General features: G+C 35.8%; 3 protein-coding genes across 3 annotated transcripts; 2 read left to right on the forward strand and 1 right to left on the reverse strand.

The window, feature by feature from the left end:
* The first annotated feature begins 6,203 nt into the window (after positions 1 to 6,203).
* Positions 6,204 to 32,892, forward strand: LOC136029492 (uncharacterized). Its single transcript, XM_065707929.1, has 5 exons — positions 6,204 to 6,249; positions 11,907 to 12,006; positions 20,074 to 20,280; positions 21,197 to 21,400; positions 32,449 to 32,892. The coding sequence occupies exons 2-5, from the start codon at positions 11,976 to 11,978 to the stop codon at positions 32,541 to 32,543; spliced, it is 537 nt and encodes a 178-aa protein (XP_065564001.1). The 5' UTR covers positions 6,204 to 6,249; positions 11,907 to 11,975; the 3' UTR covers positions 32,544 to 32,892.
* Positions 32,893 to 49,882: 16,990 nt separating this feature from the next.
* On the reverse strand, positions 49,883 to 85,043 carry LOC136029498 (M-phase inducer phosphatase-like). The gene is made up of 6 exons (XM_065707942.1): positions 84,906 to 85,043; positions 75,601 to 75,799; positions 64,780 to 64,995; positions 58,942 to 59,300; positions 56,612 to 56,844; positions 49,883 to 52,685 (listed from the first exon to the last, which is right to left on the reverse strand). Exons 2-6 carry the CDS (start codon positions 75,701 to 75,703, stop codon positions 51,743 to 51,745), a joined length of 1,854 nt encoding a protein of 617 aa, XP_065564014.1. The 5' UTR covers positions 75,704 to 75,799; positions 84,906 to 85,043; the 3' UTR covers positions 49,883 to 51,742.
* A 14,376-nt stretch (positions 85,044 to 99,419) lies between these two features.
* LOC136029505 (uncharacterized) lies at positions 99,420 to 239,533 on the forward strand. Its single transcript, XM_065707953.1, has 5 exons — positions 99,420 to 99,434; positions 119,669 to 119,756; positions 120,261 to 120,484; positions 142,406 to 142,668; positions 235,095 to 239,533. The coding sequence occupies exons 3-5, from the start codon at positions 120,306 to 120,308 to the stop codon at positions 235,418 to 235,420; spliced, it is 768 nt and encodes a 255-aa protein (XP_065564025.1). The 5' UTR covers positions 99,420 to 99,434; positions 119,669 to 119,756; positions 120,261 to 120,305; the 3' UTR covers positions 235,421 to 239,533.
* The last annotated feature ends 33,749 nt before the right edge of the window (positions 239,534 to 273,282 follow it).

Raw genomic sequence — 273,282 nt, forward strand, 5'->3', positions numbered from 1 at the left:
TGATGAAATCAGCTGATCCCTTTGCCAGGATTCCTTGTCGTTTAAACTTTATTGTATTTATTTCATTTTGCAAGCAGTTTAATTGCTTTTTTATTTGAAAGTTTTTTCCTGAAAGTATTTAAAAATGAACTTATTTCTACGAAAAAATATCCTACAATATATTCCATGTCTCGCAACCACCACTGTCATTTTGGTGTCTGCCCCCCCCCCTCTGGAAAATTTTCTGCCGGTGCCCTTGCAGGGTAAGGATTAAAAATAATGCAATTTGCCTTTTTTACATGCCGGATTTATCATTAGAAAAAGGAAGATTTTTTATTCTACGTATGTTTGAAAATGCTAAAGGTACTAAGGTGAAACTTTGGGTAATGTTGAGAAGCGTGTTAACTAAATCTGAAGATACTATGTCCATCCTGTTTATGCAAAAGTTAATCTTCAATATCACAAGAACAGCTGAGCGTATTAAGTTCAAACTTTCAGGGCATGCTGAAGAAGATATTAAATAGCAGTCGGCGGCGATTAGTCCCCCTCCCATTCGATTTTTAGCTACGCTACCTAAAAAAAATTGATCAAAATTTTGGAATTACCAACTTGTCCAAAATAGTCGAAAAGCCAAATAGCTATACATCCTGGGATGACTTAACCCCGACAGCCACTGGGGCAAGTTTGTAAGTTATTTCTACTACTACTACTACTACTAATGACTGACTGCAGCACCAAGCCGCCTGAGGCCAATACAGCTACGCACGCTCCTCCTCTAACCTAATCTATTTAAAGCCTCTCTCTTATCACCCTCCCAGGAAGTTCCCATTTCCTTTAAATCTTTATTTATGACATCCTCCCAACCCAGACAAGGACGACCTGCTTTCGGTGTAGCCCCAGACGGCTGTCCAAAAAGGACAATCTTCGGTAATCTGTCATCCTTCATCCGTAGAACGTGGCCTAGCCATCTCAACCTTTCTTTCATTATAGTCCCAGAAAGCGGGATTGAACCACACTTTTCGTACAACCTACTGTTTGAAATACGGTCAGTCAGCCGGGTACCCAGAACAATCCGTAGGCAATTTCTCTGGAAAACATCTAGTAAATTTTCATCTGCTTTTCGGAGTGTCCATGCTTCAGAGCCATATTTGACCACTGTCATCACTGTAGCTTCCAATATTCTAATCTTGTTTTGTAGATTTATCTTTCTATTCTTCCAAACTTTTTTTTAACTGTGAAAAAACACCCTTAGCCTTAGCTATTCTACTTTTAACATCTTCACTGCTCCCACCATCTTTACTAATAATACTACCAAGGTAACTGAAGCTCCCAACCTGATCAATCTTTTCGTTACCTAATGTCACCTGTTCATCTTCACTTACTCCTAGCCTTAGTGACTTAGTCTTCTTAATATTAATTGTCAAGCCTATTTTTTCACTCTGAACTCGCAAAACCTCTAAAATTCATTCATTTTGCTCACACTTTCATCTAATACGCCTAAATCATCAGCATAATCTAAATCCAGGAGCGTTCTTCCTCCCCATTTGATTCCATGGTCTCCAATTGCCTTTCCTGTGCTCCTTAAGACGAAGTCCATCAAAATGATCCATATAAAGGGGGATAGAACACAACCCTGCTTAACTGCTGATTTAATACAAAACCAGTTGCTAGCCTCATTTCCTACCTTAACCGCAGCAGTGTTATTCTCGTACATAGCACAAATCACTTTAATGTATTTTTCTGGTATACCGTATAACGATAAGACCTTTGTTAACGCTCTTCTATCAACAGAATCGAAAGCTTGCTCATAATCGACAAAAATTAAGGACCAAAGGTGTTTGACAACGAAGGGACTTCTCAATTATTAACCTAAGAGTGAAAACATGGTCGACACATCCTCTACCTTTTCTAAAACCGCATTGTTCTTCCCTTAAAACTTGGTCTACAGCATCTCTCAGTCTAAAAAGTATCATATTACTCAGTAGTTTGCTACCTACAGAGACCAGAGTAATGTCTCGATAATTACGACACTCACTCTTGTCACCTTTCTTATACAGTGGTTTAATTAAGGTTTTCCTAAAATCATTGGGTACCTCCCCTTTTTCAAAAATCATGTTCATAATCTTCAGTAGCTTATTCCTAACCTCAGAGCCACCATATTTAAGAAACTCATTAATCATACTATCAGCACCTGGGGCCTTATTATTTTTTAATCCTTTTAGTACTGTCGCTAATTCTTCCTCACTAAACAAATCTTCCTTCACATCCAATGTATCACAAACTTTTTCATTATCATCTATATCTTTTCCTGCAACTGTATCTCGGTTTAGCACATTCTCAAAATGTTCCACCCATCTTTCGTTAACTTTTTCCTTATCACTAATTGTGGCCCCATTTCTATCTTTAACTGGGACTAGTCCGGATTGGCTACTCCCTTTCAATTTATTGACATGCCAGTATAATATTTTACTATTATGCCGTCTAGCCACATCTTCCAGATCCTCAGCAATTTTATCCATGGCCTCCACTTCACATCTCCTTAGTTCATATTTTAATGCTTTCTCCACTTTCTTTACATTCCTTTTGTTTTCATACGACCTATCACTCAGATAATTCTTATACAAACCCCTTCTACTCTCTATTAAACCTAAAGCTTTTTCACTAAAATTCCTAGTTGCAGCCTTAGCACTCTTCCCTAGGACACCATCAGCAACTTCACAAATTGTTTTTTTGAAATTATTCCATCCATCTTCCACATTGTCAAATTTTAAACTCTCAAGTTTAGTATTCAACTATTCCTGGAATTTTTTTCTGAAATTTTCATCCTGAAGTGTACCTACATCATAACTTTCCGGGAGGGAGTTACCCTTCCGAAATTTCAGCTTTAAATTAACCTTACACACTACTAGATGGTGATCTTTACTTTTAACATCAATAACAACACTCCTATACACCCTAGTATCTTGTATTGATCGTGCTAGTCTTCTATTTACAATAATATAATCAATAAGGTTTGCTGTCTTACCATCACGTGAATACCCATGTCAACTTATGGGCCATTTTGTGATCAAACACCGTATTGGTTATAACTAGGTTGTTATACCTATAAAATTGCAAAAGCCTATAGCCATTACTGTTTTCTTTTCCTACACCAAATTTACCTAGGCTAGGATACCATTTATCCCTATTTCTACCAACCTGGGCTTTAAAATCTCCTGGCAAAAATTCGGTTGCCTATTTTGTTTACACACAAGATTGGTTATTGGTAAAAGGTGGCATGTTTGGTCCTGAGTCTCAAAAAAGGGTTAGAGTATTGAGGTAAAACTTACAAAACGTTGTCGGGATGTCAAACAAAATCAAAGTACACAATATGTAGGGGTGTCTTCAAAAGGACACAACAGCTGTATCCAAAGAGCGGCTAAGGGTTTAAGTTAAAACTTTTAATGCCTGTTAAGAGGCATGTTGAAAAAGGAACGAAAGACATCCACACCCTCTCCCCTATCTTGTTCCTGTAGATTATCCCCTTAACACCGATAGAGATCTTAACAATCCGTTTTATTCCAAATAGTCACAACGTCTAAAAGGTAAGCCTCTGGGGATGCCTTGCCCCCACGGCCCCTGTGGAAAAAATGTGATCTATTGGTTTTCAGGGAAATTTTTGGGAAATATTTAGGGATATGTTGAGCTAATCAAAAGAAACTATATTTATCTGAGTTTTCAAAAAAGCCTGGCCACAATATTTTAAGAACTGTTGAAGGTAATAGATAGAGACTTTGATGGCCACTACTGCTACTGCTACTATTGCGGGTACAAATGAGACTGTTTGCAACTGCTACTGCATCTTTTTGTGACTAATTTCATTGAATGTTTAAGGGGATGTTCAGTTTTGAAACTTTAATGTTGATTAAAAAAATACGTTCATCTTTTGAAAATCTGATGTTGGAAAAAAACTTTGATATTGAAATGGGGATTGTTGAAAAACTTGAAACTTTGGCAATCAAAAACGAACAAAATTAAATTAAAAATTATTTCTGAGAAAGAAGTTTTTCAAAAAAAAAGTAAATAGCCATATTAAACATAAGACCGGCAGAAATAAAATCCGATAATAATTTAGACTCAAAACAATCATTAATTACTATTAAAGAATAAATGAAATGAAACCCAAAACGAACAGAAAGTAAATAAAAATCATAACAAACAAACTTACAACAGGTGCTAATATAAATGAATAAGTTAATCTTAAAACGAGTAAAACTAAAATTCAATATTCAAAACAAACTTAAAACAAAGAAGAATCACTACATGCAAAAGTCTGGCATCTTTCCGCTCCCAAAACTGTAAAAGTCTAAATCTTACTTCGTCATTTGCACTTAGTGAAAAACAGATTATATTAGAAAAAATTGTGCTTACAACATTGAAAATAAAAATAAAGTTTAAAGTGAAATAAAATCTTGAACTCCTGAGCTCACAGCAACTAATATTATAATATGTCTAATATTCAGTCTAATTTTATTAGTTCTTTCCAAGGACTCTTCACGACACACACCTGTTTTTAAAAAGTCTAAAGCCTGCTGCCTCATTTGTGTTTTATTGAAAACGAATTATATTACAAATGTTTTCTTTTGTATCTACAGCATTTAAAATAAGAACGGAATTACATTAAAACAAACCTTGAACTCCTGATCTTTTAGCAATTAATATCATTATATATCAAATCTTTGGTTTAATTTTACTAGTTCTTTCCAAAGACTGTTCAAGACGCATATATTTTTCAATAAAACGCAAATGAAATAGTAGGCTTAGACTTTTACAATTAGGGAAGGTGGCAGTAGCCAAACTCGCAGGTAGCGATTTTTGTTCGTTTTAAAATTTGTTTGAGTTTTCGTTAAGTTGTATGCATTTTAATATTTATGTATGCATATATTAGTACTTCTTTTATGTTCGTTTGCCATTATTGTTAATTTAATTTCTGTTCATTTTGAGTTTCATTTATCTTTAATAGTATTTTCTAGTCCTTTTGAATTTGAATTATTATAAGAATTTATTTCTACTTGTCTTAAGTTTAATATGGCTCTTTAATTTTATTTGAAAGACTTTTTTTTGCGGAAATTTTTTAAAATTAATATTGTAAACTGGCGACGTTATGCAAACCAATGGAAACAATAGAAACATACTTATGATGTTTGGTTTTTACTTTTTGTATCTGAAAATTGTTTTGAAAAAGTAATCAATTACTCAGTACTTTATTTTGAGGGGATGAATGATGTTTTTTACAGAAGGGAACATTTTTCAGCCCACTTGTGGCTTTGCTGAAAGTTCACCTGCTTTTTATTTTAACCGTGAATGGAAAACAGTTAACGGGTTATATGAATGAGTCGCCGTGACGACCAGTATTTATTGAAAGCGGACAGTCTATTCTAAATAAGAAAATCTTTCTTATAAAAGAGAGATAAGTATTAAAGAATTGGAAGTAGCCTCTTTCTATTTCAAATTGATATGCCCGTTTGCGTCCATGGGGGCATAACACGAGCTACTTATCAAAGGATATCATCAGCATCTGAAAAGAGAGGATTAATATACGCTGCTGCAACAACTACCAAAACTACTGCATTCATGAATACTAATAATAAACTGCTACTATTAATTGAAAAGTAGAGTGCCTGGGATTATACGATGTGAATATGTTTAGATCAAAAACTACGGGAGGTATGCTTAACTTCAGACAAGAAAAACATTATTGAACCTTGTTAATTGTAGAATTGTCTTAACGGTGGAAGTTTTCTTGGTTGACAACAAAGCAGTTATCAGACAGTTAGAAAATTAGAGTCCTTTTTTAAATACCCTAAGACGATCTTTGTACAAAATTCTAAATTTTATAAGAAAAGTTTTCGATATCTTTATGTGACGTCTCTATGAGTCCATTCGGTGACAAGAATTCCAGAAATACAACTAAAGTTAGAGGGTAAAACCATCAAAGTAGTTGGGATTCACTCACTGTAGAGGGGAAATTTACAGCTGTTCAAAAAGTCACCGAAATTTAACAAAATAAAGGCTTCGCTCTTTTAGCCTCATGGAAAGTTTCGGGCGTACTGTCATATTCGGTAGGTTGCCGCTAATAATTTAAAATTTTATTGCAAGGGAAATTGTACAACAAACGTTTGAGTGATCTATTTTGGACTGCATTAATAAAAACGCTGGTTTGTCAATTGTATTCTTTACATTTTGAGATTTGAACATGATACAAAATTAAAATCAGATAACAACAAAGGAGTATATCGTGTTACTCCCTATTTACTGTTCTTTCCAAACAAAATGGGCTAGGCTAATTTCTGGAATAGACTGCCATTAAAATTGCATTTCAGTCCCCTCTTGCCTGGAATTTGTTACAGAAATCTGGGTTCCAGGCAAAGGCTAGTAAAGTTGCAGTTTGTTGGCTCAGGGAGGAAATGTGCAAATAAAATGAAAATAGCACCATCTGATTAGGCTAGCAGTTATTTCATGCTCTAGGAAGGAACTCAACTCAACATAATGGAAGTTTTATGATAATAGACTCTTTCCCTCCTGACAGTCCCAGGTGCATCTCTAGGATTTCTAAAAGTTAAACGAAACATTAGAACAATGAGATTTTTATTTGATAATAACCTATGAAGCATGTTTCTTTTAATCTCTTTATCATGTTTCTTCTATTATTAGCCTATCCATCTTTCTAAATCATCTCAAATAATATTTTATCACATTCTGTTATAATTTATCTACTTAGGAAGAATTTGATTTTATCAAGTAAAGACAAGAGCTAAGCCTACCTCTGGGTATGCATAGTGTCTTTTGATCTAATTCAACTGGTAAAATTCTAGTTTGAGGGTATCTTGCTATCTTGGAAAGTAGTTGAGTCAAGTGAATAAAAATTTCACAAACATATTCATAGCCTTAATAGTCTCATGGAAAGATGTTTAAAGCAGCCACCTCTACTCTTTCAAGTGGGCACTGGCCTTTGATGACCTTAATCAATATTTGTAATATAAAAGTGAAGCTTTACAAAATAGATTGGTAAAATTCTAGTTGATTGACTTCTTGCTATCTCAGAAAGGGGTTAGGTTAAGAAAATGAAACTTTTAGAGATGGGTCTGCAGGCTAAAGTATGTCCCAGGAAGGTATTTTGAAGTGCCTACCTCCACTTTGTCTCCCTCTAGAGGGCCCTGACCTTTGATGACCTTCAAAAATATGCATGTTATAAAAGTGAAATCTTGCAAAATAGTTCTTCTGCTTGAATGAAACACAACAAAATTGTTTTCAGCTTCACAACTTTGCTCAATCCCAATCTATAAGGTTTTAAAGACATGCAAATACATTTCCTAAATTTTGAAAAAAAACCATTAATCCCAAGGCAGAGAAAAGGCAACTGGTAACTGAAAGTTAAGGTAAAATGATGTTTTGTCAAAATTTCAATAGTATAGACCTATCATGTAGGCAAATTTCAGGGCTCTCTAGAGAGAGAAGAAGTAGAGGAGAATACTTTAAAATACCTTCCCAAATATACTTTAGCCTGTAGACCCATCTCTGAAAGTTTCATTTTCCTAACATAACCCCTTTTTGAGATAGCAAGAAGTCAATCAACTAGAATTTTACCGATAGATCTTTCGCTCAAGTAAAGGGTAAAAGCCTAGAGTTAGGACTATTAATTACCTTAATTTGCATTGTCCAGCAAAATAAGGATTAAATCCTGTAGAATCGCTGGTTAGTGATGACAATGGTTGGATGTCTCAACAGCATCCCACTCAGTTTGCCATGGCTTTGATGACCATTCTCCATCAACGGCTCTTTTAAAGGCAGCAGTGCTGGGGGTAGTGACCGCTTTTTTGGTGAGAGAATTCCACAAACTCACTATTCCATAAGTGAAGAAGTTATTGCATAGTCTAGTGGCAGCTCTCTTCTGATACAGTTTCCGACTATGCCCCCTAGTTCTGGCAGACTGGTCAAGTTGAAATAGCTTATTTAATGGAGAGTTGTAATTCAGGAGCTTATGCATCATGATAATATTATTTTATCATATTGATAATATCATATTAAGAAGGAAACATTTTAAGACAGTAATTGTTACTTCATAATATACAAAAAATTATAGTGTACCCCTAAAAAATTATGGCTCAAATTGCAAGGTGTTTATTGAATAATCATAGAAACCCAATTCAGATAAAAAGGTAAGTAAGAATATAATATCTTTCCTACTTTCCAAAACTAGTGAGTAGGTTCAAAAACTTGTCCCACATGAAACAATAGCAAAGGAAAATAATTGAACTTTGATAAACTTCAAATTTACTTAAGAAAGATAATGTATTAATTTTTCTATTTGTAATCTCATTTTACTTTAAAGAAGACACTCTACTCACTTCTCTGTATGTTATTGTTACTCCACTTATTTTAGCTGAAGAAGATGCTAAGCCTGCTTCTTGGTTTTGTCATTTTTATACACACACTGCTGTTTTAGTATGCAGAGGTTAAGCTTCTTTAGGGACTTCACAGGGCAACCTGAGTAGGTCAGGCAAAAAAAGGAATTCTGTAAATCAGCATAGGCTACAAGACTTATGCTTGGTACAGGTTTTTGTACATAGAAGAATAGACTGATATAGTTAGAAACTTGCTAGGGCAGCTAAATTCAGGAGTTTTAGGTAGAGGTGTGGCCATTCTACAATAATATTTTTGGATAGAGTAGTCAAAGTGACACCTGATAATTTTTGTGAGGGTACATAATTTTCAACAGATAGGCTTACAATGGTGTCAACCTAAGGAGTTGTTGTAGGTTGACCAGAATAAGGTGGCCAGTTTGACTGATGAAGAACTTTTCTATGTTTCCTATTCAGACAGTAATTTCCCCAATTGTCTTTTATTCATTATGTATGATCTAAGACTTGTGTCTACATCCCTAACTATACCCAATACCCATGCTCTACCATGGATTTGAGCTTGAACTGCTGTAATAGCTCATAGAGGGTTTATTTTGTTTTACATTTATATCATGTTATTCCTTTTTGGCACAATTGTTACTTCTTCTAATGTTGTCTCATTTTACCATGGTGGACTGTATATGGGGAGAGATGTTATCCAGTACACAGAACTATCAACCTCAAGTTTCTGCTCAATAATTGTGGGGGTAATTGTGCAAGTCCAATTACATGGCTGCTCCTGTATTTGACTAAGGATAACTCATAGTTACATCCTGCTAGATCAGTTTGGGTAAGGATATGTTTTACTGGTCTTTCTACTGATCCATTTGATTGAAGTAATTTTGGTGATGATTTTGTAAGTATTATTTCCTATTCCTTTACAAATTTCTGAATTAGATTTGATGTAAATTGCAGATTGTTGTCAGAGACAAGCACACACAGGGTTCTATATCTTGGGAAATGACTCTTCAAACATGATATGATGGGCATATTCATGGCACCCAACTCTGTCACACTAAAAAAAAAGAAGAAAAAAATTGAATAGTTTTGCTCCATATTGCTTAGCAACTGTGAAACAAATTACACATTCTTTTCATTCTGAAGGATGGTAGCTCCAAGACTAAACTTATATATGCATTGACCTAGAGCTCACTGTTCCCTGATGCTGGATTAAAGAATATAAGTGAAATCCATTCCTTGCTCCAGGTGAATTCTGCATTATGCTGGGCTTTCCATTGGAACTCCTGTTGGTTTGCCAGTTTGCAAAGTGGTTGGATCAGCAACAAGGGGCTTAATATATACCTTGCCAGGTAGTTTGTCATTCCCAAAGGGTTTTTAGTTTGTCTTTAGCAGATAGGCTATGTATTTCTTTTAGTGTTTGAACCTTTCATGAATCTGGATGGATGCCATTTTTGAATATTATGTGGCCTAAGTATGGTGTGCTGTCACCTTTGAACACCTGTTTTTGCTGGTGGAAATTGACATGTTTGTGGCAGGCTCTCAGGTGCATGCTGTGAATGTTTGCATTATGTTTTTCATTTGTTTGGCCAGAAGTGATGATGACATCCACTATGACTGAAAACCTTCAAAGGCCTCTTCCATGCAATGCTGGAATGTGTCCTGTACATTATTAATCTAAAAGTATACATGGGAAATATATAATTTTTGTTATATAATTGCATATTAGAAGTGGTTGGGGGAAAAATATAGTGAAAGCACCTTCAAAATATGTTGACCACAATTTTCTGCATATTATGAAGCAAGAATCGTTTTCTGAGCATATTTCCATCTCAATAGCTTCAATTCTACGCTTTTATTAATCTAAAAGCATACATGGGAAATATATGATTTTTGTTATATAATTGCATATTAGAAGTGGTTGGGGGAAAAATATAGTGAAAGCACCTTCAAAATATGTTGACCACAATTTTCTGCATATTATGAAGCAAGAATCGTTTTCTGAGCATGTTTCCATCTCAATAGCTTCAATTCTACGCTTTTGCCAAATGAGGCAAAATAAAAGTGTCTTGAGCCTTATGCCTTTGTTGAGTTCCAATTTATAAAGTTTGATATGGTTGATATGGTTTAAAGTTCTACTGAAATGACAAGAATTCCATTTTAAATATAAGCCAATGAAAAGATATTTAACAATAAAGTTAAGATAAAATATTTTTGTCAAAATTCACATATGTATGGACTTGTCATGCATACAGGCCTTTCAGCCCAAGAATTAAGAAAATAACAGATGTAGTAGCTTTCTAATACCTTCCCAGAATATATTTTCTGCCTTGGATGCCCTATTCATCAGACTCAACTAGTTTCCAAGGTAGCAAGAAGCTCCTAAGTTGAAATTTCATCAATTAACATTCCCTGAAAGTTCCAACTTGATACTTTTTAGGCATATTTGAGATGTTATAATATCCTTCTTTGACTATTTTGAACAAATACCTGTCTCAAAACTATCTAGCTATCTGGGGATGGTCTTTAAGTTATGAAATTTGCCCATCGTTTACATGTAGTATCTGTTATTGGGAAGTTTGCATACATTTTTCGGGTGGAGAGGAAGGGTGTTGAATTATCTGCTGGAAGAATTTCCATGGTGATGGGGTTTACTTTTCAGGAGGCATTTTACACTTGGAGAATTTGCCAGTATTTGTAACCAAAATTGTTTTTATTTGTCTTACTTTCTCTTTACCAGCTCAATTTTATGTTTGGAGATGTTAAGGGTAATTGTCAAGGATAAATTTTCATAGGGATTAGAGGTATTTCCATGGGTAGATGGGCAGGAGATTTTTCTGTGAAGGTGGAGCCAGATTTCCCATCTAAAAAAAACATATCAGATATTAAATTTGAAAAAAAAAAATCAGCTAAAAGTAAAGAGCAACATTGTAACTTAAAACAAACATAAACTATTATGTATATAAAGGGGGCTACTCTCTCTTCAACACTTTGCTCTTTATGCTAAAGCTTGAATTTTGTCTCAATTCTTTAAGAAAAAGTCCCAAAACAAAAGGGCCGGTTAATTAGAACAATATGAAGCCTTTTTAAAAGTATAAACTGTGTGAAGAGCAAGGTGTTGAGGAGGAGGTAACCCCTTCATTATATTTAATAATTTCTGTTCATTTAAGTTTTAGTGTTGCTCCTTACTTTCAGTTGAAAAAAATTGTTTTTTTTATGTAAATAACAAATAAGGCTCGTTGCTCCAATGTTTTTGCCTCATTTGATAAATTCGACCCTATTTTAGAAAAAAAAATCATTCACATCAAGAAATTAAATTGACTAGAAATAGCTTACGTCCCACTAAAGGGTCTGAGGCCTGGCTAAAAGTTTTCCACAATAAGGCTTTTGCTTTGTCTTCATATGTACCTCTATCTTACTACTTTCTAGCTCTTAGAATTAGTTGTTTTTCGTTGTGATATTTTGTTGCTAGATTTTGTTTTCTTTATTTTTCTTAGGAAGTTAAAAAAACTTTTTTATTTTTTTAAGCAGTCGCCTGGTTGTTTGACCTCAATAAACGATTCCCATCAGTCAGGAGAAAAGAAAACAATTGATAAAATGGACATTGATGATATCAGAAAGAACATCAGTAAGTAATGATGCATTACTATTAAGCTGTTTCCATTTTTTAAGTATAGTTCAATAGTCCAGTTAAGATATTATTTAATTTCAAGTTTTGAGTGTTGTTATTTTAACAGCCAAAAATTGGTTCATATTATAAAAAAGCCTAAAAAGACAAAAACAGAAACAAGTGAAAGAAAAAAGAAAAAAATTCCATTATGACAAGAAAATCTACTAGCTGAATGGGTTCACTTTGAAATTGTAAGACTTATTCCCCCCTCCCATTACTGTCAATTTACAGCTAAAATATCACCCTTTTCCATCAATAATTTTTTTTGCCATTTGTTACTCTTTTTCATTGGCCTTCTGGTAAAACGTTTTATTTTCATTGTGGTAATGTTTTCCTTCTTTTACTTATACCAATTTACTTAGCCTATGCTAATAGCTTCTAAAAAGTAGTTCCATTTTGGAGTTGGTGTAAAAGGTAAATCCTTTTAATGTACATTTTACTGTAAATGTTCAGAATTTGTAAATGTCAACATTCACTGGTGAATGTCCAAAATAGTTTTTTTTTTCTGCTTGGATTTAGTCAGCATTGCCAGTCAACTTTTTCAGTTTAGTGTAACATTTGATGATGACAGGTTAGGTTAGATTAGGTGTAGTTAGGTTTGATTTTAATCCATTTCTGATAGTTATAAACAAACTTGACCTAACCTTATCTAATCAAAACTAACATGATTTAACCTAACTTTAACTTTTACCATCATAGCTTGCATAAGACTACAAAAGCTGACTCGCAAAGTTAGTTGAATTTAAGCAGAAAAAAGGAATTTTGGGCATTCACTGGTGAATGTTGACATTAACCAGATGTCAGATATTCACAGCAACATATATACTGATTTAGAAATTCTGGATCTTTGGGTATTTGTAGCTGTTGTCAATAGTCACTTTTTAATATACCTTCCACTACACTTAATCCTGTGTCCACTATTTCTCCCTTAGCATTGCCCCCAATCACTCCAACTGGTTATCCAAAAACAGCTTCTATCCTCAAACTCGACAGCCTTGCAGTCCCTGGTGTTCTGACTTCTATTGCTACTTGACCGTGCGTAAACTAGAAGTCTACAGGAGCTTATATAGGACAAATTTTATTTCTTGTTTTGATTGAGACAAAAATTGTTTATCCCCTTTCCCCTCATTCTAAGACTAAATTTTTACTTTAGAGTTCCCCTATCCCTATAGCCTTTCTCAAAATATTGCAGACATGCTGTTCAACCACCTGGATACACATATTGTCTTTCAGTTTACCCCCCCCCCCCTCCCCCAGCCAAGATTATGAATCATCTTTACCCTTCGAAACTCCCAATTTTCACCTTGTTCCCTTAAGCTGTTGTGTAGATACTGCAGAATATGTTGTTTTGAAGGCGATACTACATGTAATGTGTTTCAATTTACCTCTGCCCCCTTCCCAAACCAAAATTTAGAACTCTTTTCACTCCGCTTCCAATGCTCCCTCAAAATTTCAACTTAATATTTTAGTCATTCCCAGGATAAGGTTAATAATCGAAAAATAGGGTGCACATAGGGCCTTTTGATTTACTCAGATACATGTTTTGTTTCCTGAGGATATTCTTGGGAAGCTCCAAGATCTTGGCCTAGTGAACGATCCGTAAGAACTTGATTGAAATGCGTGAACTAATCAGGAAGAAACTTTTTTTGGCATTTTTGAGTCCTCCCCCATTCCCCAAAAAATTTGTAAAATATTCTGGACTAAAGAGCAATTTCTTAAAGGTTCAAGCTAATCAGACACCCAGGATCAGACAACCCCTTTACCACTATAAAAGCTGTATGTAAACAATGCATATTTATTGACGCTTTCGGCTAATTTGAAAAACAGAACAATCTCAAAATTTGGTCAGTTTTTTTGTGGGGCTGTAGGGGGGGGGGGGTAGCGAAAAGGGGTGGGGCTAGGAGGCCGTTGCCCTCTAGTCATTTCCAAATCTACTAGAACTTTTCGAAAGTTCTAGAACTTTCATTTCCAGTTAAATGATCCTCTTTCATGTTTCTGCAACCACTCCTTCCATACAAAATTACCGGGAGAAAAAGAAGAAACAAAAGATAAATAGAACATGGAATCCATTTTGCTCTTTACTTAGAAAGGGCTCCTGTGCAGCCTATCATGCGTGTTTTTTTAAGTCTAGGGGGGCAATTGTCTCCCCTTTCTCCAAGCTACATGCTTGGTTTAATTTCGTTTCATCAGGTGTATAGCTAGCAAGGCCACAAGCAAATGAGTATGGTAACTGTAAAGGGCTTTATTTTAGTATTTGTTTTTTTTTCTATTCTGCATATTTATTTGTTTCTTGTTCTCAAATGTGGGAAAGTTCTTGGCTATGTCAATATTTTCCTTTAAACTTAGGTTGATTCCAAACATAAATGAATTTTAATCTAAGCATGAGTTAAAATACCAGCGAGGTGGGGAGGGGGATGAGGTTGTTGGTTAGTGCGCATGACTTGTAATCCTTTGTCCTTCAGGATGAAGGCTTGAGTCCTTGTGTTGCCAATTGTATGGTTTGGAAAGAGGTCAGAGTTATGACTTTGTAAGTTTAGCCAGAATCGACCCAGCTCCAATGACTAACTAGAGGAATCCGGGGAAGGTAAATAGGAAGGGTGTGAGAAAATACATGACAGCTGGACCCTATCTGGAGAATTCGTCAAGGCTAGTCCCAGAGTCCTACCTGCTGGTGCAACTTGAATATTTTTAATGTTTATACCCTTTGACAATTTTGAATACTAAGTTTCGCATTAGAACAATTTGAAAAGCTAAAGAAGAGTAAAGAACATAACACTGAACTTTATAGTACTTACCAGCAATGCTGATCTCCGTTTCATAGCCCTTCAGCCAGGAAGTGCAATGGGGCGTAGGGGGCCAGCCATCCTCTGCTTTCATACACCTTTCCTGTTTAACTTCCCCAGGATTTCTCCAGGTACTTGTTTAGAGCTGGGTCAGCTCTGGCTGAGCTTACAAAGTCATTTCACTTATCGCTGTTCCAATCCAAATAACTAGCGACACAAGAACTCGAACCTCTGTCCTCACAGACAAAGGATTTAAAATCTAGTGTGTCAACCACTCGGGTAAGACGGCTAAAACCTTGTGATTGGCAGAAGCAGACCCATCTTCTGACTCATATGGTTTGATGAATTGAAAATTTATATTCCAATAAAGGCCCACCAAAGTAAGGAACTATAGAAATAAGATTTACTATTAAATGCAAAGCATTAATAAGCCATTTAGCTCTGGAACGAGATAGGATTAAGCCAAACACAAATGCGAAGCTCTTTTGTACTGACGAGGGAGGCACATTGGAAATATACGTAACAGTACAAACATATAGAACACATTCAACAATTGTGCAAACTTTTAGATTTCTCGGGAACCTGTTCCCTAACACTCTCCTGTACATGCTTGTGTTAATAAAATAGTGATGAAATACAAAAATTGTATACATTAGACTGATAGAATAATTTGTGTTTCAATGTGTCATACGTGTGTGGTTTTACAAAATACATAAATAAAACCAGACTGAAAATGAATGTGTCCACGTCAACATTCGACTTATGGCCTGGTCAAATTAGAACAATATCCACTTACTTCAACAGTAAGATGTAATTTTAATCCTTTAGTTACGTCTGATGTCATGGAGAACACTTTTCCTGACTTGGATCGACAATGCCATTGATTTAGCACCATCATAAGGATTACAAAAGAATGTTTCTTTGTGATTTTTGTGTTTTATTGCTATTAAGTAAAAACAAAAACAAGTATTTTTAACGAAAAGTAAGGAGCAACATTAAAACGAAAAAAGAAAAGAAATTACTTGGTATATGAAAGGGGCTGCTTCCTCATCAACGCCCCGCTCTTTACGTTAAAGTTTGACTCTTTCTGTTAACTCTACTTTTTAAAACAGTAAAAAACTTTAGCGTAAAGAGCTGGGCGTTGATGAGGAAGCAGCCCCTTTCACATACTAAGTAATTTCTGTTCGTTTTAAGTTTTAACGTCGCTCCTTACTTTTCGTTAAGAAAAACTTGTTGTTTTTTTTTATTTAATTTCTGAACGTTTTTGAATCATTGCATGTTTTGATTTTGGCTCTCCGCAGATGAATAATTCTTCGCGCCACCCCAACACCTAGCTGGTGGGGGCGCTTCGCGCACCCCCCCCCCCAAGCCCCTCCGTGCGCGCAAGTCGTTACGCGCCATATTAGTTACGCGCCATTGTAGTTGTGTCTCTGTGTGCCACCTGTGAATATAGATATAGATATATATATATATATATATATATATATATATATATATATATATATATATATATATATATATTTAACTACGTAAAACTTGCGAATGTACAACATTCTTGGCTGTCCCATTGTCTGTGCATATAAATAGATTGTCAGGTTTACCGACTCTTGAACATGCAACATATAATTGTCCATGGGAAAAACAATCTGTATTCAGATCTATACCTCATTATTCTAATGATTGCCCTCGAGCTTTGTTGATGGTGATTGCTAATCGAACATTCCCTGTGTCCCTGTCGTTATTTATATATCCCCCTGTGCCCTCGGCGTCCCCGTTGTTGTTGTTTCCCTGTGTCTCGGTCGTCATTTGTGTCCCGGTGTCCCAGTCTGTAATTTCTCTTTGAGTGTCGCGGTCGTCATTTATATTCCCTGTGTCCCGGTCGTCATTTTTGTTCCGGTCGTCATTTGTGTTCTGGTGTCCCGGTCTGAAATTTCTCTTTGAGTGTTCTGGTCGTCATTTATATTCCATGTGTCCCGGTCGTCATTTGTGTCCCGGTGCTTTGTTGATGGTGATTGCTAATCGACCATTCCTTGTGTCCCGGTCGCTTTCTCTTTGAGTGTCCCGATCGTCATTTATATTCCCTATGTCCCGGTGTCCCGGTCGTCATTTGTGTCCCGATGTCCCGGTGTTTAATTTTGTCAATCAACAAACATGACGTCAGTCGACACACAAACATGACGTCACTCGACACATAGACACACAGACAACTTATTTTTATATATATAGATGTCCCGGTGTCCCGGTCGTCATTTGTGTCCCGATGTCCCGGTGTGCAATTTCGTCAATCAACAAACATGACGTCACTCGACACACACACACACACAGACAACTTATTTATATATATATAGATAGATATGAGGGGGCTCACACCCTCGTCAGTACCTCGCTCTTTACATTAAAGCTTAAATTTTGTACCAATTTCTTAAGAATGACCCCTGAATCACAAAAGCCGTAGAATAAATAGTTGAAATTACTGAAAATACTTTAGCGTAAAGAGCGAGGTATTAGGAGGAGGTGAGCCCGTCATGTGCGTAATAATTTCTGTTCATTTTAAGTGATTTTAATTCCGCTCCTTACTTTCAGTTGAAAAAACTTTTTCATATTTATTTTATTCATTGTTTTTTTTATAATGCTAGAAAATCCTGTGCTCGCTTCATGGAAATTTTCTTCCCCCATGATAAATTCCTCCAAGGAAAGTTCCCCTAACATATCCCCCTCTTTTCACCCCCCCCCCCCAACCAAAAAATCCCCCTGAAAATATCTGTACGCTTCCAAATAACCATTACTATATGTAAGCCCTGGTCAAAGTTTGTAACTTGTAGCCCATCCCACGGGGACTGTGGGGGAGTAAGTCGTCCCCAAAGACATAGTTATAAGGTTTTTCGACTACGCTGAATAAAATTGCTATCTCAGAATTTTTGGTCTGGTGACTTTGGGAAAATAATTAGCGTGGGAGGGAGCCTAGGTGCCCTTCATTTTTTTTTGGTCTCTGAAAAAGGGCACTAGAACTTTTCATTTCCGTTAGAATGAGCCCTCTCGCAAGATTCTAGGACAATTTGGTCGATACGATCACCCCTGGAAAAAAAAACAAACAAATAAACACGCATCCGTGATCTGCCTTCTGGCAAAAAATACAAAATTCCACGTTTTTGTAGATAGGAGCTTGAAACTTCTTCATCAGGGCTTTCTGATGCGCTGAATCTCATCATGTGATTTTCGTTAAGATTCTATGACTTTTAGGGGTTTTCCCCTATTTTCTAAAATAAGAAGTCTAAACTTATTTAAACTTATATATCTAAAATCAGCATTAAAATGCAATTCTGTTGATGTAACTATTGTTATAAAAATTTCGTTTTTTAGAGTTTTGGTTATTATTGAGCCAGGTCGCTCCTTACTACAGTTCGTTACTACGAACTGTTTGATAACTTCTGTTTTATTATTGCAACCGTTCCGCTTCTATTGGTCCCCGTCTTGTTTTTCCTGAGTGATCACAACAATTATTTACGGACTACTGAAACCTTTTCGTCTCTTTGTCTCTCTCTCTCTCTCTCTCTCTCTCTCTCTCTCTCTCTCTCTCTCTCTCTCTCTCTCTCCTCTCTCTCTCTCTCTCTCTCCTCTCTCTCTCTCCTCTCTCTCTCTCTCCCTCCCTCTCTCTCTCTCGCTTACTCACTTTCTCTCTATTTCTCTCCCTCTTTTTTAGTAAGTTAGTTTTTGAATAATATGTGTTTCCCCCTCCCCTCGTTTACCAGTCATGGAGCTTTTGTGTGGATCAGCGCCTTTTATTTTTTTGTGAATATATCTTTTGTTGTATACTCATTTCCCAAGATCCTATGTTTTTGTCGGCCCTTTTAAAGTTTTCTTTATTATTCTACTATTTAACTATTAAGGTGATGAATTTGTTCTCCTTCGTTCTATTCTCTCGAAAACATTTAATTTTTCCAAAAACTGAAACCTTTCATTTGACTCGTAAACACTGTAAAGGTGTTAATTATATTTATTTATTTTATCAAGTTGTAAGAAGATAATAGGCTTATCTGGATATAATTTCAGCTACAAGTAGATATACTGTAAGCCTAGAAGGTGCATGAGTGTCATCCCTCCCCTTTGTCACTTGTTCTATATCTTAGATAGTGTGTTGAGCTTAAAAATTCAATGATGCAATTTTGTGGATTTTCGCGCTTGATAAATATATCACTTCGTGAGCTATTTCTAAACTTACGTTTACCCTTATTGTATGGTACATAATAATTCCCATCCCCTCCTTAAGTGTCGTTCATATTTATTTATGTAATTCAGTATAGGGCATCATAATTTGAGACAATAGTAGGTAATGACTATTCATAGGTGTCAGTTCTTTTTCAAATATTCAGCACGCTATTAATAAATAAGTAAAGAGTCAAGTGCGTCCCATGTATTATTATTATTTTTATTCTCTGGTGAGTTGCAGCTCAAGTGGTAGTCATGAAAACTTGGGAGGGGACTCTTTCGATTACAAGCAGAAAAATCTGGTACTTTTCTTGGGAATTTCTTACAGTTCAAAAGGACCCCAAGGCACAAGAAAAAAAAATTAAAATGTGGTATCCTCCTTAAATGGGTCCTGAAAAGAGGGCCAAAAACTACTTCTATTTGAACAGCTTGAAAATTTCTTTCTTAAGCTGTAGACCACTTGGACTCTAATGAAAATAATCAAGTTTGGAATTGCAAATTCCACATATGTGGAACCCACATATGCAATTCCAAAATGTAGAATTGCAAAATTCCACATTTTTGTAGATAGGAGTTGAAACTTCTACAGTAGGGTTTTCTGATGCGCTGAATCTGATGGTGTGATTTTCATTAAGATTCCTCTGACTTTTAGGGGATGTTTCCTCCTTTTTAAAAATCAGGTAATTTTTTTCAGGCTCGTAACTTTTGATGGGTAACACTAAACTCTATGAATCTTATATATTTGGAATCAACGAAATAAGCTAATCATTTTGATGTAACTATTGATATAAGAATTTCCTTTTTAGAGTTTCGGTTACTATTCACCCGATTCACTTCGTACTTACACTTTGTTATAACGAAGTGTTTGATATTAATTCTTTGAGTGCCCCTCCCCCTGGTCTCTTTTATAAACAGTAATCATGATACTTTATGCTTTAAGTGATTTTGTATCTCTCAACATAATTTTATCCAATGTTCATCTTTAAGGTCAAATATTTTTCCAGCTTAAAAACTATCTCTTACTTCTTTTTTTTAGGAGGGAAACTTGCAAGTTTCATGTCAGGGATAGGATTGGATATGGATAGAACTATGAATGAGATCACCCGATTTGCAAAAGTTCGTCCAGTTCTTTTCATCATGATGGCTTCTATTGGCGCATTTTCAAGTATTCCAATTGGTACGTTTTTGGTATTCATGGTGATTTCACTGGCAACTGCATTTATCTCCTTTTTTGTGGTTGCAGGTGAGCCTATCCTATCTTATATCTTGAAATTCTTATTCTTTCAAACGTATCTTGTACTCGTCTGTTTTTGTTTTTTTTTTTGTTAACAAATGTTTTTTGTCATATACAAAACTGATACAAAGAAACTGATTAACGTAAATAGAGCCATGTATCTAGCTGTTGGTTTAAGGATCCACTGTAGCAGCTCGTAATTACAGCTATCAAACAAATCATTACCGATACATTGAATTTCTTTTAGATTTATTATTTTTTTTTTGTTTATTTATTTTCAAATTTTGCATCTGAACTGCCAGAGTAAGGACCTATCTTTTTTTTCTCTTTCCCTCTTTAGGTGATGCTAAATAAAGGTTTGCCACCTCATAGGATTGATGTTTGACGACCCACGTCTTTTTTTCCTAAAAAAGGTGGGATATCCGGTGCCAGTTATGAAGCTATGAGAGCAGCTCAAGATCTTCCTCACTTAGAAAAAAAGGTCGAAAGTTTTCCCCTTAACTTACAGCCTTAATTGTGGCTGTCCTTTACCCACGTAATATATATCTATGATTATTACTGGTCGAATCACCTAAATAATAATTTATGTAGACTCTTTGTCGCTATGTAATCCTTTAAATGTAGACTGTATTTAAGACATGAATAAACTCAAAAAGGTCATAATAAACAACAGGAATTCAGTTATGGAGTCATTCTTGATTTTTTTTTTTTTTTTTTGCTCTTTAGGATCAATTAAGTATTTGAAAGTTTTATTCATTTCTTGCGAAGCTGCAAAAAAAGCGCCCAGGTCAATGCCTGCATTAATAATTTAGTAATAAAATCGGAAAACAAGGTTTAGTTTTCAAAACTGAAAAATACATGTCATTTGTATTTGTTGCATGCCAACTCTGAAGGATTAATGTTCCAAGAACTATTTTATTTTCAGGTTTGCTCCTGGGATTTGGAGCGCTAATGCTTGCAATTGCTTTGGTAGTCGTTGCTTGTGTGGCCATACCGCCTGCGTTGATGCTGATATCATTCTATTTGGGAACTGCTGCCATTATGAAATTGACATCTTCCTGCTGGTCCGCTCTCCAGGGAAGCCATGTCCCGGGTTCAAAAAACTTCGAGCCGGTCCCCCTTTTTCCTGGTATGCTAATAATGTTGCTCCTATTAATTACTATTCTCAGTAAAGCAGAGATGACACACCAGCCTTTATGGGTTTAGTAGAACAATGTTATTGAAAATAATAATTTTTTGTATAATAAAACTACAAAAGCAGAGCTTGCGAGGGTGTGCTAAAATAAAAAAAGAGTATGGAGTATGAGACCATTTACCGAAACCAATAGAAAAAATAAACAACGAAACACTACAATATAAGTATAAAACCCCAAAACAACACATAAAAAATACAGAAGAATACAGACAAATGACCCATTGAAAATGTAGTTAATCTGTTTTCAAAGCATACCTATCGAGCAACTTCACACGTAAATCAGACTTAAAATGGTTAAAATTACCATTATTCTTAATACCATTACTAAGTTTGCTCCAAAGCTTGGAAGCTCCATAAACAAGAGAAAAAGAAGACCTACTAGAAGCAAGTCGAGGAACCTCAATATTTCCTCGCATTCGAGTATCGTGTTGGTGAACATCTGACCTCTCACAAAATATACCTACAAAACAATCTGAAAGGCTCTCATCATGATACTTATATATAAAAGTCAAAGTGTTACGCAATCCGGCTGCAGGCATTATATTTATTTCACTATTGACCAACCTCATGGACTCCCGATTCCCCACACCACAAAATACTTGGATAGCGTTATTCTGGATCACACGGATTGGACGAAGTAACGAGGGGAAAGTACCAAGCCATATCGAGGAACAATACAAAATATATGGGTGAATAAGGGAAAAATATAACAACCGTAAAATATTTGGGTGGGGGAAATATGTTTTAATTTGCGTATCATACCTAAGTGACACGACAGTATTTTAGAAATCGAATTCACATGGTCCTTAAATTATAGGATTTCATCAACGTTATTCCGAGGTACTCGGTGAACCGTGTACGTTTGATAATTCCCCGCTTTTATGTCAGTTCAGTGATCCAAGGATAAAAGTCAGAGATCTATAAAAAAAAAAATTGACTTACCTATATTCAGGTCAAGGTAATTGATTTTTAGCCATGTGCATATCTTGGTCATTGCTGCATTTAATGTTGACATAAGCAGTTGTTCCGTAGGGGCATCACACATCAGCGTTGAGTAATCCGCAAATAAGGGCGCAGTGACCTGTGTTTTACTCGGACCATTATCAACAAAATCTGTGATTCTGGGTAGGGCATTAACAAAATCAGGTAGATCATTAATAAAAATTAAAAACAGAGTAGGACCCAATACGGAACCTTAGGGAACCCCACAATTAACACAACTTTCACTAGAAGAAATTCCATGTAAATGGACATACTGCTGTCTATTCTGAAGATAATTACGAAGCAAACTTAAATTTTGCGCCCCTTAGTTCGTAGAATTCACATTTTCTTAATAATATACGATGGTCAACAGCGTCAAATGCCTTTACCAAATCCAAGAACACACCAGCTACCCTAAGTTTCTTATCAAGCGCTTCATTAATTACCGAAGTTATAAACGAAATAGCCATTTCGGTTGTTCTACCTTTCCTGAAACCGAATTGATTTGGATGTAAAAGTTTATGTAGTTCCACATGCTCATATATTCTATAATTAAGACATTTTTCTAGAAAAGGGGAAATAACAGGTTATAACGAAATTGGTCGATAATTCCCCTGATCGTTCTTGTTACCACCTTTAGAAATAGGGGTTATTCTTGCAATTTTAAGACAATTAGGAAACTTACCTTGTTTCAGGCAAGCATTAAAAAGGATGGTAAATATTTTTGAAATCATTGGCAACGCTGTTTTTAAAACAAGAAGATTAATGTAATCACTCCCAGCCGAAGTACTTTTCATCTCGAAGATTATCTAACGAATTTCATCTTGTGGAACAGGTCTTAGATAAAATGATACATCAACAGGAGCCTCCATAAAAGTCTCAAGGGGAACATCAACATCAGAAGCTGCTGTAGTGCGAGAAAGTCGAGCCCCAACATTTGCAAAATGCTCCGACATGGCATTACAGATATCTTCTGGTTCACTTAAAGCTGACCCATCGCGAGTAATAACCTCATTAGACAAAACAGAATCTTTCGAAGATATAACATGTTTACTAATTTTCCATGTTTTAGCTGGGTTACCACAAGCTTTTTTAAACTTACTTTCAAAATATTTTTTCTTAGTACATCTCAGGAGTTTGTTAAGAGCATTTCTGTTTTTTTTTATAAATTCATGTGCAAACTGGATCATTTTCATTCCTTACTGAATTTTTATATAACTTATCTTTCGTATTGATGCAACGGAGCAAACTAGGTGACAACCACGGCTTTTTGGGTTCCTTTTTACTTGACCATGTCCAATCATCAATACAGGTTTGAATCAAAACTGAAATCAATGTATCATAAAATCTTTGAAAACTTTTATTTATATCGTCTGTATTTCCAATCAGTATCTGAAATCTCCTCTTTAAACTTCTCAAGATTATTCTGGTTTAGCACAGGGAGCGCACTCATTTTAAATCTGGAACCTTGCTTTCGTAGAATACAAAGTTTAAAACTTATAGATACATATCTATAGATATAGATATGTTACAATAACTCCTGGATTCGAAAAATTTAAATTAGAAAAAATATTATCAAGAAGTTTTGACGTTAATGCTGTAACGCGCGTACAAATATTAATAGTAGGGAACAAACCGTATGACATGCATAGCTGTAGAAAATCCATAGGAGTATTCGAATTCATCTCATGCAGGTCAATGTTGAGGTTTCTCCAAAATTGTCAAACTGTTCGTGGTAACGAACTGTAGTAAGGAGCAACTCGGCTCAATAGTAACCGAAACTCTAAAAAACGGAGGGGTTGGAGGGGGAAATGGGAAATCTTGAAAAAACGCTTAGAGTGGAGAGATCGGGATGAAACTTTGTGGGAAGAATAAGCATAAATCCTAGATACGTGATTGACATAGCTGGACTGAATATGCTCTCCTTGGGGGAGTTTGGGGCGGATGTGCTAGTTTGAAAAAATTAGAAAAATTGAGGTATTTTTAACTTAAGAACGGGCAACTGGATCTTAATAAAAGTTAACGTTTAGAAGGAACTCATTTCTCAAAGCTCTTATTTTAAATCCTGAACAGATCTTGTGACATTGGGGGGAGTTGGTGGGGGAAACCGGAAATCTCGGAAAACGCTTAGAGTGGAGAGATCGGGATGAAACTTGGTGGGTAGAATAAGCAAATGTCGTAGACATGTGACTGCACACATTGACTTGATAAAGTCTTTTCCCCCGATTCGACCATCTGGGGGCTGAAGGGAGTGGAAAAATTAGAAAAAATTATGTATGTTTAACTTACGAGTGGGTGACCAGATCTTAATGAATTTTGATATTTAGAACGACTTCGTGTCTCAGAGCTCTTATTCTAAATCCCGACCGGCATTATGCCTCTGATTTTCCATTTAAATCCATTCGTTGATTCTTAGAATTTTGCTAGAGCTCCTGCCATATGGTTCTTCCGACCTCGTCACAAGTGCCTTATGAGCTCTTAGCTCTTGTTCAGTCTTATACAAGCTTTGACAGTAAACGTTAAAGCTGGGTTAGGTTAGGTTAAATTAGGCTATAAATGTCAGAAATGGGCTAAAAAACCAAATATAACCCAACCTAATCTAACCTGTCACCATCAAACCTTGTATAAAACTGAAAAAGTTGACTGGAAACGCTGACTATGTCCAAGGAGAAAAAAAAATATTTCGTCCGTTCACCGGTGAATGTTGACATCCATAAATTTCGGACATTCACGGTAACATATATATTATCAAGCAGTTCGTAGTAAAGAACTGTAGTAAAGAGCGACCCGGCTCAATAGTAACCGAAACTCTAAAAAAAAAACAGAATTTTGATACCAATGCTTACATCAAAAGAATTGCATTTTAATGCTGATTTTTAAATATACAAGTTTCATCAAGTTTAGTCTTACTCATCAAAAGTTATGAGCCTGAGAAAATGAAGTGTACAGACTTTTTCAGGTGGGACTTCTTAGCGTTGGGGTGGAGGTGGGCTGGGGGGAAGGGGTTACTTGGGAGGATATTTCCATTGAGGAATTTATCACGAGGGAAGAGAATTTACATGAAGGGGGTGCAGGATTTCCTAGCATTATTTAAAAAAAAAACAATGAGAAAATAAATGATTTTTTTCAACTGGAAATAATGAGCAGCATTAAAACAAAACGAACATAAGATATTACATATATAAGAGGATTCGTCTCCTCCACGATATCTTGCTTTTTACGCAAAAGTATTTTTTAGTAATTTCAACTATTTATTCAACGGCCTTTGTGATTCATGGGTCATTCTTAAAGATTTGACGAGGGGGTCAACCCCCTCATGCTCGTAATAAAAATACACAAATGTAGAAATTTGTTGCGTAAGTTAATTCGTAAGGTACGCATGTTTATTACTTACAAAAACTTTCGTAAAAAATATAGTTGCATTTTTAAGTAACCAAAAATTGGAGGGCAACTAGGCTTCCTCCCCACTGCTTTTTATCAAAATTGTCCGATCAAAACTATGAGAAAGCCATCTAGCAAAAAAAAAAGAATATGCAAATTTTGTTTTAATTATTCATTTGCGGTGAGCCAAAATCAAAACATCCATTAATTCAAAAACGTTCAGAAATTAAATAAAAAAACAAAGTTTTTTTTACCTGCAAGTAAGGAGCGACATTAAAATTTAAAACGAAAAGAAATTATTCCGTATATTAAAGGGGTTGTCCCCTCCTCAACACCTCGCTCTTTGTGATAAAGTTCTTTTTATTTTTTTTTAAAGTAGAGTTGTAACAAAGAGTCAAACTTTAGCTTAAAGAGCGGGTTGTTGAGGAGGGGACAACCTCTTTATTATACGGAATAATTTCTGTTCATTTTAATGTCACTCCTTACTTGCAGTTAAAAAAACTTAGTTTTTTTTTATTTAATTGTAAGTAAAGAGCGATGTGGGCAAAATGATTTTTTTTTACCAGGGCTCGTAGAAACTTTGAAAAGGGCTGATTCGGTTAAAAATTGAAAGGGCTAGTATCAGTGGTAGATATCCCCTCCCACACCTCGTATTTTCCCAATATAAATCTAATAGAAATTTTGAGATGGCCATTTGTTGTCGTAGAAACTTTGAAAAGAGCTCATTCGATTAGAAGTTGAAAGGGCTAGTTTCCTTTTTTAATGGTCGAAAGTAATTGGAGGTTAACTAACACATCCCCTGTGCCCACTATTTCCCCAAACATATCCAATCAAAATTTTGAGATAGGCATTTTGTCCAACGTTGTTTAAAGGTCCGAAATTATGTCTTTAAGGATGACAAATACCCCGGAGCCCCCAGGGATATGGTTGTAAGCTATACCCTGGGGGTATAAAAGGTTTATATAGAAATGGTGATGGTATAAACCTCGGAGGGGGGCTCCGAAGACATCCAGTCAAAATTTTTAGATAGTCAATTTGTTCAACTTAGTTGAAAGGTCTGGGAAAATGTATTTGAGGATGACATCCCCCCCCTACGAGCCTCGGGGCAAGGTTTGCAAGTTTTGTCCTTGGGACATATAAGGTTTCCACAGGAAGATTGATCATATAGACTTCGGAGGGGGCTTATTGGATTTCTAATCAAAAGTTTTAGTGCCCTTTCTTGAAATTCAGAGTGATGTGTGAGTGGATATTCCACCCCCATACCACTTGTTTTTCCAAAACGCATCTGATAGAAATTTTGAGATGGCTATTTGTTGTCGTAGAAACCTCGAAAAGTGAATGGAGGGGAACTAACCCCCTCCCACGCCCACCTTTTCCCCAAACACATCCAATCAAAGTTTTGAGATAGCCCGTTTGTTCAATGTAATTAATCAGAAGTTTTAGTCCCCTTTTCGAGATTCAGAGTGATGGGAGGATGGATACCCCCCCCCCCAACCTCGTATTTTCCCGAAATGCATCTGATAGAAATTTTGATATGGCCATTTGTTGTCATAGAAACTTCGAAAAGAGCTCATTCGATTGGAAATTAAAAGGCCTAGGGCCCTTCTTCATAATCGAATGTTATTTGAGGACAAATAAGCCCACCTCCAACGCCCACCATTTCCCCAAACACATCCAATCAAAATTTTAAGATAGCCATTTCGTTCCAAGTAATTGAAAGGTCCGGAAATTACGTGTTTGAGGATGACAACCCCCTCACAGCCACCAGGGCAAGGGTTATAAGTTGTGCCCCTGGGGCATATAAGGGATGTACAGATAGGAAGGGTATATATGTATACTAGCTGTTGGGGTGGCGCTTCGCGCCACCCCAACACCTAGTTGGTGGGGACGCTTCGCGCCCCCCCCAAGCCCCCCCGCGCGCGTAAGTCGTTACGCGCCATATTAGTTACGCGCCATTGTAGTTGTGTCCCTATGTCCCACCTGTGATATATATATATATATATATATATATATATATATATATATATATATATATATATATATATATATATATATGTTTTTAACTACGTAAAACTTGCGAATATACAACATTCTTTGCTGTCCCATTGTCTGTGCATATAAATAGATTGTCAGGTTTACCGACTCTTGAACATGCAACATATAATGGTCCATGGGAAAACAATCCGTATTCAGATCTATACCTCATGATTCTAATGATTGCCCTTGAGCTTTGTTGATGGTGATTGCTAATCGACCATTCCCTGAGTCGCCATCGTCATTTATATATCCCCCTGTGCACCCCGGCGTCCCCTTTGTAGTTATGTCCCTGTGTCCCGGTCGTCATTTATATTCCCTGTGTCCCGGTCGTCATTTGTGTCCCGGTGTTCCAGTCTGTGATTTCTCTTTGAGTGTCCCGGGCGTCATTTATATTCCTTGTGTCCCGGTGTCCCGGTCGTCATTTATATCCCCCTGTGCCCCCCGGCGTCCCCATTGTAGTTGTGTCCCTGTGTCCCGGTCGTCATTTATATTCCCTGTGTCCCGGTCGTCATTTGTATCCCGGTGTCCCGGTCTGTATATACATTCGTTTTTTAGTTTTGTTTTTCTCCTTTATTTTTTTCCTTTTTTCTTTTTTTCTTTTTTAGTTTATTTAGATTTTTAGATTTTTTAGTTTTTTTATTAGTTTTTAGTTTTTTTTGTAGTTTTTACCATTTTTTTAGTTTTTTTAGTTTTTTTTTTTTACTTATGTCCTGGTCGTCATTTATACTCCCTGTTTCCCGGTCGTCATTTGTGTCTCGGTGCTTTGTTGATTGCTAATTTATATTATATTTATATTTATATTTTTTATATTTATTAATATTTTTTTAGTTTTCTTTTTCTCTTATTTTTCAGTTTTTTCCTTTTTTTTAGTTTTTTCTTTTTTAGTTTTTAGTTTTTTTTTGTTTTTTACCTTTTTTTAGTTTTTTTAGTTTTTTAGCTTTTTTAGTTTTTTTATTAGTTTTTAGTTTTTTTTTAGTTTTTGCCTTTTTTTAGTTTTTTCAGTTTTTTTTAGTTTTTAGTTTTTTACCTTTTTTTAGTTTTTTTTAGTTTTTTAGCTTTTTTAGTTTTTTTTTCTTTTTAGTTTTTTTTGTAGTTTTTACCTTTTTTAGTTTTTTTCTTCTTTTGTATTAGTGTGAAATAATTCAGACGTCATATGCGGACAAACACGACGTCACTCGACAGACAGACAGACAGAAATAACCCACAAACAACTTATTTTTATATATATTTATTCATATTTTTTTAGTTTTCTTTTTCTCTTTTATTTTTCAGTTTTTTCCTTTTTTTTAGTTTTTTTCTTTTTTAGTTTTTAGTTTTTTTTAGTTTTTTACCTTTTTTTAGTTTTTTTTAGTTTTTTTAGTTTTTTAGCTTTTTTAGTTTTTTTATTAGTTTTTATTTTTTTGTAGTTTTTGCCTTTTTTTATTTTTTTCAGTTTTTTTTTTAGTTATTAGATTTTTACCTTTTTTTAGTTTTTTTTAGTTTTTTAGCTTTTTTAGTTTTTTTTTCTTTTTAGTTTTTTTTGTAGTTTTTACCTTTTTTAGTTTTTTTCTTCTTTTGTATTAGTGTGAAATAATTCAGACGTCATATGCGGACAAACATGACGTCACCTGATCCACACACAGATCCACACACAGACAACTTATTTTTATATATATAGATAAGTTTCGGAGGGGGCTCATTGGATTAGTAATTAGAAGTTCTAGTGCCCTTTTTAAGATGCAGAGTAATCGGAGTGGACACCCGTCGTATTTTCCTGAAATGCATCTTAAATGAAACTTTGAGATGGCCATTTGCTGTCATAGAAACTTTGAAAAGGGCTCATTCGCTTGAAGGTTGAAAGGGCTAGTGGCCTGTTTAATAGTCAAAAGTGATTGGAGGGTAACTACCCCCTTCCACGCCCACCATTTCCCCAAACATATCCAATCAAAATTTTAAGATAGCCATTTCGTTCAATGTAGTTGAAAGGTTCAGAAATTATGTATTTAAGGATGACAATCCCCCTATCGCCCTCGGGGCAAAGGATGTAAGTTATGCCCTGGGGGCATATATGGTTTATATAGAAAGAGTGATTGTATAAACTTTAGAGGGGGCTTATTGGATTGGTAAACTGTCGTCTGAGTGCCCCTTTTAAGATTTAGAGTGATCAGAGGGAGGATACAACCCCCCCCCCCCCCACCTCGTATTTTCCCGAAATGCATCTGATAGAAATTTTGAGATGGCCATTTGTTGTCGTAGAAACTTCGAAAAGAGCTCATTCGCTTGGAGATTGAAAGCGCTTTTGTTCTTTTTAATAGTCAAAAGTGATTGGAGGGCAAAACTAAGCCATCCTCCCACGCTCACCATTTCCCTAAGCACATCCAATCAAAATTTTGAGATAGTCATTTTGTTCAACCTAATTGAAAGTTCCAGAAATTGTGTCTTTGAGGATGACAACCTCAAAATTTCTTATTTCAAATTTTCACAGTCCTCGGGGCAACGGTTGTAAGTTATACCCTGGGGGCTTCTAAGGTTTTTATAGAAAGAGTGGTCGTATAAACTTCGGAGGGGCTCGTTGAGTTGGTAATCAGAAGTTCTAGTGTCCTTTTTTAAATCTGGAGTTATCGGAATGTTGCATATCCCGTCGTCTTTTCACATCTCATATTTTTCTGAAATGTGTCCGATAGAAATTTTGAGATGGCCATTTGTTGTCGTAGAAACTTCGAAAAAGTCTCATTCGATTGGAAATCGAAAGGGCTAGTACTCTTTTTATTAGTCAAAAGTGATTGGAGGGCAACAAGAACCCTCCCCCCACGCCAAAGAATTCCTAATTATTTAATCAGTCCAAAGAAGTTAAGACTTTTTAATCGTATTTTATTTATTTAATTCTTACAATAAATAACCGAGTCAAACCCAAAACCAGCAGTGACCATGAGTAGGGCTGACATCCCCCATGCCTTCTCAGTACCGCAGTATAATTTGTGCTTTACTGAAAAAAATAAATGACCGTAGATTGTCAGTTTATTTTACATATACTGGTATTTCCTTAAGGTTTTGATAATTTTTCATTTGTGAAGGGAAGAAATGTGAAAACTTCTCAAACATATTTTGTTAATAAATTAAAAAATAAGTCTTTTTCACTTCAAAAAGTCAGGATCAATGTGAGAACTTAGAAAGAACCGAAATTATAATACATATAATTAAAAGAGCCACCACACCCTTCATCTCTTGTTGTTTCTGCTAAAATTCCACTAGTACTTTTTTCTAAAAAATTTAGAATGTGAAAAAAGAGTAAATTTGTAATTAACAGTGTTGCAGTTGGTAATTGTTTTACAAAAGATTTAAACTGAAAATTACATTATTAGAAGTAAAAAAAAACAACTGGTTAAACTTTTCATTTTCAGAGCATCGCCATTAAAGTAAAGATTAAACGCTTTATCACACTGATATTATGTTACTAAGTCATTATTGAAGCATTGAGACAAAACAAAGCTCGGTCTAGGTCGATGAGCTATCTCAGAATTTTCCAAAAATTATGAGATAGCTATTCAATTTATATCTAGTCAGAAGGAACCGTTGATGTCCTAGTTATGCCTTCTAAGAGCCTTTGATCCATTTAACTTCTGTGAAGGAAAGAGAAGTGTGGTTTCAAAATATTTGTCGTTAGTATGTGCAGTAAAAAGGGATGTCGGATCCCAACTAGACTTGGTTGGCAGTAACAGCTATTATTATACTTATGCCTGTTTATTGTATGAATCTGATTTGGTGGAAGGTGGAGGAATGTCATACATTTTTTGCTGAGAGAATTCATTCATGCTGGCCGACAGCTGCAGCCGACAGTTATGGTGTTGGGTGCCCGTGCTCACTTGAAGTGTCTTTGAGGGAAGGGTTTTGTCATCTGTGTTCATAAGGATTGCCTTTTGGATCCCAATTAAATCTGATAGGGATCTGCACAAAAGAAAATTATTTTCCCCTTAAAACTTACACCGATCGACATTGTCGCTTGTGCTGTTCCGCAACTTTAACCAACGTGGCACCGAAAGCTTGGTTAAAAATTAGTCTCTTATGTGATTTAAGTGATATTTTACAATTCTCTTTCATCACAATGTCTTCCAAGAAAATCTGTCTGTTGGAGTTTATTCAATGAGACAGCATGGAGGATGATGAAAAATTCTCTCCGAAACTGAGAATATTTAATTAATATTACCGGTTGAAACATAATGTACAGAAGAGCATTGCTGAGTACTTACTAATTTTTTTGCGATTTATTAGCACTGTTTTTTTTAACCGTTGGTTTTTTTTCTGTTTAACTATTTTCCAAGCATAACAAAAATTTCTGCTTTTTGTGTACTGCTGATCTTCCAGGCCAGAATTTGATACTAATGCTTATTCTTCAGCCTGCGGGGCGAATCTTGTGGAAGCAACATCTGAGCCACTGGGGGGTTTGCCTTTCCATGTCAGTGTTAGCCTAATAACTAGTAGAGTTTGAAAGTCTTCTGAAAGTCTAAAAATATATTCTTGTCCTTATTTAGTGAGCCGTAAACCCACTTAACTTTGCTGTTTCTTTTTCTTTGCTGGAAATGCTCATCTTTTTTCTGTATTAACAGGACAAGGGGGATCCAACAAGATAGAGCTACCGGATTACATGAAGAGGGGAGAGGGGGACAGTCAACCATTGAAGCCGGAGAACCTGAGGAACTAGAACGAATAGCTGAAGTCGAAGATCCTATCTTACTCCAACCTTTGGACAGACATGTGATTGTTGACAAGAAAACTGATAACAGTTGGACTATTTTTCTAGAGTGTTTCTTGATTTTGCATTGGTTAGTAATTCAGACAGTCCTTTCTTATGGATTTGATTCCGGAATTAGTCTCTCTCTTCTTGTTATTCTATTTGTTTTCTTATTGAGAAAGTATCTGTAACATTATTGCTGTACTACCAATTGCTTGCGGCGTGTTTATACTTGTGTGACCTGTTGCTCGCCGGTAATGGACTGTTCCATGTTATACGTTCCCTTTTTTATGATTGAATAAAATGATGTTAGTAGAGATTTTTTGAAATTCAGTTTATATTTAAGGAGTATAAAATAGGCCTTTCAGAAAGTGATAGAATGAATCAAATAGCAACAGACAATTTGGAATTCGGAAAATCTCACCGTTTGGATTTCTTCTTGTTCGTTAAACAGAAACAGACTAGGAAAACCTTTCAGTTTTTCTACCTTTTCCTTGTCTAATTAAAGTAGTTCTGACCGAAAGTTATGTTGAAACGGATGTAAAATGTGAAACGGATGGCATTTCCAGAATTCCATGTTCCCACACTAAACAGAGGGACACCCAGGATTTGGCTCTCTCGGGACAAAATGAGGGGCGTTTTTTTCGTTTTTAGTTAAACCACGAAAAATTTATAATCGCCCAAACTTTTTGCGATTGTTTTATCTTTATTTTCTAAATCGTAGGCTTTTGTTCTAACATTAAAGAACTGAATCAAAAGTTGAATCGATTTTAGGTTTACACCATGTTTGTTGCAAAATTCAATTGAAAAATCAAACTATTGTTTCAAAATCAAGTAAAGAGTGACGTTAAAACTTAAAAGAGCAGAAATTAGCCTAATTCAGAAAGAAAAATTACTATTAAACCCTGAATACTCCTTCCCGGTTCGTAACGTCTAAGCTATTGCTGGTGCTTTATTAATTTTAAGCTACATTGTCGTTTAAAACGAGAAATTGGCATGTAAAGCCTACTGTTATTAAAAACAGATGTACAGAGATCGACGCCAACAAATTCGAAAGTTTGCCCTTGACGTTTATGTATTGTCATCGCATGTCGGTCGAAATGATAATTGATGTCGTTGTACTCTACATCTAAGTTGACTTTTACTAGTGTCATGCGTTGCTCCAGAAATGTAAACTTTATTCAGATTTTTTTTATCTAGTAATTTTATTTGCCTTATTTCTAACAACCAGGCGTGCTCCATTACACTTATCTTCGGAAATATCTAAGATACGCATAAGCATAACTATTGTATTTTTCTTAAGTTTTAAGTCATGTGGGCACCAAATCTGCAGTATCAGTTGAATTGAGGAATTTTGGAGTGAATTCCATTCCTCCTTTCTGTATATCATTCACAGAATATTAATTTTTATAAGATTTGCATTTTCCTGGGAAGGGGTCGACAATTTTTGTATTTATTTTACTTATATTATTTATTTTACGAACATTTTTTTTGGATTAAATCCTGTGAAGCTTGCTAGATTTCAGTGACTGTTATTTCGCAATATTTTGTATTGGATTAAATTGACCTGGACTATATTCAAGCTATCTACTTGCTATTTGGACAATATATGAGTTTTTCGCTGGACTGACCGACTCTGGACTCTGATTACATTACAATTAAAACTGGTTTCAAGTAAGTGCTAATTTGAAGCCTAATCATAGTGTGCAGGTTGGCAACTCTGCTTCCAACTGCAACTGTACCATTTACATCTAGATATGCCAATTGTATCATTTACACTCTACTGAAAGGAAGTTAAGGATAATTGCGAATATGTGCACTGCCCTGTAATGAATTTTCTGCAAAATAACTGGGAAAAAGGAATTCAAGACGATATTATTTTTCAACACACATTAGACTTTTTTGAATGCGGTGTTATTACTAATGCAAAAAATGCATTTTGGGCGAAAGTTGCGCCTAATGATAATTGCCCACGGCGCATCGCCGCGAAAGCTTCTACAAATAATGTAAAAGATATTCTCGACCTTATTAAAAAATTAGCGTCTGAGGAGGTATAGACTCCGATTTATCTTATCAAGTCTCCCACCGAGGCTCCCATTGTGCCTGCTGTGGCTTACTCTATGCCTTCTACATAGGTTAATCGTGAGGAAAAACTGCTCAAGGTCGTTGCGACAAAACTGGATGCTTATGAATTGAATTACCCACAACTGCCAAAGCCTACAGTTCCCTACTTGCATGCTACTATTGTTGTGTCGAACCTTCCCCCTACTCTCTCAGACCCAATAAAATGAAAAGTTGTCACAGATCAGATAAATGTTCTTGAATCAATCAATAGTATACATTCAGGACGTGGCAAACTGATTATCAATATAGATAAGTCATTTGCCGAAGATTTCCGTTCGGCGGTAACCGGAGCGATAACTGGCTCTTCTGCGAAAGTGCAAACTAAGAAGTTTTACGGCCTCTTGAAGGGAATTCCATGCGATTTGAACTAACTCACCTGATATCCTGCCCTGGTGTTTTTGACGCCTCTAAGTTAGGGAGATCCACTGCGGTAAAACTGGAATTCTCTGACACGGTGTCAAGAGCCGAAGCGTTACGATATGGTATAAAAGTAGGATATGAAAACCTACGCCTTTATGAGTTCGAGGTGATTCCCCGTTGTTGTAGCATTTGCCGGTCCCCTGAACATCTCCAGTCGTCTTGTCTCAGATAAAGACTCGCCTTGCAATTTGTCACCTATGTGTGCAAACTGTGGAGGCAAGCGCGTTTCATATAGCTTCACATGTCCTAAACTGAAAGCAATTGCAAGTCGTAATTTGCTTAAAACTGCCTTCATATTCGGAACACAAGCCATCGAATACCCTATTCTAGCCTATTTGAACGGCCATGTCTTCTCATTTAGATAAACTCGTATTTTCGTCCGCTATTTTGAATTTTTAGGCAACTAGTGGCACTACGGTACAACTTAAGTTATTTTTGCCTTCATATTCGGAACATAAGCCATCGATTACCCTATACTAGCCTATTTGAACGGCCATGTCTTCTCATTTAGATAAACTCGTATTTTCGTCCGCTATTTTGAATTTTTAGGCAACTAGTGGCACTACGGTACAACTTAAGTTATTTTTGCCTTCATATTCGGAACCTAAGCCATCGATTACCCTATTCTAGCCTATTTGAACGGCCATGTCTTCTCATTTAGATAACCTCGTATTTTCATCCGCTATTTTGAATTTTGAGGCACTTAGTGGCACTACGGTACAACTTAAGTTATTTTTGCCTTCATATTCGGAATATAAGCCATCGATTATCCTATTCTAGCCTATTTGAACGGCCATGTATTCTCATTTAGATAAACTCGTATTTTCATCCGCTATTTTGAATTTTGAGGCACCTAGTGGCACTACGGTACAACTTAAGTTATTTTTGCCCTCATATTCGGAACCTAAGCCATCGATTACCCTATTCTAGCCTATTTGATAGAGAGAGAAAGATGGGTTTATTAATATAAATAACAAAACAAGCAAATGGCCCGAAGCAAAGCTTGTTTGGGCTTACAACCCCAATACACACACAAATAAAACAATACGAAAAAGAAGAAAAAATAAAAAGAAAAGAAAAGGAAAAGAAAAAAGAAAGAAAGAAGAAGAAAAAAAATGATCAATTACCCTGCATTTCAATCGAAACGGATTTACACTTCAAAAGAGACAAAACAAAAAGAAACTAAAACCACTTTACCAGTATCGCCAAAATCAAAACCAACATCTTGGCTCCACTTGAGGTCCACTCAACTATCAAAACCATAAATATTAAGGCAAAATAGCTTTAATTCCCGCCGAAATTCAAGAAAACTATCCAAGTTTCTCAAAGTCGTAGGTAAACAATTCCATGCATGGGGTCCTAGATGCCGAATAGAGAATTGAGATCTACGGGTAATAGTAAGCGGACGACGAATTATATCGGACTGTCTCGTAGAATGTGTATGAATATCACTTCCTAATTCAAACATACTTTTAAAACATATTGGTAAACAATTTTGAAAATATTTATATATAAACAGGCTTCGATAAAAAATAATAAGTCCTGCTAAAGGCAAGATTTTGCATTCTATATACTTCTTTTGTACCGAGTCTTTAAAAACTACACCACATAACACTCGAAGCGCTTTATTCTGCAAAACTCGAACACGATCGAGATGAGAAGGAAATGTACTACCCCAAACATTGCAACAATATAGCAGATAAGGATGAATTAAGGAATAATACATTGTTCTTAAAATATCTCTTGGGAAAATATCCTGCAACTTTCTTAAAATGCCAACATTCCTAGCGAGTTTAAGACTAATATAATCTATATGTTCTCTAAAGCTGAGACATTCATCAATTAAAACTCCTAGATATTTTGTACAATTCATTCTTAAAATACGCATATCAGCAATATTAAGTCTGTCTATCCAAGGGTAATAATTTGAGCTCCTACCATACAATAAAAAGCAAGATTTACTATAATTCAAATTTAACTTATTAACCTTCATCCAATTTTGTAAAAACTCCAGACAAGAACTAATACGACTCAACAGCTGAATTCCTGTTCGTGCAGCCACAGTTATATGAGTGTCATCCGCAAAGCTGGGAACAATTACTTTTTCCCCGTCACATCCAATGTCAAGATCATACGAAATCATATTAAAAGCTCTACATAAATCATTTATAAAAATTAGAAATAACAGGGGACCAAGAACAGATCCTTGAGGTACTCCAAATTTAACACTACTGACTGAAGAAACATTATCTCCTAGTTGTACATATTGAGTTCTTTCTTTTAAAAACGAGGACAGTAATTCAAGAAATGGTCCTCTAAAACCGTAATTTTCTAATTTGGCAATGAGTATAAAATGGTCAACGCAGTCAAAAGCTTTTACAATATCAAGAAAAACAGAAGCGACTTTCATACCATTATCCAACGCATCATTCACAAAAGTTGTCAAAAATAAAACAGCATGCTCAGTAGATAAACCCTTCCGAAAACCAAATTGATTTGGATTAAAAAATGATTTACTCTCCAAAAATTCAACCATTCTTTTAACTATCAATTTCTCAAACAATCTAGATACTACTGGTAATAAAGAAATGGGCCTATAATTTCCTAGTACATTTTTATCTCCACCTTTATAGACAGGAATAACTTTTGCAATTTTAAAACAACTTGGAAACGCCCCAGTCCTTAAACATTCATTAAATAAATACACTAAATGACCGGAAATAACAGGGTAAATATACTTTAAAGTTTTAACTGTTACAAAATCAGAGCCTGAAGCTCCAATTTTTAAATTTTTCAATGTTTCAGAAAGCTCAGAAGCGTTGATTGGTTTCAAATATGCTGAAACATCACTTGCATTCGATAAATATTTCTTAAAACTACCTTCATGCTCAGAAATAACATTACTTTGGACCAAATCCTTTCCCACATTAGCAAAATGACGGCATATTCTATCAGCAGTTGTACTATCATTATGTATACCGTCAGGAAATATACCATCATTATTAGGACTTACGACGGATTTTATAATTTGCCATGTTTTTCTAGGGTTATCTTCACAAGATTTAAATTTATTACGATAGTAATCAGCTTTGGCTTTACGAAGTAGTGCATTTAACTGGCTACTATAAATCTTGTATTCTCTTTTATCACTTACACTATTACTAGCCGCACACATTTTGAACAAATATCTTCTTCTAATAATAGCCTTTAAAAGAGCTTGGGTGATCCAGGGTTTCTTTGGAGTTTCTCTACGACGAGTTGCATTTTTACAAATACTACAATCAATCAATAAACTATTTATAATTGAATACCAGTTTTGAAACTTAGCATTAATATCTAGTTCATTACTATTTAAAAATTCAAAATTACATTTCTCTAACTTTACTTTATAAAGAATGAGCACATTATTACCAATGATCACTTTTTTATATATATTTTGTGAATTTGAGTTAAGCCTAGTACCTTTACTAAAAAAATTTTGAACACTCAAAAATATCCCAAAATGGTCAGATACTTCATTTATTATAACACTTGCATTATAGTAACTGACATTAGCAAAAATATTATCAATCAACGATGCTGAATTCATAGTAACCCTAGTTGGGACTGTAATCGTAGGCTTCAACCCATAACTCAGCATAATATTTAAAAACTGGCTAACTTCTGTATTAATAAACAAATTCATTAGGTCAATATTGAAATCACCACACACAAATATAGGTAAGTTTCTACTCCTAATCATGTCCAACTGTTTTTCTAGTAACATAAAAAATTCATTAATATTACTCGACGGAGGTCTATAAACAACAACCAAATAAAACACCTTGGATTTCTTGCTAACCTCTAATACCAAGCTCTCAAATACCATTTCTCTATTAACCCTTAAATCATCTCTTTCTATAACTAGCAAGTCTTTTCTAATGTAAGCACCCAGTCCACCATGCTGACGAGTCTCCCTATTCTTAAGAAACTTCATATTCGGAACATAAGCCATCGATTACCCTATTCAAGCCTTTTTTGAACGGCCATGTCTTCTCATTTAGATAAACTCGTATTTTCGTCCGCTATTTTGAATTCCGAGGCACCTAGTGGCACTATGGTACAACTTAAGTTATTTTTGCCTTCACATTCGGAACATAAGCCATCGATTACCCTATTCTAGCCTATTTGAAAGGCCATGTCTTCTCATTTAGATAAATTCGTATTTTCGTCCCCCCATCTTGGATTTCAAACCAGCTAGCTGTGTTTCGAGGAAAATTTCACTTACATGATTAAACCATACTAAAGAGCATGCTCAAAAGTACATTTCAGCCATTTTTTGTGCTTTCCTCAAGCACGGAAGCATTCTGGTGTATTTCGACGCTTTTCGTCCGCTCTATTAGAAGCAAGCTGTATTTGTCTTGAGATGATACAACTTGAAACGCTGAATCTTTGCGGGTGGGCAATATTTCTGCTGAAGTATATAGGGCGTGCAAAATTACATAATGCCATGCGAGGAATTTACCAGAAATGTTCTTAATTATAAAGAATAGACTGTAGAACATAATGGGACTAGGCGTTTCTAGACTGAAAAAGCCTATTTTGACATGGTGTATGGGCAAGGATGAACTAGGAAAGCGGCGAAAGGCTTATTTTGTAATGGGTTTAGGTGTTTTCAGACAAGAAAAATTCATTTTTATATAGCGTGACTCAAGACTATTTTATATAGTCTTTTAAATGAGAGGAGCAGTATTGAAACCAGAGTACGCTCAGTACTAATACTGCTGTTAGTGTTTTATTTTAAGGCTGTTTTTGGTTATGGAAGTTTTTTAATTTGTCTTTATTTTTATTGTCTTATTTTTAGTGTCTGACGCACGGATGATATATCTATAATAACCTTATCTTATTATTCATTTTTCAAATAAACGCCTAGAGAAAAAAGAGCAAAGATGGAAAGCAAGTCACCAGCAGGACTTAAAGCGAAATCCGGGGAATTTCTTTTTAATCTATGGGGTCCTTTTTTATTTTCGTTTTTCTCAATGAAAATACCAAAAGAGGATATTTATCAAACAAAACACAAAAAAAGTATTGGTAAAAGTCTAGGAGGAGGGGGGAAATCTAGGAGGTAAAATACCTTTCTATTTCCCAATGGGCACCACCGAGAGGGAAACAAAGGAAATACTAGAATTTTTTTTCCTCCTAGACTAGAAAGTCTAGGAGGAGGGGGGAAATCTAGGAGGTAAAATACCTTTCTATTTCCCAATGGGCACCACCGAGAGGGAAACAAAGGAAATACTAGAATTTTTTTCCTCCTAGACTAGAAAGTCTAGGAGGAGGGGGGAAATCTAGGAGGTAAAATACCTTTCTATTTCCCAATGGGCACCACCGAGAGGGAAACAAAGGAAATACTAGAATTTTTTTCCTCCTAGACTTTCTAGTCTAGGAGGAGGGGGGATATCTAGGAGGTAAAATACCTTTCTATTTCCCAATGGGCACCACCGAGAGGGAAACAAAGGAAATGCTAGAATTTTTTTTTGACTCGACAATGTTTTACTCTTTTTACTGGATTAACATTTTACACGGTAGAAACAATCAGGATAACTTTTTATTCATTTTACTGATTAAAAATTTTTCCCATGTAAGCCAATCAAGTTATAAAAGGTGAGGTCATTTGCTTCCTTTTCTCTTATAAGCTTAAGAAATAACGTAGTGGCTTACGAGGATACGTCACAGTCGTAAGCCAATGACACTAATGCACTTCTTTTCACCTCAGAACTATGTGAAAGTAAACTCTCTTTCCTTTTTCAATAAAGCGTCAAGATGCTGTTTACTCTAGTCTATTCAAGATGTGGCTTAATGGAGGTGAAAAATAAAACAAGTTCACATCTACTTCTAACAACTTTGTTGGGCATCAAGCCGCCTCAGGCCAGCACAGCTACGAACACTCCTCCATTCCAACCTATTCAAAGCCTCCCTCTTTACACCTTTCCAGGAAGTTCCCATTTCCCTTACATCTTCCTTATGACATCCTCCCACCCCCTTCGGGGACAACCTGCATCTTGTTTGTCCGTAGACGTTTGTCCCAACCCTTGGCAATCTATCATCCTTCATCCACAGAACGTGCCCTAGCTATCTCCTCCTTTCAGAAGATAGCGACATTTTGTATAAAGGCCGGTATATTAAACGGGAAAGGAGGGATGAAAACTTCAAAATGAATGCGTCACCGTCTGTCAGTATATCCTTGAAGCTCTGAAGTTAAATATATAAAATTTAGGAATACTACACTGACTGACAGCATCGGAATTTTGACTCGAGAACATTGATGAAAAACCGCACTGTAAACCAGAGTTATAAATGCCAATCATAAACAGTATGTGAATGAAAACATTTGTTTTGAAACAATTCCCTATCTGTCCCGTACGGTGACACCCTTGAAAACAAAATTATTGGGAAAAATGACTGCTAGTAAAGCTAAAATTTGATTAACCTTGATTTTGGAAATGGGGATTTGGAAGCCTCCGATCAGGGGTCTCCGGTCATGGCATTCACCATAAATTTAAAAATACAAAAAGAAATAAAAACAGATTAAAAAAGAAAGTCAAACTTAATTATGGGTGCAAGAACATTATTACCAACTTTTTACCCTTTGTATCTCGTCAGATTGTTTTTTCTCTTTTTGATCCTTTCTTATGTATTACTGAGAAGCTTTTTTGTAATATTTTTACAATGTACATTTATTTGTTCTTTTAATGCTTGCACTTCAATCCATAACCGTAAGACTGCCACTGGAGCTAAGGCTACAACTATTAACCAATATTTCAGTTATTATGAGCTGGCGTTCGTTCTTCATTATAAAGTATAACATAAACTGTTTTAATAAGGGATTGTTTTGTTTAATGCTTTAGGGATTGTTTAATAAGGATACAAAGCCTGTATGGCAGAGTAGATAGCGTGTTGGAATGACAAATTAGATTTTTTGTCAAAACCCCCCAAAATTACGGCATTTTACCTAACTATGTCACATGCTTTTTATAATGGTAAATAATATTTATAATGGTAAAATCCTATCCTGATTTTCGTATGCAGGAAGATGCAACAGAGTTATAGAAAACTTTCTACAACAGAGTTATAGAAAAATGCAGTTTTTCGTAAATAGGACCATGTATGGTTCTAATAAAACCATGACGGCATTTATTATCTAGTATTTGAAAATGAATTTCTTTGTAAAAATATTGATTTTATTTTAAATATATTTTGTTAATTACAAAAGCATGTAGATATGACAAATTCCTGATGTAATAACATAAGCTACAACAGTATTATAGAAAAATGCAGTTTTTCGTAAAACACAGATTTATTTCAAAATTATTTTTTACAAAACATTTTTAACCACATCAGTTTCCTTTAAAATGAGCCATCAAACTACTCTCTACGATGTTCCAGTGCCAAGCTATCTGAGGAGAAAAAAAGATGCCGTATATACAGAATATCGTGGTTGCAGCCACTTTTCTTGATTTTAAAGCCAATAGATTTCCCTTGTTGCTCAAGCCAAGGGACGGTAAGTTTCCTGTATAGGGGTTTCGGACAAGGCGGTTGTAATAGTTTACTTTTTATTTTGATCTGACTCTATTTTTAGGAGTTATGGGTTACTATAATTTTTAGTATTGAACGTGATCGCCTCTTACTAGGATGCTAGCTACCACTGCAACCCGGATGCTAGCTACCGCTCCAATGCACATGTACGCTCCTAGCTACCCGGATGCACATGTTTCTAATAAAACTATGACGATATTTATTATCTAGTATATGACAATGCAGTTCTTGGTAAAAACATTAGTTTTTTAAATATCTTTTTGTTGATTACAAAAGCACGTAGATGTGACAATTTTCTGATGTTATAATAACATAAGCTGCTACAGTGCTATAAAAAATGCAGTTTTTTGTAAAACATTGAATTTTTTTAATTACAAAAGGCCCTAGATGTGGCAATTTCTTTTAAAATGAGCCATTAAACAGCTCTCTAAGATGTTCCAGTGCCCGCTATCTGAGGAAAAGAAAAAAGAAAAACAAAATTGACATATATACAAAATATCGTGGTTACAGCATCTTTTCCTGATTTTCAAGCCAATGTATTTTCCTTGTTGTTCAAGCCAAGGGACGGTAAATTTCCTAGATAGAGGTTTCAGATAAGGTGGTTCTAATAGCGTACTTCTTGTTTTGATGTGACTCTATTTTTGGGTCGGTCGAAAACGGGCACAGCCGCTTATGGCGTGTTACAAACAGGTTTCTTGCGGCCATGCAAATTTCAATCAAAAAAGGAAAATTTGTCAAATATCGGCACGTTTAAGACCAGGTGTCACAAGACTTATTTTGTTTCATAAGCTAATTGGAAGGTGATAGCATAATCAGAAAATACATCACAAGACTTGTTTTGTTTATAAGAATAAAGTAGTAGCCTTGAATGTCTCTTGTTTTGGCTTTTGGCATGGATATAAAGGCGTATCCATCGAATATACGTGTCTGCTAATTACTAGTTATGGAGTAGGTACTTCGAATAGAAGATGGTGTATGAGAGGTGAATCTCTGATGTTGAAGGGGTATTTTGAAGTCTAGTTTTTTATGTGTCAAACATTCACAGGTCTAGATAAATATTTGCAGGTACTGCAGATTACCCCATATACCAGGTTTTAATGTATGTCCTCCGCATTAGAAATCAATGGACGATAGATCTAATTTATGAAAATCTGGGTGGAGGATATTTTTCACTGACTGTCTTTTTTCAATAAAATACCAAAACAGGTTATGTCTCAATAAAAATACTTGCAAACGATTTTTTTCTTAATCTAGAGGGTGGGTTAAACAGTAGTTCTCATTTGAAAATTTGAATAAACTTGCACTGAAAATCAGAAATGTTTAGCATACTTTAACATGTCATACACTATTAATTGGAGAATTTGATTATACCCTTGAGAGTTCGGAAGGAGTTTAGAAATGTATTTTCAAGAAGTTGTAAGTTATTTATCATTATGATAATTAAATTTAAAAAGTTACAATTTTTGTCATCTTAAAGTAAGGAGTAATATTAAAAGTTTAAGAGAATAGATATTATTCCGTATATATGCTGCCTCCATCTCAATACGTCTCTCTTCACGCTCAAGTTTTAGCCACTTCAAAAAAGGTCCCTCTTAAAGAATTTTGAAAGAAGGCCTAACTTTAGCGCAAAGAGCAGGGTGTCGAGGAGGAGGCAGCCACATATAGAATACTTCTTTTTCAGGTTTGGTGCTGCTCCTCGCTTTCAGTTAGAAAAAAATAGTTTTTCTTCAAATTATTTTCTGATGGTTTTTCGAATAATATCCGGACAAACACCTCCCCATTCATGGTAATTACCCTAGGGAAGCTCCCCCACGTAAAATGTTCCCTCCATGAATTTTCCCCCGTAAAATTTTGTCATCGCTGCAAATGTCCCCCCCAAAAAAAATTTTTTTCACTATTTCGGATGAAAAATTTTTCTGAGCATAATCTTACTAAAAAAATACTGTTTTTTTTACTTTGTTTCTGTTCGTTTATTGGCTCATTCCGAATATTACTTCAATGTTGAAAACTTTTCCGAAATCCCTCCCCTCCATCGGGAAGTTTCTCGTAGATACTTCTAATAGATAGTTCTTCATGGATTATTTCTCATGAGGTGAATAAGTAAATTTTGTATATGGATTCAGCCAAATTTCCCCCCATTAAAATTTCTGCTGAAAAGTCTACCCTGGAAAACTTCCCTCCCAATGGAAAATTATCCCTGTAGAAAACACCTCCCTCCTAAGAATATCCCACACTTTCAAAGAATCTTTCAAAGCCTTCCCTCTCCCGGAAATATACCCCCCCCCACAAAAAAATACCCCCGGTTGAAAATAATCCGCGACGAATCTCCCCTTTAGGATAATCCCCTTGGAAAATCCTCTGTCCCTCAGCAAGTTGTTCTTCAATCATTTTCGACTTATAGTAAAGGACTAGAGCACTGGCGGATCCAGGGCCCCTACCCCCCCACCCCAGATTTTTCTGGCACCCCTTTTCCCTGTCTGTTTCTTTTTCCCCTCTTTTTTTTAAATAAATTTGTCAATTTGGTCAATTATTGGCACCTTTGTCACATTCGGCTCTCCCTAGAATTTTGCTCCTTGGCGTCCCTGTCACAATACCCCCCCCCCCCCCCCATGATTTTGCTCTAGATCAACCCCTAGACTAAAACTCTTGATTTCTGATCTTATCAGCACCCTCTGGAGTTTCAGTAACCGTAAGGTGGAGCTGTGGATGAAAAAGGGACAGGTCCCCTGCACATAAATCCCGCTCATTTTGAGGTTTAATGATACTCTACTTTCATATCAACAGCGTAGACCAGAAATATTCCCAGAAAGCACAAGGGAGTAGATATCAATCTCAGATCCCTGATGGGTTTTAAACAGTAGGCTATCTTTTGCCCCCCCCCATGTAAAAATTCACGATTTTATTTGGGCGCAAGTTAAAGCATCTTATGTTTGCATAACTAGCTCATCACTAGGTTTTGATGCTTATCGTTAATGTTCCAAATAAATTTAACAAGTTCTAACTCTTTCCGTAGCATATTTTTTGCGACTGTTAATCGCGGTTCAGAATTATCATATATTGCAGTCATAGAAAAAATTAACTATTAATAACTGATATAATTTGGAACGAAGTAAAGCATTATTTCAACAGGATATTTATTTAACAGGTCAAAGCCAGTAAGGCTGGAAATGTCATCATCCACAAATACTAGAAATAAATTATTTCTATTATTTATATGCAAATCTAAACAAAAGATAATGATGAAAAAAAAAAAAGTTCAGGAAGGGGGAGATAAGAGGCATTTGCGCTTGATAATGCAGCGGGTTGAGTTCTGAGAGGATATGCAGAATTTAATAAGTTTGGTTCTAAATGCAAAAGCCTCGTTAACATAAAAGTATATGGCACCATAGCTGCCATCTATATTATCAACGATACGTTTATTTGTAAAGAGAACCACAAAGACTAATCATACACATAAGGAAACTTGTAATACTTTAAATAAAAGTTCAAATAGGGATAAGTCCTATAAACAGACAGTGACAATTCACAAACTACTGGATATTTCGGTAACATGTGCTGTGACCGTCATCAGCAGAAATACTAAAATAAAACAATAAAAAAAAATTATGTACAAAACAAAATAGCAACATATTATCTAACAACCTTACTTTTTACAGCGCAATACCGGAAATGAGTCTCCTTGACCTTCCTGGTTCCGGTTCGTTAGCATTATTTGAACTAACAATTGGACAGAGGTTAATCGCAGTGGGTGAAATGAACCTTACTCTATCTGACTTTAATAAATTATCGTAAATAATATTTAACCCAAATTCACATGTGTCTATTTAAAGCCATGATCTTGAATAAAATTTCTTAATTTCAATAGTTTCCGGAGACTTTTGCTTTAAACCTCGAAATATCCAGTATTTTTTTTTGTGAATTATCACTGTCTATTACAAGGATTTATCCCTATTTGAACTTTAATTTACCGTCATGGAAAGGCAGTATAGTCTTCAAAATTATTTTCATAATGCTTTTTATGTTTGGACCAGGGGATGCCCCTATTCATTAGAGGCGTGAAGGACACCAATTCAGAAATATTCCGTAGGAGAGAGGTAATAAACAAGAAATCCAAGATTTTACCCAGCCCCCACAGAAAATTTTTACCCTCCTTTGCCGTATGTTCTGCAAATATATAAGCCTTGAGGAGAAGGAACAAGAGATCCCATCTCTAGACAAAAAAAATCGGTGCAATCCAACATTATGTAGCGAAATTAAATAGGTTTCTGTGTCTGTTACATAGCTTTTTCTTTTATTTTTGAAACTCTGTTTGGCAAAGCCAAATTCTGTCTGTGGCTTCTGATCTGTGTTCCACACCTTTTGAAGACACAATTCTTTTTTTTCATCTGGTAGGATTAATGACGAATACTATTCTAGTTTTTGCACGTTTCATAAACACTACTACTACCGACATCTTATTGCAGCACCAAAGCTATCTGAGGCTAAAACAACTTTACGTGCTTCATTCCGCTCTGTTCAGAGCTTCACTCTTCAACTGAATTCTTCTCTAAGATGTCCTACCATCCAATTGAGCACATTCTGCTTTTTGTTGGCCCTAATTGCATTGCCGAAATGCACAATTTTTAGCATTATGTCATCTCTAAAAATAACAGTCATCTTATCACTCTCTACGCCGAGCAGTGCCCAGCAGGAGACTTAAGTCAAAGTTATCCTCTTTTTTTTTCAGTTATTGTTTCCATATATAAATATTTGAATATTAGATCTTTCCCTTTTCTTTCGAAATTTTTACACGATTAATAGCGGTATTCCATCATGAGGTATGAGGAGCCTCAAATCTGATACACGCATTCTGAATCAAAGACAAGAGCTTCTTTAGTGAATAAAATTTTCCCCCTGCGTATGGGATAAAATTACAGTTAAGATTAGGAATACGATCCGTTTGGCATCCCTCGAGACTGCAACGAAGAGGTTTCTTCTTGCAAAAGAAAAGAAATTATAGAATGGTTTTGTAATATCGAAGAATTTTATGCAAGGATAATGTGTTTTATTTAAGCAGTATGCGAAATAAAAATAAATCTTAAATATAATGACATACTAGGTTTGTTCAAAAAGTATCCGAACATAATTTTTTGTGCGTTAATAAATGAGGCTAGTAATTTTTTGTGCTCACTTGTGGGCAGTGGGTAATTGGCAGCTCTATCACGAAAACACACCAGCCCGTATTTCACACTTGATAGCGAAATTTCCTGGCAAAACACAAAACACCTGTGCTTCGTCAGACTCTCTACTCTCCCGACACGGCATCGTGTAACTTCTGGTTTTCCCCCAGTCTGAAAATGCCAATGAAAGGGACCGTATTTCAGTCTGGAAAAGGCATGCAAAATTCGACGGACCAGCTGTGCACCATATCAAAAGAGACGTTTTAGCACTGCTTCCAACAGAGGCAGAATGTTGGAAGAAGTGGATGGCAGCCAAAAAAGATTACTTTGAAGGAGATCGTAGTTGATTTAGTTTTTTTTTTTTTTATGAATGAATGTCGGATACTTCAAGAACAAATCTGTTTCAATCACTCAAAAGAGTACTGTAAAACTACCCTTAGGTAATTTCACTAGAAAACATCTAGTGTATCTTTCTCAAATTTTCCAAGCACCCAAAGAGTAGAATCGAAAGCAGAAAAAAAAGAATCGTCCTTTTTTTTTCAATGGCATTTTTAAACCTTAAGGTGTCCTGGTGTCACGATGAAAAAGCGTAAAAAAGGCCCTAAAGTGTCCCTATGGTAATCCTATTTGAAATCCCGTAATTCAAACTCATTTATCCTTAGCACCTGTCGTCTTATTCTTTTTCAATCTTTTTAGTATTTTTCTGACTCCTCCTTAGTGAACAGATATTCCTTTCCCTCTAAATTATCAAAAATTATTTGACTACTTTTATACCACTTCCTGCAGCCTTATTATAATCTAACACTTGTTGCTTTCTTCCCATTCCAAAATTTTCATATTCCCTCTCCTTAATTCCTAACACTCTCTACTTCCCCTACTTTTTTCTAATTCTTGAGAGACCTTTCCCTTAGAAACGTGATATATAAAACGTGTCCCTTCTATCAAGCTTGCTTGTTCGCTAACATTCTAAGTGGCTTTCCTAATTTTCCTCATCAAAACACCTGTAATCTTTTCACTTGTTCTCACCTAGTAATCTTTTTTCATACAATCATTTCTAGACTCTCCAATTTTCATTCACTAATTATAGAAGATTTTTCTCAAATTTCAGTTTTTGAACCAATTAGTGTCATAACTGTGGGGTAAGTAATTACCCTTCCCAAGTTTCAGCCTCAAGTGAACCCTTGATCCCACTAGATGGTGATGCTTAACGAAAATGGCTTTAAGAACTTCATACACGTCCGTTTGCTTCTTCTGGTTTTGTCCATTTTTGCGATAGCCATAAATAGTGCAGGATTCAAAGCTTTGGCGCTTCTAGGCTCAAGCGTTTTTCGCTCCCTTTTACGATATTTTCAGGGAAATCCCTGAAAATTCGAGGATTGTGGAAGCACTGAACAGAACGAAATTGATGAGTAAGACGTAATGAAAGAGAGGTGATACCCAACTCTCAACTGTCATTCTTGGGAGACGATAAGTCACATCAGTCCGGTTGTTGTTAAGAAACAATGTCACTTGGTGAATACCAAGTACCATAAAAAATCACTCAGTGATAATTTATTGCACCTCCAGGTATTGTGCCTCTAGGCTCGGGTCTAGTGGGCCTATTGGTAAATCCTGGTCTGGCTATAAAATAATAGCCCTTAAGGAACATGCTAAGTGAAAGCTTGTATCACCTGTTGACAGATGCAATTGACTAAAATCTTGTTAATTTCAAAATCCTTTGAGATTATTGTCTGTGTGGACCAGACAAAAGCAGGGGCTCCTCCAATGGAGTCGGAAGAGATCATTAGAAGGGATTTAAAGAAAATGGGAACTTCACGGGAAGGAGTAAAGAGTCATTCCATTCCATGGTAATTGGCATTTTATTACCGACTTTAAAAGACTTAATAGCTACTTATCGACTTTAACGAGCTTGAAATTTATACGGAACATTACCTATTTTTAGTGACCGCTCAATGTGCCCTGCCATTGACCAATTTTCTTCTTCAATTGTATACAAAAGCCTGCTATTAAGGAATAAGAAGCAAACAAGACTAGTTCAAACTAAAGGTTTTAATCTCCCGTTAGTTAAAAAATACCCACACTGCACTTTATACAAAACATCTTATATGACGGACTACACTCAACACAAAAAAAGACAGAGAAAGAGAAGAAAATTTCAAAGTAACCTTTACTCACATTAATCTACAAAACTAAGGACAGAAGAAAGATGAACAGAAAAAAACCACGCAAAATAGAGAAACGAAACGAAAAGGGTTCGATATCGAGAACCAGCACAAAAGAATAAAACAACACAAATTTTATACACCGGCTTTATATCTATCAAATTTCTTTCTAAAAAGACAAAATTGCACACCCCATTCCAAGATTCAAAACTTAAGTCCCGTATTTTGAATAGAAGTAAAAGGAATAATTCTTAAACCGCACGTATCTGTCCGTTTATTGGGTCATACAAGGGAATGGGCAAACATGGTTTAGCTATTGTACGAATTTGAGAAACTAAGTGGGGTGGTAATTAATGTCATTCGAAAGCCATTTACTGAGATCGTATTAAGAGCTCGAGAACAATGCGTATACAGGTATTATTGCAACAGCCCTGACTCGAGTATATGGGAAGTGTAAATGAGGGAGAAAATGGTTGTCATACAAGATGCTAAATTTGAATGTGCACCAAAGAGCAAAATTCTCAAACTATTTCTATTTTAAGGTGCGAAAATGTTCTGCTTCTCTTTTGACAACCAAGGAAAATAATTAAGCTCTACCAACGGAACTAAACATTTTACTTCGCAATGCCTTGCGATGCTGTCGCTTCACACAAACAAGTGCATGTCACTATCACCGAGGGGAAAAAGAAGGTAAAAACGCATTATCGCTGCGTATAAACATACTTCAATTATCTAATTCGAAAACAGAAGAAATAAATAAGTAAAGGGACCCTGGGTCTGTTTGAACGATACTAACTGTCATACTAAAAAAATTAAAACCCTGAAATTTAAAAGATCACCGTGCAAAAAGTCTCGTTCAATTTATAAGCTAAAAATTGCAAGGTAACTATCAAAACGTAAAAACTCCTCATTCCAATTGTGAAAAACTAAACCAAAATATTCGAGAAACCAAGCATTCAGAAAAAGACTTGAATTTTAAAACCAAGTTATAAATTTTACTTTTCTTAGCATAAAGCAAACATCGATTTTTAATACTTTAAAGCGATTCCCTGTGGGCTCTTTATTGACAGGATATATCAATGAGTGACCCATTGCACGACATCTTCACCTAAATCTCAGTTTTTAAGAAGAAAAAATTCTCGGCCATCAGCAGCAGAACATGAATGAAAAATTGAATAATAGTAAATAAACAAGTCTGCTGCTATTGAATTCAAGAGTCTAAGTGACTTCAAATTGAAATGATCTCTTATTCTATCAGAAGAAAGAAACAAAATTAGCATGTTTACTGAAAAGAATTGTATATAGAAATAAATTATATAGGCAACTCGTCCAACCGCAACAAAATTAAAACAAACAAAACGTGCCTGTTGAACAGGACTTGGTACCGTCAGGCAGTTAGTTTGGAACTGAATACCGGATTCCAAATGAAGTTTCTACAAACAAAAATTTTAAAAAGATTTTCTATACAACTGACTAACATTCATATGCACTTTTTGTAATATACGTACGAATACATCGCTTTCCTTTAGAATGTAGAATAATTTTGCCGCTCAAACTTCTCTAAATGTACTCTATGTATATATTATATTTTATACTCTACCCTCCGTGTATCAGGTACCATATGCCCCTCAACAAAATCAATTAATTATGAAAGAAAATTATAGAATTATATTTTTTTGCAAACTTGAGAAATAGAAACAAAGCGTCACTAAGGAAATTACGAAAATTGGATTCATAGTCCAAGCCGTTTAAGTCTTACTTGAGCTCTTCCTTGTCTACCATTATCATTACTAAATGTTTTGGCTTTAGCTCGGCATATTTTCAATTCATTTTCATATCCTACAGTCAGCATAGGCATATATTCTTTAGGCTCACACAATTCGATATAATTGGTAAAAAATTCTTTATATCCACCTTCAAGAAGATATATCTCTGGCCAATGTAGGGCCGGATAGTGTTCTTTATTTGCATCACGATCTTTATTTCTTAAGAAACGAGACAAGTTGGGCCCTCTCTCAGAGGAAAATTCACAGTGAAATATAAGAATATTCCGCTTTTCTGCATTGAGCTCAGGTGTCGGGTACGGTGGAATTCGTGCCACTCCACGACCATCAAGATACTCTTGGTATATTGAGTCCTTTGTCCATAGATTTGTAGCGTGTATAATATGCCCACCATTAAATTCGAAAGGGAATCGACAATCTACCACTTCAAACTTGCTTACAGCATCATTAAATTTACCCCTTATCAAATCAGCTAAAGTATGACAGGATATACTTTTCAATTCTGGATGTTTGCCAACTGTCAGGGGAAGAGCATAAGGTCGAGTACAATCTCCAATAAGATCACTATTGTCAGAAAAGCTTTGAACTGCTCGCATTATTGTATGATGCGACATATCCGTTTCAGATTGACTCCGAAACAGCTTTTTAACAACTGTTTTACTAGTCGGTATAACACAAGCAATACTCTCATCTGTACTGGGATTTTCATTTTCTTGCAAATCTGACTTTCGACGTTTATTCTGATGAGGACTGGGATGACTTCGTGGAGGATCAGGGCGCTTAAAGCATACTGGGGTTTGCCGGGGGGATTCTTCTATTGTTTCCAAATTTCGGCTAGAGAGAGGAGATACAACGACATTGGATGGAAATGTATCTACCATTGAAAGACACCTACAAATAAATATACTATTATGAACATTTCAATTAAGTAAGTACTCCCGAGTCCCACAACACAAAGAGAATGTTGTCTCTTTGTATAACAGTAGAACTGGATTTTTCGATATTGATCGTTTTATTGGTAATAGGGATTTATTTAATGATTAATAACTAGAATTTGTACATGCTGATGTAAAAATTTATCAAACTTAAAACTTCAAAGTACACATCTCAACGGTAAGGTAAATGCATACATCTAACAAGCAGTGCAAGGTTCTTTTGTGACATGAAACAAATCCTGTTTCAAAGGAACATAATTCTGATGGTGGTTTTAAAATTATTCTTGAGTCTCCCCCTCTTCAAAAGAGAGGAAAACATAACCACTGAACATGAATGAAAGTTAAGTACGATTTTTTTTGAGCCGATTAGACAAATGAGCAAAACCCCTTTAGATAACGTGTAGGGGCCAATCGTTCAAATGAAAGTTAAGGCCGTTTGTAAGCCAATTATGAATAGTTGTAGTGGCCTATAACTTGCTAATAGGCCGAATGCTACATACATCCACGATTTTTCTACTGAGCAAAAACTGTTCCTAGCGGGGACTGAGCAAACCCGCGTTGGAGTCCGGTCTCTGATAAACTACCACCCCCCCCCCCCAACGTTAAATCCTAATGCCAGGTCTTCACAAAGTTTAATGTATTTTCAAAAAAAAAAAAAAAAAATCAAACCAAGAACTCAGACATATTTTAGGTAGGGAAACTGTCTTCTCCCCTCCATAGAAAAACCGTCTAATGCTTCGACTAGATCACTGCTGTGATTTTAAGGTTGACTCCATTAAGGATACTCCTCCTTAATTTACTAATCTGTTTGACTACATTTCAAGACATACCCGAAGTTTTTTTTTTTTTATATAATAGTAATCACTATTCAATTTATAACCCAAATATACAAGAAGAGTATAAACGTGGAGTACGAGAAGAAAAACAACAACACAGAAGTGAAAAATGCATAATCAACGAAAATCTCATAAGAATTTGATAATCTCATCGCCAGTCAATATGTACAGGTACAATATTTTCGTTATCAACAACAACTGGTTCTAAGCAATAAGAATTAAAAATGACCCTTTGTTTTGCATTTATTTTCATAATGGTAATCAAATAAATATCTGATGTTTTTTACTGCTTTCAAAAAGTTAAATACGGAAATAACTGAGGATTCCTTAAGACATTAAACAACTCATCAGTTTGGATACAAGTTATAATGCAAAGTTATGGAGTCTTAGTTTTAGTAATTTTTTTAACTGAATGGATTCGGAGTTGGTATATTAAAAATATCTGAAGACGGAGTTGGAGTCGGTTATAACTTGTAAAATCTAGTTAGATGAAGCTTTAAAACAGGGCCGTGGATTCGGAGTCGCGAAGTCGTATTCGGAGTTTTAGTGATTTCCTTCTGAATGGAGACGGAGTTGGAGTCGGTATATTAAAAAAGTATGGAGTCGGAATGAGACTAGGATATAACTTATAACCGATTCCACAGCCATGTTGTAATAGAATAAATATAATACAAACATGTAGCCATTGTAAATAAAAATGCTTCAGGTCATTCCCTGTGCCCATCCATTCTTCACATTTTCATGTTTTTTATGTGCCAGCAGTGTAGCCCAACTATGTTCTATGGACGCAGTTAAAACGTTGATTATAACAAAAGCAGGCACGTCAATTAAGGTGGTTAGGGGCAATTGCCGTTTCCCCACCCGGGTTTATAGAAATTTTTGTATTTTTGTTCCAAAAAAAAAAAAAATTATTCCTCATTTAATTTTGAAAGGTATATTTTGTCCCTCTACATCTTCATGAATTGACACCCCTGAACAAAATACAATTACTAAATTGGGTCACTTTTGGATAATTGTCAAATTGAAACTAGATTTTGCTTGAAAGAGATTTCTAAACTATGAGAATTATTGAAGAAAGGCTGTATTTTTCCATAATTGAAAGAAATACCAATCCATTCACACATCACCAGTCACATCTTCCAATTTTTTCCAATAGCGTTGCATATGTTTCTGTGTTGGCAGAAAACCGAAATCTTTTTCATACTTAGCCGACTGAGATTTGTTACCTTTTAAGATAGGTTTTTTTATAACGACAATCAGTGTTGCTCCACAGGCGCGTAATTGAACACAATTTCTCAAACCAGTCAAAAAACATATTACACATCAAATAGATTTCAAACTTAGCCACTTTCAAAACACGAGTCAGACGGTAACTGATCCAAGTTCATCATAGGCAAGCGCCTAAGGAAGTAGACACGCCTTGATATACATTGCCATCTGTTATTCTAAATTTTCATTTGAACAACGTAAAACAACCAAGTCTACATGGATGTCATATTGATGTATTGAGCAACAAGTTCATGCCTTGATAACAGCTAATTGAAATTTGAATTCGTAATTTGGAATCTTGTGAATACTTTACTTAAGGGGAAATAAGCCTCAGGAGCACTGCACTGCTAATCGGAGATAAATCATTTTTATATTAGCATATACCCGGGGGATTAAGACTAAGAAAACTAAAAAAAAGTGCCAAAATAGATGAGTTACGATGAATTAAGAAGTTGCACGAAATTTAGGGAAAATACTGAGATTCAAGGGCTAAGGGTCTTCCTCTGCGTACATTTCTGTCGGACAGTATGAGGTGTAATAACGTCTTTTAAAAACTAGTCCCGAAATTCCTCTGAAGTAGGCCTTTTACAGTGAGAAAATGATAAGCACATTTATAACTCTCAGCGTGTAAAAAGGACACTATGAAGAGGGCATACCGTAGCTGTTACCACTAAAGGTCGTGTATGAAATTTCCACACTTTTGAGGTAATTGCTAAAAATAGTTCGCTATGCTGTTCTCAAAGGATCATCAGAATAATGTCCAGGCCAGGAGGATGGAAACGTGATTGAGCATGCTTTGCCTTACTGATCTTCCCTTCCAAGAGCATCACGGCAAACAGATGTTGGCAATTGCTTCACAAGTTTTAATATATCATATACGACTTAAAAGCATAACAGCGACGATCTACATTTTAGAGTCAGAATAGCTCCAGAATAAAAAATTTACCAGCACCGACAGCCCTAGAGTTCTACAAAAACAGTGCCCCACATAATATATTACAAGCCAATTCTGTAAAAAATATGCATCAGAGCAGACATTTTTTTACTTTTGAATGATGAAGGTGAAATAAACATGTTTCTTTCGTGAAAGGATGTTTCTTTCTCAAACGTGTTTCCGAAAATACTCCAATCAAATTGTTTAGCATCTGAACGCTTGTATTTGCAAAAAACTGAAGAAGTTGCTCAAACTTAAAGTCTTACGTAAACACATATAACCTTTTTAGAACTATAAAAGAAATTGGCAAATAAATCTAGATAAAACTCGCGGAAAAATTTACCAAAAAAGTTTAAACAAAAACAAGCTTCATAAAAGAATCCCCTTTAACAGTTTGAAAAGCTCTCCTCCAGCATCGCAAAGGTCTCCTCCTGATTGCCAATTTTGATAATTTTTTTGAAATAAGCTTTCTTTTAAATGTATAAGAAATATGGCTTCTGAAGCGAGGGACCATCCACTTTCCGCCACGTGGTGTACATCTAAGAACACCAAAGGTGCCACACGGTTCCGTAACCTTTGTCACAATTTTCTCCAAGCTTGGTACGTGCCACCTGGTGTATGTGATTTGTGGAAGTGGGCGCCCACTTGTTCTGAAGATCTTTCTGAGTATACAAGAGAGACCCTAACAAAGAAATAACTTGCATCCACACTCCTTGAAATGAGATTAGCGTAACTACTAATTTTTCCAAAGGCTATAAATTATGATGAATCTAATGAATCAAATACTAAAGCAAAAAGTCGAAAAACAAAACAAAACATGTATGAATACAGAGATAGGAGTACCTTCGAATTGACTGTCTTGAGGGACGTTGCGTCTTTGGGACAAAAGTAGTACTTCGCTCTAGTAGGGTTGTTGCTCTAGGTATCAATTCAGAATTCTGAGGAGCTGCAGGCGGTTGGACAGTGATCGGTGCTGAGAGAAGTGAGCTGAACTTATCACTTGGATCAGCAACTGTTTCATCGTCACTCTCCAGAATCGCAGATGCCAAAAACCCGTCATCTTCTTCACATGATATCTATGAGGAAGGCAGAAGTAATTAAAAAAAGAAGACAAAAACAACATCAGCAGGGAATTACCGTTCCTTGTTTTAGTTCCATCTTTTTCGACACGACACTAAATTCCTCTCTCTCATGACAGATTGAAACGAAAAATAAGGAAAGGATACCTTTCTAAACCCCCCAAAATTGGAAAACATTAACTTAGTATTAGAAATTAGGCCAGAGAATTCCAGAATAATTGCTGATGTAGACGAGTTACTGAACTATGAATCACTAGTCGAAATTGCTTTTCACAAATAAAGATGAAGTTTTGCCACTAGTATTCAAAACAACGTTAAACAACTCATTTGAAACAACTTATATATATATATATATATATATATATATATATATATATATATATATATATATATATATATATATATATATATATATATATATATATAACTTTTAAATATATTACTTTCTAAAAAAAATCGAAGAAGAAGAAAACAAGTTTTTACAAAATTCAAATTCATAGGCAGACATTCAGTAAATTCAAAGAAGACCTCTACAATCATAGCCTAACCAGAAAATCATAATGCCATAACAGAAACAAACCATTACTCGCATGTTTACAAAGAAAAAAAAAATCTAATACATCGATAATTTTTTGTAGGGTGTCTCTACAACTGCCTGAAGATTTAATTACTAATTAAAAACATATTTCCAAGAATTAGATTCGAGATACGCAGTCAAGCATTTTGTAAATATGCAACATATTTATCAACCGAATCAATGAATTTTTTCTTTATGTGCTTGAATTTTGTGATTTGTTCCAGAAATAAATAAAAAAACAACCAAAAAACAATGACTTGGTAGAATTCTTTCCTAGTTGATATTGATTATAAATCTAGACATGTCTGCTTTCAGGTCGTTAAATAAACTTAGTCTGAGCTACCAAGTTAGAGGATTCTCCTTTTTTCCCTGGACTTTTTAAAAATAAATTTATTATTAGAATAAAGGATTTCCTTTAAAATACACCCACTGTGACTCCTAAAAATATCCTTATAATGAAAGATGGATAATTAGACTTCTAACACAAAGAACGACATGAAGTGCAGGCGGAAATAGAAAGGAGAAGGTAGTTAATGGAGCAAATGGAAGAAAGTTCCTTAAAAATTTTGTTTCAACTTTCCCCGAATACAAAGTTCAGAAAAACTATTCAGGTAAATGATACTACAGTTTTCCAAAGAATCATAAAAAAATACTGTGCGTTAAAATGCTCAAAAACAGAATGGTTTTCGTCATACAGGTAGTTTCGTATTTTAGAAATATTTCGAGTTTTTAGCGATATTTATTCTTCATCAACAGCCCGTCCATATTTTATTCTCTTCCACGTTTTCTTCAATACAGAAACACTTACGTGATTTTAAGCTCATACTAGAAAACTTTCCAGCAAGACTTCTTTTCTACTTAAAGAAAAGAGTCAATAACAATGCCTTTCAATGTCAAGGGACTGATTCTATGTGAACTCCAAATGTTTTAGTATGATACGACAAACTAAAAGCTTAAGAATTCGGGGTTGTACCACTCCCCTTCCCAAAAACTTCAAGAACCTTCACGGCGTGCTTCCAATTTCTTATTGGCTTGTCTTGTCCTTTTATTTTGCCCACTCACCTCCCCCCTAAAATATTACAACACCCCCAAAAAACTTATATTTATTTATATACGTGTAGCCAACCCATCTAGCTTCAATTTACTATATAATTAGAAAAAATATTTAGCCAAAATCAAGGGGCGGTCTGTTCTTATGACTGCAAATGCAATTGGTGGATGAAGATTTGTCCACTGAAATAAATCCCACTTAGCAACTTATTTTAAAAATGTAATATGCACCATTTCGATTGGGAAACAGTTATATAGAAATAAAACGAAACTAACAGCTTGAAAATGTTCGTCCCTCTAAAAAATTAGGAATAAATATTCTTGGTTTATCAAGTGTCTATTGTAATTATTTAAAACCTATAGCGATTAAGAGATCTAGAAATTAAATGTTTTTACACTTCCTAGTCACTGGCTCAACTGCCCATACTGAAAATCAATTTCGAAATAAGCACTAGGATAGTGATTACCGAAGAAAACGTGCGGCTCAGAAGGCGCAAGTGACTTTTTCCGTCTTTAACAGCCTTTGGAGACTTCTTTGGTAACTTAAATTCCATTCCATCACTTTCGCCTCCAGAGTATCCGCTATCCTGGGAGCTAGGGCTCTTTGGAGGACTGAAGGGGTTGCGAATTGGACTGCTCAGCCGCACTGGGCTGTTATTCAGCATGATATTCGATTTGCTTGGACTTTGGATTGATAGGCCTCGACGAGACGGACTTCCTAGACGATACTGCAACGAGCGACGAACTGGACTGGTCTGATTTTGTCGTCGAGTAGGACTGCAAAGTAAACTTGCCGTTTTGGCAGGACTAAAGGTGAAACTGGCACCTGGAATTAAAAATCTATTGAATGAAAGGTCATGAGATGAACTACGTTAAGACTGACAGTTAGATGTTTCGATGGAATTCAATCATTTATAACCAGCATTCAAGGACATGAGTGAATTGACGATTGTCCATGTTAAAAAAAAAAAAAAAAACAAGGATTTAATAAAACGTCGAATTTTTACCCTAAATCAAATAATTAGTAATTAGATCTTTTCTTTTTAATAATAGTGTAACCTTTCCTTTTTGATAATACGAACCACTCAATATTTTTCATGCAATGGCTCCAGGGAATTTATTGATACATCAAGGTTTTTTTTTACTTCTATAACTATAATTGATCTTTGCAACCAGAAGTGCACTTTGCAAAAAGGGGGCTATCTTTTGTAAGAGAAGATATCAAATAATTGTCAACAGATATTTTGTTTTTTGGTTCTGTCTTTTTTGGAGGGGGGGGGGGTAAAAAATAAAATTAAAAAACGTAGCTTTTATCGTCATATTGTTTTACTCTCTTGGGAAGGGAAAAGGATCCTTCAGATGAATCTTGAAGCGTACACCTTTTTCATATATTTTTCTTCGGCTTTTAACTACCTCCGCTCTTTTTGCGAAGAATTGATGGTATTTGTGTATTATACGCCGCTCACTCAAGTTTACGCTGTCTAAAACTCGAGAACAAACCGGTTTCTTCGTTAGTTTTTTCCAGCTTAGCGTGAGACAACACAAAGACAAGTGATAATTAGATGGGAAATATATAATTTGGGATATATATTGGCATATTAGGGTGGGGGAGGTAAAGTATTTGGACAGTTTGAAGTTAGAAAACAATTCTTACTTCATAACATGCATATTTTACCTAACACAATTGTAATACGATTGCACCTACATGCAATTGTACCTAACACATTTTGCATGCAGAGCCGCTTTACTTTACCCCCCCCCCAATCTGCAAATATATAGCCCAACTTATTTCTTAAGTATTATTCATCATATTTTGTGATATTTCATTAATATTGAGCGCAAAAGAAATATGTTCTAATTAAATAAAGCACTTGAGTGAGTGGCGTATAATACACAAGCATCGAGTTGATTTCTGTCGAAGGGTCCGCTATGAATTCTACTGAAATCTTAACAAATGAAACCGAGATGGACATCAACACTAATTTAGTTAGGCTTAACAGAAAAGGCATTTACTGTTTGAATGAAATATTTCTTCACTAGTCTGACTACTACCATTTTTGGCTCGAGTCTAATTAAAAGCGTTACAGATGCCCCGAGAACCAGAAAAATTTACAAAGGATAATTTGTCTGCAAGACAAGACATCAATAATGTTAACACGATGATAAATTCTTAATTAGTCAATAGCTTTACCTAAACTTCAATGGTCAAGGTGCATTTCCATCTCATTATCTATTTACCGTTGCCATAAAAAAAAAAGTTTAAATGCCTGCAGATGTTTGGATTAGGTAATAACTAATCAGATTTGTTACTGAAATGCCAACTGTCAATATAGATAAGCGATCAGAAATTTAAAAACGGACCTAGAGACCGGAACAATCACCTCTTCGCCATTTTCAGCGGAAGCCCTGCAAAAACTATTTGCAATCTTTTTTGCATGCTCCAAAGAACTAATTTTGTTTGTCACTTATAAAAACGGATGTCGTTGAACACTCTCTGTCTAAACTGAATATAAAGTAATATGAAAGTTTTTCAGTAGACATGATAACAGCTCGAAGTAGGGCGTTTTTTAGTCAGCACTGACGTATTTAATTATAAAAATATATTTTGGGAAAAAAATGAACCAGATAATAACTTAGCCATCATTCATAGTACATCCTTTTCCAGACGACAAGAACACGTTCACAGCTTAATCCCAAATCTAGATGCCACGAAAAATATTTTTTTAGCAGATAAAACACATATAACTGAAAACCTTTTCCATGCTTTCATCCTACCTAAAGCTAAAAAATACTATCGAAAACCGGCACTTGTCAACCACAAATTGTAGCCAGACCGTCCTAGATTATACGATGCAAAACGAAAATCCAATGAGAGATGCCAAAATCGTGCCAAAGAGAGAACGGAACATAATCATCAATAAACGAACGCGGAGAACCTTTTATTTTATCAGCTCACTGTCTGAAAATCAATATTTTACCATGTTTTACGCTTTCTAAGGTATACTACGATGTCTGCACTTAAGTGCTGCACATATCAGGTCTATAGTTAAATAGTTCTGATAATACACAATGCTAAATCATCTACAATAATTCGAGAAATGTATGGAGCGGTAGAGAAATGAGTTATAACAATTTTATTTAGCCTTTGTGCATTTTTCGAACAAAAAGTATACCTTTTCAGCCAATTAAATGATGCAGAAAAAAAACGTGTCTAACTTTTAAGGTAGCGTTTCCGGCTGGCGGATGCATCTCACACAATTCGGAACAGGAAATTTGTGGCAAAGATTGCCTTCGAAGTAGTATTTGCGTTGTGACGTGACACCACAATTATGACCAACCAACAAAGGAAGATAATTCTAGTGACATCCGGAGGATTAATACCTGGGTACGGGGCGTTTCTGCTTAGTTGAAATTACCCGCCGTGGGAAATAACAATACCCCATTTTCAAAACACAAAATGAAGAGTAGGTTACATAGATACAAATCGCGTTGTTTTGTGCTAATGGCTTTAATATACACAGGTTCAAAGGTGAGGGATTAGTATGGTGAGGCATTTCCATGAAATGATCATTAGACTCAGTTTTAGGGCTTACTAGGCTATCAATCTCCAATCATCATCATTACCTGGATTTTCAAACACACGCCGGCTGCGGGAATGTGACAGGGCGCAATGTGAAATTTCCTGTTCCGGCAGAAACAAAAAGTCAGTGCTTTCAAAAAAGAATTATATTTTCTTTTCTCTCCCTTGCAGAAAGATGGAAAATAGAGCTTCTAATTATCAAGGTCATTTTGACTCTATTTTGGATGTAAAAACAAACTTCCTCTAATAAACATCAAAGAATCCGAAACACATCAGTTTTCCCACTCTCTGGTAAAAATTATGTTGTACACCACAGCATCTTTTGAGTTAAAGGGCTGATGTTTAAAAGGTCCAAATGAGAAGGCCCTCCTGAGTTATAACAAGTTTCTTTCTAAACACGATACAGTAGTAAAAATTGGTCCAATTACTTTAAGTTACGGATAAAGCACCCCATTTGATTTTCGTTTAAAATTAAAAAAAAAATCAAACAATTGGGTCTCGAAAGTGGTAGCCTTTGTATATAAGTAATCTTTTCTTGGACTTAAGAACATACCTAGGGATGTCTCGGGGGAGGACTTCCCAAAAACATATGGAGAATTATAGAGAATAAGTTAGAAATTATTTAAAAAAAATTGGAACGATTTCATGATTTTGGGCGGGCATCGAAGGTCCTCTTCGAATTCTCTAAAAAAGGAATATATGCGACTCCAAAAAAATAAATGCAGATACTAAAGAAAAAGGAAGAAGACAGCAGAAAAAGAATCGTAGGTAATCATTCGAAAAAAACTTACAGCTGAAAAATGTTCATGAACAATTTTGCACTTAATTCCGCATTCTCAATATATTTAAATTTTTCATGTAAATATGGCTTGTTGATGCTCTCATAAATGAGTGGGCTATCTTGATTTATGAGGTAAAACCCTTCAATTTCAACCCTAAATTTTAATTTTGACTTTACTTGTAACATAGAGAAATCTTTTTTATTCTTTTTTATTTAGTTAATATTAGGAAGTACTAATGCTGCACAATAAACATATATTTGAAGGAGTGTCCAATTCTGATACTAAATTATGATCAACATGTAGTTTAATTTATTATGCAGACATTTCAAAGGCGTCCTAAAAGTTGCAAAAAAAAGCCAAGAAAAATCCTCGCCAAGACCACATCCTCGCCAAGCTCAGTACAACTATCTTGTGCTGTCGCATACCCTTCCTGCTTACCTTCCCCGGATTTCTCCAGGTACCCATTTAGAAATGAGTCGACTCTGGCTGAGCTAGTCACGCCACTGACCCCGTCCCAAACCAAATAACCGGCCACGCCAGGAATCGAACCCGTGCCTCTCGGACAAAGGATTCCCAACTCAGCGCGTGAACCACTTAGCCAGGGCGGCTCAGAGACCTGGACTTTGGGATGTCGTATACGGTGCAATGTCAAATTGTTCCTTTCTATAACGTTTTCAGACTGACCAGATCTAAGTCTGAGGTCAAGTATGCCACCATTTGAGTATAAGAGAGATAAAAGATTAATTGTTGTACTCACTTAGTATTTTTAATTTAAGATAATAATATTCAAGAATATTTCAAGAACAGCTTCTCTTCACACGTTTGATTACGTTTTTTTAGAGGGACATGAGCCCATTTTTCATAGTTGTTGTTAGTATAATCAGTCACTTCGAAAATTATGAATAATTATTCACTTAATCGATTCATAAGGTGCCAAACCCCAACAATTTACAACTGCTTCAAGTTTTCACTTCAGTTATTATTTCTTGTCATATAAGTAAATTCGCTTCTCTTTTTCTGTTACAATCTACTCCTCTTTCCCTCCTATTATGATATCCATTTCTTTCCTATATCCATCCTTTTCTCTAATTACAAAACCCCTTCCCCCTCGATTTCTCGCTCAATTCAATTTTTCCATTTCGTGGAATAAATAGTTTTACATATCTGCTTCTAGTAAGAATTATAGACTGTAACCACCCATTTCATGAAACCAGAAGGGACTAGGACTAATCCTTTCGTTTTTGTTAGACTAACCCTTTTCAAAGTTTTACTCGGATTTTTGGCAGTTCAAAGAAGGGTCACAACCCAGTCGAACATCAAATTATCTTTTCATTTTACTAATCAAATAAACCTTTTACATGTATTGAAAGAGGCGAAGTTTTCAAGTGGTCCTTGCTTCTAATTGCCAAAAACCGTCTTTTAGTAAAAATTATCCGCTCTTTTGCATCTTCTGGCTACTAAGTTATGAAAATGGTACATTTTAATACAAGCATATATATATATATATATATATATATATATATATATATATATATATATATATATATATATATATATATATATATATATATATATATATATATATATATATATATATATATATATATATATATATATATATATATATATATATATATATATATATATATATATATATATATATATATATATATATATATATATATATATATATATATATATATATATAATGCACCCATTCCTACTGTTAACTCCCAGCATTATTGCACCTAAAGACAGTTCTCACACGCTCTCTTCCACCTTCAACAAACACAGAAAAAATTCCCAAATTCCCAGGTTCTGTTATTCGGTTGCCAAAAATCCCTTCTTAGCATCAGGAATGAACGAGCCTGAAGAGATGAACGCCTAATGAAGGCTTGTAGTATCTCAAGACAAAAAATCTGAAAACAAAAGGAGTTACTTACAAAAAGAGCTATTTTCCTTGTCGACAAAGGTGACGGGTGTCAGATGTTTGGCTGGTGCAGTATCATCGGAGTCATTTTTAAAAGTTTCGGGCGTATCGATTGTGCTACTGCAATTGCTTGAAAGAGAAAGACGCTTCCGAGGAGTGTCCATTAAGGAAGCACCGTGAAATTCGTTGGCTAAGGAGCTGACCGGAGACAAAGTCGTTGCATCAAAGCCTAAAATATTGTAACAAAAGAGATTGTAAAAGTGATTAGCGAAAAAAGAAGAAAACTATTAATAAACAGCACACTTTATCCGGTCTCTTTCTCCTTGAAAAAAAGAAATAGAGATTATCTTGGTTCCTGCAGAAACACAAGGTACGGCATCAGGCGCGTCAATTGGGGAGGGGACAAGATTTTAACATACCCCTTTTACGGTATTTTCACAACAAAGCAAAAATCCTTAAAAAAAATTTCTCCTAGAGGCCAGATTTTGAATCTGTTTTAAGAGAGAGAAAGATTTATTTATTAAATAGATAATAAACCCAACGGAACTGCCAAGATAATAAACCCAACCCAACGGACTGCCAAACTGTCCCGCTGGACTTTTTCTACCCGACGACCAAAATGATAATTACTATAATAAATTATAAACTGTCAGCAAGCAATGTAGTAAATACAACAAATACCAATATCCAAAGATCGGCTCCACAGCTCCTAAAAATGGGTATCTACGCTTCCAAGAGATGTGAATACATCCAGTTGAGAATCTCTACTTTAGAACATAACAAAATTCGGCCCTTTATATGCATTTTTAGTTTTCTCAGTATGTGCATTTTCGTTTTTTTAAACATATCTCAGGGAACTGTGCATTTTCGGTGTTCCAGGGGGGGGGGGGGCGGCGATTACCCTTTGACTTCCCAAGATGAGGTAAATATTCTAGTTTTTAACTCCTTGGCTTACAGATATCCCTGAGCTCAGTTTTTATATCCTTGTCACTGTCCTTGAGTAGTCTTCATTTTAATATTTTTTTTAACGCATCCCAGGCAACTGTAAGAAAACAGCGACCCGTACAAACAGTAGTCAAAACTCCAAAAGACACGAGTTCTTTTTATAATACATACATACATATATATATATATATATATATATATATATATATATATATATATATATATATATATATATATATATATATATATATATATATGATGAGCCCTTATGTTGGGTATTGCCTCTGAATTATTTGTCTATATTATTTTTTCTATTGTTTGGTAAATGACGACTTATACTTATTGACATGACTGCCTGTCCATGGATTATTCTTTATGGTTGATTGTGTGTGGCTATGCTGTTTGACCTATGTGATTGTATGGATGAGTAGGGTTGAGGCCTCATTCAAGTGCTGGTCTATATTAATCACTAATTTAGGAAAACAGTCTTCCTTTTCTCCTTCTGTCTCTCGTTTTTTTTTTGTGTTTGTGCTGTTGCACAAACACAATATATATATAATTATTATTATATATATAATTATGTATTATATATAATATGATATATATATAATTATTAGCGTAAGAATATTTACTTATTTTTAGAGCAAGGGGAGAAGATCTTAAAAAAGGAGGGCGGAACGACGTCGATGAAAATTGAATCATAAAATTAGAAATGTACAACTCTATGCTCGAGGTTTCAAGTTTGATTGGTTTAGAACAATCAAAAGGTACTATACACATCATCCTAGTTTCAGATTGTACCACAGGAAAGTGCTGACTTTCACCATTCTGTGGCAAAAATAAAAATGTCTGCCCGACTAGTGCCTAGATGCTAACAAGCAAAAATTCCCCAATATTCAATCGGTTTAGAACTATTGAAAACTTTTCTGCTAAGCATTCTAGTTTTAGTTTCCTAGAGTAGTGATTTATACTTGTAATTATTTATATTTTTGTTTATTATGTTAAATAAAGCCAAACATAACTGTTGCATATAATTATGTATGGCGATTATTAAACATAATATGTATGCAGCAATAATAACCATTATACAGTATTGCATTATAGCACGTCAGTAACTGGAGTTGCTTGAGAGGAGGGGTCCTTGAAGCTCAAAAAATTTTGATCTAACTTTTCTTTAAATAGAAGAGTTTTTTTTACTGTGTCCCCGAAATTTGTCAGTGAATTGCATTAAAAATGCAAGAATGTTATGCCTTCCTGGGATCTAGATTGGACACACATTTTATCCAAAACAATTTTAGGATGCTTTACAGCTTCTTTTTTTTATCCAAATTAGTAAATTATGCAAATGGCGAATTGTGGGGACAGGGAGAAGTTAATACAAATTTGCAATAAAAGCAAACTTATGGAAACTTATTAAATCGAAGAGCACACGTGCTCCTGCCTGATTGAAGGTATCTGCGTCCTCTTTTCCGGAACTATCATCAAAAGAGCTTTCGATCGAGCCAATAGTCGTAGAATATTTGAAAAGGGGTTTTTCCCAAAAAGAAATCACAAGTTCTAGTGCCTTTTTGTTGCAAGAGATTGAATGGTAACAATGCCCCTTCCTAGCCTTTTTGGCCTGGTGTCCAACCGTGAAAAAACAAGATTTTAAATTGGAGTTTAAATAGATATTCCAAAGAGAACGATTGAAATGTACAAAAACTACATTTCTGGAGAAGAACTTTCAGACATGCAGTAGCATTACATGAAAACTAAAAGAGATTAAACTCTAACAAAAGTGCAATGTGATAGAAAAACTTCTTTATTTTTTTCAATGCCTCGAGAATTTGAGGATGCTTTAAACAATAGTAATATTCAGTTCAAATAATTTGAGGACAATCGGTAAATAGAACATTAGCAATCCCCAACCGAATTTATTTATTAGCCTACACCGTGAAATGCTTTCAGTTAAGCATTAGTTAAATTTAAACGTAAAGATCTGGGGGTTAAGAGGGCTATAACTCGTATAATATACAGGATAAGTCATGTTCATTTTGAGTTATAATGTCGCCGTTTACTTTCACTAAAAACTAAACTTTTTTTAAATTTTATTTTACTAATCAGTGGTGTCCGCGGTCAACATGGCCGCTTAATATTTAACGTAGTAAATTAATAAATTTAATTTATTAAATTTATAACATTTTATATAAAGTATTTAATTTATTAGAATAGTTAAATTCAAAAACCCAAAGATTAGTGTCGAATATAAGAAACTCACACTCGATAAAAGACATATGAGAAAAAACGATTCCTTGGCTCAATATTCCCACAAAACCCCACCTTGTTAAACAACCTAGAAATGCAACTTCGTCATTTACAGGAGGATCTTAAGTTGGAATCTAATATTGACGATTATACCACACCAACTAAGCACCACACACGGAGGTCTCAAATATCTGGAAACAAACAGACCCGCCACTGGAGGCCGGGACTTGAAGAGAATGAATGCCAGAAGACGCTATTCTAAATACCTGAAGATGCTTTACCGGCTGTTTCTCAATTTAGATGATACAAACATAAGCACCCTAATAAGTAGAGCAACATAAGAAATGGAAAATAGTAATTGCAACAATACAATTCATCCAACAGGAACTAGTTTGTCAGGTCTAACCGACTACACTACTTCAGATCCTGTATTTAAAAAATGACAAAAGAAGGGCTATGTAGGTGAACAGATTAATAAAAACCATGATATTATTCTTGCTCGAGAAAAAAATTACTTCGCAATATTCCAAATTTTGGATAAAAGTTATCATTTCGCTGTTGCATTTGATTTAGGTGACACTCCCTAGCACGAAACCTTTAATGACTAATGTTCATGAACACATATTTTAATAAATTTGACTGTAACATGACTTGGCCCAAAATCAATGGCATCGTTTCGGGGGAGGGGCAGCTACCCCCAATAATCTGGAGAAAAATTTGTTATACAGCCTATCTTGCCCCCCCCCCCTCCAATAAAAATATGAGAACTACGCCCCTGCCCGTAATAAAACAAAATTAGTAGCTAACAGTACAACTACTTGGAAGCATTGCATAAGCCACCCATTTTGGTCCTTTACGATACCAGAGAATTTAATTTGGGGGAGGAGAGGCAGGAGACAAATCCAAAATAAGGGAAGGGAAGTATCGAAAATACGGGAGGTTACTTGGAAAACAGTAAAAAATCTTCAGTTTTAGAGAGAGGCGCGGATCGAAAGGCCCTAAACGTATATTGGCTTAACTAGGCAGAGGCTATTGAGGGGGCAAAGGATAATCCAGAAAATGTATATCTTAAAATAAAAGTTAAATACCCGAGGAACATTTAAGTCCTTTAGGAAACGGTAGTATCCAGGCGTGTGCACACGGAGGGTAAGTATGCCCCTTCTATCTTTATATCTTTACGAATGCCACAACAGCTTTTTATATTACCCATATGAGTTTGATTTTGCATGTTTTTTTTACTTCTTGAAATAAATTCCAGGCTACATACCTGGTCAATCCCCGTTGGTCTATCCTAATAATCACGCCAACTCAAATACATACCCCCAAGTAAAGAATATAAGTGAAGCATCTGTGTTGCAACTTTTCCTTTCGAAAGACAGCACCATCTGATTAATAGAGGTTATCACAAGTAGTTCACACTAATTCAACCTTTTTCAGCTCAAAAGGATATCAAAGGAAGAATACTGAGATCAAACAGATATTCTTCCAATAGACATAACTTTTCGAACATCTGCTTCTATGGCGACTGTGTTCAACTTAAACTTGTTTATTCACCCAGACACGGGAATCAACTGACCACTTTTGTATCTTAAACCCTATTTAAATACTGTCTTTCTGAGTTCAAATCAAGGTGGATGCCTCCAAATTCAACCGCCAGATTAGTTCAAAACAAAGGCATAAAAAGAATCATAATAGTATATAACCTAGAACCGAGATAACGCATAGCTTCATTCTAGGAATTGGAAAGACATTTAAAAAGGGAAATTTATTTCTAATTCAGGAAAAAAAAGTGATGAAAACGAAAAACAGAAGTGAGCAGAAAAGTCAAGACTTGATAATTGCAAGCTACAACTTAAAGCCTTAATTCGGTTCCATTACAACTGAAACCACCATGTAACAGAACCCTCGTGCAACTGAACCCCATTTAACTGAGCCCTCATGCAACTTCGCCCAATTTAACTAACCCCCCCGTGAAATAGAGTTCCGTTCAACTGAACCACTGTACAACTGAACCCTCGTATAACTGAACTCTCGTGCATCTCAAACACAGTACTTACATTGGGCAAAACACAAGATAAAATCTTTACATGTTCAACATTATTGGAATTGTTTGTTTTTAGGGTCATAAAATAAATAACTGTCAAGATAATTAAAAATTTTTTTTTTGTTTTGTTGTCACAAAAACAATGAAAATCGGACGCCAAAAACTCTTAAATCTAGATTTATTCCTTCTTTTTTATGTCTGTTAATGGGATTTCCCTTCACTCTGTCACTGTCTACGGGTCTAGGCGTTTACACCCTCCCTGTTTCCTCATGAAAAACCCTCCCATGGAAAATACCCCCTCGAGGAAAATAAGGTTTTCCAAATTGGAATATTTTATTTGGGTTCTGATATTTTTTAGCCGTAAAGTGCTGAGAAAAGTAGAAAAGAGGAATTCATGTGTAAGTCTTGCCCCCTCCCCCCTCCTTACAGAAATGTTTTCTTCTTATGGAAAATTCTCCAGAAACTCCCCCCCTTCAGAAAACTTCCATGCGAAAAAAAAATCCATATGCTCCGCAATAACAAGAGCTAAGAGCTCATATGGCACTTGTGAAGCGGTCGGAAGAGCCAAGAGCTCATATGGTATGAGCTCTAGCAAAATTCTAAGAATCAGTAGATTGCCTTAAAAGGAAAATCAGAGGCTTAATGCCGGTCGGGATTTAAAATAAGAGCTCTGAGTCCCGAGATCCTTCTAAATATCAAAATTCATTAAGACCCAATCACCCACTCGCAAGTTAAAAATACCTCAATTTTTCTAATTTTTCCTCTCCCTTCAGCCCCCCCCAGATGTTCAAATCGGGGAAAACGACTTTATCAAGTCAATTTGTACAGCTGACCACCCGTTCGTAAGTTACAAATACATCATTTTTACTAATTTTTCCGAATTACTCCCCCCCCCCAACTCTACCAAAGAGAGCGGATCCGGTCCGGTTATGTCAGTCACCTATCTTGGACTTGTGCTTATTCTTTCCACCAAGTTTCATCCTGATCTCTCCGCTTTAATCGTTTTCCAAGATTTTCCGCATCCCCCCCCCTAATGACACTGGACCTGGTCAGGATAAAAAATAAGAGATCTAAGTATCGAAGTCCTCCTAAATATGAAATTTCATTAAGATGTGATCACTCTTTCGCAAGTTAAAAATGCCTCATTTTTTCTAATTTTTAGAATTAACCCCCCCCAAAACTCCCCCACAGAGAGCAGATCCGTTCTGGTTATGTCAATCCCGTAACTAGGACTTGTGCTTATTTTCCCCACCAAGTTTCATCCCGATCCCTCCACTCTAAGCATTTTCCAAGAGTTTAAGTTTCCCCCCAACATCCCCTTCACCGGATAAGGTTGTCATTTAATATAAGAGCTCTGAGACATGATATCCTTCCAAAAATCAAATTTCATTAAGATCCGATCACTCCTTCGTAAGTTAAAAATACCTCATTTTTCTATTTTTTCAGAATTAACCCTCCCCCCCTCCCCAAAGAAAGCAGATCCGTCCCGGTTATGTCGATCACGTATCTAGGACTTGTGCTTATTTTTCCCATCCATTTTCATTTCGATCCCTCCACTCTAAGCGTTTTCCAAGATTTTAGGTTCCCCTCTCAATTCCCCACAATTTCACCGGATCCAGTCGGAATTTAAAATAAGAAATCTGAGACACAATATCCTTCAAACTTCTAATTTCATTAAGATCCGATCACTCCTTCGTTTGTTAAAAATACCTCATTTTTCTAATTTTTAAGAATTATCCCCCCCCAACTCCCCCAAAGAGAGCGGATCCGTCCCGGTTATGTCAATCACGTATCTAGGACTTGTGCTTATTTATCCCACCAAGCTTCATCCCGATCCCTCCACTCTAAGTGTTTTCCAAGATTTTAGGTTCCCCCCAATGTCACCAGATCCATTCGGGATTTAAAATAAGAGCTCTGAGACACGATATCCTTCCAAAATTTAAATTTCATTAAGATCCGATCACTCCTTCGTAAGTTAAAAATACCTCATTTTTTCTATTTTTTTCGAATTAACCGGCCTCCACTCCCCCCGATGGTCAAATCGGGCAAACGACTATTTCTAATTTAATCTGGTCCGGTCCCTGATACGCACGCCAAGTTTCATCGTCCTAGCTTGCCTGGAAGTGCCTGAAGTAGCAAAACCGGGACCGACAGACAAGACAGACCGAAAGAATTTGCAATCGCTATATGTCACTTGGTTAACACCAATTGCCATAAAAACTATCTGTAAGCAATGGAAAAATTATAAAACTCGAAAAGGTACTTTAATTTCTGCAATGGGGTTCTCTGATTGTTTTGTACCTAGAGAGAGAGGGAGATACCTCAAAGGGTGTATTTTAATGCCAAAACAATCTCAACTCTGATTGAACCTTCGGATAAGTACAGAATTAGTTCTAGGGAAGAGGCGAGAGGAGACTGGAAGTAAAAATTAATTATAATCTCTAGGATTTTTTTTTTATAAGTCGAAAGTGATTGGATATCAACCCACCGTAAGGGGTATTTATCGGGGGAGAGTTTTCACGGGTAGGTACTTTCCAGGGGGAATACTTTCCGCGAGGTGGTATTTCCCTAATATATTTTCTCCGGGACGGGGGGGGGGGGGTGTTGGTTGTCCTCCAATCACTTTTTTACTTTTAAAAAGGGCATTAAAATTTTCAATTTCCACTCGAACAATAAAACATGATTAACAAAAAACCTACATAGTCATCGGGGCATTTTGCCAAGGGCTGTAGGTTATTGCAAGTTACCCGTTGCTAAAATTTAAGGATTTTATAGAAGGGATGGTCATACAAACTTCGAAGAAGGCTCATTCGATCGGAAATTGAAATTTCAAGTTCAATTTTGAAAAATCAAAGATAATCAGAGGACAATCAGCCTCTCCCTCTTAACCGTCATTTTTCCTCAATTGCATCCAATCAAAAAAAAAAAAAAAAAAAAAAAAAAAAAAAAAAAAAAAAAAAAAAAAAATAGTCTAAATGTTAAATAAGCATGTCTTTGGGGTTGACCAGCCCACCAGCAGCTCCTGGAGCAAGGGCTATAATTTAAGCTAGTTATTCAATATTAACGAATACAGTTTTTATGGAAAAGGTTTTTGTATGAGCTTGGGGGGGGGATTTGATTGGAAATAAGAAGTTTTTCGTGCACTTTTTAAGAGTTAAGAGTCACTGATTTGATTGGAAATAAGAAGTTTTTCGTGCACTTTTTAAGAGTTAAAAGTGATCGAAGGGCTTCAAACCCACCATCTTTTTTTCCCAAATACATCCGACCGATAATTTTGAGACGACCATTTTATTTGAAACAGATCAAAAGTTAAATAACTATGCCTCCAGGGTTCACGACCCCTGGCCCCTAGTGCAAGGGCTGTAATTTATGCAAGCTGTCTACTGCTAACATACGAGGTGTTTTTTTTGTCAAGAAGAGAGGGCATGTTTGATCCTATAGAAAAAGAAGCATGGACCATTAAGGTCAAACCTTAGGGAAATGTAAAAAAGAATGCCAAACACAATCAAAAGACATTTTTTTCCTTTATGGGTTGTGAAAAGGAAATACCAGCAGTATCTACCACGGCTGATGGTATCAGCCAAAACATAGTTCGGAAAATGATTAAGAGCATCTTCAACTAAATCAAGAGTTACTTTGTGCATCCAGTTTTACAAGACGACGTATCTGCAATTTGTCGAGAATACCTGAGGGTATGAAGTTTAAACTTTTTGGGTATGTTAAAGGAATGTTGAAAAAAAGGTTGGAGTGCAACCAGTCCCCCTACCATATCCTTTTTGGCTCCAATGTCCTCAAAGACATCTGATCACAATTCGTCATCTAGATTGACAAAGGTCAAATAATTAAAACACATATGCTTATTACTTAACGTCCAGAAATGCCCGATTCATCTAAAAAAAAAAGAGAGAAATAAAAGCAGCTTTAATGGCTTGTGACATCGGATCTTCTTTTTTAATGCAGAAATAAAACAAAGCTTTTTTATGAATGATCTTCGACAGGCGTTTATATCATGATTTTAAGAAACAAACAATTCTAACAAGGTTGAAGATGTAAGTTTCAACTTTTGATTTACCCAATTATATTACCTCATATTTTCAGAATACTGAAGACATTAGCCCATTGGTTCAGTTGCACAGCGGTTCAGTTACATGGGATTTTAGCTAAATGGGGTTGAGTTGCAGGGGGGTTCAGTTACACGAGGGTTCAGTTGCCTGCTGGTGGTTCAGTTACACGAGGGTTCAGTTTCACGGGGTTGGGTTATACAAGAATCCAGTTGCGCGGTGGTTCAGTAGCAGTGGCTCATTTTCTTGTGGCTCAGTTACATGCACACACCTCAATTCACAGTTAGGAAAGTGAAATCTAGAGCAGATATAAAGATTCTTTATCATTCTGCTATCGAATCAATTCAAATTTTTACCCTAACAGAGTATACGGGTGTAGTGAACCAAAGACAAAGAAGAGGAGATAATTACGAACGCCTTAGGTGACAGCATTTCGGAGGGTTTTAGGATCTGTTCTGAAACCCCTACAAATTTCTTTTCGCAATGAACTTCTGCTATTAATCTAAATAATATTTACCCTTTCTTGAAATCTTTTGAAACCATCCCTATTTCATTATATCTGATGCGCAATAATACATCATTGTACGTAATTTTGCGAACATCAAGTGAACCAACTTAATTAAATGAGGTTTTAGAATAAATGCCTATATTAATCATTGATCTTGTAGAGGCTACGTGACTTTTTAAGAACGAATTCGCCACCGTGCGGTATTGCTTCGTCTGAAACTTGGAAGCTCAATACATATTATTTTGATACTTTTTAATCGATTATTAATTCATAATTTGGATCGATAGCAATTCATCTCACTTTGAAGCAAAATCCTAGTTTGGTGCTACAAAATAGAAGAAAACGCCACTTTCTAGTGGCACAAAACTTTTGGCTACTTAAAAAAAACCATTATAACCTCTAATTTCTGTTTAAATAAGCCTGATCTTGATTTTCTAAGACCATTGGTTCTATATGATCACCCCTGAAAAAAAATAATATAAACGAAGAAACATACATCCGTGAGCTTTCCTCTTCGCAGGTTCGCAACTTTCGATAGGTAACTTAACACGTAATATTTTTTTTTATATTTGAAGTCAGAATAAATAAAAAGTCACTTCTGTTGGCATATCAAGTTACACAAAAACTATCTTTTCTAGAGTGTTAGGCCTACCATTCGCCTGGATCGCTCCTTATATACAGTTTGTTACCACGAATTGTACGATAAAATAAAAACGAAAATAAAATTGGATAATTAACAATCTCTTTTTTGGTCTATTATATGAATATGAAAATCAAATGTGTTTATTTCTGTATTGAAAAAAAGCTAAACTATTCCAACAAAAACGTGAAATTATTATAAAATAATATTAGAGCCATGTGAATGGCTGTAACCTGTATGAATTGAAATTTACAAGAAATGAAAATTAGAGAAAACTAGAATTGGAATTGGGATGGCCAAAACTTAGCAACCAGCCGTAGCGAGCAGAGGGAGGCAACAAAAGTTCCAAGAATATAGGGTAGGAAATATAAAATATTCACTCTAAAACTTACCAAAAGGACTTGCCATGTCGAAATTGGCTTGTTGCTTGGCAAGTAGAATTTGCCTCGGCTCCATCAGGCTGCTAGTATCAAAGCTCCTTTTTTCACTTGTCATTTTTCGTCGATACGGGAAAATTTTGGTCTAATAGCTGTAGAGTCGATAGGAAATACTCATCAAATAGATGGTACCAAATTTGCTATCTTCTACAGCCTGAAACATTTTAGCCATTTAAGATGTGCATTAGTTTAAGAATGCAAAGTCGTGACAAGGATATTAAGTACAGCAGAGCAGATTAATTACTTGTAACATTGCAAGTATGTAGTTGAATTCTAATAGCAGGAATAGGCGTAATTAAATTCAAAGCTGATCAATATCCATTTTGGGCAAACTGAATATGAAAGGAAAAAGCATCCATCGATTGTTGCGCCTTATTACAAACCAACTCAATCATTCACAATTGCATATTATAGGTATTAGTCCATAAATACTAGGCTGTCATGAGATATAGCTAAGATAGCAGAATAATATGAAGCTAATTGAAAAAGATTCTCTATTCTCATACCACGCTCACCATGGATGGCTAATATTAAACAATCCAGCGGAGGGAAGGGGTTCAAATCTCAGAAAAAATGAAATTAGTGACGACAGGGGGTTCAAATCTCAGAAAAAATGAAATTAAAGACGACTGTAGAAGGGTCTAATATGATGAGAGTGCACAAAGATATAGGCTGGGACTAAGAAGTAGACTACAGGTAATTAGTTCTCTAGGACTTGGTCTGGCACTGATATCTATAGTACATAATACCAGTTCACCCATTAGAATCAGAACACGTCCATTAGGTGGACGTCAGAAGGTTTTCCCTTCTAAAGTGAGTTTTAGGGTATTTTTTCTTTCTTTCTATTTTTTCTTTTTTTTGTAAATTTTCCAGGGTCAACTGTCTGGAGGGGGGAACAGGTGAACACCGTCATTTCCCTGTCAAAGCAGCTGCGGATAGAAACATGGCAACTTTCAACCCCGTCAAGCAAAAAACAAACTGAAGCACGAGATAAATGGAAAAGAAAATAGGAATTACAGAAGAGTCAGCCACAGGGTAGAAAGAGGGATTGAGAATCAGGAGAAAAGAGGAGACTGAGAAACCGGATAAATATAATCTAGCAAATCGACAGCCATCATATTGCAATATAAATTAAAGAAGAAGAAGAATAATAGAAGAAAAACATTGAAACAATATTTTAGATTAACTGGCAAGGGTAATATTTTTCAAGTAAGATAGAACTCATTAGTAAAACTTGAATCTGCTTCAGATTGACTTCAGAGAAACCAGAAGTAGCGAAATAATTGGGAACAGGCTATGTTTATTAACAATTAGTGGTTGGAATCCGATAAATCGATCATGTTAGTCATTATGCAAAGTCTTGTTTAAAATAGTATTCACACTAAAAACGGTACAATCACAAACAAGATTTAAGTTTATATTTTAGTGTTTTGTTGTTTATTTTTATACTGGTTTCAGTAAATGGTCTCAGGCTCCGTACTTTTTTTTAGCACATCCTCACAAGCTCCACTTTTGTTGTGCTATTATATTAAAAATGATTATTTTCAATAAACTGTTCTACTACTGCTACTACTACGATCTAAGTTTCTCTAAAATAAATTTGAGAAGCAGTTATAAACATACTCTAGCATATATTGCCTTAAAGATAAGATTGTGATTGTGCAGACTAACGAATTTTTTTTAAATCCTTTTTATTTTCTTGTGCACATATACAGGGGAATCTTTTGAGCCCACTTATAGAATCTCTAATTTCTTCTGATTTTTCCCAAATTTCCAGTTTAACTTTTCTCTGGAAATTTGACAAATATGAACATAGAGGCCTACATGCTCATTCCTACAATGAGCTCTAATCTCTACTTCATAATAAAATAAAAGAAGACTGAAACAAGAAGTCAAGTTATATTTTACTTTTGCTAACAGTTGATTTACTTCGTCAATAAAAAACGAGTAGGTTGAAATAACATCTCAGTCTTGGATACTAACAGAAAAGACAAATCTGGCAAAGAAGGATTAACAATTAGTATTTCAAATAATCACTTACCCTCAATTGAGGAGTGGCTGATAATCAATGTAATGGGTATATTTGCATAATTAATCAAAAGCTTTGACAAAGTTTGAATTTATAAATTAAACTTGAACCCTTCTGAGAGGACTTCTGCCAAAATATCCAATTGGAGGAGTAAAGATGCGCACGAAGAATTTTTTTTGTCAACCTCTATAAAACCTGTATTAACAGAATCTTTAAAGCCTTGCAGGTAGGGAATTTATGGGATAGGAGCATTAAAACAGCTTCCTGTGCCCTACTTTGGGCTGTAGATCCATCCATGTAGGTTTCATTCATATAGTAAAACTTTTGGCGCAAACAGTCACAACTACAAGTGCAATTTGGAAAAAAAATTCTTCATAAAATCTTTAAACCCTTACAATTATGGAAAGGGTAAGGGCAGCAGCTAGGGTCCCCTACTAAGGTCAGAAGGTTTAATTTTACATCTGGCTCAATGTGCGAAAGATGATACACCTTCAAGAGACTATATCCTAGACTTGTTCCCGAAAGTGTCATACAAACATGCACGGCAATTAATAGCTTTTAAGTTGCAAATATGTTTCTAACAGATTATGACCTCTTGCAGACTAGTCTCCAGTTGAAATTATCTATACTGTAGTATTTTTACAAGATGAGACAACATTTCCGATAATGTTATAAATTAGAGTAAAGCTGTAGCTATTTATTAACATAGAAAGCTGTTGATCTAGGATAATGAAACTTTCAAGAATTAATTTTTAGCCCAATTTAGGGAATGGGAAGAAGTTTTTATGGGTACCTGTTTTCACGGTCTTTAGAACTTAAAAGCAGGAAAGGGGTTGAAGTGAGGGCTTCAAACACCTACTTGTGCCTTAATTTGGGCTGTTGACCTATTCCTGCACATTTTGTTCACCAAGCTCACTGACTTTCAAATACAAAAAAAGTGTTCAAATGATCTTTAAAAACTTACAAGAAGGTAAGTAATGGAATTAAAACTTAAAAAAACCTTCTAGAGTAGCCTACTAATATGAGTCGTAAATTTATTTGTAGGAATTTCATTGATTACACTCGACAACTTTTAAAGCTTGTCAAGAGCCATCCAGCTAAATCGCAATTTTCCATCAATGAGCCTTTTGATCCAGGTTTCACTCTGAGTATTTAACAATATATCAAGATTAACTCATGAAAAATTGCAAGGTATAAAAAAAAATCCCAGACATTAAATAGCAATCTATATATATATAAATAAGTTGTCTGTGTGTCGAGTGACGTCATGTTTGTGTGTCGACTGACGAAATTACAGACCGGGACACAAATGACGACCGGGACACCGGGACATAGGGAATATAAATGACGACCGGAACACTCAAAGTGAAAGCGACCGGGACACAAGGAATATTCGATTAGCAATCACCATCAACAAAGCACCGGGACACAAATGACGACCGGGACAATGACGACCAGGACACAGGGAATATAAATGACGACCAAGACACTCAAAGAGAAATTACAGACCGGGACACCGGAACACAAATGACGACCGGGACAAAAATGACGACCGGGACACCGGGACACAGGGAATATAAATGGCGACCGCGACACTCAAAGAGAAATTACAGAGTGGGACACCAGGACACAAATGACGACCGGGACACAGGGAAACAACAACAACGGGGACGCCGGGGGGCACAGGGGGCACAGGGGGATATATAAATGACGACGGGGACACAGAGAATGTTCGATTAGCAATCACCATCAACAAAGCTCAAGGGCAATCATTAGAATAACAAGGTATAGATCTGAATACAGATTGTTTTTCCCATGGACAATTATATGTTGCATGTTCAAGAGTTGGTAAACCTGACAATCTATTTATATGCACAGACAATGGGGCAGCCAAGAATGTTGTATATTCGCAAGTTTTACGAAGTATAATATATATATATATATATATATATATATATATATATATATATATATATATATATATATATATATATATATATATATATATATATATATATATCTATATTCACAGGTGGGACACAGGGACACAACTACAATGGCACGTAACTAATATGGCACGTAACGACTTACGCGCGCGGGGGGCTTGGGGGGGGGGGGGCGCGAAGCGCCTCCACCAACTAGGTGTTGGGATGGCGCGAAGCGCCACCCCAACAGCTAGTAATATATATAATTAATACACTTTCTGAGGGTAAAATTTAATAAAGAGGCACTTTTTTACATTATCCACAGTTCAGAACCAAATTCAGAACCAAAGATCTTGGCAGAAATCCCAAAGAGTATTAGCCCTGGCCTAAGCTAATTGTGTAAAATAACTATGCTTAAACTTTGGACAATTGAATTTTGCTATCTTGGAAAGTAACTGGTTAAGTGAACAGCACTTTTATGAATGAATCCAGAGCCTAAATTAAGTCCTGGGAAGATCTTTTGAGGAATCTACCTTCCTCCTCTAAAAGGACACCAGCCTTCCATAAGCTTAGAAAAATTACACGTTGTAAAGGTGAAACTTTCAGAAATAGGGATGCATCTACAGCAGAAAGTATACATAAATAAAGTGTTTCATTTTCCATAGCTTTCTAAATCCTAATTAATGACTTATCAAAGAAATTGTAAAAAGGTGTAAAAAAAACTTACATCATTGAAATTATCTTTTCAGGGGGTCGGAGTCAAAGAAATGTAGACTCCAAAAAGAGACCAACATAATTGTCAATATTTTATTTATCACTACACGGATACCTATACAGTTTTGTTTGTCATTTCTTGGAAAAAGTTTTTATAGCTTTTTTGATCATGGCTCACTAATTATAGGTTAACTACTTTCAGGTAACAAAGAATTGAATAGGAACATTGTTTATATGAACATAATACATTTATAAAATCTCAAGTTAGTACACCTTACAATGGTACCATACATTTTTAAGACTCACCTATGACGCTAAAGTCTTATGCATGGGCTATTGAGAACTAGACTATATAACAAAATATTTAATTCATTAGATTCTGGGAATCTATAGATCAACTTTCAGAATTCCTTCCAGGGCAATTATGCAGCTACATTTATCCCTAGTATGAAATATTAATACTGACAAAACAGTTGTACTTTCAATTCTCATTTTTTTTCTTAATATAACTGTAACCTTATCTTAAATTCCATTATGCAGGCGTGAAAGAAAGGTTCCTTGTGAAACCTGCCAGCAATGACTCCAAAGTTAGGTTGATCACTCTGAGGAGTCCCAGTATAGATGTCATCCCCTCTGTTCCCAGTTTCTGTCCATACCATGCTTGAATGACAACAGGGTTTGAAATTGGATGGTTTAATTGCCTAAGAAGTTCTAAAATGGAGCAACACAGTTGGAAAAGAGGGGTAGCATTCTCTGCTGTTGGTAGTTTGTTGGGTAATCTTCTGAGTTTTCCTAGGTTCTCTGGTTGTGGTTGATGGGAAGAAGGCTCGATCTAGAGTTGGCTTGTAGATGCTTGAAATCTGTTATGACATCATCTGTTTCCCTTAAGTAAACAAGGGTTGGAATTTTCAATGCAGCAAGCCTCTCATGGTAACGGGAGCTCCTCATGTTGTATGGCACTTTGGTTGCACACTGCTGGAAACTTTCGACGAGTTTTTTTTTGTCTACCTTGGATTGAGGAGAAGTAAGTCTCATGCAAAACTCCAACACTGATTTTAGCACAGAAGTGTACAGTTATTTGATAACATGTTGCTTGCAGAAGAAAAAAGTTATTTTCATGATACAAAGATGTCACCCTGCAGTTGCAGCAGCTAAGAGGGTATGCTGATGGAACTGGGAGTTAACTATAACAGCAAGAAAACACCTACTAGTGTTAGATTAGAGTGGCTACAGCTAGTGAGCCACCTAGTGTGATGGCTCATAAAGTAGTGACCCACTCATAGCATAGAGAACAACAACCTGTGTTCTGTCTGTCAGAAAGGCCATAACCCAGTCAACAACTTCATTAATTAATTGGTGGCATTCTAGTCTTAACTTCAGTCTATGATGAGGGGCCTTATTAAGTAGAAAAAGGTCAACTGGAATCCTCTTACAAATGAGCTTAGTATTGTCATCTTAGGCATCAAGCAAGTTTATATCTACTGACCTAACTTTCTCTAAAGCAGTGTCAGCAACTGGGCAAAAGATTGTAGGTTGTCAGGTGATTTATGATTGCATTATTTGCCATGCTTTCCATAATTTTAGAAGAGACAGAGGCTATACTGACAGGTCTATAGTTTTTGGCATCTATAGGCTTTCCTTTATTGAATACAGAAAGCACATTAGCATATCTCCAATCTTTGGGGAATTCATTGGTATTTAAAGGCGTTGGGCTATCTTGTTTGCCAGTTCTTTCAGGAGCCTTGGATGGATTCCATAAGGACCTCTTACTTTAGTTATACTGATCTTAGATAACTGTTTTGAACCTTGTCAATAGTGAATGTCATCTTGGGCATGGGAGTAGTTACATGCTTAGGTGGTAGGTTTGAAAGTTGCCCATAGGGGTCTTCCTCAAAAACTTTTTTTAAAAAGATTGGTTAAATTCATTTGCTATTTCAGTTGAGTGGTATATTATCCCCAATTGGTAAGGTAAAATCTGGTATGAGGTGTTGGACTGGTTTGCTGGAGAACATGTACCTTCCAAAGGCTTTTGGATTATCACGGCTATGATTTGCTAGTTTCTCTCCACACTCAGAGAAGGTAGACCTAACCAATGTTGTCACCTAATTTCTTGGTAGTTTATACTTAGGGCAATCCTCTTCTGTTTGAGTTTTCTTTTATTTAGCCCATTTATTTTTCTTTCTTTTTTTCTTGATCTTCTGAGTTTTTTTGGGGATACATGGTAAAGTCTTTGGTATTTTTTATGAAGCTAGCCAACAAGTGTTTCCTTTCTAGGTAAATCACCGGTTCTTTGATACATTGCCATGCTACACCAACATTCCTATCTGATGTGAGGGTCTAGTCAACCATTTCAAGCTCCTCCCTTATTCTTTAAAATAATTTCCATGTTCATTGCACCCCACCCCAAATGAGGTCAAAGGTAACCCTAGGCTACATATAAAATTAAACAAACAGAAAGGCAATGCAGACAATACAGGAAGCACCATAATAACAAATTAAATTTTACATAGTATCCAGAAAATTTCCATTAATCACATTATCTCAGTGCCTTATGAAGAATTTTTTACACAAAGGGGCATATTCTGCCTCATTAGGGGATGGTATACCTGGTATTACCTTAAATCCTCAAGTTGCATTGTCCAGCAAAATAAGAAAAAGTTGGGGTAGATAAGAGTATATTTGGCATGTGAGTGGAATATTGAATAGTATTAGTCTTTTTTTATTATTAGTTTTCTTTTTTTGTAAATTACTAGCTGAGGAGCTTATAGCTATCTTGGAAAATAGCTGAGTTAGGTGAATGAAACTTTCAAGAAGGAATTTATAACCAATAACATATGTTGAGAAGATTTTATCTAGCTACCATATCTGCCCTTTCCTTACTTTAGAAATTAGAACATTGCAAAGATGAAAATGTTACCTGATTAAAGTTTGACCAAAAAATTTACCTTAATATGTGTTTTCAGTCTTCTCTGGTTCTTTGTTTTTTTGTTGTTTTTTTTAATGCAAATCTTATCATTTTGCCTGGATTTTAAGTCATATGATAGCATTTTCCCCAACTTTATGAAATAGATTTTGATATCTCTAAAACCCTATATAATGAGGATTGAGCAAATGTATGAGGCTCAAACAGGGGTATAATTTGCAATGGGACAGGGGAGCAATCCCTGCCCAATGCCTGATTTTATGGTACTATATAGTACCTTTATGGTACCAAATGGCTCATTTTTCCATTTTTACAGTCATTTTCCTTTAATTTGGAAATATTGGCTCCAACTTTGCCCCTCCCCATGATTTGGACAAAAAAAACCACTGGGCTCAAAACACTATCCTTGGGGATCACTTGAGTAGGACATCAATTTCTAAAGTTTCACTCTTACAACACAACAGATTGGAAAAAGCCATCAAAGGTCAGACCCTAAGGAGGGGGTATGATGGATGTAAGCACTTCAAATAGCTTCCCAAGGGTCATTTAGGCTCTCAATCTGGGTAAGGTTTAAATTAATAGACTATTGAGGTAGCTAAGAAATAAACTTACCTCTGTTATCAGAATTGCATCCTGAATCCAAATTTAAAAAGCATTTGCATCAGAAATGAACTTTACTGCATCCCTACATATACCAATTCAGGGTAGGCTATATATTTGCATTTTAGGGAGGTAGGGGTAAATATCAGACTCAGTCTACCTCTACAGTCAGCATTGCATCCTAGATCTGAATTTAATATTCATTTGCATCAGAAATGAACTTTACCCCCCCCCCCAATGTGCAAATGTATAGCCTAACTTGAATTGGTATATAGGGGGTGAGGAGTAAAATTCTCCAATGCAAATGCATACTAAATTTTGATCCAAGATGCAATTCTGACTAGAGGTAACTTTACTTCTTAGCTATGCCTACCTGAACAGTCTATTGATGTAACCCTTATTCCTCAATTTGTTCCTGAGATGTTTGCTCATAATCTTTAACTGCTTTTCAAGACAGACAAAAACCCTCATCTAGAATTACACCTTTATTCCAAAGAGAAATCTTGCTGCATATTTACCCTTTTCAGCTTAATGGCATCCAAGCCCCCCCCCCCCTTCTTAGTGCCTGAACATAGCCCCTAAACTATCAGCAAAATGATTGCTGATCATGTTTGGATAGGCTGGAGAGAGCTATCAAAGTGTGAAAGCATTTTCCGAGTTTTATCATGAAAAATGCAAGTAACAGTTGAAAATTACCATTCTTCTGAAGGAAACATCTAAATAAAATAGAACTGGTACAAATAGATTCCTCACTGTGTGCTCTATCCAAATATCATGGTCACTTTTCTGAAAGGTCATGAATAATAAGCCTTGGAGATAGACTACAATAAGTATCATAGGCAGTCTAGAAAAGAAACTGCTGTCCAACCTGGCTTAAGCTATAGGCATATTCAGGTGTCTGCTAGCTTGCCAAAATTAATAAGCTGCACAGACTATTAAAAAATTTGTATACTTATGGCTATCAAAAGTAGTGACTTAAATGAAAGCTTGATTTAGCTTACGACTGAAAAAGCCTTACAAACATAAAATTTTCCAAAGTCAAATCAAAGACCAAAGAAAAGCTTATAACCTGTAAAAAGCATATCAAATAATCCCGAAATAGAGCATTCAATCCTCAAGCCAAATACTGAGCTGCATTTCATAACAGAGACATTTCATTCACAACCTTTCCCGACACACGATCCACAATGAAATCTTCTTTTCGTCGTTCAAAGTTTGCTGGCGGCAAGGCATTAACAGCAAGAAGCGGCAAAGCCATTGATTGGTTAATGTAGAAGGCGGTGTTTCAAAGAATTTTTCAAATCCGGAACCTGATAAAATTCAGGTTTTTCTAGACACAAAATTTAAATGCCCACCAACTTCTTTGTCTGGTTGATAACAAAGGATAGTGTATTTTGAAGATTCCACTAAAGGCCGAAAATTGAGATTCTTTTATGGTTGACATCGTTCAGAGCAAGGACAAAATGCTCATTTCAGCTTCAGGGGACTCTAGTCAATTTGCCCTCAAAGCGTTTTGCAATAGCAAATAAAAAGCCCAAGCACCCTTCCACAAAAATAAACTTTTCGTCTAAGTGGATTGTTGCTGTTTTTGATAAACAGATACTGATTTAGCTTTATTTTTGGATATATTTTAAAATTACTATTCTAAACAAATTCTACAACTGAACATGACTCAAATCAGGTAAATAAGAAATAAAAATCAGGTGAAGTCAGCTGAATTACAATTTATAAGGACCTTTCTCCCTTAATATACATAAGTGCCTAAGATCTGTGAATTTAAATGATTAGCCTATGAAGACAGGCTTTTTCAGTGCAAAATAAATAAAAAAATAATTCAAAATCGTGATTCTATGAGGCCTTTGCAGCTTTAAGCCCTCCACAGGCAAGTTTGTACACAGAGGAATGATATTGGGGGATCAAATTCTCGAAAAAATCTAGATTTGGAAAAACTAAGTAAATTATACGAACAATTTGTTAGTATAAATTGCTAGAACACCATAACACACTTTTTAGATTTGGGTCAAAGAGTGGGCACGGTCAAAGAAACTGGAAAAAAATCGTTACCTAATCCTCCTGTAAATCCAGAAATAAATAAAGAGCTATCAATCAGTTTTTCAAAGTGTAAACAATATGCAAAAATCTTCTGAGAAGACTGTTTTATAGTTTTTTTTAAAGCCTTAATTAACTTATGTGCCGTCAAGTTTATCAAAATAGAACAATGACTTGCGATTGCGACTTTAACTGTGACTTCGACTACTTGCGACAAAGACTGCAACTACTTGCGACTTTCATGATAACTGCTTGTGATTGTGACTACTTGCAACTGTGACTGATACAACAGCACTTCTGCACTTAGTGCTACTACTACCACTACTACAACTATCGAGCTAAATCAAATGAGTTTAGGAGCATCCTAGTTGTCACTATATACACAATAAGAAAATACTCCCCCGGAAAATACCCTATGGAAGACACCCCCCATCTCCGAAAAATTCCTTTAAACAAAATGTATCCCCCCAAAATAACCCTCCCCCCCCGAAAATAGAGTTTTCCAAATTTGAGAATTTTACTTGAGTTTTTCTTTTTTAGTTTATTTTCTACACGAAGTTTTCAATTCTTGGCAGTAGCAGGCGTCAAATTAAAAAAAAAAAAGAAGAAACAAAAAACAGTAAAAATTAATGTAGGTGAGAAATCATCACGATGAAGCTAAAAATGTATGGCACCATAAAGTTTAAAAAGGTTTAGCTTTCCTATGAAAGCATAATTGGCTTTGAGAACCGACAAATTCTTAATGTTTAGGTTTTTACGGACGAAAGCGTTGTCAGATTCTATGAGTTATTTTTTCTTATCTTCCGAGTGTAAAACAACCACAAATCTCTATTAATAAATAAATGAAACCCAAACGAACAAACATTACAATAGATAACCATGTCAAACTCAAAACATGCAAAAATTAAGAGGAATGGGGCTGACAACCTCCCGTGCCTTCTGAAAACCATAATGTAATTTGTACTTTACTAAAAAAAAACAAATAACCGTGGGTTGTCAGTTTCTTACTACTACTACTAATAATTTACCACAGCACCAAGCCGCCTGAGGTCAACACAGCTACGCAAGCTGCTCCTTCATCCCAATCGATTCAAAGTATCCCTCTTTCCGTCCTGCGAAAAAGTTCCCATCTTCCTCAAATCTTTCTTTATGACATCCACCCACCCAACTGCTGATGACCTGCTTTCTGTTTTGCCCTTTGCGGCTGGCTGAAAAGGACAATCCTCGAGAATCTGTCATCCTTCATCCGCAGAACTTGCCCAGGCCATCTCAACCTTTCTCTCATTATAGCCCGAGAAACTAGGATTGACCCACACTTTTTGCACAGCCTACTGTTTGAAATACGGTCAGTCAGCCGGGTACCCAGAACAATCTGCGGGCAATGTCTTTGGAAAACATCTAGAAAATCTTCATCCACTTTTCGGAGCGGCCATGCCTCACGAACCATATTTGACCATTGCCTTCACTATGGCTTCCAATATTTTATTCTTTGTTTGCAGACTTATCTTCCTATTCTTCCAAACTTTTTTCAGCAGTGAAAAAACACATGAGCCTTGGCTGTTTTACTTTCAAGATCTTCACTGCTCCCACCGTCTTTACTAATAATACTACCAATGTAAGAGAAGATGTCTAACTGATCAATATTTTCGTTACCCAACGTTGCCTTTTTATCTTTACTTATTCCTAGCCTTAGCAACTTAGTCATCTTAACATTAATTCTGAAACCTATTCTAGAATCCTGAACCCGCAAAATCTCTAACAGTTGATTCATTTTGCTTACACTTTTATCTAGGATGCTTAAATCATCTGTATAATCTAAGTCCAGGAATCTTTTTCCTCCATTTGTTTTCGTGTTCTCCCATTGCCTTTCCTGTGCTCATTAAGACAAAGTTCATTAAAATGATACATATAAAGGGGGATAGAACGCAATTACTACTCCTAACAACTCACCACAGTAACAAGCCATCTGTAGCCAACACAGCTACACACACTCCTCCTCCATCCCAGTCTACGTAAGGCACCCCTCTTTACCCCTCCCAGGAATTCCCATTTCCCTTAAATCTTTCTTTATGACATCCTCCCACCCCGACCTAGGATGACCTGCTTTCTGTTTAGCCCTAAATGGTTGGTCAAAAAGGGCAATCTTCGGCAATCTATCATCCTTCAAGCGCAGAACATGCCCTAGCCATTTCAACCTTTCTTTCATTACGGCCCTAGAAAGCGGGATTGAGCCGCATTTTCGTACAGCCTACTGTTCAATATACGGTCAGTCAGCTGGGTGCCCAGAAGAATCTGTAGGCAAGTAGTGGCGATATAATGACTTTAAAGACACATATATCCCACCATTCTTGCGACACACATATTTCACAATTCCTACCACACACATATACCGTCATTCTGACGACAGCCAGCAGGTGTTATTGTTATGTAATAGTATAATTACACTTGATTGTTATGTAATAGGAGATTGTTTGCCTATGTTAAGGATGATGCAATCTCACGTGACTTGTTGGAGGTCAGGGCCCACCAGTCAAGTGGAGAACCCCCTGTTGTAACTGTGGATGGAGTAACTGTTGGATGTTACATACGTACAACTGTATGCTACGCAATAGGAGATTGTTTACCTATGATAAGGATGACGCAATTTCGCGTGACTTATTAGAGGTTAGGGCCTGCTGGTCAAGTGGGGGACCCCCGTTTGTAGCAGGACGGCCGGGCCTGCGTCACCGAGCTCTTATTTGAAATCCCGACCGGCATTAAGCCTATGATTTTCCTTCTAAATCAATCTGTTGATTCTTAGAATTTTGCTAGAAATCATGCCATATGAGCCCTTGGCTCTTCCGACCTCGTCAAAAGTGTCATATGAGCTCTTAGCTCTTGTTTTTTTCTAATCTGCCACCCGCTACTGCCAAAAGTGGCAGAGCTTCATATGGATTTCTTAAAAAAAATGAATTCCGTTTTTTATTTTGTAAGATCCTTATTGCTTGTAAATTCCTCTTTTTCACTTTCCTTAGCCCTTTTCAACTAAACTGAAAAATCAACTCAAACAAAATTCTCAAATTTGGAAAACCCTATTTTCCGGCGGGATATTTTTTACAAGGGGTATTTTCCTAAAAAGTTTTCCCGGAGGGCGGGTATTTGCCGCGGGGAATTTTTTTTCGGGGTTGTAATTTCTGCGGATTGAGGGGGTTTTTTAGGGGGTATTTTCCGCGAGGGATATTCCCCAGGGGTTGTTTTCTAGGAAGGGGGGGGTGAACATCGGCCATCTTGTAGACTCTTAAGCTGAAACTTTCTTAACAAGTCGAGGGGGATGTAAAACTTGACATGCACGACCAGGAAACTAGGCGTTGGACTAAAGTGCGGGAACAGAGCTGTCACTGATTGTGAATTACTGGTGAAACAGCACTGGTCACGAACTCCAATCAATATCGCCGGCAAATCAAATGAATCGATTGCCGAAAAACAAATTGAAATGGTTGACCGTTTCGCTTACCTTGTCTCTATTATATCTTCGGAAGCTTACATCGACTACTAAATTGTTTCACGCTCTGTCGTTTTTGCTAGGCCGAGCCACGTTTTGAAGAAGTTGATGATCGATCGAGCTACCAAAAATGAAGAATCGTGGAGCCTCACTAATCTAATGTACGAAGCTGAAACTTGTCCTGCAGCTACAGCTTTCCTGTGCCGTCCTGATACTCTTCATTCTGAGTGCCTCATGAGAATTAAGGGAAATCTGCTCGACGGACTTTGTCAGCAATGACCACCAGTGAAGTATAACTTCTCGGTCGCTCTCTTCCCACCAGGCTGCCAAGCAGACATTCCGAACGCAACTGGTTCGGACATTTTTGGCTGCTTTTTGACACACTCTGGCTCAAATTCTTTATGACTTTGACCCAATAAATTCTTCTTAGTTTGCTAACTTTTGAGGTAGCTTCCCCAAAAGGGACCAGGAAATTCAAAGTGTTGATGTTTGCTCGAGGTTTAGCAAGTAGTTACTATAGCCCAGGAGATTCCTAACATTTGCTAGGCCACTGGTCACCGACCGGAAAGCGAACAAAAAATCGAAAGTACTGAGATTTGACAAAAAGATACTACAGCCCAGGAGAGTCCCAATATATAACATTCCGCTTACCAGAAAGCGCCGAAAAATTACAAATGCTGGAATATGCTTGGGATGAACTGAACTGTTAGAAACAAATGAACTGTTTTTTAAGTTTCTAAGACCTCAAATGGCCATCTCGAAAGTTATATCAGATGCATTTTGGGAAAATACGAGGTGTGTGTGTGTGGGGGGGGGTATCCACCCTCCGATTACTCCAAGTCTTAAGAAGTGCACTAGAACTTCTGATTATGGATCCAATGAGCCCCCTCCGAAGTTTATACGATTACCCTTGCTAAATATACCTTATATGTCTCCAGGGCATGACTCATAACTCTTGCCCTGAGGACTTTGAGGGGGGTTGCCATCCTCAAAGACATAGCTTCCAATTTCTTTCAATTACTTTGAACAAAATGGCTGTCTCAAAATTTTGTCGGATGTGTTCTAGGAAACGGTGAGCATGAGAGGGGGGTTAGACTTCAATCACTTTCGACTGTTAAAATGAGAACTGAACTTTTCAATTTCAAATCGAATGCGCTGTTTTCGAAGTTTCTGTGAAAACAAATGGTCCTTTAAAAAGCTATGTTGGATATATTTGGGGAAACGGTGAGCATGAGGGGGGGGGGTTAGTTGCCCTCCAATCACTTAGGACTATTAAAAGGGAACTGAACCTTTCAATCTCCAATCGAATGAGCTGTTTTCAAAGTTTCTATCAGGTGCATTTCGGGAAAAACGAGGTATTTGGGCGGAGTATCCACCCTCCGATCCCTCTGAATCTTAAAAAGAACACTAGAGCTTCTGATTACCAATCCAATGTTCCACTCCAAAGGTTATATGATCACCATTTCTACATATACCTTATATGGCCCCAGGGCATAACTTACAACCCTTGCCATGAGCGCTGGGGGGTTGTCATTTTCAAAGACATAATTTCCAGACCTTTCACTTGCGTCGAACCAAACGGCTATCTCAAAATGTTTATTGGATACATTTGGGGAAACGGTGGGCGTGGGAGGGGGGTTAGTTACCCTCCAATCCCTTTCAACCACTAAAAAGGGCACTGGCTGTTTCAATTTTAAATCAAATGAGCTGTTCACGAAGTTTCGTTGACATCAAATGGCCATCTTAAAATTTCTATCAGATGTATTTTGGGAAAATACTAGGTGTGGGTGGGTATCCACCTTTTGATCACTGAATCTTAAAAAAAGGCACTATAACTTTTGATTAACAATCAAATGACTCCCCCCAGAAGTTTGTAAGATCGTCCTTTTTATATATGCCTTATATACTCCCAGGGCGTGGCTTAAAACCCTTGCCCTGAGGGCTCTGGGGGGGCTGTCATCCTCATAGACATAATTCTCGGATCTTTCAATTACGTTGAACAAAATGGATATAAAAAAAATCGTTTGGATGGGTCTGGGGAAACAGTGGGTATGGGAGGAGGTTTAGTTGCCCTTCAATCGCTTTCGAACATTTAAAAGGGCACTAGTCCTTTCAATTTCCAATCGAATAGGCCCATTTCGAAGTTTCTACGACAACTCCATTAATACGAAGTGCCCTGGTCTAAACAAAAAAATAAACAAATAAATAAACAAAACATTGTGCCCACATTACTCTTTACTTAGGCAGCACTGTTGCACTGTCTATGATACCTTATATGCTCCCAGGGAATAACTTTTAAGTCTTACCCTGAGGTCTCTGGGGGGTTTGTCATCCTTAAAGACATAATTTCCGTACCTTTCAATTACGTTGAACAAAATGGGTCTCTAAAAATTTGGATTGGACGGTTTGGCAAATTGGGGGCTTGGGAGGGGGCTAGTTACCCTCCAATGACTTTAGACTATTCAAAAGGACACTATACCCTTCAATTTCTGATCGAATGGGTTCTTTTCGAAGTTCCTACGACAACAAATGGCCATCTCAAAATTTCTATCACACACATTTAGGAAAATACGAAGTGTGTGTGTGTGTGGGGGGTGAGGGTGTTGGGGGGTATCAGCCCTCCGATCACTCTGAATATTACAAATGACACTAGAACGTCTGATCACCAATCCAATGAGCCCCTTTTGAAGTTTATACGATCAACCTTTCTATATATATACCTTATAAACCCCCAGGGCATAACTTACAACCCTTGCCCTGAAGGTCTAGGGTGTGGTCATCTTCAAAGACACAGTTTCCGGAGCTTTCAATTATGTTGAAGAAAAGGTCTGTTTAAAAACTTGATTGGATGTGTGTTGGGAGATGGTGGGCGTGGGAGGGGGTTTGGTTGCCCTCCAATGCCTTTGGACTATTGAAAAAAGCACTAGCCCTTTCAGTTTCCAATCAAATGAGCCTTTTTTTAAGTTTACACGACAACAAATGGCTATCAAAATTTCTATCAGATGCATTTGGGGAACCCTTGCCCTGATGGCTCTGGGGGGATTTTCATCCTCAAAGACATAATTTTCGGACCCTAAATTGACGTGGAACAAAATGACTATCTCATAATTTTGATTCGATGTGTTTGGGAAAATGTATGGCATGGGAGGGGGTTAGTTGCACTCCAATCACTTTCGACTATTTAAAATAGCCCTTTTGATTCCCAGTCGAATGGGCCTTTCGAAGTTTCTGTAACAACGAATGACCATCTCCAAGTGTCTATCAGATGGATTTCAGGAAAATACAAGGTTTTTTTTGTGGGGGGGGGTATCCACCCTTTAATCACTCCGAATCTTAAAAAGGTCACTAGGACTTCTGGTCACCAATCCAATGAGTTCCCTCCGAAGTTTATGCGATCACCCTTTCTATATATACCCCCAGGACATATATGCTCCCATATATGCCTTTCTATATATACTCCTTTCTATGTATGTCCCCAGGGCATGGATTAAAACCCTTGCCCTGAGGGATCTGGGGAGGGGTTCATCCTCAAAGAAATTATTTCCGGACCCTTCAACTACGTTGAACAAAATAGCTATCTCAAAATTTTGATTGGATGTGTTTGGGGAAATGGTAGGCGTGGGAGGGGGGTTAGTTGCCCTCCAATCATTTTCGACTATAAAAAATCGCACTATTCCTTTCAACTACCAATCGAAGGGACCTTTTTTGAAGTTTCTTCGACAACAAATAGCCATCTCAAAATTTCTATCAGATGTATTTTGGGAAAATACGAGGTGCGGGGGGGGATATTCACTTTCCCATCACTCTGATTCTCAAAAAGTGAACTAAAACTTCTGATTAGCAATCCAATGATGCACTTCCGAAGTTTTTACAATTACCCTTTCCATATAAGCCCCATATGCCACCAGGGCATAACTTACAACCGTTACCCTGAGGGCTCGGGGGGGGGGTGGTTGTCATCATCAGAGACATAATTTCCGGACATTTCAACTACGTTGAACAAAATGGTTATCTCAAAATTTTGATTGGATGTTTTTGGGAAATGGTGGGCATGGAAGGGGTGTTAGTTACCCTGCAATCACTTTCGACTATTTAAAAAGGCACTAGCCCTTTAAATGTACAATCAAATGAGTCATTTCCGAGGTTTCTACGACAACTCCTTCAATACGAAGTGCCCTGGTCTAAAAAAAAAAACATAAGTAAATAAATAAATAATGCATTGTGCCCACATCGCTGTTTAGTTAGGCAGCGCTATTGCGGTCCCTATGATTACGCACTAAAGTTGAATATATGTACGATAGCCCATTATCTATAAATTGTCTTTGGCAGTATCTATAAATTGTGAAGTTTCTCCATATTATTATGAAGAGGATGAATATTCAATATATATATATATATATATATATATATATATATATATATATATATATATATATATATATATATATATATATATATATATATATTACATCATCCCCCCCGAGAGTGAACGGATCGTTTTTATCTCAATGATGCATGCGACATTTCAATAGGAACATAGCTAAGTATAAAATATCGAGCGTAATTAGTCTATTTAATAAGCAAAGTTCAAAGGTGAACAACAAAGAAATTTGCGACTAAAAGATATGCCACAGCGAGAATAAGGAAATATACGATAAAGAGATAAGTGGCAGTGAGAATTACAAGCAATCTTGAAAAAGCGAGTATTGGAACGTGTCAAAAATAAAGTGAAAGCAAAGAATTTTGCTGTTAGAAGACAAAACCCTTCAACGTTCTCTGTGTTCTCTTGGGAGCCTTCCATTTTCCCTAGGAAAGAGAAGCAAACAAAGCTAACTCATTTGGTGGTTGCTACTTACAACAAGAATCAATATATACAAGCCTACCACATGCCGAGTGCCGGGGCCCTGCTTTGAAATCTGCTACATAGTTTTTTTCTTCTAAAGAGCACAGCTTTTTAAGGAAGAATTTGTATTTTTCCCATGGTGGTTGCATCGAACCTATGGTGACGCCATGACATAAAGAAGAGACTCACGTTGTCTGCGGTTACATGATAAGTGACAATGAGAACAAATATATACAGGCCTGTCGCATAGTCTTGCCGGGGCCCGATCCCCAAATCGACGACATTATTTTTTTTTTGCTTCTTAAAACTGGCAAATTGGCATTTTTGGCCGCAAAAAGGATTTAAATGGGTCACAACTCTAAGAAAGAATTTGTGTTTTTCCCAGGATGGCTATATCGAATTTGTGGTGAACCGTCAAGACATTGAAAAACAGCTCAAATTTTCTGCGGTTAGAAGAGAAGCGACAATGAAAGTCCATAGATAGAAGCAGGGCGAGAGTTTCAGTTACGTTTTACTGAAAACAATATATATTTTAAACATTTTCTCAAGTTGTAAGTATATCAGTAACAAATAAAAAAAATCTGATACTTGCAAGAATTAATATAATTAGACAATGAGACAGTGAGTCTACTTTAATTACTTATTTTCAGTAATATTTATTATTATGGGTATCTGTTCGGTTTTTTATTTTTGCTTATACTTTTACAAATAAAACTGAAACTGTTCGAAATAAATATCGCTTTCAATGAATATACAAATGAGACCCATGTCATTTAGCTGGTTTGAAAGGGAGGATACGGTAGCACCACTCGTATTACTAAATCTTGATTAGCCTTCAGACTTTATTTGTGTTGTTATAGTGTGATGTTGTGACAAATAAAAAATACGCCAGTCAGAATAAAAATCTTTTAAGTACGCAAGGGTTGGACATGGCACACCCCTATGAAAATTTATCCCCTCTCTCCCTTTGGTTTAAGTTGATGGGCAATGATCCAAAGCCCAATGTTTAAAACTTAGCATAGATAACTTATCTTCAAATGTTAAATAATGTTTTGCTCATAGGAGGTGAATCTCAATTTCAACCAATATGTCTCTTTTTCTGTATTTAACTGATGGGTTTACCTCCTAAAAGTAAATGGAAGCTAAATTTGACCTGATTATTCGTTTTAATTTCTGTCATTATAGGAATCATTTATTCATCTACAGTAGCAGCTCATATCTTACGATTGATATGATAATTCATTTTAGTTCCTGTGTGTTTTAGGTTTCATTTGTTCATTTTTGGCAACTTCTGTCCGTTTTAGATTCGAATGTCCATGACTATATTTTTGTTTGTCTTAAATTCTAATATAGATTTTTACTTCTATTTAAACAGCTATTTTATTGGAAAATATTTTAGTTGTAAATAAAAACGTAACTTAAAAAACAGCCTAAATTACCCATACATAAGAAGAGCTATTAGCCTACTCTCCTCCTAAATTCTACTGTGCACACTAAAGTTTATCCTTGTATATTAAAATAAATAGAAAAATGTTTTGATGGAAGTAAAGAGCAAAGTTGAAACTTAAAATGAACAAAAATTATTGCTTCGCAGTCTATCTAATATATATCAATAAAAAAATAGAAATAAAACAACTAATTATATTTCCCTCTGCTTGTAGGACTATAGAAAACTAGCGCTTTACTGAAAGCACAAGAAAAAGAAAAAAGGGAGACACATCAGCGCTACCGATGCAAGAAAGTGATTTTACTTGCTGTTCAAGGTAGGAGACTGTAATCAAATTATTCAAAGTTTTCGAACAATCTGATTCCAATGATGCACTTTTTATTTCGATCTGACACCACTTTTGAGCGTGTCAGGTTTGTCAGGAATATGCCTTCTAGTAGGGTCTGGGACAAGGCTAATACAGCTTCAGCTGATAAGCAATGTACCCTTAGATTGTCTTCCAAAGTGTAGCAAAATAGGACAGAACTGATACGACACTTAAGATAATGAAAGGTGCAATGACAAGATAAGTAATAATAATATTTTTAAATAGATTAAAAACGTCTTGCTGATATCCACTAGAAGACTGTTCTGAAAACTATTTTTCTAATTAAAATCAATTTTCAATTAAAAATCTATGCAGAAAAGCTTAGAAAAGTAACTAAACGACCAATCATAATGATATTTCGCTAACGTAAAAATCCAGGAAACTCTAAAACCAACTAGTTTCAGATTCCTTGATTAAAACCAAGCATCCACACACGACGATAGGGAGCTTTTTAAGACTCTTCTAGAGTCATCCCTTAAAACTAATTAAATAAAAAAAACTAATTTTTTTAGCTGAAAGTAAGGAGCGACATTAAAACTTAAAACGAACAGAAATTACTCCGTATATGAAATGGGTTGTCCCCTCCGCAATCCCTCGCTCTTTACGCTAAAGCTTTTAATTGTTTTAAAAAGTAGAATTGTGGCAAAAAGTCAAACTTTAGCGTAAAGAGCGAGGGATTGCGGAGGGGACAAGCCATTTCATTTACGGAGTAATGTCTGTTCGTTTTAAGTTTTAATGTCGCTCCTTACTTTCAGCTAAAAAAATTAGTTTTTTTTTTATTTAATTTCTGAACGTTTTTGAATTAATGCATGTCTGGTTTTGGCTCTCCGCACATAAATTATTAAAATGAAATTTGTATATTAATTCTTTTTTTGGCTAAATGGCTTTCTCTTAGTTTTGATCAGACGATTTTGAGAAATAAGGGGTGGAGAAGGAGGCCTAGTTGCCCTCCAATTTTTCGGTTACTTAAAAAGGCAACTAGAACTTTTAATTTTTAACGAACGTTTTTATTAGTAAAAAATATACGTAACTTAAGAATTAACCTACGTAACAAACTTTCATAACCTAATATTTTTATTATGTATACGAGAGGGTTTGTACCCTCGTTAATACCTCGCTCTTTACACTAAATCGTAAGTTTTGTCCCAATTCATTAAGAATGACCCCTGAATCAGAAAGGCCGTAGAATAAATAGTTGAAATTATTAAAAATACTTTAGCATAAAGAGCAAGTTATTTATCTCCTCCTAAATACCTCGCTCTTTATGCTAAAGTATTTTTAGAACCCCTCATATGCGTAATAATCTCTGTTCTTTTTAAGTTTCAATGCTACTTCTTCCTTTCATTTGAAAAAACGTTTTCATGTTTATTTTTCATTGTTTTCTTATAGTAATGCTAGAGAATCCTGCGCCCTTTTCATTGAATTTTTCTTCCCCCATGACAGATTCCTCCAAGGAAAGATCCTCCAACATAGCCCACTCTCCTCAGCCCCACCCCCAAACAAAATAAAATCCCCCTGAAAACGTCTGTACACTTCCCAATAACCATTACTATATGTAAACACTGGTCAAAGTTTGTAACTTGCAGCCCCTCCCCCAGGGATTGTGGGGGAGTAAGTCATCCCCAAAGACATAGTTATAATGGTTTTCGACTATGTTGAACAAAATGGCTATCTCAAAATTTTGATCCGTTGACTTTGGGAAAAAAATGAGCGTGGGAGGGGGCCTAGATGCCCTCCAATTTTTTTGGTCACTTAAAAAGGGCACTAGAACTTTTCATTTCCGTTAGAATGAGCCCTCTTGTGACATTCTAGGACCACTTGGTCGATAAGATGACCCCTGGGAAAAAAAAACAAAAAAAACAAACAAATAAACACGCACCCGTGATTTGTCTTCTGGCAAAAAATACAAAATTCCACATTTTGTAGATAGGAGCTTGAAACTTCTACAGTAGGGTTCTCTGATACATTGAATCTGATGGTGTCATTTTCGTTAAGATCCTACGACTTTTAGGGGGTGTTTCCCCCTATTTTCCTAAATAAGGCAAATTTTCTCAGGCTCGTAACTTTTGATGGGTAAGACTAAACTTGATGAAACTTATATATTTAAAATCAGCATTAAAATGCGATTCTTTTGATGTAGCTATTGATATCAAAATTCAATTTTTTAGAGTTTTGGTTACTATTGAGCCGGGTCGCTCCTTACTACAGTTCGTTACCACGAACTGTTTGATTTCTGGTAAAATTATCCATGTGTATTGTAGAGTTGAATGATTACACCCTTTTTTATTATAGTTTATTCTTGACACTTTTGAATTTGAGTTTGCAAAAAAGGCACTAAGTTACATGAACTTTCCAAAAAAGAAGTTCTAAATGGTATTCCTGGCACGAATAGCATATTAAAAAAAAAATCTGAGCAATAGTCATATTTTTTGCATAAGAAATTCTGCGAGTGGGTGTCCACAAATAGGGATGCCCAGTCTCAGGAGGGTATTAGCGTAACATGCAGTTGTTTGTATTCTTGTAAATAATTCTTAAAGCTTTTTCACACGAAGCCGGCAAATTGAAAAACCTCACCGGATTTGCTTGTTTTCGACAAAATTCACTTAAATTGCACTTGATTTGTCTCTCCAGCCTTAAAAAGCCCCAATGAAGACTGTAACTACCAGAAAAAGTAAAAAAAAAAAAAAAAAAACACGGGCGACTTGCCCTGAAAATACATATTGAACATATGGCTAAATATAGGTACAGCGTAATGTGTCTTATGATGTATTCCAAAGTCTCATCCTCAGATATGGAATGGTTTAGGTTTTGGATCCATCTCAGCTGAGGTCACTCAAATGCACGATACTGTATTACCACCAAGCTCGATGTTTTACTTTTGGTCTTTCTGTTGCCTCCTGGATATCTCCGTATGTTCGCTCAGATTTTGGCGAGTCACACTCTATTATTTTAGTTATTTTGCCATAAATCATCTCACTTTTCCTTTTTACAATAACCAATCTTGGAGGAGTTTTCAAATCATTTATATCTGTATTCATGTGATGACCATTGCCTTTGAATTTCCCTATATATTCAACGATCGCCCTTGTTTATTGCCTTAACTTTTGAATTTAACTCACTTTCCTCGTCACAAAAAATAAATCGAGGAAGAATATTTGATCAGTATATGACCGTCCACAAGCTGTATTTGAAGTACTGATTAACGCAGATCGATAACATTGCATGATATTCAGTCATAGTTCCAAATTCTTGACATGGATACAGGCATTACACAGCAAACAAGTTTAGTCCAAAACTTTTTTTTTGATGGAAGAAAGCTGTGGTTGCCGTCTGGATAAAGCAGGTGCGACAAGAAGTTCTTTAATATCCCACTTCCAGGTGGTTACTTCACGAACATCAAAACTGCTTCTGGTAACCGAATCGCTTTTGTGAACAATGGGTATATGATTTAAGGCTATTTTAATCCTGTATTTTCAGGTGATTATCTTCTTCCGGCCTAAACCCGGTCCTCACAAAGTGTTTCTTTTGCTTTCCTTAAATGTGACAAGTATTATTAACATTGCCTTATTTTACTTTTTTTTGTATATAATTATATATACAGAATTTGCATGTTTTGTATAATCAGTATGCATAGTATCGTCAATAGACAATTCTATATTGTACTGTCAACTTGCGTAGTATTGTTAACTTGCAATTCTATATCCTGCAGGGCTGGGTTCAAGTCCCAGTGTCACGGATTATTTGGTTTGGACAGAGGCTAGTAGCATTACGCTGTAAGCTCAACCATAGTCGACTCAGCTCCAAATGAATACACAGGGAGATTTTGAGACCATAGACAGGAAGGATGGACGAAAGCACACGATGACTGGCCCTCAACTCCCTATTGTAAGTCCAGGGTGAAGTTGCCCCCCAAATAATGTGGAGAAAAATTATTATATATCCCATGCCCCTTGACTATCCGGGTATAAACCTCTCCAGCCCCCCCCCCCAAAAAAAAATGCTGGAAATTCGTCCCTGGGTCTAGCCAGGTAGTAGTAAATGGCTTGTTAGGCCTAGGCAAGTAGCCTGTGGTAACAAGCAGAAAGTAAGGAGTGACTCAGCCCAATAGTAATGAAACTCTAAGAAAGGTAATTTTGAGAACAATTAACAAATAAGAAAATTGAATTTTAATGCTGATTTCAGACATAAAATTCATTGAATTTTTAAGTTACCCATCCAAAGCTACAAACCAGAGAAAAACCATCTGATTTTAGAAAGAGAGGTAAATACCCCTAAATAGGTAAGTAATCTGAATGAAAATAACACCATTAGGTTCAACGTATCAGAGAGCCACAGGGAATAGTTTCAAGATCGCATCTACACAAATGTGGAATTATGCATTTTTTTCCGAAGGAAGATCAAGGATACGTATTTATTTTTTTTCATGGGTCATATAATATATTAATGGTCCTAGAAGATCGGGGGAGGGCTTATTGGAATATAACTTAAGACTTACAGTGTCCTTTACGAGTAAACAAATAGGATTGTGCCACGGAAAAGTGTCATTTTCTGCCATTTTGTGGTACCAAGATACCATTTTGACCCAAAAAGGGCCAAGTTGCTATTAATTGAAAATTGTGAGATAGGCAATTGATTTAAAAGTATCAAAAACTGCATGTTGAGCTTCCCAGTTGTAGGCGAAGTAATGCTTATGGCGGCACATTTGTTCCTGCAGCCACATACCTTATAAGAGATAAATGGTTAAACTGGACGTTCACGTTAATGCTTGATTTAATCAAGCTGACTCACTTAATTTTTTTTTCTGAAATTACATTTAGTGATTTATAATTGCGCATCAGCTACTATGAATGAGGATTGGTGGGTCCTATGGTAGGGTGTAGGGGTGGGGCCGAGAGTTGTCCAAAACGCTCTATTTCATTACCCACGTTGTCTAAATCTCAATAATTCTTCTCCGAAATTCTTTGAGGAGGAGCTGTTTTTTCTAAGAAAAATACTAATAAGTAACATGTACTCAGAGTGGTTAATTAACCAGACTGTTTTAAAAAGAAAAAAAAGTTTCTAGAGATTTCTAAGTAAGTCTTGGAGACAACTCAGGAGAAAGATGTTTTTGTTTCTTACAATATGTACCCGGGCTAAGGGAAAAACTTAAAGAATTTTGTAGAGTAATGGTCTAAAGGTAGCTTTAAAGAGTAGTAATACTTTGGGTAGTTTTCCAAATTCTGGGAAGGATCTAACTTAATTGGAGCTACAAAGTGGGGTCTATCAAATCCCATGTACTTGCAGAAGCTCATATGTGGGACATACTAACCAGAATTTAGAAATGAGATTACTACAGAAAAAAAACTCTATTTCATCGACTTTAAAGAAACATTCTAAGTCTGAAGATTTCACTTCAGTCCTTTCGGAACATACTTTTGACTTTCCAGACCATTTTATTCGATAATGTCTCTTTGATCTCTAGGGACCGGAGTTTAAAGCAAAGTTTTCGCGAAACTCTTCAAATTAAGAAAATTTTATTTAAGAATACAGCTTTAAATAGGGACACGTTTGAATTTGGTTTGAATTCTATTTACGATAATTTATAAAAATCAGATCGAGTAGTGTTCAGTTCACCCAATGCGATTAACCTCTGTCCAAGTGTTAGTTCATCCAAAGCTAATGAACTGGATCCAATAAGGTCAAATAGACTTGCTTCCGTTTTTGCTTTGGAAAGAACAAAATTATTATGCAATATATAGTTTATTTTATTTTGTATATAAATCATTGTTTTTAACTGTTTTAGTTTAGTATTACTACTGATGACAGTCACTGCATATGTGACCGAAATATCTAGAATTTTTGTGAAATTTACCACTGTCTATTAACAGGATTTCATCCCTGTTTGAACTTTTATTTATCGTCTTGGAAAATATCAGAAAAACAAAACAACGGGAAGTAAATATTAACGCTAAAAATTGAAACGAAAATAAATTTTTTCGTATATAAGGAGGACCACCCCTTCCTCAGCCCCTCGCTCTTTACGCTGAAGTTTGACTTTTCGCCCCGACTCTATAAGAACGACTGCTTAAACACAAGACTCGTTGAATTAGAATGGGAAATATTTTTAAAGCACCATATAAAACTTTTGCTCAAATAGAAGGGACATTTCAGTCCCAGGAGCAAGACTGACCTTAGACCTGAGGTCAAAGTTCCTTCCAACTCTCTCTCCTCAAATCCAAACGTAGGTGTACCTCTTTCGACTTCCCATCATTATAGTATTATTTAGGGAATGCTTCCACATGATCAAATTATTCGAGTTATAGCTTGGATAATTTTACTAATTGTCCCAAATAATTAACAGATTCACTGGAAATTTATTCAGATCACGTATGATTGTACTAAATGAAAACCTACAAAGTATATATTACTCAAATGTAAGTATGATTTCAACTGAAGATTGTGTCTAGGGGATACTGAGCTTGTGGACAAGATATTTAAGGCTAATATTGCACAATCCCAACCCATTAAGTTTATGCTGGTGCTCCTGGGCCCGCTTCAAATTAGGGAGTTACTTAGGTATTCAATTCAGGGAAATTTAGGGAGTGGTCCTTTAGGTACTTTTAGATACTTTTTTTAGCATACTTAAAAATACAGAAAAAACATTAACTCCCAATAGAGAGCAGAGCTCTTAAGGTTGGGTGTGTAAATAATAGGACATACACAAGAAAAGACCTTTATTGACCAAATTACATAATAAATAATTTTCTAAACTGGACGATTGGGAGCAAAGGTAAGAAAATGCCGAAATAACGAAATGAAACAAAAGAAAAAAACACACAAGGTAGGAGATAACAGAGGAGGCCACACCAGCGCAAGAACACCACAACCAAAATTCATACTAAAATCTATTATTCTTCAATCCTAACATCCAGACAAAGAACTATTTTTGAAATATGTTTTTTTTTAAATGAAATTGGCTTTTGAAAAGTGGGGACCTTTCTCCACTTTTTGAATTTCATACAAAGTATACAGAAAAACATACAAAGTTTGAATTTCTGACAGATTTTTAAGCCTTACAGGGCGATGAACCTGCTTTCCTAACTCATTAAATGTCAGTCCTACTTTAAATGTGACAATTATTAAATAATGGCTACTCAGGTTGTTTATTACCAACCTGTGGCTAATGTTAAAACATTAAAAAAAAACCTACATTAGGCACAGATTCCATGAAGGAGTGTTTCATTTTATTATTATTATTTTTTTTTTTTCATATCAAAGCTGGTACTTCAGGATTGATGATGTTGGTGGTTAGGAATCTGTAAACAATATTGCAAGATTGATGTCTGCAATCAAAGCTTGTTAAATAAATAATCTTTTGACATAACGTTTTATTTTCACCAAATTTGGTATTTAGTGATTTCCACGGTTGTTGATTAGGGAGTATAAGCTAGCATTGAGATTTAAGAGTCAAAAACTGTTTGTTGGACAGCTTCTATTACGAATTCTACCATCAAAACTTACATTAGGTTTCTGCCATTTATTAACACAGCGTGCAGATGTGATAAAGATATCAGACTGGAAACGAGTAGAACTTACTGTTACTGAAGAACTGAAACGTAGAACGAGCTTAAATCATAACGACAAAGGAGACAAAGTTAAAATGGACATAGAATACCGTAAATTAGCGTGACACGCGGCCACCCCACAAAAGGATAAAGTGGTGTTTTTACTTTCCTGTAACAAAATGTAATTTCTTTACAGCTTTGTTTTACTTTCAAAACTACTACTACTGCTAGTACTCACAAGTCACTGCAGCACCAAGCCGCTGGAGGCCAACAAAACTGAGTTGGCCTCAGAAGCCTGCGATTCTCCTCCATTCCATTCTTTTATTGGCTTTCCTTTTTACATTCTCCAAAAAAGTTGCAATTTCCTATAAACCCTTTCTTGTGACCTCCATCCACCATCTTTACGAATAATTCTCCCAAAGTATGTGAAGCTGTTCACTTAATCGCTCTTCTCGTTACCCAGCCTTAACTCTTGACCTTCATTTATTCCTACTCTAAGACATCTTAATGTTAACATTCAGACCTATTCTTGCACACTGAACTTTCAAAACCTCCAAGAAATGATTCAATTAGCTAAAATTTTCATTTAAGACTCTCAAATCCTCAGCCCAATTTAAGTCTAGTAGAGTTTTACCTTCCCATCTGATTCTATGTTTTCATAGCCTTTGGTGTGTTCTTTCGGACAAATACCTTCAAATTTATCCATATAAATGGAGATAGAACGCAACCCTGCTTAACTCCTGATTCAATGCGAAACCAGCTACTACTTTCATTTTATATCTTAACCTTAGCAATGTTGTTCTTGTTCATTTTACCAATCATTTTCATGGGTTTGTCTGGTATGCCATTCAAGGATAGGAATTTCACTGAGGCTTCTTTATCAGCTGACTCAAATACTTGTCTTTAATCTATGAAACTGAGGACTATAGGGGTCTGATGACTCTGACACTGTTCAACTATTTTTCAGAGAGTGAAAATTTGGCCGACGGATTCTCTCTCCTTGCTAAATCGACACTGTTCTTCTTTTAAAACTTTATCTACAGAATCTCCAAGCCAAGAGCTCATATGGCACTTGTGACGAGGTCAGAACCTAAAATTAGACTAGGCAATAGACTCATTGATTTCATCGACCTAGCGCTTCAAGAAGCACCGAACTCACCAAAGCACTAGAAAACTCCAACTCCCCCAAAGAGATCGGATCCGGTCCGCTTATGTCAATCACGTATCTATAACTTGTGCCTAATATTCACATCAAGTGTCATCCCCATCTCTCCACTCTAAGAGTTTTCCAGGATTTCCAATTTCTAAGAACTCTGTTTCCCCCTCCACCCCCCTGTGTCTCCGGATCTGATCCAAATGGAAAATTGAGCATCTGAGACATGAGATCTTTCTATATATAAAGTTTCATAAAGATCCGATCACCCATTCGTAAGACAAACCTATCTCCATTTTCACGATTCCCCTCCCTCTAGCCCCCATATGGTCAAATCGGGGAAACGACTGTTATCAAGTCATTTTGTTCAGGTCCCTGAAACGACTACCAATCTTCATCGTCCTAGCACGTCCAGAAGCACCGAACTCACAAAAGCATTGGAAATCCCCCCAACTCCCCCCAAAGAGAGTGGATCAGGTCCACTTATGTCAATAACGTATCTAGAACTTGTGCTTATTCTTCCCATCAAGTTTCATCACGATCTCTACACTCTAAGCGTTTTCCGAGATTTTCGGTTTCCCCCTCCAACTCCCCCGATGTCATCAGATCCGGTTGGGATTCAAAACAAGAACTCTGAGACACGAGGTCCTTCTAAATATCATATTTCATTAAAATCCAATGACCCGTTCGTAAGTTAAAAATCTCTCGTTTTTTTCTAATTTTTCCGAATTACCAAATTATGCCCCCCAACTCCCCCAAAGAGAGCAGATCCTGTCCAGTTATGTCAATCACGTGTCTAGGACTACTGCTTATTCTTCCTACCAAGTTTCATCCCGATATCTCCACTCTAAGCGTTTTCCAAGATTTCCAGTTCCCCCTTCTAACTCCCCCAATGTCACCGGATTTAAGATATGAGCTCTGAGCTATGGGATCCTTCTAAATATCAAATTTCATTAAGATTTGGTCACCTGTTCGTAAGTTAAAAATACCTCATTTTTTCTAATTTTTCCGAATTAACCGTCCCTTCACTCCACCCAAGACGGTTGAGTCGGCAAAACGACTATTTCTAATTTAATCTTCGTCTGATCCCTGATTCGTCTTCCATCTTTCATAATTCTAGCTTATCTGGAAGTTGCCGAACTAGCAAAACCGGGACTGACAGACAGACCGACAGACAGACAGAAATTGGGATTACTATATGTCACTTGGTAAATACCAAGTGCCATAAAAAAACTATCAATATAGATCTAAAAAGAGAAAACCTGTAGTTTTAATGAAGCCTAAATATAACTCGAGTCTTCCGAGTGGTTTGAGTGACAGTGAAGCCGCACCTGTCTGTGGTAAAACTTTCACGACATACAATATTTATGATAATTAATGTAGTATTGCTGTTTTAGAGATATATTGTCGTTAGATTTCTGGCTTGTAACGTGTTTCCTTAAAAAAAAGTAAAATAAAAAAAGAAATATGGATACTAAAATTTGAGCCAAAATTATGCACCTTAATTTTTTGGACAATTTTAAGAATATCAAGAGATATTCCTCATTTGAGTTCCTAGCAATATCTTATTTATGTCTTTAAAAACAAAAAGTTAACCAGTCTACGCAACATTAGGACATCAGGCAAGTGAATGTGTACAAAATAAATATGTTAGACTTGAAATTTTTATTATATATCTTCCCTTGCATTTAAGTGACCTCCACTGGGATGACGATACAAAACACAATAAAAAAAGGTCTTTACATGTTTCCTAAATGCAATGCAAGTCTTATCTTACAAAATTCTTGTAGTTGTCCACTGTAATACCTATTAATAATGTTAATCGCACTGTAAATTTCAAAATCTTGTTCAAACCGACTCCTTTATGAGCGACATGTTTATAAAGTAAATTACTTAAGTTGAAGCAAAACTGAATTACATTCTTATCCTTGACTATTTTTAAAATTGCCCTCGTAACGCCTTTGTCCTTAGCCTACAAACTCATTTGCAAAAAAAAATGTAAATACTAAGTTTTGCTTTGGACACTAATATAATAATAATAAGTTTTGCTAATTATGTAATACTAGCCTCAGATGTGTAACTGATCAGCTTAGGAAGCCTTTTGCTTGAACTAAGGTGGAAATTGAATATCATTAGACCCACAGGCTGCGTACTGTTTAGTGCTTTAAAACATTAATTTTGCAATTTCAACTTCATATTTGCAGTTCATAACGTTGGAAAATCTTAATTACCATCTTTAGTTTTTATAAAAAAAAAGAAAAAAACATGGTAAATAAATACGAATGGTATTTTATTGTAAAAAAGTTATCGCAACTTTATCCTCCAAAGCAATAAATTTAACTTTAGTGAAAACTTGAAACTATCAATTTTTTTCATAATATTGCCTGGTGAGCTGTCGTTAGGTCAGGAAATTCTGCGCCTCTATCACAGGGTATTAGCTGGGCAGAAAAGGAAGTTTTCACCAATTGCATAATAGATTAGATCAACGGTTCATTTTTTGAATGTCTTTTCATTATGTTGCTCGTTATTGTCTCCTTATACTTACATCCCATAGACAAAACTGAATTTCTAAAATCGTTCACAAAATGTATAGAGAAAAATATTTTAAAGCTTCGCTAAAGATAGTTTCCAAAGAACATTTGGGAATAAAGTCATCAATGAAAATTGATTAAAAAACGTGGAAATAGGATTTTGTAGAAGAAGGGACTCCTCCTCTTCATGATGGACTGGTTTTGATTAAAGATAATGTTAAATGAACAAGTTCATTATTTCAGAAAAGTTGCTGTTTAATTTTTCGAGGTTTTCGTAATTACTACAAATACCAAATATGATTTGCTGTAAGGTCACTCTTTTACATTCTTTACATTTTCTTTGTCCCAGGTGGCTATTTTTTATTTTATAGAATACTGGATGAGAAAAGCAGGGACAGGACTCACTCTGTCTTGAACTTAAGTGCTCTAAATGAGCCATGAAACAGATCATGCCATAATAAAGAGCCCTTTTCCATCATTTTGTTCCATAATTCTACTTTTTTGCCTTAAAAAACCGTGACGCTAGTAAACAAAAATTATGAGATAGTTAGTGACTTCGGAAGTATCGATAATCCTTAAATTCTCGAGATCGCAACAGTCTAAAAATATTTTCTCAAGAGGTAGCAATCAACTGCAAAGTGAGGTATAAACCTCAAAGGTAGAGCTAGTGAATTAACGACTTAATAAAACTTTGATTGCATATTTAATTGCGAACTTGTGTTTTTCTTTTTCTTTTCTGCAAACAGTTACCTTAGCCATTAGAACTAAATCATATTTCGAAGTTCAGTCTATTCAGTGGTTAAATTAGCAAATGATATTATCACACTGGTTGCATGTTAAAAATAGGAAATTTAAACAAAGCTGAGGAAATAACGGACCACCATGTAACTGAGACACTGAGACATAAATTATGCGGGTCTAGATACCCACATTTTTCACAGGCAGTAAGACTTGTAACCCTGGTAAAAATATTCATTCGTGGTAAATGGGACAGTACCTTTAACTTTTTCAAACATCACCACAAATTTGCAGGGGGCTCGTGTGCTATGCTCGTTTTTCGAATGTTAATTAAGTGAATGTAAGAAAGCACGTGCCCCCTCTCGGTCTTTTGTATCAACGCCAGCAATAGAATTCCACCGTTATTCTATTGTTGGAAAAGAGCTCTTTATACATGATGCAAAAATAGCTTAGCGTGATGGTGTCAGGCAGATGCTGCCCTTTCGATGATCAGACGGCGAGATCGATATAGATCCCTGGAACAGCTGAACAAGCCCTCTATTCCCGTTTCTGGAATGATATCGACAGAGATAAGGTGTTTGACCCTATTGGGAAAGTAGATTCATGATCTGACAGGTGTCTTGGTGAAGTTTAGCGCGTTTGCTGAAGTTTTTCCATTTGCAAGTAAATGATACTAAAATATCCGAAAATTACGCTAAAGTGACGCTTTAACCAACTGCTAGTGGTAAGAAATATGCAAATAAAGAGCTAATTTTACAAAAGTTAACCGAGTATTTAAAAAGAATTTTTGATTAAAAAATACATACACAAAAAGAACAGGCTTTTTGTAAAGACTAAGTAAAAAACAAGTTTTTTTAATTGAAAGTAAGGAGCGACATGAAAACTTAAGAAGAACAGAAATTACTCCGTATATGAAAAGGGCTGTTCCCTCCTCATCGCCTTGCTCTTTACGCTAAAGTTTGACTCTTTCTTCCAACTCTACTTTTTAAAACAGTAAAAAACTTTCAAACAGTTCGTGGTAACGAACTGTAGTAAGGAGCGACCCGGCTCAATAGTAACCAAAACTCTAAAAAATTGAATTTTGATATCAATAGCTACATAAAAAGAATTGCATTTTAATGCTGATTTTAAATATATAAGTTTCATCAAGTTTAGTCTTACCCATCAAAAGCTACGAGCCTGAGAAAATTTGCCTTATTTAGGAAAATAGGGGAAAACACCCCCTAAAAGTCGTAGGATCTTAACGAAAATGACACAATCAGATTCAGCGTATCAGAGAACCCTACTGTAGAAGTTTCAAGCTCCTATCTACAAAAATGTGGAATTTTGTATTTTTTGCCAGAAGACAAATCACGGGTGCGTGTTTATTTGTTTGTTTTTTTTGTTTTGTTTTTTTCCCAGGGGTCATCGTATCGACCAAGTGGTCCTAGAATGTCGCAAGAGGGCTCATTCTAACGGAATTGAAAAGTTCTAGTGCCCTTTTTAAGCGACCAAAAAAATTAGAGGGCATCTAGGCCCCCTCCCACGCTCATTTTTTCCCAAAGTCAACGGATCAAAATTTTGAGATAGCCATTTTGTTCAGCATAGTCGAAAATCATAATAACTATGTCTTTGGGGATGACCTACTCCCCAACGATCCCTGGGGGAGGGGCTGCAAGTTCCAAACTTTGACCAGTGTTTACATATAGTAATGGTTATTGGGAAGTGTACAGACGTTTTCAGGGGGATTTTATTTTGTTTGGGGGTGGGGCTGAGGAGAGGGGCTATGTTGGAGGATCTTTCCTTGGAGGAATCTATCATGGGGGAAGAAAAATTCAATGAAAAGGGCGCAGGATTCTCTAGCATTACTATAAAAAAACAATGAAAAATAAACATGAAAACGTTTTTTCAAATGAAAGGAAGAAGTAGCATTGAAACTTAAAACGAACAGAGATTATTACGCATATGAGGGGTTCTAAAAATACTTTAGCATAAAGAGCCAAGTATTTTGGAGGAGATAAATACTTTGCTCTTTATGCTAAAGTATTTTTAGTAATTTCAACTATTTATTCTACGGCCTTTCTGATTCAGGGGTCATTCTTAAAGAATTGGGACAAAACTTACGATTTAGTGTAAAGAGCGAGGTATTAACGAGGGTACAAACCCCCTCGTATACATAATAAAAATATAAGGTTATGAAAGTTTGTTACGTAAGTTAATTCTTAAGTTACGTATATTTTTTAACAATAAAAACGTTCGTTAAAAATTAAAAGTTCTAGTTGCCTTTTTAAGTAACCGAAAAATTGGAGGGCAGCTAGGCCTCCTTCTCCACCCCTTATCTCTCAAAATCGTCTGATCAAAACTAAGAGAAAGCCATTTAGCCAAAAAAAAAGAATTAATATACAAATTTCATTTTAATAATTTATGTGCGGAGAGCCAAAACCAAACATGCATTAATTCAAAAACGTTCAGAAATTAAATAAAAAAAAACTAATTTTTTTAGCTGAAAGTAAGGAGCGACATTAAAACTTAAAACGAACAGAAATTACTCCGTATATGAAATGGGTTGTCCCCTCCGCAATCCCTCGCTCTTTACGCTAAAGTTTGACTTTTTGCCACAATTCTACTTTTTAAAACAATTAAAAGCTTTAGCGTAAAGAGCGAGGGATTGCGGAGGGGACAACCCATTTCATATACGGAGTAATTTCTGTTCGTTTTAAGTTTTAATGTCGCTCCTTACTTTCAGCTAAAAAAATTAGTTTTTTTTATTTAATAGCGTAAAGAGCGGGGCGTTTAGGAGGGAACAGCCCCTTTCATATACGGAGTTATTTCTGTTCGTTTTAAGCTTTGATGTCGCTCCTTTTCATATACGGAGTTATTTCTGTTCGTTTTAAGCTTTGATGTCGCTCCTTACTTTCAGTTAAAAAAACTTGTTTTTTTTAAATTTCTGAACGTTTATGAATTAATGCATGTTTTGATTTTGGTTCTCCGCACATGAATAATTAAAACGAACTTTACATATTATTTTTTTTTTGCTCATCGGCTTTCTCTTAGTTCTGATCCGACGATTTTGAGAAAAAAGGGGTGGGGGAGGAGGCCTAGTTGCCCTCCAATCTTCTGGTTACTTAAAAAGGCAACTAGAACTATAAATTTGTTTACGAAAGTTTTTATTCGTAAGAAATAAACGTAAATTACGAATTGACCTATGTAGCGAACTTCTATATTCGTATATTTTAATTTCATATATGAGAGGGTTTTCCCCCTCGTTAATGCCTCGCTTTTTACACTAAAGCCTAAATTGTGTCCCAATTCCTTAAGAATGACCCCTGAATCACAAAAGCCGTAGAATAAACAGTAGAGATCACTAAAAATACTTTATCGTAAAGAGCGAGGTATTTAGGAGGAGATGAATCCCTCATATGCGTAATAATTTCTGTTCGTTTTAAGTTTTAATGCTGGTCCTTACTTTCAGTTGAAAAAAAACTTTTTTCAAATTTATTTTTTTATTGTTTTCTGTTTTTAATATTATTAGAAAATTCTGCATCCCCTTCATGGAAATTCTCTTCCCCCATGACAAATTCCTCCGTGGAAAGATCCTCCCACGTAACCCTTCCCTTCAATCCCCCCAACAAAAACATGGCCCTGAAAATGTCTGTACACTTCCCAATAACCATTACTATACGTAAACACTGGTCAAAGTTTGTATTTCGCAGCCCTTCCCCCAGGGGACTGCAAGGGAGTAAGTCTTCGTCCCCAAAGACATAGTTGATAGGTGTTTTTACTATGCTGAACGAAATGGCTATCTCAAAATTTTGATTTGTTGACTTTGGGAAATAAATGAGTATGGGAGGGGGCCTAGGTACCCTACAATTTTTTTGGTCACTTAAAAAGGGCACTAAAACTTTTTATTCTCGTCGAATGAGCCATTTTGCGACATTCTAGGACCACTGGGTCGATACGATCATCCTTGAAATAATAATAATAATAATAATAATAATAATAATAATAATAATAATAATAATAATAATAATAAAAAAAAAATAACGCACCTGTGATCGGTCTTCTGGCAAAAAAGAAATTCCGCATTTTTGTAGATAGGAGCTTGAAACTTCTACAGTAGGGTTCTCGGATAAGCTGAATGCGACGATTTAATTTTCGTCAAGATTCTATGACTTTCAGGGGGTTTTCCCCCCTATTTTCCAAAATAAGGCTAATTTTCTCAGGCTCGGTACTTTTGATAGTTAAGATCAAATTTGATGAAACTTATATATTTAAAATCAGCATAAAAATCTGATTCTTTTGATCTATCTACTAGTTTCAAAATTCTGTTTTTTAGAGTTTCGTTTACTATTGAGCCGGGTCACTCCTTACTATAGTGTTACCACAAACTGTTTGATTCTAATTATGTAACATTCATTAAGTTTAAATTTATTTGCGAAAAGTTCTGAGCCTAGGAAATGTGCCTGATTTTCGAATAAAACAGATAAGAACCATTTTTATCGAATAGAATGATCACAGATGCACGTTTATTTGTTTGTTGTTGTTGTTTTTATGGCACTTGGTATTTATCAAGTGACATAGAGCGATCACCAATTCTGTCGGCCTGTCTGTCTGTCTGTCCCGGTTTTGCTAGTTTGGGCACTTCCAGATAAGCTAGGACGATGAAGTTTGGTAGGCATATCAGGGACAATATCAGAATAAATTAAAAAAGTCTTTTCCTCGATTTTACCATCTGGGGGGGGGGAGTGGGCGAACGGTTAATTCGGAAAAATTAGAAAAAATGAGGTATTTTTAACTTACGAAGGAGTGATCGGGTCTTAATGAAATTTGATATTTAAAGGACCTCATAACTCAGATCTCTTTTTTCAAATCTCGACCGAACCCACTGTCATTGGGAGGAGTTCGAGGTGGAAACCGGAAATCTTGGAAACGTGAAAATTGAGGTATCTTTATCTTACGAACGGGTGATCAGACCTTAATGAAAGTTGATATGTAGAAATATCTTATGTCTCAGAGCTCCATTTTTAATTCGAGTCGGATCCAGAGACATAGGGGGTTAGAGGGGGAAACAGAAATCTTGGAAACCGGAAATCTTGGAAAACGCTCAGAGTGGAGAGATCGGGATAAAACTTGATGAAAAGAATAGGCAGAAGTTCTAGATACATGATTGCCATACCTGGACCGGATCCGCTCTCTTTGGGGGAGTTGGGAGGATTTTCAATGCTTTGGTGAGGTCAGCACTTGTGGATGTTCTAGGACAATGAAAATTCGTAGGCGTGTCAGGGACCTGTACAAAATGACTTGATAACAGTCGTTTTCCCGATTCGACCATCTGGGGGCTGGAGGGAGAGGAAAAATTGAATAAAATGAGGTATTTTTAACTTACGAATAGGTGATTGGATCTTAATGAAATTTGATATTTAGAAAGACCTCGTGTCTCAGAGCTCTTATTTTAAATCCCGATCGTATCAGGTGATATTGGGGGGGAGTGGGAGTGGAAAATGGGAAATCTTGGAAAATACTTAGAATGAAGAGTTTACTTAAAAGTAACTTAAATCCCGACTAGATCTGGTGACATTGGGGGGAGTTGGAGGGGTAATCCAGAACTCTTGGAAAACCCTTAGAGTGGAGAGATCGATATGAAACTTGGTGGGTAGAATAAGCAAATTTCGTAGATATGTGATTGACGTAACCGGACTGGATCCGCTCTCTTTGGGGGAGCTAGGGGGGTCCAGTGCTTTGGCGAGTTCGGTGCTTTTAGACGTGCTAGGACGATGAAAATTGGTTGGCGTGGCGTGTCAGGGACCTACACACACTGACTTGATTAAGTCGTTTTCCCTCATTCGTCCATCTAGAGGAGGGGCTGAAGGGAGAGGAAAAATTAGAAAAAATGAGGTATTTCTAACTTACGAGTGGGTGGTCGGATTTTCATGAATTTTGATATTCAGAAGGACCTAGCGTCTCAGAGCTCGTATTTTAAATCCTGACCGGCACTAAGCATCCGATTTTTCTTTTAAATCAATCTATTGATTCTTAGAATTTCGCTAGAGCTCTTGCCATATGAGGTCTTGGCTCATGGCTCTTCTGACCTCGTCACAAGTGCCATATGAGCTCTTAGCTATTGTTTTTCATTGGGGATGATTGTATTGAGCCAAAGACCCAAGGGAATCAAGAAGTTTTCTTGTGCCTTTTTGAAGCAAAACATGCCATTTTATGTCTTAAGACAACAATTTTGCCACAAGAATGGCTAAAGCTTTTGATCCAAAATTTTGAGATAGTTTTTTAAATTATAACGATCAAACAACTAAGTTAAGCTTCACAGTGTTAGAGGCAGTAATGTCGCATGGCGATGCATTTGTTCCTAAAGATGCAAACAGTCCAAATAAAATAAACATGCAAAATAAACAAACATGCAAAATAAACATGCTTTTAGATGCAAATGGTATACATTGCGGGGAAATAGCCTCTTCGACCAAGAGGCTATACAGATACCCTTTTAATAGGTCTCAGATTTTTCGGTCGATAACATTTTAGCCGTGTTCGACTGAAATTTTGCTCTTTATGGGCCAAAACGCTAGAATGCGTCAATTAATTTCTATTTGGTACTTAAAAAGGGCACTAGAACTCTACACAAGATATGTAATATATCCTGTTTCCAATAAAAACAGCAAAGTTTTTCTGATTGCAGTAAAGGATGAAGCTGAAACATAAAACGAACAAAAATTATGGTTTCGGAGCAAAATTTGTCTGAAAAGCTGGTTCAAACCAACTGGAGCATGATATTTTCGTATATTTGCAGAACTATGCAAAAACTAAGGCTTGGCTTGAAGCTCAAAAGCAACACAAACGGACAGTTTTAAAATCAGATAATTCCTCAAGTAGTCTGCAGATATAGAAAAAAAACTCAGGCAAGCCGGAATTCAGTGAAGTACTAGTTCTATAGAAGTGTGAAAACATAGGAAAATATAACAAATCAGCTTATTTGAACCGGTCTTAAATGTTCTATAATACTAATACTATCACTACTACTAACAACTCAGTGTAGCACCAAGCCGCCTGAGGCACACAGGTACGCTCGCTCCTCCTCCATCTCAATCGATTCAAAGCCTCCCTTTTCTCAAACTCTCTAGAACTTGTCATTTCCCTTAAATTTTTCCTTACAACAGTATCCCACCCCATTTGGGGATGATCTGCTTTTCGTTTGGTCCTAGATAGTCAGCCAAAAGGGAAAGTCTTTGGCAATCTGTCATCCTTCATCAGCAGAACCCACTCTAGCCATCTCAAACTTTCTCTCATTATAGCCCATGAAGGCAGAATTGAGGTATTTTTCTTAGAGCTTAGTATCTAAGATACGGTTAGTCAGTCAGGTACCCAAAACAGTCCGTAGGCAGTTTCTCTGGAAAATATCTAGCAGCCTCTCTTCCTTTTTTCGGAGCGCCCACGCTTCAGAGCCATACTTGATCACTGTCATAACTGCAGCTTCCGGTATTTGGATCTTCGTTCGCAAAGTTACCTTCCTATTCTTCCGAACTTTTTTCAAATGTGAAAAAACACCATGGGCCGTGACTGCTCCCATCGTAATTACTCGTAATACTACCTAGATAAGTGAAGCTGTCCACTTGATTTACTTGATATCCGACTGAGGCAAAAACAGATACGCACTATCTGCCTCCATTCCAACCTATTCTAACCCTCCCTCTTTACACCATCCCAGGAAGTTCCCTTTTCCCTTTCTTTTTTTTAGGGCATCCTCCCAAACCAACTGTGGATGCCCTGCTTTTCGCTTAGTCCTAGAAGGTTGAGCTGAGCGAAAAGCACTTTGGACTTTGGAAAATCTTTGGCAATTGGTTTCAGTCGGGTAGCCAAAACAATTGTTGGAAATTTCTCTGGAAAACGTCTAGCCAGTCTTCCTCTGTTTTTTGGAGTGCCCATGATTCAGAACCATATTTAACTGCTGTCATCACTGTAGCTTCCAATACTATAGTCTTGGTTCGCAGACTTTTATCTTCCAAACTTTTTCAGATTTGAAAAGAAAATACTATGATCCTTGGCTATTGTACTTTTAACATCTTCACGGCAGCCACTGTCTTTACTAATAATATTACCATGGTGAGTGAAGCTTTCCACTTGATCTATCTTTATGTTACCCAATATTACCTTTTTGTCTTCACTTATTCCTAGCCTTAGCGAGACTTAGTCTTCTTCACATTCATATTCCAACCTATTTCAGCACAATGAACTCGCAAACCCTCTAAAAGACCATTTATTTTGTTTACGCTTTCATCTAGGATGATCAAATCATCAGCATAATCTAAGCCCAAGAAAGTTTTTCTTCCTTATTTGGATTCCATGTTCTTTCCTTGCCTATCCTGTGGTCCTTAAGACAAAGTTCATCAAAATGATCCATATAAATGGAGATGGAACACAGCTCTGTCAACTCCTTATTTAATACTGAACCAGCTACTAACTTCGTATCCTACCTTAACTGCAGCAGTAAATCACTTTAGTGTGTTCGAATGGTATACCATACAAGGATGAGACCTTCGCTAAAGTTCATCTATCAGCTGAATCAAACGCTTGGTCATGATCTATAAAACTGAGGACTAAAGGTGTTTGATGACTTAAGCACTTCTCACTTGTTAACATAAGAGTGATCGTTTGATCGACACATTCTCATCCTTTCCTAAAACTGTTTCTTTAACTCTTTCATTATCAAAATTGTGATAAACATTCCTATGTTTAGCTGAGACTAGTCCAGGTCTACTACACCCTCTCAATTTATTAGCATACCAGTACAATATTTTACTATTATGCTGTCTAGCTATATCTTCTAGATCCTCCGTAATTGTATCCATGGTCTCCACTTCACACCTCCTTAGCTCATATTTTAGTGCTTCCTCCACTTTTTTTACCTTCCTCTTGTTGTCATATGATCTATCTCTCAGGTAATTCTTATGCATTCCCTTCTCTTCTCTTTTAAAGATAAAGCATTTTCACAAATATTCTTAGATGTGTTCCAAACTTTCATCCTAAGACACCATTTGCAGCATCAGGAACTCTGTGTATTATGGGTGTTTTATAATGGCTTTATTTATTACATCTTGAAGAGTATATGTTCATATAATGAGACCTTTTCTGAATATTTTGTTACGACCTTCGTATTTTATTATTCTGATCATACTTATTCCGATCGTATTTTATTATTCTGTACCTTCAGAACTTTGAATATTATTCGGCATTGGAACATCCCTGTTCTGATGATGAGACTCTTTCTAATTCGATTTTTCTGTAATGACTTTTCTTTTCTTCCAAGAAATAAATAAGGGAGTTCAAGCTCACTCCGAATGTATCAGAAATGTTTTTTTATTTTTTACTAATTTTTGTATTACCTCTTTTGTATATTTGTGTCCTCATGGAATTTCAATTTGTCTTTATTCTCCTCGTCTGTTTTTCTGTTTCAAATCTAAAATCCAGCGCATTTGAGCTCTCAGGATAAATACAACCTTCATAGCATCCTTTGCAGATTTTATAATCTTATTTAAGTCTTCCCGTATATAGCTCAGTTTAACCTTGTATGTCGTATAATAATGTTAATCCGCTCACTTAAATACTGTTACATAAGTATATTTGAAATTATAAAATATATCTTATGATGTCCCTTATCCCCTCGAATAAAGTAGATAAATTGCCTACTGCTACTACTACTACTGCTAACAAATCTCTGCAGCACCAGGCTGCATGAGGCCAAGGCCAACACAGCTATGCTACTACAGCTACACAGCTACTACAGCTACTACTATGCTACACAGCTATGGTACTACTCCATCCCAATGTATTCAAAGCCTCAATTTACACCCACTCAAGAAGTTCCCGTTTCACTTAGATCTTTCCCTGCAATATCCTCTGTTCCTATCCGGGGGCAGCCTGCTTTTGTTTGTCCATAGACGGTTGCCCGACAACAGCAACCTTGGGCAATCTATCATCGGTCAAATAAATACTGCAAATTACTTATGTGAGCAGAATATATCTTGGGATTTCATTTAATCCATTTTAATATGAGCCATCTTAAACGTCGATATATAGATTAAAAAAGATATTATTTATGAAAATACAGTCTTTCTTGCATATCAAATAGCATTATGAAACATAAAGATCAAATGACTGCAAAAACACTAAATCCATATTTTGTAGGTAGTTCAAGTAATCCAAAAGTATCTCCTGAATAACGCCCATCTATTTAAATTAATTATGTAAGTCAAATAAAATTCCGAAAAAATTCTATGAGTACACAAATTCACTTAAGTAAAACAAATATAGCCTAAGAAAAAGCGAATTAGCCCTCGTATAAAGCGAATTATGTCCTCTGTATAGTTCAAATTAGCACAAGATATTCTATCATAGCTTTATTCGAACAAATAGCATAAGCTACTTAAAGTTGTCAGATATATTCTATGATTTTCATCACCACCATCATCATCTCTACTAATAAAGAAAGAAGATAAAAAAGAGGAAGAAGAAGAAAAGGGTTTCTAGTTCAAAGAAAGATTTTTCTTATAAGATGACTCATCTCCCCCAGAAGGAATCACGTTCCTCTTTTAGTTCATATTTGAATTTATTCAATGTTGAAAACGTTTACATAAGTGTCAACCATGAGTACTATGAACAATTTTATCAGCAACAATCTCTTTCGAAAAATGTAATGATTGATTTTTTTTAATTTCAAGTGACGTGACCTGATACCGTTTTTATCGCATTTGGTATTTACCAAGTGACATATACCGATCGTAATTTCTGTCTGTCTGCCTGTCTGTCGGTCTTGTTTTTGCTAGTTTGGCCACTTCCAGATAATCTAGGACGACAAAAGTTGGCAGGCGTATCATGGACTAGACGAGATTAAATTAGATATGGTCACTTCCCGGATTCGACCATCTGGGGGGGGGGGAGCGAGCGAACAGGATAGTTGAGAAGAATTTTATTTGCTGATAAAACAAATGATTGTTCTTCTTAAGTATGGCTTGTTGTCTAGGGATATGATTCTCGCTTAGGGTGCGAGAGATCTTAGGTGCAAATCCTGGACAACCCCAACAACAAACTTCAAGCTGTTCAGAAAATGTTTTTTGCCCGTTTTAGCGAAACTAATATTTGTTTATCCACGTTTTATTGTGTGTTGGGATCCTCTTGATCCAGGATCCTTTCTGGTGGGGGCGTGCACCAAACTAGTTTCTTTACATTAGGTTCCCAGAATCTCAGATTTACGACTGTAAGTTTCGAGTTAGCCAAGACCAACAAGTTTTCTGGCCTGTTTTGTGCCCCTGAAAATGTTCCCTCTCGCTAGCAAAGCTTGATCACTTTAGCTCAGATAACGATTATTTAAAGTTCTGAATGATAAAACTGGATGAAAAATATCAAGGACAGATATTTATGGGTCTTTTTCCCCATTTAAAATAAATTGACTCTTTTTAGGCATCTGTTTTTGGTGCGCCAAATTTTACGCTCAATTTTTGTGTTCATAGGGGACACCATAGTCCAGGGACTTGGGCTTTAGATTTAAGTCGATTAGGAATATTGACCCTTTTTGAGACCAAAGTTTTGGAGGGTCATTACCCATAAACGAAAAAAAACAACAAAACATTTTTCTCTTTTTCTGGCCCATTTTCTGGCAAACCAATATATTTATTCAATTTTTGCGTTATCTTTTAGGGTCCCCTTGGCTCAAAAACTTGCGAGTGTCAGCTTCCAGCCATTCAGACGATTTGTTCCTGGACTTTTGTTGGACCCTGTTTCTGTGGTAACCAATTTTTTTTTTCATACTTTCCCTTCTGTATTGAGCTTCCCTTAGACTTAAGAGTGTTAATTTTGGACAAATAGAAAAAAAATGTCAGGCCCAATTTTTGGGTGATCCTTGGCCCAAAAACAGTTACCCAAGAGGCTGACTGGGTCATGTCATCTCCGGAGGCATGTTTATTAACATTTTGACTAGCCTGAACGAAATGACTATTTTTTAAATTCTTTGCGACATTATAGGGGCTTCGGAGGGCAGTAGCAAAAATGAGCGCGAAAAAAACCCAGGAAAGGCAAATGCTTCTTTACTAAGGTAACGCTAAAGTCTTTTGAAAGTATATTCTGCATATTGTAGCTTGCTTAATCTTTGGATGTTTTTGCACTCATCGACTGTTAGTTTGTTATATTTCAATCTCTCTAGGTAACATTTATGAGTAACAGAGAATGACATATGCATGAATAGAACCTTAGAATGCAATTCTTTGAGCACAAAAACTTTCTTTTATTATAGGATTCCAAAAGTGCATACCACCCAAGTAGGTGCAAATTCCTTGAGATGTCTACAAACACTCAGAAGGAAGTTATTTGGCCACAACGGACCTTCCTCTCGCTGTCCACAAACTCTTTTTTTATACATGATATTTGGAACGGGAAAGCTGTGAAAATTAGTCATGATACCCCCGAACACTGGAAGCTTGGCTTGCCTGAACAAGAAGAGGAAGCAAATAAGAAGAAGTAAGTTCAGATTGCCTTTTAAAGTAGATCTTTGGAAGTGATCAGGTTACCTATCAACAACACCTTGAGACCCTGAATAATTGTTTACGCAGGAAAATTTCGTATTCAGTGACGGTTGAGTCTAATAAACAGATCTTAAAACGATTGAAAAAACAACAAAATTAAATGGCACTGTGATATTGTAAACCCATATTTGCAGAGCCCATCAGTCATCGAGAGGGGGGAACAATGATCCTGTAATTCTGTTCAATGCACCAGAGCTTCCTGTTGGGGTATATTAAACAAAAACTAAAGTCGTTTGGCGTTTTATCCGTCAAACTTTAAAGAAGACAAGGAAAACATCAAAAGAGAAAGGAATTCAAATTAGGAAACTTAGGATGCGTGCTTCATTTACATTTCCGGCGCTCTAAGATTAGGGAATGGCTAAAGGGAAATATTGATTATAGAACGTGTGCCAGTTAGCAGATGTTATGGATTATATGTCTTTCCTCTGCTTGTTGTAACTAGTCAAAAGAGACGGTATTAATTTGTTAGAGTTTTTGGATGGAATACACGTATTGACAAACACCTCGAGTACCACCAGTTTATGACACATTTTGTTTTGTGTCCCTTTGCGGCTTTATACTTAATTGTATAACGTCTGTAAATTGTGCTTCCAGAATTCTTTTTTTTAAAACAGCCGTCAATTTGTTGGTTAGGAATTACTTTACAGCTTTAAATCATGCAGAGACGGTTGGAATCTTACTATCCTTCATTAATTTTTAGAGACGGAAGTTAAATAAAAGCTTATTTCTCTATTTGCAAGTAGAGAAGCGAGTTTTTTTTCACTAGAAATTAAAGAGTCCCTCGATTCATTAATTTTCATGCCAAATTCAACTTTTTGCGCAATCTAAAGATAGATCCTGTTTTTTAAGATTTGGCGTTGCTCTTTAATATTGCAAGAAGATAACTTATGATTTTAAATTAACTTTTGTCCGTTTTTATTTGTTTGGTAACTATATTAATGACTGCACACATGCCTAAAGAGTAACTTTCAAGAATATACTTTCAACTTGTTCAAGAGGGTGGATGTTTTTCCAGCAAATATTTATTTTGGGGCATACCCACACCTGTTTTCTATAAGAAATTAGGCAGACCTTCCATGTTATATTCTACATGGGGACGTCCCATGATTACAGAACATCATTTCACACCAAAAACTTACCCCAATAAGAAAAAGACATATCCTCTTATAAGTCATTCTTAACGCTTAGTCTGAATATAGGCTAGTTAAAGATAGGCTAGTGGGTTAAGCTTTTCTTTCTTTAGATTGACACAGTGAGGAGCCTCTCACTAAGACTTATTAATCTGTTACTAAAAATTCATTTGTCGAGGCTTCTTGACTTCCTAGGAATGATTCACTAACCCCTACCGCCTTATAAGCTGGGTTGCATCTATGGATTATTCTGTACAAACAAATCAAGTCTCAACTGAGCCAACTCGTTCAAAGGATGCTTTCAAAATGTTCAAAGGATGCTCTCAAAATGTTCGTAGAGACTGATGGTCTTGCATATAGGTTTTCAACAGATTGACTAAGCTGACTGACTATTGTAGAATTTTGACCTGATGCCACTTTGGCCCTGTTTTAGCCAACGTTGTTGTTTTGCGGCACTAAATAGAAAAAGATCAATTTTAGTGGCGTGACCCACTTTTATTACCGAACAATGTCTCTAAAAGCTCATAAATTTGTATTTATAGTATACTAGGAAAAAAAATTGATATGATTTGCGTCAAGATTGCAATAGTTTTTTTTCCTCCCATTCAAAAACATTAAACGAATTATCTTATGCTATTAACTTTGGTAAAGTAGCATTAAAATGAAAAAAAAAATCATATTTGTAATCGGTATAAATACCAGATTTTATTTGTTTATTAAATAAATAAAAAAAAACAAGTTGTTACAACTAAAAGTAAGGAGCAAAAAGAAAAAGAAAAAACAAACAGAAATTATTACGTGCATGAGGGAGTTCACTCCCTCGTCAATACCTTGATTTTTACGCTAAAGTTTGAGTTTTGTTCCAATTCTTTAAGAATGACCCCGAAACAAAAAGGTCGTTTAATTAGAATAAATAGCTCTTTTAAAAGTACTAAAAACAACTTTAGCATAAAGAGCGCGGTATCGACGAGAGGGCAAACTCCCTCATATACGTAATAATTTCTGTTCGTTTTATGCTTTAATGTTGCTCCTTATTTTTAGTTTAAAAACTTCTTTTTTATTTACTTTCTGATCTTTTTTAAATAGTGCTGGGAAATCCGGCACACCTAAATAAAAACCCCCATGAAAAATTACTCCATGAAAAGATCCTCCCATGTCACCCCCTCTCTCCCACCAAAAAATCCTCCCTGAAAACGTCTGTATACTTCACAATAACCAATACTATATATAAATATTGGGTAAAGTTCATAGCTTGCATCTCTTCCCCTGAGTACTGTGGGGGATTAAGTTGTCCTCGAAGATATAGTTATTAGATTTTTCTACTATTCTGAACAAAATGGCTATCTCAAAGTTTTAATCTGGTGACTTTAGGAAAAATTAGCGTGGAAGGGGGCCTAGTTTCCCTCAATTTTTTGGTCTAATTATTAAATATAAATTTCATATTTTTGGAGATATGAGCTTGAAACCTCTACAGTAGGGTTCACTGATGCTCGATGGTATGATTTTCTTTGTGATTCTATGATTTTTAGTTGGTGTTTTCCCCTTTTTTTGAAAATAAAGCAAATATTCTCAAATTAAGACTAAACTTGATGAAATTTATGTACCATAAGAATACAATTCTTTTTATGCATCTATTTATATCAAAATTCCGTTTTTTAGAGTCCTTACTTACAGTTACCACGAACTGTTTGATATGTTGTTTTCAGCGTTCCAGAATATAGAATTTTATTTGGTATTGACTAGTATGATTTACAAATGTAGTCAATCACTAGTCCATTCACAAAATGTAGGGATGTGGGACTAAATGTGTTTTTCACAATTCATGGTGCAATTTTGCTGTTTTTTTAGATTTTTTCTATTGAAAATACTATAAAATATATTCTTTCAAAATATGAGAGGAGGGGGTGTAAAATCTGGAGGGTAATTTTCCTCTGTGCTCAAATTCACGCCTCTGCAGAAATCACATGAGGAATGAAGTCAAATTTAAATAAACAAAACTTACCCACACAAAGGGCGGTGTTGCCGCTTCTCAAACCTCGAAAAACTTAGTGTTATTTGCGTTTTCGAAAACGACATACTTATGAAAAGTTTTTTTTAATGTAACGTTGCAGAAAATAAAACACTCATAAAATCAACCAGCCACATTAATATTTTTAACCAAGAGCCCCAGAAATCCTTAATTGCCAGCTTTTGTGACAACTTTGGAGACAACATGAGCTCCCACAGCCCCTGGGGAAAGGTCTTTAAGTTACAAAATTTTGCCCGTTGTTTACGTATATTATTTGTTATTTGGGAAGTATGCATACATTTTTCGGGTGGGGAGGGGTGGATAAATTTTCTGCTGGGGGATTTTGCACGGAGAGAATTTTCCATGGAGAGAACACTTTTCGAGGGGTGAATTTCTTAAAGGAAATATTATACTGGAGGAATTTGCTAGAATTCCTTTACGAAGTGTCTTTATGTCTTGCTTTCTCTTTACCGATTCAATTTCACCCCTGGAGATGTTAAGGGTAAATTTTCACCAGGATTTAATTATCCAGAGGATATTTCCGTGGGGGGAGGTAATATTTCGTGGATAACCTGGAATTACTTAAAAAACGATCAGAAATTCTATAAAAAAAACACATTTTTTCAACTGAAAGTAAGGAGCAGCATTAAAATTTAAAATGAACAGAAATTATACGTATATGAGGGTGGTTGCCTCCTTTTCAACAGCTCGCCCTTTACGCTAAAGTTTAAATTTCGTCCCGATTCTTTAAAAGTGACTCCTAGAACACGACGGTCGTTTGATTAGAACACTAAGTAACTTTTTTTTAAAGTGCCGAAAAACTTTGGAGAACATGATGTCGAGAAAGGGCTACCCCCCCTCAAATACGTAATAATTTCCGTTCGTTTAAAGTTTTAATGTTGCTCCTTACTTTCAGCTGAAAAGACTTGTTTTTTCAATTTAATTTACTTAGTAGGTTCTATTTAGAACAGGCATACTAAGGTAGAAGCGGTTTATAACGATTATACATCTAATTATTTAGCACCATTCCCTAAATTGTTTCTGAATGACTACAAATTCAAAAATGTACAATATGTATGTATTTGCTTCAAAAGGGAGGATCTCTGAAGGAACATGGGTCCAAGGGCCATACTTTCTGCCCTCCAATCATATAAATGGAATATAATTGTCCAACTGATATTTCCATTAGATTTAAAATCCTGAACATTTATTAGATATTTTTCTAAGCTTGTTTTTGATTGGACCCCCTGTATTGCAACATTAGCCTCAAAATTAAGATTAGTAATTCAGAAATAATTGAATTTCAACTCTAAAGCCTACACTAGGACTTTTTACTCAGGAGGCTCATATTGCTGCCTTAGTGATTTCCGGTGATGATCATGTAACGATTCAAAACGAATCCCTAATAGTCCGTAACAAAATCATGACTCGAAAAGGGCAGAGTGGATGTTGAAGGGTCACGGGCTTAAGCACCATACCTTAACGTCTCCATTACATGCTCATCATTTCTGACATAAATTAGTATTGCAGATTGGTCTTAAAAAAATGCCATTTTAAATAACTAGTCAAACACGAGCTAAGAGCCCATATGGCACTTGTGACGAGGCAAGAAGAGCTAAGAGCCAAGAGCTCATATGGTATGAGCTCTAACAAAATTCTAAGAATCAATAAATTGATTTAAAAGGAAAATCAGAGGCATAATAACGGCCAGGATTTAAAATAAGAGCTCTGAGTCACGATGTCCTTCTAAATATCAAAATTCATTAAGATCGGATCACCCTCTCGTAAGTTATAAGTACCTCATTTTTTCTAATTTTTCCTCTCCCTTTAGCCCCTCATATGGTTGAACCTGGGAAAACGACTTTTTCAAGTCAATTTGTGCAGCTCCCTGACACGCCTACCAATTTTCATCGTCCTAGCACCTCCAGAAGCACCAAACTTGCCAAATCACTGAACCTACCCCCCAAGTCCCCCAAAGAGAGCGAATCCAGTACGGTTACGTCAATTAAGTATCAAGGACATTTACTTATTCTATCCACCAAGCTTCATCCCGATTCCTCCACTCCAAGTGTTTTCCAAGATTTCCCCCTCCAACCCCCCCAAATGTCAAAAGATTTGGTCGGGATTTGAAATAAGAGCTCTTAGACATGGATTCCTTCTAAATATCAAATTTCATTAAGATCCCATTACCTATTCGTAAGATAAAAATACCCCAATTTTCACGTTTTCCAAGAATTCCAGTTTCCCCCTCCAACTCCCCCCAATGTCACAGGATCTGGTCGGGATTTAAAATTAGAGCTTTAAAGCACAAGATCCTTCTAAATATCAAATTTCATTAAGATCTAGTCACCCTTTCGTAAGTTACAAATAACTCATTTTTCCAAATCACCCTCCCCCAACTCCACCAAAGAGACCATATCCGGTCTGGTTATGTGAGTCACGTATCTTAGACAGGTTTTTATTCTTCCCATTCAGTTTCATCCTGATCTCTCCGCTTTAATTTAATCTGGTCCGGTCCCTGATACGCTTGCCAAATTTCATCATCCTAGCTTACCTGGAAGTACCTAAAGTAGCAAAACCGGGACCGACAGACAGACCGACAGAATTTGCGATTGCTATATGTCACTTGGTTAATACCAAGTGCCATAAAAACTCATAAATACCATTTATGGTGGAAATTAAACAAAATTTGTGAGAATTTGTAATTAGGAATGTCGTAATTCGACTCTGAGTATTTTTAATGATTGCAATTTAATCCTTGCGGTTTCAGGCATTGGACAATTTTAGTTTGAGGGACGAAAACCCAGAGCCCTACTATGGGCCCTTTAATAATATAAAATTAAAACCCTTGTGTTTCTCATGTAACATGCGCAAATTTGTATTATAATGCATCCATACAGCCTCTGTTCTATGTGGGTTGTACGCAGAATTTGGAATCCTTACTGCTGGGGTGATATATGCCATGACACTCTTAGAGGATCACTTTAGAACATTTTTATTTTAAGGTTAAGGCATCTTCATCAAAATTCATACCTTGAAATTTCGATTCTACGCCATGAGGGCATCTAGGTCAACCACACTCATAGGTTGTAGGCCAAGAAGAGGTAGAAAGTTGCTATCCATTTAGTTTTGATGCGTAAAATGGCATTAACAATTAAAACTTTTTTATTGAATCAGACCCTCCCCAAAGCTCCATCAGCATTCGTTCTATATGACTTCCATTTCAGGGAAGTACATCACCCTACATTCTCACTACTCTGTAATGAGTCAACATTAAATATTATCTAAATATAGACACAAATACAAATATGCATACACTATTTACAAGGAATTATATTGTATTTCTAAACGCCATAAGATAAAATTCTTGTTTCTTAATACTTTTACGAACAAGTGAAGACATTTGATTTATCGTCGATTAAATTGTAGATGGAACAAAAAGGAGGACGTAGATGAGTTGAGCGAATTTAGATGTAAACAATTTTAGTTATCATAAGTTTAGTATGACACTGTATGATGCTAAATTACACGGGTCAAATTACGGGTCAAATCTCTTCATGAACTATTATATTTACTTGGTTTAATTTGACTTTATTTTTATATCAAACAATAATTTCGAGTAAGAAAATTCTTTCCAGGGATAATACGATAAGAAAAGGTGACAAAGAATTTTGCCAAGCGTTACAACATTATTAATTACAAAAGAGACAGTATCAGAAAACTAAAAAAGACTGATACGAATATGCTACCTGCCAGTATAAATATTTATTATTATCGTGCCTGAGTGACATAACGGTCACACTTGTCGATTCAATCAAAATTACGCATATCAAGAACACCAATCATGTATGTTGTCCATATCTTCTCGAGTTTAACACTATTCAACTTTCAAGTGTGAAAATTGTGATTAAGTAATCAAAGTTAAGAACCATAGCATAGTATTTTGAAAATAGAAAAAATTAAAGCTTGGAGGGTTCACTCAGTTGTCGTGCGGTGACATAGAGGGTTTGACCTTAGCTTGGTAATATGGGCCAAAGAGAGCGAGCCTAACCGTAGCAACACACTGCAGGGCTGACGCAGGAACTAAGTAGTCATGAAGCGTCGCTCTTGGAACTTCCACTCAACCGTGAAGGCCTAGATAAATCTAGCTGCCACCAAAAGTGCCCTGTAAACTCAAAATTTCAAATATACGACACAGTCTAGGTCTCAAGAAACACATAGACGCTCTTTAAAAAGAAAATCCTAGTGACAAAGAGTACTAGCCCAAGCAGCAAAATGCAATTCATGGGTCATTTTGAATCAAATCATATCTTAACGAGGCACTGCTTCCGTTGGTTATCTAGCCATGTATTCGCAGACGATTCAATTCAAACCAGATGGTAGGCCTGGTGCGCCTTCTGAACCTCGGCACATGTGTGTGCGATAGAAGCAATGAACCATTAGAATATCGACCAGGTGATCCATTTCCTTAAGCATTACCAACAGACAGGAAACATACCCCCTTTGATTTGGTTTTCTCGAGAAAAAAAATTTATAACTAATCAAAATAGCTGCGTAATAGTTTCACTTAAGAATTTCTTACGTAAAAGGTTACACATAGAATGCTATCGTCTTTTCCAACGGAAAATAAACTGAAGCATAAGACCCATTTTGCACAACAATGTGTTTTCTCGAAATGCTTGAAGAATCAAGTGACGAAAAAATGAAATTTGCACCCGGGACAAAATCTTGGTTAACGCCTGCTCCCCTGTCTCCCGAAAAGTTTCAGGAAAAAAAATTATTAGCAACGTTTTCATTTATTAAAAAACTTTTCCATTGATTTAAACCTGACAATTCTTACTTTAGCCTCTGTAAAAATATTAATAATTTCGTGGCAATCCGTCGTTTCTAATCCTTTGCGTTAATTGCTCATTAACGTCAAATCATTCCGTTGTTCCTGGCCCATAGTAGAGCTATATTACTCTAGTGAGTAAGAATTTCCATTGGAACCTGAATCAGGGAGGGTAATTTTTATTTCAGTTCTTTCTTAATAGCAAAGGTTTATTGTGAAAACGAATTTATGGGAGTTTCGAAAAAGTGCCTGAAACAACTCTGTAGTGGTGGCTGACCAGATTAAAACTGGAGCATTTGAATCATCATGGTTGAAAACGCCTTCTAGGAGAATTACAGTTCCACACATTGAACAACAAGGAAAATAGATTTTTTTGCCTGGGAAGCACTGATTTTGTGTCACAAATAGAATTTTTTCGGGGAGGGGGGTACAAAAATTATTTTTTCGGGGGGGGGGGGTACAAAAATAATTTTTTCGGGGGTGGGGTACAAAAACGTTAAAAAGCGCATCAAAACGATAAACATTTGGGGGGGGGGGTTGAAAAACCTATTCCCCTGGATATGGCCTTGACTGTAGCTGGTTTCCATGCCAGCTACGCTAAAATTGCTGCGCTCAAGTATAGCAAGCATGTACCTTTTAAACTGTATTCATTTAGTGTAAAATAGGCTCCAAAATAAACTCTTTTCTTTCCTTAAAAGAAAGAAAAATTTGCTTCGCAAATCAATACAGTATTTAGAGCGGTTGCGGGAGTATTTTGAATTGGCTTATACCGTCATTATCGGACAGGATCTTTCGTAAACAAATCCCTTTCCGGTAATTCTAAACCCGAAGGAAGTGGGATTGATTTAATGCAGTAACAAGCCGAGTCAAAAATAGACCCAAAGCTTTTCTTGTCTCTGATAGGCTTGTAGCTTACAAGGTCAGGGCCAGGTAGAACTTAATCAAAATAAGGCATTTGAAGATTAGATTAATCGAGATATAACGCTTGAAAGTAGGCCAACAAATTTTGTTTTTGTTTTCAGACTGGCTTAGAAATTCTGGACAAGAAGATAGAGACAAAGGGACCTCAGAGAAGACAAAAGCTATTGACAAAATTGGTGTAATGATTCGTGGCGCCCAAATATGATGCGTCTCCTATCGTCAAGCAACTAACAAAGCTTTTATTCTTGGTCAAACAAAAAAAAAAAAAAAAAAACAAAGTCGTAGCGAAATATGAAACCACAAAGTGGGCTAAAGATTGTTTTTTTCTCAAGTCGACTTAATTCAGAGCAGATAGAATGAAAAAAGAAGACCTTAACGACTACGTTAAATTATGGAAGACAAGTGTGGTTATACTGACGCTTAGCGTGAAGAATCGTTATTTCTTTTACGCTTATGTTCTTTAAAGTTCAGGTCCTGTAGATTACCCTTCCAAAATGTCAGGATCTCAAGGAAACCTCTATTAAAGCAAAAAATAAGGAAACAAATCTGATGGTATTGATTCGCAACGTTCTATTTTGACGTTATCGAAATGTTACTATTTTGGTTGTATTGAAATGTAACACGAAAACATTCGTTTAATACAAAGGAAGACTAAGAAACATGAATATTAAAGACTGTCTACAGGATGGGGGTCAGCCTGACTGAAGTCCAAAAGTAGACGAAAGTTTAATTGATATGAATAACCATCCTCTGTCCATTCACCTGAAATGCTATATTGAAATTATTGTTGAGGATTTATTGTAAAAAACTATCCATACCACATAAATCATTCCCTCATGAGATTTCATAACGTTCGGATTGTTTTACTCAGAATTTATCAGATTGAAAATTCATACTGTGGAATAACTTTTAAGCTGTGTTTTTATACTAGACGGAAAAGGCAGTGAAATTTATGTCTATCATTGGGATATTAAGTGCAATATGCACCAGCATGATAAAAGACTGTAACATGCTACATTAAATCGTATGAAGAAGAAAAATATACGCGTAAGAAACATAAAGACAATCAGCAAAAGTTGCTAACAATTAAGAAAGGTGCGAGAGGAAGTCCAAAAAGTATGTAGATTTTTCGCAGCGTAAACCCTGTATGTTGATGGGAATGTCCCTCCTGATAAATTTGTAATAGCGTAATGTTACAAACACATCCTATTTTTGAAATTAGAATAGTTCAAGGGCAACAAATGCCCCCCATCTAAATCAACATCCTGAAGACGAAATGCGATATTTTGCGCAATGGGTGCCTGAGAAGGCACCAATCTATCTATATATATAAAAATAAGTTGTCTGTGGATCTGTGGATCTGTGGATCAGGTGACGTCATGTTTCGGCTGTGGATCTGTGGATCAGGTGACGATCCACAAAAAAGGTAAAAAACTAAAAACTAAAAAAGAAAACTGAAAAAACTAAAAAAAGGCAAAAACTACAAAAAAAAACTAAAAACTAATAAAAAAAATAAAAAAAGCTAAAAAACTAAAAAAACTAAAAAAACTAAAAAACTAAAAAAACTAAAAACTAAAAAAAAACTTAAAAAAAGGAAAAAACTGAAAAATAGAAGAGAAAAAGAAAACTAATAAAATTAAGAATAAAATAAAAAAAATAAAAAAGATAAAAACTAAAAAAAGAGTAAAAAGAAAAAACGAAAAAAACTAAAAAAGCTAAAAAAAAGGTAAAAACCAATAAAAAACTAAAAAGAAAAAAAGGAAAAAAAAACTAAAAACTAAAAAAAAAACTTAAAAAAAAGGAAAAAACTGAAAAATAGAAGAGAAAAAGAAAACTAATAAAATTAAGAATAAAAATAAAAAAAAATAAAAAAGATAAAAACTAAAAAAAAAGTAAAAAGAAAAAACGAAAAAAACTAAAAAAGCTAAAAAAAAAGGTAAAAACCAATAAAAAACTAAAAAGAAAAAAAGGAAAAAAACTAAAAAAAATTTTCATCTAAAAAACTAAAAAAAACTAAAAAAGGTAAAAACTAAAAGAACTAAAAAAGAAAAAAAACTAAAAAAAGGAAAAAAACTGAAAAATAAAGGAGAAACAATCTAAATAAATGACGACACTCAAAGAGAAAGCGACCGGGACAAAAGGAATGTTCGATTAGCAATCAACAAAGCACCGGGACACAGGGAGTATAAATGACGACGACCGGGACACAGGGACATAACTACAAAGGGGACGCCGGGGTGCACAGGGGGATATATAAATGAATAAAATTAAGAATAAAATAAAAAAAAATAAAAAAGATAAAAACTAAAAAAAAAAGTAAAAAGAAAAAACGAAAAAAACTAAAAAAGCTAAAAAAAGGTAAAAACCAATAAAAAACTAAAAAGAAAAAAAGGAAAAAAAAACTAAAAAAACTAAAAACTAAAAAAAAAAACTTAAAAAAAAGGAAAAAACTGAAAAATAGAAGAGAAAAAGAAAACTAATAAAATTAAGAATAAAAATAAAAAAAATAAAAAAGATAAAAACTAAAAAAAAAGTAAAAAGAAAAAACGAAAAAAAATAAAAAAGCTAAAAAAAAGGTAAAAACCAATAAAAAACTAAAAAGAAAAAAAGGAAAAAAACTAAAAAAGAGAAAGCGACCGGGACAAAAGGAATGTTCGATTAGCAATCAACAAAGCACCGGGACACAGGGAGTATAAATGACGACGACCGGGACACAGGGACATAACTACAAAGGGGACGCCGGGGTGCACAGGGGGATATATAAATGACGATGGCGACTCAGGGAATGGTCGATTCACAGGTGGGACATAGGGACACAACTAAAATGGCGCGTAACTAATATGGCTCGTAACGACTTACGCGCGCGGGGGGGCTTGGGGGGGGCGCGAAGCGCCACCCCAACAGCTAGTTAATAATAAATGTATCACATATTCGAAGAAGCAAGATAAAACGCAATATATTTCCTCTCCTCACAGAGTTTGGATGAAAATGATGAAGAAAATGATGAAACTTTCGAGGAGATGACGGAACATGAATGGCCTCCATTGGGATGTTAAGTACAATATGTACCAGTATGATTAAATACTGTGGCTTTCTTCATTAAATAGTTTGAGCAAGAAAGGTTTGCATTGGAGATGCAAACAACCAATCAACGAAAATGGTTACAATTGACAAAGGTACAAGTGGAAATCCAAAAAATATTTAGTTTTTTTCTGTTTTAAGGCTCTGTATGCTAAGGGGAGTATCTCTACTGATAAACTTTAAATAGTGGAATATGACAAATGAATACCACTTTTTAACTAAGAAGAGCTGAAGTGCCGGAATTCAATATTCAATTCACCATCCTGAAGACAAAAAGCAATACATTTCGAAATGGTTCCCCGAGAAGGTGCCAATAAATACATAAACGTATTAGATATTCGAAGAGGCGTGATAAAACACTACCTATTTCTTGGGATCACGGAGTTTGGATGAGTTTTGATCAGCCAGGCGACAATGAATGATGATGATCGCCAACTTTTTGACTACTTTTAACCTGGCATTCAGTGGACGCGATGCTTCCAGCTGGTGTCCTTGACTTAATTAGTATCAGCAGGGATACCAGACGTATTTTCATGTACTTAGATTGTATAAAAAGCTGTCATTAATTTTTTTTAACGCAGATAACGTAGCACGGTCATTTTATTTTCCATTTTAGTATAAAACGATTTTAAGCATTTTATGAGACTTTTCTATTGAACTAATCCTTTGAAGCAAATGATGAGACTAACTAAGGAAATGATGGAATATGAATAACCCTCTACGACCTATACCCTCCTCGAAAAACATACGAAAACATAGCAAACTAGATTCCCCATGTCCCCTGGTACCCCAAACTCATGCTCCCTGAGCCCTGGCCATCCACGGACCGTGCCTCCCAACCAAAAAAGATTGTTAGCGATATTTTATTTCAAAACTTATAAGAATATTTGTCAGTGGTTGCCTTCTTTATGCCATGAGGTTTCCAAGAACAACAATACAGATTTCACATTTCCAGTTCACTTTGTACTGTGACTTTGACTTCCAATGACACTTATCACAATAACAGCTTAGTATCACCTTGCAGCTAACATCCAGTCTTAAACGTATTAAAATATATTTTATCTGGATCGATATTTCAGTTGGTTATAATGTGATTACCTTCTCCCTTTCTTTGTGAAGAACCAATATACGATTGTTTTAAGTGGGTACTCAGCATAAGAAAAACATTTTTTGTTAAGGGCCCTAGTTAGCTTATAAACAGCATAATGAGAGGCGACACTGAAAAAATTTCCACACATATCCTATATGTGTGTGTACATGGGGCATCTGGTCATGCCAAAATTACATTAATGCAGCTGAATATGATGAGAAATTAAAATTATAAAACTAATGAAAAGGATGGTTTTACATGTGCTTATTTTTAAAAATAAACGAAGCGGAAGGACAAAAAATTACACACAATGTTGTTAGTGTAGGAAAATAGTTGAATCTAAATGACCTGTTTCAAAGTTTGTCAGTACAGAATAAAATCTTCAGCCAAAAAATTATTGATGGTATCATGGAACCCTACTCTCTAGCCTCAGATTATTGTGTAAGGCTCATTTGTCATGGTCCCAAAGCATTTACTCAATTAATTGATGCGCTAATCGAGACAAAAAATGATATTACACATTTGTTCGAACGTTACTTAGATTTTCAAACGGAATGCTTTGAATTAGGTCGAGAAAGTATATACACATTATGGAATCATTTAGTATTGAATGCCCATAATGACGAACATGTGAAATATAAACATGAACTATTGGAGACGAAAAACTTATGAAAGGCTTGGAAACCAAACTTGAACAAGGTCAGAACATCCCATCCAGATAAGTCAAGCCAAAAAACGCCAAAACTTAACATAGGAAACCTTAACTTTAAGACAACACACTTAGGAAAGTTTAAGAAACCGAGCTTGAGAAAAGCCAAATCGTCAATTTTAAACAAGTCAAACTACTAAAAAAACTACAACTACCATAGCAAACCATACATTTCGGAAAAATCATATAGGGTACCAAGTTCTGAAAATGCCAAAATGATCAAACAGTAGTAATAATTCCGGAAAAACGATATTTTTATTAATACCCTAAAAATAAAAGAACCATAAGAAACTAATGCAAAAGAATATTTTTAATGAAACATTGTCACTGACAATAGTATATATTACTAGCCGTTGGTGGGGGTGCTTCGTGCCACCCCCCAAGCCCCCCCGTGCGCGTAAGTCGTTACGTGCCATATTAGTTACGCGCCATTGTAGTTGTGTCCCTGTGTCCCACCTGTGAATATATGTATATATATATAGTATATATATATATATATATATATATATATATATATATATATATATATATATATATATATATATATATATATATATATATATATATTTTTAACTACTTAAAACTTGCGAGTATACAATATTCTTCGCTGTCCCATTGTCTGTGCATATAAATAGATTGTCAGGCTTACCGACTTTTGAACATGCAACATATAATTGTCCATGGGAAAACAAACCGTATTCAGATCTATACCACATTTTTCTAATGATTGCCCTTGGGCTTTGTTGATGGTAATTGCTAATCGAATATACCCTGTGTTCCCGTCGTCATTTATATATCCCCCATATGCCCTTCCGGTGTCCCCGTTGTAGTTGTGTCCATGTGTTCCGGTCGTCATTTATATTCCCTGTGTCCCGGTCGTCATTTGTGTTCCGGTGTCTCGGTCTGTAAGTTCTCTTTGAGTGTCCCGGTCGTCATTTATATTCCCTGTGTCCCGCTTGTCATTTGTATCCCGGTGTCCCGGTCTGTAATTTCTCTTTGAGTGGCCCAGTCGTCATTTATATTTCTTGTGTCCTGGTCTTTAACATACGACAATAGATCAATTGTGTTGTAACTTTGTTCACGATCCCATTCTACACATGTAGAAATACAACCAGTACGATTAGGTGAAGACATTCCCAAATGCGTTAGAAGTTTGTTTGCAATAGATAAGACAAATCTTCAATCATAACTAAAGTGCAGTTATAAATTTCTGTTGTAAAGTCCAAGGTCATATCTGACCTTTCTAGCCGTATTTGGTGGAGTATATTCTCGGCCATTTGCGATTTGTATTTCTCCCATAACTCTGTAGGAGATGAAGGAGAGCAACTTTTGCCGGAAGACACGGGCCGTAATGTCATGTCTATGAATCGACGATTGTCCAGGATGTAAAAGCTGTTGTATCTAAATCCAAGATGGATTATATATAAATGTAATAAATGACGAATCATTAATCTATAGGCATAATATTTCATTGCGCTGCATTTCTTATCCATTTCTTTGTTAGTGGCTGGATTTATCAATTTAATATTAAAGTGATAGCCGTCGGCTCCATCCCAAAAAATGATAGGATATTTTAGGGCATCGTAGCATCAATAAGTTTAATATAAACTTCTCTTTGAAACGCCTTCTTCTATACTTATAATGACGTCATATACAAAGCCTTTGACGTCATATACAAATCACCGACCATAACGATTGCCACTTCGTTGATAGTTGTGTATCAGTAGGCATCAATTCGGTTGCTGTTTTGAACAGAAGCACTAAATTATTGTTTATATGGAAAAGATGTTGCAACTGGGAAACGATAGTCCTTTCAACGTCGTTTTTTTTTATCATCGGTATCACTTTCAAGTTGTTTGGTTTGTTTTACCTTGGCTTGTCTTTCGTCACAATGAAATACATATCGCCGAACCTTTGTTTTTTTTAACTAAAATCTGGTAGGCATTGATGACCTTATCCAAGTCAAAATCCCAAACCCAATCATCATCGCTTTCATTTTCAGTTTTGATACGTTTTGAATCTCGCTGTCCAGGTTGTTTCAGGTTGCTCTTGAGATTCTTCGGTACGCTTCTTTTGATGATTTCTCTTTGAGACACAAGCCTGTTTTCACGCTGTTGTTGTGATTCCTCGGCACGCTTTCTTTTCTTACTTTCTCTATTAGCCTCAAGCCTTTTGGCATTAGCTCTTTGAGCAGCTTCCTCGGCAGTTTCTTCTTAATGACGTCATATACAGTCGACATACATGAGGTCAGTTGACAAACATGGCTTCAGTACACAAACAACTTATTTTTAATATATAGATTGAAATCGTTAAAAAATTTCGGATGGCTGGAATCTACTCAAAAAAATAATTCATCGTGTCCACTCTTGACAGGGTAGTTCTTCTTTTACTTCGCAGCCACCACAATATTCACTATTCCATTATGGTTCATGCACAATTTCTATCACTGTTTTAGCTATACGCTCATTATTAATTTCGTAATTGATATTACTGGGTCCAATGACTGCATCTGTTTGTACAGCATCAATAACACTATTAACGTTTGCAGGCGCATGGCCTTTCAGCAGTTCGTCTTTATTTTTGCTAGACATATTATCTGCCATTGTCCTTTTTATTTTAACAGCGATTTCATTGTTTATTACTACATTATTCTTACATAGTTAATAGTTCTGACATGTAGATAAAATATACTTTACGACATTGCTACTGCAGCATGCCTGTCTTCTTCCGGATTTTTTTGAACATTGATGCCAGAACTATAATGAAACAATATATAAATCGCAAGCGTATTACAAGAGGCACTAGCAAGAAACTTGATCACGTCATAAACTACTAGTTTTAGGCTTAAAAATCTTTGAGCACTTGCTTGTCTGGAAATTTTACTCTTACGTATCCACTGCTATGACACTTGAATTCTTTGGCACTCCAAAGAAACTTAACCTTTCACTTTCATGACAACGATTGTATACGTTTCCAATGACGTTTCTATTAGTGTTCATTTCATAGTTCGAATATTTGCCTTTATTGGAATTCAATGCTACGATAATTTCATCATTTGTATACTTTTTTGATACAATTCACAATTTTAATTTTGTAAGTCTTTGCAATGCTCCACCAAAGGTACATTATCATTTTGTTTTGTCTCGATTAGCGCACCAACAAATTGAATAAATGCTTTGGGACCCCAATGCATAAGCCTCATATAATAATCCGAGGCTGAAGAGCCTTTTTTATGATATCATCAACCTTTCTTGAGCTGAAGGTGCTCTTTCTCACTGACAACCTTTGAAACGGGTCATTTAGGTTCAACCAGTTTTCCAAAGTAGCTAGATTCTGTATGATTTTTCGTCCATCCGCTTCGTTCATGTTTAAAAAAAGAAAACGAGTGTAAAACCTCTCATTTCAATAGCCTAGTAATCTATATTTCTCATCATAATCATCTGTGTTAGTGAAATTTTTGCATGGCCGGCTACGTAATGTATAAAAAAATAGAGGACATGTGTGAAATATTTTTTCATGTGAATGCTGTTTATACATGAAGTAGCACCCTTAAAAAATAAATCTTCTTTTAGGATCATTATCCGCTTAAAAGCAATCGCACATTTGCTCTATACGAACAGGGGGGAGGGTGGGAGAAATTATATGATAACCAACTAAAACAACTATCCAGAAAAATATCTTTTTATACTTATAAGACCGGAAGGAAGCTGCAATATAATACTAAGCCTTTGTCATAGTAAGTGCTGCTGGAAGTTATTGTCACAACATGAATGTGAAATGAAAGTGCGAAATTTGTATTGGCGTGCTTAAATACATCATAGCACAACAAAGGTCATCCGCCGACAAAGGTTCCCATAGCTTTTGGAGTAGAATCTCGTTAATAAGTAGTTTCTTTGGAAGGGAATGGGCCAAGGGTAGCTAGTGGGGCTTGGGTATAAGACATGGAGGACCAGAGGTCATGGGGAATCTAGGTGGTTGAATTTTTGGAGAAGGCACGAGTCATGAAGGTTCATTCTTTTCCCCTCATCTCCTCGGATGTTTCATATTTGCTTCACAGGGTCAGTTCATAGAAAATTCTCATCAAAGAATTGGAAAAGTAGGACGCCATTGTCATTCATTGTAGCCTGGCTGATCAAAATTCATTCAACTCTGAAATCCCATGATAGGGGTTGTGTTTTATCACCCTTTTTTGAATATCTAATACATTTATCTTTACTCGGTATCTTATTTGGCAACCATTGCGTAAGATATTGCACTTCGTCTTCGGGATTATGAATTAGATGGGGATATTTTTTGCACTTGAACTCTTCGAAGTTAAAAAGTAGAATACTTTTGTCATATTCCAATATCTAAAGTTAATCAGTAGGGACATTCCCCTTAATATACAGAGCTTTCACTCTGAAAAACTACATGTTTCTTGGATTTCCTCTTGCACCTTTCTTAATTTTTATCCAATTTCACTGATTAGTTTTTTGTTGCTGCCATGCATGCTTTTCTTGTTCATACAATTTAATATGACACACCACAGTCTGTTATCATGCTGATAAATATTGTACCTGACATCCCATTGATAGATACAAATTTTACTTCCTTTTTCATCTAGCAATAAGAATACTGCTTCAAAAATATTTCCAGACGAATATTTCAACTCGATAAATTCCAAGTAAAACAATCCCAACATTACGAAACCTTACGAGGAAATGATTTACATATTAAGCAAAAACATTTGATTTGAAAGTGATCCTACTCAAACGTGAAATTCAAATCAATGACATAAGCATTGGTGCAGCAGTTTCAAGTACAAAGCGAAACCTTTCCGCGTATTGAGACGATTCAACAACAGCTACTATATTACGAGATAGTTTAATTTTTTTCCTTTCTGAAAATTTCAAATAAAACGGAACAATTTCTTGAATCAATAGCTCTCTGATGGTAATATTAAATTTACACAAAGCCAAAGTGAGCTGTTTTGCATAATGAGATGAAAGTGATAACAAAAGTTAAGTTTTTTCCCTTTAACATCGGGTATAAAATCAAATTGGAGCGGAAAAGTCTAGCGTATCACGAGATTGCGTAAAACTTCTCCTATATGCCCTATTCAAATAAAAAGAAATAATTCTATGAATCAATCACAGTTTAATGATAATATCTCTTATTCATAAAGCGAAAGTTGGCTATTTTGCATAATGGGACGATATTAGTAACGTCAGCAAGGTAATAAAAAATTGTTAACATCTTTAGGCAATCATCAATCAGAAGTGACGCGTCGTCGTACACATAGACCCACTGCTACTATGAATTTCTGTTAGTTTTTGGTTTCCTTTATTAATAGATATATTTTTCTGTTTATTTTCAGTTTGAAACACTACATGACTTTATTTCTGGCCATTTTAGGCTTTAATATAGTTCTTTACTTTTTATATTGATTAACCGAAAGATGAACATGTAAGACCATGTGAAAATCAGACCTTGAAATTGTTATAAGACAGTCTTTAAGAAAGACAATTTTACCTTTATTCATAGTAATGTAAGAAGGAGGTGGCGGCCTCATCTCACTGTAGGCTGTGCTATTTGCAGGTGAAATGGAATCTGCATGGGTTCGAAGGCTAATGTTCCCGATCAAGCAATACAAGCAGAGGTCATCGTATCTTTTGGAGCTATTTGGCTTGAGTTATAGCAAAATCCCTCAGGATCATGGTGGTTATTCATTAAAAATATGTACTGCATAGTCGAACTTGGTCCACTGATAAATTGAATATATCTATATCTTTTTGGGGCGACTGACAAATGTGTTCTGCCAGGTTCTGTTGAGTCTTTCTAGGACGAATGATGACTGATCTGCCAATTGATAGAACAGATCCAAAAAATATTAGATCCTTCACGACAGCTAATTGGTTTTCATAGACTTCGATGGTATGTGAGAGTGATTGAGGTGGCTGTCGATCAAAAAGACAGATTTTCGTTTTGCTCCAACTGATGTTGAGCTCATTAGTACTCACGTCTTCATCTACTTTGTTAACTTCTTCTCTCATAACTGTATCCACTACGTTAAGTTGTTCGAAAGTGTTATCACAGATGCGAAGTCTTTGGCTAAGTCAGTGTCACTCTACTTCAGACTAAAGATCAGTTGGGCAGTCGTCGATCATCACTTAGTCAATGTCATGCTTGAATAATTCGAGAGATGCATTATATCCTGCCAGACTCCTTTACTAATATCGAATGACTGGCTTTGTTTCCCAACAGCTTGAGTAGTATTTTGATCACTAGGTTCCTCAAATAGGAAGCAGTGTTTCGGGTGGGGGGTAGAGTAGTTTAGTTGTCCAGAGTGTGAGCTAAAACAACTCCCTGTGTGCAGAGTTCAAAGCGGCTTTAAATTTACGAAGGTTAGGAACACCTTCTATCAAAACTCTCGCATCTTTTCTATCATTTACTGCAGAGTAAATATATGTTTGTTTGAGGAACAACCGGGCAGGATTCCTGCTTTATCTGTGCTTTCATTTCCTCAAAGTTTTCAGGAGCACAGATCGAAAGGCTCACTGGAAACAGTTTAGCAGGAATATAGAGTAACTTTATGCCTCTGTAGTTATAACCTTCACTCTTGGATCCAGTCTGAGACCATAGAGGCATGATTGTTCTAGTCTTTCAATCCTCCCGAATGATTCTCATGCACCGCACTATGCAGAACGATATTTTTCACCTTGGCAGTCGGTACTATATCAGCCAGGTAGGATGATCATACTTCAGGAGCTTGGCAGCTATACCCACCAATACTGGACTCACACTTTTTTTTTTTTTTTTTTTTTTGTGGGTTTACAGACTTTGTCGGGAGAAAATAGCTCTTCATGATGACTGCCAAGTAGAATCTTAGGAATAAATGAAGCAGCTCTATTTAGATAAGGAGATAATATAGCCTTGGTGTTGACCAAAGAAGAAAAGTGACATTTAAATTTTTTTTTAGCCTCGTTATTTCATTTGGTAAGGAGGAGCCACCGAAAGCACATGAAGAGTCAACAGAGGCGGGTTTCTCGGAGGGCTTACACAGATGACTAAATAATGTTAAACCTTGAGTTTGGATTTACGAGGTTCATAAGCTATGAATTCCGACTTGTTTTGTTCTAGCATGTAACGTTTCCAGAAATTTAAACAAGAATTTTTTGCCACAAATAAAAAGTACTTGAACCAGTCCATGCTATGTTACGAAACTTAAAAATCCCGCCAAGGTTTCCTCTCTTAAATACAAATTTTTTGTTGATACAAACTTGGATGAACAAGTAAACTAATGCTTAGTATGTCGAATGTTTCCATGTTTTGTAATCAAAGTCAAAGTTGAACAGTGTATGGTATTTAATCTGTATGTATGCAGAAAACAGAGTTATCAACCTAAAAAAAATCTTCTGTTAATTCATTGCAGGGAAACAAAAATCCAACACAAAAAAGTTATTAACCAATCAGCAAGTTTAATGTGATTTAAACACTTATAAGCGAGTTAATCTGATTTGTTCACGTGCCTGGGACTTCATTTTTGTAGGGGGTGTAATAGACCCCCTCTAGACCTCTCCGTTGAATTTTTACCCCTTTCTGGTATACTTATTGGAAATGTCTTTTTAGGGTTGTCATTGTAAAATAAAATGCTTTCCTTCCTTAGATTTTAATACAGTCGTGAATTGGCGCTCCTGCTATATGTTGAAAAATAGTTGCCGAATCTTAAAATACTTGAGGAGCTTATTACGGAGATTCAGTGATTCTAAGAGACTAGCCAATCACCAAAGCTTCTCCGAAATTATATAGCTATAGTTGAATTGCTTGCTATAGAGTAAAAATTTTGACGATTTTTTTTCAACACAGTTTTCAGGTTAAAGCTAAGCCTTAAAATGTTATATTTATGATATCTAGTATATGCCTGGTTCGTAAAGCATTTAGGACAAAAAATAAACTTGTTTCTCTTTATTATTGAGCCTTCCTTTTTACCAATGAAGCATTGAAAAGAGTTTTAGGAAAAAAAAATTTCCTAAAATTAGTTGTAAGAGAGTCTTTATATAAGAATCCCTTACGATTACTTCAATAAAACCCATTGCTTCAATAACAGGATGCAGCAGACCTTAGTTCAGAATCCGTTAGCAGCTCAGCGATTAGAAAACGATGCCTTCGTTAGCAGTTTCAGCGGACATTTCAAAGCGGCACTAAGAATAGCCGAAGAAACAAGCAACGTACCGGAAGAGGGAGCAATCAATAAAGTGATGGCCCTTTTGATGAAGAAAAAAGAGAAATTGACACCCGAGCAAGTGTTGAGCAGATTAGTGCGGGACCGTAAAGCAAGGGGGAAAGACAGCTTTAATCCTGTCGGTTCAGGTGAATGTTTTCTATTGTTAACCGTCACATTAAGATTAGCTAGAATTTGCAAGTATGTTGTATTATTGCTGGTTTACGTTACCGAGCGTCTAATGAAATGAACTTGGGGATTACTAAACTAATATTTTTTGTAGTGCTATCCAAGTAAGTGAAAGAAAGGAAAAGAAAAATAATGACGTTTCATCAAGATCTAATTTGTGACATAGCTTTAATTAATTATAATAGCTTTAACAATGAAAAAAGCTCATCATTTGGGCCCTTAAACTCCATTTGAGGCAAGCAATATGGGTCTTTCAAACTTACAAAATTTCAAAGAATTTCAAGGAACTGGTTTGGAAATAATGAATCTTAATATGGCAAAGATATATTTGTTTTTATTTCAAGTTTAATTTATTTGTATAATAATTTAAGAAAATTTGAAATATTCATCATATCAGAGATATAGTTTTCCTCAGACCCATTGTTTCTAAATAAAAGAGTAATTTCTTTTTTGATTTTACTTGTGCGGTCCTTGCTAAGATAAGGGATAAAAAAAAGAAAAAAAAAGAAAAAAAGGCAAGTTTCTTAAATTCATGTTCAAAATCTGTATGCCGACTCAACTGAGGATAACTCCATACTATTTTTAATTTGAGGCCACAATTCCCCATACGCTTTAAAAACAGAAAAAAAATTAGAAAGCGCATAAACAACTCAAATCTATGAATCAAACAATTAAAAGAATTGCATTTTTTTTTGGGGCTGTAAAATTTCCTCAAAAAAAATTATAAACATTTATAACTAGGTTGTACAGCAACGGAATACAGAAATCAAACCAAAGAGAAAACACACATCCGTGATCTTTCTTCTAGTTAAAAATACCTAATCATAGATTTTTCCCGAAAGGAGGTTGAAATCCATGCTGTAAGTGTTTGCTGATACGCGAAATCTGATGGTGTGATTTTCATTAAGATTCTATGATTTTAGGGAGTATTTTCCCCTTTTTTTCGAAAATAAGGCACATTTTCTGAGGCTCATAACTTTTGATGGGTTAGACTAAACTGAATGAAAATTATTATATTTGAAATCAGCATGAAAATATAATTCTTTAATGTATCTATTGGTTTCAAAATTTCGTTTTTTGAGTTTTGACTACTATTGAGCTGGGTTGCTCCTTACTTACAGAGCGTTACCACTAACTATTTGATTTTGTAGCTGAAATTCCACATTTGCAGCATACAAACATGCAACGTTGCTCGAGCCTTTTGCTAATGTAGCAGAAGGGATAGAGGATACAGAGATCCTCGAAAATAAAGAAAATGCAGCTTATCAGTCAGCCATGTAGTCTGACATATAAGCTACTTTCTGGATAGCCCTCGAGTATGTTGAATGTTTGAAAAAATTTTCTCCTTTACACGAGAAGGACTCCCATCAATTCCCTAACTCGTCCACTCTTTATGTTAAAGTCTCAATTCTTTATAGATAGTAATAATTGGGACGAGCACCTTTGGAGGTAATTGTACTCGTGCGGAGTTAGTTCCCATGCAAATTGGCACTTGAAGAATGAACTCCGCGTGCCTCTGGATATCTGGCTACCCACCGGAGTGCTACGAGAAGTGCTAAACTTCTAGTGCTACGAGTGGAACCAGAAATTCAGCCTCAGATATATCATGTCAAACCCCTTCTCGACCCTGGACCGCTCAAGGACGATTCCCTTTGACCATAATCGTGGCATAATTGTGGCCACCTGGAATGTTTTGACACTGAACAAACCCAGTTCAAGGCTTACACTGGCAAAAGAATTAAAGAAATATTAAGTTACAATTGCTAGAATCACCGAAACAAAGCTAGCTGGTGATGGTGAGGAGTATATTGGTGAAGGGGGCACACTGCTCTGGTCTGGTGGTCACCAGAAACGAGGAGGCGTTGGCCTAGTGCTGAAAAGTGCTGCACGCAAGGCCCTCCTGTCATTTACACCAGTAACACCCAGGCTACTTACAGCAAGGCTCGATGGTAAACATGGAAAAACAACCAATATCACCTGTTACGTCCCCAGAAGTGAAGCCGAGGAAAAAGATAATGATGACATTTATACCCTTTTAGGTTCTTAACTCTCGTCAGTACCTCCCCATGCCTACCTCGCTCTTCTAGCAGGCGGATGCAAGATTTTCCTTAGGAGGGGGGGGGCATAATAGGTCGCTTCGATAAACTTTGTGAACAAAGAAATAACCGCAATTGAAAGGGAACCTCAACAATTATGTGCTGGAGGTAGGTAGTGGGAATGGTCGTAAATTTGATGTAAAATCTGGTGAGGGTATAAGTTTTAATAGATCTATTGAAATTAAGATGGCATAAAAATATTGACACAAAAATAGTAAGTTATAAAAACCACCCCGCCATAAAAAAAAGTAAAAGCTGGTCACCATCTATAAAAAAATATATGATATTTAATGTTTTCTGCACAAATTTTGCCTTTTTACATCAGACCACTATAACAATTGAGTCAAGCTTTTTATTGTGAAAAAAAAGTTCTTGAACCATCTTTTGGGGTTATGCACTCTTTGTGACAATTTGTATAGGTCAAACCATTTAGTATGTCGCCTAGCTTTGTGGCATCGCTTAGTAACTATGATAGTAAGGAAGAGTGGGATATAAGAATAAAGACACAGCTTGTATATTCGTAAAAGATATATTAAACATTAAATACTAATTCCTTTAGGGCTGTAACAAGTAAAACAGAACGAAGAGATAGAAATGCAAAGAATACATTTAAAACGAGGGTTTTAAGCACAGGCAATAAAGCATTAACTAATCACTTTTTTCTATTTAAAAATAGTGTTTTAATAAACAGTGTCAACTTTAACGAAGTCTAAAAAATTTTTAAATCAAAATTTTACTGTTCACAATAACGTAGCACATTTTTTCGCTTTCTAAAGTCATATTTCGCTTAAATTGCAGAACTCACAATTTTATAAAAAAAATTCGATTTCTCTATTTCCTCTCCTGCCATATGTATTTATTAGACAGTCGATGTCTACCTCAATATTTCAGTGAACGTTTTTAATTGCCAGTCCTTTCAGTCTAGAGTCCTGTCAGTTTAGAGCTCTTTGTTAGTATTTCCTCTTCTATTCATCCTAAAATATTCGAATAAACACCAAAATGGTCAGAAAAATAGGAACTCTAATAAAGATGCATGTAGGTATGTGCCTCAAACTAAGTATATGGGTTGAAATACTCTTTAAAAAACAAAGAATTATGTGTTTGTTATCTTTGTATTTGAGAAGTATAGATTGGTGATTTAAATTCTCAGGGTTTCAAGCAGTGGAGATTTCTCATTATGTTTTTTTAGTCTTGATATTTTCAGGTATTCAATTCAAACGTTTAAATCTCGATATGTCTATTGAGTAAAAAAAATAAGAATTTGAAATTTGACTCTGGTTTATCATTAAGTAAGAGAATTTTCCTGTAAAAATTTTGATTTATAAACAACTAGTCGTGAACAAATGATTGGATGGCATGTATCAAAATAAGTATGAAAATCCTCAGTGGTACATATAGCAGTTTAGACAATTTTATGGACAAATATATGCAACCCCTATTCAAAACCATAATTATATTTTTTGAATGGCTGGTATTGAGAAGGTGAAAAATTCTGAATTAATATTGCAGTTGCATTTTGTTTCCGTGGTTAAGTCAAGTTGTGTGAATTTCACTTTTTTATCATTTGTTATTCTTTTAAATGTTTGAAAAAAAATCAATGCCATTCTACTGATACAAACTGAGAATTCAGAGACCCATCTACACCAGCTAGATAAAACAAAATTACCACATTATTATTTACCTTCTTTCATATACATTTTTTTGAAAATCTATTCTTTTTAAATGATTACCCAAACCTTTGAAGGAGTATTTTTCCTCATTTACTTAGTTTTAAGTATATACTGATACTAACCTGTATTAAAGTTTAAAGAGTATGGTCTTTGTTTTAATATATTAGGATGAACAGAGGTGATTTGTCATATAATGTAGAGCTTTAATTAGATGAAAATAGGCAGTAAAGTGGCCACCATTTGTTTACCTAAATCCAAAACCTAAATTAATGATTTTTGCACTTCTCATACCTTTACTTTTTATTGTACAAATCCCCTAAAAAACAGCAATGTTGTAAAAACCACTCTGCTTTGCAAAAAAAGTAAACCCCCCCAAAAAAAGAACAGACAGCCACAAAAAAATAATGATATCAATTTCTTTGCCTCAGTGCCATAGCAAGACTCGGTAACAAATTTTTGACTCAAACATTTAATTCAGAATTAAATATTTTGCTTTTCAGCCCCGTTGTGATAGCATAATCCTGAAATATCATTTCGACATCCTGAAGAAGTTAAGATTTTACAGTTTTCCTCCTTGTTATTAAGAAATGAAAATTTTCGCCTCTCAGTTTTCTTTTGTGGTAAAACGGACAGATTACCTTGATAAACCAAAATTTAATTAAATACTTTTTGGCAGTATGCGTCATTAATAAAAATCATACAGAGACCACACAAAGTAACTAAAATCTTATTCCAAACTTGTTTGCAAAAAGAAACAGTCTTAATCATTAAAAACTAAACTATTAAAAACCAATTACGAAAAAATAACTTTCTTCCCAAACCAGAACAAGTGGACCCAACCACAAATCCACCACTACGTCAGGAGGGCAGAGACGCACCCCCCCTCTCCGAACCCCCTGGTTCCACCACTGACTTCTAGGAGATATGAATGCTAGCATTTCAAGTGAATCTTGCCTGGATGATTTCGCTGTTGGACCCGTAACAGTAGATAGCCTAAAAGACAATGGAGAAAGAATGCTAAACTGTTGTCTCGCCCACAATCTTACCATTGCAAACACATGGTCTCAGAGACCCAACATAGCCAAGTACACCTGGTATAGCAATAATGGATCAACGAAAAAGATGCTCGACTATATCATCATATGTCGGTGATGGCTGTCATCTGTACAGAATTGTCGCACCTACTGAGGCGCCAAACTTGCGAACACCAACCATCGTCTTGTTGCAGCCAAAATCTTGCTTTGCCTAAAAGCTACAAAAAAAACAGAAAAAAAGCAGCCAGACATCTCGAAAAATTGACACCTACCGTATGCAGTAAGGCCCCGCTTTGGCTAAGCAGTATCAGGTTGAAATATTCAAAATATTCGAGGTCCTGACGCAGTATGATGATAGTGAAGGTGTATGGAAGGTCTTCAAAGAGAATACTCTTTTAGCTGCAAATAGCGCGTCTGGAATGAAGCAGCGTAAGAAAAAAGACTGGATCAGCAACGAGTGCCTCTCCATTATTGAACACAGACGGAAAACCCACCTTCGCAGGGACATAACAGGGTATAGGCAATTAAATAAAGAGCGTAACATCATGCTGCACAAAGACCGTAAGACTCTTATTGACAAAACAGCACACCAGCTCCAAGAGGCTGCCTAAAAAAAGGACATTAGAGCCAAACATAAGATTCTCCGTGAGCTCTCAAGTCAATACACTCATCTACATCGTCATCCTCTGGCTACAAGTACTGTCTAATACTGTGTGGCACTTTGAAAGGATACCATCAGACTGGAAGACAGACTTCCTTGTGCCAGTCTGCAAGAGAAAAGTAAAACAGAATGTAATAATTATCGCGGAATAGCTCCGCTCTCGGTAACCTGCAAACTTTTTGCCATGCTGCTCCTCAAGTGGGCAACAAAGTACCTCCATCCCGTTCGTCACCACCAGCAAGCTGGGTTCATACTGGGTAGATCTACTACTGAGCAAATTCATACAATTAGACAGCTGATAGAGAAAACTCTAGAATATAAAAGCAAGGCATACATTGCCTTCTTCGATTTTCGATCTGCTTTCAACGCTATCGACAGACAGTCACTGTGGCTGATCCTTAAACCTGCTGGTATACCTATGAAAATTTTCAATCTGTTCAAAGAACTATACAATAAGACTGAAAGTGGTGTCTTTGTAAATGGCCAGCTCTCATCACATTTTCAAATTACAACCGGTGTTCGGCAAGGCTACGCTGCTGCTCACCAACTCTTCAACTGTGTCATGGACCAGGTTCTCAACAAAACACTGCTGGTGCATCTGTTTGGTGTCGATTCTACTGAAAGAGCTCTGTCAGATGTTGACTTTGCTGACGATGTTGCATTGGTATGCGAAAATATCACTGACATGAAATCTGCTCTGGAGACGCTAGCATCTGCTGCAGAAAAACTTGGTTTAAATGTAAACTGGACCAAGACCAAAATATTGCCGGCGGACATGACACCATCCAGTCTTCTGACAAATATAGAAGTGTGTGGCTGACATGTTGAGAGAGTTAAGAAGTTCACCTACCTTGGTTCAATTGTCTCCTCAAACGGAAATCTAGATGCAGAGATATCAGCAAGGGTTGCAAAGGCAACGCCATTTTTAGCTGGCTCCTGAGACCGATATTCCACAAAACCCAGATCAGCCGTCTCACGAAAGATCGTACCTACTCTACCTCGTTAGCAAGTGTTGTGATGTACTCCTCAGAGACTTGACCTTTGGGTCAATCGCAGATGATGAAGGTAGATGCTGTCCAGGCAAAACACCTCTGCTAAAACAAACACGTTAGATGGCTCGACAGAGTACGGAACACAGATATCCTCCGTTCCTTTAAATTACCGCCCCTTGTCTGAACAGCTTGAGCTCCGCTCGCTGCGTTGGTATAGTCATTTACTTACCCAACCCACTGAAACACCTACCCGACTTATATTCGACTTCGATCCAACTCCAAACGGCTGGAAACTCCCCAGGGGTAGACCACGTATGAGATGTGTGGATATCATCCGCGATCCACTCATAACGTGGGGCATTGGCCTCAGCGAAGCTCGTACTCTTGCCCAAAAGAGGCCACTCTGGATACGACTACCGGTGCTGACGTCTGGTTCCCTCTATGCTGGTGCCACTGCCAAGCAAGAGCTTTTAGTAAATAATTAATAATGCTCTCAAAATATTATAAACAGTACTTAAGCATAAGAAGTGAAGGATTATCTTTTACTGAAATATAAATATGCGGAACGAAGAAGTGTCGATCAAATTCAAAATAAAAACAACATTTACGTTTTTTTAGAAGAGTTTAAAATAATTGGCCTTGGTAGCATTAAAGTCAGTTTTGCCTAGTTTTATCTTTAAATTTGATTATATTAACTCGAGAAACATTTTCGGAGAAGTTGTTTTTTTGCTTTATTTTCATGCAAAATCTGGAGCCTCTTTTGGCATTGCTTGCTACTGGTTCGTGCTGTTTTTCTTGTTGGGGGGAGGGGTGTCAATTGGGGGAGGGGTGTCAATTTGGGGAGGGGGTATAATTCAATCCGAAGCTGTTCTTGTCAGTAGGCAACAGTTGTAACGTACTTAAGCCCACAATCATCTGCAAAAACCTTGCTTCAAACAGTTATAGCCAAAATACCTTAAACCAGAACTTTTAACAATTTTTTTTTTCATGCTTAAATTTGAAAATTGCCAAACAATTGTCTGAAAATACTTTACTTATTGAAAGAAATATGAATATTAGTCGGGATAATGCTATTAAAGAAAGGTTGAGATGGCTAGGGCACGCTCTGCAAATGAAGGATAACAGATTTCCAAAGATTGTCCTTTTCGGCCAACTATCTAAGGTTAAACGGAAAGCAGATCGTCCGCGGCTGAGGTGGGCGGATTTCGCAGGGAAAAATTAAGGGAAATGGGAACTTCCTGGGAGGATGCAAAGAGGGAGGCTTTGGATGTATTAGGATGGACGAGGAAGGTGCGTAGTAGTGTTGGCCTCAGGTAGATTGATGCCCTGCGGTGAGTTGTTAGTAGTAGCAGTAGTATAATGCTTTTTTCACTGGGATGAAAAGTAAGCGATAAAATAGCGATATTAAAAAAGTAATTGAAGAAGAAATTAAAATATGTTAAAGTCAAATGCCAACCATATTGTTCATAAGTCATTGTTTACATGTCAAGCACTTTGCGGATCGACCTTTGGATGACTGCAAATTTAACTCTAGCCACACTTGATTCTTTGGACAAAGCTGCAAGTCATCGGAACAACCCAGGAAGTCCCATTTCTTTTGAAAAATAACATAAATCAACGGATAAAAGGCATGAATTTTCTATAAAAGAAATCCACCTGAGACGGTATTTTAGGTGCAGTTCAAATAAAATAGCGTTTTGGCTAGACTGATTCTGAGGAATTTATGAGAATTGAAGGTGGATAGAATTCACCTGCTCCTAAAAAGTGCACTGCATTTCTTGAATAGGTGTTTCATCAAAGGTAAAGGTTATGAGTTGATTTGTAGAACCTTAAGCATGACCAGTCAGGGCTTCCACCTAAATCTCCTCACAAAAGGGCAGGGGATTTCTACTCTTTCCAAATATATCTTGCACATTACCCAAAACACTCCCTAGTACCAAACAACGAGTTAACTTGTTCTTCACCTTTTAAAAAAAAGTTATTACAATACCTTTGTTTTTTATCTCTTTTTTCTAATCGAAGATTTTTTTTTTCAGTTTTGTCTATAAAGCCTCAAAGGGTGGTTCGCGGATTCCTGGAAAGGTTTAGTGCTACTAAATATATATCAAGTTTTCATACTAAGGGCACATTTGGGAAGACACTTTTAACTCAAACCGCAGGGGTCATTGGTTTTACTGTCAAGTGGGTGAAAATGAATGTGACAAGAAAAGCACTACTAGTCTAATGTACTTTGTGACGGATACCGGCTATTCCGTTCCCAGGATATAAAATTAGAGAGAATAAATTGCAGTGCTCAGAATCAGAACAATCATATGGCTAGAGTGAATCCAGTTTAGAGGAGAGGGTTGAATAGAAAAAAATATTATAATAGAATAATTATGTATTATTAAATTTTAGGAACTGAATAAGCAGTCACAAAAACATGTTTTTTTCCAGCGAGCACCTCCCCCCGTCTTGTATTCTTGCCTGTTCATTAAGATAATTAATGTGTCTGCCGAAAATGCAATTTGTTCAGTTCATATTAATTGAAGGTTGAAAACGCGTTTTAAAGAAAACTGTCAAAACGCATATAATGTCTAAATTATAATTTAGTGTAAAATCAAATAATTTAATGTAAAAACAAATTTTTTAAGCATTTCGAAAAAAAGCTTGATGTTCTTAAAAAATGGCGGCGCATCGAAACGAAAAGTGTAGCGTTAGAGTAGCCATTGTTGAAAACTCAAAATTTAGGATTACTACGTTACATTGGTTTTTTGAATGGTTAGCCTGCATCTCCTTACATTTTTATTAAATAAAAAATCAAGTTTTTTTTTTAACTGAAAATAAGAAGCAACATTAAAACTTAAAACAAAAAGAAATTATTCCGTATATAAAAGAGACTGTCCCCTCCTCAACGCCCGCTCTTTACACTAAAGTTTGACTATTTCTCACAACTCTACTTTATACAATAAACAATGAAAAACTTAAGCGCAAAGAGCAGGCTGTTGAAGGGAGGACAGCCCCTTTCATATGCGGAATAATTTCTGATCGTTTTAAGTCTTAATATCGCTCCTTACTTTCATTTAAAAAACCTATGTTTTCTTTTTGTAGGCAAAACTTAAGGAAGGTAGAAACTGCATTTCAGAGGTTCAATGGACGGAAAACTAGGGAGCGGGGATAAAGTTTTATCAAAATCTGAGAGAGTGGGGCAACTTTGTCTTTTTTTAAATTTTGTCAATGGATATACCAAGACAAGCCATTTTCCAACAAAAAACGTACGCCGTGTACCGCCATCCCAGTGGACGCCATTGTTATATTTACTACCGCAAATAACAAAAACTCATGGTGACTCTTTCTTTCATTGACCAAGTCAAAGAATTTTTTTTTGTAAGATAGGCCTATATTTTCTATGTTTAAGATACAAAATTTTTATTCTGTTCTGCTCCTAAGAGAAGATCCTGTTTTTCGACGTCTGTTTGATTTTTTAAGTTACGTGCTAGTTTTAGAATTCTGCCGACATTGAAAAATTCCATAAATCAGTTCACTCAAGCTAATTTTGTAAATATGTTTTGTGCATTCTGCGAAGTTATAATTTTTATTAGTTATAAATATCAACTTCGCTATTTACTTCCGTAAGAAAAACTTCGTTAAAAAAAAAAAAAAAAAAAAAAAAAAAAAAAAAAAAAAAAAAAAAAAAAAAAAAAAAAAAAAAAAAAAGTTACAAACCGTTAGTGAATTTTTGATAAAGATAAATTAGAAATTGAATCAGCTATTTGGACAACTTTAAAGCCAACAATAGCACAACTTTATAACAACAATTAAATATATAATAAAACTACGATCGAATACGAAAAAGAACAACCTTAGGAAATTGAAATAAAATATAATTAATTTTCAGAGCTCGAGGTCTCTCACCAAAAAAAAGAAAGAAAAATTTAAGATTACTATACATATGTTCTTAATCATAATCGCTTAAATTAGCCGCACTCCTAAATTTAACAAAATTTAAGGCATACATAAAGCAGTTTATAAACTTAAAGAATATATAATGTGTTTTCTGGAATGGAGGGGGGAGGGGCTGTCCAAAGATGCAATTATGGATATTCTTTTTAATTTTATCGTGATCTAGTATTATTTAGAAAAAAATTTTGTTTTTATTGGTTTGCACCCACTTCTCATCAATATTTCATTAATATTTTCGTGATGGAAGCTGGATTGCAACCATTCGAGATTCGGGGTAATAGAATCAGTCATAGTTTTCAAAATTCTTGAAATTTGTTCTTTCCACGCACCACTGCTATATTACTATGGACGGTCCATTACTAAACTGTTTACGTACATATTCTTGACTGTAAAATAACTTGTCTATCTTGAAACCTATTTTAATTCTCTTTAAAGCAAAAGAAATAGAGATTGGGATAAAGAGAGGATTAGAAAAAATTCGTCAACGTTTTTTCCAAAGTGCATGTACTTTCCCACCTTTCTTTCAGAAAACCCAATAAAAGGAATTTCCAGAGTTTAGAAATCACAGATTGTGCAGTAGTAGAATAAAACCTTACAATCAGAATGATTATATGATTTCAGTCGCCTGATTCTTATTACTGCTCTATGGCTCGTAAGTCTATTGTCTCCCTCAGCGAGTATAGAAATATTGCGCTGGGACTTCCCACGTTTTTTCAAGATTAATGTGTTGAGACTAATATGGCTTTATCATGCGGGCTTTATAGATTTTAACCAAAGGACGAAATTCACCCCTAGTTAGAACTTTTGGGTTTTTTTTTGCCCTTAAGGGATGCGCTTTACAATCCAGCGTCAGAATGTGTTCCTTTGAAATAAAAGAAACAACATAAGTTGTTCTCTGTTTGTAGTAATGATATGCATCTTGTTGAAAAGCAACATACACTCATAAAACGGATCGTAAATATACCTAATCAAGGCTTTTTTTTAAAAAAAAAGCTTAAATAGGTATGCGAAATCGCGAGTATTATGCATAATGCAGTGTTCTTGTGTTCATTCTCTTAAAAAAATAAATAAAAAAACAAGTTTTTTTTCAACTGAAAGTAAGGAGCAACATTAAAACTTAAAATGAAAAGAAATTATTAGGTATATGAGAGGGGTGCCCCTTTCTGAACACCTCGTTCTTGGAAATTTTAAAAAGGTTACTTATTTTTCTAGTTAACCGACCCTTGTGTTTCAGGAATCGCTTTTAAATAATTGGGAGAAATTTAAACTTTAGAGTAAAGACGAGGTGTTGAGGAGGGGGCAGCCCTCTGTGGATAACGCCTCCAGAATCTGACTCCAGAGCCACAGATAAATCCCCCTCCCCATGGAAATATCCTCTAGAAAATTCAATCCAGTTGAATATTTACCCTGGACAATCTCCCTTAACACCTCCACGCGTAAAATTGAATTGGTAAGGAGAAAGCAAGACATCTAAAGAAATTCTATATAGGAATTTTGGCAAATTCCCCCAGGATACAATTTCCCGTGAAAAGTCATCCCCCTGAAAAATTCCCTCCCCATGGAAAAATATCCCCATACAAAGTCCCCCCAGCAGAAATTCGTCCTCCCCTCCCCACCCAAAAAGGTATGCATACTTCTCAATAACAAATACTATATAATAAACAATGGGCAAATTTCATGACTTAAAAACCTTTCCAAATGGGCTGTGGGGTGGGGGGTTTATTATCATTAAACACATGGTTATTAGGCGTTTCAATTATGCTGAACAAAATAGCAATCTCAAAATTTTAATTGGACGATTTCGGGAAAAATGGCGTGAGAGGGAGTGTAATTGCCCTCAATTGTTCGGTCACTTAAAAAAGGGCACTAGATCTTTTAATTTCCATTAGAATGAGCCCTCTCCCAATGTTCTAGACCCACTGGGTCAATACGATCATCCCTGGGAAAAAACACGCATCCGTGACCTTTCTTCTTGAAAAAATGCAAAATTCAACAATTTTGCAGATAGGATCTTGAAACCTCTAAAGTACAGTTTTCTGATACGCTGAATCTCATTGTGTATTTTCATTACGATTCTATGACTTTTAGGGGGTGTTTCCTTCTTTTTTCAAAAATCAGGCAAAACCTCTCAGGCTCGTAACCTTTGATGGGTAAGCCTAAACTTAATGAAACTTATACATTTAAAATCAACATAGAAATCCAATTCTTTTCATATATCTATTGGTATCCAAGTTCCATTTTTAGAATTTCGGTTAATATTGAGCCGGGTCGCTCCTTATTTACAACTCGGTACAACAAACTGTTTGATTAGGATCAATACCGTTATTATCCAAAACCCTTTCAAAGTAAATTTCTGACGATTTTTGTCCCTCGTCAAGTACTCTATTTGGCCAAAAAACGAAGAATAAAAACCTCATGGGATAACAGTGAGATTTCTGTGGATGAGTATAGACCTAGGGACAAATAACAATAAACCAAACTTGTTTCAAAATTGCGAATAGAATTTAAAAGGGCCAACATGTCGATTTAAGGAAAGATTACGAAAAATAAGTTTTTTCAACTGAAAGTAAGGAGTAAAATTAAAAATTAAAACGAACAGAAATTATTCCATATATGAGAGGGATTACCCCCCCCCCTCAACACATCATTCTTCATGCTAAGGTTTGTTAGTACTTTTAAAAGAGCTTCTTATTCTAATCAAACGGCCCTTGTGTTTCAGGAGCCATTCTTACAGAATTTTGGACAAAAAGCCAAACTTCAGCGGAAAGAGGAAGGTATTGAAGCGGGGCAATCCCCGTTATAAACGGAATAATTTCTGCTCGTTTTAATTTTTAATGTTTCTCGAGTCTTTCAGTTGAAAAAACTTGTTTTTTATTTAGTTTCTTATCGTTCTCAACTAATGCGGGGAAATTCAGCTCCCCTTCAATGAAAAATCCTTCTTCTCATGGCAAATTCTTCTATAGAAAGTTATTCCTGCGTAAAATACCCCCACCCCGCGGAAAATTTCCCCGAAGTAGTCTAACCTCACTGAATATTCCCCCCGGAAAATAAATTGTGGATGATTCCGCCATAAAAATTCTCTTGCATTTCTAAAAAATATAAGTTTTTTATAAAAGTTTTTTTTTTGAAAAAACTTGTATTTTTGATCATTTTTAAATCAAGCTAGAAATCCCCCTCCCATAGAAGTTATACCAGAGGTCCCCCTCCAGAGGAAAGTTGCTCCCACGGAAAATTCCCTTATGGAGAAAATCACCCCCACGGGAAATCGTCCATCCCGCTGAAAATATCCCACAACCAATTCCTCCGGAATATCTCCACATGTCAAAATGAGTCGGAAAAGAGATTGCAAGACAAATAAAAATAATTTCGTATGGAGAATTTGGAAAATTCCTCCTGTGTAAGATTTCCTCTGAAAATTCACTCCCGGAAACTTCCCTCCCCTCGATCCCCCCTGCAGAAACACCTTCCCTTCCCTGAGAAATATCTATAAGTTTCCCAATAGCAAATACTATGCGTAAACTATGTGTAAATTTCATAACTTACAGCCCTTTCCCCAAGGGCACTAGGGGTCATGTTATCACTAAAGGAATAGTTTTAGATCTTTCACTAAGCTGAACAAAATGGCTATCACAAAATTTTGATCAAATTACTTTGTGGAAGAAGGGGCATGTGAAGGAGGCAAATTACCCAGTAATCTTTTTGGTCTCTTAAAAAAGGCACTAGAAATTTTTATTTTCTTTCAAATGAGCCCTCTACTGATATTCCACGGCCATTTGTTCGACACAATCTCCCTTGGAATAAAAAACAAATAAACAAACAACAATTAAACACGCATCCGTAAGCTTTCTTCTGGCAGCAAAAATTCAAAATTCCACATTTTTTTCCAGATGGGGGCTTGAAACTTCTATAGTAGGGTGAATCTGATGGTACGATTTTCATTAAGACTCCTTGACTTGTTGGGGTTGTTTTGGCTCTTTTTTTTAAATCAGGCAAATTTTCTCAGGCTCGTAAAATTTGATGGGTAACATCAACCTTGAAAAATCTTATATATTTGGAATCAAACAGTTCGTGGTAACGAACTGTAGTAACGAGCGACCCGGCTCAATAGTAACCAAAACTCTGAAAGATGGAATTTTTATACCAGTAGCTACATCAAAAGAATCGCATTTTAATGTTGATTTTAAATATATAAGTTTCATCAAGTTTAGTCTTACCCATCAAACGTTACGAGCCTGAGAAAATTGGCCTTCTTTTAGAAAATAGGGGGAAAACCCCCTAAAAGTCATAGAATCTTAACGAAAATCACACCATCAGATTCAGCGTATCAGAGAACTCTATTGTTGAAATTTCAAGCTCCTATCTACAAAAATGTGGAATTTTGTATTTTTTGCCAGAAGGCAGATCACGGATGCGTGTTTATTTGTTTGTTTGTTTGTTTTTTTTCTTTTCCCAGGGGTGATCGTATCGACCCAGTGGTCCTATAATATTGCAAGAGGGCTCATTCTAACGGAAATGAACAGTTCTAGTGCCCTTTTTAAGCTTTCAAAAATTGGAGGGCACCTAGGCCCCCTCCCACGCTAATTATTTTTCCAAAGTCAACGGATCAAATTTAAGAGATAGCCATTTTATTCAGCGTAGTCGAAAAACCTTATAACTATGTCCTTGGGGACGACTTACTCCCCCACAATCCCCGTGGGAGGGGCCACAAGTTACAAACTTTGACCAGTGCTTATATATAATGGTTATTGGGAAGGGTACAGACGTTTCCAGGGGGATTTTTTGGTTGGGAGGAGTGGTTGAGAAGAGTTGGGGGAGCTTTCCGTCGGGGAATTTGTCATGGGGGAAGAAAATTTCCATGAAGGGAGCGCAGGATTTTCTAGCATTATTTAAACCCCTTATCACTGAAGTTGACTGTAGCCTAACAGCAGATTATTACTTACAAGTCCCCCACATGTCTTACCTCTGGAACCAAATTGGCTTTATCATCAAATACACTGGAAACAAATAATAGATACACCAACTAGCAAAAGTTGCTAACCCCTTATTGCCGAAGGTGGCTATTACCTAACACCCGACTGCAAGTCCTCTATATGTCTCACAATTTGTGTCGGCCTAGATTTCGTTTCAGTGTGTACCTTACTACTGAAGTTGTCAACCCCTTGAAACTTTCAAACTGGTATACCTCATGAAGGAATTTTTGTACCAAAAAATGGATGTCAATACTTTGATCAGCTCATCAAGAGGTATCGATTGCCGTCAAAAAAAAAAAAAAAAAATTATCTGTCTAAGTTCAAAAGTTGATTTTTTGAACTAATGCTATACGTAACGTCAACTTTCTAAGGTCACCACTTAGAAAGGAGCAAAGGATAAGCTCCAATTTCCTTAGCAATGAGACAACTTTTAAAGTTTATTAGGCACATCTGATACCATTTCTCTACTGCTATCCCAAGTCCGAAAAACCGAATGATAAACTCAGCTGGAATCACGAACAGAAATGGGTAGAAACAATAGATGGCAGCACTTTCAGACCCATGGGAAAATGCCACATTTTTGCTTCTGTAAATTCTTCTATTTATCACTCAAAGTAATATTGAGTGACTTACAACCACTAATATTGGCTGTGGGGCCGGGTAACTGCTTAACCCTGATAGATTTGACACTGATAGATTTTAGTCCATCTTCAATTTGAAAGTGGTGCCTGCTTGCTTGCCTACTAGAACGGAGCTTTCCACTCGAAAGCAGAAACATGGTTTGATGAAACGAAAGCTTGGCTGCACAACTTCAGATACTCCTCTCTGAAATAGGCTATTAACTCCACTTCACTTTGCACACCATAGGCTCTGGCTCGTGGACAAGCAAAACCATCCTTTTTGACCCCAGGCGAGAGTTCTGCGGAGCTTTCCAAAATGTAATGCCATAATCATCAATCCGGCCTGAGGTACACACTTTCCGTAAAAACCGCACAGGATAGACCCTTACAAATTTCCAAGAATAAGATGCCTTAAATGACATCTTGCTGTATTTTCAATGCACGATAAGCTATTATCAGTACATATCCTTCACATAAAAAAAGAACTTGGCGGAACATAGACTAAAGAAACCGTTTAAGGTGTCAGGTTCAGGGTTGCCAACTATCACACTTTTCATGTGAAGTGTACTTTTTTTTTACCAAATAGGGGGAGCAGAAGAGTGATAATCACTCTTTTTGGATGCTAGTTTTTATTTACTTTGAACGTCAGTAGTTGGTAAATTCGTCGGAAAGGCAATTAACTCAAGAAACAGGGTAACCAACTTGCACGCTTTTCTTTTGAAATGCACTCTTCTGTTCCGCAGAGGTGATGTGCAAGCTTTGACAGCCCTGCGGATGCAATTTTTTTACTTGCACTCTTTTTGATGAAAAGTCACTTTTTTATGGCACTTGGTATTAATCAAGTGACATAAAGCGATCGCAAATTTTGTCGGTCTGTCTGTCAGTCTGTCCCGGTTTCGCTACTATAGGCACTTCCAGGTAAGCTAGGACGATGAAATTTGGCAGGCGTATCAGGGACCGGACCAAATTAAATTAGAAATAGTCGTTTTCCCGATTTGACAACCTGGTGGGGAAGTGGGGGGGCCGGTTAATTCGGAAAAAACAAAAAACAATGAAGTATTTTAAACTTACGAACAGGTCATGGGATCTTAATGAAATTTGATGTTTGGAAGGATATCGTGTCTCAGAGCTCTTACTTTAAATCCTTTTTTTTCAGAATCACAATCAAAGAAAGAAAGAAAGAAAAAGGAAACTTGGGTTTTAAAAAGCACCAAACTTTTCTTCGATGTTACTTTAAGTTACCTAGAGATTATTGTTTCCATTTTCTTTAATTTCGGATGGTTCCTTCACGTCATTAAATAAAAAAAAAACGATTTTTTTTTAACGGAAAGTAAGAAGCGACATTAAAACTTAAAACGAATAGAAATTACTTTTTATATGAAAGGGGCTGCTTCCTCATCAATGCCCCGCTCTTTACGCTCAAGTTTGACTCTTTAATCTTAACTCTACTTTTTAAAACCGTAAAAAAACTTTAGCGTAAAAGCGTTGATGAGGAAGCTTGGGTAAGAGGAATATCTTCCCCATGACAAATTCCTCCAATAAAAGTTCCCCCAACATATCTTCCTCTTCTTAACCCCTCCCCCCAACCACAAAATCCCTCTGAAAACGTCTATACACTTCAAAATAACCATTACTAAATGTAAGCACTGGTCAAAGTGTGTAACTTGTAGCCCCTCACACGGGGACTGTGGGGAAGTAAGTTGTCCCCAAAGATATAGTTATAAGGTTTTATGACTACGCTGAATAAAATGGCTATCTCAGAATTTTGATCCGGGGACTTTCGGAAAATAATTAGCGTGGGAGGGGGAACCTTACTGAAAGTAAGGAGGAACATTAATACTTACAACGAACAGAAATTACTCCGTAAATGAAGGGGACTGACCCAATATTTTTCCAGATTCTATAAGAATGACTACTAAAACTTAAAGACATTTTAATTGGAATAAAAGATTTTTTGAAGTACTATAAAACTTTAGTGTAACGAGTAAGGGCTGAGGAAGGGACAGCTCCCCTCAAACACGGAATAATTTCTGTTTGTTATAAAGTTTGATGTTGCTCCTTACTTTCAGTTGAAAAAAACTGTACTTTTTTAATTGAATTTCAGATGGTTTTCTAAATCATACTAGGAAATCAGCCATTCCCCTCCGTAGAAAATTGCTTGCCCAGGGGAATTCATACCGAGAAATCAGCCACCTCTCTCAGTAGAAAACGTTTTCAAAAATTGCTTCCACAGAGGAACTCTCTTCTTGCTTGAAAATCCTCCAAAAAAATTCCCCCGGATAGTTCCCTGGCAGTTTCTGGTTACTTTCATTCGAAAAAAAAACTTTTCTTAATGTAATTTCTGATTTTTCATAAGAAATTACACATTTCTAAATGGGGAAGCTTTACCGGAAATTCCCCCTTCCTCTGTGAAGATTTTCCTGGAAATTCCCCTGAAAAGTTCTCCCCTTTCAAAAAATCCTATATCTAAAAAAGTGGCAAATATAATAAATTATAGCCTTCTCCTCGTCCAAAATTGTCCCTGCAGAATTCCCCCAAGAAATTTTCATCCCTATAGAGAACTCTTCCCGTGAGAAACCTGCCTCCCACAGAAAATTCCACCAAAAATTATCGCGCATTTCCTAATAATAAGCACTATATGTAAACAATGGGCATATTACATAGCCTTAAGCGCCATCCCCATTGGTTGTGTTTTTGGACTTCTCAACTATGTTTGAACAAATGGCTATCTCAAAATTTTAAATTAATGTTGTTGGGGAAAAGAGAGAGTGGGAAGGAGACTAGTGGTCCTCCAATCCTTTGGCCATTAAAATACACTAGAACTTTTAATTTCCGTTCGAGCAAGCCTTCTCCTAATCTTTTAGGACCACTGGCTCGGCATGGTCACCCTGAAAAAAAAAAACAAAACTAATAAACACGCTTCTGTGATGTTTCTTCTGAAAAAAAAATACAAATTCCATGTTTTTGTAGATAAGAGATTGAAACCTCTTCGGTAGGCTTCTTTGATATGATGAACTGATTGTGTGACTTTCATTAAAATCACTTTACTTCTTGGGGATGTTTTCCCCTTTTTCGAAAATTTGGCAAGTTTTATAAGGATCACAGTTTTGATGGGTAACATTGGACTTAATAAATTGTATGTAATTGGAATCGCTTTAAAAACCATTTCTTTTGACGTATTAATTGTTGTCAAAATTCCTAATTCTAAAGTTCTGATTACTATTCGGCCGAATCGCTCTTTACTTACATTTCGGTATCATGAACTGTTTGATACTCTAGCAATAGAGTTAAGCTGTGTATTGTTTCGAATTTCGTGTTTGACAACATTTATGACCCAAAACACTCTTTAGATGAAGGTCTTCCTGATCGGTAGGCTTATGATTGAAAGAGCTGTTTCAGAAATCAAACAGTTCTGGGTAACGAACTGTAGTAAGGAGCGACCCGGCTCAAAAGTAACCAAAACTCTAAAAAATGGAATTTTGATATCAATAGCTAAATCAAAAGAATTGCATTTTAATTCTGATTTTAAATATATAAGTTTCATCAAGTTTAGTCTTACCCATCAAAAGTTACGAGCCTGAGAAAATTTGCATTATTTGAGAAAATAGGGGGAAACACCCCCTAAAAGTCGTAGTATCTTAACGAAGATGACACCGTCAGATTCAGCGTATCATAGAACCCTATTGTAAAAGTTTCAAGCTCCTATCTACAAAAATGTGGAATTTTGTATTTTTTGCCAGAAGACAAATCACGGGTGCGTGTTTATTTGTTTGTTTTTTTGTTTTTTTTTTCCCAGGGGTCATCGTATCGACCAAGTGGTCCTAGAATGTCGCAAGAGGGCTCATTCTAACGGAAATAAAAAGTTCTAGTGCCATTTTTAAGTGACCAAAAAAATGGAGGGTATCTAGGCCCCCTCCCACACTCATTTTTCCCAAAGTCAACGGATCAAAATTTTGAGATAGCCATTTTGTTTAGCATAGTCAAAAACCACAATAACTATGTCTTTGGGGATGACTTACTCCCCCACAATCCCTGGGGGAGGGGCTGCAAGTTACAAACTTTGACCAGTGTTTACATATAGTAATGGTTATTGGGAAGTGTACAGACGTTTTCAGGGGGATTTTATTTTCTTTGGGGGTGGGGATGAGGGGAGGGGGCTATGTTGGAGGATCTTTCCTTGGAGGAATCTGTCATGGGGGAAGAAAAATTCAATGAAAAGGGCGCAGGATTTTCTAGCATTACTATAAGAAAACAATGAAAAATAAACATGAAAACGTTTTTTCAAATGAAAGGAAGGAGTAGCATTGAAACTTAGAACGAACAGAGATTATTAAGCATATGAGGGGTTCTAAAAATACTTTAGCATAAAGAGCGAGGTATTTAGGAGGAGATAAATACCTCGCTCTTTATGCTAAAGTATTTTTAGTAATTTCAACTATTTATTCTACGGCCTTTCTGATTCAGGGGTCATTCTTAAAGAATTGGGACAAAACTTACGATTTAGTGTAAAGAGCGAGGTATTAACGAGGGTACAAACCCCCTCGTATACATAAAATAAAAATATAAGATTATGAAAGTTTGTTACGTAAGTTAATTCTTAAGTTACGTATATTTTTTACTAATAAAAACGTTCGTTAAAAATTAAAAGTTCTAGTTGCCTTTTTAAGTAACCGAAAAATTGGAGGGCAACTAGACCTCCTTCTCCACCCGTTATTTCTCAAAATCGTCTGATCAAAACTAAGAGAAAGCCATTTAGCCAAAAAAAGAATTAATATACAAATTTCATTTTAATAATTTATGTGCGGAGAGCCAAAACCAAACATGCATTAATTCAAAAACGTTCAGAAATTAAATAAAAAAAAAACTAATTTTTTTAGCTGAAAGTAAGGAGCGACATTAAAACTTAAAACGAACAGAAATTACTCCGTATATGAAATGGGTTGTCCCCTCCGCAATCCCTCGCTCTTTACGCTAAAGTTTGACTCTTTGCCACAATTCTACTTTTTAAACAATTAAAAACTTTAGCGCAAAGAGCGAGGGATTGTGGAGGGGACAACCCATTTCATATACGGAGTAATTTCTGTTCGTTTTAAGTTTTAATGTCGCTCCTCACTTTCAGCTAAAAAAATTTTTTTTTTATTTAATAACAAACAAAGACCTATAATTCAGCGTGTCTTTGCAATTGCTAACAACGAATCAGAACAATCCTGTAGTTTTCATTGACGAATTCCGGCGCAAGATTCCAAGTCTTGGTTCATTTTATGCTCGTTTTGTTTGACTCAAAATACGTCCACTTTGTACTAATTTTTCCTATGCACCGATACTGCATAGTACATACTTTTGAAAAATATGGTGCGCAAACACATGGTAAAAGCACACAATTCGTGTTAATGCGACCCCTTTGAAACACTGCTTGTAGTAACAATTCTTTACTAGCCTCAACGAAACAAGAATTACTTCCTGGGCATGACATCCATGGTTGTTTTGGGCATAAAGAACAAACAATTAATAACAACCAAGGTCCGTTTAAGGTTACGCCCGTAGTTATCATATTACGGCCTTTCGGAAGTTGCTTTCACCTAAAGAGCCGTTCACTAGATTTCCTAGTAGAAGGGATGTAATGTTGAATGACATGATACTAAAGACAATTCATTACCCTTAACGATGAAGGGTTTGGAATACGGTTAGAGATTATTCAAGCAAAGTGATATGCGTTCACAGGAATTGACTTTAAGAGAAATATATAGGTAACCAAAGAGTCGATATTTCATCTTGAAACAAGAGTGAACACCCCCCACAAGAAGGAAGAATAAAAGTATAACTTAAATAAATCAGTAAAATGCAATTTAACAAGTACGTCTGTTCAAATTGAGTCGTCCAAACGGATGTAGCTAAAAATGGCTAATCTTATTTTGATGATTATATACAGGATCATTAAGATCAGAAGAAAGTAGCAATATTGCGAAAGCAAATTAACTAAAACTATAAACTTTTCAACTAAAAATCTATCAAAAATTAAGCTTGAATGATCAACAGTTTTGAACTGAACCTTCAAAATTCACTCTGCGATAAAGCCTGTGTGCTAGGTCTAACGGCGATAATTGAGGGAAAGGGGCGTCTTTGCCTCTTAGTTTTTTGCTCCTGCCTAGGTTTTTAAAAACACCATTTTTGGTCATTTCGTTGGAAAAGGCACTTTTTTTATTTAAAAAAAAAATGGGGGAAACGACCGAAAGGGCACTTTGTGGGAATGTTCTATCAAGTCAAATTAATAAATAGCGATTTGGTATAAATTTAAGCGTTTAAATGAGCCCTTAAACAGCTCTCTTTTGTTACAGTAGCCTTTTAGTGTCTGCTTGTCAGTAGGTGATGAAAGCCCTGCCTTCATTATGGCTTTTTCAGGTTGAATCGGCCGAGTAAAAACAGCTCTTTGCTCATCGAAAATATAAAAAAGGTTCCTGAAAAACATGTATTGTTTTGAGAAGTATTGATAATGAACTTTATGTTATAGACTGAATGTTTTTCGTAACTGTCAAAGCTGTTTGAAGTATTTTCTAGAGGTGTATTTCTCCCCTAGATCGAAGATAATTAGAAACTATATTAAAAATAAGTTTTCAACTGAAACTAAGGAGTGACAGTAAAAATTAAAACAAACATACATAATTCCGTATAAATAAAATTAAATCATGGTAGTGTTGTTTCTATATTAAATCTTAATCAAAACCGAACAAAGATTAGTTTGAAAATACACAGTTTTCCCGAGGGAGGTAAAGAGCAAAGTTTAAACTTAAAATGAACAAAAATTCACAAAATAAAATTTACATCATATCTAATATATATATAAATAAAACTAGTACAAATAAACAAGCTATTTTTTTTTCCTTATGCTTTTAGGATTATAGAAAACTAGCGCTATACTGAAAACACAAAATAATATAGGAGTTTTGGTACATTGAAAGCAAACCAATTAATGACATTTTTTACAGAATAAGAATATTATCAGTCCCTTTTAGGATCAATCTCTTTTAAGATAAAGCAACAATCCATTTTAGGATACTCGCTTTATTTTTTTTACGTCCAATTTGGTATCACTTCTGCACAATAGCTCAGTTCAATGACTGGCTCTCGTTTCGGTTCTAAAAAGGACATATCATGGTTTGTTTGTGTACAAGTTCGATGTAAAGCCATCTTGATAGCATTAGGACTATAGACTAGCTTTAGAATTTGTATCATAGCTTGAAATCCACTGTTATATAGAGAGAAATAATCGGATCTCTAGAGTTAATATTATATCTTAATTGATCTTCATTTTTAAATAGTACTAAAGCATATTTCTTACAATTTAAGACTGTATATTATTCACTAATGGTATTATAGTTGGCGAAGCAAAATGCTACCTGATAAATCAATCCAAAATTTATGTATTCTGTTCAATGACTTCGCGGTTATTAAAAAAAAAAACAAAAAAAAGATTATGTTTTTAAGATAATTTTAATTGTATACTGAAAGTTACTGATGTCACAACCGGGGCAAGACTATGAAAAGCTTTGTAGATTCGTTCATTGTTGTCAGGCTACATACTAACTTTTGACTCCCAAATCAATATTCCGTTTTTTAGACTTGAATTTGGTGTTTTCAGTAAAGTGCTAGTGTTCTATAATCTTAATAGCACAGGGAAACATAATTAATTGGTTTATTCCAATATATTGAAAGAAGCCCTTAAAATTGTAAGTCAGCCTAAAAACCACTAAGAATCAGAGTTAATCTATAAAAAAAATATCCTACTCCAGAAAGCTGGCGTAAAATGCGCTGGCGCAACCATGCAACTATAGTTAGCAAACGTTCTTTCCCTACACATTATATTCTATATATATATATATATATATATATATATATATATATATATATATATATATATATATATATATATATATATATATATATATATATATATATATATATATATATATATATATATATATATATATATATATATATATATATATATATATATATATATATATATATATATATATATATATATATATGCATATATATATATATATATATATATATATATATATATATATATATATATATATATATATATATATATATATATATATATATATATATATATATATATATATATATATATATATATATATATATATATATATATATATATATATATAATAGTTGTCTGTCCGTTACGCCAGATTATATCTTCTATATATATAAACGAAAACAAACTAAAATGTAAAAACTGGGAATTGCATAAATATTTCGAAATATTTTAACAATAGATTAAAGTAATTCGGAAACCTTAAAACAGATACTTAAAATTTGAGGTTTATTATAAATTGTTGAGCTTTAGCAAGCTTGGCACGTGAAGAGGAATTTTTAGTATAGATCTTAAAATGACAGAAGAAACAGCCGAGGAAGCTGCTCAAATAGTTAATTCAAAGAGAAATTTTAGTATAAATCCTACAATGGCAGAAGAAACAGCCAAGGAATCTGCTCAAAGGGTTAATGCCAAAAGGCTTGCGGCTAAAAAACGCAAAACCGCGCAGTTAGATGAAAATCCACCTGGACAGCGAGAGTCAAAACGTATCAAAACTGAAAATGATAGCGATGATGATTGGGTTTGGGGTTTTGACCTGGATAAGGTCATCAATGCCTACCAGATTTTAGTAAAAAAAAAACAAAGGTTCGGCGATATGTATTTACGTCTGAAAAATAAAGAATAAAAAGAAAACTGAAAAAAGTAAAATGGTAAAAGACTAAAAAAAACTAAAAAGAAAAAACTAAAAAAAAAAAACAACTTGAAAATAAAAAAAAACTAAAAAATAAAAAACATTTAAAAAAGAAAAAACCTAAAAAGAAAAAACGTGAAAACCTTAAAACAGATACCCAAAATTTTGAGGTTTATTATAAATTGTTGGAGCTTTAGCATGCTTGGCACGTACAGATTTTTCCAAGTGTCAATGTTAGAACCGGGACACTGGGACACAAATGACGACCGGGACACAGGGAATATAAATGACGACCGGGACACTCAAAGAGAAATTACAGACCGGGACACCGGGACACAAATGACGACCGGGACACCGGGACCGAGGGAATATAAATGACGACCGGGAAACGCAAAGAGAGATTGTAGACTGGGATACCGGGACACAAATGACGATCGGGACACAGGGACACAACTACAACGGGGACGCCGGGGGCACAGGGGGATATATAAATGACGACAGGGACATAGGGAATGTTCGATTAGCAATTACCATCAACAAAGCTCAAGGGCAATCGTTAGAAAAATGCGGTATAGATCTGAATACGGATTGTTTTCCCATGGACAATTATTATGTTGCATGTTCAAGAGTTTGTCTGTGGGTCTGTGTGTCGAGTGACGTCATGTTTATGTGTCGACTGACGAAATTACAGACCGGGACATCGAGGCACAAATGACGACCGGGACACCGGGACATAGGGAATATAAATGACGACCGGGACACAAGGAATGTTCGATTAGCAATCACCATCAACAAAGCACCGGGACACAAATGACGACCGGGACAAAGGGAATATAAATGACGACCAGGACACTCAAAGAGAAATTACAGACCGGGACACCGGAACACAAATGACGACCGGGAAAAAAATGACGACTGAGACACCGGGACACAGGGAATAAAAATGACGACCGCGAGACTCAAAGAGAAATTACAGACTGGGACACCAGGACACAAATGACGACCGGGACACAGGGAAACAACTACAACAGGGACGCCGGGGGGCACAGGGGGACATATAAATGACGACGGGGACACAGGGAATGTTCAATTAGCAATCACCATCAACAAAGCTCAAGGGCAATCATTAGAATAATGAGGTATAGATCTGAATACAGATTGTTTTTCCCATGGACAATTATATGTTGCATGTTCAAGAGTCGTTAAACCTGACAATCTATTTATATGCACAGACAATGGAACAGCCAAGAATGCTGTGTATTCGCATGTTTTACATTGTTAAAAATATACATATATCTATATATATTCACAGGTGGGACACAGGGAACAACTACAATGGCGCGTAACTAATATGGCGCGTAACGACTTACGCGTACGGGGGGGCTTGGGGGGGGGGCGAAGCGCCCCAAATAACTAGGTGTTGGGGTTAGTCGACTGACGAAATTACAGACCGGGACATCAGGAAAAAAATGACGACCGGGACACCGGGACATAGGGAATATAAATGACGACTGGGACACTCAAAGAGAAAGCGACCGGGACACAAGGAATGTTCGATTAGCAATCATCATCAACAAAGCACCGGGACACAAATGACGACCGGGACACAGGGAATATAAATGACGACCAGGACACTCAAAGAGAAATTACAGACCGGGACACCGGAACACAAATGACGACCGGGACAAAAATGACGACCAGGACACCGGGACACGGAGAATATAAATGACGACCGCGGCACTCAAAGAGAAATTACAGAATGGGACACCGGGACACAAATGACGACCGGGACACAGGGAAAATACAACGACGGGGACGTCTGGGGCACAGGGGGATATATAAATGACGACGGGGACACAGGGAATGTTCGATTAGCAATCACCATCAACAAAACTCAAGGGCAATCATTAGAATAATGAGGTATAAATTTGAATACAGATTGTTTTTCCCATGGACAATTATATGTTGGGACACCGGGACACAAATGACGACCGGGACACAGGGAAACAACAACAACGGGGACGCCGGGGGGCACAGGAGGATATATAAATGACGACGGGGACACAGGGAATGTTCGATTAGCAATCACCATCAACAAAGCTCAAGGGCAATCATTAGAATAATGAGGTATAGATCTGAATACAGATTGTTTTTCCCATGGACAATTATATGTTGCATGTTCAAGAGTCGGTAAACCTGACAATCTATTTATATGCACAGACAATGGGACAGCCAAGAATGTTGTATATTCGCAAGTTTTACGTAGTTAAAAATATATATATATATCTATCTCTATTCACAGGTGGGACACAGGGACACAACTACAATGGCGCGTAACTAATATGGCGCGTAACGACTTACGCGCGCGGGGGGGCTTGGGGGGGGTGCGAAGCACCCCCACCAACTAGGTGGTGGTGGTATATATATAACCAACAGCTAGTATACATATAAATGTAGCGTCCGTTACATTATCGTCATTAGCGTTACACGAGCTCAAAAATTGAGGCTCTTTTTAAATTTTATTAAATTGCTTAAAATGTAAAAAACTGGTGATTGCACAAATATTTCAATATATTTTGACAATGGGTTAAAGCAATTTTCGAAAACCTTAAAACAGAAGACAAAAAGTTTGAAGTTTAGTAGAAATTGTTGAAGTTTAGAATGCTTGCTGCTCAAAAAAAATTTGTCAAAGTGTCAATTAACGCCAAAAAGAAATTATTATTAAATTGCTTAAAATGTAAAAAACTAGCGATTGCACAAATCTATATATATATAAAAATAAGTTGTTTGTCTGTCTGTCGACTGACGTCATGTTTGTGTGTCGACTAACGTCATGTTTGTTGACTGACGTCATTATAAGGATTGAGCTCTATGTCGTCATGAAGTTGTTTGTCGTCTGACGTCATGTTTGTCGACTAACGAAACTACAGACCGGGACACCGGGACACAAATGACGTGTTATGTCTGTTATAACGTAATAGAGGCAACAATCTTGACAGGGCCTTTTGAGGGTGAGGCTTTTCTTATTCCACGCATTCTCATGATTCCAATGGATCTGCCTTTTCAACCTAAAAGATTGCAATTCCCAATTTGATTAGCATATTTAGTTTTCAGTCCAGAACCACTAAAGCTATTATGTAAATATCAAAAATATTTATATATAAAAATAAGTTGTTTGTCTGTCTGTCGACTGACGTCATGTTTGTGTGTCGACTGACGTCATGTTCGTCGACTGACGTCATTATAAGGATTGAGCTGTATGTCGTCATGAAGTTGTTTGTCGTCTGACGTCATGTTTGTCGACTAACGAAACTACAGACCGGGACACCGGGACACAAATGTCCCACCTGTCCCACCTGTGAATATAGATATATATATATATATATATATATATATATATATATATATATATATATATATATATATATATATATATATATATATATATATATTTATTTTTTATTTTTTTTAGTTTTTTACCTTTTTTTAGTTTTTTTAGTTTTTTTAGTTTTTTTAGTTTTTTAGCTTTTTTACTTTTTTTATTAGTTTTTAGTTTTTTTGTAGTTTTTGCCTTAGTTTTTTCAGTTTTTTTTTTAGTTTTTTATTGGTTTTTACCTTTATTTTAGCTTATTTTTCAGTTTTTTCCTTTTTTTTAGTTTTTTTTAGTTTTTAGTTTTTTTAGTTTTTTGTGTCCCTGTGTCCCGGTCGTCATTTATATTGCTAACAATATAATATATATGTTATATAACAATATAACAATATAATATAAATAAACCCTTTGAGCAGATTCCTTGGCTGTTTCTTCTGCCATTGTAGGATTTATACTAAAATTTCTCTTTGAATTAACTATTTGAGCAGCTTCCTCGGCTGTTTCTTCTGTCATTTTAAGATCTATACTAAAAATTCCTCTTCACGTGCCAAGCTTGCTAAAGCTCAACAATTTATAATAAACCTCAAATTTTAAGTATCTGTTTTAAGGTTTCCGAATTACTTTAATCTATTGTTAAAATATTTCGAAATATTTATGCAATTCCCAGTTTTTACATTTTAGTTTGTTTTCGTTTATATATATAGAAGATATAATCTGGCGTAACGGACAGACAACTATTATATATATATATATATATATATATATATATATATATATATATATATGCATATATATATATATATATATATATATATATATATATATATATATATATATATATATATATATATATATATATATATATATATATATATATATATATATATATATATATATATATATATATATCTATATATATATATAATAGTTGTCTGTCCGTTACGCCAGATTATATCTTCTATATATATAAACGAAAACAAACTAAAATGTAAAAACTGGGAATTGCATAAATATTTCGAAATATTTTAACAATAGATTAAAGTAATTCGGAAACCTTAAAACAGATACTTAAAATTTGAGGTTTATTATAAATTGTTGAGCTTTAGCAAGCTTGGCACGTGAAGAGGAATTTTTAGTATAGATCTTAAAATGACAGAAGAAACAGCCGAGGAAGCTGCTCAAATAGTTAATTCAAAGAGAAATTTTAGTATAAATCCTACAATGGCAGAAGAAACAGCCAAGGAATCTGCTCAAAGGGTTAATGCCAAAAGGCTTGCGGCTAAAAAACGCAAAACCGCGCAGTTAGATGAAAATCCACCTGGACAGCGAGAGTCAAAACGTATCAAAACTGAAAATGATAGCGATGATGATTGGGTTTGGGGTTTTGACCTGGATAAGGTCATCAATGCCTACCAGATTTTAGTAAAAAAAAAACAAAGGTTCGGCGATATGTATTTACGTCTGAAAAATAAAGAATAAAAAGAAAACTGAAAAAAGTAAAATGGTAAAAGACTAAAAAAAACTAAAAAGAAAAAACTAAAAAAAAAAAACAACTTGAAAATAAAAAAAAACTAAAAAATAAAAAACATTTAAAAAAGAAAAAACCTAAAAAGAAAAAACGTGAAAACCTTAAAACAGATACCCAAAATTTTGAGGTTTATTATAAATTGTTGGAGCTTTAGCATGCTTGGCACGTACAGATTTTTCCAAGTGTCAATGTTAGAACCGGGACACTGGGACACAAATGACGACCGGGACACAGGGAATATAAATGACGACCGGGACACTCAAAGAGAAATTACAGACCGGGACACCGGGACACAAATGACGACCGGGACACCGGGACCGAGGGAATATAAATGACGACCGGGAAACGCAAAGAGAGATTGTAGACTGGGATACCGGGACACAAATGACGATCGGGACACAGGGACACAACTACAACGGGGACGCCGGGGGCACAGGGGGATATATAAATGACGACAGGGACATAGGGAATGTTCGATTAGCAATTACCATCAACAAAGCTCAAGGGCAATCGTTAGAAAAATGCGGTATAGATCTGAATACGGATTGTTTTCCCATGGACAATTATTATGTTGCATGTTCAAGAGTTTGTCTGTGGGTCTGTGTGTCGAGTGACGTCATGTTTATGTGTCGACTGACGAAATTACAGACCGGGACATCGAGGCACAAATGACGACCGGGACACCGGGACATAGGGAATATAAATGACGACCGGGACACAAGGAATGTTCGATTAGCAATCACCATCAACAAAGCACCGGGACACAAATGACGACCGGGACAAAGGGAATATAAATGACGACCAGGACACTCAAAGAGAAATTACAGACCGGGACACCGGAACACAAATGACGACCGGGAAAAAAATGACGACTGAGACACCGGGACACAGGGAATAAAAATGACGACCGCGAGACTCAAAGAGAAATTACAGACTGGGACACCAGGACACAAATGACGACCGGGACACAGGGAAACAACTACAACAGGGACGCCGGGGGGCACAGGGGGACATATAAATGACGACGGGGACACAGGGAATGTTCAATTAGCAATCACCATCAACAAAGCTCAAGGGCAATCATTAGAATAATGAGGTATAGATCTGAATACAGATTGTTTTTCCCATGGACAATTATATGTTGCATGTTCAAGAGTCGTTAAACCTGACAATCTATTTATATGCACAGACAATGGAACAGCCAAGAATGCTGTGTATTCGCATGTTTTACATTGTTAAAAATATACATATATCTATATATATTCACAGGTGGGACACAGGGAACAACTACAATGGCGCGTAACTAATATGGCGCGTAACGACTTACGCGTACGGGGGGGCTTGGGGGGGGGGGCGAAGCGCCCCAAATAACTAGGTGTTGGGGTTAGTCGACTGACGAAATTACAGACCGGGACATCAGGAAAAAAATGACGACCGGGACACCGGGACATAGGGAATATAAATGACGACTGGGACACTCAAAGAGAAAGCGACCGGGACACAAGGAATGTTCGATTAGCAATCATCATCAACAAAGCACCGGGACACAAATGACGACCGGGACACAGGGAATATAAATGACGACCAGGACACTCAAAGAGAAATTACAGACCGGGACACCGGAACACAAATGACGACCGGGACAAAAATGACGACCAGGACACCGGGACACGGAGAATATAAATGACGACCGCGGCACTCAAAGAGAAATTACAGAATGGGACACCGGGACACAAATGACGACCGGGACACAGGGAAAATACAACGACGGGGACGTCTGGGGCACAGGGGGATATATAAATGACGACGGGGACACAGGGAATGTTCGATTAGCAATCACCATCAACAAAACTCAAGGGCAATCATTAGAATAATGAGGTATAAATTTGAATACAGATTGTTTTTCCCATGGACAATTATATGTTGGGACACCGGGACACAAATGACGACCGGGACACAGGGAAACAACAACAACGGGGACGCCGGGGGGCACAGGAGGATATATAAATGACGACGGGGACACAGGGAATGTTCGATTAGCAATCACCATCAACAAAGCTCAAGGGCAATCATTAGAATAATGAGGTATAGATCTGAATACAGATTGTTTTTCCCATGGACAATTATATGTTGCATGTTCAAGAGTCGGTAAACCTGACAATCTATTTATATGCACAGACAATGGGACAGCCAAGAATGTTGTATATTCGCAAGTTTTACGTAGTTAAAAATATATATATATATCTATCTATATTCACAGGTGGGACACAGGGACACAACTACAATGGCGCGTAACTAATATGGCGCGTAACGACTTACGCGCGCGGGGGGGCTTGGGGGGGGTGCGAAGCACCCCCACCAACTAGGTGGTGGTGGTATATATATAACCAACAGCTAGTATACATATAAATGTAGCGTCCGTTACATTATCGTCATTAGCGTTACACGAGCTCAAAAATTGAGGCTCTTTTTAAATTTTATTAAATTGCTTAAAATGTAAAAAACTGGTGATTGCACAAATATTTCAATATATTTTGACAATGGGTTAAAGCAATTTTCGAAAACCTTAAAACAGAAGACAAAAAGTTTGAAGTTTAGTAGAAATTGTTGAAGTTTAGAATGCTTGCTGCTCAAAAAAAATTTGTCAAAGTGTCAATTAACGCCAAAAAGAAATTATTATTAAATTGCTTAAAATGTAAAAAACTAGCGATTGCACAAATCTATATATATATAAAAATAAGTTGTTTGTCTGTCTGTCGACTGACGTCATGTTTGTGTGTCGACTAACGTCATGTTTGTTGACTGACGTCATTATAAGGATTGAGCTCTATGTCGTCATGAAGTTGTTTGTCGTCTGACGTCATGTTTGTCGACTAACGAAACTACAGACCGGGACACCGGGACACAAATGACGTGTTATGTCTGTTATAACGTAATAGAGGCAACAATCTTGACAGGGCCTTTTGAGGGTGAGGCTTTTCTTATTCCACGCATTCTCATGATTCCAATGGATCTGCCTTTTCAACCTAAAAGATTGCAATTCCCAATTTGATTAGCATATTTAGTTTTCAGTCCAGAACCACTAAAGCTATTATGTAAATATCAAAAATATTTATATATAAAAATAAGTTGTTTGTCTGTCTGTCGACTGACGTCATGTTTGTGTGTCGACTGACGTCATGTTCGTCGACTGACGTCATTATAAGGATTGAGCTGTATGTCGTCATGAAGTTGTTTGTCGTCTGACGTCATGTTTGTCGACTAACGAAACTACAGACCGGGACACCGGGACACAAATGACGTGTTATGTCTGTTATAACGTAATAGAGGCAACAATCTTGACAGGGCCTTTTGAGGGTGAGGCTTTTCTTATTCCACGCATTCTCATGATTCCAATGGATCTGCCTTTTCAACCTAAAAGATTGCAATTCCCAATTTGATTAGCATATTTAGTTTTCAGTCCAGAACCACTAAAGCTATTATGTAAATATCAAAAATATTTATGTTGTCTGAGCAATAATTTTTAGTTTTTATTTCAAAATAGAAAATTACCTGACAATTTTAGAATTATATCTATCTATATATATAAAAATAAGTTGTCTGTCTGTGGATCAGGTGACGTCATGTTTCTGTGTCGACTGGCGTCATGAAGTTAGTTGTCGTGATTTTTGCTATGACGGTGACGTCATTAAAGATATTTAAGACATATATGTTCACGTAGAAATCTATTAATGTTTAAGTTTAAAATGACTGATGAACTTACAATGGCAAAAGCCGATGAAGATGCTCAAAGAGTCTATGCCAAAAAACTTGCTGCTGATAGAGAAAGTCAGAAAAGAAAGCGTGCCGAGGAATCAAAAGAACAGCAAGGAAACAGGCTTGAGGCTAAAGAACGCAAAACCGCGCAGTTAGATGAAGATCCACCTGGACAGCGAGAGTCAAAACATATCAAAACTGAAAATGATAGCGATAATGATTGGGTTTGGGATCTTGACTTGGATAAGGTCATCAATGCCTACCAGATTTTAGTTAAAAAAACAAAGGTTCGGCGATATGTATTTCATAGTGAAGCTGAAAAATAAAGAAGAAAAAGAAAACTGAAAAAAGAAAAAATGTAAAAAACTAAAAAATACTAAAAAGAAAAAATACTCAAAGAGAAATTACAGACCGGGACACAAATTACGACCGGGACAGAGGGAATATAAATAACGACCGGGACACTCAAGGAGAAATTACAGACTGGGATACCGGGACACAAATGACGACCGGGACACAGGTATTTAAGAATATCGTTCAAAGACAAATTTTTAATTGTAAGAAGACCGTTGAAAGAAAAATTTCTAATTGTAAAATGACTGAAGAACCTACAATGGCAACACCCGAGGAAGCTGCTCAAAACGAATGTATTCACGCCGAAGTAGCTGAGTTGGTAAAGCGTTATTTTTCAGGTTCTAGGTCTGAGAGGCTCCAGGTTTGAACCTTGGCTTTAGCATTAATACAAAAGAAGAAAAGAACTAAAAAAGGTAAAAACTACAAAAAAACTAAAAAGAAAATATATATATATATATTTATAAATATCATCTTTTCCACAAAAATAATAATTTAGTGCTTCTGCTTAAAAACAGCAATCGAATTGATGCCTCCTGATACGCAACTATCAACAAAGTGGCAATCGTTGTGGTCGGTGATCAGTTCTTACCTCGAGATAATATTCTTTATAGGCGAAACAATCAGTTGACAAGAATTGCTTAAACTCATCGATGCTACGATGCCCTACAATATCCTGACGAATATAAATGACGCCCGGGACACTCAAATAGAAATCACAGACTGGGACACCGGGACACAAATGACGACGGGGACACAGGGAATATAAATGACGACCCGGACACAGGGACACAACTACAACGGGGACGCCGGGGGGCACAGGGGGATATATAAATGACGACGGCAACAAAGGAAATGGTCGATTAGCAATCACATCAACAAAGCTCAAGGGCAATCAATAGAATCATGAGGTATAGATCTGAATACGGATTGTTTTCCCATGGACCATTATGCGTTGCATGTTCAAGAGTCGGTAAACCTGACAATCTATTTATATGCACAGACGATGGGACAGCAAAGAATGTTGTATATTCGCAAGTTTTACGTAGTTAAAAACATATATATATATACATATATATATATATATATATATACTAGCTGTTGGGGTGGCGCTTCGCGCCACCCCAACACCTAGTTGGTGGGGGCGCTTCGCGCCCCCCCCCAAGCCCCCCCGCGCGCGTAAGTCGTTACGCGCCATAATAGTTACGCGCCATTGTAGTTGTGTCCCTATGTCCCACCTGTGAATATAGATATATATATATATATATATATATATATATATATATATATATATATATATATATATATATATATATATATATATATATATATTTATTTTTTATTTTTTTTAGTTTTTTACCTTTTTTTAGTTTTTTTAGTTTTTTTAGTTTTTTTAGTTTTTTAGCTTTTTTACTTTTTTTATTAGTTTTTAGTTTTTTTGTAGTTTTTGCCTTAGTTTTTTCAGTTTTTTTTTTAGTTTTTTATTGGTTTTTACCTTTATTTTAGCTTATTTTTCAGTTTTTTCCTTTTTTTTAGTTTTTTTTAGTTTTTAGTTTTTTTAGTTTTTTGTGTCCCTGTGTCCCGGTCGTCATTTATATTCCCTGTGTCCCGGTCGTCATTTGTATCCCGGTGTACCGGTCTGTATATACATTCGTTTTTAGTTTTGTTTTTCTCCTTTATTTTTTTCCTTTTTTTTTTCTTTTTTAGTTTATTTAGATTTTTAGATTTTTTAGTTTTTTTATTAGTTTTTAGTTTTTTTTTCTTTTTAGTTTGTTTGTAGTTTTTACCTTCTTTTTAGTTTTGTTAGTTTTTTTTTCACTTATGTCCTGGTCGTCATTTATACTCCCTGTGTCCCGGTGCTTTGTTGATTGCTAATCGAACATTCCTTTTGTCCTGGTCGCTTTCTCTTTGAGTGTCGTCATTTATTTTTTTCTTTTTTAGTTCTTTTAGTTTTTACCTTTTTTAGTTTTTTTTAGTTTTTTAGATGAAAATTTTTTTTAGTTTTTTCCTTTTTTTCTTTTTAGTTTTTTATTGGTTTTTACCTTTATTTTAGCTTGTTTTTCAGTTTTTTCCTTTTTTTTATTTTTTTTTTATTTTTTATTTTTTTTAGTTTTTTACTTTTTTTAGTTTTTTTAGTTTTTTTAGTTTTTTTAGTTTTTTAGCTTTTTTACTTTTTTTATTAGTTTTTAGTTTTTTTGTAGTTTTTGCCTTAGTTTTTTCAGTTTTTTTTTTAGTTTTTTATTGGTTTTTACCTTTATTTTAGCTTATTTTTCAGTTTTTTCCTTTTTTTTAGTTTTTTTTAGTTTTTAGTTTTTTTAGTTTTTTACCTTTTTTTAGTTTTTTTAGTTTTTTTAGTTTTTTAGCTTTTTTATTTTTTTATTAGTTTTTAGTTTTTTTTGTAGTTTTTGCCTTTTTTTAGTTTTTTTAGTTTTTTAGCTTTTTTATTAGTTTTTAGTTTTTTTTGTAGTTTTTGCCTTTTTTTAGTTTTTTTAGTTTTTTAGCTTTTTTATTTTTTTTATTAGTTTTTAGTTTTTTTTGTAGTTTTTGCCTTTTTTTTAGTTTTTTCAGTTTTGACGTCACCTGATCCAGTTTTTTCAGGTGACGTCACCTGATCCACGATCCACAGATCCACAGACAACTTATTTTTATATATATAGATAGTTTTTTTTTTTTACTTATGTCCTGGTCGTCATTTATACTCCCTGTGTCCCGGTGCTTTGTTGATTGCTAATCGAACATTCCTTTTGTCCTGGTCGCTTTCTCTTTGAGTGTCGTCATTTATTTTTTTCTTTTTTAGTTCTTTTAGTTTTTACCTTTTTTAGTTTTTTTTAGTTTTTTAGATGAAAATTTTTTTTAATTTTTTCCTTTTTTTCTTTTTAGTTTTTTATTGGTTTTTACCTTTATTTTAGCTTATTTTTCAGTTTTTTCCTTTTTTTTATTTTTTTTTTATTTTTTATTTTTTTTAGTTTTTTACCTTTTTTTAGTTTTTTTATTTTTTTAGTTTTTTAGCTTTTTTACTTTTTTATTAGTTTTTAGTTTTTTTTGTAGTTTTTGCCTTTTTTTAGTTTTTTCAGTTTTTTTTTTTTAGTTTTTTATTGGTTTTTACCTTTATTTTAGCTTATTTTTCAGTTTTTTCCTTTTTTTTAGTTTTTTTTAGTTTTTAGTTTTTTTTAGTTTTTTACCTTTTTTTAGTTTTTTTAGTTTTTTTTAGTTTTTTAGCTTTTTTATTTTTTTTATTAGTTTTTAGTTTTTTTTGTAGTTGTTGCCTTTTTTTAGTTTTTTTAGTTTTTTAGTTTTTTTATTAGTTTTTAGTTTTTTTTTGTAGTTTTTGCCTTTTTTTAGTTTTTTTAGTTTTTTAGCTTTTTTATTTTTTTTATTAGTTTTTAGTTTTTTTTTTTAGTTTTTTAGCTTTTTTATTTTTTTTATTAGTTTTTAGTTTTTTTTGTAGTTTTTGCCTTTTTTTTAGTTTTTTTAGTTTTTTAGCTTTTTTATTAGTTTTTAGTTTTTTTTGTAGTTTTTGCCTTTTTTTAGTTTTTTTAGTTTTTTAGCTTTTTTATTTTTTTTATTAGTTTTTAGTTTTTTTTGTAGTTTTTGCCTTTTTTTAGTTTTTTCAGTTTTGACGTCACCTGATCCAGTTTTTTCAGGTGACGTCACCTGATCCACGATCCACAGATCCACAGACAACTTATTTTTATATATATAGATAGTTTTTTTTTTTTACTTATGTCCTGGTCGTCATTTATACTCCCTGTGTCCCGGTGCTTTGTTGATTGCTAATCGAACATTCCTTTTGTCCTGGTCGCTTTCTCTTTGAGTGTCGTCATTTATTTTTTTCTTTTTTAGTTCTTTTAGTTTTTACCTTTTTTAGTTTTGTTTAGTTTTTTAGATGAAAATTTTTTTTAGTTTTTTCCTTTTTTTCTTTTTAGTTTTTTATTGGTTTTTACCTTTATTTTAGCTTATTTTTCAGTTTTTTCCTTTTTTTTAGTTTTTTTTTATTTTTTATTTTTTTTAGTTTTTTACCTTTTTTTAGTTTTTTTAGTTTTTTAGTTTTTTAGCTTTTTTACTTTTTTTATTAGTTTTTAGTTTTTTTTTGTAGTTTTTGCCTTTTTTTTAGTTTTTTCAGTTTTTTTTTTTAGTTTTTTATTGGTTTTTACCTTTATTTTAGCTTATTTTTCAGTTTTTTCCTTTTTTTTAGTTTTTTTTTAGTTTTTAGTTTTTTTTAGTTTTTTACCTTTTTTTAGTTTTTTTAGTTTTTTTTAGTTTTTTAGCTTTTTTATTTTTTTTATTAGTTTTTAGTTTTTTTTGTAGTTGTTGCCTTTTTTTAGTTTTTTTAGTTTTTTAGTTTTTTTATTAGTTTTTAGTTTTTTTTTGTAGTTTTTGCCTTTTTTTAGTTTTTTTAGTTTTTCAGCTTTTTTATTTTTTTTATTAGTTTTTAGTTTTTTTTTTTAGTTTTTGCCTTTTTTTAGTTTTTTCAGTTTTGACGTCACCTGATCCAGTTTTTCAGGTGACGTCACCTGATCCATCCATCCACAGACAGACAACTTATTTTTATATAGATAGATATATATATATATATATATATATATATATATATATATATATCTATATATATAAAAATAAGTTGTCTGTGGATGGATGGATGGATGGATGTGTGGATGGATGTGTCAGGTGACGTCACCTGAAAAAACTGGATTAGGTGACGTCAAAACTGAAAAAACTAAAAAAAGGCAAAAACTACAAAAAAAACTAAAAACGAATAAAAAAAATAAAAAAGCTAAAAAACTAAAAAAACTATAAAGGTAAAAACCAATAAAAAACTAAAAAAAAAACTGAAAAAACTAAAAAAAGGCAAAAACTACAAAAAAAAACTAAAAACTAATAAAAAAAGTAAAAAAGCTAAAAAACTAAAAAAACTAAAAAAACTAAAAAAACTAAAAAAAGGTAAAAAACTAAAAAAAATAAAAAATAAAAAAAAACTAAAAAAAAGGAAAAAACTGAAAAATAAGCTAAAATAAAGGTAAAAACCAATAAAAAACTAAAAAAAAAAAGGAAAAAACTAATAAATGACGACACTCAAAGAGAAAGCGACCAGGACAAAAAACTAAAAAAAAAGGCAAAAACTACAAAAAAACTAAAAACTAATAAAAAAAATAAAAAAGCTAAAAAACTAAAAAAACTAAAAAAAGGTAAAAAACTAAAAAAACTAAAAACTAAAAAAAAACTAAAAAAGGTAAAAACTAAAAGAACTAAAAAAGAAAAAAATAAATGACGACACTCAAAGAGAAAGCGACCAGGACAAAAGGAATGTTCGATTAGCAATCAACAAAGCACCGGGACACAGGGAGTATAAATGACGACCAGGACACAAGTAAAAAAAAAAATTAACAAAACTAAAAAGAAGGTAAAAACTACAAAAAAACTAAAAAGAAAAAAAAACTAAAAACTAATAAAAAAACTAAAAAATCTAAAAATCTAAATAAACTAAAAAAGAAAAAAAAAGGAAAAAAATAAAGGAGAAAAACAAAACTAAAAAACGAATGTATATACAGACCGGTACACCGGGATACAAATGACGACCGGGACACAGGGAATATAAATAACGACCGTGGATGTGTGGATGGATGTGTGGATGGATGTGTCAGGTGACGTCACCTGAAAAAACTGGATTAGGTGACGTCAAAACTGAAAAAACTAAAAAAAGGCAAAAACTACAAAAAAAACTAAAAACTAATAAAAAAAATAAAAAAGCTAAAAAACTAAAAAAACTATAAAGGTAAAAACCAATAAAAAACTAAAAAAAAAACTGAAAAAACTAAAAAAAGGCAAAAACTACAAAAAAAAACTAAAAACTAATAAAAAAAGTAAAAAAGCTAAAAAACTAAAAAAACTAAAAAAACTAAAAAAAGGTAAAAAACTAAAAAAAATAAAAAATAAAAAAAAACTAAAAAAAAGGAAAAAACTGAAAAATAAGCTAAAATAAAGGTAAAAACCAATAAAAAACTAAAAAAAAAAAGGAAAAAACTAATAAATGACGACACTCAAAGAGAAAGCGACCAGGACAAAAAACTAAAAAAAAAGGCAAAAACTACAAAAAAACTAAAAACTAATAAAAAAAATAAAAAAGCTAAAAAACTAAAAAAACTAAAAAAAGGTAAAAAACTAAAAAAACTAAAAACTAAAAAAGGTAAAAACTAAAAGAACTAAAAAAGAAAAAAATAAATGACGACACTCAAAGAGAAAGCGACCAGGACAAAAGGAATGTTCGATTAGCAATCAACAAAGCACCGGGACACAGGGAGTATAAATGACGACCAGGACACAAGTAAAAAAAAAAATTAACAAAACTAAAAAGAAGGTAAAAACTACAAAAAAACTAATAAGAAAAAAAAACTAAAAACTAATAAAAAAACTAAAAAATCTAAAAATCTAAATAAACTAAAAAAGAAAAAAAAAGGAAAAAAATAAAGGAGAAAAACAAAACTAAAAAACGAATGTATATACAGACCGGTACACCGGGATACAAATGACGACCGGGACACAGGGAATATAAATAACGACCGGGACACAGGGACACAACTACAACGGGGACACCGGGGGAAACAGGGGGATATAAATGACGACCGGGACAAAAAAACTAAAAAGAAATAAAAACTAAAAACTAATAAAAAAAACTAAAAAATCTAAAAATCTAAATAAGCTAAAAAAGAAAAAAAAAGGAAAAAAATAAAGGAGAAAAACAAAACTAAAAAACGAATGTATATACAGACCGGGACACCGGGATACAAATGATGACCGGGACCCGGGACACAGGGAATATAAATGACGACCGGGACACAGGGACACAACTACAACGGGGACACCGGGGGAAACAGGGGGATAACCTGACAATCTATTTATATGCAAAGACAATGGGACAGCAAAGAATGTTGTATATTCGCAAGTTTTACGTAGTTAAAACCATATATATATATATATATATCTATATTCACAGGTGGGACATAGGGACACAACTACAATGGCGCGTAACTATTATGGCGCGTAACGACTTACGCGCGCGGGGGGGCTTGGGGGGGGCGCGAAGCGCCCCCACCAACTAGGTGTTGGGGTGGCGCGAAGCGCCACCCCAACAGCTAGTATATATATATATATATATATATATATCTATATTCACAGGTGGGACATAGGGACACAACTACAATGGCGCGTAACTAATATGGCGCGTAACGACTTACTTGCGCGGGGGGGCTTGGGGGGGCGCGAAGCGCCCCCACCAACTAGGTGTTGGGGTGGCGCGAAGCGCCACCCCAACAGCTAGTATTTCTATATATTTTGAAAATGGATTAAAGCAATTCGAAAACCTTAAAACAGAAAACCAAACCAATTTACGTCATCAATTCGATCCAAAAATAATATAGCCTTACCAGGACACAGAACACGAGGGATAATGAGAATTCATATATAGAAACCTGCCGCGTGTCATGCTGGGGCCCGCGGGGAACGGTGGCAAGGCCGCCGGGACCCAGCACTGTTCGTGGTTAGAACACAAGGGACAATGAGAATCCATATATAGAAGACTGTCGCGTGCCATGCTTGGGCCCGGTGGCGAAGCTATATATATATATAGATATCTATCTATATATAAAAAAATAAGTTGTCTATTTGTGTGTGTCGAGTGACGTCATGTCATCAGGTCGTCATGTCGTCATCATGACGATGACGTCATTAGAGGTATTTAAGACATTTGTTCACGGAAAAATATGTAATTGTAAAACGACTGAAGAACTTACAATGTCAACAGCCGAGGAAGCTACTCAAAGAGTCTATGCCAAAAAACTTGCTGCTGATAGAGAAAGTAAGAAAAGAAAGCGTGCCGAGGAATCACAAGAGCAACGCGAAACCAGACTTGCTGCTAAAAGAGAAAATGAAAAAAGAAGGCTAAAAGTATTTAAGAAAATCGTTCAAAGACAAATTTTAATTGTAAGAAGATTGTGGACGGAAAAATGTTTCATTGTAAAATGACTGAAGAACCTACAATGGCAACAGATGAGGAAGCTGCTCAAAGAGTCTATGCCAAAAAACTTGCGGCTGATAGAGAACGTAAGAAAAGAAAGCGTGCCGAGGAATCACAAGAACAGCAAGAAAACAGGCTTGCGGCTAAAGAACGCAAAACCGCGCAGTTAGATGAAAATCCACCTGGACAGCGAGAGTCAAAACATATCAAAACTGAAAATGATAGCGATGATGATTGGGTTTGGGATTTTGACTTGGATAGGTCATCAATGCCTACCAGATTTTAGTTAAAAAAAAACAAAGGTTCGGCGATATGTATTTCATAGTGACGCTGAAAAATAAAGAAGAAAAAGAAAACTGAAAAAAGAAAAAAGGTAAAAAACTAAAAAAAAAACTAAAAAGAAAAAACACTCAAAGATAAATTACAGACCGGGACACAAATGACGACCGGGACAGAGGGAATATAAATGACGACCGGGACACTCAAAGAAAAATTACAGACTGGGATACCGGAACACAAATGACGACCGGGAAACAGGGAATATAAATGACGACCAGGACACATGTATTTAAGAATATCGTTCAAAGACAAATTTTTAATTATAAGAAGATCGTTGAAAGAGAAATTTCTAATTGTAAAATGACTGAAGAACCTAAAATAGCAACACCCGAAGAAGCTGCTCAAAACGAATGTATTCAAGCCGAAGTAGCTGAGTTGGTAAAGCGTTATGTTTCAGGTTCTAAAAAAACTAAAAAAAGTAAAAAAACTGAAAAATAAAGGAGAAAAAGAAAACTAAAAGCCGGGACACAGGGAATATAAATGACGACCGGGACACTCAAAGAGAAATTACAGACTGGGGCACTGGGACACAAATAACGACCGGGAGATATAAATGACGACCGGCACTCAAAGATAAATTACAGACCGGGACACCGGGACACAAATGACGATTGGGACACAGGGAATGTAAATGACGAACGAGACGCTCAAAGAGATATTACAGACTGGGACACTGGGACACAAATGACAACCAGGATACTGGGAATATAAATGACGATCGGGACACAGGGAATGTTCGATTAGCAATCATCATCAACAAAGCTCAAGGGCAATCATTAGAATAATGAGGTATAGATCTGAATACGGATTGTTTTTCCCATGGACAATTTTATGTTGCATGTTCAAGAGTCGGTAAACCTGACAATCTATTTATATGCACAGACAATGGGACATCGAAGAATGTTGTATATTCGCAAGTTTTACGTAGTTAAAAACATATATATCTATAACGAAAAGAGAAATCTTTTCTCTTTTATCTATATTCACAGGTGGGACACAGGGACACAACAACAATGGCGCGTAACTAATATGGCGCGTAACGACTTACGCGGGTGGGGGGGGGGCTTGGGGGCGCGAAGTGTCCCCACCAACTAGGTGTTGGGGTGGCGCCAAGCGCCACCCCAACAGCTAGTCTATATTATCTATATATATAAAAATAAGTTGTCTGTGTGTGTGTGTGGGTCTGTCGGGTGACGTCATGTTTGTGTGCCGACTGACGTCATGTTTTCGACTGACGAAATTACAGACCGGGACATCGGAACACAAATGACGACCGGGACACCGGCACATAGGGAATATAAATGACGACCGGGACACTCAAAGAGAAAGCGACCGGGACACAAGGAATGTTCGATTAGCAATCACCATCAACAAAGCACCGGGACACAAATGACGACCGGGACACAGGGAGTATAAATGACGACCAGGACATAAGTAAAAATAAACTAAAAAAACTAAAAAAAAAGGTAAAAACTACCAAAAAACTAAAAAGAAAAAAAAACTAAAAACTAATAAAAAAACTAAAAAAGTTAAAAACTAAAAAAAAACTAAATAGAAAAAAAATAAAAAAAGGAAAAAAAATGAAAAATAAAGGAGAAAAACAAAACTAAAAAAAAAAATAAAAAAAACTAAAAAGAAAAAAGAAAAAAAACTAAAAAAACTAAAAAAAAGTAAAAACCAAAAAAAACTAAAAAGAAAAACAGGGGAAAAATACAAAAATTTATTTCATCATATAACATTTCAAAAAAAAATGTATATACAGACCGGGACACCAGGATACAAATGACGACCGGGACACAGGGAATATAAATGACGACCGGGACATAGGGACACAACTACAACGGGGACGTCGGGGGGCACAGGGAGATATATAAATGACGACGGGGACACAGGGAATGTTCGATTAGCAATCACCATCAACAAAGCTCAAGGGCAATCATTAGAATCATGAGGTAAAACTAAAAAAAACTAAAAAAAAAACTAAAAAAATAAAACCTAAAAAAAAGACCAATTCAAAAACGAATGTATATACAGACCGGGACACCGGGACACAAATGACGACCGGGACACCGGGACACAAGGAATATAAATGACGCCCGGGACCCTCAAAGAGAAATCACAGACTGGGACACCGGGACACAAATGACGACTGGGACACATGGAATATAAATGACGACCGGGACACAGGGACACAACTACAACGGGGATTCCGGGGGGCACAGGGGGGTATATAAATGACGACGGCGACATAGGGAATCGTCGATTAGCAATCACCATCAACAAAGCTCAAGGGCAATCATTAGAATCATGAGGTATAGATCTGAATACAGATTGTTTTCCCATGGACCATTATATGTTGCATGTTCAAGAGTCGGTAAACCTGACAATCTATTTATATGCACAGACAATGGGACAGCAAAGAATGTTGTATATTCGCAAGTTTTACGTAGTTAAAAACATATATATATATATATATATATATATATATATATATATATATATATATATATATATATATATATATATATATATATATAAATATATATATATATATATATATATATATATATATATATATATATATATATATATATATATATATATATATATATATATATATATATATATATATATATATCTATATTCACAGGTGGGACATAGGGACACAACTACAATGGCGCGTAACTAATATGGCGCCCCAACAGCTAGTATATATATAAAAATAGGTTGTCTGCCTGTCTGTCTATCTGTCGAGTGACGTCATGTTTGTCCGCATATGACGTCTGAATTATTTCATCATATACCAATTCAAAAACGAATGTATTAAAGCCGATGTAGCTGAGTCGGAAACGCGTTATGTTCCAGGTTCTAGGTTCGAGAGGTTCCAGGCTCGAACCTTGGCTTAAAAAAAAGGTAAAAACGACAAAAAAAAACCTGAAAACTAATAAAAAACTAAAAAACTAAAAAACTAAAAAAAAACAAAAAAAAACTAAAATTAAAAAGAAAAAAAAACAAAAAAGGAAAAAAATAAAGGAGAAAAAGAAAACTAAAAAAATAAAAATAAAAATAAAAAACTTAAAAAAAGGTAAAAACTACAAAAAAAAAACAAAACTAAAAGCTAAAAAGAAAAAAGAAAAAAACTAAAAAGGCTAAAAAAAGGTAAAAACCAAAAAAAAAAATAAAAAGAAAAAAAGGAAAAAAACTAAAAATTTATTTCATCATATACCAATTCAAAAACGAATATTCAGGAACCATATTCTTAAATACCTGTGTCCTGGTCGTCATTTATATTCCCTGTGTCCCGGTCGTCATTTGTGTCCCGGTATCCCTGTCTGTAATTTCTCTTTGAGTGTCCCGGTCGTTATTTATATTCCCTCTGTCCCGGTCGTCATTTGCGTCCCGGTCTGTAATTTCTCTTTGAGTGTTTTTTCTTTTTAGTATTTTTTAGTTTTTTACATTTTTTCTTTTTTCAGTTTTCTTTTTCTTCTTTATTTTTCAGCTTCACTATGAAATACATATCGCCGAACCTTTGTTTTTTTAACTAAAATCTGGTAGGCATTGATGACCTTATCCAAGTCAAAATCCCAAACCCAATCATCATCGCTATCATTTTCAGTTTTGATATGTTTTGACTCTCGCTGTCCAGGTGGATCTTCATCTAACTGCGCGGTTTTGCGTTCTTTAGCCTCAAGCCTGTTTCCTTGCTGTTCTTTTGATTCCTCGGCACGCTTTCTTTTCTGACTTTCTCTATCAGCAGCAAGTTTTTTGGCATAGACTCTTTGAGCATCTTCATCGGCTTTTGCCATTGTAAGTTCATCAGTCATTTTAAAGCTAAACATTAATAGATTTCTACGTGAACATATATGTCTTAAATATCTTAAATGACGTCACCGTCATAGAAAAAATGATGACAACTAACTTCATGACGTCAGTCGACACAGAAACATGACGTCACCTGACAGACAGACACACAGACAGACAACTTATTTTTATATATATAGATAGATGTCCCGGTGTCCCGGTCGTCATTTGTGTCCTGATGTCCCGGTGTGTAATTTCATCAATAGACAAACATGACGTCAGTCGACACACAAACATGACATCACTCGACACACACACACACACACACAGACAACTTATTTATATATCCTTTGTGTTTTGAGTAAGGGCTAACTTTCTAAAATCCCACAAATATGGGAAATATCATTAATTGGCTCATTCGTATTAGTTTTGTTGATATATGTTAGACACACCGTGAAGTAATAATTTTCGTTCGTTTTAACTTCGAACTTTCCTCTTTACTTCCCTCAGAAAGACTTCGTTTTTGTGTAATTATTATTTGCCCGTTTTTAATTAAATATAGTTGTTAACTGGAGATCTCAGACGCCCATTCACTTACAAATCCAGTAGAAATGGTCGGTCATAAAGACTTTCAAGGATCTTCAGAACTTAGCCATAATCTGTGTATCTTTCATAAAGTTCCGTGTAATTATACCGTAAAACCTGACACCCTTTTAGAGAAATTACCGTAAAACCTGACACCGAAAGAAAGTAGTTTCTATTATTTATTTTTAACAGACAATCAACACGGATTTGCAAATTTATACACCCCACCCTTCACTTCTGATTTCTGGGTCTGAATTTACCTTACCAGTACCACAAAATGCAATAATACAAGGGAAAGTAGTATCCCCAAGATGGTTTTCACGATATCCCTATTCCTGCCTTTAAAGGGAGCCCTGGATTCCACGTCATCCCTATCCTGTCATTCCCACTAGAGCCAGGAGGTACAAGTCATAGGAAATGTTTTCTAAGAAACGCAGGTGTCTGTTACGTCATAGGGACTATTTACTTTTGCATGTTACATAATAGAGAATGTTTAGGATTTCTTTGAATGTTATGTAATAGGGTTTCTTTACTTTTGGTTGTTACTTAATGGGGTGTGTGAGTCTACTGCTCAAGTGGGGGGTTTTATTGAGGCATTTTTCTTCAAGAGGTTTTCTCAAGATGTTTCAAGACAGTCCAAGGCGGTTATGAGACATCTTTCTTCAAGACCTTTATCAAGAAATTTCAAGGCATTTCAAGACGTTTTTTAAGACATATTTTTTCAAGACTTTTTTCAAGGCTTTTCAAGACATTTCACGAAGATTTTTTGGACATTTTCGTTTCAAGATATTCCAAGACGTTTTTAAGACATTTTTTCTTCTAGGTGTTTTTTCTTCATGATTCCTTTAGATCTTACGTAATAGGGGAATGTTTACTTGTGCTGAGGATGACACAATCTTGCGAGACATGCTAGACTTGGGGCTCGTGGGGAAATCAATCGATAAAATTCATTTAACAACTCCCAGCTTGACTTTAAGCTCTAGAAAGTGTTAGTCCACGCAATTCACGCCATCATGACAATACGTGGCTGCCCCAAGGCACCCTTGTAATAGATATTATCATTCCTAAGAAATTTTTACCAGGAATTGTCATGATAAAATCATGCATTAGACCCAATGGGTCATGTTTTCGTAAGCCAACCCTCCTTGATACACCATCTCGATTCCTACCACCTTGTCACAATAGGATTGACCATCTGGTACTCTCTGGCACCCCTCCTCATCATTCCCAAGACATTTTCTTGTATTTACTTGCTAAAAATCATGCATTAAATCTAATGGTTCATGTTTTAGCAAGCCACCCCCAAACATGATGCCTCTATGACGATTCATGCCACTGTTGCAAACCTTAAATGGCCCACAATACCCCTGGTGCAAATTATCACACATATGACATTTTTTAGGCATTTTCCTGCAAAAATATTTGTTTAAACTAGAATCAGTTGTACAAACTTAATGAAAATCCCTAATGGCGTTTCTTTGGATGACTCCTAGCAATTGAGGTCACTGTGACAATATGTGGCTGACCCATCATAGTAAGCACTTCCAGAGGGAGTAGGCTTGTCATTAGAGATAAATTTAAACAATATTAAAAAGTATTTCCTAGAGGTCCTAATGAAAATACCTCGTTTCATTGACTAAGCGTTAGACTTCACTCCCCCTCAGTCGAAAAATTCATTTAAAACCTCCAAGCTTAACCTTAAGCTCTAGAAAATGTTAGCGCAAGCAATTCAAGCAAACATGGTAATATGTGGCTGCCTCATGGCACCCATGTGATGCATGTTATTTCTAAGACATATTTACCAGAAATTTTCATAATAAAATCATGCAGTAAGCCCAATTTTTCATGTTGTCGCAAGCGAACCCTCCGTGATACACCATGCCAATTCCCATCGCCGAATCATGCTATGATTGACCATCTGGGACCCACTGACACCCCCTTATCATTACTAAGACCTTTGCGAGGCATTTTCGCGTTAATAATCATATATTAAATCCAGTGGTTCATGTTTCCGCAAACAAACATTCCGTGATACACTATGTCCATTCTCACCACCGTGCCACATAATTACTGCTTCCTCTAGTACCCTTTAACTCTCCGCTCATCATTCTTAAGACATTTTCCAGATATTTTCTTGTTGAAAATATGGATTAAATCCATTGGTTCATGTTTTCGCAGCCAACCCTCCGTGACACACCATATCTATTCACGCTACTGTGCCAGGCTAAAACTAGCCTCTCTGGCCCCTTCTAGCACCCCTCATCTTTCCTAAGACATTTTCAAGATATTTTATTGTTAAAAATAACGCATTAAATCCAATGAATCATGTTTTAGTGACCACCTCCAAACATGATGCCCGAACTACAATTCGAGATGCTGTGACAAACTAAAAATGGCACATGACACCATCTGGCACATATTATCACACATATGACATCTTTCAGGCACTTGCCTAAAAAAGAATTCGTTTATATTAGATTTGATCGTTTAAACTTAAAGAAAAATCCCTAATAGTGTTTCTTCTGACGAATCCTAGCAATTGAGGCCAGTATGACAAAATGTACCAGCCCCGATGACACCATCTGGGGACACATTATCACACCTAAGGTTTTTTTAACCTTTTTCGATCGAATAACTTTTCTAAACTAAAACAGACCATTGTTTTTATTTCAACAGTGGAAACGTGTCACTTCATTGTTAGATTGTGATGTTCCAAGACAGTTCCCAGCCTGTGACACTAGATGGCTGACACACAGTAGAATTAAAAAAAAAAACTCTTGAATAAGCATTTTTATTTTTGCTGCAATATGTAGAAACCCAGAAAAACCATAGACATCAAGAACAAGCCGTAAAAATCCAGGCAAACTCAAAGAAATAATCTCCAAGCTGTAAAAATCAAGGGCAAACTCTAAAATCAAGATAAATACATAGAAATCATAACTAATGAATAGAAATCCAAATGAATTCATAAGAATACGGGTTAGCTGTAGTAATTCAGAACAAACCATAAGCCTCAAGACCAATCTGAAGTAATCAAGAGATCAATAGAGATCAATGTAGAAATTCAGAAATCTTCAGAAATCAAAACCAATACATAGAAATCAAGAGCAAACTGTAGAGCAAATCATAACCAGCGATCAGAAACCCAGATCAAACTTTAAAAACCAAAACCAAACTCTTGAAATCAAGGTCAACCTTAAAATCAATACCAATCCAAAGACATAAGGACAACATCTAAAAATCAAGATCAATGCATACAAATCATGATCAGACCATAAAAATGTAGACGAATTCATAAAAATCAAAACCAAAAATAACAAACCAAGGCCAACCACTAAATACCAAGTCCAGCAGTGCCATACAAATCATAGAAACTTGTTTTGTTCGTGTTTTTATTTCGCTAATTTTTGTTCGTGAAACTTGTACATTGATTTTCATCTTTATAAAACTTGTACCTTGACTTTTCTCGTCGTGACGCTGATTTTGTTCATGGAACTTGTTCCGTGCTGATTTTTGTTCATGGAACCTGTTGCGTGCTGATTCTTGTTTTTGAAATTTGTTGCACGTTCATTTTGTCTTCGTGAAACTTGTACATGATTTTTCTCTCCGTGAAACTGATTTTATTCATGGAACTCGTTGCGTACCGATTTTTTTCTGTTCATGGATTTTTCTGTGATCTGATTTTTGCTCGGGCAAACTTCCTACACATTGATTGCTCTCTTCCTGAAACTTGTACATTACTTTCTCTCCTCGTAAACTGATTTTGTTCATGTAACTTATAGCATGCTGGTTGTTGTTCGCGGGACTTGTTACGTACTGATTTTTCTTCGTGAAATTTATTACATGTTGATTTTTTGTTTCGTGAAAAGCGTACACTAATTTTCTCCTCGTGAAACTTATTTTTTTTAAAAGAGCTTGGTGTGTGCTGATTTTGTTCATGGAACCTATTGCGTACTGATATTTTTAGCGAAAATTCTTGCATGTTCATTGCACACAGATTTTTGTTCGTGAAACCTGTTGTATCTTGATTTTTCTCTTTGTGAAACTTGTACATTCTACTCGTGAAACTGATTTTGTTCATGAAGCTTATTGCGCGCTGATTTTTGTTCGTGGGACTTTTTACATGCTCATTTTTGTTCGTGAATTTTGTTGCATGCTGATTTTTCTCTTCGTGAAACTGGTTTTGTTCCTGGAACTTGCTGTGTGCTGTTTTTATTTGTTCGTTGAACTTGCTGCGTTTTGATTTTTTTTGTGAAACTATTTATTTGTTGATTTTACTTTCCGTTAAAGTTTTACCGTGATTTTTTCTCCTCATGAAACTGATTTTGTCCATGAAACTTGTTGCGCGTGGATTTTTGTTTGTGTTACTTACTGCTTGCTGATTTTTTTTTCGTGAACCCTTTTGCAAGTTGATTTTTTTCTTCGTGAAACTCGTGCATTGATTTTTCTCCTCCTGCAACTGATTTTGTTAACGGAACTTGCAGTAAGTAGGTTAGGTTTGAGGGACTGGACCAAGCATGACGGAACCTATACCTAATCTAACCTACCATGGGTATGTTATGTGTAGGTTCCTTCACGCTTGGTACAGTCCCCCAAACCTAGCTTAACCTACTACAAGTTCTATGAACAAAATCAGTTTCACGAGGAGAAAAATCAATGTACAAGTTTCACGAACAAAAATCACCACGCAACAAGTGCCATGAACAGAAATCAGCGTTGAATATGTTCCACAAACAATAATTAGTTTCACGAGGAGAAAAATCAATGTACAAGTTTCACGACAAGAAAATTAGCATGCAACAAGTTTCACAAAAAAACAGCAAGTAGCTAGTTCCACGGACATAAATCCACACAACACGTTTGATGAGCAAAATCAGTTTCACAAGGAGAAAAATCAATGCACAGTTTTCACGAAAAGAAAAATCAACATGTAATAAGTTTCACGAGCAAAAAATCAGCACACAGCAAGTTCCACGATAAAAAAAAGTCAGCACGCAATAAGCTCAAGGAATAAAATCAGTTTCATGAGAAAAAAATCAATATACGAATTTCATGAAGAGAAAAATCAAAATGCAACAAGTTCCACGAACAAAAATCAGCATGCAATCAGTTCTATGAACTAAATAAGTTCCCTAGGAGACAAATCAATGTACAGTTTTCACGAAGAGAAAAATTAGGATACAACAAGTTTTGCAAACAAAAATCAGCACGAAAGAAGTTCCACGAACAAACATCAACAGGCAACAAATTCCATGAATAAAATCTGTTTCACGAGAACAAAAATCAATGTACAAGTTTCACAAAGAGAAAAATCATCATTCAACAAGTATTGTGAACAAATATCAGCATGAAACAAGTTCCACGAGCAAACATCAGCAAGCAACAAGTTCCATGAATAAAATTGGTTTCCCGAGGAGAAAAATCAATGCATAAGATTCACGAAGAAAAAACCAACAGGCAAGAATTTTCACGAACAAAAATCAGCACGCAACAAGTTCTATGAATAAAATCAACCCGCAACAAGTTCCATGACTAAAAAAGGGATTATGAGGAGAAAATCAATTTACAAGTTTCACGAAGAGAAAAAAAGAGCAAGCAACATGTTTCACGAACAAAATTCAGCACGTGACAGGCTCTACGAACAATAATCAACACACAGCAAGTTCCATGAACAAAATCAGTTTCACCAGGAGAGAAAATGAAAGTACAAGTTCCGCGAAGAGAAAAATCAACATGCAATGAGTTTCACAAACAAAAAATTAGCACGTACCAGGTTCAACGAACAAAAATCAGCACGCAAAAGGTTCTATGAATAGAATCAGTTTCATGAGGAGAAAAAATGAATGGACATGTTTCAGGAAAATAAAATCAAAATCACCAAAGTTTCATGAACAACAAACAGCACGCAGCAAGGTCCACGAAAAAAAAAATCAGAACACGACGATTTCCATGTACAAAATCAGAGAAAAATTTGCAACGAGTTTCACGAACAAAAATCAGATTCCATAAAGTTCCAAGAATAAAAAAAATCAGCATGCAATGATTTCCAGGAAAAAGATTGGCTTCACGAAGAGAAAAATCCTTTACATGTTTCACGAAGAGAAAAATCAACGTGCAACATGTTTCACGAACAAAATTCAGCACGTGACCGGCTCTAAGAACAATAATCAACACACAGCAAGTTCCATGAACAAAATCAGTTTCACCAGGAGAGAAAATGAAAGTACAAGTTCCGCGAAGAGAAAAATCAACATGCAATGAGTTTCACAAACAAAAAATTAGCACGTACCAGGTTCAACGAACAGAAATCAGCACGCAAAAGGTTCTATGGATAGAATCAGTTTCATGAGGTGAAAAAATGAATGGACATGTTTCAGGAAAATAAAATCAAAATCACCAAAGTTTCATGAACAACAAACAACACGCAGCAAGGTCCACGAAAAAAAAAAAAATCAGGACACGACGATTTCCATGTACAAAATCAGAGAAAAATTTGCAACGAGTTTCACGAACAAAAATCAGATTCCATAAAGTTCCAAGAATAAAAAAAATCAGCATGCAATGATTTCCAGGAAAAAGATTGGCTTCACGAAGAGAAAAATCATTTACATGTTTCACGAAGAGAAAAATCAACGTGCAACAAGTTTCACGAACAAAAATCTGGACGCAGAAAGTTCCACAAATAGAAATCAGCACGCTGCAAGTTAGATGAAAAAAACAGTTTCACGAGGAGAAAAATCCATGCACAAATTTCACGAAGAAAAAAAAACAGCGTGTAAGTTTCACAAACAAAAATCAGCACACAACGAGTTCCACGAACAAAAATCAGCACAAAAGATGTTCCTATGATTTGTATGGGGTTGCTCTAGATTTCTATATATTTACCTCTTGATTTCTTTGGGTTAGTCCTAATTTTTAGGGGTTGGCCTTGATTTCTTAAATTTTATCTTGATGTTTATGAATTGGTTAGGATTTCTACGTATTGGTCGTGGTTTTTAGAGTTTGGTCGTGATTTCTAAGGCTTGGTCTTTATTTTTATGGTTTGGTCTTGTTTTCTACGTGTTAGTCTTGATTTATACAGTTTGGCTCTGATTTCTATGTATTGGTATTGATTTTAAGAATCGTAATGGATTTCTAATCGAATCGTAATGTTAATCACTTGATTTTTGTGAGTTCGTCTGGATTTCAATGAGTTGGTCATGCTTTCTATGGGCTTGCTCCTTATTTCTACATATTGATCACTTAATTTCTTTGGTTTGGTCTTGATTTTGAGTGGTTAGCCTCGATTTCTTCGGTGTGGTCTTAATTTTGATGAATTCATCTAGATTTCTATCGTCTGATCATGATATGTATGCATTGATCTTGATTTTTAGATGTTGTCCTTATTTCTTCAGATTGGTCTTGATTTTAAAGGTTGACCTTGATTTCCGGAGTTTGGTTTAGGTTTTTAAGGTTTTGCCTAGGTTTCTATGCACTGGTTATGATTTCTACAGTTTGGTCTAGATTTCAATGCGTTGATTTTGGTTTCTAAGGATTGTTCTAAACTTTGGATTGGTCTTGATTTGTATGGTTTTGTCAGAATTACTACAGCTACTCTGATTTCTGTGAATTCGATTAGATTTCTATGCATTGGTTATGATTTCTATGTATTGGTCTTGATTTCAGAATTTCCCCCATTTACATAGTTTTGACATGATGTCTATGAGTTCGCCTGAATTTTTAAGGCTCGGTGTCCATGTCTGTGGTTTGGTCTGGGTATCTACATGTTGTGGTAATAAGCATAAGGCTTATTCAAGAAAATGTTTCTAGTTCTACCCTGTGTGAGCCATTTAGTGTCATAGGCTGGGAATTGCCATGGAATATCGCAATCTAACAATGAAATAGCAAGTTTCCGTTCTTCAAATAAAAATAATGTTTATTTTATAGTTTTTATGAATTTATTTTTAAGAGGAAACGATTTAATCGGGGCCGGTAAGTTTTGTCACGCTCGCCTCAATTGCTAGGAATCATCCGAAGAAACACTATTAGGAACATATCTTTAAGTTTAAACAATTGATTCTTGTTTAAATGAGTATTTTTGCAGGGAAATCCCTGAAGAATACCATATGTCTGATATCGAAATTATGAGGGGTATTAGGCGGTGCCAGAAAGGCTAGTCATAGTCTGGCACAGTGGCATGGTGTATCATAGTGTTAGCTTGCTAAAACACGAATCACTTGATTTCAATTATGATTTTTAACGAGAAAATACCTGGAAATTGTCTAACGAATGATAAGGGGGTGGCAGTGGATGCCAAATGGTCAATCACAGTTCGACACGGTGACGGAAATTGAGGTAGTGTATCACGGAGGGTTGGCCTACGAAAATATGTACCATTGGGTTCAATACAGGATTTTATCATGAAAATTTCTGGTAAAAATGTCTCAGGAATGACAATATATACCACAGGAGTGCCATGGGGCAGCCAAATATTGCCATGGTAGCGTGAGGTGCTTGGACTACACAATCTTGAGATTAAAATTAAGCTGGAAGGTATTAAATGAACTTTTCGACTGAGTGGGAATGAAGTCAAGCGCTCAGTCAAAGAAACAAGGTATTCTCATCAAGACCTCTCAGAAATACTTCTCAGTGTTACTTAAATTTACCTCTAATAATAAGTCTCTTCCTCTGGCATTGCTTCCTAAGATGGGATATCCACATATGGTCACGGTAGCCTCAATTGCTAGGATTCATCCGAAGAAACCCTATTAGGGTCTTTTTATTAAGTTTAAACGATAGATTCTAGTGCAAACGAATATTTTTCAAGATAATACCTAAAAATGCCATATGCGTAATATTGCGTGCCAGAGGATGTCATGAGCCATTTTCAGTTTGGCATAGGCGCGTGAATTGTCTTGGGGGCATCATTTTTGGAGGTGGATTGCTAAAACATGAACCATTTGATTTAATGTCATAGGAAAATGTCTTTAGAATTGGTCTTGATTAATATGGTTTTGTCAGAATTACTACAGCTACCCTGATTTTAGTGAATTCGATTAGATTTCTGTGCATTGGTAATGATTTCTATGTATTGGTCTTGATTTAAGAGGTTTCCCCCATTTCCATGGGGAAACCAATAATTGAGGAAAATGTCTGGAAAATGTCTTAGAAATGATGAGGGGATGTCAGAGGGTGCAAGATTGCCAATAATAGCATGACACGGTGGTAGGAAATGAGATGGTATATCAAGGAGGGTTGGCTTGTGAAAACATAAGCCAATGGGTTTAATACATGATTTTATCGTAAACATTTCTGGCAAAAATGTCATAAGAATGCTAATACGTATCACATTGTTGTCTTGAGGCAGCCAAATATTGTCATGGCGGCATGAATTGCTTGGACTAACACTTTCTAGAGCTTAGAGTTAAGCTGGAGGTGTTAAATGATTTTTCTTTTACTGAGGGAGAGTGAAATCTAACGCTAAGTCAAAGAAACTAGGTATTTTCATTAGGACCTCTCAGAAATACCTCTTAAGGTCTCTTAAATTTACATATAATCTACATATTGTCACGGTTGCGTGAATATGCATGGTCTTGGTTCAAAGAAAGACTGCATTTTCTTTTAAAAGCTCTTAGAAATAGCTCTTAATAGGGTGTAAATTTACTTCTAATAACAGTCCTTAACCCCTCCGGAGTTGGAACCCCTGTCTTTCTTTAATTCAGGCTTGTTTTTGCTTATATTTTATCCTGTGTCAGGCTTTGTCACGTTTTGTGTATTATTTTGTTGAGTTTTAACTTCTTTTTCTGTGTTTTCATAATGCTTTGTAGATTTGTTTTTATCCTTTAGATTAATTACTCCGGGACTAAAGTTCAGTATATTTCAATAATGCAACTTAAGCAGCTTGTTTCCTATCTACATAGGTATACTGATTTAATAATGCCCTTAATATAAGTGTAAAATTCTGTGTAGTAAAGAAGAAAAGGAAAAACTTCTGATCATGTATGAAGCTGTAGCATATTCTAACCGTCATGGTACACTCGCTTTTATTTCATCTCTGATATCAATATTATCTGATACTATCCTCTATAACATTACTGAACAAGCAGGTACACATCAAATGTAAGGATGCTCTAGCAATTAATTTCCCCCTGTATGTGAGTTATTGCATCCATATGGGAACACGGAATCAGTAGCTTCATCATATTAGTAAGCGGGACAAGGGAATCCTCCGCGTATGGAATTGGTTATTTTGTAGAATCTATTTCCCAAATCAAAATATTAAAAAGGTTTTCATGGGCCTGTGGTCTAGGGCGCACTTCAATTGGATGGAAAGGACCCTTTTGAATCCTCACGGCGACATAAAATCTTTAGAATATAAAGGTTCCCCTGCGAAAAATACATTGAAAGAAAAAATGTGTCTTGAAGAACAATGTGTCTTGAAAAAAAAAGGTGTCTTGAAACGTCTCAGAAAAATGTCTTGAAGAACAATGAAATCTCAAAAATAGAAAAAAATGTATTGAAATCAAAAGAAATCCTGAAGAAATAAATACCTTGAATGAAGCAAAAACGCCCTGAAGGAAAAAGAAATCCTCTAGAAAAAATTTCTTAAAATATTATGTAACACCGATATTTGTATCGTCGTTACGTAACATCACACGTGTGAGCTGTCATTACGTAACACCCACTTATGCCACCCGTATCCACGTATAAGATTGCGTCAAATCCCACTTGTGCACCGTCATTACAAAACACTCTAAGTTTGCGCTCCCATTACGTGAAATCTCACGTGCGCACCACTGTTTCTTAACACCCACGTGTGTGCTGCTGTCATTACGGAACAACTAATTGTGCACAACCATTACGTAATACCTACGTGTGTGCCCCCTCAGTTACAAACGGGGATTTCCCAACGGGTCCCAAGTCTAGCTTTTCACACGAGATTGCGTCATCCTTAACATAAGCAAACATTCCCTTATTACGTAAGAACTAAAGAAATCATGAAGAAAAATGCCTTGATGAAAAATGTCTCAACAATGTCTTGGAATATCTTAAAACGTCTTGTAAAACGTTGTTTTAAAAAACGTCATAAAATGTCTTGAAACGTCTTAAAGAACGTCTTGAAGAAAATGTTTTAAAAACGTCTTGAAATGTCTTGAAACGTCTTTATAAATGTTTTGAAGAAAAATGTCTCAAAAACGTCTTGGGATATCTTGAAACTTCTTGAAAAACCTCTTGAAGAAAAATGTCTTAATAAAACCCTCGCTTTACTAGTGGACTCACATCACGAGGACTATCACATCCTCTTACGTAAAGACCAAAGTAAACAAACCCTATTATGTAACATTCAAAGAAATCCTAAACATTTTCCATTACGTCACATGCAAAAGCAAACATCCCCAAGTACGTAATAGACACCTGTGTCTCATAGAAAACACTCCCCACGACGCTCACCTGCTGGCTGTCATGGGAATGACGGGATAGGGATGTCGTGGAATCCGGGGCACCGTTTAAAAGCAGGGATAGGGATGTCGTGAAAACCATCTTGAGTATGCCACGAGGGTATTTAAAAAAAATATTTTAAATTTTGTCAAGAAGGTAATGCCAACCATTTTCTATGAAAGTAAAAGAGTTGCATTTGTGGACTTTTCAGAAGATTGAAAGTATCTCTGGCCTTCCCTAAAATTTTCTTAAAGGATGGAAGCATCACCTAAAGAAGTGATTTGACATCGTGGAAGCTTATGATGAAAATTCCATTGTAATGATGAATGCTGTAAATCCTTTTGTATGCTGAAAGATCCACTGTAATAGAAAAATCAATGAACAATTACTAAATTACTGACTTTTTAAATACCCTTGTGCCGTCAGAAACATGAGCCATATGTATATGGAACTAGCTTAATATTCCTACAAAACAGGAATATAGGATAGAACTAGCTGAATATTCCAACGTTGGAGCCAATATTGCTTTGAATTTACCGTTTAAACAAGTTTAATGCCATACACAGCAGGCAAGAAAACATGAGCTAATGTATATAAAAAATTAACTGCATACTAAGAAATAATCTCTAAGATTTATACCTAGCATCTAGTTCCTTGGCGTTCTAGAAATAACTATTTTTCTAAATAAGATTTTCAAGGTTTCAAAACGTAAGCAAAATGTTTGTCTCTCTAACTTATTTCACTATACATCCCCCCCCCCCGCCCTGCTATACACGAAACAAATTTAGACATACAGGTATGGAATAGCAATTAAAAAAAAAACTAGAAGGTAACCAGATTACTAAAAAATATCACAGAAAAAAACACAGGTTGGTTTTTAGAGCTATGGTTTCTCTATGGACTATAAATTACAAATAGTTTTATCTTGTCTATTAAATAGTGAAAATAATTTAATAAGGTGAAAAAGAAAATGTAACAATAAATAACCCTGCTTTTAACATACAACTTTGAGTGGCTCCAGAACCAGATTCCTACACTTGTCAAATCCCTTAGGGGGTATAGATTTAGTGATCTACTAAGAGTTAGGTTACAAACCATGAAACTGGATGACCTCCATTTTTTTTTCAATCAAAATTCTTGAGAAGTTAAATAAATAAGTGCAGCACATTTAAAAAAAATAGTGAATTATCAAAAAACAATTGTGTAGAAGGGACAAAACCATGATTGGAAAAAATTCTCAAGCAGGAATTTTAAGTTCGACATTCTGACTTGAAGTCCAAAGCTCTACTAACTGAACCACGGCTCTTTTGACCTAATTTCTTCTGCTGGTGGTTATAGGACCATAATTGCACAACTTACTGAGACCCAATAGGAAATCATGGCTCATCTTGGGGTATTTCGACCTTATACATACTCGTGTCTTTATACATACAATCTAATAACTCTAGAGTATTGTGTAGACCGACATCGCAGGGGGTGAATCTACCAAGATTCCGATGAATGAAATGATTATAACTTTGAAAAAGTCAAGTGCAGGTAAAAACAAAAGAAGTTAAACTTTGACAAGTCAAGTGCAGGTATAAACGAAAAAGTGTTAAATTGCGTACAATACTGATTTATTTTTAGTCTTAAAGCACGAATAACCCTTTCAGCAATACCACCACTTATATGCAAAAAATAATGGTAATGAATGAACTCATATTTATCTCAAACTTTCTTTACTACATGCCTTAAGAATTCTTTTCCACAATCAGTCTATAATTTCTGGGGAAATGTGCAAGATTTAATATAAGGGTAATAACAAGGGTCAATATAAATATATAAAAACTTCTTTATCTTTAAAGGGCCCCCGCACGGTTACGTGGCAGGCTAGTATATATTGATTCTCATTGTCCATTGTCTTCTAGCCATTACCTCTTCTTTATGTCATGGCGTCACCATAGGTACGATACAGCGATCCTGGGAAAAGTTGGAATTCTTCCTTAGAGCTGTGACCTATTTAAATCTTTGTGGCCAGAAATTTCAACATGCCAGGTTTAAGGAAAACTAACTATTTAGCCGATTTCGTGGCCGGTCCCGGCATGGCTACATGGCAGGCATGTATATATTAATTCTCATTGTCGCTTGTCTTCTGACCGCAGACATTGTGAGCCTCTTATTGGCCTCATGGTGTCACCATAGGTTCGTTACAGCCACCCTGGAAAAAAAAATGAATTCTTGCTTAAAGTCGTGATTTATTTAGATCACTTCGTGGCCAGAAATGCCAATGTGCCAGTTTGCCAGAAAAACCAAGTAGCCGATTTCGAGGCCATGCCCCGGCATTCGGCACGTGGCGAGCTTGTATGTATTGATTCTTCTTACGAGTTGCAACCTCCAGATGAATCATCTTTGCTTGTTGCTCTTTCCTCGGGAAAATGGAGAGCTCCACATGCAATGCATATAACGATGAAGGGTCCCAATGACTTGCTAATTTAATTTTTTACACGTTCTAATTTTAGCTGTCGCTTTTAATTCTTCATTAGAGTTATTATCTATTTGGATCATTTTTGTGGCCTGAAATATCACTATGCCAGTGTTAAGAAGAAATTATACGTCATTTTGAGGCCCCAGCACGGCTACGTAGTAAGCTTGTATATATTGATTCTCATTGTCGCTTGTCTTCTAACTGCAGACAATGCAAGCCACATCTTGATGTCCCGGCGTGTTAAAGTGTATGTTCCAAAACTTGCAAATTGATTGGAAGCCTTATCAGTTTTCTTCGTAAGAATTTAAATATTAGATTGTAAGTAACATTTTGGACAAGATTTTATTGTTTAGTCAAAATTTTCGATAAACAATAGTATTGTTGAATGAGTTCTCGATAATAACTTTACTAAAGAAATTCGTGTGGATAAGGCCAGGTATTATTGTTCATATGGATGGAAGTTCTGCGTGACTAGGTCTTCTACGGTGCTTTGTCACCTTTTTGAAAATCTACATGCTCATAGTTTGTTTTGATTTAGTTCAACGTCTGCCTAAATATTCCTTGAATATTAAGAACATTTGCAACAAAACCACTGTTCATCGAAAATTTTGACTAAATAATCAATTCTTGTCTAAATTTTGGCTACAATCAAATATTTGAATTCTCACGAGAAAACTGAAAAAGGGGGAAGCTACCAACCGATTTGAAAGTATTAGTAAATATACTTCAACAGCAATAAATAACTTTCAATTTCCTTTTTATTGAACATGTGGAATTATAGCGGGGGAATATTGGTACACATTATCCGGGATTTTTTTTTTTGGGGGGGGGTCCACAAGGGGGATTTTACGAGGGGTGAATTTTTGGGGGTATATCCTGGGGGAATAAGCTGGGGAGGGGGTGGGGTTGAATCCACAAGGGGAATTCTCGGGGAGGAGGAATACACCAGGGGAATATACCTAGACCCCTTGTATACACGTAGCGTGTTTTGATCTCGTTCAACATCAACTTCAAAATTCCCTAAAAGGGTACTTGTGTATTATTCAGAACACGCCAAATAAGTGAATTTAGGTTCTTCCGTGAAACGAACTACGATGCAGGTACATTTTAATCAAATATTTGGTGCTTGTTCATTATTCAATTGATTCAATTCTATTCAGAACAAACTAAAGGATTTTGCTCAGAAAATCCGGTTTCATAGCCACTAAGACAAAACTCAATTTAGTTTGCTACGCATTGTGATAGAAGATAGTGTCTGAACAAGGATTTTGAAATGAAGAATTGGGATTCGCCAAAGACTGAAAAAGAGGCAATTATATTTTCCAGGATAAGGGGCTGTTGCCCACAACAAAACAGTGCGTCATGCGTTCTGGGTACATGATTCTAGGTTGTAATTTTACAATTTTCCTAATAAAGTATTATATTTTCATCATATTTTGTTTTTTTCATTAGCTTTATCAAAAGTTTGGGCTTTTTATTTGCACATTAGGGAGGTGGTGGGGTGCATTATATCAAATACCCAACTTAACCTAACCTAAACACCTCTTCGCTTATTCAGTGTGTTCTGAATAATACACAAGTACCCCCAAAAGTTTCAGCTTAATGCCTTCAGCCGCTCCTGAGGTTTTGCAGATTTTTTTTTCTGCGGCTTTTGACAACCTGAATGCACATAATGACTTTAATTTAGTTCAACGCCCCCCTCAACATACCTTGGAAATTCCAATTTCATTCCCTGAGCCGTTACTGAATATAATACATATACCTCCTATTGACAACCTGGATACATATAGTTTTTCTTTTTTATTTAGTCCAACAGTCCCCTCAACGTGCCCCGAAAGTTTCAACTTAATGCACTTAGCCATTCCTGGGATATTCCATATGCGCTCTTTTGACAACCTAGATGCATATAGTGTTTTCTGATTTAGTTTATCATTGCTTTCAGTATACCCTAAAAATTTCACCTTAATATCATTATCCTTTTCGAACACCCAGGATCAAATATATTCCTTCCTAATAATAAAAATTATGTATAAGCAGGTGAAAACTTGCATAATTTACAGTCCATTGCCATAGGGGCTATGGAGACGATGTCGTCTCTTTAAACATGATTATTGAACGTTTAGACTATTTTAAACATAATAGCTATCTTTTGATCAGATATCTTCGGGTATCTAAAAAAGGCTTGGGAGGTTGATTGGGTACCCTCCGGTTACTTTTGACTCTTCAAAAGACCACTAGAACTTTGGATATCCAATCAAACAAGCCCCCTTCTGAAGTTTATGCAACCACCCCTATGAAGTAGCCTGGTCAAAAGAAGAAAACAATAAATTGAAGTTGCATCACTGTTTACTTAGCCAGTGCTTTTCCGCAGCTCATTATGACAATAACAACTCTTGAATACTAACGTTGGTGAATACCCAACACTAATTGTCAAAAGGGACTGGGGAATTTAAATTAAGAAAGAATAATTAAATTGAGCCAAAAAAATCTTGGAAGTTTGAAAGGTATTTTGACATGTTCTAAAAGTAAAAAGAAAAACTCAAGCAACACCTCTAAGTAATGGGAGGCTTAGGGGGTTGGTAAAACTGTATTTATCTGTTGTAAAACAGGCTCAAAAATCTTTGGGTACAAATTTAGTGAAAGTTGTAAAAGGTGTTGAGGAATATCTGATGCATGCTCTGTTTTGTTTCAAGCAGCTAAATACCGATAATGGTAGAAATCAGCTATCATTGGTAAAAAACAGCAAGGTGTCTTTTATTTAAATTCATTCCGTTGAGTTTTATGGAGCTCTTCGATTGGATCACAACCACTAACGTTTCTTCAGTTCAAAAGACCTACTAACCTAATATTTCTTGAAAGCTTCCGTTGGGCTCCTATTGAACAGAGTGACTTTCTCTAATCCTAATTCCCCACAAAGCCTAATGTGCTAACCATAATAAGTATTTAAAATGATAATAGGAAGAAATTTTGCGAAGCTGGCTCCCAAATCTACCCTTCTTCGTCGCATAAAGTAATTTATAGATTCCTTGATTTTGCATCAGTGTACCTGTAGACAATTAACTATTGAAAAGGTGGACAAGGAATTTATTGCGTCATCTATTTTAGCGCGTCAATCATTTGTTGTTGTTTTTTTGCGCTTTATTAAATTTCGTGTTTTGAGGTCTGTGAACTCTTGAAATGCTCAAAACTGTATTACTGTTCGTATTAATAAATAGCAAACTGGGGATACATATTCAAAACAATAAAACGAACAAAAATCGAAAGGGAAAGGGCTAGACACATGGATGGGATGGAAGGGCTTCACCCTCCCTTAGCATCAACAGTTTTCAATTTTCTTAAATCTCATTTCTTTATGTTCACATACGTTTCAAATCTCTCTGTGAAATAAATTCATTTGTTGGCTATGTGTTAGTGTGGAATATTAAATGGTTCTCTTGGCATCAGGGTAAAAAAAAAGCGCATGAAAGAGTCTTCTTTCTTTTCTTTGGATGTATAAAAAAAGATTTTAGAGGGGGAGGAGTCTGCGAAAAAAACACATTATTCTTACCTCAATTCCTGGAAATTTTGAACTTTTCGGTATATATTTTATAAATTTTAGGAACCTGGAAGTGGGTGTAGCTCCACCAGTCCTCTTTAGAGCAAAGTTCATGATGGTTTGGTTGTAAGACGTTTCTTTTTTGACGCCAAGCAACTCGTGTACTAGTCCTCTTATAGCTTATGAACTTTATTTTCCGCTGCGGTTAGACTAATCGCTTCTCAATATCCAGTGAGACTATCTTTTTCTTCACCTGAGGGGGAGGGCGTGGACTGAGGAGTCTAGCACATTGTCTTTTATTGGTATTAAATAAAAAAAAATGTTTTTTCAACTGAAAGTAAGGAGTGACATTAAAAATTAAAACGAACAGAAATTATTCCGTATATAAAAGGCGCTGTCTCCTCCTAAACGCCCCGCTCTTTACGCTAAAATTTGACTATTTGTCACAACTCTACTTTTTAAAGTAATAAAAAACTTTAACGTAAAGAGTGGGATGTTGATGAGGGGATAGCACCTTTCATATACGAAATAATTTCTGTTCGTTTTAAGCTTTAATGTCGCTCCTTACTTTCAGTTAAAAGCTTGTTCTTTTTTATATTTAACTAGCTGGGTCCCGGCGGCTTCGCCATCAGGCCCCAGCATGGCACGTGGCAGGCTTCTATATATGGATTCTCATTGTGTTCTAACCGCAGACAGTGCTGGGTCACGTCGGCTTCACCGCCGGTCCCAAGCATGACACGCGGCAGGCTTCTATATATCTATTCTGATTGTCCTTTGTGTTATAACCGCAGACAGTGCTTGGTCCCAGCGGCTTTGCCACCAGGCCCCGCGGACCCCAGCATGGCACGCGGCAGGCTTCTATATATGGATCCTCCTTGTCCCTTGTGGTCTGGGTCCCGGCAACGCTATGTCATTTTTGGATCGAATTGATGACGTAAATTTGACATTCCTAATCTAGCCCTTTCTCTTTGAGCCGCAAGCCTGGTTTTGCGTTGCTCTGGTTTTCCCTTTTTGGTGACATTTTAGGATAATTATACACACATTGCTTTTATGATATAGCGACACCCCTTCTTTTTTTACTATCTCTATTAGCCGCAAACCTGGTTTCGCGTTGCGACCATGACGTCTTTTATAGATTTTTATCTTTCATTACAGTTTTTTCCCTTTTTTATTTTTTTAATTTTTTTAATTTTTTTACATCATATTTTAGTTTTTTCTTTTTTCTTTTTTTCTTTTTTAGCTTTTTCTTTTTTGTTTTTTTCTTTTTTTTGGTTTCTGATTAATTGTTTTTAAGTTTTTTTTTAGTTAGTTTTTATATATTGACGTCATACTTAGTGACAGACAGTGTAACGATAAAGATAGTGTAACGGACAGACGGACACTACATTTTTATATATATAGATTTCTGAACGTTTTTCAACTAATGATGGTCTGAATTTGGCTCACCGATCGGTTAACATTGAGACCCTTCGCTCCTTATTATATAAATGAGGAAAATCTCCCCCTCCTCAACACCTCGCTCTTGACACTAAAGTTTTTCTAAGCAGTTTCAAAAAAAGCTTCTTATTGATGTAATTAGACGAACCTTGTGTTTCAGAAGTCATTTGAAAATTTCGAACTTTAGCGTAAAAAGTGAGGCTTTGAGGAAGGGCAACATCCCTCATGTACGAAATAATTTCTGTTCGTTTCAAGTTTTAATATTGCTCATTACTGTCAGTTGAAAAACTTGTTTTTTTTTTATTTAATTTCAGATGGTTTTTTACATATTACTAGAAAATTTGGTTCCACCTCCTAGGTAAAGTCCCTCCTCCCTACGAATATATCCTTTAGACAATTCAATCATCGTTAACCTTAACATCCCTTAACATCTCAACATCCCTTAACTTTACCCTTAACATCTTAACGCGTGAAATTGGGTTCGCAAAGAGAAAGTAAGACAAAAAAAAATTTTGTCTAAGAATTATGACTAATTCCCCCGGTGTAAGACTACCCTAAAAACTAGACTACCCCTGTAAGACTACCACCCCCTGGAAATTTCCCTTCCCATTGAAAATTTTCCCCGTGAAAAATACCCCCAGCAGAAATCCCCCCCCACCCAAAAATGTATGTATACTTCCGAATAACAAATACTATTCGCAAGCAATGGACAAATTTTGTGACTTAAAGACCTTTCCCCAGGGGCCGTGGGGGATCTAGATGTCTCCAAAGGCATGGTTATTCGGCGTTCTAACTATCCACTCCAGGTGGCAGATAGGGGAAAGTCCTTTAGATATAAAGGATACCTCTTAATATAAAATAAGGAGGCGTGGACCAGGGGGGATTTAGCCCTCGGGGGCCCATAAAATGAAACTGAGGCACCCATGCACGGGGGATATAAATTTTTGTACAGGAGGAAGAAGGCTCCTGAGATGATGATGCACAGTGGCCACCGGCGTGTGGACATGTCCCGGCAGATGCCAAACCTCTTCTCATCAATGAAAAAATTGTATTAGCCATGCAGGATGTCAAATAAAAGGATTCCTTATAGGAGAACAGCTGTAAAGGGCGGATGAACTCGTACACGAGTCAATGGCCCCTTCTAGAGACAGAGAGGAGTAGCTTGCCGCTATCTCGAAATCTAGCTGAGCATCCTTTCTTCTCAGATATTGCTCTCAAATTATATAATGATGAAGACAAGAAAATTTATAAGAACCAATGCTACCGCGTCCGGGGTTTTATCCGACGACCATGCGGTGCCATCTTCCGCGTCTGGGACAACCGAAGAACCTTCTATCACGTCCGGGGCAACCAACAAACCACATACCGCGTCCGAAGTAGCCGACGATGTGACGACCAGCTCTGCTGGAAAGATTACGGATAGCCTGACGACCGGCTACGCCGCAACAATTCCAAACGTAACAAATCCTGAATCGGACCCTCCTTCACCCCTTTTTACCCCTAAAACAACATTGTGAATAGGAACTCTAATCGTAAGGACCCTAGCTAAGTAAGGAAAGAAGGATCTACTCGTATGAGAAATCAACAGGTATAAATGGGACATCATTGGTCTGTCAGAGGCCCATTTTCCAGTAACTGGCGTTGAAAAGATTCAACGCCACAACACTACTTTTGTCAGGTCATAGCGATGGAATTCATCACCAAGGAGTAGGATTTATGCTTTCGAAGAAAGCAAAGATATCACTTATCTCCACAACTCCAGTCTCCGAACGCATCATTGCTATCGGGCTCAAAGATTTGACTGCGAACCTGAGCGTCATCCAGGTTTATGCACCAGATTCTTCTCGTAGCGATGAAGACTCAGAGAAATTTAACATCAAACTCCAAAGCCTCACAGACCCCTTTCCAAAAAAGGCATAATTCTCGTTATTGGACACTTTAATGCAGTAGCGGGATCGAATTCCGACGGTAATGAAGACGTCATGGAAGAATTTGGACATGGTACCATAAATAGAAGAGATGAGCGCCTTCTGGAATACTGCCATGACAACGAGCCGGTAGTGGCCAACACTCTTTTCAAAACACAGAGAGCGACAAAAAATCATGTGGAGATCACCATGTGGAACCACCAAAAACTGCATCGATTATGTACTCGTCCTGAAACACTGGCAAACTAACATGCTAGACACAGTCGCTTTTTCAAGAGGAGACTTTGACAGCTATCACACATTGGTAATGGCATATTTTTGCCTCCGTCTGAAATCGGCAACAAAACTCCAGAAACAAGTCCCGAGATTCCGTACTGAGCTTCTGAAAGAGTAGTCAATTCGCAACCGTTACTGGTTTAAACAAGCTTTCGACTTAATTTAGTCGAATCACTTTTAACATTTATGAGCGGTTCAGAAGCCAAGTAAAAACAGCTGAGGGAATGACCGAAGAATTCCAAACTTCTATTGGTGTTTTGCAAGGATGCACTGTATCATCTCACATGTTTATCTTTTCCTCCATTGTGTAATGTCACATGTTGAAGTAGCCAATGGGGTAATGATAGGAGGGATCGTAATCGACAAGTTGGCATACGTAAACGACATCGACATGCTCACTGGATCTGCTGCTGAACTCCAAACCAAAGCAGATAACCTGGAAGTAGTTACAGGAACCTTCGGAACAAAAATCAACGAGGATAAAACAAAAGCCATGCGAGTGTCAAGGTTCAATAGCCATGCCCATAAAATAAGCTTAATGGAGTGAAAATAGAATGGGTAGACATCTTCACATATCTGGGGATCCAGATCCTCCCTCTGGGTATCGCCAGCTTCAAAGCTCTGATGCCAATATGGAAGCAAAATCGCATCTCCATGAAGCTAAAACTTAAACTATTCTGCTCCATCATCATTCCTATAGCTATGTACGGTTGTGAAACAAGGACAGCCAGAGTAGATGACTCCAGGCGACTCGCCGCGTTTGGGACAAAGCTGCTGCGTCGAATCACTGGCATAAAATATGTAGATCGATTCTCAAATGCTGACCTATTCAAAAGACTGCAGTATAACACTACAATATTGAACAGGGCCCGTGTCCAACAATTAAGATGGCTTGGCCACGTCCAGTGCATGTGCAACGACCAACTACCGAAAATTGCCTTCGGAGGTCACATCCATGGTTCTTGCCTTCGTGGTCGCCCTTCGAAGCGCTGGAAGGAGAACTTCTCCGACTGCAAACTTCCTGGTCTTCTCAGAATGGTACATAACAGAGAGCAGAATAGTCAAGAAATACATTCATTCGTAACGAGAGAGGCCCCGAGACGACCGCTAAGGTCGGATGGGACTCAAGTAAGTAAGTAAGTTCCAACCATACCGAAAAAAATGGCTCTCAAAATTTTCATCGGACAATTTTGAGAAAAAGAGGCATGGAAGGGGGCCTAGTTGCCGTTCAATCTTTTTGGTCACTTATAAAGGGCACTAGAACTGTTAATGTCCGTTCAAACAAGCTCTCCCCTTATATTCTAGAACCAATGGACTGATACGATCACCCATGGCAAAAAAACAAATCTTTCTTCCGGCAAAGTTCCACATTTTTGCACATAGGTGCTTGAAAACCAAATTAATAGGATTCTTTGATACGCTGAATCTGATGGTGTGATTTTCTTTAAAATTCTTTGACTTTTGGGGGTTTTTCCCTATTTTTTCGAAAATCAGGCACATTTTCTCAAGCTCTTAGCTTTTGATAGGTAAGGCTAAACTTAATAAAACTTACGTATTTTGAATCAGCATAATAAGCTAATTCTTTTGATATCTGTTGATATCAAAATTCCATTTTTTTGAGTTTCGGTTACTATTGCACTCACTACTTACAGTTCATTACCACGAACTGTTTATTAGTATTTTGTTTAAGATTTAGTGTAATGCTTAAAACTTAGTTTGGAGTTTTAGTCGACTGAGAATAGCTATGCTGCTTCTGGCAGTGATATTTCTTCGGATCCCATTGAGGTTATGTAAACAAAGCAAAGTACAGGTTCTCCCTGGATTTTCGGATTCTTGGGGAAGGAGCAGGAATGGCAGCCTGATATTTGCGGAAATATTTCTTCCGAAATCCTCTTTAAGCTTGCTTTGGACTTTCCAGCTCCAAATTGATTGTGCTCCTCCCAAGTTTCTAAGACCACCCCTCAATTTTCTATGATTCAAAATTACCTGACAAATGAACTCCTAGTCACTAACCTTTGACATCTGATACCCGTTTGGCGCAGATGAAAAAATAGCACCTGCAATGTTTCCATGCACTATTTTCCATGTCATATAAAACCATATCCGAGTACAGGCAGTGTAGACCATAAAAATCCAAATGACAAAAATTAAACTAGAATGATCCCTAATCTTTTTCTTATGACTAGCTTATACGGGAACAGCAAGATACCCTGCTAAAATATGGCTTTTTTAAGCTTCAAGGTAGAGCTATAAATCTTTGGCTAGGGGATGTTGATTATTGCAATACCAATAGGAATTTATTCCCATCCGGCACTATTTTGAAGATTTTTAAGCTTAATGAAATCCCAGAAATTCATTATTTGTATCAATAGCCCAAGCATGATAACAGATAAAATATTATTAATTTGGGTCCAGACAGTAATCGCTATACCTGGATAATGTAGTTACAAGTTGCTAGTGCTGTTGGAAAAAAATGGAGAAAGTGCAACGCCGTGCTAAAATATGACTTTCTTTAAACTTTGAGATAGGTAGCTATAAATCTCCAACTAGGGTTTTTTTCTAATCGATTATGAATTAGAGGTTACTTACATAAAGAGCCTTATCTTCAGTTTGTCTATTCATTTGAAGCTCTGTTTCAATAGTAAAATTTATTCATATAATTGTCATGGGATTACTCAATATTAAGTATTATAATAACTGGTCATTCCTATTATTCAGGGAAGGTCGGATATAAGTTAATCATCTCCTGACAGGAATATGTAGTTCATTCACCCAAATTTTATGCTATTACGGTTTTGGTAATGATGTTACCATGGGATTAATTATGGCCCCACTACTGTTACATACTCTTTAAATTATGTAATAAAACAAATATGCCCGTTGAAAGTGTTTCATATGGGAAAACCTGGGCTCTTATCTAGACAATACCCAATAAAACGGTCAATGCCCAATACTTTTTTTTCCGAAATACATGTATATTAAATTTGAATTAGTACAATTAATAAAAATGAATCAGAGGGTTAGAGACTAAAGTAGCAAACTAGTAAGTTGGCTACTACTATCTTACTTGCTTAAACTAGTTTCACATGTAAATTTTGACTAGTATTGACAGGTAAAAAAAAAATGGCGCTTTAAAAAACGCAGCTGGACCTCTGCATCATAGGTGGTGTGGAAAAGAGTTTCTTTTTAATGTAATATATGCGCGCAAACAATGAGTGGATTTATTCGACTCTCACTAAAATCAGGCCTTCAGTACCTGGGTCGGTGCAATTTTTGTTCTATCGGACCGTACACTGGCTGGTTAAAAAAAATTATTAACACATTGAACCCTCATGGCACTTTACTATAGGCAACACTATACGATAGACTCTGACTAAAAGAGACGAATAGAACTTTCAATTTACCTTCCAATAAACATCCAAAATTATGGAGGGGAAATGTGGGAGATTTCTTGGGTAATCATCCACGGGGCCATCTTTCGACGGCGGGAAACTTTCCATGGGGAGAGCTTTCCACGAAAGGAGGGTTGTCAACATTTCTTCAAACTTCACTTCAATATCCTTAGCCTTGGTAGTACTCGCTAAAAAAAACAGTAATTGTAGTGGTAGTAGTAGCAGTAGTGATAGTAATAGTAGTTGTAGTAGCATGAATGGAACTTTAGTACATATCTGTCTTGAGAAACTAGATTGAAATTACAAAATATAATCGTATAAATTACAAGAGCTTTTGTTAATTTATTTATTTCTCACTATCATAATGACAAAAGGGAAACAACTTAAAATATATATTGGTTTTAGTAAAGCGCGAATGAATCTGGGGCTATAATTGGTGTACAAGGGGGACGACTTTCCAGTTCATATATCTTGTCAGATATTGTAGATATGCCGTTTCGATAACCCGTATTTCCATGGTGTGTTTTAATTTAGTTGAACTTCTTTCTCAACACTTCCTGAAATTTTCATCTTAGTACTCTTAGTGTTAGTAGAAGATGCAATAGGAGTAGTAGTTAAAGGAGTTGTAGTAGTAGTAGTAGCATTGATAGTAGCGGGCATATATTGCCTTTTGTTCAATAGATTTTCCCTTTAAGTATTCCCTGATTCCAGTATTCCCTGATTAAGTATTCCCTGAATTCCATAATTCATCCATGGTATATAGCCTTTTGACAATTGTCATGCGCATTACTTGTTTGGTTTAGTTCAGATTTCCACTTTATATTTTCAAAAATTTTCACCTTCACACTCTTAGTATTTATAGTACTAGTATCATGTTTGTAGTGGTAGTAGTAGGAGCAGTATTAGCAGTAGTAGCAGGACAAATAATAGCAGTATTAGAATAAACATGTTGCATCTTAACCAGTAGAACATCCCTCTCGCGATGTCCTGGAAGTTTGAGGTTGATACGGTAAGATGTTCCAAAGAAATCGCTGACACGCCTGTATCAGCAATCTGTATGCACATAGTACGTCTTGATTTAGTTCAGCTTTCCTCTAAATATTTCCTCAAATGTTCATTTCAATATCCTTAGCCTTGGCAGTACTTGCGACAAAAACAGTAGTTTTAGTGGTAGTAGTGATGGTAGTAGTAGTAGCAGCGGTATCAGTAGTAGTAGTAAAAGCAACAGTAGTAGCAGTAGTAGCGTGCACAGTTTTTCCTTCTTCCTTTTTGGCTATTTGATCATATCTGTTATCATTATCATAGAGTTCCAAATCAATATAGCCTAGTTAGTCATTCTTGAGTTAGCGTTTTTCCCCCTTGAGACCCGTATGCAGATAACTTGTATTGGTTCACTTCAACGCTTCCCTGAACATTCTCTGAAAGGCTTACCTGAATGTTTTTAGTCCTTTTGGAAAGTAAAAGTCAAACATCATGACATTTCTCAATAACATATAATAAATGTGAACGATGGACGAGTTGTCTAACTTACAGCCCTTGCCCTGAGTACCATGGTGAGGTTGACATCCCCACCGACATGATTACTGGATCCTTGAACAATGTTGAACAAAACAGTTCTCTTAAAATTTTGATTGAATGGGTTTTGGTAGGTAGTGGGTGCAGGGGTGGTGGTTGCCCTCCAACCCCTTTTTGACTCTTAAAAAGGGTATTAGAAAAGTTTGCAAAAAAGTATGCAAAGTTTATACGTATAAAAACCTCATATGCCAAGGGGCATAACTTTCAAACCTTGCCCTTGGGTTCTGAGAGGTTGTGTCCACCCTGGAGGAATTGTTATACGTTCTTTGGACTATTTTAATCAAAATGGCTATCTCTCAATTTCGATCAGATGCGTCTGAGGAAAAGAGGAAGTCAGACAGTTTCGCTCATATTACCTTTGACTCTCAAAAAGTAGAAAAAATATCAATTTCTAATCAAATTACCCCCCTATAGAGATATACGACCATCCTTTCCAGGAAAATATTATTTACTCCCGGGGTCTATCTTACAACCGTTGCCCCAAGGCTCTAGGCGGTTGTATCAACCCCAAAAGGCCTTGTTTGTAAATAGGACGTGGGGCTATTTGCCCTCTTATAACTTTGTCTTGTAGAAAGGGCACCAGAACTTCTGATTTCCAATCAAATGAGCCCCCTCCAAAGTTTATATGACTACTCCTTTCATAAAAATCCTATGTGTCCCAGGGGCATAAATTATAATCCTTGCCCTGAGAGCTGTTTGGGGGAGGGGTTGTTATCCCCAAAGACATAATCACTGGGCCTTTCAGCTATTCTAAGCAAAGTGGCTGTCTCAAAATTTTGATTGGATGTGTTCGAGAAAATGATGGAGATGGATACTTTCCACTTTTAAAAAGGCCACTAGAACTATCAGTTTCTAATCGAATGAGCTTGGTCAGAAGAAGAAAAAAAAATTATGCCCACATCGCTCTTTACTTCAGCTTTTTACGCCAATCACGGTTTACAAAAACTGGTGACTTGGTGTACGACAACACCAATTCACCTCTTTCACTGGTATTGAGCCGCTTAAGCGTTAAATATAAACCAAACAAAAAAGTAGGTAAAGCTATGATCATGCTAATATTTCTTGGGGACAATTAATGTTAGCTTCTGTAGCTTAAAGCCCACCTCTTTAATTTCAAAACTGTTTTGACATGGAGCACGACATAAGTATGACTTTTATTGCAACTGATTAAACGATATAAAAGTGTTATTCTGTCAGAGGCACTAATACTTGGATCAAAACCCCCTAAATTAGACAAATTACAAGGGAACATGGGCAAGCTCGTAGAGGCCCCAATTGGGGTGGGGGGTGGTGAAAAACCATTTTCTGGTTTTGTTATTAGGAAAAACAGCCCCGCCCCAAGATTTAAAAAAATTATCTGATTTGTGTCTTCATTGACAAAAAAAAGTAATATCTTTGCCTCCCTTCATTTTCCTGACTTGATGCCCCCTGAAAACCAATAAATTTTTAACAGGGGGACCTACCTAGTATATCTATCTAGCTGGGTAGCAGACAACTGTCAAAGCCTCACCCACGTCCACTACTTCGCTCTATCACCCCAATGCACAAATGAATCTTCAAATGAAAACAGGAGAGAAGGCTAGGGGCTACTAAAGACGTGAAACCATGCTTGACAAAACTTGCAGACATGTTATTTTAAATAATTTCAGATGTTGAAATAGTTCATCTTCTGGGAAGTTTTTCTTTCGAAACTTTAGCTTGTTTTGCTATCCCACAGGTGTGTTGCTGGGGATGCTTGCGCTTTCTTGTCCTTTTCTTCCTAGTTCTGGCTCTTTTCTAAGTCTGGAGGCTTTTCTTTTTAGCATTTTCCTGCTTTGAAAAGCCAACAATTTTCTCCTATTATTGCACCAAAGAGCATTGATTGGCTTTTGTCTTTTGTTTTTCATCTCATCCCTCTTTAATTTGCAAGGTCTCTTAAAAGTCTTTCTTTCCTAAATCAAAACAATTTAATTTCTTTTTGTTCTCTAAAAGTTAATTTCCAAAAATCCCATCTTACTTTCTGAGTTTCTAAAAGAATTAACTGACCTTCTAAAAGTTATAAAAGAACTATAAAAGTTCATAAACTACTTAAACATTGTATGGAGGTCCTAATTATTCCAATTGTTCGACTTGCCAATACGTCATGCGTAAATATAGGACTATGAACCCCTTTAATAGAGAACCCCCTGCCAAGATGCTTTTCAAGGCTCCACCGTGATTATTGATAATCTGGCTGTTCAATAAAAGCGTATTTTGGTCACACTGATCAGATGTTGATGAAGAATGTTGCATTAAAATGTATCAGGGGTTGTACACTTGACCGCATCAATATAAACATAATTTGTACATAACCATCTGTCAGCAGGCCTAATAATCTTTAAATGCCACCTTCGTCCCAAAGGTCCTTAGTTTAAGTTTTGTTTTCAGATATTAAGTTTGAAGCGTTTTTTCAGCGGGCTCAACAGAAAACGCTTTCACGTCATTCCGTGTTCACCCCGCAACAATTTTTGGCTTTTATGTCACTTTCCGGGACCCAGAAAAATTGAACCCGCAAGAATAGGTTTGGCTCGGATCATAGGTCGGATCATTTTGATGGACTTCGTCTTAAGGAGCACAGGAAAGGCAATTGTAGACCACGGAATCAAATGGGGAGGAAAAACGCTCCTGGACTTAGATTGTGCTGATTATTTAAGCATATTAGATGAAAGTGTGAGCAAAATGAATAAATTTTAGAGTTTTGCGAGTTCAGGGTGCTAAAATAGGCTTGAAAATTAATGTTAAAAAGACTAAGTCACTAAGGCTAGGAATAAGTGACATTAGGTAACGAAAAGATTAATCAGGTTGGGAGCTTCAGTTACCTTGGTAGTATTATTAGTAAAGATGGTGGGAGCAGTGAAGATGTTAAAAGTAGAATAGCTAAACCTCAGGGTGTTTTTTCACAGTTAAAAAAAGTTTGGAAGAATATAAAGATAAGTCTGCAAACCAAGATTAGAATATTGGAAGCTACAGTGATGACAGTGGTCAAATATGGCTCTGAAGCACGGGCGCTCCGAAAAGCAGATGAAAATTTACTAGATGTTTTCCAGAGAAATTTGCCTATGGATTGTTCTGGGTACCCGGCTGACTGACAGTATTTCAAACAGTAGGTTGTACGAAAAATGTGGTTCAATCCCGCTTTCAAGGGCTGTAATGAAAGAAAGGTTGAGATGGCTAGGCCACGTTATACGGATGATGGGTGTTAGATTACCGAAGATTGTCCATTTTGGCCAACCGTCTGGGGCTACACGGAAAGCACGTCGTCCTTGTCTGGGTTGGGAGGATGTCATAAATAAAGATTTAAAGGAAATGAGAACTTCCTAGGAGGGTGTAAAGAGGGAGGCTTTAAATAGATTAGGTTGGAGCAGGAGCGTGCCTAGCTGGGTTGGCCTCAGGCTGCTTGGTGCTGCAGTGAGTTATTATTAGTAGTAGTAGTGGTAATAGTAGTACTAGTAGTAGTAGTAGCTATACTAAACCATGAAAATAAGTAAGCAAAATTAATTAGTTGAGTTTGACACCACTTTCCGTCTATAAATATTGAAGCTCCCAAAACGGGGTCTGGTAAATTCCCTCTGGGAAATTCTCGCCAGAAAATACCCTTAATCACTTGTAAATGTGCAAAAGACCCATTCCCCCCGTGGAAATCCCTCAAAAAATTCCTCTGTGAAAAATTTATCAGGAAAATTCCCCCACAGAAGATTCCCCATAAAATTCCCCACCAGATAATGTTCCCGGAAAATTCCCCGTTTCCGAAAAATTCTCCCCCAAATTTAGAATTGAGCAACCAAAGGGAAATTATGACAAATAAACAGAAACAAGAAACGTGCATTTTTTTCAACAGGGTTTAACGACTTTTTGAAAACTTTATCTTCTTAAACTATTGCTTGTTTATATGGAATTAGGAAATCTGTCAATTTTCTATTTTTTTTGTTATGACTTAGAGTTTGATTCCATGGTATTTAAATTGCAATTTGGAATAAGAAGTTCTTTCATTTTTAAGTTTGGTTGGTTTCGACTTAGGTTTGACTTGTTTTGACTTTCGACTTTGACTAAGAGTTTGACTCCATGTTAATTAGATAATAATATCACTGGCCTAGTCAAGTTTTTCAAATAACATTGATTCCATCCTTTTTATATCAATGACTGGATACGCATAGAGTCATTCGGTTTACCTCTGTTCCCTCCCTGAAATTCAGAATTTGAGGTCCAATTGACATCCAATGCTCCTTGGAAATTTTAAGTTAATCTCCCAAGCAGTTTAAGGGAAATGGTGGTTCTCCATAGCGTCAACAACAACAAAAAAGTTTTGATAATTTTTTTTTATGAAAGTAAGAAAAGTAAAAAGATTTCAAACGTATTTTGTTTTCAATAAAGCGCAAATTGCGTTCTGGTCTTGAGAAACCATAGGGGCTATCACCTCTACTCACGTTAATATTTGCTCGTTTTGAGTTTGACTTGGCTAGTTATTGTAATTTTGATTTGTTTTAAGTTTCATTTGTTTATTGATAGTGATTTGTGGTAGATTTACGCTTGGAAGATTATTTGACTTTATTTTTGCTCATTCTTGAAAAGCTCTTAACTTTTCTTTGGAAAAGCTTGTTTTGTGGAAAAATGTTTTTAAATTAATTTCTGTTCGTTTTTTCTTGTGCCTAGTACTTTTTCATGGAAAAAAAAATATTTCATATCTTTTCAGTTTTTTTTCTATAAGACTCCATAGTATGGGTCACTTTTTGCATGTTGGAGAAACCTTTTCAACAGTTGTTAATCCTGACACAAACAGTATTTTTAATTTGATTGTATAGCTTCTGAAGTTGACCTAAAAACAAAACTTAATATTACTCTAAAAAAAGATTCTGTCTGTGCTCTTTGACAACCTGGATACACTTACAATCTTTTCATTTATTTAAATTTTAAGAGAAGAAGTAGTAATGTTAGGATCCCCAAAAGTTTCAACTTCTTACCCAAAGTCGTTCTCAATGGCAACCATAAAAACAATGCCTTTTGATTTATTTTAATGTGACCTTTATTTTTAAAGTATGATAGGCCAATTTTAAAATTGTGGGGAGTTAACATGCCTAATATCCTTAAAGACATTGTTACTGGACCGTTCTACTATGCTGAACCAAATGGCTGTCTCAAAATTTTTACTGGATGCGTTTGGAAAATGAAGGGGCTGGAGAAAAGGGCTACTTGCCCTCAAATCTCTTGTTACTCTTAAAAAGGGCACTGTAGAATTAATTGTAGTAGCCTAAGATTTAGTGGCAGGAATAGAGATAGTAATAATAGTAACAGTAATAATAGTGTGAGTAAAAGCACAAGAATTGAGATGCAAATATTTTCTTTTGGTTAGTTCAACATCCCTCACAACAAGCCCTATTAGTTTCAACTTCACACACCTAACTGTTCCTAAGATATTGCTATTACACCCTTTTGACCACCTGTATATAGAGGACCAGTTCGGATTCAGTTCATCTTCCCCTCTCAAAGTTTCTTGAACATTTCCCCTTCGTGCCCTTAGCCATAGTTGTAATAGCAGTCACAGTAGTACCATTGATATTAATAGTAATAATATTGCATAGAGGTAGTACTACTAGCAGCAGTAGTATTAGCCTGTTGCCTTTTGCTCAGATGAACATCCTTCGTATCAAGTCCTGGAAGTTTCAACCTAATGCAAATAGCCATTGCTATGACATTGCTGATAAGTCCTTTTGATAACCTGTATGTTTAAGTACTTCTTGAAATTTCATTCCATTGCTCTTAACCCATTTCAGTTGCAAAAGAAGTAGTAGTAGTAGTATTTGTAGCAGTAACAGTAGCATTATCAGTATTGTGCACGTATAGCCTTTTGGTGAAACGATCTTCCCCTTTAAGCATTCTCTGAAAGTTTCAACTTCATACCCAAATCTACTCTTGATATACGCTATTTCGACAATGTGCATGTACGTAGGGTCTTTTGATTTAGTTCAAATTTCCTCTTAATACTTTCAATGGTCTAGTGTGGCAGTAGTAGTAGTGGTAGTTATAGCAGTGTTGATAGCATGCAAATTTTGCCTATTTGATCATCTCCCTTATCGTTTCCTGAATTTTTCAAATTAATATACTCAGCTATTCCTGTATTGTACACTTTTGACAATCCGTATACAAATAATGTGTTTTGATTTAGTTCAACAGCTCAACGTTTTCTGAAAGGCTCAAGTGAATACCCTTCATCTTCTTTGAAAGTAAAGTTTAAACATGCATACCTTTCTCAATAACATATACTATGTGTAAACAATGAAGGAATTGCCTAACTTACAGCCCTTGTCCTGAGGACCGTGGGGATGTTGAAATCCTGAATAGTGGACCTTTCAACAATGCTAAACAAAATTGTTCTCTTAAAATTTCGATCGGATATATTTTGGGGAACGATCAGCTAGGGGGGGGGGCTAAAGGCCCTCCATTCACTTTTTACTCTTAATTACGTTTATAATGTTTTTACTTTCCGAACTTTAATAAATAAATAAAACATGAAAAATTTAAGGAATAAAGATCAGTATATGTATGCTAAACTGACAATCCATATCCATTTCAGAAAAGTGCAAATTATGTTCTGGTCATGACAAGGTATGAGGGCTGTCAAACTACCTTTCAACTACGATGAACAAAATGGCTATCTTAAAATTTTGATTTGCTGTGTTTTTGGGAATTCGTGGGCGTGGGGAGAGACTGTTGCTCTGCAATAACTTTTGACAAATAAAAAGGGCACTAGCCCTTTCAATTTCTAGTCGAATGAGCCCTTTTCAAGCTTCTACGACGAAAAATAATCATCTGAAAATTTTGTATCAGGTACTCTTCAGGAAAATGCAAGGTTAGGGGGGGGGGTATCCATCCTTCAATCAACCTCAATCTTTAAAAAAAAACCACTAGAACTTCGGATTTTCGATCCAATGAGCCTAATGAGCTCCTAAGTTTATACGATCGCCATTTCTATACAAACCTTATATGCCCAAGGCCATAACTGACAATCCTTGCCCTGAGGGCTCTAGGGTGGGTTGTCATTCTTAAAGACTGAATTTCTGGATATTTCAATTACGTTGAACAAAAGTATATCTTAAAGTTTTGATTGAATGTGTTTGGCAAAACGGTGGGCGTGGGATGAGGATTAGTTGCCTTCCAATCACTTTCGACTATTAAAAAGGGACTAGCCCTTTCAATTTCCAATCGAATGAACTCTTTTCGAAGTTTTCTTTTCGAACAAATATCCATCTTAAAATTTCTATCTGATGCATTTCGGAAAAATGCGAGGTGTGGGGGAGGGGTATCCACCCTTCGATCACTTTGAATCTTGATAAGGGTACTAGAACTTCTGATTACCAATCTAATGACCCCCTCCGAAGCTTATACGATCACCCTTTCTATATATATACCATATATGCCCCAAGGGAATAACTAACAACCCTTGCCCTGAGGGCTGTGGGGGGGGGATCTTCAAATACATAATTCCGGACCTTTCAGTTGCGTTGAAAAAAATGGCTAACTGAAAATTTTGATTAGATGTGTTTGGGGAAATAATGGGCGTGGGAGGAGGGATTAGTTGCCCTCCAATCACTTTTGACTATTAAAAAGGGTACATTTACAATCGAATGAGCTGTTTTGGAAGTTTCTACGACAACAAATGGCCATCTCAAACTTCATATCAGATGTATTTAGGGAAAACATGAGGTGTGTGGGAAATGGTGGGTGTTGGAGGGGGGTTAGTTGCCCTCCAATCACTTTTTATTATTTAAAAGCCCTTTCACTTTCTAATCAAATAAGCTCTTTTTGGAAGTTTCTACGACCAATCCTTCGATACGAAGTGCTCTGGATAACCTCAAAAACGGCACTAACACTTCTAATTAGCAATCCAATGAACACCCTCCAAAGTTTATATGATCACCCTTTCTTTATCAACCTTATATGCACCCAGGGCAAAATTTACAACCCTTGATCTGAGGACTGTATGAGGGGGGGGGGCATCCTCAAATACATAATTGCTGGACCTTTCAACTACGTTGAACGAAATGGTCATATCAAAATTTTGATTGGATGTGTTTGGGGAAATAGTGGGTGTGGAGGGGGTTAGTTGCCCTCCAATCACTTTTGATTATAAAAGGTCACTAGCCCTTTCAATTTCTAACCGAATTAACCCTTTTTGAAGTTTCTGTGACAAATGCTTCGATACGAGGTGCCCTCGTCTAATATATATATATATATATATATATATATATATATATATATATATATATATATATATATATATATATATATATATATATATATATATATATATATATATATATATATATAGTGGTGCTACGTATGATATTGCTTATACGCTCTTTTGAAAACCTGCCCGCAGAATTTTTTTTGTTTAATTGAAACTCCTCCTAAACGTTCCCTAAAAGTTTCACCTTGATATCTTCACCAAAATACGATGTGGGGGATACACTGCTGCAGGGTGACATTTAAAGAAATACTCAAAAGCGATTCTATTGTGTGAGATAGTTTAATAGCTATGTTGTCAGGTTGCTATATTGCCAGCTATTGCCAGCTATATTGTCTTTCATAAGAGAATTTAAATGTTTTTGTGCCATTTTATCATATACGCAAAACTGCTATTAACAAAAATATTTATTTTGCGTTCACTTTCTTATTATAAACTCAAAAGCCATATTGGGGCTTTCTTTTAAGGTTAAACTAAATTTACGTAGACTAGGCCAGAACTCTTCATTTCGAGGTTGGAACTAAAGAACGAAAAAGCTTTTGAAAACAGGTTTTTATGGCACTTGCTATTAACCAAGTGACATATAGTAATCGCAACTTCTGTCGGTCTGTCTGTCTGTCGGTCAGTCTGTCTGTCGGTCCCAGGTTTCTTACTTTAGACACATCCAAGTAAGCTAGGACGATGAAATTTGGCAGGCGCATCAGAGACCGGACCAGATTAAATTAGAAATAGTAGTTTTCCCAATTTGACCAGCGCTCTTGTTTCAAATCCCGACCGGACCTGGTGACATCAGGGGGAGTTGGGAGGGGGAAACCTAAAATCTTGGAAAACACTAAGAGTGGAGGGACCGGGATGAAATTTGGTGGGAAAAATAAGCACAAGTCCTATATACATGACTGACCTAACCGGAACAGGTCCGCTCTCTTTAGGGTAGTTGGGGGGGGGGGGGGGTTAGTTCTGAAAAGTTGGAAAAATGAGGCATTTTTAACTTACGAACGGGTGATTGGATCTAAATGAAATTTGATATTTAGAAAGGTATCATGTCTCAAAGCTCTTATTTTAAATTTCGACCGGATCTGGTGACATTGGGGGAGTTTGGGGGAGGGGACATAAAATCATGAAAAACGCTTAGAGTGGAGGGATCGGGATGGAACTTGGTGGGAAAAATAAACAGAAGTCTTAGATACGTGATTGACATAATTGGAACGGATCCGCTCTATTTGGGGAATTGGGGGGGGGGTTAATTCTGAAAAATTAAAAAAATGACGTATTTTTAACTTACGAAGGAGTGATCGGATCTTCATGAAACTTCATATTTAGAAGGATCTTGTAACTCAGATCTCTTATTTTAAATCTTAACCGGATCCAGCGTCATTGGGGGGGGGTTGGAAATCCTATAAAATACTTAAAGCGGAGAGATCAGGATGAAACTGGATGGGAAGAATAAAAACAGGTCTAAGATACGTGACTGACATAACCGGACTGGATCCGTTCTCTTTGGTGAAGTTAAGGGGGGAGGGGTAATTCGGAAAAATGAGGTATTTGTAAATTACGAACGGGTGATCAGATCTTAAGAAAATTTGATATTTAGAAGGATCTTGTGCTTTAAAGCTCCTATTTTAAATTCCGACCAGATCCCTTGACGTTGGGGGGAGTTCGAGGGGGAAACTGGAATTCTTGGAAACGGGAAAATTGGGGTATTTTTATTTTACGAAAAGGTGATCGGATCTTAATTAAACTTGATGTGTAGAAGGATCTTATGTCTCAGATGCTCCATTTTCGACTCGAATTGGATCCGGGGACACAGGAGGTTAGAAGAGGGAAACAGAAATCTTGGAAAACGCTTAGAGTGGAGAGATCGGGATGAAACTTGATGGGAAGAATAAACACAAGTTCTAGATACGTGTTTGACATAATTGGAACGGATCCTCTCTCTTTTGAGGAGCTGGGGGGTGTTAATTTGGAAAAGTAAGAAAAATTGAGGTATTTTTAACTTAAGAACGGGTGAACGGATCTTAATGGAATTTGATATTTAGAAGGGATTCACGTCTCAGAGCTCTTACTTTAAATCTCGACCAGATTTGTTCACATTGGAGGGAGTTGGAGGGGAAAATCGGAAATCTTCGAAAACGCTTAGAGTGGAGGAATCGGTATGAAGCTTGGTGAATAGAATAAGCAAATATTGTAGATACGTGATTGACGTAACCGTACTGGACTCACTCTCTTTGGGGGAGTTGGGGAGGAGGGGCTCAGTGATTTGGCGAGTTAGGTGCTTCTGGACGTGCTAGGACGATGAAAATTGGTAGGCGTGTCAGGGAGCTGCATAATTTGACTTGATAAAGTCGTTTTCCCAGATTCGACCATCTGGGGGGCTAAAGGGAGAGGAAAAATTAGAAAAAATGAAGTATTTATAACTTACGAGTTGGTGAATGGATTTTAATGAATTTTGGTATTTAGAAGGACATCGTGACTCAGACCTCTTATTTTAAATCCTGACCGGCATTAAGCCTCTGATTTTCCTTTTAAATCAATCTATTGTTTCTTAGAATTTTGTTAGAGCTCATACCAAATGAGCTCTTGGCTCTTAGCTCTTCTGGCCTCGTCACAAGTGTCAGATGAGCTCTTAGCTCTTGTTTAATAGCTTATTTAAATTTTTTTTCATACATGAAAAATATAGAAAAAACTTTTAGTCTTTTTTTCTCTTTATGAGACTAGTACGTTGCTGCAGGATGGCATGTAAAGAATTACTCGCAAGCTATTCTAAGATATTTCAATTGTCTAAGATATTTTAATACCTTTATTGTCAAAGTCTTTCATCAGGAAACTTAAATGTTTTTGTGTCACTTTATCATATATGCCAAATTGCTATTAACAAAAATATCTGTTGTGCGTTCACTTTACCGTTGAAGACTCAAACGCCATTCTAATCCTTTCTTCTACGATTAAAGCAAATTTAAGTAAACTAGACCAGAACTCCTCATTTCAAACTTGAAATTAAAGAAGGAATAAACACGGAAAAAGCTTTTGAAATTGGATTAAATTCTAATTGCTATTTTATAGCTTATTCTCTGTCTTTTTTACTAGCTAACTATTAAGTAGGGTACTAGTTTCTTACTTACTTGGACTATTTACAAATAATTTTTGACTAATATTGAAAAGTAAAAGAAAATAACGCTATTTTCATTAACTGAAAATGAAAGAAAAGCTGAGGTCCGAAAAGCTCAGGTTCTCCTCTTTACATTTTTGCGAATTGGCTTACTTTACCTACCAATCATTTTTTGTGTTTTTTTTTTATTTTAGACAAAATATATGTTTTGCGTTCACTTTCCCGTTGAAGATTCAAAAGCCATTCTAAGCCTTTCTTCTACGGTTAAAGTCAATTTAGGTAAACTAGGTCATAATTTTTCATTTGAAGCTTGAAATTACAGAACGAAAAACTCGGAAAAAACTTTTGGAAATTGGATGAAATTCTAATTGCTATTTTTCATAAAAACCTCATATGTCCCGGGGCATACCTTACAACCCTTGCTCATTGGCTCTTGGGGATTGTGTCCGCCCTAAAGACATTGTTACATGATTTTTGAACTATTGGTGACAAACTGGATATCTCACAATTTCAAATGAATTCCTTTTGGGAAAAGAGGATATCATGGAGGGGGTAAAGGGGCTAGTTACTCTCCATAATGGTTGATTGTTAAAAATTAACTAGAACTATACATTTCGAATCAAACGAATGTCCTCTAAAGTTCAAACGACCACCTTTTTCATAAGAACCTTATATGCCCCTGGGGTATAACTTACAATCCTTACCCCAAGACTTTGGGGGTTTTGTCAACTACAAAGACCGTATTATATGATCTTTGAACTATTCTTGAAAAAAATGGCTATCTAAAAATTTCAATCGGATATATTTGCGGAAAATACGACTTGGGGGAGAGGTGACGTCCCTCTGATCCCTTTACCTTATGAAAAGGGCAATAGAACATCTGATTTCTAATCAAATGAGGTTATTCCGGAATTTTTTTGACCAACCTTTCCATAATAGTCTTGTATGCCCTCAGGCCATAACTTACATCCCTTGCGCTGAGGCCTTTGGGGGTAGGTGGATGTCATCCTCAAAGACATAATTCCCAGACCTTTCAACTACACGGAACAAAATGGCTATTTCAAATTTTGATTAGATGTGTCTTGTGTATTGATGGGCTTGGGGGAGGGGGACTCGTTTCCGTCCAGTCACTTATGACTAATAAAAAGGGCACTAGATCTTTAAATTTCCAATCAAACGAGCCTTTTTTGAAACTTTTAAAACAACAAATGGTCATCTCAAAATTTCTATCAGATACATTTTGGAAAAATACGGAGTTTGGGGGGGGGGTATCCACAGACCAGGTTAAATTAGAAATAGTCATTTTCCCGATTTTACCATCTGGAGGGGGGAGCGGAGGGCTGGTTAATTCGGAAAAAAATTGAAAAAAATGAAGTATTTTTAACTTACGAACGGGTGATGAGATCTTAATGAAATTTGATGTTTGAAAGGATATCGTGTCTCAGAGATCCTATTTTAAATCCCAGCCAGATCCGGTGACATTGGGGGGAGTTGGAGGGGGAACCTAAAATCTTGGAAAACGCTTAGAGTGGAGGGATCGGGATGAAACTTGGTGGGAAAAATAAGCAGAAGTCCTAGATACGTGATTGACATAATTGGAACGGATCTGCTCTGTTGAGGGGAGTTGGGGGGAGGGTTAATTCTGAAAAATTAGAAAAAAATGAGGTATTTTTTACTTACGAAGGAGTGACCGGATCTTAATGAAATTTCATAATTAGAAGGATCTCGTAACTCAGACCTCTTACTTTAAATCCCGACCGGATCCGGACTCATTAAGGGCGAGGGGGAGGAGTTGGGGAAACGAGAAATCTTGGAAAACATTTAAAGCGGAGAGATCATGATGAAACCTGGTGCTGACATAAGTGGAACGGATCATCTCTGGATCCGCTGACATATGGGGGAGTTGGGGGGGGGGACCTAAAATCTTGGGAAACGCTTAGAGTGGAGGGATCGGGATGAAAATTGGTGGGAAAAATAGGTGGAGGTCCTAGATACGTGACTGACACAACCGAAACGGCTCCGCTCTATTTGGGGGAGTTAAGGGAGGGAGGGCTAAATTTGAAAAATTAGAAAAAATGAAGTATTTTTAACTTACGAAGGAGTGATCGTATCATGATAAAATTCCATATTTAGAAGGACCTCGGAACTCAGATCTTTCATTTTAAATCCCGACCGGATCCGGCTTCATTGAGGGGGGAGGGACTAGAAATCTTGGAAAACACTTTAAGCGTAGAGATTAGGATGAAACTTGGTGGGAGGAATAAAAACATGTCCAAGATACGTGACTGAAATAACCGGACTGGATCCGCCCTCTTTGGTGGAGTTTGGGGGGAGTAATTCGGAAAAATTAAAAGGTATTTTTAACTTACGAACAGGTGATCAGATCTTAATGAAATTTGATATTTAGAAGGATCTTATGCTTAACAGCCCTTATTTTAAATCCCAACCAGATCCGGTGACATTGGGGGAGTTGGATGGGGAAACAGGAATTCTTGTAAAACGTAAAAATTGAGGTATCTTTATCTTACGAATGGGTGATCGGATCTTAATGAAAATTGATATATAGAAGGATCTTGTGTCTCAGATGCTCCAATTTCAATTCGAATCGGATCCGGGGACAAGGGCGGTTGGAGGGGGAACAGAAATTTTGGAAAACGTTTAGAATGGAGAGATCGGGATGAAACCTGATGGGAAGAATAAGCACAAGTTATAAATACGTGATTGCCATAATTGGAACGGATCTGTTCAATTTGGAGGAGCTGGGGGATGTTGATTTGGAAAAATTAAAAAAATTGAGGAATTTTTAACTTAAGAACGGGTGACCCCCGTCGCCCGTTTTAATTTGATATTTAGAAGGAACTCATGTCTTAGAGCTCTTATTTCAAATTCTGACCAGATCTGTTGACATTGGGGGGAGTTGGAGGGGGAAACCGGAAATCTTGGAAAACACTTAGAGTAGAGAAATCGGGATGAAACTTGTTGGGTAGAATAAGCAAATATCGTAGATACGTGATTGACGTAACCGTACTGGATCCAGTCTTTTTGAGGGTGTTAGGGGGTGGGGTTCAGTGCTTCGGCGAGTTTGGTGCTTCTGGATGAACTAGGACAATGGAAATTCGTAGGCGTGTCTGGGAGCTGCACAAATTGACTTGATGAAATCGTTTTCCCCGATTAGACCATCTGGGGGGCTGAAAGGAAAGGAAAAAGTACAAGAAAACAAGGTATTTATAACTTACGAGTGGGTGATCGGATCTTAATGAATTTTCATATTTAGAAGGACCTCGTGACTCAGAGCTCTTATTTTAAATCCCGACCGGCATTAAGCCTCTGATTTTCCTTTTAAATCAATCTATTGATTCTTAGAAATTTACTAGAGCTCATACCATATGAGCTCTTGGCTTTTGGCTCGTCCGGCCTCGTCACAAGTGTCATATGAGCTCTTTGCTCTTTTTCTTTTTATCTGTCGCCAATTTTCGGGGTTTAGGGTGTTTTTCGCAATCACCTTAAATTTGTTTTCACAATAAACTTTTACTTTAAGACTTACCGAAGGTATAGTTACCATATCTGAATCAGTGTCAATTAACATTTTTTCTCATTGAGAAGTTTTTTTTCAAAATGCTTTTTTCAACTTTTGCCCACTGTGGGTCGTGGTTCGCTCTTTACTGGGTTGCATCTATTGCTGCAACTTCGATAAAATAGTTGATATACTATGTTATCTAACACGCTTCCCTTAAGATAAATAGCCATGACTCAATCCATCCTGGTCGAGAGCAGAAAAAAAAAGAAAATATCTAGGATCCTTAAATCATCAGCATGCGTCCTGGAGAGTATTTCCTCCCCATTTGATTCCGTGGTTTTTAAGACAAAATCTATCAAAATAATCCTGTGAAAGGAAGATAGAACACAGCCCAGGTTCACTCCTGATTTAATACGAAACCAGCTGCTAACTTCATTTCCTACCTTAACCGCAGTAGTGTTAATCTCGTGATCCCTTTTAATGTATTTATCTGGTATACCATGCAAGGATAAGACCTTTGCCGAAGCTCCTCTATCAATACAATCAAACGTTTTCTCATAATCTATAAAGCTGAGGACGGAAGATTTTGATAACCCAGGTACTTCCCAATTACTAATCCAAGAATGAAAATTTGGCCGATATATTCTCTACCTTTTCTATCTTTTCTAAAACCGCACTATTCTTCTCTTAAAATTTTATCTAAAGCATCTCTCTGTCTAAAAAGTATCATATTACTAAGTAATTTGCTACCTACATGGACAAGATTACTTCCTCGATAATTACCACAATCACTCTTATCACAGTTCTTATACAGTGGTTTAATTAACGTTTTTTTTAATCGATAGGTACTTCCCCTATTCCAAGAGATCATATTCATAATCTTCAGTAACTTATTTCTAACCCCAGAACCACCATATTTAAGAAACTCATTCACCACACACATCAGCCTGGAGCCTTATTATTTTTTAATCCTTTTAGTACTGTCGCGAATTCTTTCTCATAAAACAAATCTTCCTTCCCATCCAAGGCATCACAAACTTTTTCATTTTCTTCTATATCTTTTCCTGAATTTGAAGAAAACTTACTTCTTGCCATAGTTTAAGATTACTCGTGGTAAAAAATACAAAGGCTTGTGGGGTTGAATGGGGTGCGATTCTGAAGGAAACTTATCAGGGCGCAAATATTTCAGGAAATATAACGTTTTCAGTGTTCCACCCCATGGGACAGGTATGTAGGGAATAAACGTCGATACCAGCACAAAGTAAAAATGGGAAGGGATTAATTTTCTTCAGCCCTTTTTCCTCTTTTTCTTTTTCTCAATTTCGCAGTTAAAATGAAGAAATTATCTTCAATTGGGAATTGGATTCCACCATATGGTTTATCATATTCTATTCTGTTCTCTCGAACTTTTCGAGGAAAAGCACGTACTTTAAATTTGTTTTCAATCTTTTTGGGACAATAGATGCCTCATTTTGGTGCCTCATCCTTGTCAGCTCATCTTGGCAACACAAGACAACATAGCGTCATGACCATATTTGAACGGTTAATTTTATTTCTGTTAATTATATTACTTTGCACCTAGAATTGATCGCTACAAGAATCAATATCCATTTCTATCAACTACCCAATTAATTTACTGTGTGAGTTATACGATCCTGCAAACACATAAAATTGTCATAATTATGGGCCCTTGCCCAAGGCATTGTTTTACGAGTTTTTTCTTATCGTCTTCAATAGGGCAGTCTCTAGAGAAATGTTACGAAGTTCCACTTTGTTTTTGCTGAAATACAATTTTTGTTCTGTGTAATGGCGCGTGTTTATTATAGCATTTATGTCGTCATTGTTCTGTGTCCGAGACTCCCTATATGATTTTGGTCCAATTACAAGCCAGGTCATCCATTTCCCTAATAAGTTTTTGATCCTTTTCTATTCAGCATGTTTTTAAATCTGTGTCTATTCTAATCTAACAATAGAAACCTCCTTTTCTACTACCTCCTTAAGTTTCATCGCATACGTGTAGATCACCAGTCATTTTATGCACATATCTTCAAATTTGTAACCAAATTCCGTTAACGTCTTTGCGTCTCTCTTTTTTTCGCTTCTAGATTTTCTTTGAAAGTATCCCGGCGAATGCTGAGTTTTTTTTTTCTTAATCGTTTATTTAAATTAATCTCTCGAGCAATAAATATGCAATGCGACAAATTTTGTTTTTGCTTTATGACTCAGGTAAAATTGAATTTTAGTCACTCAATGTTCTCCCAGCCACCCATTTGATTAGGCTGTTTGTTTCAAAACTCAAAATTGGAGATACACAGATGTATATTTTCATTTTCCTGCATCGGCTCAGTTATCCTTCAATCGTATCGATTCCTGACGGTGTTGTGACACTTGGATGTTCCTTCCTGCGAGCACTTCCATCATTCGTTTTTTACTTTGACAATCTACCTCCTATTTCTTTCTCTTTATTTATTCACCTCATCTTTTCGCTCCCTTCGTTCTCTTTCTTTTTCCTTCTGGAGCCTGATATTCACAAATTACATAAGACTCTGCTTGGTAGATTTTCACAAACCCTCTAATCGAGCGCGAGCCTACACTACTATGGCTATTTGGGTGCTCTGAATTCGTATTTCTATTTCGTAACTCGTATCTGATTCTTTAAAGTATACATAATATTGCCTAATTGGCCTGAAACCTTTTGACTGAGCCGCTTCATACTCGTCTCTTTCTCTTGGGAAACAGCGTTTACCCCCCCCCATAATATACCCCCCTGGAAAATATCTTCCCTCTAAATTTCTGACAAAAGAAGAACTTTCCGAATTTTTGCGATTATGAGGTGGAGGCGGGGATGAGGCGGTTTACTTTCACAATAACGTCGTTGACCAGAAATATTCCCAAAAATCAAGAGAGATTAAATTTCAGTTTCATATTTTGATGTGTCTTTTTAAGTTTGATATCCCCCTACGAAAAAATAAAGCCCCTAAACAAAAGTCCTGTATACCACCCAGGGAACTATATATAAATTTCTACCTCCACCTTCCCCTCGCCTCTCTTTTAGAACTAATTCTGTATTTATCCGAAGGCTCAATAAGAGTTGGATGTTTTGTGCATTTAAAATCAACCCTTTGAGGTGTCTCTCTCCCTCCCTAACTATTAAACAATCCGAGGACCCCATTGTTGAGGTTTAAAGCCTTTTTATGCAAATGTTTGAAATTACAAAACAACAGGGAATTTACCTAAGGCAGTGCAATTTGTTTAAACCTTAAAATATTTCAGGTAGTTAGGGAGGGAAGAATAAGCCTCAAAGAGTACATTTTAATACCAAAACATTTCAAATCTCATTGAACCTTCAGATAAATATAGAATTACTCCGAAGAGAAAGACTAGGGGAGGATGGAGGTACAAATTGATGCATAATCCTCAGGGCCGTATTCAGGACTTTTGCTTGGGGGTTATTTTTCGGGTGGGGAGGGGGGAGTACAAAACATTAAAAGGCGCATCAACAATGTAAAAACGGATTTGTAATCCCATATATATTATATATATATATATATATATATATATATATATATATATATATATATATATATATATATATATATATATATATATTAAAAATTAAAGTATGGAAAAGTCTTGGAAAAGATCCCTTTAATGCGTATTTTTACTATCCAATTCTTCTCCTTGTATTTCCTGAAGATAAAGTGGTAAAAGCCAGAGAATTAAGGATAGGACTCACGAGTAGCCTACTACCAGGAGATTCCCCTGGGGATAAGTGCTATCTGGAGGTTTTCTTCCCATTGATTCAAATGGGAATATTTCTAATTCTCCTATATCCATACATTTTAGTCCTATCCTTCTATAGGGGAAAATGTAGTTGCATTAATAATTTAAGAACAAAAATATATTTTTCAATAACAAACGCGGTTTTTATATAAAGGCAAAAAGTGATACTGAAATCGAATAACGAAGAAAAATCAACTTTATAGAAAATGCCCACTCCCCTCTGAACTTTTCCTTGCAACATTGTAGTGCTACTTGCCTTCTACTGAGTGTACAAACCCACTGTTTAAAAATCAATAAATCAATATAATTTTATAATCTCTGTAAATTCATGAAAGCGATTCTGTTGTCTTGGAAATCATTAAGTATTTAGGATTAGCCTACCAATTGGCTGTCTTCGATGTATTCTAGCAGGTTTTCAGGAAAGTTCAAACAAATCCTTTCTCTTGGGGAATTACGTATCAATGTTTCCTTTTACTTTTTTTCGACAAAAGCTTTGTTGTTACTTTTCTGATGGTTATCATAAGAAAGTCGAAACAATTTACCAAGTGGAAAATAGAATGAATTGGAAACTGTCCGCACCCTGTGCAAATGAATTATATAAAGTGGTAAATAATGTTTTCTCCCTTTCACAATTAATTATATTTTATTCTACATTTTATGCTAATTATTTAGTTTTTTATCGTAATACATAAGAAAATGATCTTTACCCGATAACATTGCGTTAACTGTGATGGAAGGATTCTCTCTGCCTAACCACTTCCTGTGATATCCAATGGCTATATGAGAGACCTTCAAAGTGTTAGGGTTAAAATGGCATTTTAATTACGATATCTTTTATTGGCATTCATCGGAAATATTTCAGGGCTCTCTTTCAAGTAGAGCCCAGGCATGCGCATACAGGCCAGGCATACATCTACACAGAGTGGACGTGATGGCAGGAATTTTTTGCCAATCCTCCTCAAGTCATTTTTTTCTTAACATGTCCCTTTTTTCCTGCAATCCATATATTCTTCGCATTCATTCTAACATATCTCCCCATGGACACATGCAGACTCAAGATTTGAAAATTCCCTGTTTTGGTATTTTTATTGAAGTAAAAAAAAAATCATTCTAAAAACGAATTAAAATTCTTATTTTGTCATTAAATTTTCTTTAATCGGGGCCCCGGACATTTTGCTGGAGAAAGGCTACTAATTTCAGAGAAAAACTCTCATTTCAGAAAAAAATTGTTTTGGTGGAGCCACTCCGGTCGCAGCGTACACTTGGAAGCGTGGAGCTGCAGCAGCATCCTTCAGAAAGAATGAATTAGTAGCAAGACTCAAAGGAGTAAGAAAACAAGATAAAGGAGAGAGTGAAAGGCAAGAGAAGAAGAAGCTAAAAGCTCTTTCGTTAGTGCAAAAAATAAAAGAATCTCCACGACAGCCTCGAAAAAGATCGACGACCTTCTTTGAAACAATCTGGACTGAACCTTGTCCAATATCATCGTCGATGGACCCAAAGAATATTGCTAAGGCCAGAGCTAAGTGCTTAGCTTGGCTTAATTAGTTTTGATTATTTTCGATGAGTAGAGGTATATGGTCATCTTCAATAAATAGTTTTAATAATATTTTTTCCTTAATTAAATGGTTTTGGCTTTTTCATGCACCAGTTGTGAAGTGTTTTGATTGACTCTGTATTTAAAACATCCTTAGTTTTTTACGTAGTTTTTAAAATTCTGGGAGAAGGGTTCTGATTCCTTGAGCCAAAATGACACAGCAACTAGATTATGTCCCTAAATACATAGGAGGCTCCTCAGGCTTTGCTTTCCCCGAAATCTTGACATTTTATGATTTTATTATAATTTCCAAAGTTTTTGAAATAATTTGCTCATTCTTGTGAATTACTATATGTGATGCGTCTGCATAAGATGAAAGCCTGGGTGCTTCTCATGGTTGCCCCATTGCTACTTTTTTCTTGAGTAGATTCACTACTGATCTTGCTTTCACTGTAAATAGTGAAAATCACGAATAAATGTGTTCTTTGTATTCCTATTAAAAGCATTATAGGATGCACTGTTTCTATGTATGAATCTTTTAGTCTGTGATTTTTTTTAAACTGATTTTCCGATTCACGTGGCATCATTATTGGATAGATTCCAAATTTTAAACATGGGCTAAAATCCTGTGACAAACCATACAATAGGAAGAAAATTTAGCAAAAAGACCTCAAATGTCAATTACATGCTTTACCTGGGCAGGATTTTAAATTTAAAGTTGTAAGCTAAACCTGTATTGACTGATCATACTGTTGAATGCAAAGCGTTTAGAGAACATCCAGAGGCAATTTGTTAGTGAAACAGTAACTTGTTTAGAATTCTGAAGACCAAGAAAAAAAACGCAAAGGTTAAACACTAATTTCATCCTTAAGGAGGATACAGAATAACAGATATCTGCACGATTCGCTCAAGTTTAACAAAAATCAAGGAATGAAAGACTTAATTTAATAGGCCAACTCACAAAAACCAGAATTTGTCTCCCATCAATATTAATTAATTATCATTTTACGTTAAAAAAATACATAAAGAATTATATCTTTTATCCCCTTTCTAAAACCCCTAGACATATTCCTTATCAACACTAAAGCATGACATTGGAAAGGATATTTTCCCCCCTATCCCGTTTGCCATGGTTGGCATTATATTAATGGTATTCCATTTTGTTGCGTCTGTCTATTGCAGCGTTAAGGGATTTCTAACATCTTGGCACGCGGGGAGACAGCTGGTAGACTGTATTATAATGTCTACCAGTGAAACATTTAAAAGCCAGCTATAGTTCATTGTTGAATAGAACTGAAAAGACAATTAATCATCAAAGCAACGGTTGACAGTTGTCTCCTTATCAAAACTTTATAAGAAAGTAATTTTCATTGACTTTTGTCGAAGACAATATCCAAATGACCCTTAAAATGACTCCTGTTGTTAGGTGAAGTTAAGACTTTGCAAAAACGAATTACAACTAAAAATTATTATGTTTTCCATGAATGGGAATGAAGTAAGGATTAGGGCTTAAACAAAAAGATTTTAAAAAATAAAGACTGGCACTAAAACTTCAAACTGACAGAGGTTATTCCAAATTAGAGGGGTGAGTCCTGTGGTGGCGCAGTGGATTTGACCTTAGCTTATTGAAGGTATTATTGAAGGGTGCTCCACCTTCAATAATTCTCCGCTCTGTGTGCAAAAGTTTTATAGTGCTATGCCGAAAGCATTTATGATTGCATTAAATGTGCAACCGAACATTCGAATGGAAAATCGTCATTCCATTTTTACTGCTTTAGTTATAACATATACAACTATTCCAGCTCTTAGGCTCTTAAATCATGGCCGCAGCAGCAGCTGCAAAATAGTAAAGAACAAACCACATAACATGGTAACTAAAAGTTTAAAAAAGCGTTTTGAAAAAAAAACTGTCTAGTGAGAAAAAATGGTTATCTACCGCTGATTCAGGAACGATAACTATTATTTTGTATTATCTTAAAAGTTGAAGTTTATCGCGAAAAGAAATTTATGGTAATTTCAAAAAAGCTTGAAACATTTCAAAAATGGTGTCAGATCAAAAAAAAAAAAAAAAAAAGACCATTGGAGTAAGCAAGGTTGAAAACCTTGATTAGGGGATTTACGGTCCCCCCAACTTGTAAAGCAAGAAAAATCCCTTGTTTGAATCGGTTTCACTGATGTGTCTCCTTTTTTTCTTTTTTTCCAGGGCTAGCGGGTTACCAGAACATCATAGAGAGATGTTTAATGACTCATTTAAAAGCTATTTCTCATATCTACATGCTTTTGATAAGTTCCGCCATATGCAAATGCAGCATGGCACTAGAAATGGCAATTTTTATGACATTTCTCAAGGGGTGAGGCTAGCAGGCTACCAAAACATCGTTGACAGATGTTTAATAGCTCATATCTACGTTCTTCTTATAAATTCCACCATCTATAAGTAACAAATGACACTAAAAATGTAACTTTCGGTGCCATGTCTAAAGTGGAAAAGCAGGGGCTAGCGGGCTACGATAACTTTTTAAAGAAATGTTTAATAGCTCATTTGAAAGCTATTGCTCAATTCTACGTGTTTGCTTTTTAAAGAAATGTTTAATAGCTCATTTGAAAGCTATTGCTCAGTTCTACGTGTTTTTTATCAATCCTATCATCTGTAAAGTGACATATAACATTTAACTGAAGGGTTACAAAAAAACCTCCTGTATGCTCCCACTCCCGTTCCCCTTAGTAAGCTTCATTAGTCCGTTGTGAGAATTCGCTGTGAACACTTTGTCTTTAACATGGTCAGTCAAAGTTGAGGCTCGCAAAATTATTTTTAAAATACCGAATGTTCTTAGGAGGAAGAAACTCATAGAATAATAAAAAATTGGATTTCGAAATTCTAATTGACTATTCCTTGACGTATCCCCTACCCTCCCTATGTTCGAAAAACTTCACCTTCACCAAATACAGTTTAATGCTCTCACTATTTACAATAGAAACTTTAATTAATACTATAATAACCAATTATTAACGTATTTGCTGAATGAGGCCCTTTGAAAAGGGCTGCAAGCTCTGCAATTATGGTCCTAATAAAACCAATAGGTTAAATTCTTATCAGCCGCTGTATTTCAGTTACTAGAGGGCTAAACCTTGTTTCAGATTGTCTAGGGTTCAATTCTTGATCGGAAATTTTTTTTAATCATGGTTTTGTGCCATATATATGATTATTTTTCTGATAGTTCGCTATTTTTGTAAATGTGATGCAATTATTTTTTTAACTTGTCAAGCATTTTCACTCAAAAGGGAATGAAGGTTATCTAGTTTCATGGTTTGCAACTACATTCCTTGTAGATTGCTAAGCCCATACCCCAGCCCCTTGCCACTTAGGGGCTGGAGAAGTGTAGGCATATGGTTCTGAAACCAATCAAGGTTGTACATTCAAAGAAGAATTACTTATTACTACTTTTACTTATTCATATTATTTAGTTATTTTTACTATTTGAATAGACAGGATAAAACTATGTAATTTATATAGTCTAAAAATCATGGTATTAAAAAATCTTTTTGCATTTTTTTTTTGTGATATTTTTCTAGTTGTCAGGTTGGTTTCCAACTTTTTCTTGTTTGTGGCTATTCCACACCTGTACGTCTGGCATTTTTTGGTGTTTATCGGAAGGGGGTGGGGTATATAGTGAAATGAGCTAGACATACGATCATTTTGCTTGGGTTTTGAGAACCTGAAAAATCTTTTTTAGAAAATGGCTTTTCTTTCTTGATTATCGAGGTTTTCCACCTTCAAAAATCGTGGAAAACATTTTGTGTAGCATGGATTTCTCGGCATTATTTGAAAAAAACGATCAGAAATTAAATTAAGAAAATAAGTATTTTTCTACTGAAAGTAAGCAGCGACATTAACACTTAAAACGTATAGAAACTATCCCGTAAAATTTAAAAATTTTATTTATAATTTTGATTTTGATCTTCAAATTTCGATGATCAAAATTTTTGATCATCATTTCGAGTTATACTGAAGCGTATTTATTAAAGTTTGAAATTGTACATTACTCAGTATTGGTACTATAGTTGATGAGACCAAAATGTTAGCTGATAAATCAATCCGTTATTTCTTTATGCTGTTCAGTGACTTTGTGGTTATTAAAAAATATATTTATTTTTATGCTTATGCTTTTAAGATAATTTTAATTGTATACTGAATGTTACTGATATCACAGCTTGTTCAAGACTATGAATAGCTTTATAGACTAGTTTCATCTGGTCAGGCTACATCCTTACTTTTTGACTCCTAAATCAATATTGTTGTTTTTTATAGTTGGTTTTGTGTTTTCAACAAACCGCTAGTTTTCTTAATACTACAAACATAGGGAAACATAATTAGTTGGTTTAATTGTACTAGTTTTATTGATATATGTTAGATAGCCTGTGAAGCAATAATTTTTGTTTGTTTTAAGTCTCAACTTCTAAACACTGTAACTTCTCGTTCGGGCTGTTATACCTCAGTTCTCGTTATTGTTTAAATAATAAGTAAGGAGAAAGAAAAAAGTAAACCAGGAAGCAAAGAATGAAGTTAAAGCATGAAATGAACAAAAAAGATCATATATTTTTTGGGGTGATGCCGCCACCTAAGTCACATGCTCTTTAGACTAAATTCTTAAGATATTATACAAACTAGCTAAACATAAAAAAAAGCATAAGCTAAACTTCACCATAAGTGTGTGATAAGCCATAAGTCAAGTTTGAAACAACACAGCATAGAAATAAAAGAGACCAAATGATAATGTTAATTTGACTTGTCACCTCGGGGTCATTTGCCCCCATCCCGTCCGGATTCTGAAACTGTAAATATTTAATAATCAATTCAAATTACCTTTGTGCTGGAGCAGTTGTTTTTTGAGATTTGGGGACACATATACCCACCTTAGTAAAAGGCGGAGTTATGGAGGCAGTAGCAACATGAGGAGAGCTACCAGCCATTGGATCCGACTCTGTAAAAAAAAATTAACTTATACAAAACTACTCTTTGAGAAAAAGTGCTCATTTAGTGTATCGGCTTTTGAAATAAAGTAAAATCTGAAAAATGAACTGTCGTCTATCTAATAAATCAAAAGGGACCATGTATATCCAGGTTGTCAAAAGGGCGCATCTTCAATATATTAGGAGCAACTAAGATTAGTAAGTTGAAATTTTCAGGGTATGCCGAAGGAGGATGACGAACAAGTCAAAAGACACTGTGTTCATTTCCCTCATCCATCATTCTCTCTAAGTCTATGCTTAGTATCCTTAACTATCCCCGAAATATTGAAGATACGTTCTTTCGAACTAATTCAAAAGACGAAATATTAATTCCCCTTACTCATAATGCCCTAAAAATCTTCTTGAAGCTTAAACTTAATACTGTTAGCCATCCTTGAGATGTTGCATATATGCCCTCCTGACAGCCGGGATGTACATAGGGACTATTAATTTAGCTCAACATCCACTTAAACATTTCCTGAAGTTTTGTATGCACCCTTTTGACCGCCTGGATGCAATTAGTCTCTTTCGATTTAGTCTAACACCCACTTGAACATGCCGTTAAAGTTTTAACTTAATAACTTTAGTAGTTTTTGATATACCACAGATACGCCGTTTTGACCGCCTATATACACATAGGGTGTTTTGATTTAGTTCAACATCCCCTGAAAATTTCAACTCAACATCCTAAGTTGTTCCTGGCATATCATAGGCATGTCCTTTGAAAAACCTGTATGCAGAGATAATGTGCTGATTTCACCTCCCCTTCCCCCAATTTCCCATGAGAGTTTCAATTTAATGCCCTTAGCCGTTCCTGATGTCTTACAGATTTGCCTTCTTGACCACCTGGACAAGGGCGCCGGCAGAAAATTTTCCAGGGAGGGGGGGGGGGCAGACGCCAAATACCAGTGGTGGTTGGGTGACTGTTTGGGTGGTTTAAGGCACCAAGCTACGACTTTGCCCCGAAGAGGACAAATTTGTAATCAATTTAAAATTATGAGAAACTAATTGATTTAAAAGTGCCAATAACTATATTTTATGCTTCCCAGTTAGAAAGAAAAAATGCCCAAAGGTGGCAGTACTGGATTTAGACCAAGTTGATTCGCATGTAATAAAATCAGGCTATATTTGGTGATCTGTAATTGGGTATCAGCTATAATGAAGTGGGGTGAGTCATTGTTTAGGTGAGGGTAGGGTAGATTTGTACAAAAGTACATTTTAATGGACATACTGCTTACTCTCCATGAGGCATCAGGTAAATGTTGAAACAGGTGAGGGGAGTGCGAATTAATCGAAATGTTTCTCTATTAAGCTAAAATGTTATATTCCCATATCTAAAAGCACAAGGTGGAAAAGGCAAGGCAGGTCATCATCAGTTCCACCAGGAAATTTCTTAGGGATGGCAAATACTGCCAAAACTTAGTTTTTAGCAATTTTAAATGGTAATATTTTCCTTTTTCTATTTATATGAAGTACTTAAATGTATCTAAACGAATGTATCTAATGTATTTATCGATAAGAAAATCCTATTGTAGTGGTTATGATGGCTTCCGTTATGTAGAAGATCAAAAGTCTCACAGAACTTCTATCCATACAAACGATAATACTCCTTTTTATCCAACCGAAATTCATTATTAGTAATACTAACAAGGACTTTTCACCAAAATTACTATTCATCGCTAATTTTTTACGTATATTCAAATCTTATCCAAAATTGAAATTGTAAATTTAAACGTAGGACGGTACTAGTCAACGTACAATTATTGATTTATATATTTTAAAAGCAATTAACCAGGAATTTAAGGGACCGGTACCTCGAATTATATCTTGTTTAGGCCTGGGTATGATTTGGACTACAATCAGAAATTAAATTTAAAAAAAGAGCTTTTCAACTGAAAGCAAGGAACAGATTTGGAACCTATTTGAACAGAATATTCTTTGTATGAAGGAGGCTGTCGGCTCCTTAGCTCCCTACTCTTTACTGTGAAGTTTGGCATTTTTCCAAGTTTTTAAGAAAATATACAGTTGGAAAAAAAAAGATTTTTCAAAACACAAAAAACTTTTGTTTAATGAACAAAGTGTCGAGAAGGGGGCAGTCCCCCTTACATACAGAGTAATTTAAACTTGTTTTAAGTTTTAAACCTGCTCCTTATTTTAGCTGAAAACCCTTTTCTATTTGTTTAATTATATTTCATGAGACTGTAAAGTTTGGATTTTGATGGACAATCAAACAGTTCGTGGTAACGAACTGTAAATAAGGAGCAACCCTTATTGATAGAGTTTAATTGAACCCTTATTGAACCCGAACCGAATTGAACCAGATTTTATTGAACCCTTATTGATAGAGCAATTTATATTTATTTTAAGTTGTAAACCTGCTCCCTACTTTAGCTGAAAAACCTTTTCTATTTGTTTAATTATATTTCATGAGACTGTGAAGTTTGGATTTTAATGGGCAATCAAACAGTTCGTGGTAACGAACTGTAAATAAGGAGCAACCCGGCTTAATAGTAACCGAAACTCTAAAAAACGGTGTTCTGATCCCAATAGATATATAAAAGGAATTGGCTTATTATGCTGATTCCAAATTTATAAGTTCCAACTAGGTTTAGTCTTACCCATCATAAGCTACGACCCTGAGAAAATCTGTCTGGTTTTGGAGAAAAGGGGTGAAGACCACCTAGAAGTCATAGAATTTTAATGAAACACAAATCATCAGATTCAGCGTATGAAAGAACCATACTGGAGAAATGTCAAGCCCATATCTGTAAAAATGTGGAAATTTGTAATTTTTGCCAGAAGAATGATCACGGATGCGTGTTTATTTGTTGTTTTTTCCTCAGGGGTGATCGTATCGACCCAGTGGGCCGTCGGGAGATGGTTCATTCTAGTTCTAGTGGCCTTTTTAAGTAACAAAAAAATGGAGGGCAACTAGACCCCCTAACACGCCACTTTTTTCCCAAAATCGTCTGATCAAAATTCTCAGATAGCCTTTTTTTTTCAGCGCAGTTGAAAGGCTTATTAAGTATGTCTTAGGACATAAAAAGACCCCCTAAAGCCCCTGGAGAAAGTTTTTAGTTATAAAATTTGCCCACTGTTTTTTATTTATTGGGAAGTACACATATATTTTTTGGGTGGCAGGGGAGGACAAATATTTTGCTGGGAGAATTTTCCATGGTGATGGAAGATTCCAGGGGGTGAACTTTTCAGGGGAAATTTTACACTGGGTGAATTGCCAGAATTAATATGCGAAATTTCTTTATATGTTTTGCTTTCTCTTTACCGATTCAATTTTACGCGTGGAGACGATAAGGGTAATTGTCCGGGGTAAATTGTCGCCGTAACTGTATTGTCCAGAAGATATTTCTATAGAGAAGGGGATTTTTCCGTGGTGGTGGAGCCAGGTATCCTGGAGTTATTTAAAAAACGGTCAGAAATTAAACAAAAGAACGAATTTTTCAACTGAAAGTAAGGAGCAACATTAAAACTTAAAACAAACAGAAATTATAACGTATATTAGGGGGGTTGCCCCCTCCTCAACACATCGCTCTTTGCACGAAAGTTTAAATTTTGTCCCAATTCTTTAAAAACGACTCTGACAGAACGACACATAACTTTTTTAGTGCCAAAAAACAGTAGCGTGAAGAGCGAAGTGTTGAGGAGGGGGCAACCCCCCTCACATACGTAATAATTTCTGTTCGTTTTAAGTTTTAATGTTGCTCCTTATTTTCAGTTGATTTTTCTTTATTTCATGAAGCTTAGATACTTTCATTTTTCTAAAGGCAATGGAAAAAGTTAATCAATAGAAGTAAAAGTATATAAAAATGAAAAAAAGTAATTACAAAACAATAGTCTACTTCCAAAAATTAAGATATAAACTCCGAGCATTCAGTTCTGTTGAGCAGTGCCGAACCGTTGGATGGATGTTTTTTTTTTTTTTTTTTTAACAATATCAACAGTTTTGAACTCGGTTATCAAACACCAAAATATTTAATGTCTTTAGACTCAGTGCTTATAAAAAGTAACGCATTATCAAAGTAGTTTGTACGAAGTAAAACATTAAAACTAAGACTAAGAAACCCAATAAAAATTTGTAAAGTAAACACCTTTATACTTCAGAACTGTAAAAAATTAAATCTTCTTCAAAGTGACAACTAAATAAATACAATCACTCCTGGAAAAAAATGAATGATAATAAAACACAAAAACGTGTCCGTTCAGGGGGAAAATACACAAATTCTCAGCATTCCGTTCAGGGGAATCATTTCTGAGCATAATGACTTCATATATCAGCTCATGGGTACTCTTGCAATGCAAGCACGGCAAATTTTTACCAAAATTGCCCTTATTAAGTTGTTTTCCTTGTGTTTTCAATAATTACACGAACTTCCTTGTGTACTAACAACTTTTCTAATTACTAATCAACAAATACATATTTAGGATCACTATAAAAAGCTGATTCTTTGATTCAATGTTATCAATAGTTAGGCTTTTATACTTTCGTTATTGACAAGGATCATTATATACTTACCATTCATTACTATGAAGAATTTGATTTTTTTTTTGTTGCTTCAACCAAATCATATAGAAAAACTTTTGTGGAAAACTCAAAAGGGGTCACTCAAGCACAAATTAGAAATTTATTTTCCTTATTCATGGTCTAAATCTATTGGCAGGTAGCCAACAATGGGGCAACACGCCTTTTTTCCATGGTTTTTCCATATTCTACTCTCTTTTCTTTGGTTTCCTTATAATTACTTTATAGCCTCAATTTCCAGGGGGCCACGGTCCCCCTGCCCCTGCCGGCGCCCATGTACTTGGACACAAATAGTGTCATTTAATTTAGTTCAACATCCACTTCAACATTGCATGACAATATTGACTTGATACTCCTATTAATTACTGAGATGTTGCAGATACGCTCTTTCGACAACATGGGTGCACATAGCGTCTTTTGATGTAGCTCAACATGTCCTGAAAGCTTCAACCCAATGTTCTCATTTGTTCCTGAGACATTCCAGATACGCACTCTTGAAAAAAAACGCGTATTTTCAATACTTTAAATAGCTTGCAAATGCAAATTTTCAGGGAAATGGTAAGAGGGATGTTAAAATAGATCAATTTATTTTATTTTTCCGTTTTATTTTTAAATCAATTTAAATTTATTTTCTAAACATGTTGAATTAAATCAAAAGACACTAGTTGTAACGACAATGTGTTAAGGGTGCAACTACACTTTCTCAAGTTACACCTTTTGCAACTACAAAGGGTGTAATATAGTGGTATATAGCAAGTAATATATTTATCTCATGTACATTATAGGCGGTGCATTAGCGAAGTGGTTTTAGTGTATATTTTTTATTAGTTTTTCTTCTTTTTTTTAACAGGAAACATTGTATGGAATGGGCGAATTCCTAAATTTACTACAAATGACAATTTTTCTCACTGGAAGCTTTTTATAAAACACATTTTTAAATTAGTGGTTACCATGGGCCAGGGTTTATTCTTTACTTGGTTGCAGCTATTGCTGCAATGATATTTGAGGGGCCTCCAAAATTTTAATCTCTACTCTGTATCTCTGTTTAAAATTCTAACAGCATGAAAAATTAAGACAATTTTGTCATGAATATCTCTGTCAAGAGATAATCCATGCAAAAGTTGCAATCATTTTAAGGATTTGTTTTAGACAGCTATTTGTAAACTAGGCTTATATTTTATACCTTTAACTGCTTGTAACTTTTGAACGGGGGATTGTCAAAAATATTTATAGACTAAATAGGGTTTATTTTAATGTAGAGTCCATTTATTTGACATTGGCAAAGCCTCGTGAACAACTACTAAGGAATATTATCCATAAAATACTGGGTTACTAAGATATTTACTTCTGTCAAGATATTTTGATCCCTTGGTCTTTTGATTAAATTCCGAATTCTCATTTATAGATTAAATGAGTTAGAGCTAGTATCCTGCCAGTTGTATATCTAGTGAACCTGTCAAGAACAAAAGGTGACTTGCCTCATGTATTGAAGCTAGTTAAAGGAATGCACAAAGGAGGCGACAAGAATGATATATCAAATCATTGACCGGTCTCGATTTTAACTTACTTTCAAAAATAAAACAAGAGCTAAGAGCTCATATGGCACTTGTGACGAGGCAATAAGAGCTAAGAGCCAAGAGATCATATGGTATGAGCTCTAACAATATTCTATGAATCAATAGATTGATTTAAAAGGAAAATAAGAGGCTTAATGCCGGTCAGGATTTAAAATAAGAGCTCTGAGTCACGATGTCCTTCTAAATATCAAAATTCATTAAGATCCGATCACCTACTCGCATGTTATAAATACCTAATTTTTTCTAATTTTTCCTCTCCCTTTAGCCCCCCAGATGGTCGAATCTGGGAAAACGACTTTATCAAGTCAATTTGTGCAGCTCCCTGACACGACTACCAATTTTCATCGTCCTAGAACGTCCAGAAGCACCAAACTCGCCAAATCACTGAACCCCTCCCCCCAACTCCCCCAAAGAGAGCGAATACAGTAAGGTTCCGTCAATCACGTATCAAGGACATTTGCTTATTCTATCCACCAAACTTCATCCCGATTCCTCCACTCAAAGTGTTTTCTGAGATATACCCCTCCAACTCCCCCCAATGTCAAAAGATTTGGTCGGGACTTGAAATAAGAGCTCTGAGACATGAATTCCTTCTAAATATCAAATTTCTTTAAGATCCGATCATCTATTCGTTAGATAAAAATACCCCAATTTTCACGTTTTCAAAAATTCTGGTTTCCCCCTCCAATCCCCCCAATGTCACAGGATCCGGTCAAGATTTAAAATTAGAGCTTTAAAGCACAAGATCCTACTAAATATCAAATTTCGTTCAGATCTGGTGACCCTTTCGTAACTTACAAATACATCAATTTTCCAAATTTCCCCCCCCCCCAACTCCACCAAAGAGAGCAGATCCGGTCCAGTTATGTCAGTCACGTATCTTGGACAGGTTTTTAATCTTCCCATCCAATTTCATCCTGATCTCACCGCTTTAAGTATTTTCAAAGATTTCCAGTACCCCCAACTGCCCCCCCCCCAGTTACACTGGATCCGGTTGAGATTTAAAATAAGAGATCTGAGTTACGAGGTCCTTCTAAATATGAAATTTAATTAAGATCCGATCACTCCTTGGTAAGTTGAAAATACCTCATTTTTTCTAATTTTTCAGAATTATCCCCCCCCCCAATAGAGCGGATCCGTTCCAATTATGTAAATCACGTATCTAAGACTTCTACTTATTTTTCCCACCATGTTTCATCCCGATCCCTCCAATCTAAGCGTTTTCAATCATTTTAGGTTCCCCCACCCCAAACTCCCCCCATTGTCACCAGATCCGGTCGGGACTTAAAACAAGAGCTTTGAGACACGATATCCTTCTAAATATCAAATTTCATTGAGATCCGATCACCCGTTCGTAAATTAAAAATACCTCATTTTTTCTAATTTTTCAAAATTAACCACGCCCCCCCCCCCCAACTACCCCAAAGAGAGCAGATCCGGTTCGGTTATGTCAGTCACGTAAATTAGACAGGATTTTATTCTTCCCATCCAGTTTCATCTTGATCTCACCGCTTTAAGTATTTTCTAAGATTTCCGGTTTCCCCTCAACTACCCCCCCCCCCCATTTACGCTGGATCCGGTTGAGATTTAAAATAAGATATCTGAGTTACGAGGTCCTTCTAAATATGAAGTTTCATGAAGATCCGATCACTCCTTCGTAAGTTAAAAATACGTCATTTTTTCTAATTTTTCAGAATACCCCCCCCCCCAATATAGCGGATCCGTTCAAATTATGTAAATCACTTATCTAAGACTTCTGCTTATTTTTCCCACCAGGATTCATCCCGATTCCTCCAATCTAAGCGTTTTCTATCATTTTAGGTTCCCCCTCCACAAACTTCCCCCAATGTCACCAGATCCGGTCAGGACTTAAAATAAGAGCTTTGAGACACGATATCCTTCTAAATATCAAATTTCATTGAGATCCGATCACCCGTTCATAAGTTAAAAATACCTCATGTTTTCTAATTTTTCAGAATTAACCCCTCCCCCCAACTACCCCAAAGAGAGGGGATCCGTTCCAGTTATGTCAATCATGTATCTAGGACTTGTGCTTATTTTGCCCACCAAGTTTCATCCCAATCCCTCCGCTTTAAGTGTTTCCCAAGTTTTAGGTTTCCCCCTCCCAACTGCCCCTCCCAATGTCACCAGATCCGGTCGGGATTTAAAATAAGAGCTCTGAGACACGATATCCTTCTAAATATCAAATTTCATTGAGATCCGTTCACCCGTTCGTAAGTTAAAAATACCTCATTTTTTTTAATTTTTCAGAATTATTTCATTAGGATCTGATCAACCGTTCGTAAGTTAAAAATACTTCAATTTTTCTATTTTTTTCAAATTGAAAATGGTTAGTACCATTTTCTTGGTTAATACTAAGTGCCACAAAAAAGCTGTTTATGCTCAAGTTTGCTTTTATTTAGGTTCGTTTGGGTTTGCAAGTGTTAATAAGTTTAGTTTTAGAAAATGCCTCTCATTGCTGCAGACCTTTCCGTTAATTTAAATGATGGATTTGAAAGAAAGTTAATCCCTCCATCAGTATTTATTGATATAAAGAAAATTTTCGACACGGGAGATTTCAGTACACTTTTGAAACGCTTCAAAAGCCTTGGTATTAAAGAAGATTCTCAAAAATAGGTTTCAATCTCACCTTCACAGTCGGTCTATAAGTGTTGTTTATAGAGTCATTGTTAGTGTCATGACGCCCGTTACTTGTGGTGTGGTTCAGGGCTCAGATATATTTAGGTATTGCATAGGTGATAGTGTAATAGCTTTTTTCCTGAAAATCCAGCCAATACAGTTTTTGTCAAGTCAGTTCATGAAACCGTCTAAAAAATAAATCGTGCACTCAAGTATCTCTGTGTCTTCAGGAGTGTGACTTGACTTGTTGTCAGTGTTAAGAGAGCGAGATTAAAGTTCTTTAGCAGAACTGTGTCTCTGTACTCACTGAATTCTGTAGTAGTACATAAATCTAAAGTTATGCTATAAGCTTACGACCTCTGTTACCTGGGATCTCCTATAGAATCCAATCTTAGCTGAAAGAAACGTAGCGAAACAATACTGGCAAAAGCTTTTATAGGTCTACGGATATTCCAACAACTTAAACATACATTTCCAGTCTCAACACTAAAACTTATATATAGCTCCCTTTTTTATCCCCATATTAGATACGGGTAATCAGTATAGGCCAAAAACTTCATAGGCAACTGCAAAAGTATTCAAATTGCACAAAACAAAGCAATGAGAGTGCCCAATGAGTTGTGCATGTATGACAATACCATTGTATGCTATAAAAGCTGTATGTTCTGAATATTGGACACATACATGACTATAAGCAATTAGTTTTTGTTTTTCATCGTTAAGATAAATTGTCCCCTGAGTAGTTGTGGAATATGGTCTCCCAGAATTTCGTTAACCATGACTATGCTACTAGAAACGTTGACATCTGGCTCATGAAATCCAACACTCAACGAGGTCATACTTCGTTATTAGAGACAACGGCGGCTTAGTGTGAAATGGTTTCCCGGATGATATTAGATTGGCCGGAAATTTAATTTTGTTTAAAAGAAAGTAATAAAAGACTACTGGAAAAGGAGGTTGAATATAGAATATAGAATATTGTGTATATTGTTTTCTGTATAATACTGAATACCATTGAATATTGTAGGTTTTCCGGAGGCGGAGACAAAACCTTTTAGATACCCATTCGATTCAAAATTATTGAAAAGGCATATGAATTTCAGTTTGAGTTAAACTACCACATCATCGCAGAATATTCTCTAAAACCCTCCTGTCTGCTTTCCAATTCAATACACCATTATGGCGTAATTTAATGGACTTTTTGCAACCACCATGCGGTAGTACTAGGGGGTGGTTGCTTCGGGGCCATACTCACTTACATGGGTGGGACGGGGTGGCTTTGGGGCTGGGGCTAACCCTTCTCTAAATCTTATGATGTTTGTGATTTTTCCTTAATTGTATACTATAGTCTCTTTTTATATATTTGCCACATAAATTATTGACTATTTGAATTTTATTTTCAAGCTGCCCCACAAGACTGAACCTAAACTATATCTCTCCCATAAAAGTTATTTGTATTAACTTGTATAAAGACCTATAAGGATAATTATTGCAAAGGTAAAATTCTTGAAAAAGGCTGAATTTATCAACAGAAACGTGAACGCTTTATCCAATAATTTAATGATAATTGTTTTGAAAAGTAATTAAGCCACATACAAATTTTTCTATAACATAACACATATGCTAAAAATAGTACCACTGAAAAATGAAGAAAGTTATGTAAATACGGAAAATCTTTAAAATCTTTGATTATACTTTATGTCGCTTTGAATGAACGGAAGAGCAGTTCAATTTAGTTAATTCTGAATCGGGAGCTATATCTCAAAAATAATTTTCCCATAAACATGATATGGTCACAGACTTGAAAATGAAATTTTATGTAAAGAAAAGAGGAAAATAAATAGTTATTAGATCCGTGAAAATCGGATCAAATTAAAGTAACATTAAACAACATACACTTTATTTAAAATCAAACATATATGAAGGAATATATTTTGAAGTGGGAACGGGATGGTGTATAGTTTCAATAAAAGTACCCAAAATTGGAGAATCATGCGCAAAAATATGAGAAACCCTCAAGGAATTTTTAAGAAGCTTAAGATTGCGATGAACTAGAAATACCGCAAGGTTAGGTAAACTGCAAGGTACCTTTTTGGATGCACAGTAGGACAAGGGTGCGTGCTCCATTCAATTACAAGTCACATTCAATTACAAATAAACAAATGCGCCTTTGAAGGGTTTCAAAGGAAGTTTATCCAGTCTCCTTAAGTGAGCCCCCCCCCCACTAAAAAAAAGATAGAGTGAATATACATGGCCACCTGACAGACAGGTGCTAGCTAATGAAACAGATGGTCAGCAAGAAAAATCAGACAGCAATAAAGAGCATACGGCACTCGTTTCAAGTGATGGTCAGTCGGACTTACGGTGCCATTGAGATCACCTTGACTAATAGAGATATGCAGGGGCAATTAAGGCTTCCCCTTCTCCCGCCCTTTATCTTATTTGAGCCTACCAAAAGAACGTACCGGAATACCTCAACGTCCTTTGCAATTACTTGGTGTCAATAAAGGACCACGACTTATAAAACTTAAGTAATGGTTTTATTGAGTAGTGAAATGGATTTGTTACTTGAGTTTTATACAAGCGGCATCGGGACTGACACACACAAAAAAACTGAATAAAGTTGTATCCGCCGGAGTTTAAATCTTAACTGCTGAAGGATGTTCCTTCTTACAAAAAAGGCAATAAAGTGTTAAAGAGGGCTTAACGGTCGTCAAAAGAATGCTGGTTTATATCTTGAGGTTTCCGAAGGAACATTGACAGACCATCATTAGCATTCATTCAAACATGAATTGTTCGAAAGAATTTACAGTTAAGTAAATGTTAAAAAATTAGTGAATGATTTAGTAAAGGAACAGAACGGGGTCTAATGTGAAATACGACAGTGACCAGCTACCAAAGAGCCAAATAAAAAAAAAGAAAATGTGTTCAAGTAAAAGTAATTGGAAACGGTGTACATTTTTTCAGGCTTAAGGGATAATGAAAATGATTTAGAATAAATAAATTAATTTTCGTCTAATCGTTACATTAAACTCAGACTTATAGAAGGTAATTACCAAGAAACAGTTGCAGGAAGGGAAGTATCAAAACCTATGTAGTTAGCCTAATCCTCCCTAAAAATGCATACAGTGTATCAAACAGTTCATGGTAACGAACTGTAAGTAAGGAACAAACTGGCTCAATAGTAACCGAAACTCTAAAAAGCAAAATTTTGATATCAATAGATACATCAAAAGAGTTTGATTTCTATGCTGATTTTAAATATACAAGTTTCATAAAGTTTAGTCCAGTTTATCAAAAGTTACGTGCCTGAGAAAATTTGTCTTATTTCTGAAAAAAGGGAAAGACAACCCCCCAAAAGTCACAAAATTTTAATGAAAATCCCACCATCAGATTTAGCGTATCAGAGAACCCTGCTGTAGAGGTTTCAAGCTCCTATCTACAAAATGTGGAATTTAGCATTTTTTATCCAGAGGTGATCGTATCGACCAGGTGGTCCTAGAATGCTGCTAGAGGGCTCACTCGAACTGAAATAAAAAACTCTAGTGCCCTTTTAAAGTGACCCAAAAATTGGAGGGCAAATAGGCCCCCTCCAATGATCATTTTTCCCAAAGTCACCGGATAAAAATTTTGAGGTAACCATTTCGTTCAGCATAGTCGAAAAATCTATAAACTATGTCTTTGAGGAGGACTTAATCCCCCACAGTCCTCGGGGGAAGGACTGCAAGTTATGAACTTTTCCCATTGTTTATATATAGTATTCGTTATTGAGAAGTATACAGACGTTTTCGGGGGGGATATTTTTTGGTGGGAGGAGAGAGCTACGTGGGAGGATCTTTCTATGGAGGAATTTTCATGGGGGAAGAGAATTTTACATGAAGGGGCGCCGGGTTTCCCAACTTTATGTAAAAAATGATCAGAAGCCAAATAAAAAAAAAACACAAGTATTTTCAACTGAAAGTAAGGAGCAACATTAAAACTTAAAACAGACAGAAATTGTTACGTATATAAGGGTTCGCCCCCTCTTCAATACTCCGCTCTCTATACTAAAGTTTTCCAGTACTTTCAAAAGAGCTATTTATTCTTATTAAACGGACTTTGTAATTAAGGGGCCATTATTAGAAAATTGGAAAAAAATTTGATCTTTAGCGGAAAGAGCGAGGTATTGACGAGGGGGCGAACACCCCATATACTTAATAATCTCTTTTCTTTTTAGGTTCGAATGTTATTTCTTACTTTCAGTTGAAAAACTTGTTTTTTTATTTAATACGAAAAAGAACGTTATTATAGGCAATACTTTACCGTGGTTAAAGTCTTTTGAGACCAAAAGTCTCAAAATGTTTGTTATAGGCATTTGTTATATATTTCTCAGCTAGAACTCCATCAGATAAACATGGAGAAAGGGGGGAGGAGAAAACTTGTCCTTTAGCCTCCTTTCATGCAGAGGAGTATTTGTGAATAGACCTACAATATAGATTTTGGGGGAAACTTATCTTCTTAGATGAAACATTTTGAACAAAACACGAGTTTATTCTGTATGTACCTAAACCGATTTTGTTTTGGGTGAAAGTTCCCTTCTTAGATGAGACATTTTAAATTGAACACTAAATATTAAATTCCAGTTTTTTTTTTTTTTTTTTTTTTTTTTTACATAGCTGCTCAAGATGAGTGTTAGGAAAAGTATCCCGTCGAAACATTTTTCTTAAGAAGCGTAAAATATCCATAGCACTAGAACCCAATTTTAATATTTCGAACCCCCTTCAAAGGTTGTAATTTTTGAAGTATTGTTGCATAGAACTAAAATTTTAAGACGGACAAATAGTGTTTGCTTGGGTTGTGGCCTCCTTCACATTTAAGAGAGCAGAAGCTTTCATGGAAACACATTTTTAGCGAAAAGCAACCTGTCAATAGAAACCGCTTCTCTAAGGTTAGACATCATTAGGTTAGATCACAGTATATACGGTCCTTATGTCAACAAAATCTACTTTGTAAGCTGATTATGAATAAGTCGACGTTAAATTTGCTTATCGAAAGTTACTAGCAGATGGAAATTTTATAAATTGGGGTGCAATCTTAACGACAATTTTACAAGAAAATATAATATGTCGGAGATGCCTAGGTGAGAAGCACGGATTTTTTTTTGGGGGGAGGGTAGATTTACAAAAAGAATATTACAAAACGCATAAAAATTCTGTTTACGTGCATTTTTTTTACTTTTTAACGAGCTGGATAAATATTCCGGGGGGAGGGGTCAAACACCCAGTAAACCCTTGGATACAGCCTTGGAGAGAAGCGTGGTCATATAAGGTTGTTAATCCCCACGGGGTTGATCGGATTGACCCACTAGGTGGTGGCATAGTTGGGAGACGGCTCACAGAGACGGAGATAGAAAATTATATTGGCCATTTTAAGGATTAAAAGACCAAACTAAACCAAATCGTCAATTCCAGCTATATCCCCCCACAAAAAATAATTTCTACGTGAACAAGGCTAAAATGTTATGGAACAAAAATTATGAGCTAGCCGATCGGCTTAGAATTATCAACAAGATATTTTTATGGCTTCTTAGTCTCAAAGACCATAATAATCCGTCTTGGCCAAGGGTATGTCCACGTTTTTTCTTCTTTTTTTTTTTGGGGGGGGGGGGGTTAGGAGGTGTTTTATACAAAGAAGTATAAAAAATAAATCCAAAAATTGTTTGTATGCATTTTTTAGGGGTTTTAACGAGTCAGACAAAAATTTTGGGGAGAGGGGCGCCAATCCAGGTAAACCTTCCTCTGGATACGACCTTGGCACGTTCATTCCTTTGTATGACGACAAAAAAAGTTTACCAATGGAACCAAAGAACAAAATTGAAACTTAAAACAAACAAAAATTATTATTCCCAGCCTAAGCTTCTCAATAAATTTCCTGATGTGTGTTCTGAAAATACGACACCTGACTTAATAACTGTCTACTGAGAAGGCCCTTCAAGTTTGACCCTAGTTTATTCAAAGTCTTGCCTTCGTGATTAAACATGAGACCAGACGACGAAAACAACAGTTAAGTGCAATAAAATTCAAAGATCTTGTGGAGTAAATTAATTCCACCCTGTGTTTGAACTTGAATTAACTTGAAAAGAGCGTGGGACTATTTGAATTTCGGATGGCATGCGGTTTGCTAACGGTCCATCCATCGTTGGCTATAAACTAGAATTGAAATGTGGAAGGCAAAAACCCTTTTAATGTTTTGGAATGTAGACAGACAAGGCTTGATTCAACTTCCAATTAAAGACTTTGTCTTCAAGGCACGCTCGATAATTCGTTATTTTAGCGTGGTGTCACGCCAATGGGTATTGAAGTTAACCAAAGCTAAATCCTTACATTTGCGCTCTTGACAGGTAATGTTTTCCCCCTTATAAATACACAGGTTACTTTATCTTTCTTACCATCAACTGGCTTTCATTAAAAAACAGGTCCAGTGAAAATATGGTATATTGGCCCAAAAGCTTGTCGAACGACAGGCATAAAAAAAGGGAAAAAACGGACGAAAAAGTGCATACTATTTTGTGAGGACCGGAGAAAAAATACTCACTTCCCACTAGCATAAAATATTTTAATAACTGTCAAGCCCCCTCCCCCCAAAAAATATCCTGAAAATTTTGTGATCTTGGGGCCATCTGAAACCAAAACCTAGTAAACCTTGATTGTAAAATTGCTCTTCAGTACGATTTTAATTTTAAGCTAATTCCAAAAAGGTCTTTGTCAGTTTCATTAAGTTAAATGGCTACCCATTAACAGTTACAAACCCATTAACAGTTACAAACCCACCAAAATTTGCCCAATTTCTGAAAAAGGGGGAAACATCTCAAAAAATTCAAGCCATCTTAATAAAGATCATGCATAAACATAGATTAAGATCAGATTAAACATATTGGAGAACCCTACTTTTGGGAATACAAGCTCCTATATACACTTACTTTTTTACTTACTTAGATCCTCCTACGCCTGGGAGCGTTGAGGGCAGCGAAGGTTTACCTCCAACTTGACCGATCTTGTGCCAAAGACCAAAGTTAATTCAAAGTGGTTTGGAGACTCGTTGCTTCTTTCTCCAGGGATCTACCAAGTGTGTTGCGTTGTCTTCCACTCCTTCGAATGCCGGGTGGGGTCCAACAACACAAATCGTGTGGGAGGTGTCCTTCGCTCATGCGGGTCATATGCCCCCAATACTTCCATCTTCTCATTCTGATCTCATCGGTCCATTTGTACCTAATCTGGGCATTTGTTACTCTATCGGTCCAATGTACCGCAAGGATTCTACGCAGGCAATTATTCTCGAAGCCAAGTAATCTTTTCTCAGCATTCTTTGAAAAGCTCCAGGACTCGCATCAATGTAAAAGTACGGAGAGTACATTACTCCTAAACAATCGCAATTTCAACTTCTGAGAGGAGTATCTGCATCTCCAAATATTCTTCAGCTGAGAAAATGCTCCACCTGCATACTCTATGTGTAGCAAGACTTCTGTGTCACAGTTCCCATTTTGGGTAATTGTACTACCGAGATACTTATATTCTCTGACCTCTTCTATATCAGTGCCTTCGTATCGAATCCCAGCTGCAATGGTCGTCACAAGTGCGTTTAACATGCTTTTCGTTTTGTTAATATTAATCTTCAGGTCCATAGGGGCAGCTGTTGCTGCTCATTCATTCAGATTACGCTGAATGTACTCTTGGCAGTGAGCTATGAGAACAATATCGTCAGCGAAATCGCAGTCATGTATTTGACGCTCAGTGCTTAGTTATATGTCTCCTCTAAAGTGGCAAGCTCGAAGAAAAGAATCAATAAGTATTGAGAATAATATTGGAGATAGTAAACATCCCTGACGTACACCGGTCTCAACAGGGAACCAATCTGACGGCCCATTTTCCATCTGGACTGCACAAACCTGTGCAGCATACAGGGATTTAATCATATTCACAATTTTCGGAGGCGTTCCATACGCTAGGAGAATTTTCCACATTGCCTCTCGGTGTACAGAGTCAAATGCTTTCAAGAAGTTTATAAACACTAAAATAATCTGCACTTGCCATTTGTTTGATTCCTCCAGTAGAACACGTAAGCTAAATATCATGTCGCAGCAAGAACGGTTTGGGCGGAAACCATGTTGCTCATCCCTTAAAATTTTATCCACTTTAGTCAGGATTCTACTAAGTATAATCTGACATAGAACTTTACTTCCGGCTGACTGGAGCGTGATACCTCTCCAGTTATCATATGATGTTTTTCGACCTTTCTTGAAGAGTTTCACGATATTGCCTTTATTCCAGTCAGGAGGGACAGCCTCTTCATCCCAACACCTTACCAAGCAGCTTAAGTAGTGGGCCAGCGAGAGCTTTTTTTTCATATTTCAACAGCTATTCCCTGAAATTTGTCACGAGCAGATGTAGTAGCAGTGGCAAACAGTCAAAATCACAGTTGCAAGCTTTCGCAATCAGAGGTAGTCACAGTTGCAGTCACAACCTGTCATATTTGTAGCCGTAATAGTAATAGTAGGGGCTTTCAAAGTTTCAAGTTAATACTATTACCTGTTCCTAAGATATTGCATGAATGTTTTTTGATAACTTGGATGCAGATCGTTTCTTTGATAACTACAGATAGTTTTTTTGATAAAACAGATAGTTTTTTTATAACTCTCTCTCCCCCCCCCCCCTCTCTCTCTCTCCCTCTCTCTCTCCTTCTCCCTCTCTCTCTCTCTATGCCTCTGTGTTTGAGCGGCTGTTTGCTTGTCATTGTGTGTGTAAGACTCTGTGTGTTTCTCTCTCCCTCTCTCTCTCTCTCTCTCTCTCTCTCTCTCTCTCTCTCTCTCTCTCTCTCTCTCCCTCTCTCTCTCTCTCTGTGCCTATATGCCTGAGCGACTGTTTGCTTTTCTCTGTGTCTGTATTTGTGTCTTTGAGTATTGATTTTTATAATACCATGTGGAGGTTCGGTAATCCAATAGAGAATTCGCGTTATATCAGGCGAAAGCTCAACAATGTAGTGCAAGATGTTTGATAATATTAGACAAGATTTTGGTAATATCACACAAGATTCGAAAATACTTGGGTAAAATTTTTATCAATATCACAACATAATAATATCTGGCACCCTTCAAAAAGAAATCAACTGACATAACCATTTTTAGGTTATTAAAAGCTGGTTTTGCTTTTAATAACCTAAAAATTCCGAGGTCCAATAAATAGCAACCCATACTATGGATTCTTATAGAAAAAAAACCAAAGATATAAAATAGTATTTTTCCATGAAAAAAACTATGTCAATAAAAAACGAACAGAAATTAATTTCAAAATGTTTTCCACAAAACTAGTTTTTCAAAGAAAAGTAAAGAACTCCATTAAGCCAAGAATGAGCAAAAATAAAGTCAAATAATCTTCCCAGCGTAAAACTACGAGTAATCACTACCAATAAATAAATGAAACTCAAAACGAAGAGAAATTACAATAGATAGATTTTAGATAGATAGATTTATTCACAAGAAAGCCCAATTGGGCCATGATGACATACACAGAACAAGCAAAAAAAAATACAGCAACAAAACATAGATTGTAAAGACACTAACACTAATTATTTAAGAAAATCATCACGATACCTCATACCTACCCGAACGAACTTTCCAATATTGTTTATACTTAAGTAACACATACTTTTCAAAATTTCCGAAATCCAATGTCTCCCCCGACCTCCCTACCAAATATTTCCAAGCACAACTTCCTCAACTCCCTACAATCCCCTAAAAAATTATCCAAAGACTCATCCATCCCTCCATACATAGGGCAACTGTAAGGACCATCCCTCAATCTATTTCTTCCTAGATATTTCCTACATTCTCCAAGAGGCATAAAATTCCCACTTATATACATTTCCCCATTTCAAATCTTCCGGAGCCAATCCCATTTTTAGGTAAATTTCTTCGCCCCAGTTCTCCTTGACCTCCACATATATCCCAAGAGACAGCGAGGTGGCCTTCTCAATAAATAGCAAAGTCGAAGTCAAAACGAGCAAAATTAACTTGAGTAGGGCTGATAACCCTCAAGCCTTCTAAATACCAGAAAATAATTTCCGCTTTACTGAAAAAAAATATGTTTGAAATATTTCCACTTTTTTATTTTCATAAACAAAAAATTATGAAAACTTTTAAGGAAAAAAAATAAGTACATGTCAGTTGAACTGACAATCCATGGTCATTTGTTTTGTTGTTGTTGTTTTTCTTTCAGTAAAGCGCAGATTGTGTTCTGGTCTTGAGAAGCCATGGGGGTTATCAGCCCTACTGATGTTAATTTTTGCTCGTTTTGAGGTTAATTCGGCTATTTATTGTAATTTCTGTTCATCTTGAGTTTCATTTATTTATTGATAGCGATTTTTGGTAGTTTTAAGCTTGGAAGATTATTTGACTTTATTTTTGCACAGAACAAGACATCAACAAAATTGATAAAATACAACTTTCTAATCCACAGATCCTCACCATAAAATTCTTGGCGAGTCAAAACTGTGAATAATTCTAAAATTGCATAAAGTTCAAGCTTTTGCTTTTTATGTTTGAGGCTGAAATTGAAATATTAGTATCTCAAAATTAAACGAAGCCTGTAGAATAAATTATTCATAAGTGGCTTCCAATTTTCAAATTTTGCTTTATTTCCGTCAAAGTTAATATTTAAGAGTTTTGAAGTTACTATTTTGAACCATGAGCGAATGGGGGAAGAAATATTGGTGTTGAGGAATGTGTAGGTGAAACAACAGATTATTCTGAACAAAAAACAATTGTTCAAGAAAATCAGCTTTTTATCAGTAATAAATCTCAACGGCATTAACCTACAGAGATTCCCTAATCCCTTAAAATCTTTCTTTAGAGAATAGTGCGAATCTTGTAAATAAATTCCACATTCTGAGTTAAAGAGAATTTTCACACTGTTCAAAATCACAATGTTCGCCAAAGTAAGGTAATTTAGATGATTTTTCAAACATTTTACCCAATCCTGCTGCGGCTTCGGCTGGTCAAATACTGAAAAATTTAAAACAGCCATTAAATGAAATCCGTATATGTCCAAACAATATTCACAACTCAGAACGAAACACTACTTATGTCATTCAGTGTTTAAATTATCTCTTTACTTAGTTACTATTAAAAAAGAATTTTCAGGCAAATTAAATAGCTAGCCGGGTCATATTTAAACATTGCTACACTAAAACCTTGCAAAACAGTAGAAGAACCGAAAATTGTTCTTAAAAAATGATTTTTTTCAAGATATCTGCAATACGTATAATCTACGAAAGTATGAATAGGCAATTTTATGGATTTATGAACTCTGCAAATCATACTTAGACATGAACACCAGGACCAGCCGTTAAAACTATACAAATTGTCATTGTTTCTCATAAATAATTTAGAGCATTGGTTTTTAGCTGTCAAACGTACATTTTTGACTCATTTCATAAGATACCCCACTGTGTTCTCACGAGGGACCAAAAAAATCTTAAAAATGTCAGATAAAGAAATGATGTGTGAGATAAAAGCTTAACTTCGGCAACATGCTAAATGTTACCGACCCGCGGTGAAACATAGCTAAAATCGAAAATGATTTACTGGGGTTGAGCGTTCATCAAAAGGTCTAAATCTCCCAGTGCATGTTTGTAATTGTTTACTTATTCTTTAAGGACCATTTATACTAGACAAGAAACAGAAGAAAATTAAACCAGTTTGGAAAAAGACAGGGAAAGCTAGCACCTGTGTTTATACAAACAGCTGCTTATGGAGTAATTTATTACAATTAATTGGTTAAAAAAATGCCATTCTTAAATATTGTATAACATGCACATTCAAGCTGTCAAAAATGGCATAATACTGGACTAGAATTCTTAGTTACGCCATAAAAATAATATATAGTGTCGTACGGGCCCCGTGCGTGGACCTCATAATATTGTAATATGGCAGAGGGCCTATAGGCAGTTCTGATCCATTAAGCAGTTTCAGATCAAGCTAATTAAGTTTCTTGGTGGCATGTTTAAGCTATTGGATTACAAAAAGGCTCTCAACCGGAAGAAAAAGAAAAATGTTCACTAAGATAATTCCCTTTTGCCACGTCAGTCATTTGTTTTTGTTTTTTTTTTATCCAGCCGTATCTACAAGCAGCAAAGAATAGGAGGCCATTCTTGAGATCTTTTCAAAGACTTTTTAAAAAATGTATATATACAAAAATGACAAACTCTAAAGTTAACGCCTAAGAACATAACCCCTCCTCAATGAAAACCTTTTTTAAAAGGGATTTAATTTAAAATATCTTAATCGCTGGTTTATGCACACCAGCTCAAAATCTACGCGCACATACACACACTGTAATCGAGTTTTGAGCAATTGCAGTGACAAGGAAGGGTTGCAATTGAGGGTAAGCAATGGATATTGAGTAAGGGCAAAATAAAAAGGAGACATATAGTGATTACAGTTACGTATTATGCAGATACAGAAACTCTAAGAGAGATTCATTGTTGATTCAAGTTCAAAAACCAAACTGTATTTTGGGTTTAGATGCCTGATTTAATCTTGGTTGTTGCTAAATAAGTTTATTGAAAGATCTGCGGCAAATACTTGTTTTGGGATACACTTGAAACACTTCAATAAGAAACCATTTTCAGTTTATCGATTTGGGGAGGGGACAGGGGATTTGTTCCCCCTTAAAATTTTCTCCAGCTATATTTAGAACGTGCCTTTTCTGGGTATCTTCATTGAAATTCGCGTTTTTTGTCTTTTTTTTTTTTTTTTTTTTTTTTTTTTTTTTTTTTTTTTTTTTTTAATGGATCGACGAAAACAACAAATATTCCCCTGGATATTGAAAAATTTATTCCTCCTCAATATCTGTCAATTGACACCAGTGAATCCCCCTCCCTTCTAAAAAATACTTCAAATGTATTACTGTTGCAAGCTTTTTTCTACTCGCATATCTAGAAAACAATTGTTTGATTATTCATTTTAAGTTACTATCAGTTTTACTTTTGTTTCGTCGCATAATATCCGAGTCTTAAAGCTTCGGTTAATCTCAGCTCCTGTTGTTCGAAACATCACGCCCCATTATTAGCTGTTATCACTTGTCTTCAACGACTCAAAAATGATGCCATGAAACCACAAACCAGGTTAACGAACCTCTAAAGCCCAAAACACACTTGGCGTTTCTTTTTACCAAACGTTTGTTTTACCGAGTGTTTTTTTTTACCAAGCCCTTTTTCCCGTTGATACTCTAGCGAAGACACAATGGGAGGTAAACATTCTACCGTCACAACACCAGTTGATCATAGCGGATCTGATAGATTATATTAGATCATAGTAGTCTAATAGACAATAAATAGATCATAATCCTATAATCCTTTTTGTATATTCATTTAAAATAATTGAAAAAACAAAAAATTGTCCGCCCTACACATTGTTTGCTCCCACCCCTGCATTCGTGTGACTTTATTACACATAGAGGCATTGGAGGGGGGAGCAGTACAACTAGAAGCTATTCTGAAAACCAATAGATAGAAAGTTTCTTGATGTAAATAAATTTGGAATTCGTTTAAGACAGTATTTAGTTGAGTTTACTAATAGTTTAGTATTGGATTAACGCTCATTTTTTTTTTTATTTATGATTAGTAGGCTTTGATTTGCTTAGGGTTGAAAGCAGGGGCTAATTTGGGACCAAATCCCTGACTCTTTAAACTTCCTTGAATTTCTGAAGACCTCCTAATCAAATTATCTAGATTTTTTTTTTTTTTTTTTTTTTTTTTTTTTTTTTTTTTTTTTTTTTTTTACAAGTTCCCTCTCGCTTCCTAGGAAAAGAAATTCATTTATGAATGCCAATTTAGTTATATATATATATATATATATATATATATATATATATATATATATATATATATATATATATATATATATATATATATATATGGCTTCCATTTAGTTCCATAGTCCACCATCTCGGTGTAGGCGTTAGAATAAACAATCGTTTATTAGGTCGTTGGCTTGTTTTAGTGACAATGGACGGCTGCATTGGTGCCGTCGACGTTTATTTTACCAAGCGGTTTTTGTTTACCGCCCAGTATATCCGTCAAAATACAAGACCTCTAAGATACGTTTGGCAAAAGAAACGCTCGGTAAAAAAACGCTATATGTGTCTCAGACCTAAAACTACGTACACCTTCTTGATTCAAATTCGCTTTATGGTGGCAGGAATCACATACGCTCTACCATATTAGTTTTGGCGGCTAGCATGCACCATCATCCTCATTTTCCATTGTATAGAATTTTTGTCGTTAGAAAACTGAGATGTGATTTTAGATGTCAACCCTTTTAAAAGTTGTATGAAAAGTAACTTCGAATTAAATATATAGCACAACATCAGTTTTTTTTTTTAATTTGAGCATTTATTTGTCAAGTCACCTGACATCTAATAATATCCAATAACAATTAAGTACTTGGAATTCATACGACCAAGAAAACAAAGGAAAGAATAACGGTTTCAAGCCAAAAAAATATTTACACACTTTATCAGTATATTCGAACGGAGTGGAATGCTGTTTTATAATCAAAGCAAACAAATGGCCGCCTTAGAGGCAAAAAGTTTGAATTTAAAGGGACCGAAACACTCGCCATCCAACTTGTTTAGAACAAGAGTCTGAGTGCCAATTCTTTTGGCATCTGAATCACGGCAAAGTAACCAAATAAGATAACGTAAAAATCATTTTATGAATCTTCCAACGTGACTTTAATGTGCCTAGTCCGGTGGTAAAACGAGGACTAAACAATACGTTGAAAATAGAATTCAAAAAGGGAATTTCAAAGAAGTAAAAACCAATAATAAAAGTGGGACTTTGTCATCACGGCAAAAGGTTTATTTTAGGGGAGCTGTGACGTCCCAGGAACCGAGGGAGGGGTCTGACTGAATTATAAGAATACCATCTAGCAAAGGAAATAAGTAAAAGATACAGAGCTTTTATTTATATCATTCCGTGTAACTTTTTTTATTCGAACAAATAGCCAATTCGATTGTAAAAGATCGGACAGATGTAGATCTTGCAGATGTCAGAGCAAATTCAGAGATTTTTTATTGATAAAGAAATAATTTGGGGCATAGTTTTGCGAAAATTTTGGTTTTGTTGAATTCATCGATAAATTTATTAAAAATAATAGAAATAATAGCGAAAATCATAGAGTAAACCGTTAATGACGCTATGACCCTTAGAATGCTTGGGGGTGGTAGCCCTACTCCTGTTTGTGGCAATTTCTGTTTTTCGCAGGTTCCAACTGTTTAATGTTCATTTTAAATCTTGTGCCTTTTAGTACCCGTTTATTCATCAATGCAGATTTGTTATGTTTATATTTGTTGTGATTATCCCTTTCTGTTACTTTTGGATTTCATTTATTCACGACAGTGATTGCTTTACATTTTAAATTTGAATCAGCATGTTATGTGACTTTATTTCTCTGCGTCGTAGGTTTCAATTGGTTCTTTACTTTTCTTTGAAAAACTCAATTTTTGTAAAACCTGCTTTTGCTTTTTGCCTGCTTTTAATTGACATGGCTTTTATTTTAAGTTAAGAAAGGAACTTCCGCGGAATTTTTTTTTCATTTTTCTGGTAAAGGATAAAATCATGATTTGAAGTTTGTATTTCGGTGAAAATTTGAATATTCAAAATTGTCGGTCAGCGGTGTCTCCTTGCAATTGTACAAATTAACAATTTTGATTGTAGTTTTGCAATTAATAATAAGTAATTAAAAAATAATAATTAATAAAAAAGTAATTTGCAATTTTAGTTGTAGTTTTTACAATTGAATTTTGTGTTGATGGAAGGGAGAATTATTATTCATATGAATTGAAAATCTGCGTAATCTTTGGTCTTCCCTGTGGCTGAGACTATCTTGACTCCCTCCCCCCTTTAGACACTATATGTATAGTGAAAATATTACATCTTCCATTTGGATACGTATCCTGTAGACGTATTTTATTCTACCCTTTTGTTAAAATTAATTAAAAATATTTTTTTCTAAAAAACAAGTTTCTCAAAGAAAAGTAAGGAATTGTGCTAAACCAAAAGCGAGCAAAAATAATTTCATTCACTAGTTTGAATTTTAAACAGAAAGAAATCACTATGAATGAAAGCCAAAACGAAAAGAAATTGTATGAAACAGTCAGGTCAAATTTAACAAACAGAAATTACCACAAACCGAAGTAGGCCTTACTTTGGCCTTGAAGTAGGTCTAAGCCTTCTACAGGCCAGAGCTTCATTTGTGCTTTAATGAAAACAAAATATATTTTAAACATTTTCTTTTTTCAGCATTATTAATTCTAAAATTTTGAGACCTTCGAAAATGATTTTTCTTGCATATCAAACCATCAGTCTACTTTAATTAGTTCTTTTGGTGAATAATTTTGAAAAGAACAATTTTTTTTTCTGATGGAATTAAAGAGCGAAGCTGAAACGAATCAAATTAGTGCTTCTCTCCTTATGCAGCATGTGTCTGAATAACTAATTTAAAAAAATGCAGTGTAATATTTCCCTATATGGTAGGAATCTGTTAAACTAGTGCTTTACTGAAAATACGAAACCGACATAACAAAACAGAATTAGGAGCAGAATAGTACTTACGCAGCCTAGAAAAAAAAAATATGAAAGATCAATTTATATGGTTCTCTCAGTAGTCTTTCACCGGCCACGAATTATTAATCTTTGATATACAATTTCAGATAAAGCGCAAGTTTTTCTGAGTTCTATAGATATGAGGAAAAAGTTATTCTGCTTAAGAGTTTTATATTTTTATTGAATTTTATACGTGTTTTATCGAGTCACTTTTTCTTAGCCATTTTTTTTCAAGTATGTATTGCTTAAACTACGAAGAGCTAATTTTTGTTCGTTTCAAATTTGCTCTATGTTTTCGTCACGAAAACATTCTTTTAAAATTAATTTTTGTTCATTTTCAGGTTTTAAAAATATACGCAATATGCCTTACAAAAAGACCAGGGAATCTTTGTTAATTTGGGCAAGAAACCTAAAGAGGTCAACATGAGTTTTTGTCTTTTTTTAAGTTTCCCTGAAGAAAATCTTCAAATTTTTCACGAGTCCAAGGGGAATATTTACCTTGGTATCAGTGAGAAGTTACATTTGAAAAATCCGATTATTTATGAAACATTGTCTTATATGAATATTTTGAAATACAGATATTTTGCAATGCTGAAAGTAAATGAAAGAATTTTACATGTGTAGTTAATTTAATTTGCAGAAATTCGTGTTATTATTATTGTAACTTTTCTTCTACAGTGCTGCAAAGAATTTGAACTTCATGTAAAAAAGTGAACTTTCGTCGTTTTTGGTTCTTGGACTTCTATATTTTAGGAGAATTGATCTTTAAGTTCATTTTGTCACGAAGAATACGAGGTTAACACCGGACAATTCTTTGAACCAAGGGGGGCTACACGCTCTTTCTGCCACCCAAATCACTTGTTGGCTTATGACGTCAAATTCAGTCATCAGTTGATGACTCCAAATTCCAAGGCTCCTACTATGTCACAGAGCCCCGCTAGCGTTGCAAAAAAAAAAAAAAAAAAAAAAAAAAAAAAAAAAAAAAAAAAAAAAAAAAATGAGAAAAAATGTGCACTAGAGATTCAAGCATTTTATTGGTATTAACCAAGTGACATATAGCGATCGTAAATTCTGTCAGTCTGTCTGTCCCGGTTTTACTACTTCAGGCACTTCCAGGCCAGCTAGGGCGATGAAACTTGGCAGGCGTATCAGGGACCGGACCAGATTAAATTAGAAATAGTCGTTTTCCCGATTTGCCCATGTGGGGGTGGGGAGAGTGGGGGGCCGGTTAATTCGGAAAAATAGAAAATCTCAGGAACACAATATCTCAGGAACAGGTAAGGATATTGATTTGACACTTTCCGGGCATATTGAATTAAACATGAAGACACTGTGTTTTACCAGGTTTTATATCTGCAATAAATCAGGAAGGGCTAACGGTATTACGTTGAAACTTTTAGGGCATATTAAACTAAACAAAAAGCACCATATGTACAGAGGTTGTCAAAATGGCGTTTCGACGATATCTCTGGAAGAGCTAAAGGTATTAAGTTGACGCTTTCAGGCATGCTGAGGGGGATGTTGAACTAGATTAAAACGTGCTTATCCGGATTGCTGAACGGGCCCAGCTACTTTATCTCAAGAAGGCTAAGGGTCTCAACTTGAAACATTCAGGACATGTTGAACTGAGCCAAAAGACCTATGTGCATCTAGATTGTCAAAAGGGTGTATCTGCAATATTTCATTAGCGACTGACAGTATTAAGTTAAACCTTTCAGAGAAGATTGAAGGTATGTGAAAATAAATCAAAGGGTGGTATTTGCTTCCACGTTGTCAAAAGGGCACACCTGCAACATCTCAGAAACGGCTAATGGTATCACGTTGAAACTTTGAGAATATCTTGAGCAAAATCGTATTGCACTTCGTACATCCAATTTGTCAAAAGAACTTACCTGCAATATCTCAGGAACCGATTGGGTATATTTAGTTGAAACTTTCAGGGAATGTCGAGAGAAATTTTGAAATAATAAAACGTTTAAGTGGTCAAAAGGGTGCATCTGTAATATTTCAGGAGCGGCTAAGGGTCTTAAGTTGACATTTTCAGGGCGTGTTAAGAGGAAAGTGTGTTAATCCAGGTTGCTAAAAGGGCGTATTTGAAATAATTCATGAACGGCTAAAGGTATTATGCTGAAACTTTTAGGGTATATTGAACTAAATATACCCTTTGAACCGACGTTGTCAAAAGGGCATGTCCACGATATTTCAGGAGCAGGTAAAGGGATTAATTTAATACTTTCAGTTATGTTTAGGGGGACGTTGAATTTAATCCAAATGTGCATACCCAGGCCCACCTACAATATCTTAGGAACGACTAAGAACATTAAGTTTGAAATTTTTAGGGCATGGTGAAGTGAGTGTAGAGCCAAATCATAAGACGCTATGAGCATCTAAGTGATCAAAACAGCGCATCTATGATGTTTCAGGAACAGATAAGAATTTTGATTGAAAATTTCAGAACACGCTAAACTAAACCAAAAGACACTATGTGCATCAGAAGGGTGTATCTGCAATACCTCAGTAACGGATGAGAGTTTTAAGTTAAAACTTTTGAGGGGAAGCGAAAATAAATCAAAAGACGCTATGTGCATCCAGGTTTTCAAAAGGAAATACCTTCAACATATCAAGGATGGCTCACGGTATCACGTTGAAACCCTGTGAAGATCTTGAGCAAAAAAAAAAAAAAACTATGTGTATCCATGTTGTCAAAAGATCGTATCTGTAATATCTCAGTAACCGCTTTGGGTATTTAGCTAAGACTTTCATGGAACGTCGACGGGGACATCGAGATAATCAAGCGTCTAAATGGTTCTAAAGGGTGTATCTGTATTATCTAAGTGATGGCTAAGGGTATTAAGTTAAGACTTTCAGGCATTTTAGGCAGATTTTTAAGCAAACAAAAAGACACCATGTGTGGCAATGTTGTCAAAAGTGCGTGAGCTATGTACGGTGTTTTAGGAGCAGCTATGCTTATTAAGTTTGAGATTCCAGGGCTTGTTAAAATTTACCAAAAGACAATATATGCATCCAGGGTATCAAGAGGGTGCTTACGGAAAACATTCAGGAATTACAGAAGGTAGCAAATTTGAAACTTTCAGGACATGTTGAGGCAGATGTTGAACTAAATAAAAACACTCCGGGTTGTTAAAAGGACGTATATGTAATATCCCAGGATCCGCCACGGTATCAAGTTGAATTTTTTGGGGATGTTTAACTAAATCAAAAGACACTGTTTATTGAAGTTGTCGAAAAGGGTGTAACTGCTATTTCTTAGGTACGGCTAAGGGTACAGAAATTACAATGAATAGCCAAGAGAAACTCAGTACGAACATAAATGACCCAAAAAAAGTAGGGCCAATGCCCCTGAAAGCCAGAGAGTAATTTGTGACTTTCTGAAAACAAATGTATTCTAAATGTTTTTTTCTCTTTTATAAAATTAATCAACCCAAAATTTTCGAGACTTCTAGGACTGAATATTATAGTATACTCAACAGTCAGGCAACTTTCATTAGTTCTTTTCAATAATCTTGATTATTATGATAATTTTTTTTTGTTGATGCTACGACAAATAAAACCCCCAACTCAAATAAAAATTATTATGGCAAATTGTCATATATAATTTGATGGCACATTTCTTAGCACTATTAGTCCCCTTTTTGGGGGTGTTTTCCTCATTTTTCCGAAACGAGGCAAATTTTCTCAGCCTCATAACTTTTACATTATCAGTCTTGGTCATCGTGAAATTCACATATTTACAGTCATGACAAAAAACTGGTTTATTGGACACATACTGCTATAAAATTCCTTATTTTGCAGTTTCGTTTGCTATTAGCACAAGTTACTCTTTACTCGCAATTCGTTACCACAAACTGCTTGAATGGCAAACAATTGACATAGTTCTGAAGTTTCATTATAATTTAATACTTTTTATTTTAGTAAAAGAAGTAATTCTTTTGGAATCAGCAGCATTGACGAGAGTCGATTCTCCGTTCAATTCGTATCGTTCTTATTTCGTCCTTTGCTTTTACGGAATCGAGCTATTAGCGACAGCAAACGTAATTTCTCTTGAAAAATCAGTTAGGATAGTTAGGTTGAGCACCAGTAAAACATGAAGTGATAAAATAATTAGTGATTTACCACATATCTCTATGAAGAGAATTCCTTCTGAATACAGTAAAAGAACAAGAAAAAACAAAAAAACAGAAATCTCAATATTTCTTCCCAAATTTATTCATATGATATAAAAAAAAGGAGTGGTCACGTTTTCAACCGTTCTTAGGGATTTTCCAAAAAAAAACTTTTTACTTTATTCCTCAGAAGCGATTTTTTTGAAACGATTTAAAATGATAAAAAGGAGGACGAAATCACGGAAAAATGTGCGTTTAGGCTAGAGAACTCTGAATTTCAAACGGTTAGGTAAAGGATTTTCTCATAGGTCTTATTTGGTTTTTTCAAGAGAAGTACAAGATTACATTTTTAAAATTAAACTTTTTCAAACATACAGTACGCTGAAAAGGTGAAATAAAACGTTTAATTTTTTCACAAAATCATAGAAAAGAGAACTAAAGGTTTATTTTCCTTTTGAAATATGCATTTTCGTAAAAAAAACAGCAACTATGAATCAAACAATTCGTGGTAACGTAAGGAGCGTAAGGAGTACTTTTTTGTAAGGAGCGATCCGGCTCAATAGAAACTGAACCTCTAAAAAATCTGGAATTTTGATATCAATAGATACATCAAAAGCATTGAATTTTTATCCTAAATCACAAAGACCGTTTAATTAGAATAATGTAGTCTTTTAAAAGTTCTAAAAAACTTTAGCGTAAAGAGCGAACCAAGGAGTGGGCGACCCCCTTCATATACGTAATAATTTCTGTTCGTTTTAAGTTTTAATGTCGCTCCTTACTTTCAGTTGAAAAAACTTGCTTTTTTTTATTTAATTACACCGAAAGGACAAAGAACTTATATTATTGGATTCATTATTCTTATATCGTTCGATTTACTTAGTTCTATACACCGAGCCAGGATCCTGATTTTATAATAAAGTTTTTCTTAGAGAATAATTTAAATTTTCTAAACAAAAAAAAAGAAGATTGTATATTTTTCACAAAAGTTCAACCAATTTCAATGCCTCTGTCATCTAAAGAAGATGCAAAGCAAATTTGAAAATGTACTTCAGTAGATAAATAAAGCAGAGTCTCAGCTATTGAATGATACCAAAACTATCATCTTACACCAAAGGTTAGAAACGTAAGACTGCAGAAAGATAGCATACCGAAATCCTTTCAGACAGGGCTAACTTAAAATCAACAAAACCATCATTATCATCGTCTAAAAGCCTGACATTCATCAAGGGCAAATTCAAAAATTAAAGATTTGGAACAGAGATGTATATACAAGCTGCGATTAAGCGTGATAGTCTGAAAAACTATTTTTAGGTCACACTAATACCGTAAACATGAAGCATACAGTATTTGATAAATATCACTAATATGCGGAAAAACCTAGAATACGTTTCTCATCTTAAAATTGCCACAAATAATAGAATTATTTCAGCACTAAAAAATAATTATTTTTGACTGTACGGCCATGAGACATGAGACAACATATTTTCAAAGGTGAACAATCTTTGAATTTGCAGGCATTTCCATTCAAAGACACTCCTGGCACAGAGAAGAAAATAGAATCTTCTGGTGACGTTGAGAATCTTTAAAACCTTCAAAGAATAAAATGTTGTTTGCTTAAAAACTTCGTTTGCTATTATACTAAAAGTAAACAAAAAAATCAATAAATATAAGTATCATTCAGACAAGTTTAGCACTGGAGATTCGGAAGAACTAACTTTCAATATATCCTGCTCAAATACTTATAGTTAAAAAAAAGAGAAAAATAAAAAAAGGCTGGTTGATCAGCTGTGATGATTCTTCACTATCGACATGTCCCAAAACGAGGCACAATAGAAGTTTTCCAGATCTAAGTTATATTGTACATCACTTGTACTCATCCACCCAAACTTTGGACCAAAATTCAGCCTTTTATATGCTAGATTTTATTGGCTTAAGAGTTTTTAAACTGTACTCTCAATGGACATTATTGACTTTTGGCTTATTATGTCTGAAAGAATTTCCTAAAAGCAAATATTTAAAAAACATTGAAACAAAAATATCCGGTTTATTTGGACTAAATGCTATTGAAAATGTTGGACTACCATCACACCAAAAAGTAATTGAACTATTTTACCAGCCTTTTTTAATAACGTGAATCGTCTTTACCATTTAGCTCACTTGTATGTTTTATGGAATCTTTCGACTTGTCATTTCAATCACTCCATCAGAATTTGTTTATGAAATGCCTAACCATGTAGCCTATCTTTCATCAACATTAAAATAACGAAAGAAAGAAGTTTACTACATCAGGCGTTTATTGCTGAATTGTCCTATAAATCTATCTATCTACCTTAGAAGAAATTCTATTGTTTTAACCACACTGACATTGTCTAGATTATGTTTGGAAATAGATTAAAATGAATCTCAGTTTTTATTTTTGTTTTGAAAATGGCTACTTTTAATCTCGAATAGGAAACATAATATACCAAATCTAAGCGATAAACGTTTAGCAACAAAGAGGGCACCCATAATCCAAGAAATCTTATAATCAAGTTATGGTCCAAGACTGTGAAGAAGGTAAATGACCAGAAAGATCTAAATTTTTTTTTTTCAAGCCCAAAAGTAGCGAAACTGGAAGCATCGTAGCCCAAATACCTGCCACGCAGGTTTTTGGTCACCTGTCCCGTGAAACTAAAAATTTCGTAGTCCAATTGGCAGAAAATAGCTCAGCCTGGCGACACAGGAGGGCAACGTCAGTGCTGCATGCGTTTTTAAAGAATGCGATGCCGCAATCAAAACGCATACTAATTAAATTGAGCAGCCCTTCGTGTAAACTCATTTTTCTTTTTTTTTAATTTATCCACGTTCATCTTCTTTCCACGCATGGTAAGTTACCAGTCTTAATCCTAGACCCCGTTGAAAGTTTGGAGAAAATTGTTTCTTACCAGAAGTGTCACATTTTCACAAAATTTCCAAAAACTGCCCGAAGCCAATCTGATATAAAGTGTTCTATTGTAAGAAAAATACCATATATTGACATTTTTAAACTTAAGAAGGACCTAGATACAATAACCAACCTTTAAGCAGCGCTTAAACTTCAATGAAAAAAAAATGCATGTGATATACTTTACTTTTTTTGCATGAGTTTATCAAATGCTCTAACAGTAAAGATGCAAAACTTATTCGTCCTCCGAGCCTCAATCTTTTCTATGGTAATGTATAGTAGTTTCAAGCTAGGAGCTTGAAACTTTCTGCAAATAATCCTGAACGAGAATTAAAATCTATATATGAATAGAAAAAGTTCTATTAGCTGGAAATGCGTTATCATGAAAATATGGCAACACGGCAAGGCCCATCTGCAAGAG

This window comes from Artemia franciscana, chromosome 1 (genome assembly GCF_032884065.1).
Source record: "Artemia franciscana chromosome 1, ASM3288406v1, whole genome shotgun sequence".
Classification (NCBI taxonomy): Eukaryota; Metazoa; Arthropoda; class Branchiopoda; order Anostraca; family Artemiidae; genus Artemia; species Artemia franciscana.

What these genes read in the sequence shown, in the direction of transcription:
- LOC136029492 (XM_065707929.1), top strand. Translation starts at nt 11,976, where the DNA reads ATGGACATTGATGATATCAGAAAGAACATCA. An exon ending in TGATATCAGAAAGAACATCA is followed by an intron (nt 12,007 to 20,073) that starts GTAAGTAATGAT and finishes TCTTTTTTTTAG; the next exon opens with GAGGGAAACTTGCAAGTTTC. An exon ending in CTCCTTTTTTGTGGTTGCAG is followed by an intron (nt 20,281 to 21,196) that starts GTGAGCCTATCC and finishes TTTTATTTTCAG; the next exon opens with GTTTGCTCCTGGGATTTGGA.
- LOC136029498 (XM_065707942.1), bottom strand. Translation starts at nt 75,703, where the DNA reads ATGACAAGTGAAAAAAGGAGCTTTGATACTAGCAGCCTGATGGAGCCG. An exon ending in CGACATGGCAAGTCCTTTTG is followed by an intron (nt 64,996 to 75,600) that starts GTAAGTTTTAGA and finishes ACAATATTTTAG; the next exon opens with GCTTTGATGCAACGACTTTG. An exon ending in CAAGGAAAATAGCTCTTTTT is followed by an intron (nt 59,301 to 64,779) that starts GTAAGTAACTCC and finishes TTTTAATTCCAG; the next exon opens with GTGCCAGTTTCACCTTTAGT.
- LOC136029505 (XM_065707953.1), top strand. Translation starts at nt 120,306, where the DNA reads ATGTCTACAAACACTCAGAAGGAAGTTATTTGGCCACAACGGACCTTC. An exon ending in GAGGAAGCAAATAAGAAGAA is followed by an intron (nt 120,485 to 142,405) that starts GTAAGTTCAGAT and finishes CTTCAATAACAG; the next exon opens with GATGCAGCAGACCTTAGTTC. An exon ending in CTTTAATCCTGTCGGTTCAG is followed by an intron (nt 142,669 to 235,094) that starts GTGAATGTTTTC and finishes CTCTCATTTCAG; the next exon opens with AAAAAAATTGTTTTGGTGGA.